We start from the raw sequence: 266,160 nt of genomic DNA on the forward strand, positions 1-266,160 counted from the left end.
CTTCAAGTGTCAGGTGGGAAAGAGCGTCAGAAAGGTTTTTAGAAAACAAAAAAAAAAACAACCAGGAGAATGGCAAAAAATAAATAGCTTCTTCCACCTGATGGAATCTTTGCTGGTTCTAGGCTCTTGTGGGGAACTTAGGAAGCTCTGAAAGCTGTGCTTGGCTGGTAGCAAGCAGGTAGCTTGTGTGTCTCCTGCTTTATGTAGCTGGCAAAGTTTAGTTCTGTGTTCTTTGCCACTGGGGGAACTTTATACCTATAGGTCAATCCATCCCCAACTTAATGAGACAACCATGCAGTTAGAATCCTTGAAAGGCTGTAAGATTGTAGAGAATTCAGAGTATTGGGCTGGTCATTATTCTTTTTTTATAAAGAAAAAAAGAGAAAGCTGAAGAACTTATATTCTAGTAATTCCAGTTACTAATTAGAAAGTGTTAGCCATGTCGGACCAAGATCTGTATCAAGGTAAACGTTTAAGTTATAGTGTACCTTGTCATCATAAAATTGAGTTTTTGAATATTTTACTGCAAAGAGCAAGATGTTCTTTTGTCATATTCTGCTCTCTGCAAAGTCTTTATAATTAAATTCTGTGGGATGTGTAAACTTTGTGAGGTTAGATTTTGGCAAAGCTTGTCTAATCGGTTTGTTGTAGGAAATTCTATCTTGTTATTGTTATGGAAAATAAATCTACTCACAAAATTGTAATGAACATACAGACTTTGGGATAATTCTCACACTACCTATGACTGCATTAATTTTGTTTCGTTATCTCCTCTATGTGAGTGGTACGAATCCATGGGCTGGTCAGTATTCTAGCCTCTGCTCTCTTAAAGGCCTGGAGAAAGAAACCAACCCCTGTCTAACCCCACACAAACCCCAGTTCTTCTGGAGGTTAGGCTGGGTCCTATGGGGAGTAGGTTGATAAAGTCTTTCCCTCTCACGTAGCTAGAAAGATTCTGGGTTCTTAATTCAAACATTATCTTAACCTCATCATTGCCATCATTCATATCTTAAACCTTTGGTGGCTTTAATTTTTTTTTTAATTAACATTATTTTGTGTTAGACTGTGGGTTTCTTGACCTGCTCTAGGCCAGACTTGCCCGTAAGTGAAAATGAGGGACCAGGAAGCTTTCTCCAGGTTATAAACAGGGAAGTTATTACTGCAATTAGGTGTCAAACATCATCACAGAAAACGGGAAGTCTTCCCTTAGGCACCCAGCTTACACTCCACCTGCACTACTCAGGAGGGCAGTATTCCCCAGCGAGGTGACCCGGGGTCCCTGGAGCCCTCCTTCAACCCCATCCTCCACCCTTCGTCCTTTCCTCTTTACAGACTTCCTCCTGCCCGGGGCTTCTGCTCCCTCCCAGCAGCTCCAGAGGCTCATCTGTCGGGCGGGCCCCGAAGCCAGTTTCCTTGGTCTCCTCATCTTTGCCTGAGGAAGCCCTGAGGAAACCCCGAGGAAACCCCAGAAGGCGGTGCCTGCTTGAGGGGAGAGGCTGGAGAATGGGGGAGGGGGGAAGGGGTACTTTCTGTCTTGTGAAACAGGAGGGAAGGAGGCAGGGCACAACCTTTGAAAGAATGACACAGCCCGAGGACATGACGTAAACTGATTAGAAACAAATGGGTCCAAGACGGCAGACAAGTCATGTCCACTAGACCTTGAGCCTCTGTATACGCTCACATCAGCAAGCTAAATGACGCACCCACAGGCCCCATGACAGTTCCAAGACCGACCGTAAGGATCAAAAAGTGGACAGGGGCTTCCCTGGTGGCGCAGTGGTTGGGAGTCCGCCTGCCGATGCAGGGGACGCCGGTTCGTGCCCCGGTCCGGGAAGATCCCACATGCCGCGCAGCGGCTGGGCCCGTGAGCCATGGCCGCTGAGCCTGCGCGTCCGGAGCCTGTGCTCCGCAACGGGAGAGGCCACAGCAGTGCGGGGCCCGCGTACCGCAAAAAAAAAAAAAAGTGGGCAGTGGCCCAATTCCTGGAAACCCCGCCCCTTCCTAAAATAGCTGGAATACTCCTCCCCCTCATTAGCCTATGAAATCACCCACCCCTATAAAAACTGACAACCCCCATACCCTGGTGCCTTTCTCACCTTCTGAGATGGCCCACGCTCTGTGGAGTGTGTTTCTCTCTAAATAAATCCACTTCTAACCGATCACTTTGTCTCCCGCTGAGTACTTTCTGCGATGAGACATCAAGAACCTGAGCTTCATTAAGTCCTGAAACCAGGTATGTGATCTCAGTTGGAAGACTGTGGGTTTTGGCCGGGTTCAAGTCCAAATCTGGCTTTAGGCTGGGTTGAGTCCCGGCACGTGGCTCCAAGTCCCAATCTGAGGTGCACGGTTTCAGCTGGGGCTCAGGCCGGAGGCTGCTGGTGGTGGGGGTGAGCTAGCTGGTCCCGGGGGCACGGGGCGCCGTGTGGCCAGGGAGGCAGAGGCCACGCCACGCCCACGGGAAAGGCATGACAGAATGTTCCATCCCTGGAGCGCTCAGTCCTCTCCCCAAAGCAGCCTCCAATCCTGTTCCTGAAAATTCTCTTTCCACTCACCTTCATCTCTTGAAACTTTGTTTTCTTCCTGCCTTTGAGGGAAGCCAGGAGGCCCTTCCCTCACGGGGTCACTGTGGGTTGGGGCCTGGAGAGGGACAAGGCATTCTCGGCCTTCCAAGCTCTACCCGTGCTGGCCTTGTCTTCGTGGCAACAGCCCGGGCTGGGGGCCAGGTCTCCAGGTATGTTATGAGCCAAGAGGACTTTGTGGGCTGTCCCCAGGTCTAACCACCACACCATCCAAAAGGTTTATGAGTGAATGTTGAGAGCATAACTATCTCATATTGAGGAACTGTCTGGTCAAAAGGAATTTTTCATTAAACATCCAACAACTATTTATTGTGTACTTACCATATGTTAGGCTTGGTTGTAGCTCTAGAGGGATTTCAGAGAGCAAGACACACAAATCTCTGCCTACCCTCATAGAGTGGGAGGAGACAGGCAATAAACAAAAGAGATGAGCAAATTTCACAGTAGGTTAGAAGGTCGAAAGTACTAAGGAAAAAAGAAAGCAGGAAGGAGAAAAGGGAAATGGGGGTGCAGAGTGAGGGTAAGTTTTACTTTTATTTAGGGTAGTCAGGGAAGGTCTCTCTGGAAAGGTAACATTTGAGCCAAGACTTAAAGGAAGAGAGGGACTGGGCCATGCAGTTTTCTAGGGGAAGAGGGTTCTGGCAGAAGGAACAGCAAGTACAAAGGCCCTGAGGCAGCAGCGTGCCTGGCACAACAAGGTGGCCAGTGTAGTCAGAGCAGAGTCAAAGGAGGGGAGAACAGTGGGACAAGAGGTCAGAGAAGTACCAGGAAGGCCAGCTCCTTGGGGCCTCTGGGACTTGGGCTTCTCCTCTGAGTCAGATGGGAACCATCGGAGTGTTTTGAGAGGAGGGCAGACCTGACTGGTTTTAAGGATCCTTCAGCTGCCTGTTGAGAATGGGCGGTAACAGGATGAAGACAGAAGGAGGAAGACATTTAGGAGGTTGCTGTGCTCATCTGGGTGAGAAGTGGTTAGAGTCAAGATCTCCTCTGAAGGTGGGCTCATCAGGGCTTACTGACGGATTGCACGTGTGATAGAAAAGACAGATGATTCTAAGATTTTTGAAATGAGATTAACCAGGACCCAAATGATGTAAGAAAGGTTCTGTGAAGGAAGGAGTTTGGGGATCTAGATGGATTCTTTCAGGCTAGAGGACAGATATATACAGACAAGGAAGAAATATGGGGGCAGAGGGGAGACCTGGAGAGCAGGTGTTCTGAACAGCCACAGGGGTTACAGTGGAGGGTAGGAGTCATTACGGAGAGAATTAGTACCTATCAGAGTTCTGGAAGAAAACAGAATGCATAATCTGCTGGGATAGTTGAGGAGCATTAATGATGCTATTTACGAGGGTGTGGGCGGTTAAAATAAATCAGCAAAGGATGGCACAGCACCCTGGGCTGCCTCCAATGGCCATCTGACTCAGAAGACAAGTCCAAGTCCTGGGGGGCCAGGGAAGGTAGGGGTATCAAAACCCCGAGATTGTTGCTGTGTGGAAAGAGGGCTGTCCCTCGTGAACTGTGGCCTCCAGGAGAGGAACAGTAGCCGCCACTAACCTACAGCTTGGCAGGAAGGGAGCTGGGAAAATAGAAACCCACCCCTGCCATCTCCCGCTGGGGCCTCTTACTGGATGAAGCCAGAGGGCAAGAGAGCCCTTAACTGTTAGTGCAGTCAGCTGGGGGTGCAGCAGGGGCAGTGCGGGGGAGGGTAGAGCCTGGAGAGCCCCCCTTGAAAGCCCACCCAGCTTTCAAAACAAGCCAGGAGTTCAGCTTTAGGTGATAGGGACCAAGAACGGCTTGATTAGAGAATATGCCAAGTTGTGCTTCGGGAAATGTAAAAGTCGTGATAGGATTAATTGGGCGGGGAGTCAAGAAGGAGGCTCTTTGGTGACCGAGGGAATGGAGAGAAAGATACTCATTTTTCTGTGATGGCATCATGCTGAGAGAGAGGCATTGTTCAAAGAGTTTTACAGGCATCCTCTCTGGCAGAACTCCCAAACAACGCCAGCCATTGCATGAGCGTGAAAGAATACACGTCAGTGGTTTAGCACAGTGCCCAGGATATAGAAACATTCAACATGTGTTATCTGTTAGCTGTCATCCCCATTTTAAAGATGATTAAAAAACCAAAAACAAACGTTGTGCCACAGAAAAGTTGCTCAACTAGTAAGTGGTGTTCAAACACGGGGGCATTCTGATTCTGGCTCCCACATTCCCAAGGTCATGTCCAACCTGTGTTTTCTGCAACGCCCTGAGAAACATTTCAAAGGAAGAACTGGTAAGTCTTGGAGACGGACACGGGCCAATGCCTGCAATGTGGGAACACTAGGGACCGAAGCCAACAACAAGGGAGAGGCAAAACTGGAGAGGCAAGAGATAAATGTGGAAACAATTTGCTGAGGGAGGCAGGGACAAGTTGCATTAAGGGGACAGCTGGCTGGGTTAGACTTAGAGGGAAGAAGAGGCCCTGAGAGAAAGGTGACACTGCCGGAAGGGGGAGGAAGGGCCTTGGGAATTAGATGCAAGGTCTGCGAGTGACTAGGGGCTGATCCCAAAGTCAGACACCTTCATTCATTTTTCCTTTTAAAATCCTCTGGAAGCCACGGAGCCACTAAGCCCATGCGCCACAACTACTGAGCCTGCGCTCTAGAGCCCGCGAGCCACAACTACTGAAGCCTGCGCGCCTAGAGCCTGTGCTCCACAAGAGAAGCCGCTGCAATGACAAGCCTGTGCACCGCAACGAAGAGTAGCCCCCGCTCGCCGCAACTAGAGAAAGCCTGCGCGCAGCAAAAAACACCCAAAACAGCCAAAAAAAAAAAAAAAAAAGTCCTCTGGAAGTCTCTCAAGATGTTAACTCTTCTATTTCTAGGGATTTATCTTACGGAAGCCCGGGAGCCAGTGTTTACCACATGGTGCCCGCCTTACAGAAATTCAGTTTTTGTTAAACGAATGAAATGATGCAGGGCTTTGGGTGCACTCGAATTCACTTCCATGTACTGATTCAGTTTTGTGGTATCGTTGTTCTGTAGGTCCAACGTCATCTACTTTTTTACATCCCTCAGAACTATGCTGATACTGTGCCTGCATCATTGATGTCTGCTAGCTGAATCTAAATTCAGTTAATAATGGACATTTGCATTAACATATTGGTATTAGAATCTGAATGATGTATATAATTTTCTTTGCATAATCTCCATTGCTCACAGACCGACCTCATTTTTTACTGTTAAAATTGACCCTAATCTACTCTTTAATCCTCATTTTGGACCACTCTCCTATGTGAACTGTTGGAAACAGTCTGGTTTGCTCACCATTTTCCAGATGTGCTTTTCACACTTAATACCTTTGTGACTCCTAAATGGTGACTTGGAAGGTCCCACTGAATTTTTTTTTTTATGATGATTCATCCTTAGGCAAATTCTTAAACTTTCTAAGCCTCAGTTTCCTCATTCTTAAAATGAGAATAATAGAGTCTAGCTCAGGCTTGCCTGTGGTGAGATAATGCACGTATTATGCATTTTCAAATTTCAGCTCTCATGTACTAGCTGTGTGATCTTGTCTAGGCCCCCTGGTCTTTGGGCTCCGATTTCCTCCTTTATGAAATGCGGCGAGGGCAGAAAGCATTCTGCAGTGCTTGTGCTCAGTTTAAGGTAGTGCTGTCCCACCGCGCTTGCAGCTACATGTCCTTGGGCGCTTCTCAGTCTCTCTGGGCCTCAGCTTTCTCAGTTGTGAAGTTAGCGTATTAACAGCACCTGACCGTTGTGAAGATCAGCGATGTGTATCCAGGATGCTTGCCAAGGACTAAAACATCATAGTAGTTCCCTTTTAGTGGAGATGGGTGACAGCATTATAGCTGATGTCACCAGCCATTAAGATCTTCCAACCCTTGCTTACAAAGCACTTTTTCGATAATTTAGTTTTCCATGTAGCTTTCCTGTGGTGAAATTCAAAAGCTATTTCCATTTACCCAAAAGCAAACCTTAGTGTGTGCATTTGGGATGGCTTGGATTCAATTGCGTGAGGGATCCAAACATGATTCTCACCTTATTTGAGACCACTTCAAATAAGACAGGTCCCAACTATGGAGTTGCTGATGGACAGTTTTCTCCCCTTTCCTCCTCTTCATTGTCTGTAAGTGGGAGTCAAATCTGGGTTTCTGTCACTTGACAGCTGAAGGGGGAAGATATTCTGCCTCTTGTCAGAAATCCTTGCGTCTCTATTCCAAACCTAGGAACAGTGCTTGTCATGGACATCAGGGTAAGTTGTAAAGGAACTAGTAGGGCTTGTACAAGGGAAAACTCCTGTCATCTTTTCTGACCTCTTGTAATGGTTACCATGCTGCCCACACCAGAACTGCAGTTTTGGACAATGACCAGTGCTTGGGATATAAATTCTTGTAACATGTTTTGGGGCTTTTACTTTTATGATTTTGCTACAAAATGAAATATGCAACTCCTTCGTCTATCTCTGAAAGGTTAAATTCTCTCCTCTTCATGTCTTTGTTATTTGCTAACTTTGGTAATCTTGTAGCATCAGATCATACTGTCCCACAGGAATACATGCGCTGTAACTTCAACTAATCAAGTTGTTCCAAGTAGTTATCCATTGTAACAATTTAACTAGCCTGGATGCCCTATCTCAGTTGGTGGCACAACCTTGACCTACTAAGCCCCAAACTTGAGATTTTTGTGACTTTTCCTCTCATTCCACTTCAACCTCATCTTGCTGATTGAACTTCCTATTTCTGAGCTTCTTTTTAAAATTTATTTTACTTACATTTATTTTTGGCTGCATCGGGTCTTCGTTGCTGTGCGCGGGTTTTCTCTAGTTGCGGCGAGCAGGGGCTACTCTTCGTTGCAGTGCGCGGGCTTCTCATTGCGGTGGCTTCTTTTGTTGTGGAGCATGGGCTCTAGGCACGCGGGCTTCAGTAGTTGTGGCATGTGGGCTCAGAAGTTGTGGCTCGCGGGTTCCAGAGCACAGGCTCAGTAGTTGTGGCACAAGGGCTTCATTGCTCCGTGGCATGTGGGATCTTCCCAGACCAGGGTTCGAACTGTGTCCCCTGCCTTGGCAGGTGGATTCTTAACCACTGCACCACCAGGGAAGCCCTGAACTTCCTATTTCTGAACCCGTCTCTCTCTCCATCTTTACAATGATTGCCCTAATGCATCTCATCTCTTTCCTATTTTCAGGGTCGACTAAGTGATTTTCCTGCCTCTTGGTCTTAACCCTTTCAAATCTATCCTACAATGAAAAGAATCCTTTCTGGCTTAGAACCCTTCAGTTGTTCCCAATTTTAACTCCCCCCCCCAATTTAAACTTTGATTTAATGGGTCCCATTCATACTTCCAAAGTCACCCCAAGTAGTCATATTAAACTTGAATTCCTTAAACTTGGAATGTTATTCATGTCTTGGCCCTTTGTTGTTCATGTACCTGGAATCCCTTTCCACACACTGAAGACTCAAACTTCTACCATCTCCCCCTCCCACAGGTGGGTTAACCTTCCTTCTTGTCATTCTTTGCAACGATGTAAGCATCATTTCTCCTAAAAGACACTGAAATCTTGGATGGCAAAGCTGTAGCTCATTCCTTCATCTCAATCCCCATCAGTGTTTGCTGAACCAACAGATACAAGAAAAGACTGCTGATGCACTCGTTCAAACACGTTTGGATCGCTCCCTTACAAACATATATAAAAACTTTTGCTATGTGGTGTCTAAATAATTAAAAGCTGGCACGTACAGGGTGCTTGCTGTATGCTAAGAACACATATTAACCCATTACACCCTCACAACCCTATGAAGTAGGCACAAATATTATCTACAGTTTACAAGTGAGGAAAATTGAGGCTCAGAGGTTGTGATTTGCTCAAAGTCACACACTGAACAGCCCGGCAAGGCCCAGGGTCAGTCCCACTCCAGGGTCTGCTCTAAACCACTACCTTTAACTTTTCTATGCTGTGGCTGTTATTCTACTGCGTAGGAATTGGGATTACAATGTCCTCTCCACGAGGACAGTATTTTGCTCGCTGTTGTACCTTAGGATTCCGAATAGGGCTCGTTGGCTATGCCGAGTGAATGAATCCGCAGCCTACCATGGCATTAAGGGAATTTTCTGGACCCTTGTGCACTGCTCCAGCCTCAAATCCTACTACTGTCTTCCAAGAGCATCCTAGTGACGCATGGTTCCCCCCCCTCGCTCCGCCCCGGGTGTCCCTCAAGGGACTGGGCTGCTGCGTGTCTATTGCCCACTTCCTCCCACCCGCCTTCCTATCCGGCTAAGTCATCGCCGGCCTGGACTGCCTTCCCGGACTAAAGAAGTTGACATCCTCAGCGTTGTACTGCATTTTCTTTAACCCTTTCTACAAGACAGCTGGGCTCTCCTAGGACTGCGGCTCGGCCTCATGATTCTATCTTCTTCTACTGCACGCGGCAACGTGGACTCTTAGTAAACGTTTGCTGTGCTCTCCAAGCTACAGAGGCTCAGTGTCCGCGGGCCCCCGGTCCCCACCCCCATCCTGTGACTTCCCCACATCCCTCCTCCACTCTCGGGGGAAAGCTTCTCGGCCGGCCTTCTCTTTGCGGGCGACACGATTCTCAGGTGTAAGGGTTTCGCGTCCTCGAAGCAAGCGATCTTCCGTGGGGGGCAAACACACTGGCCCCAGATGACCGTCCGTGAGGTCCTTTCCGAGAGCCAGAAGCTGGCGACCGCGCCGCACCCGCCGCGCGCCCTGGGATCCCCGCTTCCACGTCGAGGGGGGTCCGCTCCGGCCTTTGAAGCGGAGACCTGTCCCTCTCCCGCCCCCGCCCCCGCACGACCCCCACCCGACCTCCGCCCCCGCCGCCCGCCCCTCAGCGCAGTCGGGCCGCCGCCTCACAATGGCCGGGTGCCTTCTCACCGCGCGCAGGGATCCCGGCCACGCGCGCTCCCCTCCCCCACGCGCCTCCTCCTCCGGGGCTCGGCCCCTGGCGCACATAGTCTCCGCCCTGCGCCCCCTGAAGCGGAGGAGAGGGAGGCGAGGCGTGCTCTTCCAGCCGCGGCCCGATCGCCGTTTGTCCGGTGGCGCCGGCGGCCCCCCACGGAGGAACTACTTTCTCTCCCTCAGGGGCACTACTTCGCGGAGGCGTCGGCGCTGGCGGCGCGCACGGCATGGCGGCGGCGGCGGCGGCGGCGGCGGCGGCGGCGGCGCGCCTGAGGTAGAGACGCCGGCCCGGTCAGGCCTCGGCGCGGCCTACACGCTTCGCTCACCCGCTCCCGCCCCGGCACCGCGCCCGGCCATGGCGGAGTCCTCGCCCGCCCGACGCCCGGTGCCCCTCATCGAGTCGGGTAAGACGCGCCGCCCGCGGCGCCCCCGCCCCGGCCGCGGCCCCCTCTTCGCCGCCGCGCCAGCTCCTGACCCGATTCCCCGTCTCCCCGCAGAGCTGTACTTCCTTATCGCTCGGTACCTATCGGCCGGCCCGTGTCGGAGAGCCGCCCAGGTGAGTGCGGGCCCGCGGGCGGCGGCCGCGCTCCGGCGGTCGCGGCCCCGCCGCCGCCTGGGGTCGCGGGAGGAGGGCGCCTGGCGGACCGGGCTACGGCCCCCGCCCCCCTAACTGCGCGTCTCTTCGGCTGCAGGTGCTGGTGCAGGAGCTGGAGCAGTACCAGGTCTGTGCTGCGCGGCGGCGCCCGGCCCGCCGCGTCCCCTGCGTCCCCTGCCGGCCCTGCCCGGGGGCCGCTCGCCCGGCTCCCCCGTCCCCCGCCCCGCCGCCCCCCGCCCCCCGCCCGGCCCCGCGCGGTGGTCACTCGTGTGCGTCTCGGGTCTTTGCAGTTGCTGCCGAAGAGGTTGGATTGGGAGGGCAACGAGCACAACAGGAGCTACGAGGAATTGGTGAGAGTTTTGACATTTCCATCCCGGTGTTTCCGAGCGCCCGCCCCCCGCCCCCTTTTCTGGTCTCCTTCTGGAGGGGCGAAGTGACCGAGCGGCGCTCGGAGGGGGCGGGAGGGCGGCCTGGGCGTCACCGGGACGACGGGACTCCCCCCTGTAGGTAGTATTTTGCTTTGGGGTGGCCGGGTTTGTTTGGGTAGGAAACGGCTCCGGGGGGCGAGGTGGCGGGGTGGGTCCCCAGGTGCGGTGCTTCTGGTGAGAGCCGGGGGCGCGCCAGCCATTCAGCGAGCTGCTCTCATCCGTGTTTCTCCTGAACCCGACTTGTAACTCGACCTGTGATTGGTCTTCCTCTTTTTGCCCCGCCCATCTTCTCCAACCACTTGTTCCTAGGAATAGAAGCTTCGGTGCCTGAAAGGTGGAGAAATGTTCCTCTTTTTTCCCCCAGCAGAGTAATAAAAAATCTTGGCTGCTGTGAGACTGTGCCGCTCCTCCAATACTTGTGCCGCTGTAAACTGTGCTACACTTGTTGAATGCCTTAGGAAAGTTAATGTGATGAATTTTTACGTTGCTGTTTAGTGTATGTTACTTAACATAGGCTCTAAATACGCAGTTTCTCTTTTTGGAGCACCATTTAACGTAGATTACAGTTCTCTTTCCATTGTATTTTGTCGTCTTTTTTAGTTGCTCTCACAGTATATGATTTGGTTTGATTCACTTGTTTTGTCCTTAGTGAAATAAAACATTTTTCAGGAAAATATTTTTCCAATTTGTATATTAGGACAAAGGATTTCTTTAGTTGCCAGGTCATATTCAGCATCTTGTATGCACAAAACAACTGGGGGGAAAAAAAAAAGTTCCTGAATGATTTTTTACCACAGTTCTAATACCTGCGAGCAGAAGTTGGTAGAATATGATCACCATTGTTGAATTATACAAAAGAACAGAAATAGGGGGATTTGTTATCTGTATGTGAACAGTTAAGTATTTTTTTAAAAACTTAATTGAAGTATAGTTGATTTACAATGTTGAGGTAATTTGTGCTATACAGCAAAGTGATTCAGTTAATTGAAGTATAGTTGATTTACAATGTTGAGGTAATTTGTGCTATACAGCAAAGTGATTCAGTTATATATACGTTCTTTTTCACATTTCTTTCCATTATGGTTTATCATAGGATATTGAATCTAGTTCCCTGTGCTCTACAGTAGTACCTTGTTGTGTATCCATCCTCTGTATAATAGTTGGCATCTGCTGACCCCAAGCTCCCAGTCCTTCCCTCCACCACTCCTCCTCCCCTGTGGCAACCACAAGTCTGTTCTCTGTCTGTGAGTCTGTTTCTGTTTTCGTAGATACTGAACACTTCAGTGTTAACAGTTAAAGTTGGTTGAATGTAACAAAAGATTCTATTTCAATTGTCAGTTTTAATATTTGCCTTCCTAGAGTTTTTTTGAAGCAAACACTTAAAAGTGAATATTTTCAAGCAAGTGAGCTCTAAAGGTTCTGTATCATGGCAGTTTTTATGTTTTCTTGAGTTTGACATTTTGAGACTTAAGGAAATGTTTAAAGGAGTGCTCTGTTTTATTGTTTTACTCCTGTTATTAGGTGAAAACAGTGTTGTCAGTGAAGCAGAAAAGCATTAATATTTTTTAAATTTATTTTTTATTGAAGTATAGTTGAATTACAATGTGTTAATTATTGCTGTACAGCAGAGTGACTCAGTTATACACATATATACATCCTTTTTCATATTTTGCATCATGGTTTATCATAGGATATTGACTGTAGTTCCTGTGCTGTACAGTAGGACCTTGTTGTTTATTCATTCTATATATACCGGTTTGCACTGCTAATTCCAAACTCCCAATCCAACCCTCTCCCACCTCCCTCCCCAGAAAAGCATCATTGACATGACAGTGCAGTCATGCTGCTGAAGAGAAAATTGCTTACATTTTGAAATAAGCATAATGCTGTAACTACTGGAAAAGTTTCTTTAAAAATAGATTTGTATATTTTTTGGATTTTGCTGGTAGAATTGCTTAAAACTTAAAATTCTGCTTTAAATTATTCAGAATCTCTCTTTGTGATATATCCCTATGATGTGGCTGCGACATATGTCTTCTCATTGTCTGGATGATTTGTCTGATGGGTATCCTCTTCCTCCTTTACCTTCCTGCCTCCTCCTCTCCCAGCACTAAATGGTAGAGGATGAGTTTCCTGTCTAGAGAATTATTCTTTTGTCAAGGGTATGAGTAGCTTCTAGTTCTCCAACAAAGTCTCCTTTTTTTAAAAAAAAATATTTTAAGAAGTGTTTAAATATACACAAATGAGAATAATGTAATGAATCTGCATATATCATAAACAAATTCATTAGCAATTTTTTTTTTTTTTTCTTTTGGCCTCACCCTGTGGCATGTGGAACTTCCCTGACCAGGAATTGAACCTGCGCCCCCTGCAGTGGAAGCACGGAGGCATCACCATTGGACCCCTGGGGAAGTCCCCCAATTTGCTATACTTATTTATTTTTTTATATTTGGCTTGAATTGGGCTTCAGAAGTTCCATGCATTGGGCCGAAACTAAATCTCTTTTTATCTTGCATAGTATTTTTTTCCCCGTGCTGTTGATTTACTGAAGAGACTGAGTTATTCTGTAGAATGTTTCACGTATTGGTTTTGTCTGATTGTTTCTTATAATGTTGTTTGTTTCTTTACTTTGTTTAATTTATTCCTTTTTCTCAGTAGTTCGCATTCTTGGATCAGAACCACCTGGGAGCTTTATAAAATCTGGATGCCCAGGCTATGCCCCAGACCAGTTAAATAAGAATCTTTGTGGTGGGGCTGGACATTACTATTTTTTAAAGCCTTTCAGGTGATTCCCATATCACTGTTTACAAAGATACGGTTTATCTTAGACTTGTGACCATGCTGTTATTCCAGCATGTACTTTGGAAGTAAGAATGTTTTTGATACTTCTCAGGAGAATTGAGACTAGTTATCTCTCGATACCTAACCCTGCATTAGCAGTTGGGCCTGTGAATTTAATTGGAATTTTTATGATTTATAGGTGGTGAAGAAAGGGGAAGAGTGAAATAGAAGTATAGAACTGGGCATGGGAATTGGGAAGGACTAGGTTTGTAAAAGGAGGGGTGTATTTAAAAAGGGGAAAGTGATTTGATATACTTTGTGATTGAGTAACATGATAGATCAATTTTTGTAGGCAATCTCTTAACCAGAAAAAAAAAACATCAGAAGATTCGTATAGTGTAGCCTATCATTAGGGGATTTATCGTCATTAAGTTGTCATTTATTTATTTTTGGCTGCGTCCAGTCTTCGTCGCTGTGTGTGGGCTTTCTCTGGTTGTGGCAAGCGTTGCGGTGACTTCTGTTGGTGCACAGCACGGGCTCCAGGCGCGTGGGCTTCAGTAGTTGCAACACGCAGGCTCAGTAGTTGTGGCTTACGGGCTCTAGAGCGCAGACTCAGTAGTGGTGGCGCACGGGCTTAGTTGCTCCGCGGCATGTGGGATCTTCCCGGACCAGGGCTCGTGTCCCTTGCATTGGCAGGCAGATTTTTAACCACTGTGCCACCAGGGAAGTCCCTTGATATATATATATTTTAAAACAATGTTTGAGTAGGCCTTTTGTGTGAGGGAAAGTCTTCAGAGTTATTTGTATTGAAATCAGTATCTGGTTTATTAGAATTGTAAGTGGTCATAGTTTTTAAACTTTTACGTTCATTTACAAATTTTAGAAGTCTAGTAACATATAGAAACAAGTATATTTGTTTTTACATTTTGATTAGTGTTTAATTTGTCACAAGAATTAAATCTTAAAATATTTAACACCAACTTAATATTGTTAATTAAATTTCCTTGGGGGTTTCCACACTATATATGCAAATAGATGATGATTTTAATCTATAGATGTCTCAAGATGGCAAACATAAGATCTAAGCATAATCTTTCTAAGAATTTAACTGTTGTAAGTATATTTTACTTATTTATTTATATTTTTGCCTGCTCCATGCAGCACGCGGGATCTTAGTTCCCCAACCAGGGATCGCACCTGTGCCCCCTGCAATGGAAGTGCAGAGTCCTAACTACTGGACCACCAGGGAATTCTCAGTATATTTTTATTTTATTTTATTTTATTTATTTATTATAAATTCATTTTAATTTATTTATTTTTGGTTGCCTTGGGTCTTTGTTGCTGCGTGCGGGCTTTCTCTAGTTATGGCGAGCGGGGGCTACTCTTCTTTGTGGTATGAGTGCTTCTCGTTGTGGTGACTTCCCTTGTTGCGGAGCACGGGCTCTAGGCCTGTGGGCTTCAGTAGTTGTGGCATCTGGGCTCACTAGTTGTGGCGCATGGGCTTAGTCGCTCCGCGGCACGTGGGATATTCCTGGACCAGAGTTCGAACCCGTGTCCCCTGCATTGGCAGGTGGATTCTTAACCATTGTGCCACCCGGGAAGTCCTATTTTATTTATTTTTATTTTAAAAAATTATTTATTTATTTGGCAGCATCGGGTCTTAGTTGCAGCATATGGGATCTCTCATTGTGGCGCGCGGGCTCCAGAGCTTGCGGGCCCAGTAATTGTGGTGCGTGGGCTTAGTTGCCCAATCAGGGATCGAACCCATGTCCCCTGCATTGGAAGGTGGATTCTTACACACTGGACCACCAGGGAGTCCCGTAAATGTATCTTAAATTTATTGTAGCAAATTATTCTTTTTTACTCTTACAAACATTAAAAATAGTTCAGTTATTACAAAACTTGTTACTATATCAGAATAACTGTAACTTGCACAAGTGTATCCATACTTCTTTTCTTCATCTCTACTTATTTGTCAGCCTTCCTCGGTTTATGAATTCACTGTCCAAACCAAGGGGAGAGTGGTATTACCATCTTGAGCTCCCTACTGGATTAAGGACTCAGGTTATGATTGAAGATTATGACTCAAGTCTTGAAATTTGGGTGCACTGCCACATAGACTCTACTGTAGTCTCAAATTGAGCCTTTTTTTAAAAAATAGCAAGGCTACTTATTTACCCATTTAAAACAAAACAACTCCTGGGACTTCCCTGGCGGTCCAGTGGTTAAGAATTCCCTCTTCCACTGTAGGGGGCATGGGGTCGATCCCTGGTTGGGGAACTAAAATCCCATATGCTCTACTGCACGGCCAAAAATAAATAAATAAAACTCTGTTTTCCCCACCTGTATTGCAATTAGTCACATTACCATTTTATTTTCATTGTGGGATTCTAAAGACCCTTCATCCTGAGTGCAGCTTATTTCTTTCCTCTCTGTAGGGATTCTGCATTTTCTTTGTACTTGACTATAGAGATCTGTCATTCTACAGGCATTTCATTGACAACACTTGGGAACACTTAATGATCATGGTAGTGTGATGATAAGGTACAGTCTAGCGATAGAGCAGTATTAAATCAGAAATTTGGGTTTTGGTGCCAGGTGGCTAGGCTGTAATCTTGACTTTTTAGCATTACTTACTAGATGTTCTAAGGCAGATTATTTAATCTCTACCTCAGTTCCTCGATCTGCAAGACAAGGGTAATAATAATTGTATCAAAGTGTTGTTGTGAACCTTATATGGAAATAAATGATTTTGCAGTGTTTATTAGTAACAATGTTGATAGGACAGTAAGTCATAATATTGTTAGACTTCCCCTTCACCTAATTTATATTTGTAGGGTCTTATGAAATAACAAAATGCAGTCTTTATGAGCTCTAACACTTGTATGAATGATACCTGGTATTCACCCTTATGGATGACCACAGAGTAGGAAGGGGAACGGCAGTCTCTATACCTTAGTGCTGAGTAACGGTAGTGGTGTCACTATCTGAGTCACTTAGCCTTGACTCTGCTACTTTATTATTTATTTATTTATTAATTTTTTGGCTGTGTCGGGTCTTAGTTGTGGCGCACAAACTCTCTCTAGTTGTGGCACACAGGCTCAGCAGTTCGCACGGCCTTAGTTGCCCCGTGGCTTGTGGGATCTTTGTTCCCCAACCAAGGATGGAACCCGCATCCCCTGCATTGGAAGGCGGATTATTAACCACTGGACCACCAGGGAAGTCCCTTGACTATGCTACTTTAAAAGAGAATAGTTATTAGTTACTTTGTTTTCATAGGCTCATCTAATCATAACAGTTATTTTCCTCTAAAGCAGGGGTCTCTAACCCCTGTGCTGCAGACTGGTACCTGTCTGAGGCCAGTTAGGAACTGGGCCGCACAGTAGGAGGTGAGTGGCAGGCAAGCGAGAGAAGCTTCATCTGCCGCTCCCCATTGCTCCCCATCACTTGCATTATGCTTGAACCATCCCCCCACCAACTCCCCCCCTCGCCACGGTCTGTGGAAAAATTGTCTTCCACGAAACTGGTCCCTGGTGCAACAAAGGTTGGGGACCGCTGCTCTAAAGGACAAAGGTCATGTGACGTTTTTCCTTTCAAATTGTCTAAATCCTTACAGATTTTAAAAAATCTCCTCCCTATGTGGAGTTATCTGTCTCTCTTTTTTTTATCCTTAGTTCTTTACTTTGAAGCTATGTTATTAGGTGCACACAAATTCCAAACTTATCTTCCTGTTTAGTTGATCCCCCTCCTTCTTTCAAATGGACTTAATTTTTTAGAGCAGTTTTGGGTTCATAGCAGAATTGAGTGGAAGATACAGAGATTTCCCATATACTCCTGCTCCCATAAATGCATAGTCTCCCTCATTATCAACATCTCCCACCAGAGTGGTACATTTATTGCAGTTGATGACTATTTTGACATACCATGCTCATCCAAAGTCTATAGTTTATGTTAGTGTTCTCTTACATTTACATTCAGTGCTCTTGGTATTGTACAGTCTGGGTTTGGACAAATGTACAATGACATGTATCCACCAATATAGTATCATAGAGTAATTTTACAGCCCTAAAAGTCCTTTGTGCTCTGCCTAAATATCCGTCCCTTCCTCCCTTCCTCCCTCCCACTGATGTTTTTGCTGTCTCCATAGTTTCACCTTTTCCAGAATTTGACCCGTATTTTATTTTTATTATTTTAAAATTTATTTATATTATTTTTATTTATTTTTGGTTGCATTGGGTCTTTGTTGCTGCACACGGGTGTTCTCTAGTTGTGGTGAGTGGGGGCTACTCTTTGTTGCGGTGTGTGGGCTTCTCATTGCGGTGGCTTCTCTTGTGGAGCACAGGCTCTAGGCACGCAGGCTTCAGTAGTTATGGCTTGCGGGCTCTACAGCGCAGGCTCAGTAGTTGTGATGCATACGCTTAGTTGCTCCACGGCATGTGGGATCTTCCTGGACCAGGGCTTGAATCCATGTCCCCTTCACTGGTAGGCGGATTCTTAACTGCTGCGCCACCAGGGAAGCCCTGACCCTTTTTTTAAAAATTAGGAAGTACTCTCTCTTCATACTTCTTGCCTTAAAGTCTAACATTGCCTCGTGTTATTGTAGCCAGCCCAGCTTTCTTTTGGTTAGCGATGGCATAGTATTTTTTTTTTTTTTTATCCTTTTACTTTTGGTATTCCTGGGGTCTCATTTTTAAAGTGTGTCTCCTGAAACAGCATGTAGTTTTATTCAGTCTTTTAGTTGGAGTGTTTAAACCATTTGTATTTAATATAATTACTTAAACATGATTGTGTTAGACCTACCAAGTATCTGTTTTATATATGTCCCATTTATTTTTCCTCTCTTACTTTCTTTTGGATTAAGCAGCTGTTATTCTATTTTTTTTATTGCTTTTCCATAATATATCTTTTTATTGTTTTAGTGGTTACCCTAGAGATTATAATATGCATTACCATTTACTTTAGGTACTTTAACCACTTCTCATATAAATGGAGTTAAAACTATTAGTTGTCACCCTCTTGTCCTTTGGGCTATTAGCATATTTTACTTTTACATATGTTATAAATTTTTCCAGATGTTATTGTAGTTGTTTTATTTTATTTTTTTTGGCCACACTGCACAGCATGCAGGATCTTAATTCCCTGACCAGGGATCATACCCGCATACCCTGCATTGGGAGTGCGGAGTCTTAACCACTGGACCACCAGGGAAGTCCCTGTAGTTGTTTTAAAGTCAATTTTCATTTGCTTATCCACCTGTATATCTTTCCTGGTATTTTTAATTCCTTCCTGTCTTTCCATGCTTCTTATATGTGATTATTTTTTCTTCAGTCTCCACAACTTATTTTGGCATTTCTTTTAATGAAAGTTTGTTGGCAGTGACTTCAGTTTTCCTTTTTCTTTCTTTCTTTTTTTTTGGTTTGAAAACGTCTTTGTTTTGACTTTATTTTTAAAAAATATTTATTTTTTTGATTTATTTATTTTCTTAATTTTTGGCCGTGTCTGGTCTTAGTTGGCGGCACGTGAGATCTTTCATTGTGGCGTGCGGTCTCTTTGTTGCGGTGCTCAGGCTTCTTTGTAGTTGTGGCGTGTGGGTTTTCTCTCTCTAGTTGTGGCTCATGGGCTCCAGGGCACGTGGGCTCTGTAGTTTGCGGCATTCGGCCTCTCTCATTGAGGTGCGTGAGCTCAATAGTTGTGGCGCGTGGGCTTAGTTGCCTTGCAGTGTGTGGGATCTTAGTTCCCCGACCAGGGATTGAACCCGCCTCCTCTTCATTGGAAGGCAGGTTCTTTACCAGTGGACCATCAGGGAAGTCCCTTGACTTTATTTTTAAGGTATTTTTTTTTATTTTTAAATAATTTTTACTCATTATTATTAAAAAAATATTTTTTAAAAATTCTTTTCATTTATTTTTGGCTGTGTTGGGTCTTTGTTGCTGCGCGCTGGCTTTCTCTAGTTGTGGCGAGTGGGGGCCACTCTCGGTTGTGGTGTGCAGGCTTCTCGTGGTGGCTTCTCATTGCAGAGTATGGGCTCTAGGTGCACGGGCTTCAGTAGTTGTGCGCAGGCTCAGTAGTTGTGGTGCACGGGCTTAGTTGCTTTGCGGCATGTGGGATCCTCCTGGACCAGGGCTCGAACCTGTGTCCCCTGCATTGGCAGGCAGATTCTTAACCACTGCGCCACCACAGAAGCCCAGATTTTTTTAAAATTAATTAATTAATTAGTTTGTTTTTTTTGACTGTGTTGGTTCTTCGTTGTTGCGCGTGGGCTTTCTCTAGTTGCGGCGAGCAGGGGCTACTCTTCCTTGCAGTGTGTGGACTTCTCATTGTGGTGGCTTCTCTTGTTGTGGAGCACGGGCTCTAGGCACGCAGGCTTCAGTAGTCGTGGCACGTGGGCTCAGTCGTTGTGGTTCGTGGGCTCTAGAGTGCAGGCTCAGTAGTTGTGGTGCATGGGCTTAGTTGCTCCATGGCATGTGGGATCCTCCCGGGCCAGGGCTCAGACCGATGTCTCCTGCATTGGCAGGCGGATTCTTAACCACTGTGCCACCAGGGAAGCCCCCCAGATTTTTTTTGTTTTTAAGCTGTGAAATTCTGGTTGGTTGGTTGGTTCTGGTGTTTTTTTCTTTCAGCACATTAATAGTGTAAAGCCAGCAGTCTTACTATTGCTTCTTTCAAGATAATGTTTTTTCCTCTGGTTGCTTTTTAAGATTTTCATTTTGTCTTTAATTTTCAGAAGTTTTACTATGATATACTGTAGTCATTATCGATCACTACATAAAAAATTATCCTAAACTTAGTGACTTAAAACAACACAGATTAATTAAGTAATTATTTTTATTTGGTTACGCCACACAGCATGTGAGATCTTAGTTCCCCAACCAGGGATCGAACCCGTGCCCCCTGCATTGTAAGAGCAGAGTCTTAACCACTGGACTGCCAGGGAAGTCTCACAGATTTTTTATTGTCTCTGTGTAAGTCAAGAGTCCAGGCACAGCTGAGCTGAGTCCTCTGTCTCAGTCTCTCTCAAGGCTGCAATCAAAGTGTTGGCCAGAGCTGGGGTTTCAACTGAAAGCTTGACTGTGGAAGGATCTGCTTCCAAGTTCACATCGTTTTTGGCTGGCTTCAGTTCCTGGAGTGGATTGTTAGACTGAGAGCCTCAGTTCCTAGTTGGCTCTTGGCTGCACTCAGCTCCTTGCCACATTGATCTCGCCAACATAACAGCGTGCCTCATCGAAAGATGAAGGCAGAGAGGGCAGTAGTCTGCAGGCAAGACAGAAGTCACAGTCTTCTGTAACCTAATAATGGATGTGTTACTCAATGTTAGTGTGTTCTGTTGGTTAGAAGTAACTTACTCAAGGGGAGGGGATTTCACAGGTCTGAGTACCAGAAGGTGGGAATGTTGGGATCCATGTCAGAAGCTGCCTACCACATGTGCCTAGGTAGATTTCTTGGCAGTTACTTTGCTTGGGGTTCTCTGAGCTTCTTGAATCTGTAGTGTATCAAGTAGTTCACTGTATAATTAAAGTCTCATATGGAAAGCATAGAAGAATAGGGCAGAATAAGTATTTTGAAGAGATAATGGCTGAGCATTTTCCAACATCTGGGCCATCTCTGGGTCTGCTGCTTTTCGCCACTCCCTCTCTTGACCCTGGGTCTCATATTTTGCTTTGTTGTATGTCTCATCATCATTTTTTTTTTTTTTTTTTTTTTTTTTTTGTGGTACACGGTCCTCTCACTGTTGTGGCCTCTTCCGTTGTGGAGCACAGGCTCCGGACGCGCAGGCTCAGCGGCCATGGCTCATGGGCCCAGCTGCTCCACAGCATGTGGGATCTTCCCGGACTGGGGCACGAACCCATGTCCCCTGCATCGGCAGGCGGACTGTCAACCACCGCGCCACCAGGGAAGCCCTGTCTCATCATCTTTTGAAGTATACTGGGCCTTTTTGCGTTAAAAGAGTAGTGTAGTTAGTCTCAGTAAAGGATGTGCTTTTTTTCCTCTCTCATAGCTGTTAGTTTGTGGGGTTGGGTCAATCTGATTTGTAGCTGATCATTTCTGGCCTTTGGTGCAGCTTTAGTTGCATTCACTTCATAACTGGCTTCACGTGTTTTGAGGGTGGGATTGAGACTCTTGCAGCAGAGTTTGGAATTTGGGCACCAGTGAGATTCTTTTTTTTAAAATTAATTAATTATATTTACTTTTGGCTGCGTTGGATCTTAGTTGATGGCATGCGGGATATTCGTTGAGGCATGTGGGATCTTTCTTTGCGGTGCACGGGCTTCTCTAGCTGTGGCATGCGGGTTTTCTCTTCTCTAGTTGTGGCACGTGGGCTCTGTAGTTGTGTGCGGGCTCTCTAGTTGAGGCGCATGAGTTCAGTAGTTGTGGTGTGTGGACTTAATTGCCCTGCGGCATGTGGGATCTTAGTTCCCTAACCAGGGATCGAACCTGTGTCCCCTGTATTGTAAGGTGGATTCTTTACCCCTGGACCACCAGGGAGGTCCCACCAGTGAGATTCTTGAGAGGTCTATACTTTATAGCTGAGTTGCCAGCTTTCCAAATTTGTAAGATCTTGCGCTATTTTATAGTCCAGTTGCCTACATTTTGGTTCACGAAGAGTTCTCTTTGCTCTCCAGTTCTACTTTGTTGTCCTATCCCTAGCCAGCTGCTCTGCATCCAGTTTTTGGCCCTGTGCAGATGGTGAAAGCCTGTGGAAGGGAACTGGCATGGGTGCAACTCACTCTGAGGAGGCTCCTTAGTGTTCTAATCAGTCGTCAGCCCACAGGTGGCTGTTTAAAAATTTGACAGATTTTTCCTTTTTCCTTATGTCTGTGTCAGTTCTTCCTGCCTGTCTGCTATGGATGAAAACAGCTGTGAGTGTTTTTTCTGTTCACAGAAGGGCTCATCAGTTTCTGGGGTACAGTTAATTTAGATTTGTTTCCTTAGCCCTGTGAAGGGGGTAGATAATCCAGCTTGTTCTCATTTTTAAGGTGAGAGCAATGGTTTTTCTTGCATTATCTCCTTTGAAATAGTTGGAATAGATAAATGATTACTTTTGACTTTTAAAAATTATGTGGCACAGGAATTTCCTGGTGGCGCAGTGGTTAAGAATCCACCTGCCAATGCAGGGGACACAGGTTTGAGCCCTCGTCCAGGAAGATCCCACATGTTGCGGAGCAACTAAGCCCATGCACCACAACTACTGAGCCTGCGCTCTGGAGCCTGCGAGCCACAACTGCTGAGCCCCCCACGCCTAGAGCCCATGCGCCGCAACAAGGGAAGCCACTGCAATGAGAAGCCCACACACCGCAACGTAGAGTAGTCCCCGCTCGCCCCAATTAGAGACAGCCCGCACGCAATGAAGACCCAACGCAGCCAAACATATTTTTTTTTTTTTAATTTATGTGGGACATACAACCACCTGTAGTTATTTGTAGGTACAGCTAATTATATTTCTTGGCACATAGTAGTCTCTCAGTATTTATCGAAATAATTAATGTTTAATGCTTAGTATATTTTTTTACTGAGAACCAGTCATTAACAGTTTGGTTATTAAATAGTGTTTTGTCTGATCTTTGATTTCTTAAAATTTCTCTAAGAAGTGTACTTCATTTGTAGGGCAGTTAGGGCAGTGTTTAGCACCGAATGGTCATGAGATACATGGAAGTTTTACGTCCCTTTTTTTTTTTTTTAAAGCTCCTTAATCCATTTCATTAGGAACCTACAAAATAGAATTTTTCAATGATTGTTTATTATCTTTCCTTTTTTATATGGAAATGGGGAAATGGCATTTTTTTTTAATTATGTGTATTCAAATGATGGTGTTTTAAATCACACGGAACAACAAGAACAAAATCTTGATAAAACAAGAAATGGGAGAAATAAAAACTGATTTCTGAACCAAATGTGTACTTAAACACTAGTGAATCACTGGGAAATGTAGTCATGGACTAGGTAAGCTCCATGTGAAGAAAACATATAGGAATTCAAAAGCGTTATAGCACATACTCTTTGTTTTTTAAATAGATAGGCCTCAAAGTTTTTTTTTTATAGCACATCTTTTTAAAATAAATTCTCACTTTTCTTTTTTGGCTACATTGGGTCTTCGTTGCTGCGCGCGGGCTTTCTCTTGTTGTGGCGAGTGGGGGCTACTCTTGGTTGTGGTGTGCAGGCTTCTCATTGCAGTGGTTCTCTTGTCACGGAGCATGGGCTCTAGCCTCGTGGGCTTCAGTAGTTGTGGCATGTGGGCCCTAGAGTGTGTGGGCTTCAGTAGTTGTGGCTCGTGGGCTCAGTAGTTGTGGTGCATGGGCTTAGCTGCTCTGTGGCATGTGGGATCTTCCCAGACTAGAGATCAAACCCATGCCCCCTGCATTGGCAGGTGGATTCTTAACCACTGCGTCACCAGGGAAGCACCAGGACTATTTTTTTAAGGAAGTACGTTTATTGGCGGTTGATAATTCATCTTTTCTGAACTGCCTTTTTATATCTTTTATCTGCTTTTCCCCTGCTGTCTTATTGTTTTGCAAGAATTCTCTATATGTTAGGTTATTCTTTAGTCTGTCACATATTCTAAATTCCTTTTTCCAGTTTGCAGGTTGCTTTTTAGTTTTCTTTGGAGGTTTTGTTTTTAGAGGTTTAAGATTTTTAACTTTTTACATGTCTTAATCTTTATTTTGCTTTTATGGTTGTTCTTAAACCATACTTCCTGTACTAGAAAATTATAAAGGCAATATTATGTATTTACTCATTTATATTTTTCCTAGGTCATTTATAATTTCTTTTTAAAAATTTTTATTGTTTCATTTTTTTAAAATAAATTTATTTTATTTATCTTTGGTTATGTTGGGTCTTTGTCGCTGCATGCGGGCTTTCTCTAGTTGTGAGCGGGGGCTACTGTTCGTTGCAGTGCGCGGGCTTCTCATTGTGGTGGCTTCTCTTGTTGCGGAGCATGGGCTCTAGGCTCATAGGCTTCAGTAGTTGTAGCTAACAGGCTCAGTACTAGTGGCTTGCAGGCTCAGTAGTTGTGGCTCGTGGGCTCTAGAGCACAGGCTCAGTAGTTGTGGTGCACGTGCTTAGTTGCTCCACGGCATATGGGATCTTTCCGGACCAGGGCTTGAACCTGTGTCCCCTGCATTGGCAGGCGTATTCTTAACCACTGCACCACCAGGGAAGCCCATAATTTCTTTTAAAATTTTTTTATGTAGAGTTTATTTTAGCATTTGGTTGGTATGATATATGGATCTAGCCTTTTCCAGATTGTCAGTCAGTTTGCAGGTAACATCTGAGTCATCTTCTTTCTCTGCAGAGAATGCAGTCATTATCATTTTCTAAGTTCTTTCTGACTTTCCTCTATGGACTTTTTCTGTTCTTGTGACATTCTATACTATTTTTATGATTGAACTTTTTTTTTTTTTAACGTCATTATTGGAGTGTAATTGCTTTACAGTGATGTGTTAGTTTCTGCTTTATAACAAAGTGAATCAGCTATACATATATATATATCCCCATATCCCCTCCCTCTTGCGTGTCCCTCCCACCCTCCCTATTCCACCCCTCTAGGTGGTCACAAAGTACCAAGCTGATCTCCCTGTGCTGTGTGGCTGTTTCCCACTAGCTATCTATTTTACATTTGGTAGTGTATATATGTACATGCCACTCTCTCACTTCGTCCCAGCTTACCCTTCCCCTTCCCCGTGTCCTCAAGTCCATTCTCTTCGTCTGCGTCTTTGTTCCTGTCCTGCCCCCACGTTCTTCAGACCAATTTTTTTTTTTTTTTTTAGATTCCATATATATGTGTTAGCATACGGTATTTGTTTTTCTCTTTCTGACTTCACTCTGTATGACAGACTCTAGGTCCATCCACCTCACTACAAATAACTCAATTTCGTTTCTTTTTATGGCTGAGTAATATTCCGTTGTATTTATGTGCCACATCTTCTTTAAACATTCATCTGTTGATGGACACTTAGGTTGCTTCCATGTCCTGGCTATTGTAAATAGAGGTGCAAGGAACATTGTGCTACATGACTGTTTTTGAATTATGGTTTTCTTAGGGTATATGCCCAGTAGTGGGATTGCTGGGTCATATGGTGGTTCTGTTTTTAGTGTTTTTTTTTTTTTTTTTTTTTTTTTTTTTTGCGGTACGTGGGCCTCTCACTGTTGTGGCCTCTCCCGTTGAGGAGCAACAGGCTCCGGACGCGCAGGCTCAGCGGCCATGGCTCACGGGCGCAGCCGCTCCACGACATATGGGATCTTCCCGGACCGGGGCATGAACCTGTGTCCCCTGCATCGGCAGGTGGACTCTCAACCACTGCGCCACCAGGGAAGCCCTATTTTTAGTTTTTTAAGGAAACTCCATACTGTTCTCCATAGTGGCTGTATCAATTTATATTCCCACCAACAGTGCAAGAGGGTTCCCTTTTCTCCACACTCTATCCAGCATTTACTGTTTGTAGATTTCGTGATGATGGCCATTCTGACTGGTGTGAGGTGTTAACCTCATTGTAGTTTTGATTTGCATTTCTCTAATGATTAATGATGTTGAGCATCCTTTCATGTGTTGGTTGATAATCTGTATATCTTCTTTGGAGAAATGTCTATTTAGGTCTTCCTGTCCATTTTTGAATTGGGTTGTTTGTTTTGTTGATATTGAACTGCATGAGCTGCTTGTAAATTTTGGAGATTAATCCTTTGTCAGTTGCTTCATTTGCAAATATTTTCTCCCATTCTGAGGGTTGTCTTTTTGTCTTGTTTATGTTTTTCTTTGCTGTGCAAAAGCTTTTAAGTTTCATTAGATCCCATTTGTTTATTTTTGTTTTTATTTCCATTTCTCTAACAGGTGGGTCAAAAAGGATCTTGCCATGATTTATGTCATAGAGTGTTCTGCCTATGTTTTCCTCTAAGAGTTTTATAGTGTCTGGTCTTACATTTAGGTCTTTAATCCATTTTGAGTTTATTTTTGTGTATGGTGTTAGGGACTGTTCTAATTTCATTCTTTTACATGTAGCTGTCCAGTTTTCCCAGCACCACTTATTGAAGAGGCCGTCTTTTCTCCGTTGTATATTCTTGCCTCCTTTATCAAAAATAAGGTGACCATATGTGTGTGGGTTTATCTCTGGGCTTTCTATCCTGTTCCATTGACCTATATTTCTGTTTTTGTGCCAGTACCATACTGTCTTGATTACTGTAGCTTTGTAGTATGGTCTGAAGTCAGGGAGCCTGATTCCTCCAGCTCCATTTTTCTTTCTCAAGATTGCTTTGGCTATTTGGGGTCTTTTGTGTTTCCATACAAATTGCGAAATTTTTTGTTCTAATTCTGTGAAAAATGCCAGTGGTAGTTTGATAGGGATTGCATTGAATCTGTAGATTGCTTTGGGTAGTAGAGTCATTTTCACAGTGTTGATTCTTCAATCCAAGAACATGGTGTATCTCTCCATCTGTTTGTATCATCTTTAATTTCTTTCATCAGTGTCTTATAGTTTTCAGCATACAGGTTGTTTTGTCTCCTTAGGTAGGTTTATTCCTAGGTATTTTATTCTTGTTGTTGCAGTGGTAAATGGGAGTGTTTCCTTAATTTCTCTTTCAGATTTTTCGTCATTAGTGTATTAGGATGCAAGAGATTTCTGTGCATTAATTTTGTATCCTTCTACTTTACCAAATTCGTTGTTTAGCTCTATTAGTTTTCTGGTAACATCTTTAGGATTTTCTATGTATAGTATCATGTTATCTGCAGACAGTGACAGCTTTACTTCTTCTTTCCGATTTGGATTCCTTTTATTTCTATTTCTTCTCTGATTGCTGTGGCTAAAAATTCCAAAACTATGTTGAATAATAGTGGTGAGAGTGGGCAACCTTGTCTTGTTCGTGATCTTAGAGGAAATGGTTTCAGTTTTTCACCATTGAGAACCATGTTGGCTGTGGGTTTGTCATATATGGCCTTTATTATGTTGAGGTAAGTTGATTGAACTTTTATAATATATAGTCAGCATTGTAGGTCAAAAAGAAGGTAGTCATTAAATACATTGTGTTGTGCTTTAAGGTGTTAGGGAATTAGGAAGGAATTGGTTTTGAACTATACCTTAACCAATAGCTGTGTAGCCATGTATGCTTTCTGGCCTTGTATTTGGGAAATAATATTTCTGTTCTAAATTATTTAATTGCATTTACTTAAGTATTTTAGACATTTCAAGGCTCAGCACCTGAACCTTTGACTCTCCACCAAGTACATTTCTTTTATTTGATTCTTTGTAAACTCTTGATTTATGTTTGTATTGCACTTTATGAATTTGTTTTAAAGACATAGCTAAAGTGAATAGGTTTTATTTCTTTCGGTCATTTGGAATAGGACAGACTTCTGGGTGAAATAACTGAGTCTGGCTAGGAGATGTTTTACATTGATGTTGAAATCTATGGTCTTTACTGTGTACATGTGGCTGAAATTGTTATTTGACCAAGAATATTTATTATTTCATATCTTCTGTAGGCTATACATGTGTAAAATTCATGCATTTTAAAGTGCCTGTTTCGGGAATTCCCTGGCGGTCCAGTGGTTAGGACTCTGTGCTTCCACTGCAGGGGGTATAGGTTCTATCCCTGGTCAGGAAACTAAGATCCAACAAGATGCGTGGCACCAAAAGAAAAAGTGTGCCTGTCTCTTCTGTTTTAATACATCTTGTTAAACAGTATTTTTAAAAAATGAAGTTTAACTTCTTTGGGAATATTTGTGTCTTCATTAAGTTCCATATGCAGCGGTCTCCAACCTTTTGGCACCAGGGACCAGTTTCATGCAAGACAGTTTTTCCACGGGGTAGGGGGAGATGGTTCAGGCGGTAATGCGAGTGATGTGGAGCGGCAGATGAAGCTTCGGTCACTCGTCCGCTGCTCACCTGCTCTGTGGCCCTCTGACGGTCCTCGGCCTGGGGGTTTGGGACCCCTGCCATATAGGATCCATACTTTAATTAGTCTTTGCACATTTTGATCATTCTGCTAAGAAAATTCTGTCATTTTGATTTGGTACAACAAAAATCTCAAGATGAGTGTTTTCTTTTCAGAAGTAAGGTGATTTATGTCTAAAGTCCCTGAGAATTTTGCATTCTGTGTTTTATTCTTTTCAGGTGATCTGATGGTAGTTCAAGAAACAGCAGTAGAACTCCCTGTCAAGTGTATCAGAAACCTTATGGGAATTACCTGGTGGTCCAGTGATTAGGACTTGGTGATTTCACTGCTGGGGCCCGGGTTTGATCCCTGATCGGGGAACTAAGATTTCACAAGCTACGTGTTGACCAAACAAACAAAAAAGAATATCAGAAGTTTTAGGTTTTTTTCTCCTGAATAGTTTGTAAGTTGGAAAAGCTTATATGGTCTAGAAACAGGGGTCATTGTTTTGCTAAGGGAGGAAGAAAATATTAATAGATTGCACAGAAATGCTAACTAAGGATGTGTCCGGGCAATGAAACTGAGAAGAAATCTCCTGAGGCAGGGCACCGTTCCTGTAAAAATTCTCCTCCCTAATAAAATAGTCACAGGAAGAAAGAATCCTTCCCTTCCAGCATTTCCAGGGTATGATGGCAAGAGCTGCAAAAACCATCCAGCAACGTAAAAACTAAGAGTCTGAGGGGAAAAAAGCCAAAATGTCAAGGCTGCCGAAGCAGAAAGACACGCTCTTTAATGACACCATTAGATCACTGCATCGATTCCATCTACAGACTTGTAAGACACCATTACATATCTTTATTATTACTTAAGCCACTGCTTTGCAGCAAATGGAGTATTCAACAGCCTATTTTCATGTGCTGCGCAATCTTACAAATCATAAAAGCATGTCCACCAATCTGAATACCTGTAACAAAGTCACCCACCAACCATCTCAGTAAAGTGAGGCTTGTCTGGAAAATGCTATTAATGCTGACTTCAGTGTTGGCTAAGCAAGCAGTCACTGCTCTGGGAAGCTAAAACTGGTTAACTTTTTTGAATTAAAATACATTGAAATGCTTTTAAATGAAGGATCTTCATGCCAGCACTAGAACATTTCTCTGCCTAGGTCCTTTTGTAAATACTGTTAAGCTCCTTTTTCCTCTTATTTATATAGGAATATTCTGCCATTGACTACTAAACTTGCACTTTTTATTTATTTATTAAAATTTTTTAAAAAATTATTTTGGCTGCGCCATGACTGAGTTGGCGACACGCAGGATCTTTAGCTGGGGCATGTGGGCTCTTAGTCGTGGCATGCATGTGGGATCTAATTCCCCAACCAGGGATCGAACCTGGGCCCCCTGCCTTGGGAGCATGGAGTCTTACCCACTGGACCACCAGGGAAGTCCCTAAACTTGCACTTTTTAAATAAAGAAGAATGTCTGTCTCATCAGAAGCTGGGGGGAATTTCTTAAGCAAGGAGGACACCAAATTTTTTTTTTTTTTTTTTATAAAAGGCAGTGCTTTCTGTCACTTCTTATGTTTCATTGTTATACTGTACTTTTCATTGTTATAGGAATTATGATATGGTAGTTTACTTACATGTTTTCTGTTGTAGGATTTCTAGGTGTAGCTTAAAATAATTTGAGGGAAAGCTAAAGATTAGACAGGTACATATTAAAGATGTTAAATATTTATTCTAGATCCTGATTAGATTATAGCATCCCAAACTTTACAGAAAAAGCTACTTTTCCCCATAACGTTCCAATTATTTATTTATTTTTTGAATTTTATTTATTTTTTTATACAGCAGGTTTATTAGCCATCCATTTTATACACATCAGTGTATACATGTCAATCCCAATTGCCCAATTCATCCCACCACTCCCACCCCCTGCCGCTTTCACCCCTTGGTGTCCATACGTTTGTTCTCTACTTCTGTGTCTTACTTTCTGCCCTGCAAACCAGTTCATCTGTACCATTTTTCTAGGTTCCACATATATGTGTTAATGTACGATATTTGTTTTTCTCTTTCTGACTTACTTCACTCTGTATGACAGTCTCTAAATTCATCCACGTCTCTACAAATGACCCAATTTCATTCCTTTTTATGGCTGAGTAATATTCTGTTGTATATATGTACCACATCTTCTTTATCCATTTGTCTGTTGATGGACATTTAGGTTGCTTCCATGACCTGGCTATTGTAAATAGTGCTGCAGTGAACATTGGGGTACATGTGTCTTTTTGAATTATGGTTTTCTCAGGGTATATGCCCAGTAGTGGGATTGCTGGGTCATATGGTAATTCTATTTTTAGTTTTTAAGGAACCTCCATACTGTTCTCCATAGTGGCTGTGTTAATTTACATTCCCACCAACAGTGCAAGATGATTCCCTTTTCTCCACACCCTCTCCAGCATTTGTTGTTTGTAGATTTTCTGATGATGCCCATTCTTACTGGTGTGAGGTGATACCTCATTGTAGTTTTGATTTGCATTTCTCTAATAATTAGTGATGTTGAGCAGCTTTTCATGTGCTTTTTGGCCATCTGTATGTCCTCTTTGGAGAAATGTCTATTTAGGTCTTCTGCCCAGTTTTGAATTGGGTTGTTTGTTTTTTTGGTATTGAGCTGCATGAGCTGTTTGTATATTTTGGAGATTACTCCTTTGTCTGTTGATTCATTTGCAAATATTTTCTCCCATTCTGAGGGTTGTCTTTTCGTCTTGTTTGTAGTTTCCTTTGCTTTGCAAAAGCTTTGAAGTTTCATTAGGTCCCATTTGTTTATTTTTGTTTTTATTTCCATTACTCTAGGAGGTGGATCAAAAAAGATCTTGCTGTGATTTATGTCATAGAGTGTTCTGCCTATGTTTTCCTCTAAGAGTTTTATAGTGTCTGGTTTTACATTTAGGTATCTCATTCATTTTGAGTTTATTTTTGTGTATGGTGTTAGGGACTGTTCTAATTTCATTCTTTTACATGTAGCTGTCCAGTTTTCCCAGCACCACTTATTGAAGAGACTGTCTTTTCTCCATTGTATATCCTTTCCTCCTTTGTCATAGATTAGTTGACCATAAGTGCGTGGGTTTATCTCTGGGCTTTCTATCCTGTTCCATTGACCTATATTTCTGTTTTTGTGCCAGTACCATACTGTCTTGATTACTGTAGCTTTGTAGTATTGTCTGAAGTCAGGGAGTCTGATTCCTCCAGCCCCATTTTTTTCCCTTAAGACTGTTTTGGCTCTTTGGGGTCTTTTGTGTCTCCATACAAATTTTAAGATTTTTTGTTCTAGTTCTGTAAAGAATGCCATTAGTAATTTTATAGGGATTGCATTGAATCTGTAGATTGCTTTGAGTAGTATAGTCATTTTCACAATATTGATTCTTCCAATCCAAGGATGTGGTATGTCTCTCCAACTGTTTGTATCATCTTCAATTTCCTTCAACAGTGTCTTATGGTTTTCTGCATACAGGTCTTTTGTCTCCCTAGGTAGGTTTATTCCTAGGTATTTTATTCTTTTTGTTGCAGTGGTAAATGGGAGTGTTTCCTTAATTTCTCTTTCAGATTTTTCATCATTAGTGTATAGGAATGCCAGAGATTTCTGTGCATTAATTTTGTATCCTGCAACTTTACCAAATTCATTGATTAGCTCTAGTAGTTTTCTGGTGGCACCTTTAGGATTCTCTACGTATAGTATCATGTCATCTGCAAACAGTGACAGTTTTACTCCTTTTCCAATATGTATTCCTTTTATTTCTGTTTCTTCTCTGATTGTCTTGGCTAGGACTTCCAAAACTATGTTGAATAATAGTGGCGAGAGTGGGCATCCTTGTCGTGTTCGTGATCTTAGAGGAAATGCTTTCAGTTTTTCACCATTGAGAATGATGTTTGCTGTGGGTTTGTCATATATGGCCTTTATTATGTTGAGGTAGGTTCCCTCTATGCCCACTTTCTGGAGAGTTTTATCATATATGGGTGTTGAATTTTGTCCAAAGCTTTTTCTGCATCTATTGAGATGATCATATGGGTTTTCTCCTTAAATTTGTTAATATGACTTTTTTTTCTTCAGTTTGTTAATTAGTCAGGTTATCTAGACCCTACTACCACTTTCTGTAACCCAGGGCTTGAAGGGGCTTGTGCTCACAGCAGTATTTGGTGATAATGATAGTAATACAGTGATTCTAGGATTGTTGCTGATAAACTTTCTGAGACTGAATATGCCTGCGAAAAACAAGATGGTAGAGAGATGGGCTGTTTGACCATTGAAGGGACTTTGTTTCTGGCTTTACTTCTGAGGACCTTGTGTAACTGTGGCTTACTCATTGAAGTTGCTGTTAGAAACTGTTACTAACGTTCATATCTAGGACTTGAAAATATTAAAGGAAAATTAGCTATTTATTATATTGATTTTTGTCAATATGATATTTTTAAAAATTCAGGACCATTTTTTCTTTTTTTTTTTTTTTTTTTTTTGGTCTGTATTGGGACTAGAACCATATTATTTTTCAGATACACCTTATTTTGTACAAAAATAGGATAACCCCCCCTAATCTTTGATTATGTTATCTTTGATTTGATTTTGTTAGAATCCTCAGAAAAGCAGAGAATCTGTAATTCTCTTTATGGGAGTTAATAGCTGCCGGATGGAGTCCATGTTCCTATAGTATCTGGACTTTGTCTTTATCTACTTGCCTATGTTGAAGTCTTTTTTTTTTTTTTTTTTTTGCGGTATGCGGGCCTCTCACTGCTGTCGCCTCTCCTGTTGCAGAGCACGGGCTCTGGACGCGCAGTCCCAGTGGCCATGGCTCACGGGCCCAGCTGCTCCGCGGCACGTGGGATCCTCCCGGACTGGGGCACGAACCCACGTCCCCAGCATCGGCAGGTGGACTCTCAACCACTGTGCCACCAGGGAAGCCCTATTTATTTTTTTGAGGTATAATTGACATAATAAACTGAACATAAAGTGTTCAAGTTGATAAATTTAGATGTGTTACGTGTACCGTGACCCAACACCTCAGTGAAGATAGTGAACATACCTATTACACCCAAAAGTTTCCTCTTTTTTTTTTTTTTTTTTTTTTTTGCGGTACGCGGGCCTCTCACGGCCGTGGCCTCCGGACGTGCAGGCTCAGCGGCCATGGCTCACGGGCCCAGCCGCTCTGTGGCATGTGGGATCCTCCTGGACCGGGGCACAAACCCATGTCCCCTGCATCGGCAGGCGGACTCTCAACCACTGCGCCACCAGAGAAGCCCAGTTTCCTCTTCTTTATAATTCTTCCTGCTTATCTACCAGCCCCCAGTTACCTGTGACCTGCTTTCTGTAACTATATATTAATTTGCATTTTCTGGAGTTTTATATAAATGAAATCATATAGCATGCGCTCTTTTTTCTGGCTTCTTTCAGCATAATTATTCTGATATTCATCCACGTCGTTGTGTGTTACTAAATTTTTTTATTGCTGAATAGTATTCCATTGTACATACAGTAATGTGTGTAGGCATTCACCTGTTAATGGACATTTGGATTGTGTTCACTTTGGGGCTCTTAAAAAGTAAGCTGTTCAAGAACATTCACATACAAACCTTTATGTGGATGTGTGCTTTCACTTTTCTTGGGTAAACACCTAGGAGTATTATAGCTAGATAATATGGTAATGTATGTGTTACTATTAAAAACGCTACCCCATTGTTTTCCACAGTGATTGTTCTGTTTTACATTTTCACCAGCAGTTTCTCTGCATTCTTGCTGATTCTGGTCTGGTCAGTCTTTAATTTTAGCTATTCTCGTAGGTGTGTAGTGATATCTTATTATGATTTTAATTTGTGTTTCATCAGTTACTGGTGATGTTGAGCGTCTTTTCATGTGTCTGGTTGCCATCTGTATGTCTTCTTTGGTGAAGTGTCTAGTCAAATCATTCTTAAAAATTAGATAGTGTTGATAGTTCTTTATATATTCTGGATACAAGTCCTTTATCAGATATATGCTTTGCCAATATTTTCTTTCAGTTTGTGGTTGTCTTTTCATTCCCTTAACAATACCTTTTGAAAAAACAGAAGTTGTTAGCTTTGCTGAAGTCCACTTTATCGATTTGTTCTTTTGTGGATTATGCTTTTGGTGTCATTTTAGAAATCTTTGCCTAACATCAGGTCATAAAGAGTCTCTCCAATGTTTTCTTTTACAAATTTTACGGTTTTAGATGATACATTTAGATCTATGATCTGTCTTGAGATAATTTTTATTTATTGTGTGATGTATACATTAAAGTTAATATTATAATTATTTTTTGGCAAATGGGTATTCATTTGTTCTGGCACCATTTGTTGAAAAGATTATCTTTTTTTTTGTACCTTTGCCAAAAATCAATTGTTCTTATATAACAAGTCCTGAAATCAGGTATTGTTAACAGCCCTCAACTTTGTTCTTTTTCAAAGCTGCTTTGACTTTTCTAAGCCATTTGCATATACATTTTAGAATAAAATTGTCAATTTCTACAAAAAAGCCTACTGGGATTTTGATTGGGATGGCTTTGAATCTGTAGATTAATTTACTGCTTATTTCATTCTTTAATTTCTCTCAGCAGTGTTTTGTAGTTTTCCTTGTACATGTTTTTCACATGTTTTATCAGACTTATCCCTAAGTATTTATATTTTTTGAAACTCTTGTAAAAAATGTTGTTTTTGAAACTTGCTCTCCAATCAGGTCTTGTCCAATAAGCATGTGGCTCCTGATCATCTGTTGCAAATCTGCCAGCGCATCGGTCCCATGTTGGATAAAGAAATTCCACCCAGTATTTCAAGAGTCACTTCTTTACTTGGTGCAGGAAGGCAGTCTTTGCTACGTACAGCAAAAGGTACCTTAATTTGAAGAAGTGTTCTGCTTTGTATTACTAGCTTAATAATTATTATAATTGTGAAGTAATGTAAGCATTGTGGAAGAAAGGTGATATGTAACTAAAAACCATGCTGTGGACTATAAAATTCTCTGCGTTTAGCATAGATGTTGAATTTTATTACATCAGTGTTTAATGGGTCCTTCTGCATTTAAAAAATGATAAAGGTATAGATGTTAAGCTTAAAAGCTTGAATTTATTCTGAGATGTGTTTGAGGTTTTATCAATGTGAGTTCTTATTTTTCCATTTTGTAGCTCACTTATAACTTCATTGAATGTAATTGTATGTGTCTAATAAACTCTTTAAATGCTAGAAGTATTTCACTTGATATTTAGATTCTGAAGCCCTTTTATAATGGGAAGTGATTTTCTAAATTTGGTAGCAGTTTGAAAATGAGCACCAAAAATGTACAAATGCATGGTTCTTTTTCACCAGTTTAATTTTTTTGAGAAATTATGTGGTAGCAAAATGTTTGGAATTGCTGTTCTTTTTCTGTTAGCTTGGTATAAATTACTTAGACTCAGTATATGTATGTGATATGATCTATGTATACAACATGGCTTAACTGCTAATGGGCAAGAATGTTGGCTCTTCTGATCCTGAGTATACGTCAAGTTCATCCCTCATGATTATTTTTAAGATCTGTTGCTGACGTGATGCTGCCTCTTAGATGCTCCACCAGTATAAAGTTTGACTGAGAAAGAACAACCCTTCCTCTTGGTTCCATGCCAGACTGCTTTGTCAGCTTTAGTTGTTTCTCAGTGCTCTTATGGTCATGCCACACTGTGGCTTGAATCAGGAAACTGTTCATATTCTTCCTTTTTCTGTGTCCCTATTCACCTTGTAATTATTCTGTTTTAGGTTGTTATATAGTAGTTGCCTGGGTAGCCTGTTTTCCTGTTTTCTTTACTTGTGTCAAGCTCAATGTCGTTTTGTGATGAGCACTGCTTTAGAACTGGCAGACCTTAGAAGAAACTTCAGCAAGCTGTCCTAGGGTAGGGACCATATTTCTCTGTTTTGTACTAGTGACGCAAGAGGATGCCTTGTAACTGCTCTTTGATAATGATAGTGGTAATGAATTCATTCATGTAACACATGATATGCCTGTTAGTTTGGGGCACCCGAGGCTCAGTAGAGGGTTTATATAATACCTTTCTTACCTTCCTCTTTCAGTTGTGAAGAAGCACATTTCTAGCACAGCATAATCTGTGTTCTGCTGCTATCTCCTATAGAGGGGGTAGACAGTTTTTCTTAGTATATTTGCTAAGAGGGATAGGATTTGAGAGTTAGTGTTCAGACTCAAAGATCCTACATATGCTCTTTTGTAAAGGATTATCTATGATCCTAAAACAAGAGGAAAGTCATTTAATTTTGTCAGTACTTTCTAAGGAGATTAAAATCATGGTAATATTGGCCATCATTATTTTTAAAACTCAGTAACATTTCAATAAGTTAATTAAGTCAGGATTTTCTTATAAACCAAAAAAATTAAAATTTTCCTTACAAAAAATTCTGGTTTTGGAGAGTTGGATCAGTTGTGATTAAGACCTTTATCATTAATAATTGTATGGTATAATTCTGCAATGAAAAATAAAAACCTGTTTGGCATTGAGTGGGACTTGGAGTCAAAAGATCTGGTTTTATGGTCCATCTTGACTAATCATTTACAGTGGATCTCTTTAAAGGTCCTGGAACCTTTGAGCCTCAGTTACCTCACTTGTAAATTGGCAATGATACCTACCTCACAGGGTTGTTGTGAGGATTCAATGAGATAATGTATGTGGAAAGCACTTTGTAAATTGTAAAGTGCTACACAAATGTTAGTTGTTGTTGTTGTATCTGAGATGTCTTAAATTTTTTTTTCCTTCAGAAATAGTCTAATAAACCTCTAGGGCTTTTCTGTTAAAGTATATTAGTTGGTAAACCTTTGAATAAACAGTTTATTACAATATACGTAAGTATTCTATAAAATCTTTCTTGGGGTTAACTTTCAAGATTTTATGTGTATCTAAAATTCATTTTAAAGACTGCAGGCACACAGTTTGGAAGGGCTCTGCCTTTGCTGCTCTTCATAGAGGAAGACCTCCTGAAATGCCGGTGAATTATGGTTCCCCACCAAATCTTGGTAAGTGAGGTTGACTTTTTAGAGGCCCAAAACCATTTTTAAAACTGCTATATTAAAACTTAAAAGGTAGTACTGGTAATGTTGTTTCAGATTTGTGGTTTTCCTAAAATTATTACTAAAAGTAATAAAAGTCAATGAAAACAATCTTATTTTAATAAGAAGTCTATACTAGTGCTTATAGTAGAAGAGAATTGGGAAGAAACTTCGTCTTTAGGATTTCTCGAACATTGATTTTTGTGACCCTCTAGAAATTGTTTTGGAGGTTTTCTTAGCTTTTTACATATTGGCTCCCCCTTAACCACTTTCATTGTTTTTATTTCCTAGTGGAGATACATCGAGGAAAACAACTCACAGGGTGTTCCACTTTTAGCACAGCATTTCCAGGAACTATGTATCAGCATATAAAAATGCACAGAAGGATTCTCGGACATCTATCTGCTGTTTACTGTGTAGCATTTGATAGGACAGGACATAGAATCTTTACAGTGAGTTAACATTTTAAACTCAATTTGGTATCATCTGGAGCACTTTAGTGTGCCTCAGAATTATCTAGAAAATCTTATGAAACATGTAGATTCTATCTTTCCTCTTTTTCAGGAATTTTGACTCAGTAGGTCTGGTGTGGGGCCCATGAATTTACATTTTTATTCAATATCGCAAGTGATTCAGATGCAGATAATCAGGCCCTGTGTGTTTTTTTGTGGTACACTGATTTAGAGCAGTGGTTCTTGAGCATGATCATCAAGGATGCTTAAAAATATGCATTCCTAATACTTCCCCTCCAGCCCATTCTAGACCTACTGAATTAGGTTATAGTATGTATTAACCAAAAACAATCCCCCCAAAAACCCCTCTACATTAATCAAAAAGACCCCCTTCCCCCCAAATCCAAGTCTCTACAGGTGATTCATATTCACATTGATTAATCATGATCTAGGGAAATTGATTAACACTGAAAGATTATTTTATAATTGTTGTAAAACTATATGTAAATATTTGGAATTTAATTTACCATTTTAATGTTTTAAGGGAAAATTAAGGTGGGTAAGAAGTTTAAATTTCATTTTTCAGTTGTTGAGACTCAGAGTAGATACTCAAATATTTGCTGAATGGATGGATGCTTGCTGGTACAATAAATTTGAGACTCTGTTGCTTAGTTATTTAAAATGAGTGTTCTAGTCCCATTATTTTTTGTTTTTGGAATTGCCGCTTAATCAACTTGTGAAACATAGATCAGTCTTAACTAACATTTATCAAATTATTTAGCTTGATGTGAGCTAAACAAACGTTTAACCATTGTTAATTGAAATGGGTGAGCCATGAACTTTTAGTTGGACTTATTCCATGGCAGAGAATTTGGGGAAAATAGTATTTATAATAGGTCTAAGCCATAGAAATGAAAACTTCAAGGTATCTTTATTATTTGATTTGAAGAAAAAACTATTATAAGTGTTCTTGGCTGTCAGAAAAGAACTATTTTAAGTGTTGTTGGCTGTAAGAATCATAATTTGCAGAATGTTCTACAGTTGGAAAGAGCGGAGGAGTTATAGACACTTAATTTGAGTGACATGTAAATGGTATTTTTTTAAATGATAAAAAAGACTTGCTGTATTAACATTTTATTTTTGGGTGTATTTTTTCTCAGGGTTCAGACGATTGTTTGGTGAAGATTTGGTCAACACACAATGGCCGCCTATTATCCACATTAAGAGGTCATTCTGCAGAAATTTCAGATATGGCAGTAAACTATGAGAATACAATGATTGCCGCAGGGAGCTGTGATAAAATAATTAGAGTGTGGTGCTTGAGAACTTGTGCTCCAGTTGCTGTGCTCCAAGGACACACGGGGTCAATTACATCTTTACAGGTAAACCAGCTTTAGTGTGCACGTTTGTGTATTATCTCCTTTTCCTTTAAAACTCTTTTTCTTTGGAGATGAGAAATAATAAGATGCTTAGTAGTTATATGCTCTATTTTAAATTTAGTAATGAAGAGAAATATAATTAATCATAGTTCCATGAATCTTAGAAGGGTGATGTAACAAATATGTAATGCAGTTAAGAGCTGTATATGAAGGCTTGATGGATGACTTATTGTTTCCCTAAGGTTTATAGTTGAACTGAATGAGTGTCATTACACACTCATGGTGTTAAAGGAGAAAAATCATCAATTTAAGACTTGTGGATTTTGATAAGTGGATTAAATTTGCTGAAATATATTAATCTTTTTCCTTCATGGGGGATGTTAATTTTGAACCACATACACAGTAGACAGAATAGTATGATGAACCCCTATGTGCCCATCACGTCAGGCCAATTCTTCTTCAGCCATTTCACCTTGTACCCAAAGCAAATCCTAGATTTCATATCATTTCTTCTGTAAAAAACTTCAGTATGTCTTCCTAAAAGACATACTGTGTTTTATTAAAAACATTATCATCACACTTGTTTGTTGATGTTCAAATTTCCAGTTGTTTCATAAATAGCATTATTTTGTTTAGTTTGTTTGAATTAGGAATCAGACAAAGCCTGTACCTTACAATTGCTATAGATTAAAAGAATTTTAAAACAATTGCACAGTGTTGTCCAGTTTTTTTTTTATAACCACTTGCAGTTTCTTTGTTGAGGAAGTTGGGTTTATCTATAGAGTTCCCACAGTTTGGGTACCATTTGCTTCCTTGTGGAATAGATAACATGTTTCTTTGTATTTCTTGTAAGTTGGTTGTTGGATCCAGAGCAGTAGTTTTATTTAATGTGCATGAGAATCACTTGGAGGCCTTGTTCAAAACACAGATTGCAGGGCTTTCCTGGTGGCACAGTGGTTAAGAATCCACCTGCCAATGCAGGGGACATGGTTTGATCCCTGGTCCGGGAAGATCCCACATGCCGCAGAGCAACTAAGCCCGAGCACCACAACTACTGAGCCTGCGCTCTGGAGCCCGTGCTCTGCAACAAGAGAAGCCACGACAATGAGAAGCCACGACAATGAGAAGCCACAACAATGAGAAGCCTGCGCACCGCAACGAAGAGTAGCCCCCTGCTCACCGCAACTAGAGAAAGCCCGCATGCAGCAATGAAGACCCAATGCGGCCAAAAATAAAAACAAATATAGATAAATAAATTTATATAAAAACAAAAAAGACAAAAAAACCCCAAAAAACACAGATCGCTAGGCCCCAGTGCCAGAAATTTTGTTTGATTCAGAATGTTGGAGGCGGGGCCTGAGAGTTTGCCTTCATAACAAGTTCCCAAGTGCTGCTTCTGCTTCTCCTTTATTTATTATTATTATTTTAAAATTTTTATTTCATTGTATCTTTTATTTTATTATTTATTCATTTATTTAATTTTAGCTGTGTTGGGTCTTTGTTGTTGTGTGCAGGCTTTCTCTAGTTGCGGCGAGCGGGGTCTGCTCTTTGTTGCGGTGGGTGGGCTTCTCATTGCGGTGGTTTCTCTTGTTGCGGAGCACGGGCTCTAGGTGCACGGGTTTCAGTAGTTGTGGCACACAGGCTCTAGAGCGCAGGCTCAGTAGTTGTGGTGCACAGGCTTAGTTGCTCCGTGGCATGTGGGATCTTCCCGGGCCAGGGCTCGACCCTGTGTCCCCTGCATTGGCAGGCGGATTCTTAACCACTGCGCCACCAGGGAAGCCCTGCTCCTCCTTTAGGGACTACACTTTCAGGATCATTGATCCAGAGGCTTGGTTACCTTGAGGTATGTTCTTCCAGGCATTGAGCGTCTGGTGGACTCCACAGTCATCTTAGATCCATTAGTACCGAGAATGGTGCTACTCAGTCTTTTTTTTTTTTTTTTGAAAATTACGTTTTGTTAGTAGATAATGATTTGTAAGGCCTTTTAAGACATGTTGGTGCTTCTGATTTGAGTTTGAGTAAGACAAGCAGAGCGGTTTCATTTTCATATGTGAATTTACCTAGGGTATATGTTAAGTGGTCTATAAGTAGATTTGGTGTGAAGTTCTGTGATAAAAGTGACTTTTCTCAACTCCTGTGGCGAATATTCTTGAAGAATAAAGACTGCAGACTTATTTTTGAAGGATGACAACTCTAATTGGGGTCGTGTTTTACTTTGAAAATGTAAGCAAAATTTTTGATTTGCCTGTTTATTTTTTGGCAAGGAGTGTATTGTTCTCTAGAGGATTTCATAGGTTAAAAATTAATTCAAATCCTAGCTATGTTCTAGAGGTTAAAAAAATTTTTTTCATTTTGTTATTTGGTATGAACTTATAGGCAACATAACAGCAAATAAGAACATTTATAATACTTTTTGAGGGTGTCTGTCTTAAAACCATTAGGGAATTCTTCAGTGTGAAAGTGGAGCTCTGGTCTTCACTGAAAGCCCCATTCTTTTGGTAATGGGGGCCCACATGTGTTTACTACCTACTGAATATATCAAAAAACTCTACTTGGGTGGTGATAGGTTTTTATACTTCAGAAGGCTTATCTGTGCTTGCTAGTGGTTACTCTGAAGTTCAAAGTCAAGCAAATGCATGATTTTAGTTATTAATCTTTTTCATGTTCTTTGCCTTGTTGTTACTGGCATGTATAAACCATTTTAAATTTTAGTAAAGGTTTTCTTATTATTTATTAAAAAATGGTATGTAAGTAATATTGTTTGCAAAAAAATTAGACAGTAGTTAATAGCAAATAAAATTAAAGACTTCCATAATCTTACCATCTAGAAATAATCACTTTCACTATTTTAGCACACACCTTTCTCATGGGTAGCAGTATACAGTGTCACTTAATATAATTTACATTCTCAAAAATGTTAGTATTAGACTTAACTGGGTTAGAGGTAGAACCTTTTGTCTACCTAAGAGGATCAAGTGAACATTCTTCAGGAGTAAAAGACATAATGCAGAGCTGGCAACTAGAAAAGCTGGATGAGGGTGACAAAAGTATCTGAAGTACTAATAGAATGAGAAATTATGGGACCAAGATACAGGAGATAAGGAAAGCCCAGGGAGAGGAACTTGAGTTTGAAGGCATATGCCAGTTTCACAGGAGGTGGCTGAGAAGCTTAGCTGAAATTCTGACAGACTTGTAGGGTTGGGGAGGATATATCTTGGAAGTATGTATGCATAATAAATTCATAATAAATATGCAAATTTCATCAGAGAACTAGAAGTTAGGAAAAAGGAAATTCTAGAATTGAAACATATAACTGAATTTAATAATTCAATGGATGGTTTTAACAGCGGATTAGATGCAACTGAAGAAATCAAAGAATTAATGAGCTGGAAATGAGGTTAGAAGAAAATAAATAGATGGAAGCACAGAGGGAAGAGTTTGGAATGTACTGAAAGAGATTAAGAAATAGACAGGAAATGCTGAAAAGATTCCACATGTGTATACATACATATATACCATATGTGTAATTGGAATTCCTGAAGAAGAGGAGAGAATGAAGCAAAAGCTATGTTTGTAGTGATAATAGCTGAGAATTTTGCAAAATACGCTAAAGAAATAAAGCCACAGATTGAAGAAACACTAAGGATCCTGGGCAGAATAAATATACAGACATACTAAACATTACAGTAAAAGCTTTAAAACTGAAGACAAAGTGAAATCTTAAGTAACCAGAGGAGAAAATAAAGAAGGAATAAAACTGATGACTAGCTTCTCAGTAGAAGCAGTGGAAGTTGATAGACAAAGGAGTAGTCTTCTTAAAGTGTTAATAGGAAATGACTGCCAGTCTTGAATTCTGAACCTACTGAAAATACCATTGAACTACAATAAACACATTTTCAGACAAATGGAGAGTTTCTTAGTGATGGAACATCACTAAAGGGAATTCGAAATAGTATCTATTAGGCAGAGAAGGAATGTGATCCCAGGCTTGGAATAAGAAAGAATGAAGAATTAAAAAAAAAATGTGTGTGAGCAAATGGAAATAAACATTGACTTCATGCAACAAATGTAATGTCTTAGGGTTTTAAATTATGTATAGAATTAAACTAACAGTAATAATAGCTTGTATATAGGGAGGAGGTAACTTTAGTATTTGTTAGATCTTTGCATTTCATAATCTCTAAAATAATTAAAAGACTAGCAAGAGAATATATAACTACTAAGCTTAATAGAGGGGGAAATATGGAATAATAAAAAAGCAAGAAAGGAAAGAAAAAGGTGTAGGAAAAGTACTGAGATGATACTAGGATATCATTAAATGGCATTGTAATCATAGATTACTTCTAAATGCATTAAACGGTCCAGATAAGAGAGAAAGATTTCAGACATAATTGAAAAACAAACCTCACCTTCAATATAAGGGTATAGGGAGTCTGGATGTAAAAAAAAGTAAAGGATGGAAACAATTATCCAAAAATTAACCATAAGAAGGCTGGTATAATATACTAATATTAGATAAAAAGGCATTAAGGCAAATACCAATTTTAGAGATAAAGAGGGACAATTTATAATGATTAAATATTTCATTAGGCAGGAAGAAGAGTTCTGAATTTGTATGTGTTCAGTAACACAGCCTCAAAATACATTAAGCAAAAATAGAACATATGGGGAAAAATAGACCTCCATAATATTAATGGGCAATAAGCACATCTCTGGCTCTCTCAGTAGTTGGAAGAACAATCTGTGTCATTAAGAATATAGATTTGAACAATGTAAATAATAAGCTTGATCTGTATGATACATTAGAACACTGCATATTATATTCGCATCATTTCTTTTCAGTCTTAAGTGGATTATTATATAAATATTGTCCACATTCCAACCCTTAAACTAAGTTCTCAATAAATTTGAAAATACTGAAAATAATCTTAAGTATATTCTCCAGTAGTGCTATTAAGCTGGAAATTAAGTAGCAGCCAGAATTAATAGAATAATCCTCACTTTTATAAATTAAGCAATACACTTTTATGTAACCCATGCATCAAAGATGAAATCACAATAAAAATTTGAGAATATTTTGAACTGATTAATAATGAAAATATTATAATTATAACTTGTGGGATATAGAGTTTGGTAGCCAGCCACCAAGATGGTGCCCAGTGATTCTTGCCTCCTCATGCTGTTACCCATTGGTAGTCTCCTTGTTGAATAGGGTTGACCTGTGTAACCTATAGGATACTGGGAAAGTGATGTAGGGTGACTTCCATTGCTTGATTGTGAAAGGTTATAAGACAGTGGGAGTCACTGTCTTATTCTCTTGACGTGAATGGAAACATCTGTCTTATTCTCTTGACTCACTTGTCTTGAGGGATGCCTGCTGTGTCATGTCGACAGGACACTCAGACAGCCCTGGTCTTCATGGTGAATAATTGGAGTCTCTTACCTTAGCCGTGTGAGTTGGCCTTTCTGGAAGCATGTCCTCCATCCTCATTTAAGCCTGGGCTGACATCTTGACTTCAACCTCAGAACCACCCTGCTAAGCTGTTTTGAATTCTTGACCCTTAGAGACTGTGAAATAATGAATATTTACTGTTGTTTCCAGTAGCTAAGTTTTGGGATACTTTGTTATACAACAGTACATAATTAATACCCAGCTGAAGCAGTGCTGAAAGGGAAGTTTATAGCCCTCAATGCATATATTAAAGAAAAGGCTGAAATTCAGTGATTAGATGTATTTCTCAGAAAGTTAGAAAAAGAACAGGAAACAATTAAGGATGGAAAAAATAAGCATAACAGTAAAGAGTATCAACAAAGCCAGAAGTTCTTTGAATGAAATACTAAAAATGGTGTAAGACTGAGATTAATCTAGGATCAAAATAGAAATATCATAAATATTATCGTATTTGAAAAAGGGAATCACTATAGAACCTTCAGACACTAAAAAGTATATTTTAAAAGTTTTATATGGAAAATTTGAAAATGAAATATTCTAAGACTGGCACAGAAAGAAATAAAATCTGAATAGACCTGTAACTATAAAATGCATTGAATCTGTAGTTAAAATTCTTTCTCTACCTGATAGTATTTCTGTCAGAAATGTTTAACCTGAATCACATGAGGAAGCAGTCAGACAAATGCAAATTAACAGTTTATGAAAGCAATCTATATCCTCCAAAAGCTTAGTTTCAAAAAGACAAAAGGTGGGAGAACTGTTTTATAAGGGAAGTAAAAACTGTGACAGATATAAATATGTGATTTGGATCCTGTCTTTAAGAGAGGAAAAAAAAAAAGAAAACCTATAATGGACATCTGAGAAATTGGGGGAAATTTCAATATTAATTGTATATTAAATGTCTTGAGTCTTACAAATGTATTATGTAGGAGAATATCATTGTTCTTAGGAGATACATGCTGAGGATTTTAGGGTTGAAGTGTCATGATGTCTGCAACTTAGATTCAGATGGTTCAAGTCCATCCAGTAGCCAGGGGCAAGTGTGGCAAAATATTAACGATTGGTGAATCTTGGTGACTGGTATGTGAGTGTTCATTGTACTATTCTTGCAGATTTTATGCAGATTTGAAGGATTGCAAAGCGACATTTGGGGAAAATGAACAAACACTATACTATCACTGCAACTGTTCAACATTAGCAAGTACTACTAAGCAAGAAAAAACAAAAATGTATAAATATTGGAAAGAAAGAGAAAAAAATTCTCATTTTCTTTTTTTTGGCCGTGCCGTGTGGCATGTGGGATCTTAATTCCCTGACCAGGGATCTGACCCCTGCCCCCTGCAGTGAAAGCATGGAGTCCTAACCCCTGGACTGCCAGGGAAGTCCCCCAAATTCTCATTTTTCAAACAGTTTGATTACCTACTTGAAAAAGCCAAGAGAATCAATGGAAAATGACAGATTTCAGTTTAATCTTACCGTAGTTGTGGGACTAGATAGTGATAATGGCTGCAGAGTATTGTGAATGTACCAAATGCCACTTAATTATACATTTTAAAATGGTTAAAGTGGTGAATTTACCGTTGTGTGAATTTTACCCCCTCCTCCACTCCCCCATGCTAATAGCTCTGTCTAGAATGCACATGTGAGCAGACAGGAAAGATTTGCATTTTAGCAGTTAGTAGGACAGCTTACTATCTTTAAATAATGCATTCTTCAATAGCAAAATAGAGGATCAACATACATTAAAGACTGCTTATTTTGTCATTGAATAAGTTGTAAAAGTAGAAGTTATTATGCTCTCAGGCACATGTTATATACTAGACAGTTACTCAGAATGTGTGATTTCAGGAAAACTGTTTTGACTTTGGAAGTAGACATGTGAGATTGCAGTACAGAATCGCAAAGCCAAAAGGGACTTTGAGAAATTGCAGTTCTTACTGTTTTCTTTATTTAGAGATGCATGTTACAGTCATCGATGAGTAGCTTTGAGGTTGGTTAATAAAACATGGCTATATGTCAGCGATACTGCATTTGAGGAAATGTTGTTACTTAGAAACAGTAAAAGGAAGGCTTCAAAAGTTAAAAATGCCTGTTAGGTACTAAAAAAAAATCTTAAAACGCAAACTTAAGAGGATTTACCTGGTGAATTCTATAAAACCTATTAGAACTGCTGAGAGCTTAGTAAAACAGATAGATATAGGACCCATGTCCTAAAACCAAAACTTTCTTATAAACCATCAATAATCAGTTTGCAAATATAATGAAAAAAGTACATAATTCATAATAGCAACAAAAGCTTCACATAGGAGTAAACTTACCAGGAGACGGGGAAAGGTCTTAAAAATAATGGCAGAACCTTGGGTGGTGGGGAGGGAATAGTCTAAATAAGTGAAAATGTCTACCATGCTCCTGAATCAGGAGATTCAATGTTGTAAAGCTGTCACATCTCCAAATCATGGTGTAAAGTCAGTGTATTTACATTTGAAATCCCAGTTGCTTTGTTTTAATGGAACTTGGCATGTTATCAAGTTCATTTAGAAAGAGAAAGATAAGCACAAATAGCCAACCACCCACCCAATCCCTCAAAAAACCCAAAAAACTCTCAACTTTTTGCAATACTAGATATTTAAAAATGCTTTAAAAGATGTTATAGAGAAAACAGTATAGTGTCAACCCAGGGCTAGACAAAGACATCAGTGAGACAAAATAGAGAGCAACAAACGTCTTGTGTATCTGTCATATTAAGTCACCTGTGTTCTAACTAACTAATTAAAATTCTTTACTCTGTGTTTGCAAGGTTACAAATTTTACCTTGTTTTAATTAACAAGAATTATCCAATTGTTAATATAATTTTAGCTATTACTTTTAATGGGATATTCTCTAAAACTCATTGTTGGTCCATATTCTGAAACATCTACTTAGATGTAAATAATCACTTAAAAAACCCTTCATTTCATATATTCGAAGAGAAGGAGCTTAGAAGAAGCTTCACTGAAGAAGTCATAGGTTCAAATCCTGTCTCTCTTACAGAGTGTATATAACCTTGGGAAAAAGCATGAAACAGAGATAATAAACTATATCTCTCTGGCATGTTGTAATGATAAGTAAGTATGTAACTCATACGGAAAAACAAAACCAACCCATTTCTTCCCAACACTTCCTTTTCTCTTAATGGCAATACTGGTCTTCCTTTTGCTTAAGCTCCTTTATCTTGAATGTCTCATGAGTCAGCAAGTTGTGTTGCTTCTTTCATGAAGGTAGGGGGCACTGCCATCCAGTTAAGGTTCTTGGATCAATTGGATTGATTCTTGGTTCTTTATCTTATCTGTTCCTTTTCAATCAATATTATATACTGCTGTCAGACAGATCTTTGGGTTGCCTTCAGTGTTTTACTTGAGAACTACAGTTAACCTCTTAACTTGGTGTTATTGGGTCCAGATTTTCTATCCATTTAACCCATTTCCATACCAAAATGAACACTTAGTCTTATAGATCTTTCTGTTAACTATCACATATCACATTCCCTCTCACTTTTGTATTTTTGTTCATCTTATTCCTTTGCCTAGTGCGTTTTTCTTGTTTTCCTTATATTTTTCTGTCTTTTAAGCTGCCTTAAAAGCTGCCTTTGGTCCAGGATGTCTCTGGACCAAATTGATCTTGCTTTCTCTAGCTTGTTTGTGTAGCACAAATGTTAGCCCTGTTCTGAAGTTACGATATAATTTTTGTGTTTTCTTAAAATACTTTTATGGTTTTGTTATTTAAATATTTAAAATGTTGATCACTTGGAATTTATCCTGCTTTACAGTCTGAAGAATGGATCCATTTTTTCCCAGATTGTTGCACAGTTGTCCCTTTACCATTTATGCATTTACGATCCATTGTTTCCTCAACTGATTGAGATGGCTCCTTTGTCTTAAGTCTTGTGTATTAGGGTCCAGTTTGGACTTCACATTTTTCCATTGGTCATTCTGTCATTGTGTACCTACTGTGCCCCATAGTTTTAATTAATTGGCTTTGTGGTCGGTTTCACATTGATAGGACTAGATCTTTACTTTCTCTTTGTAAAAGTTTTTCTGGCTGTTCTTGTTAGTTTTGAAAATAATCATTTATTGAGATCACATTACATTTACAAATTAGAGATAGACTTCATTTTTTACAGATTATGAGTTTTCACTGCAATAATATTACCTATGTTTTGGATTTCTTGTGTTTTACTTAAAGTGTTAGTTGAAGTTAACTTTGAAAAACTGTTTAACTTCAGTAGCAGCTCAGGAAGCTGAATTGTAAATGTTATTCCTTTTTAGTTTAGTCCAATGGCCAAAGGCTCTCAAAGATACATGGTCTCTACTGGTGCTGATGGGACAGTTTGTTTTTGGCAGTGGGATTTAGAATCCCTGAAATTCAGGTAAGTGACTTTAATTGTGTAATAAGTTTTCTTTTTTAATGTTGTTACAGTTTAGTGAAATGAAATCTGATTATAAAGAGAAATTGTGTATTGTGGTTCCCTTTTTACTTTTGAATTTAATTTTTGTTATATACAGCATATGTGCCATATTGACTACTGTTTACACTGTACGATTTAGATAGTTGGATATGTAAAAGGAGCATAGCCATGCTGTCTTAGTGGGCACATTTTTTTGAAAAAGAAAAAGTGATAGTATATATGTGAACATTTTGAAAAATGTTAGAAAAGTATAATTACATAGGCAGAAATTTAGGAAGGATCATTTAAGAATCAGACCTGGATCATAGCCCTGCACTGCCTAGTGTGTTACCTGCTAGCCACATGTCTCTGTTGAGCACTTCGGGTGTGGCTAGTGCAATTGAGAAATCGAATTATTAATTTAAATTTAACTGATACGATTCAGTTATTACAAAACTTTTAAACGTATTTCAAACAACTTGAATATGTGAATTTAGTTTTTCATCTATAAGTTTTATGAAATCTGAGTACAGATCAAGTATTTTTGATGAAAACTGTTCAAATTGAGATGTATTATTAGTGTCTAGTGTGATCTGGAAGATTTAAAAGATTTAATATGAAAGAACCTAAAGTTCTCAATAAAATTTTATTAACATTGATGTGATATTTTGCATATATTGGTGTAAATGAAGTAAAACTAATTTTATCTTTTTACTTATAATGTGGCTACTAAAAAACCCTAGTTTTATCTTTATACTTACGATGTGGCTACTAAAAATTTAAAGTTACATGTGTGGCTCGCATGCCCTTTCTGTTGGCCCATGCTATCACCCGGTGGTTCTACATCCTACTCTGCGGCCTCAATAATGGATTCTCTCACACTGTCTGAGCTTTAGTCACCTAAGTTACAGAACGGGGGTTAGTAGCCTTGCTCTTTCTGTATACTATGTTCTGTATAAGTTTGGGGATTGGACAGTTCTCTGAAATCCATCCAGCTATAACAGCATATGTGGAAATATTTGGTATACTGTGAGGTACTAGAAATAAGATTATAACATTTAAATATGCTAGATTAAAACCAATATTTTAAACCATGTTAATGTGCTAAACTAATGTATTTTAAAACATCTTCTTTTCAAGTCCACGTCCCCTGAAGTTCACTGAAAAGCCTAGACCAGGCGTTCAAATGCTTTGTTCTTCTTTTAGTGTTGGTAAGATAACTTTAGTGTTTTTTTCTTAGTTTTATTTTAGCATTTTGAATGACCACATTATGAGAGAGAGCTGGCAGAAAGGAGGCTTAAAGTGTCCATATGAGCGATTCTTGTGCCATGTGCCCTGTGTGTATGATAAACCAAGAATGTGGTTCTTTTAACTGAACTGCATGTTTTTGGTAGTTTAAATTTGTTTTCCACACATCTTGTGAAATTATTCTCCATTTTCTTGTACAGTGGACTTGTGTGAAACCTTTCATTTTGGGAGAGGTCAAAGATCTTTCCCCATAGAAGTCTGAAAATTTGAACAAGTGAACTTTATATTCCAAAGCTAGGTTTAGGTGTGTAAAGCTGTTCGGAAAGCAGAGCCCCTTTTCATGCATTTTCAGAGCCGCAGCATCTTAAAGTCATTGTCACAACTAATACAACAGAAGGAGATAGTGAACATTTCCAGTCTGAATTAACTTTTAAAAATTAAGCCTCATTTGATGTGTGCTTCCTGCCCTCCCCCCCACCCCAGCACCACCAAACAATTCTCCGACACTAGTTAGGTGTCCTATAATTCAACTCAATTCTGACACTACCTACCTAGAGAATAGTGTGAGATCCCACAGGTTAAGGTCTCAGTCCTACAAGATGCCCCACCTACCCCCAGCCTCAGACCAGGTTGTCACCTGTGCTTCTGACTGATGGGCTATATAGAGCAGAGATTCCCACAACTTCCTCCTTGGTTTTGATTAATTTGCTAGAGCAGCTGACAAAACTCAAACATTTTACTCACTAGATTTTCGGTTTATTATAAAAGGATATAATTCAGGAATAGCCAGATGGAAGAGATGCATAGGATAAAGTATGTGGGAAGGGGCACTCTCTGGGTGTGCCATTCTTCTCTGATCTCCACTTGTCCATCAACCTGGAATCTCTCTGAACCTTGCCCTTTTTTTTTTGCGGTACGCGGGCCTCTCACTGTTGTGGCCTCTCCCGTCGCAGAGCACAGGCTCCGGACGCGCAGGCTCAGCGGCCATGGCTCACGGGCCCATCCGCTCCGCGGCATGTGGGATCTTCCCAGACCAGGGCACGAACCCGTGTCCCCTGCATCGGCAGGCGGACTCTCAACCACTGCGCCACCAGAGAAGCCCTGAACCTTGCCCTTTTGAGTTTTTTATGGAGGCTTCATTACATAGGCACAGTTGGTTAAATCATTGATCATCACTGTTGATTCAGCTCTCTCCCAGCTCTCTTATCACATGGTTGGTTCCCCTAGCAGTTAGCTCCCATCCATAGATGCTTTCCAAAAGTCACCTCATTAACATAAACTCTGGTGTGTTTGAAATGGGTTTGATGAAAATCAAGACACCAGTATCACTTCACTTAGGAAATTCTAAGGGTTTTAGGAGTTCTGCCAGAAAAAGGGATGAAGACCAAATATATATTTCTTCCTAAAAGTCACAGCATTACACTGCATTAATTTTAAAAGTTCTTTATTTAATGAGTTAGAAAACAGATTTATTGAGATAAATTTAGTTTTGGCATAGAGAGCTTGCTTAATTTAATATAGAAATTTGGTTAAGATATTTGTTACAAACTGGATTTTTTAAACCTTAAAATTTTTATTTCAGGTGGTATGTTTTTAGCCACAGGTAGTACTGATCATGTAATCAGAATGTATTTTTTGGGTTTTGAAGCACCTGAAAAAATCGCAGAACTTGAAAGTCACACTGTAAGTATTCACGTTTTAAAATTCTGTAGATTGTTAATATTCCTGTTGGTACATAGCCTCATATTGCTAAGGGAAATTGTTACTGATTTTAATTTTAACTTAAATTTAGGGGGAATTGGATTTAAAGGTGAAGCATGATATTGACAAACTCAGCACCTTATGGTGCCAAATACTTTGCAGTGGTTATTTCAGCTTTAAGTCCAAACTCTTGATTATGATAATTAATCTGGGTGATTAGGTTTGAATTGGGTCTATTTATCTAAACCAAGCTCATGAAATTAGAATGCTGTTTTATCAATGTGTACTAAGATAGATAACTCTCAGTATTCTGGAGTGCTGGTTAGCGGTCAGGTCATCTTTTCTCCTATAGGAAGTTCTGTGAAGTTATTTGATTAAAAAAATCACTTTAAAAGAAATTATTATTATTATTTTTTGCACATAATCATCGAAGTGAATATGCCTTGTTTTCAGCTATTTAAACCTTTTATTTTGATCACTTTCTACACATATCAATTTTTATACAGATGTAATTAATTGCAAATACTGCTTTAATTTTAGAAGTAGGCTTCTTTTTACCACATGTGTCTGTCTTTGAGACAAGAGCTGTATCTTAAGTCTTATTAGGTTCGTAGTTAGATTCTTTGCACTTAAACGTACAATATATGTTTGAATGGCAGGGTTAAGCAGCGTAAGTGCATATCTCTAGCTTTAAACCAAATATGCTTCTGGCTCTAAAACTGAGTGGGTTTTCTTTGTGTACAGACTATGTAGATGATTACTTTTGTGTTTGGTTTTTTCCCCTCTTTAGGATAAAGTTGATAGTATCCAATTTTGTAACAATGGTGATCGGTAAGTAAGTGTGTGTGTGTGTTTGTTTTTTAAATTTTTTTATTTAATTTTTTTTTTATACAGCAGGTTCTTATTAGCCATCCATTTTATACACATCAGTGTATACATGTCAATCCCAGTCTCCCAATTCATCCCACCCCACCCCCACCCCCCACCATGTTTGTATTTGTGAGTGTGTTTTTAGGTAAATATACTATGCTTCCTATTAGTATAACTAATATATCACTTTGTAGGTATATATCATATTGCAGGTACTTGTTAGTAAATGTAATAATTGAAGGAAAAGTGTCTGGGGCAGGGAGGAAACAATTAAATGTAAGTTTTTAGAATTGTAGTTTCTGTAGCCTCCTATGACCAAAAGTAGTTTTTCTTTATCTCACTGCTGGCTAAATGTTTGATTTATAGGAAAATTAGGTGTAAGGATAAAGAAATTTGTTATATTTGAGTAGTTAAAAGAAAATCTTTTCTAATCAATCACTGTGATATAGTGCAACAGAATTATCACTTAAATTATATCCTTTATGGTCCCCAGTGTCTTTTCAGGTACCTTTCCTAAACTGTGATTTTTTAACACTTAACTTTATTAAATGATTGATTTATTCTTACACATGGCTAGCATGAATTAATTTGAGTTTAGAGTTAAAATGCTTATAATGGTGCTTTTGGTCTTACTGTTTCTTCCATACATTTTTTTTGTGTGTGTGTGGTACACGGGCCTCTCGCTGTTGTGGTCTCTCCCGTTGCGGAGCACAGGCTCCGGATGCACAGGCTCAGCGGCCATGGCTCACAGACCTAGCCGCTCCACAGCATGTGGGATCTTCCCGGACCGGGGCACGAACCCGTGTCCCCTGCATCAGCAGGCGGACTCTCAACCACTGCGCCACCAGGGGAGCCCATCTTCCATACATCTTTAATTGTCCTTCTCCCCCCTACCCCCCCTCCAAATACTTATTGTACATTGTCTTTTCAAAACTCAATCTATTCGAGAAGCTAGTGATTGAGTTTGAAATGTGCTTTACTTAATAGGGCTAGGCAAGTCATAGCAAACCAGATTTTCTCTGTTTAGATACACTCTAAATTCCGTGTCTTTTGGAATAAACACCTATAGATTTACCTGCAGTCAAGATAGCTACAATAAAAATTTTTTCACTTGAAATATTAACTGTAGCCCTTGGTAACACGTATGTGAGTAGAAGATCTTCTTTTCTTTTAAGGTTTTTAAGTGGTAGCAGAGATGGAACAGCACGGATTTGGAGATTTGAGCAGTTAGAATGGAGAAGCATCTTACTGGATATGGCTACAAGAATCTCAGGGTAAGTTGAGATGGTTTGTTTCTAAGTAGGTGCATCCTAAGTACTTGGTCTCTCCCTCTCTCTCTCTCTCTCTCTCTCTCTCTCTCTCTCTCTCTCTCTCTCTCTCTCTCTCTCTCGTTGGTTGATCGCTTTGTTCAGGGCACTGGAGCCACCTCCTATTAGAAGAGCTACGATCTAAGTGAATGGCTCCCTCCTGCACATCTGACAGATAAATACTTAAACCTCGTATATTCTTTTTTTTTTTAAGAATTAATTAATTTTTGGCTGCGTTGGGTCTTCGTTGCTGCGCGCGGGCTTTCTCTAGTTGCGGCTAGCGGGGGCTACTCTGTTGCGTTGCGCGGGCTTCTCATTGCAGTGGCTTCTCTTGTTATGGAGCACAGGCTCTAGGCACATGGGCTTCAGTAGTTGTGGCTCGCAGGCTCTAGAGCACAGGCTCAGTAGTTGTGGTGCATGGGCTTAGTTGCTCCGCGGCATGTGGGATCTTCCTGGACCGGGGCTCAAACTCGTGTCCCCTGTGTTGGCAGGCGGATTCTTAACCACTGTGCCACCAGGGAAATCCCCGCCTACTATTTCAAAAAATACGTAAAAATAACTCAAGTATATCAAATGTGAAAATTTTCAGAAAATTCTACTTTTTGAAGGTAGGATTTTTGGAATTTTTAAGAAGTCACTTACAGCTACGTCTGGCGAAAAAAGCAAACAAACACACTTTAGGTTTAAAAAAATTGGGCTCCAGTGGGAGTGAAAATTTTTCTTTTTGTATGTTGAAATTTTGGTTTGTAAAATGGCATTGAAGGCAAGTTTGTCTAACTGTCCCCCTCCCTCAACCTCCAAAGTCTCAAAAACGTATCTTTAGCATCTTTGAGATAAGTTTAGTACTTTGCAAGATAAATATTACAAATTTCAAATACGTTGCTTTTTTGGTTTGTATATTTTGGGAGGCAGTACAGGTGGTGGAAAGAATATGTGTTTTGGAGTCAGACCTTTGCTCAAATACCATTTACACTGTTTATAGCTATATAATTTTGACAACATCATTTAATATTTATTAATCTGTTTCATCATCTGGGAAGTGAGACTACCTGCCTTTAAGTATTGTTGGCAATTTTAAATCATATGAAAATTTCCAGCACTGCTTGGTCTAGAGTAGGCATATCGATGTTCTTAGGAGTTTTTCTGAGAAATGTTACACATTTTAGATCTTCATGTCTGCTTTATTTTTAGTAATAGTAGGAGAAATTAACCCATTCTCTGCTGTGGCTCAAACAGTTGTATTGGATTTCAAAATAAATTTGATATTAATATTTTTGTGGAATGATCTGTGGTAGAGAATGGAAAGAATACATATTAGAAATCTGATAATCCTTGTTCACAAACAAATCTTTACAGTTATTTAAAAATGTTACATCTGGATGTTTAGAAGCATCTTAGTGTGAAAGTGAATAATAATGAAAGAATGGCAGTGAAGAACATTTGAAATGGTATTCGCCCATGGATAATTATTTTATTAGGCAAAATAGGAATACCATTGTAAAAACTTGAATAAAAATTTTTAAATGAGACTGAGAACTATTTATTTTTCTTGTTGTCACCCTCTCTTCATGGAGAGAACTTTTCTTGTATTTTCCCTCATGGTGGAAATATTCTTTTCTCATTTAAAGTTTTACTTATTTCAAATCTTGAAAGGCAGTGTTTTCTGTGTGTAAAAATTGATGGATATATTTGTTTTAGTGTTCTAATCTTGGCTAATCAACTTGATGAAATGCAACATGTCTGTTAGTAAATTCAAATGAAGTGTGGAGGGTCTTAGCCTGTATTCCATTTTGTCATTTATTTATTTTATTTATTTGGCTGCGTTGGGTCTTAGTTGTGGCATGTGGGATCTTCATTGCGGCGTGCAGGCTTCTCTCTAGTGGTGGCGCACGGGCTCAGTAGTTGTGGCACATGGCCCAGTTGCCCTGTGGCATGTGGGATCCTGGTTCCCTGACGAGGGCTCAAACCCGTGTCCCCTGCATTGGAAGGTAGATTCTTAACCACTACGCCACCAGGGAAGTCCCCTTTTGTCTTTTATGTTACACTTCCTCTGACCAATCTAGTTAGATTTATTCTCTCATTTGTGTTCCATGGTGCTTACATAGATAGGTGTTACATAGCACTCATTCCATATTCTTGTAGCCGTTTTCTTTAAAATACATGTTTATTATATGCTTAATCATTTCTTAGAATGTGCTCTATGATTTCAGAAGCAGCTAGGTCCCCCCAGTCCCCCCAACCCCATACTACTGACTGCTGTATTTTATACAGAAGCTTTGCATATTGCTTTCATAAAGGCAGCAAAACACTGCAGACGTGTATCCAAGACCATTCTTGGAAAGGACCTGTAGGAACAGTTTATAGGGAAGTAGAAAGAGATGAATGCAGCTCATTTACAGTTCAACAAATTGAGAGTCTGTGTCAGGCACTTTACTAGACATTGGGGTCATGAAGATGAATTACCTTCTTTCTGTCTTTCTGAAGTTTTTTGTCATCTATAGAGAGTGAAGCAGTTGAAAGTATTACTTAATAGGGCTTGGGGTCAGGAGAAGGGAATAATTAGAAAAGAGGTAAAGAGAAAAAGCTTTGCTTTTATGAGCAGCGGCGGTATTCTGAAATCTGCCTGTATTCAGTCTCCGAACTGTTTGTAAATCATCCCTTACCCCTCGGGATTTTGCCCTTATCTGTTTATAGATAATCTTTTGCGGGTCAGATGTGATGAACTCTCTATCGAGTTGGTAAGGTATGGACATGAGCTGGATTACTTCAATTATTTTTGTATTGATGAGGGATTGTGTACATTGTACAGCCTCCTACACATATAGCATTGCACATTTTGTATTTTTTTTCTTAGAGATTTATCTTTAGAAGAGGAAAGGTTTATGAAACCCAAAGTAACAATGATAGCTTGGAATCAGAATGATAGCATTGTTGTCACAGCTGTGAATGATCATGTCCTCAAAGTGTGGAATTCTTATACTGGACAACTGCTTCATAACTTATTGGTAGGTAGTTTTTATAACATATAACAAATTAAAAATTTTTGAACTATAATTTTATTTTTAATGAACATGTTTCATTTATATTATCAAATGAATAGAAATTTGTATATATACTAATGTATAAATTACTGTCATTAATACATATTTAAAAATTCTTATACACTGTGACAGTATGGGCTTTTAATTTTAAACTTGTAACTTGCAAACCCTCCTTAACTGTATGACTTTGTTGAATAAAGGGACATGCTGATGAAGTATTTGTTTTGGAGACACATCCCTTTGATTCCAGAATTATGTTATCTGCAGGACATGATGGCAGCATATTTATATGGGATATTACAAAAGGCACCAAGATGAAACATTATTTTAATATGGTAAGTGGAGTGAGAGGTATCTTCATGCATGTTTGCATTTGTTTCAAGTATTTGGATAATGAAGTGTAGCCAGAAACCGATCTGCATATTTTGGCAGTTTATATTTCTAGAAATCAGGGTACTACCTAGTCTGATAAATATCTGATAGCCGTATATACATACATACATACAAACAAATGTGAAATTAATCTGTGTAACTAATTCACATGAGGGAAAGATTTTCAAAATTTATTTATTTAGCTTTGTGTGTGTGAATTTGTCCCTCTCTGTGTTTAAATTGGCAAAATTATGGTAATTCACACAACTTTTTCACTATTTAAATTTATTAAAACATTTGATAATAAGGACTTCCTGGCCATCCAGTGGTTAAGGCGCAGCACTTCCAATGCAGGGGAACTAAGATCCCACATGGCACGTGGTGCAGCCAAAAAAAAAATTTGATAATAAAAAATAATACTCAGAGTCATCTAGGGAATCGAACATCATTGTTTGTTTTTCAGTGTTTCTGCTTTTTGCACATGAATATTTGAAAACCAGATTACGATCTTATTGCATGTTTTTAGAATTTCTTATACATAACTACAATACAGTTACCAAAATAGGCAAATTTAACATTGATAAAGTAGCATTATCTAATCCAGGTTTACATTCAAATTTTGTCAGTTGTCCTAATAATGCCTTTATTGTTATATTTTACCCCTTGGACCAGGATCTGATTCAGGATCATGTATTGTATTAAGTAGTTATGTATCCCTAGTTTTGTAAGATCAATAATTCTGCCTTTTTTTTTTCCTATATCTTGCCCTTTTACAGGCAAATAATGTTACAGGATATCTCTGTTTTGTCTGATATTTCTTCATGATACAATACTGTTTCACATTTTTTTGATGTAATAAAACATAAATGATAGTGTGCCGTCCATGCATTATATTAGACGGCACATGATATTTACATTTTCCACTGTTATATGGTGGTGGTAATTATTAATATTTGGTTAAGGTGGCATCTGCCAAGTTTCCCCACTGATTTTTAAAATAGTTGTTTTTTTCTTTGTAAATTTTAAACTGATTTTTTCAGAGACTATGTAAATGTCTGGTTCCTTATGAAACTTTCACAAATATCAGTATCCATCGAAGGCTTTCTAATGGCATCGTTCTTTACATATTTAGTAGTTGGCATTGTTGCACATAGTTTTGTAATCCTTTCTCATTTTATGTAAAGAATGTTTTTCAAACCCTTAAATATTCTTTAAGAATTTGCAAATGTATTTTTGATGGTAAATTCAGCCTATCTTAGAAGTATGTTACCTATATGTTTAATTTACTGTTGTTGAGTATTTAAGTGGTTTCTAAAATATGCACAGTAACAATACTTTGAATGTTTTTATACTTGGCTGTTTAGGTAGATCCCTAATTATTTCCTTGGGATAAATTCTGAGGGAAGTGTGTAAAAGGGCTTGTACATTGTTAAGACTTTTGATTTATATATATATATATATATATATCATATATATATGATAGGTTTTATAAAATTACTCTTCAGTTTATATTGAGATCCAATTCAAACTATAATTTATTTTTGAGGCAATATAGTAGCATCCTATAGGTGAATGATTCTTAGATATTTGATTGAAGATCATCTTAGTTCATGTGTTCCATGTTTTTGTTGGGCTTTTTTGACCTTAAAATTTTAATTTCAATGTGCTTACACTGGACAGTTTCTTCAAGAAACAGTTTAAAATACAGTTTTTTATTTATTAACATGAAGTGCACTAAAACAACTCAAATAGCCTGACCCAAGTACATCATTGGGCATCTCTGAAACTTGCATCTCTGTTCAAATTACTGGAAAAAGAACTAAGCCTTCTTCAGTTTTTCTATGGCCTTAAAATTCATAGGTACATCCATCTTTTAATTAGCCTTTAAAACTCAATAGGAACATTACATACTAAATTTAATCTATTAAAACAGAAAACTACATTAATTCAGGCTTTAAACAGAATATAAGCTAAAATAACCTCTAAGCCAAAGAGTAATCTGAAAAAAGTCTCAAATGGGCAACGATGATCTTATTTCCAGTCAGACACCAAAAATTGGCCTTGTATACTGAATTCTTGTTACCTTTACTGCTCAGCTGAGAGTCTCCTAATTCTTTAATGCTAGACAAATTACGTAGGGTTGTAAACTACTAACAAAAACAGTATTTCATTAAGTAAATAGTTAACATAATGTGACACTGAAGTGTTCTCCAGGCACAGTTGAAGGTCGGATTTTGTCAGGAATCATTGTGTAGGACTCTTCAGACTGCAGGTAAAAACCGGAGTCTGTCTTGCTCTGCCTAGGTAGGTTTGCCCACTTGGGAAAACTTCCTTCTCAGCAGGTACCCTGAGCAAAGCTTTTGGTGCAGTAAGTTCCACATGTATGATAGGAGAGTAGCTGCCACCATCTTTGCTTTACCAGCCAAGGGCTCTCCCCTCCCCACCCTCCTCTGCTTTACTTGGACTGAAGGTCTCAGGCCAGAGATGTGAAGTGGTGCCAGGGTGCAGGTTGGGCTGTGGTGGAGGTGGCTCTTCAAAGGACCCTGGGGGTGAATCTGTGTAATAGGAGGAAAAATATTTACACGTTTTTTTCCTTTTTATGTTATGAGAGAATGCAAATTTGTATACATGGATTATCTTATTCAGCAAGTCCCTAAATATCCTCCCCCCCACCCCATTTTGTTAATTGGCACTCAGTCATGTGTGGTATAGCAGTAGTGAATTATTGCTTTTTGAGCGGGTATTTAGGTATGTATGTGAGTTTGTTTTGGCAGTTAGTTGGGTGGATGAATCCTTTTTCCAACGCTGATTTAACTTGTCCTCAAGTTTAATTATTGGAAAGTTATAGGCTGAGACAACAGATAAGCGTAGCTCTACACTATTGAGTTAATGAAACAACTCATTTAACTATAAATTGATAATACTAAACTACTATAATTTACAGTTAAAAAAACAAGAATAAAACAGAAAACAGTTTAAAAGTTATCTATTTAAGGCAACATTCATGATGCACTTAGAGTATCCTTTCTGAAATTTGTGGCAGTTTGAAATAAGGTAGTTGCAGGTGCAGGCATTTACATATGCACCCTTGAGACTTTGCAGCATTACAAATTTTGCATTTCCACTTAGTCATCTAAGTGGAAAGCTTAAACTCCGTAAAAGTATTGATTTTAGTTCATGAATTCCAAACTTTATTAATCTTTAATCATTTCCCTTGTAGGTTTTTTTTTTTTTTTTTTTTTTTTTTGCGGTACGCGGGCCTCTCACTGTTGTGGCCTGTCCCGTTGCGGAGCACAGGCTCCGGACGCGCAGGCTCAGCGGTCATTGCTCACGGGCCCAGCCGCTCCGCGGCATGTGGGATCTTCCCGGACCGGGGCACGAACCCGTGTCCCCTGCATAGGCAGGCGGACTCTCAACCACTGCGCCACCAGGGAAGCCCCTCCCTTGTAGGTTATTAATCAAAAGATTTTTGTTATATATTGAAAGAAAAGTTTGTGAAATTGTCATTCACATGTAAGAAGTAAAGAAAGCCTTCATTTTGGATTGGTTTATGATCCTTCATTTGATCAATTTGAGAACTAATTCTTAGAAGATCTTTTGAGATTTTTTTCTAGGCTAGTGGTATCTAAAATGAATTTTATTTTCTGAAAATATTAACATGTGCTTAACGAAAACTTTGTTTAAAAATTTGTTTTTTCAGAAGTTGATATAGCAAAAGCTCTTACAAAGAAATGGTCATACATTTTTCCCTCTGTGTTTCCTAGATTGAAGGACAAGGACATGGAGCTGTATTTGACTGTAAGTTTTCACAGGATGGACAGCATTTTGCCTGTACAGATTCTCACGGTCACCTTCTGATATTTGGTTTTGGATGCAGCAAGCCATATGAAAAGGTCATTTCATATACTTTCTTACAGCATGTAAAATAGTTATAAAGGATGTTTTGAAAATAGGTTAGATGTATTGATTTAATTTTTTTGTCTTTTCAAATAAAGTTAACTGGTTAATAATTTATTTTCTTTAACATGTGTAAACCTCAAAATATCAATTTGTAAACTTGCCTTTTCTAGATTCCCGATCAGATGTTCTTCCATACTGACTATCGGCCACTGATTAGGGATTCTAATAATTATGTCTTAGATGAGCAGACTCAGCAGGCTCCTCATCTTATGCCTCCACCATTCTTGGTAGATGTAGATGGAAATCCTCATCCAACTAAGTATCAGAGATTAGTACCAGGCCGAGAAAATTCTGCAGATGAACATTTGGTTCCACAGCTAGGTTACGTGGCAACAAGTAAGTTCTAAGTCTTTTTTGTTTTGTTTAATTTTTAATTTGAAAAATGTAAGTAATAATACAAAGAACTTCTGTACTTTCAGATTCACCAGTCCTTAATATTTTGTTTTATTATTGTATCGCTAGATACATATTATTGTTTTGAACCATTTGACACTTAAGTTCTGGCCCTCATGTCCATTTACCCCTAAATACTTCAGTATGTATTTTCTAAGAACAAAGATATTTTCTTATGTAATCATAAACTGTTATCAAAATTAGGACATTTAACAATTATATAATACTGTTAATCAAATCTGTAGTCTGTAATCAAATATTATTGTTCTAATAATGCCTGTTATAGCTTTTTTTTCCTCCCTTGATGTAGATTTTAATTTGGGACTGCACATTAAATTCAGTTGTCATTGATTAAGTTCAGGTTATGCATTTTGGAAAGAAGACAACATAAATGGTGTTGTAGCCTTCCTGGAGTATCATGTAAGGATGCTTACGATTGTGTTTTGTGCACTTATTGGTGACGCTGACTTTGAACACTTGGTATCCGCCAAGGTTTTCCACTATGAATTTTTTTTTTCTCTTTGTAATTATTAAGTAGCTTGTGGTTTAAATAACCTGTTCTATTTCAAACTTTTAGGATCCATTGATAATATTTGCCTGAATCAGTTGTTACTCTGAACGTTGCAAAACGGTTTTCTAACTCTGTTATCATTGCATCTGCATTTTATCATTAGCTGGCCATCTACTACTCTCCCATTTATTTATTTATTTTGTTTATTAAGTTTTAGTATGGACTTCCCGGTTGTTATATAGTGGGTTACAATCCAGTACTATCATTGTTTAGTTGCTCATATTATCCTTGGATTTGGCTGGGAGAGTCCATTCAAGCTGAGTTTTGTGTATTTTCCCAAGTCCCCATCATTCCTTGAGCACTTCATTACTTTCTGGCAAAAGATGTTCCAGTCCCATCTTGTACTTTGCCTGTCCTAGCCAAGTACAGAGTTTTTTGTTTTGTTTGCTTTTGTATTTGTTCATGGCAGTGTAATGTTTTTCCCTAATATTATTAAATGCAATTAATTTTTTATTTATTTTTATTTTTGAAAATTTTTTGCGGTATGCGGGCCTCTCACTGTTGTGGCCTCTCCCGTTGCGGACACGCAGGCTCAGCGGCCATGACTCACGGGCCTAGCTGCTCCGCGGCATGTGGGATCTTCCCGGACTCGGGCACGAACCCGTGTCCCCTGCATCAGCAGGCGGACTCTCAACCACTGTGCCACCAGGGAAGCCCTAATATTATTAAATGAAGAAAAAAGATGCTTCTATTTTGTTTGGATGAGGATTAATTTACTGAAACTAAATCACCTTAAGGTTAAAGATTAATGTAAATCACTATATGTTTACTATTTCAAATTTTTTTTATTAGTTTGATTGAAGTGTGCTTTATATACAACAAAATTCACCACTTTTAAGTGTACAATTCATATGAGTTGAGAAATGTTAAACAGTCATGTAAACCACCACCACAATCAAGATACAGAACATTTCCATTGCCCCCCAAAGTTCTCTTGGGCCTGTTTGGAATTAGTCCTCTCCCTTCTCCTGGCCCCTTGTAATGACTGTTTTATTTTGTCACTTTGATTTTTCCTTTTTAAGGAATTTTGTATACATGAAATCATACAATATGTAGTCTTTTGTGTCTGGCTTCTTTAACTTAACGTGGTTCTTTTGAGATTCATTCCTGTTGCAGGTATCAGTTGTTTTTTTCCTGTTTATTGATAGTGCAGCATTGTATGGATATACCATCATTTATCTATTCACTAGTAGCTGAAAACCATTTGTCTTTTTTCCATTTTGTAGCTGTTTTAAGGAGTGCTGAAATATCCAACTATCCTGTGGATTTGTCTTATTTTTTCCTTCAGTTCTCTCAATTTTCTCTGTATGTATTTTAAAATTCTGGTATTATATACCTACACATTTCAGATTGTGCTCCTGGTGAATTCTTTGTTTTACAATTTTATTTATTTTTGGCTGCGTTGGGTCCTCGCTGTTCGTGGGCTTCCTCTAGTTGTGGTGCGCAGGCTTCTCATTGCGGTGGCTTCTCTTGTTGCAAAGCATGGGCTCTAGGTGCGCGGGCTTCAGTAGTTGTGGCACACGGGCTTCAGTAGTTGTGGCACGTGGGCTTCAGTAGTTGTGGCTCGCGGGCTCTAGAGCACAGGCTCAGTAGTTGTGGCCCGCGGGCTAGCTGCTCTGCGGTATGTGGGATCTTCGCGGACCAGGGCTCGAACCCATGTCCCCTGCATTGGCAGGTGGATTCCCAACTACTGTGCCCCCAGGGAAGCCCTGAATTAATTCTTTCATCATTATGAAATGTCCCTTTTTATCCTCAGGAGTATTTCTTGTTTTGAAGACTATTAACTTTGTTTCGTACTAAAGTAAATAATCCAACTTTTTAAAATTAGTGTTATCATGTTGTATCTTTTCAATTCTTCTAACCAGTATGTCTTTATATTAAAACAGATTTCTTGCAGGCGGCAGTCTAGTCTGACAACCTGTCCTTTAATTGGACTGTGTAGACCATTTACATTTAATATAATTATTAGTGTAGTCAGGCTTAAAGCTCTACATAATGCTACTTGTTTTGTCTATCCTTTCTGTTCTTTGTGCCGTTTCTCCTTTTTTCCCAAACTTTATTGAAGTTGCTTATTTTTTAGTGTTTTATCATTATTGCCACTAATGTTTTATTAGCAATACCTGTTAGTCTTACTTATTTTTAATGGTTGTTCTAGGGCCTAAATTGTCACTGTGTAGTTTGCAGACCCATGGTTTTATCCATGACCTTTTATGGGGTCTTCGAGGTTATGACTATCTTCATAATAATATGGAACTATTATTTACCTTTGACATTTGCACTGATGAAACAGAAGCAGTGGTGGGTGAAACATTTGGTACCTGAGCACAAATCGAGGCCGTGGCACCAAACTACTAGCAGTCATTGTATTCTCCACTGATTTGAACACACATTTTAAAATATTCTGAGTGTTAACATTGGAAATATGGTTAAAACAGTTCTTGTTTGTGTCTGAAGTCTCTATACTGGCTAGTGGGAACGTGTACTATTGCCAGCCCTGTGAGAGTTCTGGCAATTTTTTGGCATTAAAAAATGGCTTGGCTTTTTCATGTTTTATTCCCCAGCATGGTGGAGTTTTAACCAATGTGTGCACATATTATTTAGCCAAAGAATTGATTCCTCATTGTGTACCTCTGAGCTTTCTGTGCAATCCAGTCCTCTCTGATATTCAGCTTTGCATATTTTAATCTTTCCCCTGCTCTCAAACTCTGACCTCTGTCTCTCAACTCATTGTGACCTCTGGATGGTACTTGGGTTCCCTCTCCTTGTTCTGTAGTCTGGAGATTGCCTCCAGGCTGTTACCTGGAGCAATCAAAAGATTGGGCTCCATTGTCTTCTCTCAGGGATCACAGTCCTGTGCTGTTATCCAATATCTGAAAGCCCTTCTTTCATATATATTTTTTCCAGTGTTGTAGTAGCTTATAGTGGAAGGGCACTGTAGTACTTAAGCCTTTATGTGTAGAACCGTTCTTTAGTATTTGAATGGTGACTGCATTATGCCAAGTAGAAACAGGTATCATTCTTGATATTTCCCAAGTTACATTTAAATTCAGTGCTGTGAAAGAAAAGTTACATAGGGTTTTTTGGGGAGGGGAGAGGATTAGAAGTCTCCTTTTCTGCTGTTTTCCCTTTGGTTCTATGTTGTGATCTTAAGGATGTTATGTTATTCCTAGTCTTAATTAAAGTCTTTTTATCCTTTTACGAAATTTTAAAAAATATACATTTATTTTATTTATTTTATGTTTGGCTGTGTTGGGTCTTCGCTGCTGTGTGCGGGCTTTCTCTAGTTGTAGCAGGCGGGGGCTACTCTTTGTTGTGGTGCGAGGGCTTCTCATTGCGATGGCTTCTCTTGTTGCAGAGCATGGGCTCTAGGCGCATGGGCTTCAGTAGTTCTGGCACGTGGGCTCAGGAGTTGTGGCTCGTGGGCTGTAGAGTGCAGGCTCAGTAGTTGTGGTGCACGGCCTTAGTTGCTCCATGGCATGTGGGATCTTCCCGGACCAGGGCTTGACCCCGTGTCCCCTGCATTGGCAGGCGGATTCTAAACCACTGTGCCACCAGGGAAGTCCCTTGTTATCCTTTTAGATTAGGGCTCCACTTCTTGCTGTCTTAGTTCATTTTTTGACAGTGGTCAAAAAATTTCCGTGGATTTTGTTTAGCTCTTCTAAATTCTTCATTGATTTCCACAGTAAAATGGAGACGTCATCAATAAGATTTAAGGGATCTAAAAGTAGATTAGTAGGATAGAAGTATTTTTCCCCCTGAAATAGTATATGACATTTTTCAGTTTCTGACGTGTTACTATGGATGGAAGTATATCTTTGCATTCTTTTTGCCTAATACCCTATTAATTTCAATTTGTTAAGGTTCTGTTTATAAACTGGTGTGGGGGGGTGGTCCATGTTATATATTATGTTCAAAGAAGATGCGTTTTATGATGGGAGGATATGTAACGAGTTGTTTGCATGAAAATGTCAATGTTTAGGTAAATTTCAAGACCCCACAACCATCTAACACTTTTTATCCATTAACACTAACTGAACCTATTAAATATCTCTGAAAATGTATTATTTGAAAAATAAAGAAGCAAAGACACTTAAAAATATCTGATTTTGTACGTGGAGGATTATGGCTATGCTTAAAGCCTATTTGAAAGAGTAACTTAAGCTTGGTGGGAGAGGCATGTGGAAGCTGCCTCCCTCAACTGTGCGTACTTGGGGTGGGAGAGAGCTGGAGTTGGGAGTGGTCATTTGTTGAAGGCCTAAAAGGTGTTACTTACTCTTTTTTATTTCATAAGACAGAGAAATGCCACTGCTTTTCTCTACATCAGAAATCGCACATTATTGGTTGTTATAGTCAGAGAGACCTTGAGAGATAAGATTTTAATGAAATACTTGTATAAATGAGGGGCGTTAATGTGAAACAGAAAAACAAGACTTTCACTTTCACTCAAGTGTGTTTCCAGGTGCTCACTGCTAGGGATTTCAGAACCTCTGTTGAGGTTTTTGTGGTACTTAGTACTCTAAAGTTTGTTTTGAATTTTTTTCTATGACTTAATTAGTTATGAATATAAAGGATATCTTTAATTGATTATTTTTGAAAAACAAGAATTCTGACAATTGCTAATGTAATTTTAATTGTAGCCTATTGAAAGTTTTTTCCTCTTCATATGTATTATGATTTCATATTCATTCATTGAATTTGCAGGTGATGGAGAGGTAATTGAACAAATTATAAGCCTACAAACCAATGACAATGGTGAACGAAGCCCAGAGTCCAGTGTTCTTGATGGAATGATAAGACAGTTGCAGCAGCAGCAAGACCAGAGAATGGGAGCAGGTCAAGATGCTGTTCCAAGTGGACTTTCAAATGGGGAAGAAACACCCCGAAGAGGTAATAAATATATGAGAGGTATTTTGCCTTAATATGGCTGGATTGAAATTGAAGAATAAATGAAGTCATTGTCCCCTACATGCAGTGTAAAAAGCCTTAAGCAATGTACGCTTACAACTTGAGTAGTAGTCTGGAGGTAGCTTTATTAGGTGTAAGGTTGATGGACTAACAAATGGACATTTGAATTTCAAGTACTATGAAAGGCTATTGAAATCTTTTTGCTCTAAAATAAGAGTATTTACAAAATTACATTAAATAAATAAGAGTAAAGAACAAAGTGTTTTCTAAAGGAAACACTAGATTTCCTTTCCTTTATAATCCTTAAAAAACTGAATTGAGTAGAGCCCTAATGTTTCTTACTGAATCAGAAAGCTTGAAGTGAGTTTTCAGCGCAAAGTACTTGATATTGGAATGTAGTAATAATTATGTTAGTGGAAATAATCTAGAAGAGATGGGTGATTGTTATGCAACTGAAAACTTACTCTAGAAAAGCTAAAACCTTGTGGAAGATAAGAGAAGATTTGAGAGGCTGTAAAATGCTATAAAATTTCCTGTCTCTTTATCGCTCAGTGCTGTGTTCTGAACAGTTTCTTCAGCTCTTTCTGCCCTTTCACTCTTTTTTTTTTTGCGGTATGCGGGCCTCTCACTGTTGTGGCCTCTCCCGTTGCGGAGCACAGGCTCCGGACGTGCAGGCTCAGCGGCCATGGCTCACGGGCCTAGCCGCTCCGTGGCATGTGGGATCTTCCTGGACCGGGGCACGAACCCGTGTCCCCTGCATTGGCAGGCGGACTCTCAACCACTGCACCACCAGGGAAGCCCTGCCCTTTCACTCTTGATCTTCCTTTCATCTAATCTGCCTCGTAACTGGGCTTTAGATTTTTTTTATTATTATTTGTTTTTTATTTTGGCTGCATGGCTTGTGGGATCTTTTTTGTTTGTTTTTAATTTCTTTTTGGCTGCGTTGGGTATTCATTGCTGTGCGCAGGCTTTCTCTAGTTGTGGTGAGTGGGGGCTACTCTTTGTTGTGGTGCGCGGGCTTCTCATTGTGGTGACTTCTCTTGTGGAACATGGGCTCTAGGCGCGTGGGCTTCAGTAGTTGTGGCACGTGGGCTCAGTAGTTGCGGCACGTGGGCTCAGTAGTTGCGGCTCACGGGCTCGAGAGCGCAGGCTCAGTAGCTGTGGCACACGGGCCTAGTTGCTCTGTGGCATGTGGGATCTTCCCGGACCAGGCATCGAACCCATGTCCTCTGCATTAGCAGGTGGATTCTTAACCATTGTGCCACCAGGAAATCCCGGCTTGTGTAGTTCCCCAACCAGGGATCAAACCCAGGCCCTCGGCAATGAAAGTAGGGAGTCGTAATCACTGGTCCGCCAGGGAACTCGCAGTGCTTTAGATTTTTATTTGCAGCGACTGTTAGGTCTACAAGTTTCATTTTTTTCTCTTTAAAATATGACTTTAAAATTAGTGCCTTGTACTTTAAGTTTTACTTCTTTTATATATTTAACTGTTTTGGATTCTAGCAGCACAGAATTGGGTCTATCAAAACTTTGTTCTTCACATACTTTTTTTTTTTTTTTTTTTTGCGGTACGCGGGCCTCTCACTGTTGTGGAGCACAGGCTCCGGACGCGCAGGCTCAGCGGCCATGGCTCATGGGCCCAGCCGCTCCACGGCATGTGGGATCTTCTGGGACCGGGGCACGAACCCGCGTCCCCTGCGTTGGCAGGCGGACTCTCAGCCACTGCGCCACCAGGGAAGCCCATTGACATACTCTTATTGTTCATTTACACATGCTCCTCTTTTATTTGTTTTAAATCATGATAATAATCTACGTCTTTTTATGTGGTCCTGTCCTGTTTCCCTATCCCAAGATAACAATTATTCTGAATCTCATGTTGATTCTTTGCCTTTTAAAAAATAGATTTGACACTCTTAAATGTATGAATAAAAAGCATTTGTTTTTAAACTTTATCCAAAGGTTTATAAAGGTTAACTTTATCAAAAGGTTTATAAAGGTTTATAAAAGGTTTATAAAGCGACTTAATTTTTTTCACATAGTGCTGTATTTTTAAGATTGCTCAGTTGTCGCATTGGATTAATTTTGACTATTGTGTACTCTCTTGTATATCTGATTTTATTAATTCATTCTCTTGATGGACTTTTGGGTAGTTTTGAGATTTTGCTAATCTCAAACAGATTTTGCTAATCTCAAACAGAAATGCCATACAACAGTCTTGTATGGGTCTCATATACACTTGAAAGAATTTCTCTCTCTCAGGTATGTTTTTTTCCTAAATTCTAGAGTAAGATGTGAACTTTATCCCTTAGGCTTCATTCTATATCTTCCAAGAACTGGAACATTCTTTTATATGATCATAATACAATGGTCACAGTCAACAGACTTTACAGTACTACACAATGAACAGACTATACAGTACTGCTCTCTGATGTACAATCTTTACATTTCCCCACTTGTCCCAAAATTGTCCTTCATGGCTTTTTAAAATTTTAGGGTTTAATCAAGCCTTGGTCCATGTGCTTAATTATTGAGTCTCTTTTAATTTAGAACAGTTCCCTCATGGCACTGGTACTTTTGAAGAGTTCAGGCCTGTTGTTTCACAGAATTTCCCTCAATTTGAATTTGTCTGATTATCTCAAAATTGGATTCAGGTTAAACATTTTAGGTAAGAATACTGCATAGTTGCTGTGTTCTTCTCAGCGCATCAGAGCAAGAGGCACAAGATATGTATGCATTTTTCTGCACCTTGCTTTTTTCCCTTAACAGCATATTCTAGAAATCACTCTCTGTGCGTTCACAGAGCTCGTCTTCATTCCTTTTTATAGCTTCATAGTACTCCACTGTGTGGAATAACCAGTCTTTGTAATTAATCTGTTTATGGCCACTTAAGTTATTTTTCATGCTTGCTATTACAAGTAATGTTGTGATGCATAACATATATTTTCTTCAAACTGTTGGAGAATAATACTATGACTTGGGCAGTCAAATTTAGAATTTAGGGCTTCCCTGGTGGCGCAGTGGTTAAGAATCTGCCTGCCAACATAGGGGACATGGGTTTGAGCCCTGGTCCGGGAGGATCACACATGCCACAAAGCAACTAAGCCTGTGCGCCACAACTACTGAGCCTGCGCTCTATAGCCCACCAGCCACAACTACGGCACCCACGTGCCACAACTACTGAAGCCCATGTGCCTAGAGCCCGAGCTCCGCAACAAGAGAAGCCATGGCAATGGGAAGTCTGCCCACCGCAATGAAGAGTAGCCCCCACTTGCTGCAACTAGAGAAAGCCCACGCACTGCGACGAAGACCCAGTGCAGACACACACACACACAAAATTTAGAATTTATTTTTAGTTCTCAATTCAAAAAGTGTTTCTTAAACATCAGTATATTTTAATACAAATTTTGGATTAATAGCAGGGGCATTTAATGTCATTTTTAATAGATGGAGTATAATATGTTGTGCAGGGCAAATTGGTTCACATTTGATTGGTGAACAGAATGTTGTACATAGAAGAATGCAGAGGTTTGTTCATTCATATTTGAGTTTTACCCTAAGCAAGGAGAGCTGGTGTATTTGGAGTAAAATTTAATAGCCTCCCGTAGGAAAGGATATAGCCCCCAGTTTTTTTTGTTGCATTAGTAGCAGGATCCCCTTCACCCTGTGGTTCAAGAAAACAAGTACTTTGACTGGGATTCCCTCCACATCCCCCCAGGGTGGTCTCCATCCTTTGTGACTTCCAGCTCTTGGGAGGTTGCCCTGCCTCCTGTGTCTACCTGATCAGCTCTGCATAGGCTTAGGGCTTGATGTGGTCTGCATTGCCCTGTTACCCACTCTTTTAGCTCCAATTCAGGTGCTGCCAGCATTTCCCCACTTTGCATTTTTGTGAATTTTTAATAATGGGCTCTGGCAGCTTGCCTGCTTGAGTGGCTTAGATTATCTCTTTAGGTCACAAATAATGTTTTTTGTTAGAGCTCTTATTATAAAGCCACCACAGTTTGAGGCATCTATTTGCAGTGCTAATTTTTCCAGAAAGATGTGTTTTTAGTTTGCAGTTTTGAGGAAGGCGAGGTTTTTAGGACTGCAAATATAACATTATTATAGAAAATGCTTGTACATTAAATTTCTGAAAGTCTAATAAAAATGGAAATTGAGCTTAATAGTTATGTTAATGTTTGTTCTGTAGTCTGCATTTTTTAAAGAGATCTTTTAAAATTTATTTTGGCTGCGTTGGGTCTTCGTTGCTGTGCGTGGGCTTTCTCTAGTTGCGGTGAGCAGGGGCTACTCTTCATTGCGGTGCATGGGCCTCTCATTGCGATGGCTTCTCTTGTTGTAGAGCACAGGCTCTAGGTGCGCGGGCTTCAGTAGTTGTGGCTCATGGGCTCTAGAGCGCAGGCTCAGTCGTTGTGGCGCATGGGCTCAGTTGCTCCGCGGCATGTGGGATCTTCCCACGCCAGGGCTTGAACCTGTGTCCCCTGCACTGGCAGGTGGATTCTTAACTGCTGCGCTACCAGGGAAGTCCCCATGTAGCCTACATTTTGATCTCAGTCACATTAAGATTCTTTTTTCCAAAGTTTTTTCAGTAGATCTTTTTTTTTTTTGGTTTGTGTCATAGTAGGAGGAATGTATATGCATATTAGATTGAAGTTTGTTTTGTAATCATTCTTGACAATTTTTCCCTAGGTTTTAGAAGACTAAGCTTAGACATCCAGTCCCCTCCAAATATTGGTCTGCGTCGTAGTGGACAAGTGGAAGGTGTTCGTCAGATGCACCAGAATGCTCCACGTAGTCAGATGGCTACAGAGCGTGACCTGCAGGCCTGGAAACGAAGAGTGGTTGTACCAGAGGTACCACTAGGCATATTTAGGTTTGTTTTAGGATATCTATTAATATTGTTTATATCTGTGAAAATATATCTATATGGTTATTTACACATTTTAATCATTAGTGGTATAAATAATCATATACATATATTTTAGTAATGGGTTGGGATGTATTTTAATTGTGGTAGGAAAATGTCAAAATTGTTCTCTAACTCCATAACCAATCTTGTTTCATCTATACAAACACCCCCTGTTCTCCCTTCAGTATTATTTTGAAAGATATTCCAGACATAATATCATTTTGTCTAAAAGTATGTCCGTATGTAATTTCTAAGGATAAGGAATTGTCTTAAAATATAACTATAATGCCATTGTCATATCTTAAAAAACAAACAATTCCTCAGTAGAACCAAATAGCCAGTGTTTAAATTTCCAGTTGTTCCAAATGTCATATTTTTAGTTTTTTGCAAGAGTATTTTGTAAGTGGTAAAATTCCATCAGAAGGCACATAATATCCTTTTCTTTATTTCTTTTCTTTTTTTTTTTTTTGTGATGCTAGCAGGAACTGATACTCACTGCCCAGGTTCATTAATTCATTAGGGATTATAAAATAGTGATATTTCAGCTCTGAAGTCTTTATTATCTTGGCTACTTCCAAATAAAAATTCACCCACATCTACTATTTGATTATCCAGTAGTAAAGTTTGTATATAATAAACAAGTTTCTGTATAAAAAACAGGATAGCTGCCTGCTCATTTTGCTTTATTTACCTTCAAAATAAAGATTTATTCCTTTATATTCTCCCGCAGTGGCCAATTTGTGTGTTTGTGTTGTTCAGTGTATTAATTACACTGCTGTGATTTAGCTTATTTCTAATGTCCTTGTTAATGTTTAAATTTTTTTATCTCTGGCCAGGAGGAGCTTCTTCAGGTTGGCTCCTGAGTCCTTTTGAAATAATGTAGTAGCCTTGTGTAGGCTACTTTGCTGTCAGGCATGGCAGGGTGTTACAGGTTCTTCTTGTAAATTTCTTGACCTAGACTTAGGATTAGTCTTTTCTCTTAAGCAGCCCTATTTTCTTTTACTGAGAAATGATATTTCATAAGTATAGTGTGGATCGTAGGGTTTTCCTTGTACTGAATTGTGATGTACTGATTTTCAAGTTATCAGAATGGAGGCAGCAAATACTGTTTTTCATTGATATCTAAAATGTTTCAGTATTCTGTCACGTTTGTGTCTCATAATAACTAATACCTTGAAGATAATTTTGTAAAAGTTTTCATGTGTTTAGCCAGAAGAGTCAGTTGATTGGTGGAGTAATATTGGATAATACTTATATTTCATACAGTGAATTTAAGGATGTTTATAAGTATACGATAAACTAATGAAAAGCAAAATCTGGAATTGGGATGAGAAATACAGAAAATCACTGTCGTGTATGCAGCATTCTATAATTAAGCCTTAAAATTATGTCTGAGTTGCATGGTCATCAGAACTGAAAGTGTCATTTTAGGATACTTTTTGTTGTCAAAATCAAGGGAAGCAAATAGGTATCAGGAGTGAAAGTCCTGAAGAATAGTTCCTTAAACGAGCATTTATTTTGTTAACATAAAGGAAGACTGGAAGTAGTTTAAGGCTAGAATCATGGTTCCCCAGCATTTTCCCCGACGGCAAAAAGGACATTTCTAATTGAAGGGATTTCATTTAAGCAGACTTAATGGTCCCACATGACATGTCTCCTCATAACTCATTGATCAGAATGTCCATATGGCCACACTTAGCTACAGAGGAGGCAAGGTAATACAGTCTCTATTTAGAGCAGCAAAGAGCCTAGATGAAAATTTGAGATTTTGCTTCTAAGGAAGAAAGAAGAATGGATTTTGTGAGTCAGCTAGCCGCTGCAGTATAATTTTCCCAGAGAAGAGCATAGCTCTTTCTAGAACTCTATTCTAAAATACATTTGAGTTTTTATGAAGGAGATGCTGAGTGATACAGTAGAATCCTTTAGCGAATGGATTTGCAATCTTGGAAAATCATAGGTACATTCTGAGTAGCTAACACGAGAGATTCTGTTTGAGTTGGTCCTCATAGGGCCAATCAAAATACAAATGAATGAATATTTCTGTGTTAAATATGAAAAATAGGACCTACTAGCTGCCTCTGAGATTTTGGTTATATTAAATTTCTAGAAAAGTGTAGTTTGCCTTAAGTTTTGTTATAACTTTAGGAATTTTCTGTATTAATTAAAAAAATACTTAAGTTATGATTCCCAGAATCATAATGATTAGTTTTTTTCTCTATATATCCTTTATTTATCAGCAATTAATATAACTGGGTACTTAAATTTGTAGGAAGTTGGAAGACTTCAGAATAGAGAAAGGTGAAGAAGAAAGAAATCTTTATATAATTGGAAGAAAGAGGAAGACTCTCCATCTTTCACAAAAGGTAACCTAAATTCCATTTCCTTAGGAATAAACAAATTAGAAATTAAACTGAAATTTATAGTTTTCTTTTTGATCACTGAGAATATTAGTAATATTAGTCTTCTGTTTGGGATTTAAAATAGTAGACATAAAGTTGTACAGGTGTTAGGAAAAGTGGCTTGAAACTTGCGGGAAGTAGCCTAATGCCTAACAGTGATGAAGGATTCTAGAAAATTATTGTTGGGATTTCCCTGGCGGTCCAGTGGTTAAGACCTTGAGCTCCCAATGCAGGTGGCACGGGTTTGATCCCTGGCTGGGGAACTAAGATCCCACATGCCTCACGGCACGGCCTGAAAACAAAATGTTATTGTCTAATAACCCCTAGAACATTGCCAGCACATCAAAAGCATTTTGTATCCATTCCCAATCACTACTCTCTCCTTTCTCCTGCAGATAACCAACTGTTTGACTTCTAAAGATGCTGGTTAGCTTTGTCTGTTTCTGATGTTTTCCAAATCATGCATTTATAAAAAATCTTAGATGTCACAATGGTTTGTGACAAAGCCCAGCCCTACCTGAGAAAATCTTATTCCTTAGTGTTTAATTTCTTGACCATCATATGTGAAGCATTAACAAGTTAATGGAATTTATACAAAATGTATGCACGATCAGTGCTACAAAACTATGGTGAAAATGGTTGTGTTTGCAAGATATTCTCTCAATTGGTCATTCAGTTTTGTAGCCATATTGTGAGAAATGGCCTGTGCATGCCTGTCTGCCACATTAACTGCCTTGATGCGTGGTGTTTTTGCTTATGACTTGGGCTTTGAGAATTAAATAGAAATAGTTTCTATCTTATTATTTAATTTAAAAATAATTCAAATCTATTACGCCAAGTACTGAAAAGAAAAAAATGTTGACTATCTTCAGCTATAGTTAGAATATTTTCTCATGATAAAAGCCTTCAAAGTTAAATTTACTAAAATTTTTAAGAAATTTTTTCATTTGTTTTATTTTTGCTGGAAAAGTTTTGAAAGATTTTTAAACATTTGATTACTGTGCTGTTATGTATTCAGAAATTTCTAATTTGGATATGTAATTTGATAAATTACAATCTGTAATTAAATTACATCAAAAGTTATTCAAGAAAGTTATAAAGTTAAATGCAGAGAGCTTTAAAAATTTCAATTTAGCTTTTGTCTTAAAAATGTTATCTATTTTAAACCCTGTATTGGATAAGAAGGCTAAGCCTTATACTTAATCTGTTGATGTACAAAGTACAGATATACTACATAAGTGTTTACATACTGTATGTATGTCTGTGGTATTACAATTCGAGGGAGCAAATTAGGAGAAAGTCAAGTTTCCTATAGGGTAGTGGTAATGTTAAAAAAAGGGTAAGAAGGGCTTCCCTGGTGGCACAGTGGTTGGGAGTCCGCCTGCCGATGCAGGGGACACAGTTTTGTGCCCCGGTCCGGGAAGATCCCACATTGCCGCGGAGCAACTAGGCCCGTGAGCCATGGCCGCTGAGCCTGCGCGTCTGGAGCCTGTGCTTTGCAATGGGAGAGGCCACGACAGTGAGAGGCCCGCGTACCGCAAAAAAAAAAAAAAAAAAAAGGATAAGAAACATTGATCTAAATGTCATACAGTATGTATATGTAATCTTTTGTATCTGGCTTGCATTTGCCCTTGTGAGATCTATCTTTGTTGTGAGTAGTTGAAGTTCATTTGTTTTCACTGTTGGATAGTATTCCTTAATGAGAATGTTGCTGTTTAATCTATTCTTAAAGGACGTTTGGCTTGTTTTCATATTAGGAATATGAATTAGGAATAGTATGTTAGGAACAATATTGCTTTCAACATTTTGTACATATTTCTTGGTATCTGTCTGTATTTCTTTTTTTTATTACCTTTTTTTTTTGGCGGTACGTGGGCCTCTCACTGTTGTGGCCTCTCCCCTTGCGGAGCACAGGCTCCAGACGCACAGGCTCAGCGGCCATGGCTCACGGGCCCAGCCGCTACGCGGCATGTGGGATCTTCCCGGACCGGGGCACGAACCCGTGTCCCCTGCATTGGCAGGCGGACTCTCAACCACTGCGCCACCAGGGAAGCCCCATCTGTATTTCTTTTGAGTATATGCACTGGAGTGAAATCATTGGAGCATAGGGTATGTGTATATTCAACTTTAGTAGTTAATGCCACATGTGGTTTCAAAACGATTGCACTCTTGCTTATAGTGAGATAAGTATTAAAGTCTCATTATGTTTGTAGATTTCTTTGTTTCTACTTACTTTGCTTTGTGTAGTTTGAAGCTATGTTATTTGTTGTGTACAAATTTAGAATTTCCCTTTTTCCTACTGAATTGAACCTTTTACCGTTATGAACTTATCTCTAGTAATGCTTTATTCTTCAAATTCTTGTATATGAATGTAGCTATGCTAGCTTTCTTTTGGCTAGCATTTGCATAGTATGTGTTTTTATCCTTTACTTCCTGTCTTTCCCTTTTGTCTTTTTTTAAAAAAAATAAATTTATTTATTTTTGGATGCTTTGGTTCTTCGTTGCTGTGCGCTGCTTTCTCTAGTTGCAGTGCATGGGCCTCTCATTGCAATGGCTTCTCTTGTTGCAGAGCACAGGCTCTAGGTGTGCGGGCTTCAGTAGTTGTGGCACATGGGCTCAGTAGTTGTGGCTCGCGGGCTCTAGAGCACAGTCTCAGTAGTTATGGCACGTGGGCTTAGTTGCTCCGTGGCATGTGGGATCTTCCTGGACCAGGGCTCGAAGCCATGTCCCCTGAATTGGCAGGCAGATTCTTAACCACGGCGCCACCAGGGAAGCCCTATTTTCTGTCTTTTTTGTTTTTAGGCTGTTTCTTGCTGTTCTGAATTTTTTTCTGACCGAATATATTCCATTCAATTAGTTCTCTTCAGCTGTGTGTATCCTGCTAATAACCTTGTGTTCTTAGTTTTAGTTATTGTATTTTTCTGTTCAGAATTTTCCAGAGTTTTCAGTTTTCTGCTGAAGTTCTCTTTATTTTAATTCCTTGAAAATCAGCCCTGGTTATTAAAAAAAACCATTTCTGGTTATTTCATTATCTTGTTCCCCTGTTAATCTGTTTGCATTCTGTGTTGATTTTTTTCTCATTTTATTACAATCACATTTTCTTTGTTGCCTGTATTTTTGATTGAATGTTAGATGTTAGAGATGGTTTGAAGCCTAGGATGGCATTTCTTCTCCAGAGAAGGTTTTAATTTGCTTCTGGTAGGCTACTAGGGCCACTCTCAAGCCTGTATCACCTTCACCCAGACAAGAATGGGCTTTTAGTTCCCTGGAATTACTGTTTATCTGTGGTTTACCTATAGGTCTAGATTATAGCTCTTTGGGCTAACAGCTGAAGCTTGAGGTGTTTGCCTATACATAGGAGACTCCGAATTGTAATTTTTGTTAGCATAACTCAAGAGTTTAGTCTGTCAGTTTTTTGCTTACCTGCTAAACCTTTCAGCTTCCTCTTCCAGAGTGAAATTCTAGGGTTCTTTTTTATTGCTTGTATCCTTTTTCGTGTATTGGTCCTGTAAATCTTCATAGCCTTGTTAGGTATATAGGGCCCTCAAACCGTTTTTTAAAAAAATATATATTTTGACACATTTTCTTGTTCTTCTTAGTGGTAGTTTTGGTCCATCTGAATTTACATATTATTAGTCATGAAATTCATTAATAGGAGTTTTTGCCTTAACAAAAAAAGTACTGACAAATTAAGGAAAGAAGAGTTGTATTAAAATCAGCCAGGATATATTGTTCAGGATATGTTGAAATGATAAAACATCTCAATGATTATCAAACAGGTGGCACTAACGTGAAAATTGATTTTGTATATCAGCTCTGGGAATATGTACTTTCACTGAGTGATCTCGCATACGTGACTTTGGTGTTGGAGGAATAGCATGTGCCCTCCCCCGCCCCCCCTCCCCCACCGTTTCAATCTAGCTATTTTATTTGGCTGATTTTAAAAGATTATTTAATTATTTTGTTTTAATTTAAAAAAAAGATATTTAAAAAATTCAAGCACAACTGAAAGTACTGACAACAAATCATCCAAAAAGTTAAAACCTGGAAATAACTAGGATTGATATTTGAGGATCATTTCAGATATTTCTCTATACCTGTGTATTCACACAGTGATATATTCCTTAAGGTTGGTTACTGCATCATAATATATGAATATATATTTTCACTTCTAAGGTATATATTTTAAAGTGATTTCTTTTTTGGATTATAGTTATTATTATCTAATTTATGGTAAGCCAATTAACTTATGGTTTAGTTTGGAAAATGATGATCTAATGTGCCTAAATTTAGCCATGTTTTCTAAATATCTTAAAAGTAACAAAAACCAATCTTGGTTAACAGTATGTGGCAAAAATACCCATTCAAGAATATTTTATTTTTTGAACTATTATTATTTTTTTTGCCTTAAATCCTTTTGGAATTGGATAGAATGCGAAATACTTTATTGAAGATTGTACTTATTTAAGTGTTGATTTTCATCTGCATGTTTGTGTTTCAGTCTGATTCCGTGGCTTTGATGTCACAGTCTAGGCAGAGGACATGTAGGCGTAAATATCCAAATTATGGTAGAAGAAATCTTGGACGGCTTGAGTTGTCTTCTGGAAATGAATCTTCAAGCTCCGTAAGACATGTGAGTTTCATAACTTTAAAATATACAAAATAATCTTGAATAATTTGTCTTAACTCTTTACTTTGAATCTACCTTGAAATTTTGTGGAAGTATAGTATTCTCTAGAGATTAAGATGAAATTTCACATTTAAATTTCTCTAACAATTTTGAACAGCTTTGTTATACCATATAAGTGTACAATCTGGTGGTTTTAGTATATTAACAAAATTGTACCATCACCACCACTATTTAATTTCAAAATATTTTAATCACCTAAAAAGAAACCCTGTACCCATTTGCAAGTACTTCCCATTCCCACTCCACCCAAGCCCCTGGCAACCACTAATCTTTCTATCCCCATGGACTTTTGTATTCTGGACATTTCATTTAATGGAAACATACAGTATGATCTTGTGACTGGCTTTTTTCACTTACTGTGTAATGTTCAAGGCTGATTCCATGTATAGCATGGATGAATACTTCATTCTTTTTCATTGCCCAATATTCCATTATATGAATAGACCACAATTTGTTTACCCACTCATCAGCTGGTGGATATTTGTATTATTTCTACTTTTTGACTGTTACGGATGTTGCTCCTTATCAGCATTAATGTACAGGGTTTTGTTTGGCCATAAGTTTTCAATTCATTTGGGTTTATATCTCTGAGTCAGTTTGCTGGGTCATATGGTAACTCTGTATTTTAACCTTTTGAGGAATTGCCAGACTGTTTTCCAAAGTGGCTGTATTATTTTATGTTCCCAGTCAGTAATGTATGAAGTTTCCAGTTTCTCCACCTCCTTGTCCACACTTACTATGTTCTGTCCTTTTGATTTCAGTTGTCCTGGTGGATGTGAAATGGTATCTCACTGTGGTTTTGATTACATTCCCCTAATGACTAATGATGTTGAACATGTTTTCGTGTGCTGTTTTCCACTTGTATGTCTTTGGAGAAATATCTATGCAAATCTCTGGCCCATTTTTCAATTTGGTTGTCTTTTTTATTGCTATAAGGGTTCTTTATACATTCTGGATACAAATCCTTTATATCAGATGTATGACTTTGAAATATGTTCTCCCATTTATTGGATTGTCTTTTCACTTCTTTGCTTGTTTCCGCTGAAGCACAAAAGTTTTACATTTTGATGAAGTCTAGTTTGTTTTTTCCTTAGTTGCTTGTGCTTTTGCCGTCATATCTAAGAAGTCTTTGTCTTAACCCTTTTCTTGACTTACAGTAATCATATGTAAGTTACTGTTCTTCTTTTTGATTTTTTTGGGGGAAACCAGTATTTCTGTAAAGAGTTTTTAAAGGTTAATATTAGAATGTTAGTATTCTCTAATCAGGAATGTTTTGAGGATTGAAATGTTACATAAGGATGAACAATTTGAATTCCTCTATAAAGCATTAGGGTAGTCGTCAAACATAGGGTTTGAATTTAAATCCAAATTCTTCTGCTTCGACAAGTTGGTTAAACTTTTGTGCCTCTGCCTATATCTGTAAAAGTAATTAATAGTATGTCCCTCAGAGGTGTTGTGAGAATTCGTTTAGTTAACCGTGTAAAGTGTTTAAAACACTGCCTAATATCCAATAATGTTAGCTGCTAACCGTTCACTTAAATGATTTTGTGTAACACCTTTCTTATTTATTTTCTTCTTCTTTACATGTATTGAGCATGTTTTAACCTTTAATGATTCCGGATAATTATGATAAATGTTCCCATCCATCCTCACTAGTTTCTGGCATATCTTTCCTGTGTTTTTTTTTCTTCTTTCCCCTATATACTCAATTAGATACATGTATATTTTTTCTCCTTTTGTACACAAAATGTCACATACCACAGATACTCTATTGCACTTGGGTTTTTTCACTTAAAATATTCTTAAAATCACTTCATATCGGTTCATAAGTGCCTTCCTTATTTATTTATTTTTAAAGAGTTGCATCATATTTAAGTTATCTGATTGTAACAGTTTATTTAACCACTCTCCTGGTTATGGGCATTTAGGATGTTTACAGCGTTTTCATTTTAAATAATGCTACAATGAATAATCTTGTAGATGTATGTATTTGTCTAATGATGGAGATGTTATGGGGGGGGTACATTCCTTGAAATGGGATTGCTGGGCCCAAAGATAAACACGTTTGCATCTTATGAGATGCTGATAAAAATTCCTCATAAAGGAGAATTCCAACTTGCTTTCCTCCCTGTGGTGTAGGAGAGTGTCTGTTTTCTTACTGTTTACTAACAGTGTGTTACAATTTCTAATTTTTGCCAATCAATTGGCGAGAGATGGTATCTTAGTTTTATTTTTTATATGTTTTGGCTATTCTTTTATGTGATAGAATATTATATGTAACATGAAATTTACCATTAGCTGTTTTTAAGTATACAGTCCAGTGGCATTAACTGCATTTACAGATGTATGCAACCATCACTACTCTTCATTTCTAGCACTTTTTCATCATCCCAGACAGCAGCTCTGTACTCATTAAACAAGAACTCTCCCTATTTCCTTCTCTTCCCAGCCCCTGGTAACCTCTCTTATACTTTGTCTCTATGAATTTGCCTGTTTTAGGTACCTCATGTAAGTGGAATCACAATATTTGTCCTTTTGTCTTTGGTTTATTTACAGTGTAGTTTACATTTCTCTTATGTGTGAAGTTGTACATATTTTTATATATTTAGAGTCTTTTTCATCTTTGTGCATTGTGTGTCATGTCTTTTGGCCATTTTTCTATCGTGTTTTTGGCCTTTTCCCCCTTCAAGTTTTAATTTTTTCCACCCTGCTACATTACTGTATTTTTGAGTTAATTTTATCATTGGATTCTGTGAAGTTTTCCAGGTACACTCTCATTTATACAGTATTCAATTTTGCTACTTCTCTCCTAATTTTTATACTTTTAATTGATTTTTCTTGTCTAATTGCAGTGTTTAATACTTCCAGTACATTGTTGAATACTAGTGAGATAGTGGACCATATTCCTGTTGTCAGTGTGTCTGCTATTTTCACAATAAGTAAGATGCTTTGTTTTAGGTTTCTACAGTATACATATATATTACGCTAGGGAAATAGCAACTAATTCTTATTAAGTGTTTCTGAAAAATCAGGAATGATTATAGATTGAGTTTTAATTTTTAGATCAGTAGTATTAATCTTACAATTTTATGTCTTAATTTGGTTTATTTGCAATTAATGGGGAACTTTTAAATTAACACAAGTATAATGTAGAATGTTAAATCCACTTGACCTTTTAAGATAAGTCATAATTTTGTGTTATGGTAGTTTACCTCCTACAGTGGTATGAATTCATTCTCCTGAGTGTTGCCGATGGGTAGAGATGGTTGTGTATATGTGTATGTTGGTTCCATTACGCTTTGGTTTGGAAAGCACTGATAGTAGAAAAAGTATGGGTTTTAGAATTGGCCTGGTTTCTGATTCCATTTCTTATACTTACTCTTCTGTGACCCCAAGCGTATTTCTTTACATTTCTTAGCCTTGGGTTTCTCTATATATGAAAAGGTAGTAGTGGGCAGGTAGTGACTTGAGATAATACAAAACTCATTGGCAAGACAGATCCAAGATTTGTGGGGTTTGAATCTTGTATAATTTTAGGGACGTTCTTTAGAAAAAGAATTCAAAGTTACAGATAGACACAGGGCCTTGGTAGGCAAGTTAAATTGAAAACCTCTGAAACTTAAGTTTCATTAGCTTTTTCTTAACCCTGCCTCTGTTTACAGAAGTATTTTGAGAGTTAATGCAGATAAAACATTTAAAACTTTTTCCCAGAATGCATGGTTTCCAGGTAGTAGATTTTAAGAGTTTATTTTATTACTGTGATTTTTTAGAAGTCTATTTTGAGCATAAAAAGCAGACTCGTGTTGAGTAGATCTAGTGTGGTTGGCCTAGGAATCTGTACTCCTTGAATAGCATTGGGCTCACATTTTGAGGAACATTTTTTAAGAGTATGTTTACTTTGCATTTTGCCTACTCAAATGAATTAAACAAAATAGCTATTTCCTTGCAGTTCCATCTTTTTAGTTTTGTTTCTCCATGGCATTTTCATTATCCATTTATGATTCACTTAATGTAAGTAGCTGTTATAGGAAAAGGTTGTATCTCAATTTAAAAGTACCTGCTTAGTATCCAAGACCAGAATTTAAAGTAGACGGCAGCTATTAGGGTTGTGGGAATTAGCTGCTTGTTCCCCTCTCTTCCTTTAAAGACTTCTGTGTTTCAGGTTTAAAAAAAATTACACAGTAAGTACAGCGAGTTCCCATATACTGTTTCCCTAAGTGTTTCCTATTAATAACATCTTGATTTAGTGTGGTACATTTGCTACAACTGATGAACCAGTTTTACACATTATCATTAACTAAATTCTGTAGTTTACATTAGGGATCACTCTGTGTTGTATGGGTTTAGACAAATGCATAATGTTATGTATCTACCATAATAGTATCATACAGAATAGTTCCACTGTCCTAAACACCCCCTCTGCTGTACTTAATCATCACTCCCTCCCTCTTCCTGAGCTACGGGCAACCACTGATCTTTTTACTGTTTCCATAGTTTTGACTTTTCTAGAATGTCATATAGTTGGATCAAACAGTAGGTGGCCTTTTCACATTGACTACTTTCTAGTAATATGAGTTTAATTTTCCTCTATGATAAGTCTATATTTAGCTCTGTAAGAAACTGCCCAACTATTATCCATAGTGGTTGTGTTACATTTTGTATTCTGATGAAAAGTGAATGAGAGTTCCTGTGCTTCACATCTTTTTAAGATGATACTTCTTCCCAACTTCATCTATAGATTCAACACAGTTCCAGTCAAAATCCCAGCAAGTTTATTTTGTGGATATTGGCAAAGAGATTCTGAAGTTTGTTTGGAGAAAAAAATGACCCAGAATAGCTAACAATACTGAAGAACAACAAAGGTGCAGGACTGATAGATACATTAAGACTTAGTATAAATCTCCAGTTTTCAGGACAGTGTCGTACTGGTGAAAAAATAGACAAATAGATCAATGGAATAGAATAAGGAACCCAGAAGTAGGCCAGTACAAATATACTCAACTAGTGTTTGATGGAGGAACAAAGACAACTCAATGGACAAAGCATTGTCTTTTCAACAAGTGGTGTGGAACAACTGGATATCCACATGCAAAAAAAAAAAAATCTAGACACAGTCTTTTCACAAAAATTAACTCAAAATATATCATAAACTTAATGTAGATGTAAAACACAAAATTATAAAATTTCTAAAAGATAACATATAATAAAAATCTAGGTGACCTTGGGTGTGATGATCACTTTTTAGATACAATTCCAATAGCATGATCCATGAAAGAAAAACTTGACAAATAGAAAAGCCTGAAAGATACTGTTAAGAGAATGAAAAGACAAGCCATGGACTGGGAGAAAATACATGTAAAACTTATGTCTGATAAAGGACTTGTATTCTTTTTTTTTTTTAATTAAAAAAATTTTTTTAACATCTTTATTGGAGTATAATTGCTTTACAATGGTGTGTTAGTTTCTGCTTTACAACAAAGTGAATCAGTTATACATACACATATATCCCCATATCTCCTCTCTCTTGCGTCTTCCCCCCACCCTCCCTATCCCACCTCTCTAGGTGGTAGGACTTGTATTCTTTTTTTTTTTTTAATTTTTTTGAGAAAAGGACTGGGAAGGTCTTTTTTAAAAAAAAAATAAATTTATTTATTTACTTATTTTTGGCTGTGTTGGTTCTTTGTTGCTGTGTGCGGGCTTTCTCTAGTTGCGGTGAGCAGGGGCTACTCTTCGTGCGGTGTTGCGGTGCGCGGGCTTCTCATTGTCGTGGCTTCTCTTATTGCGGAGCACGGGCTCTAGGCGCACAGCCTTCAGTAGTTGTGGCACATGGGCTCAGTAGTTGTGGCTTGCGGTCTCTAGAGCTCAGGCTCAGTAGTTGTGGCGCATGGGCTTAGTTGCTCTGCGGCACGTGGGATCTTCCCGGGCCAGGGCTCGAACCCGTGTCCCTTGCATTGGCAGGCAGATTCTTAACCACTGCGCCACCAGGGAAGCCCAGGACTTGTATTCTTAAAACTCAATAAGAACACAACCCAATTTAAAAATCGACAAAAGATCTAACGGGGACTACGTTAAAGAAGATATACAGATGGCAGATAAGCACATGAAAAGGTGGTCAACATCATATGTGATTAGAGAATTGAAAGTAAAATGAGATACCACTACCCACCTATTACAGTGGCTTGAGTCCAAAACACTGAGAACATTTACATTGACTTATTAACTTTGCTCAGAGAATGGCCTCTTGTATCAGTTTCTTTTGTTAATAGTAGTAGTGTTAAGTCTCACAAATATTTTCTGTTGTCTAATTTTTTGATAAGAAAAAGGATGTAGTAAAGACACTTGCTTTTTGTTTTAAGTTTACCTATTTTATTACCCGGTTATCATACTTACTCCTGAGATGATTAGAATGACTGTGTGGTTTCTCTTGCCTTGTGTTATTTAATCTCAGAGATCAAGATTTTTGTTTTATTTTTCTCCCCGTCACAAAATTAGGAGACTTCCTGTGATCAAAGTGAAGGTTCTTGTTCTTCTGAAGAAGAAGAATGGAAAAGTGATAGAAGAAGTGAAAGTGACAGTGAAAGTTCAAGGTACCTGTTTTTACTCGTTTTAATCTTCTAAGCATTTTAGTCATGACGTTGAACGGAATCATACTTGAATGGCATTCAAGGTGTAAGAGCTTCCAACTGTGGAAAAACTAACATTGAGTTTTTAATACATTTAAAAGGAGAAGAAAGCTGGATTAACTGCTATTTCTATAGAAAATATTTTGGGTATTTTTTTTTTTGACTCTAAAACATTTGAGCCAACAGTGTAAATATGTGTACTCAAAACATCAATTTAGTCTTGGGCTACATTTATAAAGAGGAGTATACAACGTCTGTTTGGTAAAATCACCGTTAAATTTATTACTAGTTATTGCATACGTTGATGAAAGTTCAATTAACTATCAAGAAGAAAAAAAAAAAGGGACTTTTATTCAAGCCAAACTGAGGATTATAACCGGGAAGCAGATTCTCAGGAAGCTCTGAGAACTGTTCCACCTGTTAGAAGCTGAAGGCACAGTCTTGTACATTTTCAAGACAAATGATGGTACATCAGGATGACATACTGCTATTTTATATAAAGTTCACGAAGGATACATAGTCCAGGTAAACTTTTGCAAAGTGAGCACCAAGCACTATGACCCCCTACAGAGCTGGGAAAGAATGTTATTCTTTTAAGAAGTTAAATTGCTAACATCAGAAGAAAGAAAAAATTTGATCTTTACTGTTGAGCAGGCACTCCCATCTTTGAGCAGCTCTGGTTAATGTGCAATGCCGATGCCCGCTGCACATTAGGGAGGGTGGAGGCCCAAATGGACACAGAGAGAGAATTTTATGTTTAATTTTTCTTGTCCTGCCTTAAAATATAAACTTTATTTTATCATACGTATTACCTTTTGTTTAGTTTTGGTATCCAAATTTCATGGGACTAAGATGTTAACATCTGTTCCTTGTCTTGGTAAATGTCAACTTTGTCCTGGCAGATGCTTCAGCCAGAAACCTGGATATCATTCTCTCTTCATAACATTTCCATCACCAAGTCTAGAAGATTCTCCCTTCTAAATATGACTCAGATTATTTTAATTTCCATTGATACTGTGCTTTACAGAACACCATACCATACTCCTGGCTTCCTTTCTTGTCTTCTTTTATTCCATTATGCTTAGGAGCTGGAGTGATTTCTAGAGCACTTGTCTACCCTTATTTTTGTTTGTTAACTTAATTTTAATTGTGGTGAAATATACAGAACATAAAATTCACCATCTTAATTGTTTTTAATTGTACAGTTCAATAGTGTTAAGTACATTCACAGTGTTGTGCACCCAATCTCCAGAACTTATTTCGTCTTGCAAAACCGAGACTGTGTACCTACTAAACAGCAGTTCGCCACTCCACCCCACCCACCCCTGGCAACCACCACTGTCCTTCCTGTCTCTATATTCACTATCTTTTAATTCAACTTTTCTTGAATTTTATTGTACAAAGCAGATGCTCTTAAGATTTTTAAAACAGCTCTTTTTATAACATAAAATATAATACAAAAATAATATTTGTAATAAATAGCTTTTGGAACTGTGTGTTTTATCAAGCCTGAGAGGTATGTGGTTGGACAATGATGGCCCCAGTAGAGGATTTTTATCCTTTTCTGTGTTTGCTAAAGCTGGGAGTGGGCCAGGGGCTAGTTTCCTAGTTTCCTGTTTGACTCTGCTTTTGCTCCAGGGTAGGTTAGGACTAGGCCCTCTCTGGGATCTTTTCTCATATCAGGGAGAGTCCCCCTGTTGGCAAGAAGCTTTGTCCACTTAGAGCTTTCTGTTCTGTGCTTTCCTTGTGGCTCTCAGTGTAGTCACTGACAGTTTGTCATTCCACTGAAAAATTCTAGTCCCATTTTGGAGCCTCCTGCGGTTTAGGGGGTGTGCTGCTCTTCTGCACAGTCTCTCCTGCTTTCATAGCTACACTTCACTTTTGGAAAGGGTATTATTAGTTGGCTCTAGATGTTGTCTTCTATGAGGTCTCATCCACATTATACTTAAAAAAATTTCTCAGGCTTATATCCTTTCCTAATTTCCAGGGTCAGTGAAGATTTTTCTCCTTCTCATGGTCTTTGGTCATTTCAGTATGCACTGATAGGGAGGGCAGTCGAATCTTCCCAGGATCTTTTCTTTCCTCCTTGTTGTCTCTCCTCTCTTAAGGTTGTAGGATGAATTTACTCTTAGGGCTTAGATTCTGGTTCTGTACGACTGAAACTGTTTTCCTCCCTAGTGGCTCTTCATCTAGATATTCTGATTGGACGGCTGACGCAGGCATCAATCTGCAGCCTCCTTTACGAACGTCATCCCGTCGACGAATTACTCGGTTTCGTAGTAGTTCAGAGGATGAAATGTCTACTGAGAATTTATCTCCTCCAAAAAGGAGACGAAAGAGAAAGAAAGAAAATAAGCCTAAAAAAGAGGTAAGAAAAAAGTATATCTTTAAAAATACCATCTGTCTACACTTTTATAGTTTCTGTCCACATTTAGAAATTAGAAATCTGTGGGAATTTGGAGGCTTTATTATTATTTTTTTGATCGATATACATCATCAGGAGTCAAACGTACAATGCAAACAAACTTAGTTTTGGAAAATTTCCTTTGTTATTAAAACTTCTCTAATCTGCTCTGAGTTGGACTTGGCACTTATACCTTTCTGAATCTGTAATTTAGAGGGAAAGCTCTATTTTGCTCAGACCCCCACCATAACTCTTATTTTGTCCTCCAGTTCCAACACCAAAAATATATTTCAAGGCATTTTAAGATCCTTTCTTCTTGTTTTGTCTGCTGTTATCCTGTTTCCCATTTTCATTTGACATGTTCTGTCTTCATATTTTTCTCCTAATTGTAATATTGCTATACCTTGTTCCATGTACAGTGCTACATGTGCTCCTGTCATATAGGTAGCTGTTGTTATTTAAAGATGCTATGTCTTTGTATTAGGTATCTATTGCTGTGTAACAGAATCTTGGAACTTAGCTTAAAAACAAGAAACATGTATTATTTCATGTTTTGATGAATCAGGAATTTGGGAACTGATCAGCTGATTTTTGGCTCATGAGGTGGCAGTCATCATGTTAGCTTGGGTCACAGTTGTCTAAAGGCTTGACTGGGGGTGGATCTTTGAAGTTTGTTAATGGGACAGTTGGCTGCTGGCCTCAGTTCCTCACCATATGGGCCTCTCCATAGGGCTGCTTGAGTGTCTTCTTGACATGGTAGCTGATTGTCCGCAGAGCAAGTGATCCAAAAATTAAGCAAGGGCTAAGCCCTTTATGACGACCTAGTCTTAGGAGTCGCACATTGTTACTTCTGCTTTTTTCTATTTGTTAGAAGTAGTTGGAGCCCACATTGAGTGGAGGATACTTAGGCTCCACCTCTTAGAGAGGAAAGGAGGAGTATCAAATAATTTGTGGTTATATTTTAAAATTACCAGTCTTTTTTTTAATGGTTTTTCCATTATGGTTTATCACAGAATATTAAATATAGTTCCCTGAGCTATACAGTAGGACCTTGTTGTTTATCCATCCTAAATATAATAGTTTGCATTTGCTAACCCCAAACTCCCATTCCATCCCTGTACCACCCCCCTCCCCCTTGGCAACCACTAGTTGTTCTCGATGTCTGTGAGTCTGTTTCTATTTCATAAAAGTTCATTTGTATCATATTTTAGATTCCACATGTGATATCATATGTAAGATTACAAGTCTTAAAACCTCAAATCAAGAGGAGACTCCCTGAGATGATTAGTCTGTGGTGAAATTCACTGTGGAGTCTTGGCAAAGCAGCCTTAGTGTGTTAAAGAGGATCCAGCTGGAAATTAGACCCGCTTCATAGGATGTAAGGTGCTATGCAGAATCTGTTAGAAATTCAGGAGACGCTAGGAAAGTGCTAGGTAGATCTACAATGCTTGCACAGCTGATAATGTTCCTATGTATGTTAAAGAACCAAATATGTATGCTGTTTAAAAATTAATCATTAGGTGACATGCTAATAAAACAGCCATTCTGAATGGTGAAGTCTTTTGTTTTTCAATTAAACAGTGCATGCTGCCCCTTTCTATTCTACTAAACTTTGTTCTCTTCCCCTTGGCAGAATCTGCGGAGGATGACTCAGGCAGAGCTTGCAAACATGGAACGTTTATATGAATTTCATCCTCCGGTTTGGATAACTGACACCACACTTCGGAAGTCTCCTTTTGTTCCTCAAATGGGTGATGAGGTGAGAGTAATAAAGTTTAAAAATGTGAATATGGAACGTAAAATTAATATTACTCTTAGGTTTTTATTTTTAAATGTACACTTCCCTTTTGTAGGTAATATATTTTCGACAGGGTCATGAAGCTTATATTGAGGCTGTCAGAAGAAATAACATTTATGAACTGAACCCTAACAAGGAGCCATGGAGAAAAATGGATCTTAGGGTAAGATGATGGTATTATTAAATCATTAAACATGTAGCACATACATGTATAGTTAAATTATTTATAAATCCATTAAAAATAACCTACTGGAGGCATACTTCATTACTACCTTTCTGTTAATTTCCAACTTAAAAACATTTCTGCTGTTACCTGCTAAGCATTAAGGTCTAATCAGAAGACATGCTTGTCACTGGGCACTCTGTACATTATTGGAAGGCAGCTTGGCTGTATATATCATTAATCTTAAAATGATTGTACCCAGGACAGATTTTCAAAAGAAGTGCAAGTTTTCAAAGAAACCAGTACAAGTTGGAGAAAAAGGTTTAACCTCACATGTAATAAAATACAGAAAAAACTTTAGCTTCTCTGCACTTAACCAATTTTATGTATATACATATTTTTAACACTTAAAGAAAGAAAATACCATGTTTTAACAAGTAGCAAAGGTTTAGGTTTGTTAATAGTTGTTCAACTTGGTGATAAGGGTGCATGAAACAGGTGCAGGCTCCCTACAGGGTATCTTGGCAGTTGGAATTGAAACTGAAAATATTTAGACCTTTTAAATCAGCAGTTCTACTTTTGGTAATTTAGGAAACAACCAGAAGTGCATACAAATTTAAATTCTGTATCACTGTTTATAAAACAAAAAATTAGGAAAAAATCCAAATATCCCACAGTACTGAACGAACCAAACCATGATATATTCACACATTTGGCTACTACGTAGAGCCCACCACGTAACCGAGGCTTTTAAAATGTTTGTAGAATGAATGTTACGTATTCACAGTGTGTTACTAAGAGGAAAAACGGGATGTGAAGTTCTGGTTTTGGTTATGATAAAAATTTACAGACATATATGGTCAACCAAAATAAATACATTAAAATGTTAGTGGTGATTACATGTAGAGTAGTACTACAGGTGATTTTTAATCTTTATACTTCATATTTTTGATACTTTCATTAACTGTTAGAAGATGAAAAAACTCAATGGCTCTACTTCTTTGAATTTGGCTTTAGATACATTCAAATTTGTGTCTCTTTCACTTACTACTGTGTACCTGAGGACAGCTGATCCTCATTTTTCTTGTTTTCTGTATTTACGAATTTGCCTTTCTCACTGTTTGCTATTTGTAACACCAAAATCACTACTCAAGGTGCTTTCTAGTCATTTACAGACATGCACAGTGTGGCAAAAGATTTGAGTTGTCTGCCCAGCATGTTCTCAGCTGAGGTTGAACAAGGTGATACTTCCTTCTTTTGAGCTCTCATATTGTACATAAATGTTCTTTTTGCAGTCTATTCAGTGCCACATTAAACATTTTTCAGATTTTTGTGCTTTTTTTTCAGATTTTTGTGTTGGTGACTTGCTGTTTAAGATGGCCCCCTAGCGTAGTGCTAAAGTGCTGTCTTGTGTTACTATGTACAAGAAGGTGATGATGTACCTTATGGAGAAAATCTGTGTGTTAGATAAGCTTCTTTTAGGCATGAGTCATAGTGCTGTTGGTTGTGAGTTCAATGTTAATGACTCAACAACGTAGATTAAATGACGTGTCTCGGGCTTCCCTGGTGGCGCAGTGGTTGAGAGTCCGCCTGCCGATGCAGGGGACACGGGTTCGTGCCCCAGTCCGGGAGGATCCCATATGCCGCGGAGCGGCTGGGCCCGTGAGCCATGGCTGCTGAGCCTGCACGTCCGGAGCCTGTGCTCCGCAACGGGAGAGGCCACAACAGTGAGAGGCCCGCGTACCGCAAAAAAAAAAAAAAAATGACGTGTCTTTACATAGAAATTCACATTACACAAGATACTGTCTTAATTAGGTGACTGAAATATTATGACTGGGTGCCTGTAGCCACCTAGCCTTGTATTCCCTCCAGGAGCAGTGGTTCAGTGTTCACTGGGAACTCACTAATTCATCATTTTGGGTGGCACTATAGAATAGTAAGAATGCTGCAGATAATGAGAACCAACTGTATTTTTAGCACTTTGTTTGGCACATTATAACAATAATATTTTGTGCAGTGAATAAATGGGTGAATCATCTCATATTCTTAGTATTAAGGAAACAGGTATTGGGGGAAGGCTAATTACAGTATAATGAGTAGGAGGCTGTATCATGGTAGGAAGTTTCTCCCATTCCCTGTCTTACCCCTAGTGCCTGGAATAGGTCATGGCACATAGATCTTCAACAAATATTTATTGAAATGTATTAGGTAGAAATTTATTGTCAAGTTTTTGAAGAATAATAAGCCAAACGCTTACATATTTTGATTTGCATAATACAAAGTTACATAAATGAAAATGTTTCTCTAGGAAGAGAAGAAAGCCAGAAGGAAATTCTGACTGTGCACAGTGGTTATGTTTAGATACTGAGCTGATGGGTGATTTGTGTGTTCCTTCTTATACATTTGTTGTTTTTTTTTCTAAAGTTGGTATATTCCTTACGTTAGAAACAGTGTTAAATACCGGTCTTCAAAAAGATGTGAAGATTTAGCAAAAAGGATTGTAATTAATGGTAAATTAAACCCCTCTTCTGGTTTGGAATCCTAAATTGTGAGCTGACTTAATTTGGCAATATGTGGAGAATTATAATCTTGAGGAATTGCTTTATTTTAACCATTTATTCTTTTAAAAATATCTGTTAAAGGATCAAGAGTTGGTCAAAATAGTTGGAATACGATATGAGGTTGGGCCCCCTACACTTTGTTGCCTCAAACTAGCATTTATAGATCCTGCGACTGGAAAACTTATGGACAAATCTTTCTCTATTAGGTATGTGTTACTTTTTAAAAAATGGAATTATTTAAATTTAGATTTTCCCTCTCGCTGATCAGCATGTCCTTTGCATTCAGCTGCAGGGTAAATAGTAGAGCACTGTGGACAGCCCAAGATGTAAGTTGAAGTTCTGATAGATGGGACCCACTGGAAGTAAAAATAGTGGTACTGCAGCAGCAATTAGGCGGGAGCGTGTTTTATACATTTTTCATGCCACTTAAATGTGTAGAGAATTCTGGCCTGTAGTGGAAATTGCTTCCGCATTTGTTTTTGAGAAAATGTTAGAATGATTTGCTAAACCTGTGCTGTCCAATATGGTAGCTGTTAGCCACGTGTGGCTGCCAAGTACTTGAACTGTCGCTAATTTGAATTGAGTGTGATGTAAGTGTACACATTGGATTTTGAAGGCTTGGTATGAAGGCAAAGAATGTAAAATATCTCATTATTTTGTATTGATTATGTGGTGAAACAATATTTAGGATATATTGGGTTAAATAAAATACACTATTAAGATTAATTTCACTGGTTTCTTTTTACTTTAATAAGGCTAGTCAAAAATTAAAAATTACATATGTGGCTCCCATTGTATTTCTTTTGGACATTGCTGCTCTAGACTATAACCTGTGCAGGAAATTTAACAGTCTTTTATTTTTGTTTAGATACCATGATATGCCAGATGTTATTGACTTTCTTGTATTGCGTCAATTTTACGATGAAGCAAGACAGAGGAACTGGCAGTCTTGTAAGTCTGTCCTTACTGAATTTTATATACCCTGAGAAATGAATCTCTCATTTTATTGCTCTAAATATTTTGGTGGTGGTGCTGCCTATTATGGTGGATGCAAACATGTAAATTCTGGAAAGAAATATAAGACTGCTAAGTATATTTTGCTTAGGGCTTGGTATGGTATGTGACATTTTGGAAGGATGATTTCTTACTCCTGGAATATAGGCCAGAGTAGACCTTCTGTTTCCTTTCAGACTTGTCCACACTGCATTACTTCCATCTTTACTGTGACACTGGTATAATTAACAAAATTACCTGTAATGTAAAACAATAAGAAATTTGAAAAATAACACAATAATGTTCTGGTATGCCAGAATATCTTACCTTTGATAATCATATCAACCCAGACTTAAATAGGTTGACTTGAGGTAACCATTCCTTTAAAACATAAAAAATTTGTGTAAAACTTACGCTTTATAACCATGCATTGTATGGGTCAACAGAAAAAATAAAATCACCTAAAGGTAGGCACTAACTTTTGAATGTGGCTTTTTGAATGTGGTTTCAATGTGGTTTTCATGGTGACTATTTAAGGCAGGCTGGTAGGCTCACTTGCTTAGACTTGTGTAGGTTATTAATCTCCTCAGGACATAATTGATGACTGTAATTAGGCCAGCAACTGTAATAGTTATTTCACAGGTGTATATGTATTACTTTCCAGTATGTAATACTGTCTGGGGAGCTCATGTATTGAGTTTGACTTTAGTCACCTAGGAGAATGAAAAGTCATTCTCCTTTTATCAATTTTAGTGAAGTACTGAGTTCTACCTAGGCTGTGTCAGCTGGTGTACACATTCATAAATGATGTTCAGACCTCATTAATTTTCGTAATTCCTGCAGCCTTTTTCTGCAGGCAATAGAAACAGGTAAATAAATTCCCTGAGTTGTCCCTATTTGAAACGAAATCTTATCGGAGAGTGTGGCTGCTCTTAGTAGACTTTTTTTTTTTTAGTACACTATTTTTAATGGTAACGTCCACACAAGTAATCAGGGTTATTTTGGGGACTGGAGATGTAAAGGAAAGTTTTCTTGAAGAGAAGTATTTAGCCACCAAAGACAAAACAGAACAAAATAAAAAACCAGACAGCTGGAATATGTAGAAGTTAATGTTGTACAGCCAAGTTCCAAAGAACTTTATAGTTTCCTAGCCAGTCTGGTTTTCACCCCCATGATGTGTAAATTAGAAGCTCTCATTTTGTTCTACCAACATACCCATTCAAAAAAATTTCTTAACCTCGATTCTCTACAAGTAAATGCTAGAGATTGATTCCTGATTACCCCTTGTAATTTGGTGGGTTTTATTTTATTTTTGAGGTTGTGAAATTATTGCATCATATCTTCTATGCTAATTAATTTGTTTTTGCTCCCCCATAAAAATCTTACCTCTTCTGCTGAAGTTTGATTATTATAGGAAGTTGCTCGTGAGAACTTTGTACTGAGCAGATGTCTATCCTGCTTTTGACTAGCCAGAATAGGTTTATTTGAAAAACCTTAATGGAATAGAAATGCCCATTTTTACCATGAGAAAATGAATTTTTTAAGCCTCCTTTTAAGTTAAAGTTTTTAGTCTTATACCAAAGAACTATTTTTATCTCAACTGAAAGTATTCTAATGATAGATAAATAGGGAAGAAAAATATTACCTAACTAATTCTTGGTGTCAAAGACTGGCTCACTTAGTAACCATATATTTTTGTATTAGGTTTCTCAAAGTGAAGCCCCTGGATTTGTTATTATTACAGTAATACTTACTGTAACAAATATTATAATTGATATTTGTTAAATTAGGTTATTTACATTATAGAATTGGACAGCAATCCTGGTGTTACATCAAAATTTTGGTATATTCCTTCCATTAAAAAGGTTTGTTGTTAAAATTTATTAAGACTTCTTTTTAAAGTTGAAGTGTTTTGGAATATCTGTATTAATGAAATACTGCCAAAAGTTGAATTTTATTAATGGTAGAAGGGTGGTGGGATGAGGGTCTTATGGGTTTCTAATGATTTTGAAGTAAAATATACTTAAAGATCATGTTTATATAAATTTGAAAATATATTAACCTCAAAACATGTAGCTCCAATAGTTGTGATATTGCTATTTTTTTCAGTTTTACAGAATTTATTGAAAGCATACTTCCTTTAGTCAAGACCATTTGTGGGGAATATTCTCTTTCTTGGGAGTGATATGTAGCTTTAATTTTGATTGATACTATTTCTGTAAAACTTTTCTTGAAGAAGGAATTGTTAATCTACCAAAGAATTATTAATGAAGGATAAGTAACTTTTTTTCATATTGATTTTGTTTTGAAAATGATGGGATGGATGGGAAGGAGGAGATAGGGTTATTACAGCAGTCTGTGTTTCTTTTGTAATATATGTAAAACAAAGATAGAATACAGTTTCTTTCTCTAGAAGTTGTTAACAGTTATAGAATATATTTAGAAATGTATATGTATAATCTAAAATCACTGAAGTCAGTTGAAGTATTCTTTCCAGTTACTTTGGTTTGTATAGGGAGCTCTCCTAAGCTCTGCTTGTCTGCTTTTATATTATGCTGAGATAATGGGGTATGTGGATGTTTAAATCTTTTAAATAATAAATATGTATTTTTAAGGGTACATTTAGACCTGATTTTTATTATGAGATCTTAAGAATTAGAACACCGTTTTATGTGGAGATATTTATATAGCAGCAACTTTAGAAGAATCATGGATTAACTTCTGATCATACGTTGATAACTTATTTTATTCAGGAAAAGTTACATATTTCATAAGTATATTTAATATGCTTATTAAATATTTATTGATTTGTATACATCGTTGTAAAAGATTTTTGAGTTTTGTTAAATTTTGTTGTTTGTAATAGAACTTATTTTGGAGTGGGCATTTGGATCCATTAAATAATGGAACCTAGTCATAAACCGTTTTCATCAATTATATTATATGGTGTTATACCTTTGGTAAATTGCCGAGTGTAGTACTGTGTCTTTTTCACGTATGTTTTATCACTAAAGATTGCAGGTAAGTGGTGAAGAATGGCTAAATTTAAGATAAAAATATTATTTGATTTGTTTTATCTGTCATAGGTATTTTGTAAGTTAAAAATGTTAATGTTAGCAAATTGATGTCTCAGACTTGGTCATCTCTCTCATAGGTGACAGGTTTCGTTCTATCATTGACGATGCTTGGTGGTTTGGAACGGTGCTGAGTCAAGAGCCGTATCAGCCACAGTACCCTGATAGTCATTTCCAGTGTTACATTGTTAGGTATGTATGCAGATGAAAACCAGTCATCTACAAACATTTGTTCGCTGCGGCAGGTTGTGGTATGAATGACGTGTGTCAGGTTAAAAAAAACACCATTGAGTTCGTTGTTAAGTCACATCAGTCTCACCTTTGCAGCATCTCTCTAGAATGCCTCTGTTACTAGTACCCGCCTTGGTACAGGTTCTGCTTGCTTCCCTGGGACCTTTTTTGTAGCCTCCTAATATTTCCTCAACCCAATATTGCGGGATCATTGTTCAGGAGCACATGTTACTTCATTTCCCTTGTTCAAAAAAAGTCTTTGCTGCCTTTCCATTGGCTGTGGAAACAAAGTCCACATTCTGAAGTGTGGCATTCAAGGCCTTCACACTATCTTTCTTCACTTACCCTGGGTACAGGCCACACAGGATTTCTGGTTTTGTCCTTGAATCCACCATACATTTTTATACTTGTTTGTTATAATCTATTCGGAAAAAACCATACTGTTAATATTTAAACTTACTGTGACAGTGAGGTTAATTTTTGCATTTTCTTTTTGTTTACTCTTGTAGTGGGTACCTAGTTATTAGCCACAGGTTTATTTTTTATTTATTTATTTTTTTTGCGATACGCGGGCCTCTCACTGCTGTGGCCTCTCGCGTTGCGGAGCACAGGCTCCGGACGCGCAGGCCCAGCGGCCATGGCTCACAGGCCCAGCCGCTCCGCGGCACGTGGGATCCTCCCGGACCGGGGCTCGAACCCGCGTCCCCTGCATCGGCAGGCGGTCTCTCAACCACTGCGCCACCAGGGAAGCCCCTATTTTTTATTGGAGTATAGTTGCTTTACAATGTTGTGTTAGTTTCTGCTGTACAGCAAAGTGAATCAACTATACATATACATATATCCCCTCTTTTTTGGATTTCCTTCCCATGTAGGCCACCACAGAGCATTGAATAGAGCTCCTTGTGCTGTACACAGTGTTCTCATTAGTTATCTATTTTATATGTGCTATCAGTTGTCTTTATGAAGGGCTAACCAGACTTTTTTTTGGTTTTAACAGGTGGGACAATACTGAAATTGAAAAACTTAGCCCATGGGACATGGAACCAATACCTGATAATGGTATGTAATTTTTAAACAATGAAAATACATTTTCAAGTTTTTATGTTACTAATGCACATAGAGCACATTTGTGGTCTTCGAGAAACATTTTTAAATTTATCGTAACTGTGAGCTTTACTAAAACAAGTGAACAGAATTATGTGTATCTGGCTTCTTAATTCTTATCCTGTTTCCAGCTTGTTGCTTGCTGTATCTTAGTCACCAACTGTCATTTCTCATGTAATTGTGCTTTAGTCTCTTCTTGATCTCCTTCACTTAGCCTCCATTGCTCTTTCCTCATCCTTATTCTTTTACCCTTGTTCTTTCTTCAGAGAAGAGCTCTAACCTGACTTCTGTCTTTTGCATTACCTCAACTTGTCTGAGAAGTAGAGGTCTTTGTTCCAGAGGCCGTATCTTCTCCAGTGCTTGCTGTCCCACTCCTTTGAACCTCTCTTGGACCTGGTATTTACACTTAGTTCATTCCCTCCAACAATTTTAGTTTCCTCCTTCCTATCTCCATTCAAGTTTGGATTTGTGTCTTATACCTTAAAACAGCTTTCATTTCATTTTCTTGGACATTTTGCTACTGAATTACTTCACTCTTGTTAAACTTTTTGAAGGGGTACCCTGTATATCTGTTGGCTCCCATCTCTCCACTATCAAGCTTTCTTTTATATTAGTGTTGATTCAACATAAAAACATGCAAGAACTTGTGTCCTTCCACATGCACCATTTTTGACACATGAAATCTTTGCCCTGTGTTTTTTTCTTGTGTCTGCCTTAAGGGTCAAGCCCTTTTTCCTTTGTGTTTTTTTTTTTTTTGGTACGCAGGCCTCTCACTGTTGTGGCCTCTCCCATTGCGGAGCACAGGCTCCGGACGTGCAGGCTCAGCGGCCATGGCTCATGGGCCCAGCTGCTCCGCGGTACGTGGGATCCTCCCGGACCGGGGCACGAACCCGTGTCCCCTGCATCGGCAGGCGGACTCTCAACCACTGTGCCACCAGGGAAGCCCCCTTTGTGTTTTATTCTCTGACATATCTCCAACTGTTGCCTTGCTTTACTTTGGAAATAAGGAGTTTTTCCTTTTTTTTCCTCTTTTTGTTTTTTTTTTAACACCTTTATTGGAGTATAATTGCTTTACAATGGTGTGTTAGTTTCTGCTGTATAACAAAGTGAATCAGCTATACAGATACATATATCCCCATATCTCCTCTCTCTTGCATCTCCCTCCCACCCTCCCTTTGCCACCCCTGTAGGTGATCACAAAGCACTGAGCTGATCTCCCTGTGCTACGCGGCTGCTTCCCACTAAGGAGTGTTTTTCAAAAAAATTTTTTCTAAATAACTACACTTAGCAATATGAAATGACATTTTGCGTTGTATAAAACATATATAGATAAGTGAAAACCAACATTTTTTTGAGGTCTTACTCTGCTGCTAAGAACTTCATATGTATTGATTCATTTAATCTTACTCTGAGGTGATGCTCTATTATTAATTTTACAGATGAAGGAACTCAGGCTCAGAGCGTTTTCAGTAACTTAGCTAAGTCACACACCTCTAAAAAGGATAGGAGTTTGGATTCTAGCCTAAGCCATCTGGCACCAACCAGTGCTTTTAACTGCTAGTTATAGCTGCCGCTTTGTAAAGGATACCAAATCAATAAAAGCACTTGCATAAAGAGATTTTACATGTTAATGAGGCCAATAAGTCTTTAGAAGAGTTGTCAAAAGACATGAACAGGCAGAAAAATAAATTTGGAGGCATATGAAGAAAAGCTCATTTGCATTATCAGTCTCGGAAAGGTATATTAAAATAATAATATTTTAAATAATTTAAAATATTAAAACATCGTTTTACCTATCAGATTGTTAGATTGATACGTTTGTCTTCTTTCTGTTGACATTTTTCTCCTTTTTAAAAAAAATAGTTTTCAAGAAACTATTCTCTGAATATTTACATTGCCTCTTGTTCTTTTTAAAAATGTGCATACTCTTCCATTATCAATTTTTACTGCACTTTTTAAACATTTCATTTTGAAATAATTTCAGACTTAAGAATATTACAAAAAGAGTACGAAGAATTTCTGAACACCCAATTTTCTCAAATGTTAACATCTTAACACAAGTATAGTGCATTTATCAAAATCAGGAAATACCACTGATACAATTCTAATCTTATAGACCTTTTTCAAATTTTGACCATGGTCCTAATGTTCTTTCACACATTGGATTTCATTGCCATGTCTTCTTCGTCTCCTTTAGTCTGGAATCCCTGAATCTTTCTATTATCTTTCATGACCATGACACTTTTGAAGAGCACTGGCCCCTTTGTAGAATTTCCCTCAGTTTGCATTTGTCTGATATATTTCATGATTAAGTCCAGAGTTTGCATATTTGGCAAGAGTGTCAGAGAAGTGACGTTGTGTCTTTCTCAGTGCATCATATCAGGAGGCACGTGATAGCAGTTTGTCCTGTTACTGGGAATATTAACTTTAATCATTTAATTTAGGTGGTGTCTGCCAGGTTTTTCTGCTATAAAGTAACTTCTTTTTCCTTTGATTAGTATCTTGTATATGAACTTGGACAACTGAATTTAAATATAGTGTATATTTAGTTTGGTTTGATTTTTTTTTTTCTTTTTTGATGGAATCATAGTTGATCCACCTGAAGAATTAGGAGCCAGTATTTCTGTCACTTCAGATGAGCTAGAGAAATTGCTCTACAAACCCCAAGATGGTGAATGGGGTCAGAAATCGAGAGATGAAGAATGTGAACGAATTATTAGTGGTATAGATCAACTTTTGAATCTTGGTAAGTTTTTTTACGGTGACAAGTTTATGTTCAAGATTTCTTTTCCACAAAAGTATTTTAAAACAGTAGCATAATTGTGGTTGTGTTCTTTACTACAATTTGTATTTATTACTTTTTGGGTAAGCCTGTAGTGCTAATTGTAGCTCTGTGTTATGAATGATTTGTAGAGAAATATCACTTAGAGGTAATGAATTTCTTGATGAAAATTCTTCCTTCTGCCATTACAGATATAGCAGCAGCTTTTGCAGGTCCAGTTGATCTGTGTACATATCCAAAGTACTGTACTGTAGTGGCCTATCCAACTGATCTGTACACAATTCGAATGAGACTTGTTAATCGATTTTACAGGTCAGTAGAAACCTACTTTAAAAAAAATTTGAAAAGATATTTGGCCATTTAACCAGGTAGAGTTAACAGGGGTAATGGTGGCTGATAGTGACAGGGGTGGAGTGGGGGCTGATTGACATTATTTTCTGTTTCATTCTCTTCTTTTGTTATAGTCATTTCTTGGTCCTGTGTAAGACAGCGTGTTAGATGCCTGTGGGTAGGTATGGATAGAACCTGGATAAGGAGAAGTACCACGTTTCATTCCTCAGTCTTTAGTAGTCTGTTTTTCTTGCAAAAGCTGCTCCATTTAAATATAAAATTTAGTTAATAATGACTTCGGCCTTTGAAAGATTAAATCCCCAGAGTCATCAACTTTTTATCTCTGGCTTCTAGAGCTTTGAAAACTATAAAATTTCCCATTCTCAGTGATTTTTTTTTTTTTTTAAAGCAGGTGATGGTATTCTGTATGATTCAGCTGCTTTGAGAAATTATCTTTACAAAAAACTGACTTCTTGAGTTCACATTGTTGATGTTAATTTACCTCTGTAGTGCAATCGTTCAGAAACCAGTTTGTGAGTTTATAGTCAGATTGACTTTCTTAGGATTGATGGTATTTAACACATTTTCTTCATTGAGTCTTAATAGCTTCAAATATACCTATAGGCAGTGTGAAAAGGGAGGGTTGCTTTGGTTTTCTGGATGTGATTAAGTGATCTGTTACGACTTTCAGTCCTTAAATGTATTCTCTGCAGTTCAGCTTCCAGCATAATTGCTTATGACTGTGATCAAGTTGACAGTATTAGAAAGTTATTCATTATAACTTTACACTTATGGTTTAATTAATATATCATGCTGGCTTAACATGCTGGATTTTTTTACTTGGTTTCTGTCTTTTCATTTTTTAAGCCCTAAATTGCCTGTTTTTTACTTTGAAGGAGGCTATCTGCATTAGTTTGGGAAGTCAGATATATAGAACATAATGCCAGAACATTTAATGAACCTGAGAGTGTAATTGCAAGATCAGCTAAGAAGATAACTGACCAGCTTTTGAAATTTATCAAGTAAGTGACCTTATATTATAGATGTTGTGGAAAAGTGCCTTTGCATATTGTGCTCTTAAAACTATCCAGTTCTAAATTTGTGCTCTCTGAATTATACCCTTTTAATGTGTTACATTAAATGATATTTCTTTACATTTCTTCTTTTGTGATTGTAATTTAGGTAAAGGAATGAGAAATTGGATAGTCCAATTTTTTCTATTTTTAAAAATTTTGAAATAATTTTATACTACAGAGAGTTGCCCTATGTATACATATACCCTTCACCTGTTTTCCCCTTAGGTTAACATTTTACACAACTGTGGTGTCCTTATGAAGTGTTAAGAAATTATCCTTGGTACAGTACTATTGACTAAAGTGTAGAATTTATCTGGATTTCATCAGCTTTTACATCAATGTTTTTTTCTGTTTCAGGATCCAATCCAGAATTCCCACTGCATTCACTGTTTTGTTTTCTTAGTCTCTTTTAATCTGTTCTCTAGTCTTTCCTTTCTTTTATCACTTCATCATTTTTTATGAGTGCTGGACACTTATTTTGTAGTGTGTAATTAATTTGGCTCGTCTGATATTTTCTCATGATTAGATTGAGTTTTAATCTGTTTTGGATTGTATCCTGTGAATATTCCACACTTTTCTTGCATTTGGAAATCGATTTGGACTAGTAGGATGAAAACTGACCTGCAAATTGAGATCCAGGTTCTAACCTAATCTGTTCTGGTGAACTTTTCTGGGTGACTTTGCACACATTACTCAGCCTCTTTCCTTTAAAATGAATGATTTTGCTATATGACCTTGTATGCCTTTCCCCCAGTTATAAAAATTCTTTGAAAGAATTATATACTGGAGAAGATAATTTATAAACTCTGACATCATTTTCAGTATCTGGCTACAAACTGGGGAATAACTGATTCCAGCTGTTTCACTCTCCTGGGCTGAATCTGTCTGATGTCTGGAGGACTCAAACTTATTGCCTCTCCTCCCAAAGTTTCTTCTTTCTACTTCAGGAAGGTCACATACCCATTTTCATCTCCATTGTGTCTAGATACCCCTATTTTATGATTCTTTTTTCTGCTGTGTTTACAGTGATGTTAAGATATAATTTATTTTAGTTTTTACTTCCTTTTTTGCTTCTATTCTTTTTTATCTCAAATCAACCATTTTCCTGGTACTCACTGTACAAATATTACTAGTGGTGATAACTTTGAAAAACTCATCCGTGTATTCATCCAATTGAGGCTATACATATAGTATTTCTGTACACACTTAAATTGAAAAAAAAATTAACTTTCACTGTTCTAGTATGGTCAGTTGTTTCCACAGAGGACAGAGTAAAAACCTGATATTCTACTGCTTGAAATTAGGTGTGCATAGGAACTGTTTGCATAGTTGGGGAACTGTTTGTATCTTAACCTGTAGTTTGAATATTTGGAGACAGGGACTACATTTGCATACTGTTAAATTAAAAAATTGTCTTTTAGGAGTCAAGACTGTACAAATATCTCAGAACTTTCTAACACTTCTGAAAATGATGAGCAAAATGCCGGGGATTTGGTATGAAGTTTGTCAATTTTATAATGATTTTCGTTAATTTCAAATGATAACTTAGAATGAAGAGTGAAGTAGAAAACGTTGGTTACCTAAATCAATTCTTGCTATATTCCAATGAACTATGAAAATAGGGCATTTGATAAAACTACATTTTAAAATTATCTAGATCGTCAATGAGGTAATAGCCAATAATTGATATTAAATAAACAAGTTATGTCTAAGTGAATTAACTTAGGTGTGGAATATGTTCTCTTTCCAAATTTGAGATAGAGAAAGGTGTATTATAAAAAGTACCTTGGATATGTTTTTGGTAAAATCAGCATCTGAGGGAATTCCCTGGCAGTCCAGTGGTTAGGACTCAGTGCTTTCACTGCCGTGGCCTGGGTTCAATCCCTGATTGGAGAACTGGAATTCCACAAGCCATGTGGCACAGCCAAAAAAAAAAAAAAAAAACCAGTATCTGAGAGTTGGATTTAATTGTAATTAAAAATTAATGAACTTTACCATGCTGTAAGTACCCTAAAATCCTTCACTCAAGATGGTGTTGAAGTGTAAGTAAAGGCAGATATCATTGATGTTGTGTAATTTCACTTCATAGAAAATCAGGTTGTTGTATGGAGTTGCAGGAAGGATATTTTTTTTAAAACAGTGTGGTGTCAGTTTCTACACAAACTATTATTGTAGTTCACTGATTTTCATTGGAATAAAAATGGGGATGCTAATATGTGATTTAGGGAATAAGAAAATGTGTAGCGTACAAAATGTAGGAATCTGTGGGAGACTCTTCTGAGTTTTATGGAAGAGGTAAAAACACAAATTTAAAGCTCCTTGGGCATGTCTTCTGTGGACATGCACAAGGCAACTTTTTATAGCTATATTTTGGGTTTAGTGCATGTTTACGTTAGGGAATGTAAATGGTTATTAAGAATAAGAATAAGGGTTGGTTTCTTGGAGGGTGAGTGCCACAAAGACCACCTGATAGTCTGTATTTTGAGATTTTGTTAACAAGTTATAACCCTCGTAAACCTAATGTCTTTGATATGCTAAGATTATTGCATATCTAATGAAAATATTAACACTTGAAATGCTCTGATTTTTATTCCTAGGATGATAGTGATCTTCCTAAAACATCTTCTGGAAGAAGGAGAGTAAGTTAATTTGTGTGATTAACCTTAGTTGTTTATTTACTCTGTGTTTTAAAATCAACATAAGATTTTAGGTGTTGTCTTTGAAAAGTTACATTGATACTGATATTGAATATTTTATAAGAGAAATGGGAGAAATCACTGTAAGGTGGATGGCTAGGTAAGGTTTAGTGGAAGGGTTGGGATTTGGACTGTGTCCTCAGAATGAGATAGAGGAAGAAGAGGACACTTGAAAAGTAAGGGTTATTATGATTCAAGCTAAAAAAGTAGGAAAGTGTGGCATGTCAGTGGGCTACTGAGAGCATTGGCCTGACTGGCGTAGGGGTTGAATTTTGGAGTGAGCAAAGTGTCTGGCTGTTAGGTTGGGAGCAGATTATGGTGATATTGTAAACCAAAGATTTCTTTTAAATTTACAGTATAGAGTCAATTCCATAGCCAAAACAGATTTTGATTAAAGTTAGATAGATTTGTATTAAAGTTAGGAGTTCATTGCAAGAATCTCAGAGAAAAGGTGGGAAACTTAGTCAAGAATAGTGCTGGCTGGGAATTCCCTTGCAGTCCAGTGGTTAGGACTCCGCACTTTCACTGCCGAGGGCTCGGGTTCAGTCCCAGGTCAGGGAACTAAGATCCCACAAGCGCACAGTGGCGTGGCCATTAAAAAAGAAAAAAAAAGAATAGTGTTGGCTTGCAATAGAGAGGAAGGAAAGAAGATGAGACCTTTTAATGGGAAAATTAACTAGGATTTGGTGACTGAACCTTTTTTAAAAATGCGGATTTGTTGGGAGGATAGGGGAGAACAAAGTGGGCAATAAGCTTTGGATATTGGGTAGTTAAAGTTGTGGTGTCATCAGGAGTTCTTGAAGCTCTTATGTAAATGTTAATTAAAAGTAAAGCTTATTAATTGGAAAATGCTTAATAGTGTTATATTTCATTCAAATGCTGCTTAAATTTAAGCTTTTTATCACATCAATTTTCATAATATGCTGCCTCAAATAACAATGAAAAGTTAAGATTTGAATTATTACCATTTTCATATAATTTCATTTCTAAACAGACTTCTAAGTATTTAGTATCTGTTTAGTATTTGTCATGATTGCTGTAGCAAATTATAAATCTGGTGCCTTAAGCAATAAAAATACCTTGTAGTTCTGTGGATTAGAAGTTTGGCATGAGTCTCACTGGACTAAAGTCAAGGTGTCAGCATAGCTGTGTTCCTTTCTGGAAACTCTAGGGTAGAATTCATTTCCTTCCATTTTCCAGCTTCTGGAGCCTCATGGTCCCCTTGCACCTTCAAGTCAGCAGCATAGCATCTTCCAGTCTGCCTCTGACTCTTCTGCCTCCCTTGTATGAGGACCCTTGTGATTACATTGGGCCCACCCTGATAATCCAGGACTGTCTCCCCATCTCAAAGTCTATCTACTCTTTTAGTCATATCTGCAGAGTCCCTTTTGCCATAGTCACAGGTTCTTGGGACTAAGATGTACACGTCTTCGGGAGCATTATTCTGCCTACTGCATTATCCAGTGTGATACTTCATGTTCTGTGAGAACATTTTCTAAACTTAGGAGATAAGTGGTGGAATGAAAATGTTTTTAGAGTAACAGATGTGACACTGGGTTTTTTTAAAAAAGTGGATTTTTTCCCCAAGTAGATAGAAAATCATGTAATGACATACGACATAATACAGAAGACAACAGCTCAGTTGCATTCTTACCATTATACTATATCATACCATAGTGTGGCTTTTCCAAGATTGAAAAAACTTTTAATATTATGAATGTATTTTTAGGTTCATGATTGGAAAGCAAGGCGCATCAAAGCAACCAATTATGTTGAAAGCAACTGGAAGAAACAGTGTAAGGAACTAGTGAACTTAATATTTCAATGTGAAGATTCTGAACCATTTAGACAACCTGTTGATTTGGTTGAATATCCAGTAAGTTGTCATTATTTGAATGTTTGGGGCTTTTCTTGTTGGTGTAGAGGAGATTGGGATAGAGGTATTCAAATTAAAAAGTAAGATGTCTAGAATTCCCTGGTGGCCTAGTGGTTAGGATTCTGGGTTTTTCACTGCCGTGACCCGGCTTCAATCCCTGGTCAGGGAACTGAGATCCTGCAAGCCACGTGGCATGGCCCAAAAAAAAAAGAAAGAAAAAACCCCCAGCAACCAAAAAGTAAGATGACTAGGTTTCCTGTTAACTTTGTCTCTGACCACTAATTCAGCTGTGGAAGAGTTGTTTTACACAGTTTACTTGAATTAATAGACACCCTTGTAACTTGGGTTAAGACTTAGTTAACCAGTGTTACGTAATATAATTGGAGGATTAGTAGGCCCAGCCCCAGGAAAACTATGAATTGGTTAAAAGTGTGTCTTTACTTTCTAATAGGGAAATGGAAAATGACCTTAAAAAAAAAAAAAAGATTAGAAAGCACAAATTTACTGTAGGAAGCTTAGAAATTATAGAAGGGTATAAAGAAGGAAATAAAAACAATTTCATATCTTGCTGCCAAGTATATAATTTTGTTATATTTCTTGTCCATATGTTTGGATGTCTTCTTTAAAATTATTGATGATTCTTAAGATCCTTGTAACCTTTTTTTCTTCTGTCATTTTGAATATTTTAGAGATTTGATGCACTTACATTTCTAAAAACAGGAATCGAATCTTTGAACTAATTATTGTTTTTAAAACCTAGGATTACCGAGATATTATAGATACTCCAATGGATTTTGGAACAGTAAGGGAAACTTTGGAAGCGGGAAATTATGACAGCCCTTTGGAATTTTGCAAAGACATCCGGTTGATATTTAGCAATGCAAAAGCATATACACCAAATAAAAGATCAAAGGTAATTTTAAAAGTGGTTTATAAAAAAAAAAAAAGAGTACGTGTGATCTGTGTAGATGGCAGTTTTCTAGTGTTTGGTGGAGGTGGGAGCATAAAAGATCAGTGAGTAGAGTAAGACCACTGTTAACCATAGAGTGCCACTGCCCAGGCATCTGCTTAGGAAACATCATTTCCTTGTGACACTGTTCCGCTTTCCTCAAGTTTTATAAACAAAAGAGGATTGGTGCGAGTGAGGACACCAGTGAAAAATGAACAAATTTGTATTTGATGTATAGAGTGAGAAAAATGTGTTTTCTTACATATGGGAATCTTGAAAAGTGGATTGGGAACTTAGTGATAGAGGCTGAAAGAATATTAAAAGTAAGAAAAGGAAAATCTGAAGTGAGCGTGGACTACTGATGGCATACTAACGTTTTTTATCTGAAGAAGAAACACGTCGGCCATCTGATTAGTTAAGAACACAAGTAGAGTGGACATTCCTAAATTTTTGTTCAAATGTTCTGTGTTGGATAACTTTTCAAAACTTGTTGAAACATAATAAATACACAAAAGGGTACACATGCTCTCAGTGAATATTCATAAACCTTTGTAGCCAGTGTGCTGGGTAATTAAAAAAAAAAAAAGCAATAATTTGAGAGTAAGACTTTAAAATAAAGCCCTTGCTTGATGCACTTTCTCTATCATCAGTGACTATCACTGCTAATTAACCATTTTGTCTTAATTTCACTTCTCCCTCATTACTTATTATCAGACTGCCTGCATTAATTCTTCTCTTAATCTGAGAACCTTTTCATTGCATTCAGTATCCAAATTGCTTATTGGATCAGTTTAACATACAAGTCTAACATTTTTCCAAGCTTGTGTTATTGTCAGTATTCACCATTTGTGAGACTTTCTTTCCAGACAGAAAATAAATTTCATTCATGTCTTTTTCCCTTTTGTTTAAAATATGTTTGAGGATACATCATACAACTCATGCATTTGAAGTGCACAATTTAGTGGGTTTTAGTATATTACCAAATTTTCAAAATTGTGGTTACATATATATATAAAACAAAATTTATCATTTTAACCATTTTTAAGTGTATAGTTCACTGGCATTAATTACATTCACAGTGTTGCTCAGCCATCACTGCTATTTCCAGAACTCTTTCATCATCCCAAACAGCAACTCTGTCACCAGTAAGCAAGTAACTCCACTAGCCCTTGGTAACCTCTAATTTACTTTGTATCCCTCTGAATTTGCCTATTCTAGATATTTCGTACAAATTGAATCACACAATATTTGGCTTTTGTGTCTGGCATATTTCACTTAAAATAGTATCTTAAAGGTTCATCCATGTTGTTGCCTGTATTGGAACTTCATTCCTTTTTTTGGCTGAATAATATTTCATTGTATGGGTATATGACATTTTGCTCATTCATCTTTTGATGGACACTTGAGTTTCTACTTTTTGGTTATCGTGATTAATGGGAATACAAGTATTTGTAAGAGTTCTTGTCCTCAGTTTTCTTGGGTATATATCTAAGAGTGGAATTTCTGGTTCATAGAGTAATTCTATGTTTAGCTTTTTCAGGAACCACCAAAGTATATTCCATAATGGCTGCACCATTTTGTATTCCCACTGGCAATGTACGAGGATTCTAGTTTCTCCACAGACTTGCCAAAATTTGTTATTTTCTGTGTTTTTAAAAAAAATTATAGCCATTGTAGTAACTGAAGTGTTATCCCCTTGTAGTTTTCATTTGTATTTATGTTATGACTTACTAAAAATTATATCTAGAATTTATTTAAATCAGATATAGTAAGACATGCAGACATGAATTGTCACGAAGGAAGAAGTTTATACTCACAGATCCCTAGAAACAGAAGTGTGTGATACAAGGTTGGTGAGTAGGCAGAGGGGAGGGGAGGGAAGGGAAGAGTATGGCGCAGAGCTTAGATTGGTGTTTTCACAGGACAGCAAGGCAGGGCAGAGTAAACAGTCTAGGATTGGCTAGTTTGTAGTAATTGGAGCTTTGATCTGTAGGGGTGGTCTCTAGATGTCTGATTCCTGGCCCTTGGGTGATTTGGGTAGGGGGAATATTGGCTTGGTGTATGAGAGTTTGATAAAGAAGACTTGTTAGGTGTTTGATCTCTGGATTGTTTTCTGTATCAGAGGTACACCTGCAAAAAAAAGCCACTTGCTATCTCTGGGAACTAGCCCTGGGGTGGGGTAGTCTCTCCAGGATCAAGGCTCCAAATGCCAGAGCATCAAGGATACAGAAAATAAGAAAATATAGTCAGTACACTAATGATGTTGAGTATCTTTTCATGTGGTTATTGACCACTTGTATATTTTCTTTGGAAAAATATCTATTCAAGTGGTTTGCCCAATTTTTAATTGGATTTTTGCCCTTTTGTTGTTGAGTTGTAAGAATTTTTAAATATATTCTGGATATTAAGTCCTAATCAGATGAATGTTTTCCAGTTATTTTGTCTGTAGGTTGTCTTTTCACTTTTGATAATGTCCTTTGATGCACAAAAGTTTTTAATTTTGATGAAGTCCAATTAATCTATTTTTTTTTTTCTTTGGTTTCTTGTGCTTTTGGTTTCATGTTTAAGAACCCATTGCTACTTAGCGTCACACAGCCTGTAAGATACCCAACACTATTATGGAGCAATTTGAAAAATATGTGTCAGAAGCTTAAGTGCCATTTGACCCATTAATTCTAATTTTTTTTTTTTTTTTTGGTACGCGGGCCTCTCACTGTTGTGGCCTCTCCCATTGCGGAGCACAGGCTCCGGACGCACAGGCTCAGCGGCCATGGCTCACGGGCCCAGCCGCTTCGCGGCATGTGGGATCCTCCCGGACGGGGCACGAACCCGTGTCCCCTGCATCGACAGGCGGACTCTCAACCACTGCACCACCAGGGAAGCCCCATTAATTCTAATTTTAATAATTATTTTTTATAGACAGTGTTAACTGTGGAAAAGACTACTTGCACAAAACATATATTAAGGAGTAATTTATAGAGGCAAATGTTTGGAAATAGTGTTCAAAATAGTTTAAAAAAATCCACTGCCACATTCAGTGTCATGAAGATTCACCTCGTGTTCTTCTAAGAGTTTTATGGTTTAGTTCTTATGTAAGCTATTGATCCATTTTGAGTTAATATTTGTGTATGGTGTAAGATAGAGGTCCAGTTTATTCTTTTGCATGTAGAAATCCAGTTGTCCCAGCAACATCTGTTGAAGTGACTATTCTTTCCCTATTAAATGGCCTGGCACCCTTTTTGAAAATCAGTTGGCCATAGATATATGGGTTTATTTCTGAACTCAGTTCTGTTCCATTGGTTTATACATATGAGTGTCTCTGTGTCAGTACTATGTTTTGTTTACTGTAGCTTTAGTAGTAAGTTTGGCAGTAAAGGAAATTTGAGTCCTCTTACATTGTTCTCTTTCAGGATTGTTTTGGCAGTTCAGGGGGTGCAATTCATTATGAATTTGAGGATTGACTTTTTCCATGTCTGTTTTCATAGGGATTGAATTGAATGTGTAGATTGCTTTGGGCAGTATTGACATCCTGACTACTGTTTTTCTATCCCTTAATGCCAGATGTCTTTCCATTTATTTAGGTCTAATTTCTTCCAGCAATGTTTTGTAATTTTCATTGGAGAGTCTTACAGCTCCTTGGTTAAATTTATTCCCACGTATTTTATTGTTTCAGATGCTATTTGAGATGCAGTTGCTTTCTTTTTTTTTTTTGTGGTACGCGGGCCTCTCACTGTCGTGGCCTCTCCTGTTGCAGAGCACAGGCTCCGGATGCGCAGGCTTAGTGGCCATGGCTCACGGGCCCAGACGCTCCGTGGCATGTGGGATCTTCCCCGACGGGGGCACGAACCCGTGTCCCCTGCATCAGCAGGCGGACTCTCAACCACTGCGCCACCTGGGAAGCCCTGCAGTTGCTTTCTTAATTTCCTTTTTCACTTGTTCATTGTTGGTGTATAGAAACAGAGCAGATTCTTGTGTGTTAATCTCATACTGTGTAATTTAGTTGGATTAATTTGTTAGCACTAATAGCTTTCTTGTAGAATCTTTGATTGCTTCTATATATAGGATCATTTCATCTGCAAATAGAGATAGTTCTACTTCTACCTTTCCAATTTGAATTATTTTTATTTCTTGTTTAATTGCTCTGGTAGAATTTAAGGTACAGTGTTGAATAACAGTGGTGAAACCAGGCATTCTTGTATCATTCCTGATCTAAGGGGGAAAGATTTTCAGTCATTTACCATTGTGTATAATGATAACTGTGGGTTTTTCACACATGCCCTTTTTCATGTTGAGGAACCAATAATTTTAGCACTCATTTTTGTAAACAATTTTATTTTTAATTCAAATGTATTATTGAATTTTTCAGATGAAAGTGGTGGTACTCAAGAGTATCAGAGCTTTCAAACTTAATACGATTGAGGAAAAAAAATCACTCTTGTTAAAATTGGTGACTTATGCTAGAGTTCAGGTTTGAGGGAAAAGAATAAATTTAATATATATACAAAATACTGGAAATAACTGTTAAAGACCACTTCAAAGATAAAGTGGGATTACAGATTTCGCATATACTTATTATATGTATGTGTATATAGGTTTCCTTCTGTATTTGAACATACCCCATTTCTAGGTGAAGAACCAGCTACCTTAGGACACATCTTGATAACAGATACACGGAATAGATCAAGATAAAGCACAGATGCTCACAGATACAGTTCAAAACTGTGGTGACCTGCCTAAACAAAATGTGTCACAAAGAGATGTACACCAAGACACATCATAATTAAAATGTTAAAAGCTAAGCATAAAGAGAGAATTCTAAAGACAGCAAGAGAAAAACAAAGAGTCATAACGTAATAGATACCCCTTAAAGCTGTCAGCTGATTTCTCTGCCAGAACTTTGCCGACCAGAAGGCTGTCGAATTACATATTCAAAGTGCCGAAAGGGAAAATCTGTTGTCATTATACTTTTGTCAAGGCCCATAGAATATTCAACACCAAGAATGAACCCTAATGGTTCTGATGGACTTTGGGTGATAACGTGTCAATGCAAGCTCAGCAACCATAATAAATGTATCTCTCTGGTTTGGGACGTTGCTAAAAAAACAAAAACAAACAACAAACAAAAAGCTGTGGTGACCTGATGCTGAGATGCTGAGTGTAGTTGCTGGGGAAGGAGCTTTGCTCTTGCTACTCTTGCTGTTTGGGGTACGCACTACCTCTATAACAGCTTGCTGCAAACAAATGCTGAACTCTGTTTTCACCTTTTTTCATAGAAGTGAAAATCTTCTTTGGATATTTTTTTCAGTTAGCGAAAACAAGTACTAATAAAGTAGGTCTTTTGTAAAACTGAAGTGGCAGAAAGCAGCGTTTTTGAAAGTGGGGATACCTGTATATGTATGTGTGTATATATGTATGTGTGTGTGTGTATATATATATATATATGAATATGGCAAATTCATACATTTTACATACTTTTTAAAGGTTCCCCAGTGTTAGTCTCTTCACCCTCCTCTACCATGCACCAGAATGATTGATATTTAGCTTTTGAATATTAGATTTTTACTTTACAGGAATGATTGTGGATGAGTAAAGAGTACTTCCTGTGAATACAGAGCTGTGCCAAAAAGTTATTTATAGTGGCACTCAACATTACATTGCTGTTCTTTTGAAGATTTGATGTAATTTAATTATAAAAGTTATTAGAACACAATCTTATATAAAGTTATAGGGCATAATGTCTCCTTTTGGATGTAAGCAATCGTTTTTTTCCCAATAATAATCTAAGTGGCATCAGAGGCAGTCAGATTTCAAGTAGAGAGTAGTGTAGAAGTGCTTTTGTTCCCTTGCCCCAAGGAGACACTGCCTAAATAGCAGCCTTAAAACCAACCAGGGGGCTTCCCTGGTGGTGCAGTGGTTGAGAGTCTGCCTGCCGATGCAGGGGACACAGGTTCGTGCCCCGGTCCGGGAAGATCCCACATGCCGCGGAGCGGCTGGGCCCGTGAGCCATGGCCGCTGAGCCTGCGCGTCTGGAGCCTGTGATCCGCAACGGGAGAGGCAACAACAGTGAGAGGCCCGCGTACCGCAAAAAAAAAAAAAAAAAAAAAAACCAACTTCCTATCTAAGTTTGGGAGAAGGAGGCATTTTGGGGATTTGTACAGGTAGATGTGGAAAAAACCAGTTGAGAACCATTGACATACAGACATAAACCCTAGATACAACCCTAGGGTTGATTGATTTAAAATTACTTTCTTTTCATCAGAGAAGTGTGTATTTGATACTTCCACTGTCCTTGCAGGGAAGGGATGGGAAATGAAGTAAGGAACAGTCATTTATCTATAACAGTGATATAATAGATTACAAGTAGCCTCAATGACTATAATTTTACTTGTAAAAATATTTTAAAAGATATTTTAGTACTAGTTTTGCTTTCATGTCCTTGCAGATTTACAGTATGACGTTGAGATTGTCTGCCTTATTTGAAGAAAAAATGAAGAAAATCTCTTCTGATTTTAAGATTGGTCAAAAATTCAGTGAAAAACTTCGAAGAAGCCAGAGGTTCAAGAGACGGCAAAATTGTAACCGTGTCAATCAGTCTAACAAAAGTATCAGGTAACTTGGTTATTGCAGTCTTTGTGTGCAGTTTTTAAAAATTTCAGGTTGTGATACTTCTTTGATTTTATTAAGCTAAAAATTCTTAATCATTTTACAGTATATTCACTAAAGATAGTCATTGTTTTTTATGGCTTGAAAGCATTCTCTGCATATAGAGCTGTTGCATTAATTTTTAATTATATACATTTGTAAGCATTTAATGAAAAGCATCAACTAAATCTTCCTAAGGATTATTCAAAATATTTCTTGTCTTTTGCATAAGAATTTTTTTTTTTAATGCAGAGGGTAAAATGATTACTGTGTATGGCTATTGAGCATTTGATCCTGTAAGGGAAAATGCCAGTTAGATGTAATGCACTCTGTTTTCACTGGGGATTAGTTGTAGAGAAGAAATATAAAATGAAGGATTTATTCTCTTTATAGTAAATTAATATTTATATTTTGCCATTTATGACTATGTAGCTTACATTACTATCAAATTTATAGATATTTTGACATGTAGAAATATGGAAATTGAGTTTTTCAGTGTTTAGTTTGTTTTCATGTACTTTTTTTAAAATAAATTTATTTTATTTATTTTTGGCTGCATTGGGTCTTTGTTGCTGCATATGGGCTTCCTGTAGTGTGGCGATCGGGGGCTACTCTTCATTGTGGTGCGCGGACTTCTCACTGTGGTGGCTTCTCTTGTTGCGGAGCACGGGCTCTAGGCGCGCGGGCTTCAGTAGTTGCAGCACGCAGGCTCAGTAGCTGTGGTTCGTGGGCTCTAGAGCACAGGCTCAGTAGTTGTGGCTCACGGGCTTAGTTGCTTCATGGTATGTGCATGTCCCCTGCATTGGCAGGTGGATTCTCAACCACTGCGCCGCCAGGGAAACCCATCATGTACATTTTGAATGTGCACTATACCCTTGATGGATTTCCTCATGGTTGTTCTTGGGATTACACCATGCATCTCAATTGAAAACAATCTACTTCAGGTTAATACTATTTAATTCCCATAGATATAAGAATTCTGTTCTAGTTTAGCTCCCTTCCCCTTCTTATTTGTGCTGTTACTGTCATACAGTTTATATATGTTGTTTTATGAAGTTGTCTTTTAAATCAGATAAGAATAAACAAATTACTTATACTGTTATTTATATTTACTTATGTAATTATCTTTCCCAGTGGTCTTTATTTCTTTTTATAGATTTGAGTTACCCTCTGGTGTCATTTCTTTTCAACCTGAAGTGCTTTAATATTTCTTGTAAGGCAGACGTGCGAGCAGTGAATTCCCTTAATCTTTATCTGGGAATGTCTTAATTTCACTTTTATTATTTAAGACTAGTTTTATTATTTTAAGACTAGTTTAGTTGGCAGTGTTTTTCTTTTAGCACTTTGAATATGTCATCTTACTGCCTGCTGACCTTCAGTGTTTCTGATGAGAGTCAGCTATTAATCTTACTGAGGTTCCCTTCCTTGTGCATATGGAGTTTTCTCTTGGTGCTTTCAAGATTTTCTTTTTGTCTTCATCTTGCAAATGACTGTAGGTGTGGATTTCTTTCCGTTTATCCTTATTGAAATTTGTCCAGCTTTGTGGATGTATAATGTTTTTTATCAGATTTGGGTGGTTTTCAGCCATTATTTCTTCAGATACTTTGTTCTGCTCCTTTTGTCTCCTTTGGGGCTCCCATATGTTGGTATGTTTAATGGTCTCCCAAAGGTCTCTGAGGCCTTCTGCATTTTTTTTCTTCATAAAGGATAGGATAAAAAGGAAAAGTTTTCACTCTTGAGCTACTATCACCTTGTCTACTGTTAAAAATCAAGTTTATGGGCTTCCCTGGTTGCGCAGTGGTTGAGAGTCCGCCTGCCGATGCAGGGGACACGGGTTCGTGCCCCGGTCTGGGAAGATCCCGCATGCCGCAGAGCGGCTGGGCCCGTGGGCCATAGCCGCTGAGCCTGCGCGTCCAGAGCCTATGCTCCACAACGGGAGAGACCACAACAGTGAGAGGCCCGTGTACCGCCAAAAAAAAAAAAAAAATATATATATATATATGTATATACTTACGATAAGTATATAAGCATATAATTATTTCTTTTTGTATTACCCTCCAGCTGATATTAATGGAAGTTAAAATTTTGACATAACAAGTTTGAGTTTTCCTTTTATTATTTTTATTTTTTTAATAAAAGGAGGAAACCAAGATGTTACGTTTTACAGTCATTTGTCCCCCTCCCATTTGTAGCTGACAGATTGGATTTAACACATGGAAACTGAAAGAGTACTTGTCTTTAAACATGGTCTGTTTACATTTGGAAACTTGAACTTCCTTGATTATGATAAACAATAACTGCTTAAAAGAACTGTGTTTTTTAAAAATTGAAGTATAGTTGATTAATTGTGGTTATCTTTAAGCTCCTAAAAGCTCCTTTGTCTTTTTGTTTTAAAGGAAAACAAAACCAAATCCTTTTGTTTTGAAGGATTATCTTTAAAAAACATGAATATTACTCAGATCTGTAATTTAAACCCAAAGATTGTCGTATCTTAAACTTCCACTGTTTTTCACCATAATCCATGGCTCAGGGGCCAATTTTGGTGAATTGGCCCTTGGATGTAAACAGATTGGTCTCAGAAAAAGACTAGCTTGTTCTCTTTTTTGCCTCTCTGTTCTTTCTCTTCAGGTTTTGTCAATTTCTCCTAATTTTATACTGTCTTTAGGAATATATAAATAGGAGCCTAGAGGGAATGTTGTCATATTGAGACTCAAATTTGTAATATGGGCAGTTCCTTGGTGGCCAAGTGGTTAGGATTCCAGGCTTTCACTGGTGTGGCCTGGGTTCAATCCCTGGTCAGGGAACTGAGAATCCCGCAAGCCGTGGTGCAGCCAAAAATCAATCAGTCAATCAAAATCAAATCACATCACAAGCTCTATTGCAGCTATAACTTTAAAAAAATTTGTAATATGAATGAATGCCTGTATTACATAAATGTTGGCTCCTCTTAGCATTTAATCCAAAGAATCTAAGGTATTCAGCATGATTTTCTGTAATTCTGTTACTTGGATCATTTGTTCATTACTCAAATTTGGAATAAAATGATGTCAAATTTAAAGAGAACAGTAATCCATGCTAGAATAAGATGTTAATAATGAATATTTTAATGTCTTGATCATAAAGTTATTCTCAGGTTAAGTAATAATACACTTTATTTAGGCATCCTCTGTTTTGTTAAATATTGTTTTATTTTTTCTTTGACCAGAAATATCAAGCAGAAGCGCTTAAAATCTCAGGCAAAAGTAATTCCGGAGTTGGTAGGTTCTCCTGTCCAGTCTACCTCAAGTAGGGCAGCTTATTCTACAAGCCGCAAGACAAGTGCTAGTGTCTCTTCGGGTGTTACTTCTGGTGATTCTTCAGATTCAGCGGCATCATCAGAAAGAATGAGGAGAAATACACCTGTCACTCTAACAAATGGTTCTACATTATCTGGTGAGAAATGGAATGTTATATATTCACCTGTTGAGCACTCACGTTTGTAACATTGGTAGTTACTGTGGGTTTAGAGGAGAGAATAAAGAAGTAAGACATGACCTTGACATTCAAGGAACTTAAATTTAACAGAAGAGATTTAAGTAACACATGGAATAATTAGATTATATTTGATAAATACTGTTCTTTGCAAGTGGTGCTGCCACATTTTAAGCAAATTTGAATCATTCAGGTTTTAAATAATGTGATATAAGTACCACTATTTGTGCAAAATTTGACATTTAAAAATTTCTTTAAATTAAAAAAAGGACTTGGTAATCATGTAAGTTTAAAGCTGATGTAAGTTTAAAGTAAAGTTTAAAGTTTAAAGTAAATTCTGAACTGTTTATTTTATTACTATTTGGTGGTATAACTGTAGCTGACGCTGACCCTTTGTTAGCATTGTGGGAATGAGGCCATGGTGTGTACATACTTGCATATTGCTCTGAGTGATTTTGGTGACTTGTGATGATGGTATAATGATTACTGTTGTGATTTAAAATAGTAGGATCAAACAGGTAAAATGCAGCCATATTTTAGAGACTGGCAAGTCTTGCAGAAAAGTTTGGATTACTTAGTAGGGTCCCTTGTTGTGAAGGAATCACATGACGAATTCTGTTTCAGGAAGATTAATCAGTTTGGCAGTGATATGTGGGGAAGGAGAAGAATCTGGAAACATAGTCAACATGATGGGAAGTGGGATACAGTAGGAGCAGGCAGAGTGGGCAAACTGCAGAGCAATTTCAAAGGAAGGAACACGATTTGGTGACTGATACCCCTCTAATAGCCACTCTGTTCTTTGACGTAGAGTTGGGTTGTAATATGGAGCAGAATTTTGTCTTTCAACAGTATGTTCCCACTCATTTTGATGCAATATTTATTTTGTGATAGGCATGCAAGAACTGAGCCTGGATGAAGGAGCAGGAAATTTGGTTTCCTATCTTGTGCCTACACTTGTGCATATACTCATTAAGTATTATGGTGGGGGGAAATGACCTGTACTATTTAAATTATTCATCTCACACCTTTTCTACCTTTTTTTGTGTGTGTGTGTGTTGAAATGCTCTTTCTTGAGCTTGGAAGCCTGTATGGTACAACTATGCTGTTAGGAAGGGCTACTAGAAAGAGACCTGAAAGCCTACTGAAATACTGGACTTGAAATGATTGTCTTTTCTATAGGAAATACCTGTCTCATAACAGAAGGAAGAAGATAGTGGAGCTAATTAAATTTTTAATGAAAGCTTGTTTATAAAATATATAAACTGTATTTTCTGAATCCAAACCCATATTAACATGTTACTTTCAGAAATAAGAGAACAAACTTGATTTCAGATGCTGATTATGTACCTTTTAGTACCAAAATGTTATCAGCTATTCTTTGGAACAGTTTTAAAAAATATACTCTCCTCTTCAGAGTATTTTAAGAATCTGCTTTTAGTCTATTGTTACAAAATAACTGCTCGTGTGTAAAGATAGGAGAATATATGTAATGAACTGTTGATGCTTCATTTTTCTTAGAAAGTGAAATGGAAGATTCCTTAGGTACCTCTTCATCATCTTCAGCTTCAAATAGTTCAGAGGAAAGCAAAGAGAGTTCAAGAGCTCGTGAATCCTCCTTACGTAGTGGGCTGGCCAGGAGCAGGGTGACCAGAACCAGAGCCGCTAAAAGAAAAACTGGTGAGAAGAGGCTCGGTGGTACTTTGGAGAAATGTATATCAAGAGAATTCAAAAGCTAAATATTGGATGGTTTATTTATTTACTTAAAAAAAAATTTTTTTTTAATTTAAATTTTTATTTATTTTTTGACTGCATTGGGTCTTTGTTGCTGCACGTGGGCTTTCTCTAGTTGTGGCGAGCGGGGGCTACTCTTCGTTGCGGTGCGTGGGCTTCTCATTGCGGTGGCTTCTCTTGTTGCAGGGAGCGCAGGCTCTAGGCGTGCAGGCTTCAGTAGATGCGACGCTTGGGCTCAGCAGTTGCGGCACGCGGGCTCTAGAGCGCAGGCTTGGTAGTTGTGGCGCATGGGCTTAGTTGCTCTGCGGCATGTGGGATCTTCCTGGACCAGGGATCGAACCCGTGTCGCCTGCATTGGCCGGTGGATTCTTAACCACTGCACCACCAGGCAAGTCCTGGATGGTTTACTGACTTAACGCATCTGCACATGATTACATGTCCTTTAGGCTTTTTTTTTTCTTGAGGTATAATTGACATATAACATTATATTAATTTCAGGTGTACAATGTAATGATTTGACATTTGTGTACTTTACAGAATGGTTACTGTGCGTCACCATACATAGTCACAAAATTTTTTTTTTCTTGTGATGAGGACTTTTAAGATTTAGTCTTAGCAACTTTCCAATATGCAATACAGTATTATTAACTATACTTGCCATGCTGTACATTATATCTTCATAACTTATTTTTATAACTGGAAGTTTGTACCTTTTGACTCCATTTACCCATTTCACTCACTCCCTATGCACCCTACCCTCCGGCAACCACCAGTCTGTTCTCTGTATCTATGAGCTTGTTTTTTGTTTTGTTTTTGTAGATTCCACATATAAGTGAGATCATAGGGTATTTGTCTTTCTCTGTCTGACTTACTTCACTTAGCATAATGCCCTCAAGGTCCATCTGTGTTGTCGCAAATGGCAAGAGTCCATTCTTTTTTATGGCTGAGAAGTATTCGTGTGGGTGTGTACCTTCTTTATCCATTCATCCATTATCGAACACTTAGGGTGTTTCCATATCTTGGCTATTGGTAATAATGCTGCCGTGAGCATGGGGGTGCACATATCTTTTCACATTCATGTTTTTGTTTTCTTTGGATAAATAGCCAGAAGTGGAATTGTTGGATCATATAATATTTCTATTTGTAATTTTTTGAGGAACCTCGATACTGTTTTCTATAGTGGCTGCACCAATTTACTTTCCCACCAGCCGTGCACAGGGGCTCCCTCTCCTTCACATCCTCACCAACAATTGTTATTTCTTGTCTTTCTGATGATAGCTATTCTAAAAGGTGTGAAATGATATCTCACTGTGGTTTTGATTTGCATTTCCCTAATGATCAGTGATGTTGAGTATCTTTTCATGTGCTTGTTGGACATCTGTATGCCTCTTATGGAAAAATGCCTCTTCAGATTCTCTGCCCATTTTTCAATTGGATTGTTTGTTTTTTTGCTATTGAGTTGTATGAGTTCTGGATATTAACCCCTGATTAGGTATATGATTTGCAAATATCTTCTCCCATTCAGTATGTTGCCATTTCATTTTGTTGATGATTTCCTTTGCTTTTTAGTTTGATGTAGTCTTGCTTGTTTATTTTTGCTTTTGTTGCTTTTGCTTTTGGAGTCAGATCTGAAAAATCATTGCCAAGAATGATGTCAAGGATTTTTCTACCCATGTTTTCTTCTAGTAGTATGATTTCAGGTCTTACGTTCTTTAATCCACTTTGAGTTAATTTTTGTGTATGGTATAAGATAGTAGTCTAGTTTCATTCTTTTGCATGTGGCTGTCTAGTTTCCCAACACCATTTATTGAAAAGACTGTCCCTTCCCATTTTTATATTCTTGGCTCCTTTGTCGTAAATTATCTGACCATATATGCGTGGGTTTATTTCTGGACTCTCTGTTCTGTCCTTTAAACTTTTTAAATTTAGAAAGGTAAACTTGTTTTGGCATTAAAAAAATAAGGAACATCAGTACTAAAATGAAGTCATTTAAAAATGTTGAAATAAGGAAGACCTTTCTAATTTTACTGTTACTTTATTTTTAGGTCCAGTTTCTTTAGAAAATGGATGTGGTAGAAGAGCCACTAGAAAGAGAGTCTATTTAAGTGACTCTGATAACAATTTTTTGGAGACTGGTGAAAGTCTAAAAGCCAGAGCTGGAAGTAACCGAAAAGTGCTACGAAAGTGTGCTGCTGTGGCTGCCAATAAGATAAAGTTAATGAGTGACGTAGAGGAGAATTCTAGCTCTGAAAGTGTCTGTTCTGGCCGTAAGCTGCCTCACCGCAATGCTTCTGCTGTAGCTAGAAAAAAGTTATTACATAATTCTGAGGATGACCAGAGCTTAAAGTCAGAACTTGAAGAAGAGGAGCTAAAAGATCAAAATCAACCATCACCATTGTCCAGTTCTCATGCTGCCCAGAATACTGAAAATGGAGATTCAGAGTCAGAAAGTGATTTGCGGGTAGCCCGGAAAAATTGGCATGCTAATGGTTACAAGTCCCAAACTGCAGCAACTTCTAAAACAAAATTTCTTAAGATAGAGTCTTCTGAGGAAGACTCTAAAAGTCATGATTCAGATAATGGATGTAACAGAACTGCTGGCCCATCAACATCTTTGCAGAAACCTAAGGCAGAAAGCATCTCACAGGAAGAGGAGGAAGCAAATTCTGAACCACGAAAATATGGTGGTAGGAGATACAACACAGGTCGCAAGAATGCTGCTTTCCTTAAAAAAGCAAAAATCTTCAGTGATTCAGAGGACTCTGAATCTGAAGCAGAAGATGGAGAAGACGGTAGATGTCATAAAATGGAAATTAACCCGAGTTCAGGGAATGTGAAGTGTGAACCTATTGCTGGGTCCCAGTGTTTTTCAGATCATGTATCTGAAACTGATCTGAATTCAGATGATGACAAGAAAACAAAAGAAAAACCAAACAATTTTATGAAAGGTAATTCAAAACATTTAACCTTGGTTCACTGATTTTTCTCACTGTCCTTTTTTTTATAACATACATGGTCTTTTCCCCCCATAAAACTTTTCTTTGCCACCTGTTTAGTTTTGCTTATGTAACAGGAAGCCTTGGCCATAGCTGTTTTTTTTTTTCTTTTTTTCTTTTTTTTTTTTTTTGCGGTACACGGGCCTCTCACTGTTGTGGCCTCTTCCGTTGTGGAGCACAGGCTCCGGACGCGCAGGCTCAGCGGCCATGGCCCACAGGCCCAGCCGCTCTGCAGCATACGGGATCTTCCCGGACAGGGGCACGAACCCGTGTCCCCTGCATCAGCAGGCGGACTCTCAACCACTGCGCCACCAGGGAAGCCTCATAGCTGTTTTTAATAGAGATTTCAGTTCTTATAATGGAATGGGGATATTGTATTGGCTATGGGCTTAAGAAGAGCAGAGGCCAGCACATTTATAAGCTGTTGGTGATAATAGTTTGAGGAGAGGAAAGAAAAGGGTGGTTGAAAGGAATGTGATAAGTAATAATAATAATAGCAGGGGCTTCCCTGGTGGCGCAGTGGTTGAGAGTCCGCCTGCCGATGCGGGGGACACGGGTTTGTGCCCCGGTCTGGGAGGACCCCATATGCTGCGGAGCGGCTGGGCCCGTGAGCCCTGGCCGCTGAGCCTGCGTGTCCAGAGACTGTACTCCACAACGGGAGAGGCCACAACAGTGAGAGGCCCGCGTACTGCAAAACAAAATAACAAACAAACAAAAATAATAATAATAGCAGCTAAGAACAGTTACCAAGTTACCAAGCTATTTCTTATCAGGAAGTTTTTCTAAATGCTTTACATTTATTTATGAACCAGTTTAGTCTTCATATCTTTTATGAGATAAGTACTATTATTATATCCATTTTACTGATAATAAGTCTGGAGCATGGAGAATTTAGATAACTTTCTGAATTAAGATTGTCCTGGTAAATGGAGATTGAAAAGTATTAAAGAGCAAGAGGCATCTAAAGCTAAGACTAACTGTAGTGTGTGATGGAACCTGTGAAGTTAAGAAGTTTCAGGGAGGCTGAGAGTGATGAGTTTGCATACTTTAGTGCAGTGATGAAGAGAGTGCAGTTTGTATTCATGTAAATAAAATACTCTAGTGTCAGGTGTTTTGTGTATATAGACAGAAAGGCATGGGGTGTTATTGATGGGCGTATGTTATACTTGTGGATGGTGCTGAGGCTGAAAAAGTCACTGTTCTAAAGTAGTAAAAGCCCAACCCATTCACCGCCACCCTCTTTCCAAGTTAGAAAGAATCTCGGACTTCAGTTGTTTAAAATGTTGAACATTTAATTCCTTTAGACTTAATCTTCTATTAAAGATTAAAAGAGTACTCTTAATTTTTAGACTCTGCATCACAAGACCATGGACAAAGCAGAAAAGTTGCCAGGAAAAGGGTCTGTTCCAGTGACTCAGACAGCAATTCGAAGGTGGTTAAGAAAGCATCAAAAGCCAAAATGGGTCTCCTAAGAGTTCCTCGAAGATGTGCCACCACCGCTGCTACTAGGATCAAGCTAATGAGTGATGTGGAAGACGTCGGTTTAGAAAATGTGTGTACTAGAAGCAAAAAGGGAAGGAAAAAGTCCCTCCATTTTGCATGTACCACAGCTAAGAAGATAGTGAGTGATTCTGAGGGAGATGTAAACTGTGACGTGCCAAACGAACAATATGGCTGTGAAGGGAAGCCACCTGAAGCCGACTCAGACGGTAGTACAAAAAGTATTAATCAGTCTTTAAATGAAGACTCAGACTCTGAAGGTATGTTGAATTCAAGACACAAGAACAGGCATACCAGTAGTCACAAAACAAATGTTGCACCTTCTAAAACAAAGAATTCCTTGATTGGGTCTTCGGAGGAAGATTCAAAAAGCCATATTCCAGGGAACGAGACTGGTAGAAAATGTTCTTCTGAGTCAACTCCGGTGCAAAAGGCTACTGCAGAGAATAACTTTGAAGAGGAACTGAATTATGGGCTACGCAGGTGGAATGGCAGAAGACTCAGGACCTATGGGAAGGCTCCTTTCAGTAAGACAAAAGTGATGCGGGATTCGCAGGAAGCAGCCGAGATGGCAGAAATGAAAAGGAAGAGACTGCATCCTGAATTGGAAAATGTGAAAGCTTCTGAAACAACAGGGAGCTCAAAGTGTGGACCTGACACTAGTCCCAAATCTGATTCAGATTTGGGGTCTGCCACTGAATCAGATGCTGACTTTACTGATGATACAAAAACCAAAAAGAGGAAAATGAAAGGAAAAGCAAAAGTAGTTAGAAAAGGTAAAACTTTTACAGCTAACGTATCTAAAACCGTGAGACGACAAAGACAAAGCAAACGTCCTAGGTTAAACGTGGATGATAATGACTGGGAGGATGTGGACTATGCAAAATCTAAAAGAGTTCTTCGGCGTTCAAAAATAAAGACAAGAAATCAGGGTAGGAGGACCGTGAGATACCATGATGGGGATGATGATAGAAGCTTAGAAAATGTGTTAGATTTTGATGATTGCACCTTATGACCTTGAGGGAAAACCAGTTCATTTAAAGAGGGAATGGACTGGAATTTATAGTGAAAGCTGGCTGTTGAAATTATTTTTTGTCCTACAATTCAGGGAATATATTTATATTTTTCTATGAAAAGTTATGAATGTGACTAAATCATGACTGTTATTTTTATTTGCACTTGCTTGCCTTTGTAGCAGCATTCAGCACAGGTGCCAAAATATGCTTCATTTTGGGGGCAGATCTACTTTGACAGTATTTACATATAGCAAGAGTTTGAAATATGTTAAACACTAGACATTCTGGTTATCAAAACCAATGAGCATTACTTTCACGGTAGCAATTGTCATACAGTTATTTTCAGAATTCGTCAAGAGGTGGTAGTTTCTAATCCCAGTCCTATTGTAGTATGAATTTCATGTGACCTTTGTTTACAGATTCTTCATAAATACTCTGTGCATACTGACATAACAATTGTGGGAGGGGTAACCATGATTAGTAGGCAAGGTACCTACCACTTTTTTCTTTCCCTGGCTACTTGAGTAGAATGCATTATACCAGATTGGTCATTTTCATTGAAATGGTTTCCAATTTTTGTTTCAAAGCCCTGTTGGGTCTTTCTCTTTTTCTTTATTTTTAAGGAAAATATCATCCATTATATTTTATAAACTTGAATTTATAAAGTGCTGGTAAATTATTATTTTTTTTAACGTTTGTGCATTATAAACCTCTAAGGCCAGACCATAGTACTAGCATTTTCTTTTAAATTGTGCACTAACAAAATGCTATATAATTTGTCTTTCCAAGATCTCCTGGTTTCCATGTACGGAATTTAACCAAAATCTTGGTCTTCCATAGTCTTACTCTGTGAAATAGAGGAGTTTGTGTGCCTTAGATTTAGATAAAGTGTGTTCTTTAATAGAGTGTACAGGGCTAAAAGAGTAAATTATGTGTAATTTCCCCCATCTCTTGAAATTGTAGAGTTGATTTTTGTTAAGAGTGCAATCACAAATCTCATTTATATAGGAAAATAGTTAAATGTCATTCTCCATCTCTTTTAGTCTACTGCTGCCATGTGCAATCCCAAGCATTCTTTGCTGGTGCAACTAAGTATCTTTATTAGTGACCTCTAGTTTAAATCTAAGAAACTGTCATGTGTTGTTGGAAAATAATTTTGAAATCCACTTAAAGCGTAACTTTTACATCATCAAATACCATAGTACACTTATTTTCGAGCCAAATATTTTTACTTGATAGGTTGTGCTACTCCAAACAGTATAGGTGGCCATTCCTAGCTTGTTTGTGCCTGAAGATGGACTTGATTCAAGTGGTTTACATATTTCGTAGCTAAAGGGGTATGTTACAGTACTCCCACCCTTTGTTATTTATTGGCCCTAACTGTGTTTGGTTTCAGACAAAATTAACCCTTTTCTCCTGTGTATCCTTAAGGTGGCAGATAAGGAAAAGCATCAGACTCTGGTATCAGTGTTAGAGTGTTCTTAAGTGTTGCTACTTTTTAGTTATCTTTTCCAGTTGACATGGTAGAAGGTACTTTCTCTTTCTACTCTGGTATAAGGGGAAGGATGTTCTTAGACATTACCAACTGAGGTAGGTGGTATACCTACCTCTCCTTTGGTTGTTGAGAGAGCTATCACCACTTCAAAACTATGATGATTTTCTTCTGAAAGCTCGTGTTAACTGTATTATTAACAGATTGAGTCAGGATAATTGTCCTTGACTACTGACCTGAAAAAAATTAATGGCATGCTCTTCCTTAATTTTAAGAAATGGTGATAGATGTCGTATCCATTAATTTATTTTAACTCTTCTTAAGCTTCTCTGTTTTATATCTATTCTCAGGGTTATAACTCCATGTTTACCATCACCTGGAAAAAGGTACCAAAAAAATCCATAAATAAATATGGAATATATTCATAAATACATCAGTTCTTTTGGTAAAATGATACTTTGACCATTTAGGCTTCATCAGTAGAACTAGTCTTATCTTTTGGACTGAATTAACTTAATTGATTGGCTGGTCAACCGTTCATAATTGTTCATTTTGTCCAAAATGGTTAGGCCTTTGTGTGTAGAAGCAGTATTTTGGTTTCATCTGAAAAACAAACAAACCAACCCCCCCAAAAATTGGCCTGGTGACTTTGAAAGCATGGTTGACAATGGTAGCTTCTCAAGTTCTGAAGTAAAACTAAGGGATTATAGAAAGAATCATTTTTATGGGTTTTTTTGGTCACGGTGCTATTCCTAAGGTTAACTTTGAATATGTGACACACACTGCTAAGTACCTTTAAGGAAAATTAATAAATAATTAATAGTTCAAAATGTTTACATTGAGCACTAGAACATGTTTGACTTTTTTTCTACTTTATGTGAAATGAGCAGGGATTTAATGCACAGATGTACTTTAATATGTTTGGGATCAGTTTGTATTTTTCTTGTGAAAAAAGACAAAAGGTTACAAAGTGAATGTGAACTGATCCAGAAGTAAGTGCTATAGCTTTCAGTTGCACTTGAAGTAACTTAATGATGTATATGAAAAAAAGACTACTGTGGTTGTTTATGTCCAAAGCCCTATGATTTTATTCATTTATGGTTAAAAAAAAAAAGGTTTGAGGTGTATTTAGATTTGATTTTTGATTCCTTTGAAAGACTAATTTTACCAAGCATATTAAGACAAAAAGATTTCAGACATTAAAAAAAAAAAGGTGAGGTTTAAAAAAGCTTTTTTTCCCCCACTTCCTGCTTATTTAAAAAGGGTATACTGACAATGTATAGTAACTTCTGAATAAAAGGAAAAGTTTATTCCATTTTCAGGTAATTCCTAGGGTAATCATTCTCCCTTTATCTTAGGGATTTAAACCCTTTGTCAATTTAGTAATCCTTGAAAGAATGATAAAGCATTTATTTACTCACAGCTTCTAAGTTACAACAAAAAAGTTTCTTCTAGATAGTTAAGAGTTGTACCTAAAAAATAAATTAGTTTTATAATAAGAGAATGGGGGGAAATAACTTATGTTTTAGGAAAAGGCACTTCAAAACCAAGAAGTGCAAATGGGAAAAGGAGACGTAAACCAATAAACATGCCATCTGAAGGTAACTACTGTCCAAAAATAAGACACATCACTGAATCCTTCACACTCCATTGCTTGATGACTAAGTAAAAATTGTTATTTAGAGTAATGTTGGGTCCATACTGTGTTCCCTGTCCCTCTTCCAGCCTTTTTTTCTTTAGAATAATCAGAACACAGAATTTATTAACTTCACTGTATGGTATTAAAAACTAAAATGAAAGGATTTTATTAATCTCTCCTGTCAGTACAAATTGAATTTGTGTTACCTGAAAAAAATGAGAGGTTTGTATATCAGTAGATTGCAAGAACATTGTTAAAGGTGCATACAATATTTTTGGTTTTCCTTTCTACTCAGTTGTACTCGTTTTTTGAGTAATATTTAAATGGCTAGAAAAGGTTTTTTTGCCTGCCTTTTTATAGCTGAAATGCCATCTCCACTCTTTTCATTGATACTAAGTCAATATATTTACTTTATCAGGTATCTTGTGGTTGTCATCAAATCTTTTAGTTTGTACATTGTATAGAAATTATAGTTCACTTATTCTAGTATGATGGAGTTTAACAAAGCACCTTCATTGTAGAAGAACTTTCCGCCTGTTAATTATTTAAGTTATATCTCTCAACTTCTGCTGTGGGTATCAGGGAATAATAAAGCAGAAACCCTAAGAAATTTGCAACCTAACAGAATAAGACTGTCTCTTATTCTAGTATTCAGGAACACACATACCAGCTCAAATATATTTGTCAAAGCTAGGGAGAAAATGGAGCATTGTGGAAGAATCTAGTCCAACTTGATTTGTAAATGCTAATCCTACTTATAGCTCAAATTGTGAATTTAATGGAAAGAACTGAAGTGTGAAAAGTATAATGGTGAGGGCTGTGTTGTGTTTTCTCACATTTTAAGAAAAGTTTTTATAGCTGTTTCTTAAAATTATATATGTTGCCTAAGGATACATGGGAATTCTCAAAGTTAAGAGAAATTTTTACCAATCACTCATAATCTGCCAAACTGGTTCCTAATATGTTGTTAATTTGGTAGAAGAATATCAAGACTCTTACTTGATATCTCTTCAAAGATTGCCTTTATGGATTTGATGGAGGGAGGAGGGGCGGGGGCACTCACAGCATTTGAGTCCTACAGATTTGCAGGCTCTATCTTTGGCAGCATGCAAGTCGCTACAGACTATTTGTCAAGACCGATCATTTCATTGAATTTAATTATCAGTGCTACAGCATATTGTCTGGTCACACTTTAGTTTTTACATTAATTTTAAGGTAAGTTTTATCATTTGTTAAAATCTTTAATGGGAATTAGGACTGTAAAGAGAAAGAGGCATTCTGAAAATTGAAATGGGATCGCACAGACTATGTGGACTGCAGCAGCCAGCCCTACCTACTGTTGGTTCCACAAGGAAAATTATATAGAAATCATTACCTTTTTCGATCAGTGGTTAAATGTTAAAGGAATCTTTAATTTTTAATAGGTTGAAGTTGATTTCCTAAGTTTTGATCCACCCTTAGTCCTTGCACTGTATGGACATACTCAGTTCATCTGTAAAATTCTACCATTTTAGTGCAGCTTGTCTCCCACATGAGAGCTCTACTTTAACTTTTTCTAAATTAGCTCGTTACCACGACTGAGTCAGCATTGTCACCTAGGAACCAATTTTTTAGACAACTGAAGTAGTAGAGTATAATAAATTTAAGTCATCATAATTATAAGCAAAGGCTTTTTTTTTTTTTTAACTACTACGAGCCTTCTAGCTGGTTAAGTCTGTGAGGTCTGCAACATCCAGTCAATTTCCATTGCAGCTCATCTTTACCTCTTGTCTTAAGCAACTCTCCAACCTTTATTCATTTGTGATTTCTTCTTATGCAGGCAGAATGCAGGGCTACAGTTCGTTGGGAGCCAGGGGAAACTGGAGGGAGTCAGATGTTCTTGCAAAGGGGCTGCCGTTGGACTGTGTGGCCCTGCTGCTTTTCATTCGTAAACTAATAAAGTAGATGGAAAAGCCAGTATTTACTTCTGATATCTTCTTATCCTGCCTATGTTAGTCTGAAATGATGTTAAGATCTCTCTGAAAAAATTCATTAAGCAGATAAATGTAAGATCCCTGAATTCATACTTCATATAGTCTTTATCAGATTTTTAGAAAAAAAGTTGCAGTAGCCATCACAACTCTTGTGAGAATCATTATATGACTGTTAGCAATTAATTGCTCCTAGAGATGAAAGAAAACTAGAGTCAGATTAGCTGTAGATGCAAAACAAAACAAGGTTCTATGTACCCATCATTGAATGAATTAAAGACTTAAGTTCATGTGTTCAACCACAGAAGTGACCAAACTAGCAGAGAACAGCTCTTGGTTACAGAATTATTTCTGACAATCCCTTGACCTGACATTGCCATACTACAGACATTGACTTCTCAGTGTTACCAACTCCCCCTAGAAAAATGTTAAACCCAGCGAGTTACAGAAAACACTATTCTATAGCCCTTCTCTAAAGAGACTTTCAGTTTATGGGATCTTCTGGAAATTTACGCTGTAAGGAATATCAGTAGTAAATGCTATTTGCTTCCTGAGTTTTGGTCATTTCATTGCCTGTCAATGAAGGAGAGAATGAAGAAAGGACATCTCATATCTCCTCTAATAAGAGGCTTGCAGGACAGAGGTTATGACTTGCAACTAAAATGTTTCCCCTTTATAGGGATTTGATTTATCCACCAATCACAGTGACCAATAATGTCTGTACTTAAAGTATATGAAATAGGCTAGCATATTTTCATTTTGATTCAGACATTCTTTTATATTTTTCCAGTATCAAATTTGTTTCTAATACTCCCAATTGAAATGCTGATAAGATTAAAATTGTTTATGCTTCTGTAGCGGTGATATGACGTTTACTTTGGATTTAGGAATACAATTTTGTATCATGAAGTATCATAATTGGAATATGAATGATCCTTAAAATACAGAAACTAGAGATTGCTGCTCTGAATCAGAACTGTAATGTCTATATCTAGGTTTCTATTCACTACAGACTATATTAGAATACATAGTGATCTCTGAGTTATAATTTAAAGTGGTCATCTAGGTAAACTGTGATGGAGCACTATTAAAGATGTAAATTTTCACTCTACTAGTGAAGTTTTTACCATACCCAAATAGGGAATCATTTACAGAAAAGCAACAGTGCCTCTAGCACTCAGTGACTGTTCCAACACCTGTGGCTGACCCAAGACCATGGACAGTAGGACTTTTGGGATTATACTGATTTGTTAGTAGTAAATGACACGATCACAGATGTATTTTTAGAGCAGTATCCTCCAAAAATTTTAAGCTTGTACCCTAATATATAAATTGGACTTCTCTCTAACCCTGAATTATCCTGTATATATTTCTAAAAACTGTTTGTGATTTTCTCAAGGACAATAAAACACTTTATAATTTACTAAGTTCTCAGTAATAAAATTAACACTGACTTACATGTATGTATTATTATATTTTAAAAAGTTCCCCACTGTCATTCTTCTGTCTTCCTCAGATTGTTTTTATCTTTATGAAATTCCCATTTTATGGTCTAAGTCTTCAGAGATAACAGCTTTATCAAGTTGAAGTTGCTTATACAGTATAACTTATTCCTGTATTCTCTCCCCTCTGGACATAGTTCATATTTCCTTAAAGCATTTTTAAAAGGCTAATTATAGTTTCTTCTGTAGAATCTTAACTTTTCCCTTATTTTGGATTACAGATGTCTTAAGAGTTGGTATTACTAGGTTCCTAAGTTGTCAGTATAAGTACTTTCATCTCTACATTAAAAAGGAATTAAAAAAAATAAAAAGGAATTAGTTAATGCAATTTAAATCATTTTGTCCCACAGAAAATTTTAGTGTAATAGGATTTTATCTATACCATTCAACTGGATATGTTGTTGGGAATGAACCAATTGCCTTTTTTTGTTTGTTTGTTTTTGTGGTACGCGGGCCTCTCACTGCTGTGGCCTCTCCCGCTGCAGAGCACAGGCTCCGGACGCGCAGGCTCAGCGGCCATGGCTCACAGGCCCAGCCGCTCCGCGGCATGTGGGATCTTCCCGGACGGGGCACGAACCCGTGTACCCTGCATCGGCAGGCGGACTCTCAACCACTGCGCCACCAGGGACGCCCCAATTGTCTATTTTTAATATTTTTTTTCAACATGCAAATGGATGCAGTTTGTTGACTGATAATAGCATATCCTTATCTTACCATAAAGTACAAATTTCACCTTAATTTTGCCATATATTTTTAAAAACTTCATCTGTTGTAGCATATTTATATTCTAGCATTTGCTTAACATTGATTTAATGTGCTAAAGATTCACTTTGAATACAGGGTTGGTTTGCTGAGACAGTAGTTTATAATTTAAAAACATTGTTTGAAGTGGTAAAAATACCACTTTAAGCCAGTCCTCCTTTCACTCCCCAATTTCATGTGCAGGGGACTCCACAGAGCCCAACGAAGGGTGTGGAGCGGGGCCGGGGGCGGGGGGGGGGGGTGGACCTGCTGCATGGAGCCCTGCCCTGCTGAGTAGCTCAGCCTGCTAAAATGCCATTTTTGCAATGCCGTGGGACTTATATTGAGCACATCATGTCTTTAGAAATAGAATTTCACTGGAAAAGCAAATAGAAGACGGAGGCATTTGTGGGGGGTTGCTTTTAGCAGAGTAGTTTCTAATCTACTTTGGGAGAACTTTCATGGGTCTTGGAGAAAGCACAAAGCACATCTTTGAAACCAGTTTCATAGACTTAAGGTAAAATCTGAAGGGTTTTTCTTTTGAGTGTGGAAGACCTTCCTCATAATCCTTGCTCTTTTGTTAATGAACATGTCAATCCACAGAAGCCATTTTCACCTGTCCTCATTTGCCCTTGGTGACAGAAAGATACACATCTCCCTTCACAAAAGGAAAAACTAAGAAGGCTGGTAATTTGTAGTTTCACTGCTACAGAGTAACCGTGTTGATAGCTGAGAAAACCCTTACTTTCTCTCCTTAGCAGTGAAGAGGATATAGTGGAAGTGAGTCCTCCAGATGTGTGGTGATTTCAGTATCTGCAGCCTTTCCTTATCAACTGCTGAATGTCTGGAAACATGAGGCAGGGTCCTACAACCTCACCCCCCAGCAAGACTTGTGAACCTTTAAGACAGTTTTAGATAGTTTGACTCAGTGGCAGCAAGACTAGATTGCCAACAGATAAGGCCCAATATTCAGGGGCTGATGAACTTCAGATGCATTTTTATCAAGAGATATTTTTGCCCCAGATACTTTTGCTCATTAATCTTGTATTTGAAACTTGAAAATACAGCATTCAGATGTTGGCAAAAATAAAAATGATATGAGCCCATCTAAGCTGGTAGATGTGGAGTGGTAGGCCCAGCACCATGGGGCAGCTCAGCACAGCCCCACTAAGATCCATCTGAGCTACCTCAGAGGCTGCCTCAGGCCACATGAAGGACCTGCCTCTCTAGTGTGCCTTTTGTCCTGCCTTTTGGCTGGTGGATCCCGTCACAGTTTCTAGCTCACAGCTACAATAACACTTCCTCAAAGGAAGCTTTCCTTGTCCCTTACGAAGTTAGGTTTCTAGAGTATTTCTCACAGCACCCTGTGCTTCCTTATACCAACTATACTTGCGTATGTAGAGTTCATTTCTTTTAGAATATTTAGCCTGATCCTCTGTGTGCCCAGCATATACCAGCTCAGAAAGTATCTGAATAATAGTGAAACTAGGATTTAATCATTTCAGTTATATAAAATGCTGAAATAATTTGAAAAAAAATGAATCTAGGATGAAAACCACATTTCAGTTATATAAAACTAATACACAGTTCCTTTTTATCTACTAGTTACCCGTGTAATTTTTTTTGACTGAAGGAAATATTGGTGTTGGAACTAAAACCTTAACGATCTTGAATCTGTAGGGCTGATGCTGTATCAGTCATGATGGCATTTCCTTCTTGTTTAGGTTCTAGGAAAATTATTTCAGAAATCATATTGAGTATTTTAAAGTAATTCAACATAGAGTATTAGAAATGATACCAAAAATTTAAAACCTACAAAGTTCTATTGAAAAAATTCAGATTTTTAAAAAGTGCTTTTAGGTTAGTAGCTTTAGGTTAGTGACTGAACGTACTTAACTCCATTCTTAGAAGTCTGCTACTGCTTTGAGTGACAGTTATCCTTCCAGATTGCAAAGTATGCCAGGTGCAAGGGATCCTAGCTTCTGCCCAAGACTTCCTTTTGTAGGTAAGGAAATGGAAGGTTATATCAGTGTCGAAAACGTATCATTGACGATGATCATTTATGTTTTTTAATTTAGCAATGTGAGTAGTTTTAACATTTATTGTTTCGGAATGTATTGTTGAGGAATGTAAGTAGTAGTAAAATCTTGTGTTACAAGATTTTTCCATTTATATGAACCTTCACTCATTTTTCAGAATCTGTTCCTAGAGACAGAGACCCCAATACAAAAATGAGAACGTGTATGCATAATCAGAAGGATGCAGTGCAAATGCCTAGTGAAACTCTGAAAGCAAAAATGGTGCCTGAGAAAGTTCCCCGCAGATGTGCCACTGTTGCTGCAAATAAAGATAATGAGTAATCTAAATGAAACGATTTCAGGACCAGAAAAGGGGTGGATTAGGGAGAGTAGCAAAAGACTGCCCCGTCGAAATGCTGCTGCTGCAGCTAAGAAAAATTACTGAATGTTTATAAAGAGGATGACACAACCATAAATTCTGAAAGTGAAAAGGAGCTAGAAGATATTAATAGAAAAATGCCTTTTTTAAGGCGGTTCAGATCCTGGAAAGAAAGCACAGTAGTGACTATGAGAATGTAGAGTGGAATTGAAAACCAGGGGCCACAAGTAAACTGGCAGTTGCATTCTGCTCCTAGCTCTAACGTTAATCCCTTGTTGGCACCTTCGGAGGAATTTCTAAAAGCCATAATCCAGTGGGTCAAAGTGGGAGGACGGCTTCCTCCTAGTCAGCCCTTGTACAGACACACGTTACAGAGAATTCTGAAGGGGAAATAGATTGTGGAGCCTGTAGCTGGAGAGGCGGAAAGAAAAGACAAATGGCCTGTCGTGAGATTATTCCTTTCCAGAAAGGGAGGGCCTTGAAGAAATCTCTTGATTCTTTAGAGGAAGAAAATAATGGGAATTGTACAGGGTTGAGATTTCAAAATCCCAACCTGATGCTAATTTTCAGCGTTCTGCATTACAGTATAAAATTTCAGACCACCATGACTGTAGTGTCATTAATGAAATAAGAGAAAATAAGGCACATTTCAAGAGGAAGTGCCATTGAGCCTATTTGACTTTTTTTTTTTTTTCTTTTTTTTTTTTTTTGCGGTACGCGGGCCTCTCACTGTTGTGGCCTCTCCCGTTGCGGAGCACAGGCTCCGGACGCGCAGGCTCAGCGGCCATGGCTCACGGGCCCAGTCGCTCCGCGGCATGTGGGATCCTCCGGGACCGGGGCATGAACCCGCGTCTCCTGCATCGACAGGCAGACTCTCAACTACAGCGCCACCAGGGACGCCCGAGCCTATTTGACTTTTGATTGAAGCAAATACTTTAACAAGATCCACTCCCCATAATTCGCAGCCCCCAAAGTTATAAACAACTTAAACTATAGAAGGACCTGGGGATTCAATGATGGGGATGTTGATAAATGAGTTCTGAAGTAGAGCGTTGGAAATAGACAATTAGAGAAAATCCATTAGTATTCTTCTTTTGTTTATAATACTGGAATTCATACTGAATGGTGACCACTTGATACGACTAATTCAGGGAATATATATTTTTCTATGAAAGCTATGAATGTGACTATCACAACTTTTTCTCATTTTTACTTTCATGTAGCAGCATTTACAGAGATGGCCAAAATGTGCCTCACTATGAGGCAGATCTTAAGTTTTAATGACATAGAAAATAAAAAGTATAAGGATCAAAACAGTCATATTTTTAGATGATACAGTCACATCCTCTTACGTTTCTCTATAGCACCTTAAAAGAACTTTAAGAACTTATTACAAATTTATTACAGTCTCATCACAATGGCAGAATGTCTGGGCTATTTCAGTCCTTCACTAGGATTGGAAAATCTGGTCTTGATACTATAAAGAACTTATTTGCAATGAGGTTTAATTTGTTAATAGTTGAAATTAAAATCACCAGATTAAATGAACGCACTGTCAAATCTTTTTAACATGGTAACATGCTATTGGAAAACTGAATTGTTACAAGCAAGCTGTTTTCCCATTTAAAAATATCTGTGAATATTAATATAAGATTTGCATGTGTAAATCTGAGAAAGTAAAATATAGAAACAAGGGTTTCTATTCCTTTTTCATTAGACTAATGTAGTGCATATTTTTTGGTTATACAGATCAACTGAGTGTCTTGATTACTTGAGAAATTTGTGGTTGCATGTCTGCTTAAAAAAAGGCTTTTTGTTGTCATTTTCTTTTTCTTAGCATAAGCCAGAGTATTTCTAACCTATGGAGTCTGTGTTCTTTGCTCTGTTTATAGTATATTTTCATCTGAAATACTGATACCAGTAACTTGTTACTAGTACAGGTGAGAAAGGGAAGAATTCCTAATAAACTGCTAATATTTTTAGGTGCATGAGGTTTGATTTTTGATCTTTAATGAAATGTTTAAACCCATTTTCAGTCCCATATTTACACTTAATTTCATAGAAACTTCTTATTGGGTATGCTGTGTCCTCAACAAATGCCATAAAATGAAAATGTTAAAATCTCAGTCTAAGACTATTTTATTCAAAGTTTTTTGACAGGTTCAGTGTCATGAAAATTTCATTTTGAAATTATAACTTACTGTGGTGGGGTTAATTTCTGTCAGTACTTGAGATTGTATCATCAGCCTTCTTTCATAGTGGAATCCCTTTTCTGGTTGAGTATTTAATTTGAACATATACGTGCCTTTTTTTAAGTGTTTGGCCTAAATTTATTGTAACTGCATGAAGTAAGCATTTGTTTAAAATTTAACATTCTTGTAAAACTCTCTCTCTCTGAAATGTATGCAGAATTTTAATCATGGCTAAATGTACTATCATTACCCTATTTATAATTTTAATCAGCTTTCCACAAGTGGTTTTTTTCATAAGGTAATTGAAATCAAATTTAGGATCTTACTGGTAAAAATGAAGCTATTTTATTGAACAGAAGGACTAAGTGATGCCCAAACTTTTATTCTGCAATTCAGTCATTCTATAAAACCAAGTAACCCAGGAGTGTTAATGCAGTTTTAAAATATTACACTGGTAATCTTGTATATTCTAGCTTGCTAGCTATACCCAAAGTTTCCTAAGCTCTAACTGGATAGCAATTTGGTCTTATTGTTTATACTTAAATGTTCAAATTTCTTCAAAACTCAATATATTATTTTGCAGTAATGTGTAAAATTGCTAAATACTGATTTTATGGAAAGGCTTGTTCCACGTCTTTAGATGTTTCTAGCAACAGATTTCTGAGATTTTTTTTTTTCATCTCAAGAGGCTCCCCCGACCCCAAATTAGCACTTAACTTTGTTACTATCTATTGATAGGGTTTCAGAATGTAAGCAATGCCCTCTAGTTTCAGCACAACTAAATCCAGGTGAATGGACTTTTTTTTTTCCCGTTGCAATACTGGGTATTTTCATTTAAACTATGGTATAGTGTCCCTTTTCTCTCCTGCTTGGATTAGTGCTCCGTTAACTTTGTCTCGATTAAATTTGAAAGATGAGAACCAATTCAAAAATTACGTACTTTGCTTATTAATGAAAGGCTATTTAAAACGAAAACAAACTTTGTATTAGAAATGGCCAAGTCTTAAAAAAGAAGCAACTATTTTTGCATTCTCATTAAGTCTTTTAGATCAGCTTGACAAGCATCAGCTTTTGAAATGTGACTTCCTATTGCCAGAGTAAAGGCTCATTTTTACAACACCGCGAAGCACTGTATTTCTTCCTGCCCTCCTCTGTCCACTGTCCCTAGGACGCGCCGGGCTGGCACCTACCTGGGGCGGTCGCGGTTTGAAGACGGGTGCTTAATAAACCAAAGCTCACCCAGTCACTCCTAACGGAGAAGAAAACGGAAACGGATTTAACGAAGGAAAGGTAACCTGGCTGCCCTCTTCCCGGAGCGCTACAAACTGGGGCTGGGGCGGCGGAGCCCCTCCTCTGCCCGTTACCTGCCGGACGGGATGCCCCGCCCCCTGGCTCGCCTCTCGTTTCTCGCCTCTCTAGCCCGCAGTCATCCGATCTCTCGGTGGCCCCGCCGAGCTCAGGCGGCTGAAGAATAAACGCTCCGGGCTTGCGCCGCCGCAAGGACCGGGGCGCATGCGCGGGGGTGGTGCCCCCCCCCCCCCCCGTGGGGGGGCGGTGTGTGGCGGTGCTCAGGGGCGCTTGCGCGGGGCGCCTGCGTCGTGCTGTGGAGCCGCCGTTCGGCCGGGAGGGTGTGAGGGCGGTTATGGCAGCCACGTTCTTCGGGGAGGTGGTGAGGGCGCCGTGCCGAGCCGGGACGGAGGACGAGGAGGAGGAGGAAGAGGAGGGGAGGAGGGAGACGCCCGAAGACGGGGAGGTCCGGCAGCAACTGGCGCGGAAGAGGTGAGGTCTTGGGCGCGACGTCGCAGACCTGGCCTGGCGGGCGCAGGAGCAGACGCGCAGGCCCAGGGGTCGCGGCTGCTCCGCGCTCGGCACCGGTCCTCGGGGGGCACAGGGGGTCCAAACAGCTCCGGGGGCGCCGGGTGGAGGCGGCTCGCGGGGCTTGCTGCAGGCTCCGTGGAGCCGTCGGATCCTCGCGTCTTTAAAGGCATCCTTTAGCTTTGATGCAAGTGGTTTCCTGCGGGCTTGTTAGGTTTTCCAGCGCTGCAGGGCTGTCTTCCCTCCCCAGGTTTGTCGTGTCTTTGGTTTACGGACATAAGACAGGTCTTTTCGAACTTTCTTCTCCGCCGCACACCTCAGTTAGTATTACGTGTCAGTAGCAGATGGATATGTTTTTTTTAAAAAATGGATTATTTCCAAACACACAGACACTGGAGAAAATAGTAAAATGACACTTTAAGCCCATCCAGTCACGTAAGTTCAACAGTTATGAAGATTTTGCCACATTTATTTTATCTCCCTCCACCCCCTAGGTGGGTCCCAGTCACCGTGGCCTTTCACCGCTACAGTTTTCCGAATGCGTCTCAACGATATAGGCATTGTCTTACGTATGCTGTCATCCTCCTTAACAATTAATAATACTTTTTGGATACTGTTTAATAGCCAGTCCGTGCTCAGATTTATGCAGTTGTCTCAGACGTGACATTTTACAGTGGGCTTCTGGAAATCAGAATCCTGGCCAGGCTCGCACCTTACATTTAGATGTTTCTTCCTTTGTGCTTCCTTTCGTTTGGAGCAGTCCCCCTCCTTTTTCACCCTGGCTGAGAGACTGATTGTCCTGCAGGCTGTCCCATGCTCTGGATTTGCCTGATTGCTTCCTCTTAGTGTCATTTATGCAGATGTGTGTCCATCACCTGCATCTCCTGTAAAGGGAAGCTCCTTCTAAGAGGCTTGGTCAGTATTTTGCTGGCACGGATGCCTCGGAGGTGGTATTTGCAGTTTCTTACTGCACATTGTGACCAGTTGTCCCACTTTTAGGGGTTCTAAGATGGATTGATCAGTGGGTCAGCTGGACAGCTTGATCCCTCTTGTACAGTTCTCCAGGAACTTTGCAGCAAAGGGTTTTACCTGTTAGTTATCGTCACCTGAATCCATTGTCTCCTTAGGATTATAATTATGTTCTTTATAGAATTAAAGTTTGCATTTTACTTAATACAAAATCATACTTATAGTAGCCTTTTTGTCATAGTATAGTACTGATTACATTTAAATTGCTTTCGTTTCGTCTTTCGTTTCTTGTGTTAGGGAGGTGCGGTTCCTTCGAAGACAAACAAAAACAACTTTGGAAGTTTCTCTGCTAGAAAAATATCCTTGCTCCAAGTTTATAATTGCTATAGGAAATAATGCAGTAGGTAAGTGCAAGTGCATTAGACTACACATTTTGTTGAAAGAGCAAAAGCTGAAGTTACTTATTTATTTCCACCATAAAAGATTTCTAATGTCTGTTACTTTTTTAGAAAAAGTCGTAGCAGAGTAACTTTGTATCTGAGTGAATTCTATCCCTGCTCGTGCGGCACTGTCTTTTTGATAAGCTTGAAAAATGAGATTTAGAGGAAATATTCTTGGCTTTGGGAACTTACGAAGTCAAGGAAACACAGTTTCTAGCATACAGGTTTTCTTAGGCTTCTGGGCCTGTCGTGGCCAGACTGGGAGGGCAGCGGTGGCATGTGCAACACGGCCCCCTTGTCACAGTGGTCCTTGCATGATTTTGAGTTAACCAACTCCTTTAAAAACATATGGAGCACTCTAAAAATGACAATAATAATTGCTACATTTTTCAGTACTTGGTTTCTAAGATCTTCACATATATGAATTCATTTGATAGGTTAAAGCCAGAACGGTGCAGAGTGCAGCTAGAACAACGCACACACACACAAGTACACAGACCTGTATCGTTTTAGGGGGTTCATAGGCGTGGAGGAGAGCCTTGGGGAACCCCAGTGAAGATTCCTTGCCCTGTAAGGTACCCCTAGTGCTTGTAGAGGAGTACGTGGTAAATAATTGCTGACTCATTTACATGAAGTTCTCCTGGCCTGAAATTTTCCACAAGGGTGTTACAGTGTGTGTCTGGTAAAGTCTGTCAGCAAACCTGTCTTCTCGATTCCCGGCTCCAGTACCACCTGTACTCAGGGTGTGGCCTTTAACTTCTTGAGGCCTCAGCGTGTTTTTCTGCAAGATGATGGTGTGCATAAGGTTGATGGTCTCAATGGCTCTTTCAGCTCTAAGATTCTCAAGTAACCTGAATATCTTTTTTATTGAATAGAAAATGCAACTTGTGGATCCAAACACTAACTTATGCGAATTGTTTTTCACAGCATTTTTGTCATCATTCATCATGAATTCAGGAGTCTGGGAAGAAGTTGGTTGTGCTAAACTCTGGAATGAATGGTGTAGGACAGTGGACACTACACACCTGTCCCCCACAGAGGCTTTTTGTGTGTTTTATCACCTAAAATCGAATCCCTCGGTATGTGGGGCCTGACTTGTATGTTTAAGTGGGGTTCCTTAGGCATCATTTATGTAGTGTTCCTTTGAATTTCATGTTCCTTTATGTCTCCTTTTGGGCTGAGGAATTCTGCCTGTAGACAGTGTTAGTAACCACTTTTTTGTCTGGTTCTTGTTTTTTTATTTTTATTTTTTAAAATTAAAAACAAATTAAAAAAATTTTTAATTAAAAAGACTTTTTTTATTGAAGCATACTTGGTCAACAACGTCACTTTTTTGTTTATATAAATGTTAACGTGGTGTGTTGGTAAGCTTCTGAGGAAATTCTGAAATAACTTTTTTAGAAACAAACCAGAAACATTAGATATTTAAACTTTGCCCACATTCAAAGAATGATTTAAGGTGGCAAAGGTAAACATGGGAAAATGCGTACTCGCTGTGGAAGCAGGGAGTTCTGCTTTGTCGCTGTATACCCACCCGGTATTCAGCCAATGCTGAGCACAGCCTAGGGACTCAGTTAACATTGAGCAAATGGATGCTTCGTGCATTCTAAATACAATTCTGTTGACCTTAAGCTTTCACCCTCACCTGATTCATCCTGATTTTTTTTTTTTTTCTTTTGGCCACTCCCCTCGTCTTTCGGAATCTTAGTTCCCCAACCAGGGATCAAACCCGTGCACCCTGCAGTGGAAGTGCAGAGTCTTAACCACTGGACCGCCAGCGAATTCCTAATTCATCCCGATTTTTTAAGTTACGAAAGATAACTCTGTATCTGATGCCTAGTGATTTCATTGGAACCGTTTGTCCTAACCCTATCCTTGGGTTCATTGAGAGAAAGGAGTGTCCTGGGCGGTTTGGGAGACAGGTCAGGCAGGTGAGGTGGCCGGGCAGGTGATGTCTGTCTCGCCACCTGCTTGTCTGACAGAGTGCCGTTCCACAGCTGCTGAGTGCTTGAACAGAGGCCAGGGGCAGGGATTCAGACAATGCAAGAAGTCAGTAATTCCATAATACTATAATGTTAGCCTTGAAAACTATAAAATTTGATTTTGTAATACTTACAGTTTGTTTTTGTAATATGTTATCCAAAGTTATTAAAGCTTACATAAGGATTTTTGTAAACATCCGGTATTTATAGGAAATAAGTAATAAGGAAACTAAGCATTTTTTTTTTAAGATTTTTTGATGTGGACCATTTTTAAAGTCTTTGTTGAATTTGTTACAACATTGCTTCTGGTTTATGTTTCGGTTTTTTGGTCCCGAGGCATGTGGGATCTTAGCTCCCTGACCAGGGATCGAACCTGTACTCTCTGCGTTGGAAGGCGAAGTCTTAACCACTGGACTGCCAGGGAGGTCCCAAAGCATGTTCTTTATCTGATCCTTAGTGGGAAGTTTTCACTCTAGAATACATCATGGAGGTCAAGCAGTAGAAATTTCTGTTACTGCATTTAGTTATACCATTGATTGGTTGGGTGTCTCTTGACTATCCAGAATCTTTGTGTGTAGCTAATTCCATATCTAGTCTTTCTCTTCCCCCTGTCCCTGGGCCCTGTTTTTCCCTCTTGTGCTGCTTCTTCATTTTTTTTTTTTTTGGCCACACCACACTGCATGCGAGATCTTAGTTCCGCCCAACCAGGGATCGAACCCGTGCCCCCGAAGTGGAAGTGCGGAGTCTTAACTGCCGGATCACCAGGGAAGTCCTTGTGTTTCATTTTTTCCCACTTGTGTCATTAAGTGTTAGTGTTTCTGGCGATATTTCAATAGAAGACAAAGTTGACTTTTATGGATGCTATCATTCCACAAGCATTAATAATCCAGAATGTCATCCTTTTACAGCATTGTGCATTGCATGTTTTCACTTCAAGCACATGGTCTGGACATGGTGTCTAGAATAATATTGCCTTCCAGGCATCAGCAGTGTCCTAGGGTGCCGCTGGGCTGAGATGCTGCTGGGCTGCTGTCCTGATAGCACTTAATGTTTTTATAACGCTTTTTGAGTTTGATCTTCACAGTGTGTGGCACCACCCACCCCCGGATGGGCAGCAGGCCTGGTGTCGTCTCTGTTTTATAAAGAGGACTCCAGTAGTACGTACTGATAGTATCTTTAGAATCTCCTGTGCCAGCCATCACAGTTGCTCTGTCAATGTGCACTTTTCTCTGATACTAATTGCCAGTAGTGGCTTGATTCTTAAATTTTAAAGAAAAATAAGGCAGTAGCAGATTAAGCAAAACAAGTGTTATCCAGAGGTTATGTTGGGATTCACATGATATGTATATGGTGACAGTGTGGGGTGTGTGTAACATTTATGTGACCTGACAGAAAACTCGGGGTTTGATTTTCAGGTTGTGCTCTGTCAATGTAGTTGCTACGTTGCTGAAGATCAGCAGTATCAGTGGCTGGAAAAGGTAAGAGAGATTCTGGGGTTGCTACTTCATCAAGGTTCAGTTTCTTTACACTTAAACCTATGTAGTCAGATGTTGAAGCGGGGTAAGTATTTCCTTTTTCCCTTAGAAATATAGTAGGAGTTTGTTACATAATATAAAGAATAAAAGAACTCATCTGGCAGATGTGATCAGCAATGTGCTAAAGATCGTTGGTCATAAAAACATAAGACATAGTTGGAACAAGTTACCCCCATGAAACAGAGCAGAGTTGCAGCCACGGGTGAAAACGGGCCGTGCTGACAATGCTGCCTGGAAGCTCAGGGACGGGAGGTGAGAAACTGGGTTCCTGGGGCTGGTGCTCAGCTGACACTCCCACCGGGGTTTCATCCATTTTTCGTAGCATTAGAATGGATCAATTGAGGCTTCATTTTGTGGGAAAATTGAGCACATGGTATGTGTCCACTAAAACAAATTTTTCAGTGAAGAAATTAACTCAGCTAGAAATTTTAGAGAATAATCATTAATTTTGGTAGTTGCAGGTTATTATTTTTTAATTATTTATTTACTTATTTTTGGCTGCGTTGGGTCTTTGTTGCTGTGCACACTTTCTCTAATTGCGGTGAGCGGGGGCTACTCTTCGTTGCGGTCTGCGGGCTTCTCATTGCGGTGGCTCCTCCTGTTGCGGAGCATGGGCTCTAGGCGCACGGACTTCAGTAGTTATGGCTCATGGGCTCTAGAGTGCAGGCTCAGTCGTTGTGGCACGTGGGCTTCAGTAGTTGTGGCTCGTGGGCTCTAGAGCACAGGCTCAGTAGTTGTGGCGCGTGGGCTTAGTTGCTCCGCGGCAGGTGGGATCTTCCTGGACCAGGGCTCGAACCCGTGTCTCCTGCTAGGCGGATTCTTAACCATTGCGCCACCAGGGAAGTCCAGTTGGTAGTTGCAGGTTATTTTTAAATGAAATAGCCCTTTTATATACGTCTTTTCAACATTGCAACTTAAATCTTAGGCATATTTTTATGTAGGTATTACAATTAAGTTCATTAGAAATAAAAAATTTGATGTACACCTGCTTTAAACCAGATTGGCATACTTAGAAACATTTATTAAAAGTTATTCAATGCATTTTATTAAATGAGGAATTTTCTAATAAGATCTGTGAATCTTATGGTTGTATATATGATTTTATGCTGTGTACCTCTGTGTATTTTCTAGAGAGAGGGTCCATAGCTTTCAACAGATCTCAGAAGGGTAGGAAACTGCCATATTAATTTGTATTGTCAATTTATGTAGGGCGTTTTATTATTTTTGTACTATGGAACAGCTTTTCTCTCTCAGACTTGAAAAAATGTAGAATTATGCATTTCCAAAACAGAATTTTTTAATCAGTATTTTTCCCCCTGGGGATACTCTTCGGATCCCTCTGCTGTTGGGTTCACGTCACCCTCATAATCCTGATAATCACACACAGTCCAACAGGTGTCAAGTATTGTGACTTCAGATGATAAGTATTTTAGGGAGGATGATAAATCAGGCTTTGTGAGTAACGTTACAGCCCTTAAATGGGACGTATCTGCTGACAAATGTACGTGGTGCTAAGTTTTGTGTTTATTTATAAAGCTACACTACAATTAAAGTCGCCTTATAAATCACTTACGGCACATAATATAAAATCTTCAGTTCCCTTGCTATTTGAAATAGCCGTTTTGCTCTCTTCATAAAATATTTTCAAACAAGGTGCAATGACCTAAAATCTACTCTTTTTTTCCTTAAAAGATAGCTGCTTTTTTTTTTCTTACATCACCAAAGATTTTAAAAGCTGGAAGGGTCCCTGGAAATCCATGAAATACCAACTTAGGTGGACATTGAGGTCTTGAGCGATTGAAACTTAGTCTACAATTGAAATAAATTTAAAAGCGAATTTAAGAATGATTTGCACTGATAAAACACTTATGAGTGCAACTTGCAAGTGATGTTCTTAGAAACATCCTTAATACAGTGTTCTTGAACCTATTATATTAGTGAAAGGATCACTTCCTGTTGCTGATACAACACTAGTCTAAGTGGAGCGTTCTTAGAGATACCTGTGTTAGGAGAGATCTTGATCACGTCACTTTATCCAGTAAAGAATGGGTGTCACTCCCATTCACTTCTATTCAGTGTAACACTGTTCTCAACACTGATTGCAAGTAGTGATCTTAGAAACAGAACAAACTGGAACAAACCAGAAAGAATAATTTGCAGGCATCTGTGGAGGGCGGGAGAGGGCGTAAACGAACAGGTGCTCATAGTTGAGTGACTGCCTTACCTGCCATGGCATCCCTGGCTGTTAGCTGCTCTGCCTCCTTTGTTCCTGACTTCATTTAATTCAGATCACACCTCCCTCAGGTAAGTAAGTAGTCCTTAGTTCACAGGTGAGGAAGGTAACTTGGAGAAGGTTACCCAACTAGAAAGTGACAGAATTAAGATCAGACCCAGGTGAGGGCACAGCAAAGCATGGGTTTTGTTTTTCCATGGACAGTTCCACCCCTGCAAGGTGTGTGTGTGTGTATGTGAGTATGTATATATGAATGGTGTAGATAAACAACTAGAGGGATGTTTCTATTCTGTCACAAAATTATATATATATATATTTTAATTTGAAATCAATTTTGTGCTAGGTTTTTGGCTCTTGTCCAAGGAAGAATATGCAAGTAACTATTCTTACATGTCGACATGTTACTGACTATAAAACTTCAGAATCTACCAGCAGTCTTCATACTCCTTTCCTGAAAGCCCTAAAAACACAGAATTTCAGAGAGCCTCCTTGCTGTTCACTGCTAGAACAACCAAATATCGTGCATGACCTTCCTGCAGCAGGTGGTATTACAGTGCATAGCATTCACATTTTATCTTGTTATTTTTTTATTCATAGTTATGAGTTGGACTAGTAGGGATCTTTTTGAGGCCGTTTGTTAATGATGATTGATGCCATTGTATTGCTGTTTGTCCTCACTAATTGCTCTAGTTGCTGGTATATTCTGTTTGGTTTGTGTTTTGAAACTTTCCAGACACACAGTTGTATGAGAGCAGCTCAGAGTTCTTAACTGTTAGCTTCCGAGTTGCCGTTTCTTTTTGGTCTTTGATAACTCATCATGCAAGCCAGTGTTAGATGTAAGTTGTTGGTGTATGAGAAGTTGGTAAAGTACGTTTTAATTGTCAGAATAGAAGCTTCAGATATTGAATTTTGGTAGTTGCTTCAATAGTTTATTTTTTATTCCTGTCACCAATTATACCCTAACATCATATCAAATTATGATTGTCACTTTTTAGTGGCTAATATGTTATAATAGATAATTCAGTGTTATTTGTTAATAAATAAAATGTTTTTAACTTTAAATGTTAAATTTACTAGAATAAATGGCTTAATATTTTACATTGTGCATTGTATATTTATTATTTAATTTACTTTAGTGTAGTCAGCAAAATTTTAATCTTGTGTCTTAGCTAACCCAGATGTGTCTCAGTAGTATGTTCAGAAAATGCAAAATAAACATAATTGTAAAAGCAAGAGATATCTTAGGAAAATAAATTGGCTTTGAAAGAAAATGTGCATTATAATTGGTTCAAAATGTCAGTAAATGCTTTGATTAAAAGAGGCAACAGAGATGACTATTTTTAAAAGCAGCCTTTATGAGTTAGAGGTATTTAATTTCAAAATCATATAACAGAAAACTTAAGTGATTTTTTTTCTTGTATATTCATAGTTCTGAGTTATTGTCAAGTATGGAAAATCTCTGCAATTCTGTACTTATGTTATACCGATGTGATGAAATTAGACCTAATCACAGTTGAAGCTTTTAAGCCTGTACTTTCTTCCAGAAGCTTGAAAAGTTTGGTTAAGGTAAGGTTTTATCTCATTGACTTAATAGCTGAGTTATTATAATGAACTTAGTAACAAACGTAAATGTATGGTATCAGTGTGAAACCTAAGCAGCACGTAGAGATCCTTTTTTCTCCGCGTAAAGAGAGAACTGCTGGTCTGGCAGTTTGAATTTGATTGTCACATATTCTTCTAGATATACTTCTGTAACTTGGAGAATATTTTGTTCATGTTTTGTCAGGATAGATCAGTGCTTTAAATCCCAGATGTTTGTGTGGAAAGATGTTTTCACTGTTCAAGAAGTTTCTGTAACTAATTAATTTGGAAGGTGTAATTTTTGAGAAGGCATTTTTGAGCACAGTATGGATCAAATTATCGTCATGTTTATTCACTTAATTTTACATGGGACTAGATGAGATAAATCTGTTCCCTGTTCTCAGTCTGGATATATCTGTGGGCTCCTTTCCCAGAAAAATACATATGGGAACATGTATAGAAAAGTTTTGCCAGTAATTTCAGGTAGTTTAGGAACTCCAGTCCTCTCCCTAAGAGATTAGCTGAAAGTCCGTGGACTCCTGGTTTAAGAACTTCTTCCTTAAAGGGAAGAGATTATAACAACATTGTTCCAAGTTGGAAGCCTTGTTTTATTCTAGAATGGCCATTAGTATTAGGGCAGCTTTTCTTGTAAGTTCTGTTGGCGTCATCTCATTTCATAGCTCTCATAAATTAGTTAGATTGTCAACTCCGTGGGAACGTTTTCCCTTTTGGTGTCCCCAGATCATCCTGAATATGATGTGTAGAAGGCCCTCAACCATTTGTTGAATTAGTAAGAGTGAAACTGTAGCTTAGTATAATTCAAGTATATCTTTCAGATGAGCTAGAGTCATGGATAATCTTTCAGACAAATTGAGTTATTTTGTATTTAGCATCTCCTTCCGAGGATATAGTAACTAATAGTGCTGCTTGCATCTGTAGTTAACCGATTGGCTCTTCCCACTTCGTTGAGAGCAGGGGCCATGGCCGTTGTGTCTCTTCTGGGCACTTTCACTGGAGCATCTTTGCCACAGACATTGTGGCTGCAAGCATGTTCACTGCAGAAATTTTCATCACATAACTTTGCCTGAAAGGCAGTTTGCCATAAAAGATAAAATAACGAAAAATAAAAGAGGGACATTAAAAAGGACATAGTGAAACATGAGAAATAAATAACAAATTTAGAAAGATTTTATTGCAAAATACTTGAATACATTTAAAATGTATGTAAGTGTATGGCGGTACTGTGCAAATAACAGATTCTGTGGGTTGTACGTAAGCTCTTATCTTCCAAGTTGTACACACATGTGAACATACATGTGTGTATGTATATATACGTATACATATATGTGCGTGCACGCGTGCACACACACACACACACACACATATAGGCTTGTTGATTGTCTCTTCTTTCAGCATTGCACCTTTTCTTTTTCACCAAAATTTCTTCCTTCATTAAGAGAGGTATCAGTTTCCAAGCCTGGGATGCATATGTGTGACCTGAGCCTCCTTATTGCCTTGTGAAACCTTTTCTGCACTGTTTGTTCTTGGCCTGTTGTCACATGTCCACTGGTGGACGTTCTAAGTAGTATGGGAAATGTGGACTCCGCTCTGCACCTTCAAATCACTGAAGGATTTGTGAACTGGTGTGTTACCATTTTCTAGTGTAGTACACAATCTGGCTTTATCCTCTCCTGTTTCACACTTCCCCTAAGTTTTGTCACCGTATTTTGTGTCAAGTCGATGTGCATAGTTGTCACGATCCCCTGTTTTAAGACGCCAGGTCTGCTGTCACCCTGCACACCATCATGAGGGCCAAGACTTAAGTGACTTAGAGAGTCCTGTGTCAACAGAGAGACCCAGACTGTCGGCCAGTTGTTTCGTCTTTTGTAGCTGAACTGCCGTGCGGCCAGTTAGCCCCGCGGTGAGCACAGTAGAGAGGAGCTGGGGCTTCAGCAGGAGGGCCGGGCGGGTTCTGCTCGTGGTGCAGTTGGTGCTCAGGGCACAGACGCTCCAGGAGCATCTGCACTCATTCTTAGACTTGCAGATCATCTGCCATGTGGGGTTTAAGTCAACTTCCAGTGTCTTAAAAATATTCTTTGGAGAGGAAATTTAATTAACTTTTTTAAAGTGGCTCTTTGAAGGGTGCTGTTTTCTTAATGACCAGATACAGTCATCCTGGCTTAGGTCATCTCTTCTGTCCTTCTCAAAGTGGTATTTGGTCAACAAAATGGAATTCTCTTGCACGCCTGCCACGTGGACCCCACGGTGCTGGGTGGTCCACAGCCTGGAGGTGGCGCAGGCGGCCGCTGTGCCAGGTGCCAGCCAGGGCAGGGGGATGGGGGCAAGGCTGACCCGAGGAGAGGCCCCACGGGGAGGGTGGCCCTCCAGCTGGACTGGAAGGGTGGGTGAGTCCTAGGGGGAGGAACGTGCAGAGGGAGGCGGCGTGAGCACGAAGTTGGCAAGTTCAGGGTGCGTTTGAGGAGAGCGGTGGGGAGCGTGGTATTGGGGTGCAGACGGGCATGAGCTCAGGTGGGCCAAGCAGAGTGTCATGTCCGTCTGAGGGCTTTAGGCTCCCGGGAGACCTGAGGTCCCGGTAGAGCTTCGGGCGGGGGGCGGGGGGGGGACACGCTCAATGTCGTGTCTGCCGAGCGAGGAGGTGAGGGGCAGGGCCTGTCACGTTTGGTGCCCTTCTCTGCTTCTGCCTTGAGAGTGTGCCTTGCTCCTGACTGAATGCTCAGCCTCACTATATGAACGCCTTTTTTCTCTCCTTCCAGAATATTCCCCAGAGCACAGAGATACTGAAGAAATTGATGACAACAAATGAGATTCAGAGTAACATTTACACATGATTCCAGAGATTGTTTTGTAGAGTATATTACCCATCCATTCCTAGAAGGGGAGCGGTGTGAACTGTTTTGTAGGTTACTTTTTTTCCAGGGAGGTATTTTGAGGATGTTAACAGAATAAACTTATTTTAAATTCATTGTAGTTTTTGTTCCTTTTTTATGGTGGTACTGTTCACACGTGAAATAAGTCAGACGTTTTTCCTTATCCACTAGGTGGGAGTATTGTTTTATTTGAATATTTTAAGGTAATAGAGTTAAATTGTTCAAAAGCTACAGATAACGACAGGTTTTATAATATGGAAAAATATATACTTTGGTGCAAAAATTCTGTATGAAACCTGAAAGTTGATGATCTATTGGTGATTCTTATTATTTGGAAAGGTTCTATTTTATGAGTTCTTCAGTTTTTTTGTGTGTGTGTGTGAATAAAAATCAGTTTACTCAAAGTGAAACCAAAAAATTTGTGTTTCCTCATTTTCAGTAATATCTCACAGAAGCCTCTTTACACGGACTTTCTGGGCTCTTTTGCAGGGTTAATGTGTCGATGTCCCCAGCTCTACTGCGGTAGAGTATTACACTAGAATGTGACTAGATCGTGAGCTCCAAGGAGCCACACTGCTTCACAGACCCACAAACTAAACTGTAACCTGCATCAGTGAAGATAAATTTTAAGATGGTGGAGTGGAGAAGTGCTTCTTATGTCTTCTTCCTTTCCTCCTATTTCGTTATTGAGTCATTGATATGTTATAGATTGAGACAGCTTACCCATTTCTGTCTTCTAGATTCAGTGTGTTTGTTGCTACTGGTTGGAGGTGGGCAGGGGAGACTGTTGGCTCCCCAAGTAAGCTCGGTTTCTCTCGTAGTCAAGTGCTGTGAGGCTTATGCGTATAAACACGTCAACGTGCCCGGGCGATAGAAACTGAAATATTTTACTTCTTGCAAGAATGTATGTATCCATCCGGCACTGCGTTTGTAGAGCCCTGAGGTAACACTGGGTTCTGGCCCCAGCTGGACCTGGAACCTTTTCCTGCCCTGAGGGTTAGTGTGGAAAGTAAGGAAGATCCATCCTGGAATGAACCTATGTTCAGATCTCAGGGCAACCCTTACAGGCTGGTGACCTCAGGCAGATGCCTTCAAGCAGGGCAGATGCCCAGTTTCCTCATCTGTAAACTGCAGGTAAAACTAGAAATCAGGGACTTCCTTGGTGGCGCAGTGGTTAGGACTCTGTGCTCCCAATGCAGGGAGCCTGGGTTCGATCCCTGGTCAGGCAACTAGATCCCACATGCGTGCCGCAACTAAGAACTGGCACAACCAAATAAAAAAAAACAAAAAACAAAACTAGAAATCAAAGTTTAATGCATTAATGTAAATGTGCAGTCATTGTTACTTCCCTCGAGTCTCAGGTTTTCACCTGCCTGATGAGGATTCTCTCTGCTTATGTTGTTGGGTGGTTGTAAGAATAAAAATATAAAAATGCTTTTGGTGAACAGTAGAGTGGTATTTCCACACACACACACACACACACACACGTGTGTACACACATGCCGAAGATGCCGACCTCGTGGTGCAGCCAGGGGGAGGCCACTTCCTTCTCAGCACTCCTCCCACCAATCTGAGAACCACAATTCTTGGCGATGTAGAGCGGCCAGGAGTGGAGTAGTTGGAAAAGTTTCATCAGGCGTGATCCTGGGAAAACCATAAAAACAGATACCCTGGGATGGTGGTTTCTCATTAATTTTGGTAAAGAGAGAATCACAGGCGGCCTCAGCTATCCAGGAATAAGCCTCTGCAAGAAGCAGCAGGTGGCACCTGCGGGAGATGGGTCATCAGTGCAGCAGAGGGGGCCGTGGTGAAAAGCGAGATACCAGAGACTTGGTGTAGGGTGTGCGGGTCCACAGCCCTGTGCGGGGGGCGCAGGAGGTGTCGGGGGAGACTCAGAGCTCGCGGACTTGGGACGTCGCCTTTTCCGGGCAAACGTCGGGCTTGGGTAGGGTTCCCATTCAAAGGGGAGTAGCCGAAACAACATACGTGGGCCCCGCGAAGAGAACTGGTGATGTAAAGGATAGGAAACGGCCTTCAAAATACAGAAGAGCATTCTATTGAAAACTATAGAAAACGGCTATTTTTTAGAATTCAGGGACTTTGGATTTTTCTGAAAGAATGAGAATGTATGAGATGAAGCTGGATGAAAGGAAAATTTGAGAACTGCATAGAAGATTTTGAAAGAGACAGAATTTTAACTTTAGAACTAAAATCGGCATCGTATAGAAGTAAAGGGCAGAACGAGTGCAGTATGTAATCTGAAGTGTATATACTGTTGCATGTAAATTACAGTATATCATACAGAGCCATTACGTTGGAGACTAAGCTGAGGTGGTGTCCTTAGTTGCCGAAGGACAGAAATGGAAAGATAACACAAGGTGGCACAAGATAGCTTGCCTCCAACATGTAGGTAGTGTCCTGGTGAAGGGATCAGATCAAGACAGTAATGAACGACAACAGAGATTTTTCCGAAGTGAAGAAAGACTTTGAGTCTGTAAATTAAAAGAGCCCCATCAGTGGTAAGAACGAAGACATAAAAAGCTAGATGTACCGAACCTAAAGGCCAAAGTGCCAGGCAGATAAGAACAAAATGATAACTTGTCCACTAGCTATTACTGCCTAATACTCACACTTGAACTTGGAGACTAAATGCAGCCATTATCCATTTCGTGAGTCTGCAGGTTGGATGAGTGATCCTGGTCAGCTGGCCTTGGCTCCTGGATCTGTGGTCAGGCGTCTGATGTGAGTTGACGGGGTCCTGGCTGCTCTGGGATGGCCTCAGCTGGTGTGGTTTGGCTCTCTTCCATGTGTCACTCCTGTCCCCCCAGCAGACAAGCCTGGGTCAGGACTGTCTAGGCATTTCTCATGGTGATTACAGAGCAGCAAGAGAGGGAACAGAAACTAGCAAGTGCTTCTTCAAGCTTCTGTATCAAGTTTGCTGTAATCCCCAGGTCACATCCAGACAGCATGGGGGAGGGGGGCACCACCAAAAGGTGTGGATGGGGCGGGGACGAGGGGGCGTGAGAAGTTGGGGCCGTTAATTTTGCCTGGTCTGCCCTCTGACCACAGTTACTCATGCCCCTTGCACGTACAAAATATGTGCATCCCAGTCCTAGGACACCCAGTGTCTCGTCCAGTATCCGGCTTGAAGTCTAGAATCTTGTAACCTAGATCAGGTCCAGATGCATCTTCTACAGAAACCAACAAGCTAAGAAGACAAGGTGTCTGTTCTCTACACACCCAGTGCACAGCGGTGAGACAGGGACAGGCCATCTGCAGGAAGTGCTTCCATTTGAAACGGCAAAGACTAGGACATAGACCGTAGGCGTTGGTCTGTACCAACTCTGAAATTCCGCTGGGCAAATAGTGCCCAGCTCCCCTCCCCTGGGAGTGAGAAGTGTTCCTTGACGAGGCCCAGTTTCTGGCCTCTGGCAGAGCCTCTTCAGTCTTATTCTCAGCCTTTATCTAAGGTGTCCTTTTTCATCTCATGCCTTGTCTACTCTCAAAGAAATGACCTTTGTTAGCAGCTCTGTCGCTTTCTGATTCATAGAAAGATGAGTGCCCGAAATACAACACCGTTAAAACACTGTGGGCTTTCTATGTATCTTTTTTTTTTTGGCCGCACTGCACAGTTTGCGGGATCTTAGTTCCCTGACCAGGGATCGAACCCATGTCCCCTGCAGTGGAAGCGTGGAGCCCTAACCACGAATTCCCTCTATGTATATAATCATAGTTCGCTCCATGCTCCAAACATCACGCTGTCGACAACTGTGAAGGGTCAGGGATTTTGCTGACTTGCAAACTTACAGGTAAGCCTGCCACAATGTCCTGGATCCTGGTATAGACTTGAGACCCTGGGATAGAGACAAAGGACTGTATTACAGCATAGCATGAAGCCTGTGCTTCTTGTTTGTATCAGTTTCACCTGCCCCCGTCAAGTCCTACAAGGATGATGCAGAACCATCCAGGTGGATACTGTGATCGCAGTGGGTCTGCATCACCACTGAGGACCCTCAGGCTTAGGGAATCCAGATCTTTGATGATGGACAGCAAGCAAACCTGTCTTTTCTCTGTAGGAAACATTATTTCACTGGACGTTAAGCAGATTTGCCCTTTGCTCCAGGAGACACCACCTCTGTCTTCCAAGACCGTCTGCTCTACAAACAGCCTTGAAAAGATAGCATCTCTGCTCTTAACAAGTGCAGATGTGTGAGACTTCTCTCCCAATAGTATTCACTCCTCGCATCTACACCGCCCCTCCAGCCACTGAGCAATCTGACCAGTAGGATTTGCTAACAGCTTGGATGGATGGAGGAGCCAGGGTGAACCCCAGGTCTGTGTTCTGAGCACCTAGTAGAGTGGGATTACATCAGCCGAGGCGGGGCTGTTTGCAGGTTAAGGAGAGAAGCCCAGTGTGGTTCTGGGTATAAGTTTGAGGTGTCAGCTAGGTGTTCAGGTGGAGATGTTGAGTTGGACACCGGCTGGGGTTTGGGAGACAGGTCCCGGCTGGCGGCTAAAGATGGGTGTCATCGGCAAAGGGACCATTTAGTGCCTTGGGGCTGGGTGAGATCACCGGGCAATGTGTACAAGGGACTGAGGTTTGAGCCCCGGGGTCCTGCAGTGTCAGGGTCAGGGAGATCCCAGGAGACCGAGAAGGGCCTCCGGTAAAGGAGGATGGAGCTGGGAGACCATGGTTTCCTGGAAGCCTGTGAAGAAGGTGCTTGAAGCAGGAAGGACTGTTACCTGGGCTTCATGCTGAAGACACATCAAGGAAACTGAGGTTGGATTTCTCTGGTGGTGGTTGGTTGAATGAGTTACATAGTCCTTACTTTGCACAGAGATTCATAAAAGGTAACAGATCAATAATTGTTCTGAGGTTTAGGATTTGTGGATCACGAATGTTAACGGTGGTGGTTTCTGAAGAAAAGTAAACAGCAGAACGTACACAAACGATTACTTCTAATTCTGATTTCTGTCTTTTCGATGCAATGGAGACTCATTTCTGAGTTGTAAAGTTTCGCGATCTTCATTTGGGCAGAGGAGAGGGCAGAGAGAAGGGGAAGGTGTGAGAAAGATGAAAAGAGAAAGAGCAGCCTGGAATTCTGGGTTCTTAGGGAAGTGGGATGAGTGATGCAGCTTGGATTCCCCTTTGGGACTTTCCAGATACATCAGGGCTCAAGAACAACTCAGATTCGGCTTGGTCGAGAGCCTCCAATAACAGGAGGAACTCAGTTTGCATGCCATGCCGTCCACGTCTGTGCAGCTCCTGAGCTAATCATCCAACTTTAGAATGTCTCGGTGCTGGTAATCCAGTCTGTGGTCCACCCCCTCCCATTAAGTACGGCCACCGCAACCATTTTGCAATATGAACACTGTCCCCAGCTCCCCATCTCATGACCCGTTTAACAAAGCACTGCCTGACGCTGCTTAAATACACTCCATTACGGCCACAAATAGGAGCCCTGTCTCGGCATAATCTGCAAATTATATTTTATAATTTGTGAAACCCCACGGCAACGTCGCTCTTCATTAGTGCCTCTGAAAAGCAAAGAAGGGGAGATGAAAGTCAAATCGTGTTGATGGCTGTTAACATGTCTGGCAAAGGCAATCCTGAGTTCCCTGCAGAGTTATCTGGGCCGTCCTGGCGTTTCCTCCAGCAGAGCCGAGACAGGGGGTGGGAGGGGACGGTTTCCAAGGAAGCCAGGTCAGTGTTGTTCCTTGTGGGAAATGATAACTTCCAGCCAGGAACATCAGACTTGCTTATTTAGAAAAACGATGAACAGAATGAACTAACCCCCCCTCTCCTTTCTCCATCCTCGGTGCCATTTGGAGATGCATCTACTCCCCTTCCACCTGAATTCCCTCCTAAAAAGAAGCTACTGCGATTAACCAGAGCACAGGGGACTAATGCTTGTTAAATCCTCACACTGTACGTGACGTTGCCTAGGCAGGGTTATGTTTGCCATTTCACATCATTCTTTTTGTTGCTGTTGTTGTTTTGTATGTGTGTGTCTGTGTCTCTGTCTCTCTTTTTTTTTTCCCCCCACACCGCACGGCGTGTTCCCTGACCGGGGATCAAACCTGCACCCCCTGCACTGGAAGCACGGAGCCTTAACCACTGGACTGCCAGGGAAGTCCCTTGTTTCTTTTTTTAAAAAATTTTATTGGAATATATTGATAGTTGATTTACAATGTTGTGTTAGTTTCAGGTGTACAGCAAAGTGATTCATATCTATATATATCTATATATCTTCTTTTTTAGATCCTTTCCATTATAGGTTATTACAAGATATTGAGTATAGTTCCCTGTGCTATACAGTAGGTCCTTGTTGGTTATCTATTTTGTATATAGTAGTGTGTATGTGTTTATCCCAACCTCCTAAGTTATCCCTCCCCTGATATCATATCACTCTTGAAACAGGCCTAGGAAGAGCCTAGCTGACAATACAAATGAGTTGAGTAGAACAGCCTCGGGCCCTGGTAAGGAGTGGATTCAATCCTGCCAACCTGCCCTGCCCAGGGCTGGGGAGGCGAAGTCCTGGGGGCCTCGCGGCTGGAACCACCTAGCAGACCGGAAACCCTGCCGCTACCAGAGCCTGCGCTCCACCTTGCTGGGAGGGAAAGCGACCAGAAGAGCCAGGCTCCCAGCCTCGGCAGCTCCATCTCAGCCACAGCTGGGGCGCTTGGACGCCGGGTGGCGGCCTCTGGCCAGACCAGGGTGACACGGGGCAAGGCTGCCCAGTGGTGGCCTCTCCAAGCTCTGCCCGAGGGTTCCCATCACAGGTGCCTGCCTGCGGGCCACGTGCTCAGAGCTCCAGGCCTGGCTCTGCTGATGTCCCTCCCTGGTGTGAACACGGCAGTCTCTGTAGGAACCCGTTTCCTGCTGCAACAGTTTGAAAAGCGTGGGCAGTTGGCTGGGCAGACAGAGCAAGGGTCCAAGTCTCAGGTCCTAGTGGAAAGGGAATTAGAGGCCGTGTAGGCTGTGGCTCACACACTGCCAGGCTGAGGATGTCTGCAGGTGTTTAGTGAAGGGTAAGATATACCGCCGATCAGAGACCTGGCAGCAGAACTGGGCTCTCGACGGCAAAAGGGTATTTGGAAGTCCGTCTGGTGGGCACGTCAACTCCTGAGACGAGACCGGTGGGGCCCAGCCAGGAGCGGCCGAAGTGCCAGGGTGGCCATCCCAGGGCTTGCCTACCCACCACCTCGAGTCTGAATCCAGACAGCATCACCCGCTAGGCCTGGCCGTAGACCTGACGGCCAATGCTGAGTGCCAGCCGGCCTGCCAAGACCAAGCCTCTCTGCAGGCCTGGCCGGCCAGGCTGGCTTTTAGGCTTGCCCATGGAGAGGTGGGGTTTCTCTCTCTGCTCCCAGGATGCCTCCAGCTTTGAGAGGCCCCAGGAGGAGCAGATACCCCGGCTGCCCTGTCCTCGAGGTGCAGGCAAGGCCTAGGCCTCTGACCCCTGGGCTCCGAGTTCCCCATGGACGTCTTGCTCCAGTGAATGCTCTGGGTAGTGCCTGTCTCCACCGGGTCAAGCCTGGGCCTTTGACGTTTATAACAAAACAACCCGCTTTTCGGGTTGCCATGTGGCTGCCAGACTGCTGAGCATGGCCGGTGATTACTCAGAAATCCCGCGCACGTTTTCCAACGGCTGGAGTGCTGGATTTAAACACGTATTAATAACTCAGCCATCTGCTCTGTCTCTTAATATTAAAATGTGGGATGGTTCATAGATTCACATCTATACATTGTGAAACCGATATTAAACATGACTGATACCAAAATAGCTCAAAGCATATTTATTTCAAAGGAAGCGGGGCAATTTACATCTGAATTCTCACATTTGCAGTGAACTTTAAAGGCATCCTGAGAAAAGGCTAAAAAGCCCTGCAGTTAGGGCTGCAAGTTCACAGAAATGGTTGGACTTTAAACGGATGCAGTCTTTTTAATTTAAAAAATTTGAAATGTTATTTATAATCACAAAAGGATTTCTGCTTTTGGACTCATGATCTGGTTAGATTTTTGACTAAATCCTTTTTCTGTTTCTCTCCCTGGGATGCTGTCCTTCCATCAGCAAACGTGGTTACTTCTGCCCTGCTTTAGAACTCTCCAGGCTTCTTCCAGCCTTGCTGTTCCCTGAAGCTCCCACCCCCTCTCTTGTCCTCTGCCCTCTCGTGCTTCTGGAGCAATAGTCTGTTGAGGTGCACGCTGCAGTCAGACCACCTAGCTGACCAGGTTCAGCGCCTCCTAAATATCCAGTCGCCTCTTCTTAGACGAGCCTCGTCGGAGAGAATCGGGTCTCAGGTAAGCGGAAGGCTCACCGTATCACCACGTTGGTCTCCTTCTCAGCCTGGGCACCTCCATTTCCCCTCCCCCACCCACATCCGCATGGACGTGGGAGCCCAGTTTTTCTTTTTTTTTGAAGTTGGCTTTTATTTTATTTTTTAAATTAATTTTTATTGGAGTATATTTGCTTTACAGTGTTGTGTTAGTTTCTGCCATACAGCAGAGTGACTCAGCTCTACGTATACATATATCCCCTCTCTTTTGGATTTCCTTCCCATTTAAGTCACCGCAGAGCACTGAGTAATCTACTCTATACATAGTATCAATAGTGTATATATGTCAACCCCAATCTCCCAATTCATCCCACCCCTGCCCCTTTCCCCCTTGGTATCCAGTGTTTGTTCATCACATCTGTGCCTCTGTTTCTGCTTTGCAAATGAGATCATCTGTACCATTTTTCTATATTCCACATATATGCATTAATATACGGTGTTTGTTTTTCCTCTTTCTGACTTAATTCACTCTGTATGACAGTCTCTAGGTCCATCCACGTCTCTGAAAATGACACAAATTCATTCCTTTTTATGGCTGAGTAATATTCCGTTGTATGTATGTACCACATCTTCTTTATCCATTCGTCTTTTGATGGACATTTAGGTTGCTTCCGTGTCCTGGCTATTGTAAATAGAGCTGCAATGAACACTGGGCTGTATGTATCTTTTCGAATTAGAGTTTTCTCCAGATATATGCCTAGGAGTGGGATTGCAGGATCATACGGTAGCCCTATTTTTAGTTTTTAAAGGAACCTCCATACTGTTCTCCATAGTGGCTGCACCGGTTTACATTCCCACCAACAGTGTATGAAGGTTCTTTTTTCTGTGGGAGCCCTTTGTTTATCAGATAGACTCCAAATACCTGGTCCCCTTTCAGGCTCCTGAACGGTCTAGATCTACCTTATCTTTCCCACCTTATCACCCCCTTTCTTCAAAACTCAACTACATGCTGCCTTTTCCAAAAGCCACCCCCAGCTGCTCAGCTGAAAGACGTCTGTTCTGCTCTTGGATGTTTGCAGAGCCCTACGGCATGTATGACTGTCTACCTAGAAACGGGGCTGTCTGTGTGGACCTCACTGCGAGGGAAGACCTTGGAGGGTGAGGGCAGGATGCTCTGGGAGGATTTTGGAGAACTCATGGGCGGGAGCAGAGATGTCTGTGAAAGTGCAAGGGTGAGAATAGAAATATCAGAACACACTTTGTAAGTGCAGGGCAGCTTTGAAAAGGGAGAAGGTCACATGCATGTGTGTGTACTGCATGGGTCCACTTATACACAGACATTTTCAATAAATATATTGTAAATTAAAATGTATTTTAGGGCTTCCCTGGTGGCGCAGTGGTTGAGGGTCTGCCTGCCAATGCAGGGAACACGAGTTCGTGCCCCGGTCCGGGAAGATCCCACATGCCGCGGAGCGGCTGGGCCCGTGAGCCATGGCCACTGAGCCTGCGCGTCCAGAGCCTGTGCTTCGCAACGGGAGAGGCCACAGCAGTGAGAGGCCCGCATACCACAAAAAAAAAAAAAAAAAAAATGTATTTTAATTTACAGATCTTTAAGTGTGGGGAAAAGTCTGTTCGTTTGAGATCACAAGGTGTGGAATAAAAAGAACTAGGGTTTTTACTGAAATATAGTTACTATACAATATTCTGTTAGTTTCAGGTGTACTACATAGTGATTTGACATTTGCATACACTGTGAAATGATCACGATAAGTCTAGTAACCTTCTGTCCCCACAGAAAATTATTACAGTATTATTCACAATATTCCTTATGCTGTGTATAACATCCTCATGGCTTATTTATTTTATGTGTTTTTCCTTTTAATTTTTAATTGAAGTATAGTTGATTTACAATATTATATTACTTTCAGGTGCACAACGTAGTGATTCAAAATTTTTATAGATTATATACTGCATTTAAAGTCATTATAAGATATTGGCTGTATTCCCTGTGCTATACCACAGACCCTTGTGGCTTATTTATTTTATACATAGTAGTTTGTACCTCTTACCCCCCTGCCCCTCTCTTGCCCCCCGCTTCCCTCTCCCCACTGGTAACCACTAGTTTGTTCTCTATATCTGTGAGTCTGTTTCTGTTTTGTTATATTCATTTGTTTGCTTTATTTTTTAGATTCCACATATAAATGATAACATACAGTATTTATCTTTCTCTATCTGACTTATTTCACTAAGCATAATACCTTCCAGGTCCATCCATGTTGTTGCAAATGGCAGAATTTCATTCTTTTTTATGGCTGAGTAATATTCCATTGTATATGGTGTGTGTGTGTGTGTGTGTGTGTGTGTGTGTGTGTATAAGAGTTTCCTCCAGATGTATGCCCAGGAGTGGGATTGCACTAATATATATATATAATCTATATATACACATATCTATCTATCACATCTTCTTTATCCACTCATCTGTTGATGGACACTTAGGTTGCTTCCATATCTTGGCTGTTGTAAATAATGCTGCTATGAACATTACGGTGCATGTGTCTTTTTGAAAAAAAAGATTAAAAATCTGGGCACTAAAAATATGATCCTCAGCCTTTTTTTTTTTTTTTTTGCGGTATGCGGGCCTCTCACTGTTGTGGCCTCTCCCGTTGCGGAGCACAAGCTCCGGACGCGTAGACTCAGCGGCCACGGCTCACGGGCCCAGCCGCTCCGCGGCATGTGGGATCTTCCCGGACCGGGGCACAAACCCGCGTCCCCTGCATCGGCAGATGGACTCTCACCCACTGCGCCACCAGGGAAGCCCGATCCTTAGCCTTTTAATGGTCATAGCACAATTTTAAAACAAAAAGAGCTAGGGTTTGATTCTATCCAGACTGCTTCTGCTTCATGCCTTTGGGTGAGGCATTTATCAATTCCTTAGTTTCTGAGGATGAGAGACCAGTATTGGGATTTTCAATTGCATGGGGGATGCAAGGTAACCCATAAACCCCAAGTTGCGCAGGGGTCAACGTATATATGAGCAGTGGGTGTGAATCTCTGCCCAAACCCTAGTGGTTATACAAGTGCTTTACTTTTCTGCAACTGGACTTGAATTTCTCTTTTAGTCCCACATTCCACCAGCAACAGGACCTGAACGTCCATCAGTTCAGAGGTGGCCCCTTCCCTGGGGTGTGTCTCTACATGGAGGCCTCGGGAAGGCGTCACACTGGGTTGAACCTGTCCCACCTGCTGGGGCGTCCGGGGACCAGGAGGGCTGTTTCAGGGTGGCTTCTGGACACCACGGAGGGAAATTCCTTCTGCTCCACGTTGGGGGGCCCACCCTGTTCCTTTTGGAGGTCACTTGTAAGCATGTCTGGTACCAATTCTGGGTTTGAGCGCTGGGCTGGGACCTACCTAGGGAAGGCTCCCTCTGCCCTGCGGCCCTGGCTTTGGAAGTCAGGTGCACACAGGGACCCCAATGACATCCACGCTCATTGTCTGCCCCTCTGCATACAGATCCCCTGTGATCTCATCTCTGGGCCCAGGAAGGACCAGCTCGGACTGATCTTATAATGCCATCTCTCTCTTTAGGCCAAGACCTCACTTTAAAAAAGAAAAAAAAAATTATTTATTCTGGCTGTGCCATGCGGCTTGCAGGATCTTAGTTCCCCGACCAGGGATCGAACCCGTGCCCCCTGCAGTGGGAGCAACGAGTCCTAACCACTGAACTGCCAGGGAAGTCCCAAGACCTCACATTTTATTATTTATTTATCTATTTATTTATCTATTTATCTATCTATCTATTTATTTATTTATTTATTTTGCAGTACGCGGGCCTCTCCCTGTTGTGGCCTCTCGCGTTGCGGAGCACAGGCTCCGGACGTGCAGGCTCAGCGGCCATGGCTCACGGGCCTAGCCGCTCTGCGGCATGTGGGATCTTCCAGGACCGGGGCACGAACCTGTGTCCCCTACATTGGCAGGCGGACTCTCAACCACTGCGCCACCAAGGAAGCCCGACTTCACATTTTAGAACTCAAGATGCCACAACTTGACTCCTGTTCTCTGAGCTCTGCCATGTCATCCATTCTCTGAGGCACGAAGCAGGGAGCGCTGGAGGGAGGCCGGGGTGCAGGGATCTATGAGGAAAACACACCTGGGTCAAACTGCAAAAAACTGTGGGCAGAAAGGAGAATATTTACTTAAATTTTAGAACTGTTTTTGGATGGCGGGGATTTGGTAGTTTTTTGTTTTCCACTTAAATTTTTTTCAACATTGAACATGAATTACTTTTATAACTAGGGGGAAAAAAACCCAAACCAATGACTTATAAAAAAAGACCCACTCTGTTTCATTCTTAAACATGTCTGGTTTGGATCTCATTTCAGTGTGTGTATTCAGGATGCCCAGTAAATCTTTTTTTTTTCTTCTAATATTCTTCTTTTTTTTTTTTTTTTTTAATTTTGTTTACGTTGGGTCTATGTTGCTGCGCGCGGGCTTTCTCTAGTTGCAGTGAGCGGGGGCTACTCTTTGTTGCAGTGCTCAGCCTTCTCATTGCAGTGGCTTCTCTCGCTGTGGAGCACAGACTCTAGGCACGTGGGCTTCAGTAGTTGTGGCACATGGGTTTAGTTCCAACGCGGCATGTGAGATCTTCCCAGACCAGGGCTCAAACCCGTGTCCCCCTGCATTGGCAGGCGGATTCTTAACCACTGCGCCACCAGGGAAGCCCATGCCCAGCAAATCTTGTTTAATCTTCGTAAAGACCCAAGTTAAAGCACTAATTCCAAACCTTGTCATTCATCTCCCTCTGTCCACCATTCAGCATGTTCTTACTTCCAGGTGCTCGGGATGCAGCAACGGGCAAGGTAGACAGTTTCTGTCCTCACAGAGTTTGTGGCCCTTAAGGGATTGACCTGATGGATGCATGGATCTGACCCCCAGATTCCCAGTTCTGAACAAGCAAACACAGGAACAACCCCACATGCAGACGTTTTCCTCACAAAGCGAACTTTTGTCTAGGCTATTACATGTTAACAGTAGCAGAAAAGTACAGCCAATTCTCATTATTTGCGGATTCCGTATTTGCAAAATTGCCTATTCACTAAAATTTATTTGTAAGCCCCAAATACTCCCACTACTTTTTTGGTCCTTTGTGTGGCCATGCGCAGAGCAACAAAAAATTTGAGTTGCCTGATGCACATGTTTCCAGCTGAGGTTGAACCAAGCGATGCTCTGCCTCCTTGCCTTGGCATCATACAGAGATGACCAGAGGATGGAGCCGGGAGCAGACAGCGCAGTGCAGAGTAAGAAGCTCTGGCTCTGGGGCCAGCTGGATGGGGTTGAATCCCAACTCTGGAACCCATTAGTGGGATGGCCTCAGGCAACTCACTCAACACTTCTGAGCCTCCTTTGTTTTCTCTTTTGTAAAATAAAGAAAATAGGATCTGCCTGGATGAATTGTTTTTAAGATTACAGATTGTGATCTGTGTGAGATTGGTATATACATACCATCAATGTGTTCACATCTCCCCTAGGGCAATAGCTCAGCACTCACTGATCCAGTGTTTATGGCAAGTTTACTACTAACATGAATAATGAGAACGGACTCCACTGGGTTTAGAGGTCTCCAGCCAAAGAGGCTCCTGTTAGGTGGACGGCTGGCAGGGTGACAGTCCTGTGCCCTGAGGACTGGGGCTGTGTGGGACAGGAGGAACTGTGTTGAGTGTCTTAGCTCAGGCTGCATGACAGATTACCACAGACTGACTGATTTAAAAATCAGAAATTTACCTAAAGTTCTGGAGGCTGGGAAATCCGAGATCAAGATGCTAGTTGGCTTGGTTAATGATGAGACTCTTTTTCTGGCTTGCAGACAGCTGTCTTCTCCTTGGATATTCATATGGCAGAGAGAGAGGGAGAGAGAGGGAGGAAGCAAGCTCTCTCGTGTATCTTCTTATAAGTGCACTAATCCTATCACGAGGGTTCCACTCTCATGACCTAATTACCTCTTTTTTAAACAATAAATTTATTTATTTATTTATTTTTGGCTGCATTGGGTCTTTGTTGCTGCACGCAAGCTTGCTGTAGTTGCAGCGAGCGGGGCCTACTCTTCGTTGTGGTGCGCGGGCTTCTCATTGCAGTGGCTTCCCTTGTTGCGGAGCGCGGGCTCTAGGTGCATGGGCTTCAGTTGTGGCACCTGGGCTCAGTAGTTGCGGCTCTCAGGCTCTAGAGCGCAGGCTCAGTAGTTATGGCACATGGGCTTAGTTGCTCCACGGCATGTGGGGTCTTCCTGGACCAGGGCTCAAACCCGTGTCCCCTGCATTGTCAGGAGGACTCCTAACAACTGCACCACCAGGGAAGTCCCCTAATTACCTCTTAAAGGCCCCACTTTCAGACACCATCACATTGGGGACTAGGGCTTCAATATGTGAATTTGGGGGAGGGGGACACAAAAATTAGCCCACAGCAATGAGGGAGAACAATTGCCCTGCAGGGCAGGCCTGCAAAAGGAGTTATAGATAGTCAGGGAAGGATAATTCTGTACTCAGCACTTGGGGAGGAATGGAAAGAAAGTGCAGAGAGGGAGACTGGAGGCTGCTGAGGATACACATTTCCACGGTGTGGAGAGCAGTCCTCAGGCTACCACTCCAGTGACGCATTGCAAGTGAGTCAATCCAATTATATTTATAACTTCTTACGTGGGTTAAAAAATGAGTTATTTTTTAAGATAAGGTTTTGTTTTTCATTTTCATTTACCATTTCTCCCCCTGACTTATGGATGGTTTGGAGCTTGAACGTACATTTCTTGGGATACGGCCACTGCATTTGCGTCACAGCCGACAACCACTATCTTAATCCCTTCATTACCAAAGAAAGATTTATTTTCCCAAGTCTTCAGTCTTAACTGAGTGGAATATTTACTAGAATCGCTGGGTTTTGTGACTCTTCCTTCCTCCTTTCCCTACCAGGCTGGCCTGGGAGTCCACTGCAAAGCCTCTGGGCTGGAGTGTGGTCTCATTGCTGATCTTCTGCAGCTATGTTGGCCAGGATGGAGGAGAGCAGTGGTGGTCCAAAGCCTTGCTTCTTGTCTGATGTTAGACTGAACTGTGTCCCCCCCACCCCAATTCATACATTGAAGCCCTAACCCCCAATGTGACTGTATCTGAAGACTGGGCTTCTAAGGATAATTAAGGTTAAGTGAGGTCATAAGGGTGGGCTCTAATCCACAAAGACTGGGGTCCTCATAAAAAGAGGAAGAGACACCAGAGCTCTCTCCTTCTCTATGCACGTGCACAGAGAAAGGCCGTGTGAGGACACAGGGAGAAGGTGGCCGTCTACAAGCCAAGGAGAGAGGCTTCACCAGAAACTCACCCTGCTGATGCCTTGGTCTTGGACTTCCAGCTTCCAGAAGTGTGAGAAAATAAATTTTTTTATTGTTTAAGCCCCCAGTCTGTGATATTTTGTTATGGCCGCCCAAGCTGACTAATACCTCTGGTAATGAAGAACGGAATCAGGGCTTCTCCACTCTGGTACCCCGGAGCCTCCTCAGCCTCCACTTAGCCCTCCACCCTTACTAATGGGATCCAGAAATTCCCAGCTATGTGGGAACTGGGTGGGATTGATTCTGATCAATCAAAGCCATCTGCACGTTGAATTCTTTGGTTATGGCGATTAGTCTAAGACTGAGCATATTGACCCAACCAGAGAGAAGCCCAGAGTTCTTGCTCAATGGTTGAAGAAAGAGAAGATCCCTCTGCTTGGAAATAAATGACAATACATGAGCCTGTAGGTTCCTGACACATACCTCACTACCATGAGGGCTTGAGACAGACCCAGGGGCACCCCAGAGAAACAACTGCTTCTGAAGACATCATGAATATTTGGCCCCAGCTGCACTGTCGTACCTCTGGACTTTTTAGTTATGTGACAACAAATCGCTTTCATTGTTTTAGCTAAATGCGTTGTGTTTCTTGTGACCTGTCCCTGGAACTCATCCTGACTGGAACTCTCTCCCACCAATTGATTTTCCACACAGCAGTCAGAGTGCGCACTTAAGAATACAAAGCTGACTCATGTCACTTTGTAGATTGAGTCCTTTCAGTAACTTCCTGTTCCATTTAAGATAAAATCTAGGGGCTATTTCTGGTAATGGTGGTGAAGGAAAATCAAGTGACTTCCCTCTGCAGAAAATAAGTACAAAACTGACAAAATTATTAAAGACAATCATTTCAGGTCACTGGAAAGTGACAAAAGATAGGCAACAACTTGAGAAGAATTTACCCATGAAAATTGTTACAACATTGGGTAAGAGTGGTGAGTCTGTGGCCTTCTAGTCTGGAGGCATTTCCATCTCACCCAACTTGGGTGAGGAAAACTTACAACTTTACCAGCTGGACTTGACAGATTTGATTCAGGGAGTTGACAGAGCAGCTAGAAATTTAAGGGTGAGATTTTGGAAGTGAGAGAGCCAAGGAAGAGCACAGACGGAAGTCTCTCCACACATTGCTCGTTGACTGCTAGACAGTGCAGGCACATGGGAACCACAGGAGGTCTAGCAAAAATCGAAAGCCTGGGAGATGTGTGACTTTACTGCACTTTTGAGAACACGCCTCAGTCCACACATAGGCAGCGGAGAGCGGAAGACTTACTGGCTTGAAGTGTCTGAGCATAATCTCTGCCTAAATCATTGCGTGACTATAAAACCATGCAGGTGAAGGGGAAACCCCTAAGAATCAGACCCCACCCCCTTAAAAAAAATGAGCAGAGATTTCAGTGGCTGTCCATTGAAAGTGAGATAGATTTTCAGGTTGAATCCAGGCAAGTTACTTGTCTGCTAAAGATAAGAGCCCTCAGAAGAGCAAAACAGAATCCAGAATTGCTGCAACATATTGCCTACAATGTCTGGTTTTAAATAAAGAATTATTAGACAGGCAAAGAAAACGTAAAGTATTTTCCATACCCAGGGAGGGAAGGAAGGAGGGAAATCATTCAATAGAAACTGACTCTGAGTCAGCTCAGACTTACACCTAGCAGACGAAGTCTTCAAAGCAGTAAACTAGATAGATAGCTAGTGGGAAGCAGCCGCATAGCACACGGAGATCAGCTCGGTGCTTTCTGACCACCTAGGGGGTGGGATAGGGAGGGTGGGAGGAAGACACAAGAAGGAGGAGATATGGGGATATATGTATATGTATAGCTGATTCACTTTGTTATACAGCAGAAACTAACATACCATTGTAAAGCAATTATACTCCAATAAAGATGTTAAAAAATATATATATTCAAAATATTCGAGGAAACTATGCCAACAACAAATAAACAAATAAAGAATCTCAACAGAGAAATGGAAAAAAGAAGCAAATGGAAATTCTAGAGCTTAAAACTGTACTAACTGAAATGAAAAATTCATGGCATGAGTTTATTTGGGATGTGAGAAGAAAGAATTGCTGAATTTCATAGAATGATAGAAATAATTTAATCCAAAGAACAAAAAGAAAACACCTTATGATCAAACTGCCAAAAGCTAGGAGTAAAGAAATCATTTTTTTTCTATTTTTTGGCCATGCCCTGTGGCATGTGGGATCTTAGTTCCCCGACCAGGGATCAAAACCCTGCAGTGGAAGCATGGTGTCTTAACCACTGGACTTCCAGGGAAGTCCCAAGAAATCATTTTTAAGAGGGCAAAAAAAATGTTACATTCTACACAGGGAACAACAATATAATTTACTGCTGACTTTTCATAGAAATAACAGAAGCCAAAGGACATTGAAAGCCTAAAATACTTTGTGAATTTGCTGCATTTTCTGTGAAAGAACAGTGGCTTCCTATTCTTTTTTAGTGATTGCCTATTCTGTTTAGTGACATGATAAAATAAAATAAAAAGCTATAACCAACAAAACCATCTCTCAGAACTGAAGACAAAACATAAAACCATTTCTAGGTTAAAAAAAGAGAGAGAAAATAAAACTGAGAGAATTTGTTGCTGGCAAACCTGTGCTAAAAGAACTGCTAAAGAGAGGTGACATCAGATGGTAACTTGTATAGTAACTTAGATTCAAGAAGGACTAAAGAACACCCCAAATGGAAATAATACATTTTTTTCTTCTATTACTTTTTTAAAAAAGACATATGACTATTGGAAGCAAAAATTATAATACTACATTGTTGGGCTTTAACATATAAAGCTTATATATATGACCACAATAGCACAAAAAATAGCACAAAAGGGAATGGAGTTATAAAAATGCAAAGTTCCTACATTTTATTTGAAGTTAGTCAGTATTAACTTGAAATAGATGGTGATAAATAAAAGATGTATATTGTAATACTTAGGTAAAGCACTAAAATTAATGCAAAGAAATATAGCTAAGAAGTCAATACAGGGACTTCTCTGGTGGTGCAGTCGTTGGGAATCTGCCTGCCAATGCAGGGGACATGGGTTTGATCCCTGGTCTGGGAAGATCCCACATGCCATGGAGCAGCTAAGCCCTTGCACCACAACTACTTAGCCTGCGCTCTAGAGCCCGCGAGCCACAACTACTGAGCCCATACACCTAGATCCTATGCTCCGCAACAAGAGAAGCCAGCACAATGAGAAACCTGTGCACCGCAATGAAGAGTAGCCCCCGCTCGTTGCAACTAGAGAAAGCCTGCACAACAATGAAGATGCAATGCAGCTAAAACAAAATAAAATTTTAAAAAATATTTGAAAATTAATACAAGAATTAAAATGAAATACAAAAACATATTTGTTTAATATAAAAATGCAGGAGTAACAGGGATTAAAAAGAGAGAAAGATGAGACAAATAAGAAAAAAATAGCTAAAGGCAGACTTATAACCATGGGAATGAACTAAAAATTCCAATCAAAAGACAGAAACTGTCAGACTGGAAAAAAGAGAGAGCTGTTGCCTATAAGAGATCACTTTAAGTTCAAAGACATAAAGAGGTTAAAGTAAATGGGTGAATAATATATAGGAGGCAAATACATAAACAATAATCAGAAGGGAGATGAATGATTTTTTATTAATGTCAGACAAAATAGACTTTAAAAAATGAATATTACTAGAGACAGAGTGTTTTATAATGATAAAAGTGTCAATACAAGAGAAAGAAATGAAATATTATTAATTTATTTGTACCTAAAAGAGAGGTCCAAAATTCATAAAGTAAAAACTGACAGAATTGAAAGACAAAATAGAAATACCAATAATTATAGCTGAAGATATCAATACTGTTCTCTCAGTAAGTGATAGAGCAAGTAGAACAGTAAGAACAGAAAACTTGAACAGCACTATCAAACAAATTGACCAAACTGACATCTATAGAACACTTCACCCAACAACAGCAGAATACCTTTTGTTTTCAAATGTACATGGAATGTTTACAAAATAAACTCTATGCTGGATGATAAAACATTTTAAATGTCTGTACATTTAAAAAGATTACTATCATATATAGCATGCTCTTTGATGACAATGGAAATAACTTTAGGAATCTACAACAGACAAAATTTGAGAAATCCTAATATACGGGGAAACTAAACACACTTCTAACTAACTTATGAGTCAAAGAAGAGATCACAAGGAAAATTAGAAAATGCATCAAACAATGAAACAGAGAACACAACATATTCATATTTGTGGGATGTAGCCAAAGCAGTGGTTATATGGAAAATTTATAGCTTTAAAAGCTTATGTTATAAAAGAAGACAGTTCTAAAATCAGTGAACTATGCTTCCAACTTAGGAAGCTAAAAATGAAGAGAAAATTAAATACTGAGTAAGTAGAAGGAAGGCAATAATAAAGATCAGTAGGGAAATCAATAAAATACAACATGGAAAAACAATAGAAAAAAACAAAAAAACCAAATGCGGTTTCTTTGAAAAGATCAATAAAATTGACAAACCTTTATCTGGATTGAGAGTAGACACAAATTACCAATTAGGAATGAAAGAGGGAACATCACTACAGATCATAGAAACATTAAGTGGGTAACAAGAAAATATTACAAACAACCTGCTCTGAAATTTAAAACACATTAATGAAAGAAATTAAAGAAGACCTAAATAAAATGAAGGGATCTATACCATGTTCATGGTCTGAAAGATCCTGGGTACTCTTTTGCCATCTTACCTGGGGGCCTTGACAGAAGACATGTTCATTTCATTTTTTTCTTTTTTAATTAATTAATTAATTTTTGGCTGTGTTGGGTCTTCGTTCCTGTGCGAGCGCTTTCTCTAGTTGTGGCAAATGGGGGCCACTCTTCATCACAGTGCACAGGCCTCTCACTGTTGCGGCCTCTCTTGTTGCAGAGCACAGGCTCCAGACCCGCAGGCTCAGTAGTTGTGGCTCACGGGCCTAGTTGCTCTGCAGCATGTGGGATCTTCCTGGACCAGGGCTCGAACCCGTGTCCCCTGCATTGGCAGGTGGACTCTCAACCACTGCGCCACCAGGGAAGCCCTCATTTCTTGCTCATGTTACAGTTCTGTGTGGGCTGGGGGAGGGGAGGGAAGACTCTGCTTCACCTGGTGACTCAGGGACCAGCTTCTTCCATCTTGTAGCTCCTCCTTCCTCTAGACCTTCAGAGTCCTTTCCTTTCAGCTGGAAGCTGCATGAAGAGCAAACTTGGAGGACTGCAGGAATTTTTCTATGACTACATTAGATTTTGCTCTACAAATCACCCTGAACTTAGTACTGCTGTTACCACTGCAGGTGGTGATTCTGAACAGTGCTGTGGTTCCCGCCACACCCCGCAGTGGGGATGTGTGGATGGTATTTCAGCTTTAGGTGCCCCCAGGGCTTGGGAAGCCCCACTGTGATTGCTTGTCATCCTCTCCAACCAGCAAAATGAACATATACCTCTTCCCCAAATGGCAAAACCACTGGGAGTGATTCTCCCTTTTCTCTCGGTTGGGGGAATTCCCTCTGGGCTGCAGTTCTGAGGGGGCCCAGTGGGCACCGTTGGGCTCAACCCTGTGGTGTCCGTTCAGCACGTGGTTCTGGCACCTCGGAGACCCTCTCTCCGTGCGCCCCCTCAGTGCTCCCCTGATCCTTGCAGCAACATTCGAGGTCTTTCTCTGGTGTGTCTGGAAGTTCCCTTCCTTCAGCTTTTAGTGAAGGGTACTAAAATGCATGCATTTCCTAGTGAAACTTAACCAAAGCCAAGCACTGCTGGGGGCCGGGTTTTTTTTCTTTAGACTTTAAGCAACAAAGAAGCGGGATGGTTTCCAAGACCTCAGCCCAGGGCAATTTGGTATGTGTGCCTTTTCTGTGACATCCTCCCTCCAGCCCTTTCTGTGCAGGCAGCCTCTGGCCTCCACGGTGGGAGACGTGGTTCACCATCTCCCTCTGGGCACAGGGATGATGGAGGAAATTGACCTCAGGGACCAGGCTGATCACCACAGCTCTGTTCATCCGTTACCGCCAAGAGGTGAAGTTCAGAAGTCAGCCTGACCTCATCTACCCCTAGGTCCACGGCAAACTGATTCCCTCTTCGCCTCGCATACTACCTCAAATAACATCTATCTAAAACTCTGCTGTAGGCTGAAACTCTGGGCCCCCTACATCCTGCCAAATTCATGTGTGCCTACAAATGTAACTCTATTTGGAGACACGGGTCTGTAAAGAGATGATGAAGTTAAAATGAGATCCTGTGGATGGGCCCTAGTCCAACTTGGCTGGTGTCCTTACGAGAAGAGGAGATTAGGACACAGACACGTGCAGAGGAAAGATCACGTGAGGACACAGGGAGAAGACAGCCGTCTACAGGCCGAGGAGAAACCAACCCTGCTGACATCTTGACCTTGGGTTTCCAGCCTGCAGAACTGTGAGAAGACAAACGCCTGTCCTTTAAGCCCCCCAGCCTGAGGCATTGTGTTATGGTGGCTGGAAGAGCCTGAGACTCCTCCCTACCCAGTCGTTCTCTAACACACCACCCCTCTTTATTTTTCACGATGACTCCAATCACTGCCTGGGTTTTATTACTTGTTTGTTGCCCCCTGGCCCTTCTGAGGGTTCATGAAGGTAGAGACCCTGTCTGCGCTGCCCGCCTCCAGACCCCACGACCCAGGACAGCGCCAGCACGTGCTCAGCTCACAGAGTTGCCAGATGATAGACCACTCGCTCACAGTGGAGGCTTTGCTTTGTGGCTGGCAACCAGTTTATTTTAAAGCAAACGAAATCTTGTAATTACTCTGGTTGCGGAGAAGTACATCCTGGCCCAGGCCAGTCCTGGAAGGCCCTGCAGGTCCTGGGGTTGAGAAAGGAAGCAGGACAAACGCACTCTCCCCAGCTTTTAATGGCGAGCGGGGTTCGAGCTCTCAGAACCCCAGCTCCCGCCTGCTTAGCAGCCTTGGCCACCAGCTGAACAGCAGACGGAGGATGCTGGGACACCCAAGCACTAAGCGTGTGAGGTTCCAAGTGCCTGTGTGTGCCTGTGTGTGTGTGTGTGTGTGTGTGTGTTGGACACGTGGGGTATGAAACAATGCAGATAGAAACAAAAATGTTTTAGACGTAATTACCCAACGAATCAAAATTGGGCTCTGCTAGGGTTTGGCTTTATGTCCAATCAGGATGGCTTGCTTTATGAAAGTGTAAAAATAAATATTTATCCGAAGTCTGTACTCCCAGCCACAGAATCCAGCATTTCGTGCAGACGTCACCCTGGATGAGCTGCTTAGTTAACGCGGGGCTACCTTCGCTTGAAATTCGTCTGACCCGTCCAGCTACCACGTGGGGCTAGCGGAGCTCCTGAAGATTCAGCGGTCCCGAACAGAAGCCACTGGTCACATGTGGCTCTTTCCAGTGAAATGAAGGAAAGGAGAAGTTCAGTCCTTCAGTTGCTCTGGTCACATTGCCCATGTTCAGTGGCCTCATGGGGTTACTGCGCGGTGGAAATATAGAACATTTCCGGGATTACAGAAAGTTCTATTACCTTTAGGGTAGAGAGCAGCCAGGCTGGCAGGGATCGCTCTGGGGACGTGGAATGGGTTTGGAGGGCAGTGGTCTTCAGTCTGGAGAGATCCCCAAAGGGGTGTTGGGACCCTCAGAAAAGCTGGTTTGTTGTCTGTCTGCTGGCCCTTTGTCATCAGCCAATAGCAGAGAGACCTGCTTTAGCTGAGAGTCTACGATGAGCCCAGCTCCTGGTATTCCAGATGTATTTAACGCTTGTAACAATTCTCTAAGGTAAGTGTTTCCTCGTTTTTATGGTTGAGAAAACTGCAGATCAGAGAAGTAACTTGTCCATCACCAACTAGCAAGTGACAGAGTCAGGATGTAAACTTGGGTTTAGTTAGTCCTGCGCAAAGGCTTTTTCTGTGGTATCTTTCTGCTTTCTTGGAAACCTGGGCTCTGGTAGAACACAGGGGAGGAAGAGAATGATTGCACTCACTCTCTGGGCTCCCCTTCCCTCCATCAGGGTATCCCAAAGACCCCTGGTCTCCCTCCTAGCTGGTTGAAACCAGCCGGCTCTGAAGTGTGCATGTTGCTTTCCCGAGGGTCCTTGTCGTGATGTCTGAGCATCTTCCTGCATCTACAGGCAGGTACCTAGAGACAGCCACCTATAGCACAATTGATAATGGTGTTGATTAAGCATATTGGTATTGCAGCTCCTGTAGAGGGAGGACCATGCCCGCTGGGGCACCTGCAGCGCTGCTCACGGATGGTGGGGCTCGGTAGAGGGGGCTCACCCGTGAGGCCCTGATGTCCTCAAGGGGGGAAGGAGGACTTGCAAGGAGAGCTCAGGCCCTGGATTTTCTGACCTCACTTTTCCTGCTCATGAAATGAGAAGAGAACCAAGGCATGCGGCCCTCCAATCCACAGATTATGTACTTTTCAATCACCTTATAAATTCAGTGGGTTAGAATGTTTTCTGTATGTATATCTCTTTAAAAAGATTTTTATATAAATAGGGACTTAAAATCTAACTTTAGAAGCCTATTTTTCACTTTTAGTGCTTTTTTGGGGGGGGGCGGTTTATGCCCTTAATTATCACATGCAGTTGGCACACAAATGCAGTCTTAATTGGGCAAAGCCGAGTAAGCGGTAATACAAGGCATTTCCGGGACACATGGGGGAGATTCTAGGATCCCAAACCTTAGACACAGAACAGATGCTGTCTTTTCACAAAGTGCAAGTCTGACTTGTGAAAGTCCTCTTTTAGCCACACTGGGGAGGGAACGAGACTTGAGGCCGGAGTGGCCAGAGCAGCACCCCCTTCCCCTGTATAGAAAGTGCACAGATCATAAACCTATGGCCACAAGTGGACACATTCTTGTGAACACCCAGGTCAAATACAGGGACATTGCCCCAAAATGGCATTCCACTAGCAACCTTATCTGTCTCTAAAAATGCCTTTGACTAAAATTATATTTTATCTGATACATATTTTTTAACTTTCACCTACTACCTTTATTTATTTATGTATTTATTTATTTAAATTTTGGCTGCATTGGGTCTTCATTGCTTCCCACGGGCTTTCTCTAGTTGTGGCGAGTGGGGGCTACTCTTCATTGTGGTGCACGGGCTTCTCATTGCGGTGGCTTCTCTTTTTGTGGAGCATGGGCTCTAGGCGCACGGACTTCAGTAGTTGTGGCACGCGGGCTCAGTAGTTGTGGCACGTGGGCTCAGTAGTTGTGTCATGTGGGCTCAGTAGTTGTGGCACGCAGGCTCAGTAGTTGTGGCACAAGGACTTAGTAGTTGTGGCTTGTGGGCTCTAGAGCGCAGGCTCAGTAGTTGTTGCGCATGGGCTTAGTTGCTCCACGGCATGTGGGGTCTTCCCAGACCAGGGCTCGAACCCGCGTCCCCTGCATTAGCAGGCACATTCTTAACCACTGCGCCACCAGGGAAGTCCCTCAGCCACTACTTTTATTTATTTATATTTTTATTTTCTTCCAGCTGTACCGAGGTACCGTTGACATACAACACATGTAAGTTCAAGGTGTACAATGTGATGATTTCTGCATGTATATATTGCAAATAATTACCACAAAAATGGTTAGTCAACCCATCTATCCCCTCACTTGTTACACTTTTTGTGTGTGTGTGTGTGTGTGTGTGTAGTGAGACTATTTACAATCTGCTCTCTTAGCAACTTTCAAGTATATCATGCAGTATTGTTCATTAGAGTCCCCGTGTGTAAATTTGATCCCAGAATGTATGCATCTTAAAGCTGGGAGTTTGTACTCTTTGACCAACATTTCCTATTTCTCCCAACCTCAGCCCCTGGTGATCACTGTTTTACTCACTATTTCTCTGAGTTTGGCTTTTTTTTTTTTTTTTTTTTAACATCTTTATTGGGGTATAATTGCTTTACAATGGTGTGTTAGTTTCTGCTTTATAACAAAGTGAATCAGTTATACATATACATATGTTCCCATATGTCTTCCCTCTTGCGTCTCCCTCCCTCCCACTCTCCCTATCCCACCCCTCCAGGCTGTCACAAAGCACCGAGCTAATATCCCTGTGCCTTGCGGCTGCTTCCCCCTAGCTATCTACCTTACTACGTTTGTTAGTGTGTATATGTCCATGACTCTCTCTCGCCCTGTCAAAGCTCACCCTTCCCCCTCCCCATATCCTCAAGTCCGTTCTCCGGTCTGCGTCTTTATTCCTGTCTTACCCCTAGGTTCTTCATGACATTTTTTTTTCCCCTTAAATTCCATATATATGTGTTAGCATACGGTATTTGTCTTTTTCTTTCTGACTTACTTCACTCTGTATGACAGACTCTAGGTCTATCCATCTCATTACAAATAGCTCAATTTCATTTCTTTTTGAGGCTGAGTAATATTCCATTGTATATATGTGCCACATCTTCTTTATCCATTCATCCGATGATGGGCGCTTAGGTTGTTTCCATCTCTGGGCTATTGTAAATAGAGCTGCAATGAACATTTTGGTACATGACTCTTTTTGAATTTTGGTTTTCTCAGGGTATATGCCCAGTAGTGGGATTGCTGGGTCATATGGTAATTCTATTTGTAGTTTTTTAAGGAACCTCCATACTGTTCTCCATAGTGGCTGAACCAATTCACATTCCCACCAGCAGTGCAAGAGTGTTCCCTTTTCTCCGCACCCTCTCCAGCATTTATTGTTTGTAGATTTTTTGATGATGGCCATTCTGACTGGTGTGAGATGATATCTCGTTGTAGTTTTGATTTGCATTTCTCTAATGATTAGAGTTTGGCTTTTTTGATACCACATAAAAGTGAGAACATTCAGCATTTGTCTTTTTCTTTCTGACTTATTTCGCTTAGCATAATGCCCTCAAGGTCCATTCATACTTTTGCAAAAGGCAAAATTCCCTTCTATTTCAAGGCTGAATTATATTATTTCATCTGATATTAATTAGTGGCATTCACTCTCTTTTGGTTAGTATTTGCTTAGTGTTTGTATATAAATATATATTTTCGCTGCATCTCTTGTAAATTGGATTAAAAAAATGGACGGCCTTTTAAGTGAGACATTTACTGCATTTACACTTAATGTAATTGTTATATTTGGATTATTTCTGCCATCTTAGTTTTTGCTGTCCGTGTTCTCTCTCTCTTTTTTTTTTGTTGCATTTTTTGGGATCTAATGAGTTCTTCTTATATCGTTCCATTTTTTCCCCATTCACTGGTTTGTAAATTACACTGTCTGTTTTTATTCTTTTAGTGGTTACTTTAGAAATTACAACATAAAAAATTAAGTTATTGTTTAAAATTTATGAAAACCTTTACTCTTCTCCTAGATAATACACAGATCTTAGGAAACATTCAGCCTATTCATGCTCCTGACTTATGTGACTATCAAATGGGGTTTTAGGTCTACCTGTACAAATTTAAAAAACCCAGTGGTTATTATTACTACCAATTTATATAACTGATGGTCACTGAAATCTCCCCACTCATTTAACACTTTCTTTGTCCTCCGTTCCTGTTGCATTCTTTCGACCTCTTATCTGAAATCACACGCCTTCTACGTGAACTATATTCCTATAAATTCCCTTTCACGAGGATTTACCGGGAGGGAAAACCATTCGTCTGCTTCATTTCTACCATGAGAGGTCTCAACTTAATGCTTAATGCTTTTATGGGCTTATTGCTTTTAAATATCCTTTGCTTTCATTTGAATGGGTTCTTGGAAGGAGGAAAATAACTGTATCTTGTTTTACACAGAACTTTCTGTATGTATTTCCCCATAAATATTTTGAATGTTATTGTCATAAAGATATTTACAAAGAATAAAGGACACATCACTTCTCTTGGCACACAGATGCCATTCAATAAAATCTTGTTGAATGAAGAAATTAATGAAGCAAACTATCCTGGACAACCTTCTGGAAACTCATTGCCATTGAACAATTTCCCCCAAAAACCTTCTAAACTGTAAGGGAGAAGTGATTCTTAAGGAAATATGCAGTATATACTTTCCTACTATTTTTAGTTAAAATGTATGCAACAGCTATGTTTCATGTGCTGTGTGTTTATTTTAACTTAGTTGCCTCTGTGTAGTCAGAAAACACTTTATTGATGATCTCTCAATCATGAAATATTTCTACAGACGTTTTCCACGTGCTTTCCCCATCAGCCTAGGGAGCTAGGCGACAGTTCTTAATACTATTTTATGAGTAATTAAATAGAAGTTTGGGGAGACCAAGGGGCTTGGTCTACATTGCCCAAGAGCCCACAGAGCCAAGCCCTCTGATTTCTAGCTCAAAGCCTTTCCACACCGTTCTGTCCTCAGCCCAGTAGCCTTATGCCCACCCATCAGCCCTGCAGGCTAATTGTGCTACTTTAAGTGATGTTGGACAGTTACTCTTCCTGCACCTCTTCTTCTGTGATGTAGGGTTGGTCATATCTATTTCTTTGTTGCAGGGTTCTCAGTCAGGAAGACAAACCTTGCCCATCATTCTATGGTTCCAGAAAAGAGACTGCATTGATCTAGGTGATGATCCAGGGACACACCAGTAAAACCTTTTGCCTGTCCTTCACCTGCCACCTTAAAAAGGTGAGGACCACGGCATGCAGTGCATGAAACATAGCAGTTCACACACATTGTAACTGAGAATAGTGGGAAATTATGGCGAACACTGCACACGGCCCTTTATTGCTAACACTATGCTTTGTCCCGTGTTATCGCTCAGAGGTACGTGTAGGTTCCTGGAGGGCCCTTGCCAAGCCATCGAAATATTTTCATCAAAAAATCATGGAGCATAGTGAAACTTGGTGATAAAGGATTTTTAATTTCTCCCCTTTTATCCCTTAGGACAGTGGTTCCCCATGGCAGCCCTATTCACAGTAGCCAAGACATGGAAGCAACCTAAATGTCCATTGACAGATGAATGGATAGAGTAGATGTGGTACATACACACAATGGAATACTTCTCAGCCATAAAAAAGAACGAAATAATGCCATTGACAGCAACATGGATGGACCTAGAGATTATCATACTAAGTGAAGTAAGTCAGAAAGAGAAAGACAAATACCATATGATATCACTTATATGTGGAATCTAAAAACATGATACAAATGAACTTATTTACAGAACAGAAATAGAGTCACAGACACAGAAAACAAACTGATGGTTCCCAAAGGGGAAAGGGGGTGAGGGAGCTAAGTTAGGAGTTTCGGATTAACAAATACACATTACTATATATAAAATAAACAGCAAGTACCTACTCTATAGCACAGGGAACTACATTCAATATCTTGTAATAAACTGTAAGGGAAAAGAATCTGAAAAAATACATATATACAGTACATGTATACACATATACATATATATATAACTGAATCTCTTTGCTGTACACCTGAAAGGAACACAACATTGTACATTAACTGTACTTCAATAAGAAAATGGTTAAGAGACAACAAAACAAAGAACAGGGGTTCCCAAACTTTGCTACCTTTAGAATCACCCAGGGAGCTTTTCAAATGCTTGATGCCCAAGCCACACACCACACTATTTACATTAGTTTCTGGAGATGAGACCCAGGTATTGTTATTTTTTACAACTCCCAGAAGATGCCAACAGGCAGCCAGGTTGGAGGACCAGCGTGGTCTTCAGGCCACCATCACCAGCATCACCCAGGAACTTGTTAGACCTGGAAATTCTCAGGCTCGCCTCAGACCCACTGAGTCAGGCACCCCGGGGTCGGGCCCAGCAGCCTGTGTTTTAACACGCCTTCTGGATGATTCTGAAGCTTGTTCACACCTGGGAACCCCCCACCCCCCTCCGCAGAGCATCCCAAACGCTCAACTTCAACCATGTGGGGATCTTGTCGAAATGCAGATTCAGATTCTGGGTTCAGGGGTCGGGGGCTGGGGAGGGGCGGGGCTGTGATCCTGCCTCTCTCATAAGCTCCCAGTGCTGAAGCTTCTGCTGGTGGGCGGGCTCAGCTGAGCATGGCGTCCCTGCGACACTGGCATAGAGTAGATGCTCAGTTAAGTCCCTGGTGAATAGGGTAAATATTTGGTGAAGATGAGGATTAAGTGCCATAGGGGTGACTACCCATTCACAGGGTAAAAATGACCACAGTTAGGGAGTTTGGGGTTGACATGTACACGCTGCTATATTTAAAATGGATAACCCAAAAGGACCTGCTGTGTAGCACAGGGAACTCTTCTCAATAGTATGTAATAACCTAAATGGGAAAAGAATTTGAAAAAGAATAGATACATGTATATGTATAACTGAATCACTTTGCTGTACACCTGAAACTAACGCAGCATTGTTAATCAACGATACTCCAATATAAAATAAAAAGTTAAAAACATACAACAAACAACAAACAAACAAACAAAATGACCACAGTGAATGCTCTTTACACAGTCTTAAAAATCGCTGGAAATGTTTTGAACAGCAGTCTCTTCTTACAGCAAACAATCCAGCAGGAGAGTTATGTGGGCTGGAAGAAATTTACACTTTAAATCCCTCAGGTATTTGCAGCTCCCTTATTTGTGGGAAATGTTAAAAAACAAACAAACAAACAAACAAAAAAAAAAACAGCTGGGATGGAGGTGAGGCCTTCTTCACCATGTCAGCAGAGTCCACATTTTCTAAAGTTGTCCTGGGAACGCCATTGTGACTCTTTGCTGACATTGTTGTTAAATCAAATTTCTCCTTACTTAGAGGTGGTGCTGTATCTGCCCACCTCCTTCAGGAGTACAGGAGCGTTAACCGGGGGTGAAAATATATTCCTGCAGATTGTACAAATCAGGCACCTGTGTCGGTTTCCAGAGGTTAACGTCCTGAAATAGTTAAGTAAAAGTTGGTCACGAGGGGGCAGTATTGCCCCACAAAGATTCTTCATTTCGGCTGCTGAACCTGGAGCTGGTCACCTGCTCTTTTTAAATACGTCCATGTATCAGTAATACTCTTTGTTCTTCTTTCTTCGAAGACCCGGAAGCAATCAAAAACATGCCCCCCAAATCTGTAGGCATTGGACCTTTATAAAAATGTCTATTGACTGTTTTTAAAAATATTTTTAGGGACTTTTTCTCTCTTGAAATTTTTATGCGACTCTAGCTCATTATTACCAAAGATGAAAAAGGGATCCTTTCCTGGAAGACGCTGTTCTTTATCAGCAGTGCTGGAACATCCAGCCCCGGAGACATTAATATTCTTAAGATTCAGGAATTTTTGTTCCCGAGGAGATATTGATCTGTGAGGAAGCCTGTTGGCTGAGAAACTCAAGAATGAGTTATTTTGGATGTTTCAGTTGCTGCCTCAGTTTCTTCTGAGGGGCAACGGTCACTAGTGAATGGGACAGCCGAGGGGTCTCCCAGAACACAATGTCCTGGTGCACCGTCGCCTGTTCCAAACTGAGCCCCGTCACATCCCCCTCGATGCTGGTCTGCATGGGTCTCAGATGGTGACGTTTATCAAAACAAAGTGCGTGGATTCCTGCACTGTTCCTTTTTGAGACGTCTGACCTAGGAGTTGCTGGAACGCCAGGCGTTTTCTTCCTTCCTGGACCCCGGGGCTGCGTGTGCTGTTTTGCAGGCCCGTTAACGAGGCTTCTTCTTGGGTTAATTGCGCGCCCCTCCCGGCCACACCTCCAGAGGCCAGCTTCACCCCCCCACGCCGAGATTGTTTCCATATGTGACCCCACATGCTCCCGCAGCCACCTCTGAAGAGGCTGGCTTCCAGCTGCCCCCTCGGGAACCATAAATTGTCTGTGTCTGCTGGGCTTCCTTCCAGGTAGCTCTGCACCCCACACAGGGCCCTGCTTTCGAGCCATCAATGTGGGTTTTCTTTGGAGTGGCTGCAGACTCAAGAGGCCGGATCCACAGTGACATGGAAGGTGACAGTTTCCGTGTTCTCTCTGGTGGCTTCCATTTGGCCTGCCGGGAGCTCTCTTCTTTTTTTTTTTTTTCAAGGTTGGTAGCAATCTTTTATCAAATGAATATTATATTATTTATAACATTAATATGTAAAATGAATGAAAATAAGAAATAAGGTCCTCAAAACATTTAGATATTCACTTTGTGTAGGAAGTGCTTTTTTTTTTTTTTTTTTTTTTCCCCACATCTTTATTGGAGTATAATTGCCTCACAACTGTGTGGGAGCTCTCTTCTTTGTCTGAGGCCATGGCACAATTTCAATAGGGGCTTGATATTGTTTAACGGACACTGATGTTCTGCCCGGCGCAGTCCTGGGCCCGCCCTTTGGGAGCCTGCGGCCCAGGGAGCTAATCCATTCATCACAGAAGTAAGGCCAGAATGGAGCACCCCAAGAGTTCAGATCTCTCTGCGAAGGGAGTCCTGGGTCACCTTGGACTCACGTGGTCACGAGACCCGAGGCTGTGGTCTGAGAGCTGTCTGGTCTCTTGGGTCTGCTCCAACCTGGATCCCAGCTCTTGTCCACAAAACCCAGGGCCATCCCCGGCCACCAAGACGAGGGGGTGGCCAAGGGAGATGGGGTGCCAGTGGACTCAGGTGGGTTGTTTCCCAGCCCTTCTGCCTGGGGAGGGAATTGATGGGTTCCGTGAATTCACACCAGGGTGGAGAGAAGGCAGGTTGCAGCTCGTGTCACATCTGGCTGCTCGTATCAGAACACCTGATGGCAGAGGTGGAAGCAAACAGGGGTGAATAGTCATAAACATTTATTTTCAATAAATAGAGTTTATTTTTTTGAGCAAATTTAGGTTCACAGTAAAATTGAGCAGAAGGTACAGAGGTCTTCCATCTACCCCCTGCTCCCACACATGCAGCCTCCTTCACTATCACCACCCACCAGCAGAGGGGGACGTTTTACAATTGATGAACCTGCATTGACATGGCATCATCGCCCAGACTCCATAGTTTACATTAGGGTTCACTCTGGGTGCTGTACATTCTGTGGGTTCGGACCAATGTACAGTGACATGTATCCACCACTGTAGAATCATATAGAGGGGCAGAGTCAAGATGGGGCATGGGAGGATGCGGAATTTGTGTCTCCCCACACCTAGGGCACCTGCTGGATGCTGGTGGGGGACCTCAACGCCCAAGGAGATGGGAGGAACCCCCGAGCAACTGGATAGGACATGGGGGGGGGAGGGAGGGGGGGCCAAGAAGTGGAGGTGGACAGGACCAGCACCGCTGAGGGGTGGCTGGGAGAAGGGAGGGTTTCCCACTCCTGGAGGGATGTTCGGGGGCTTGAAGGATCGGGGGGAGTGTGCCTAGCATTTTCCCTGCCCAGTCAGGCTCCGGGAAGGCTGCTGGGCTCCCGGGCCGGGTCCTCCGCCCTCTGAAGCCCCCTCTGGGCCATGTGGGTCCTAGAACCGTGGGAGGAAAAATCAGAAAGAGAAATTAAGGAAAAAATCCCATTTTCCATCGCAACAAAATGAATAAAATACCCAGGAATAAATCCTAAGGAGGCAAAAGACTTGTACTCAGAAAACTATAAAACACTGATGAAAGAAATCAAAGATGACATAAACAGATGGAGAAATATACCATGTTCGTGGATTGGAAGAATCAATATTGTGAAAATGATTATACTACCCAAAGCAATCTAAAGATTCAATGCAATCCCTATCAAACTACCAATGGCATTCTTCACAGAATTAGAACAAGAAATTTCATAATTTGTATGGAAACACAAAAGACTGTGAATAGCAAAAGCAATCTTGAGAAAGAAAAACGGAGCTGGAGGAATCAGACTCCCTGACTTCAGACTATACTACAGAGCTACAGTAATCAAGACAGTATGGTACTGGCACAAAAACAGAAATATAGATCAATGGAACAGGATAGAAAGCCCAGAGATAAACCCATGCACATATGGTCACCTAACTTATGACAAAGGAGGCAAGAATATACAATGATGAAAAGACAACCTCTTCAATAAGTGGTGCTGGGAAAACTGGACAGCTGCATTTTACATCTTTCAGTAAAAGAATGAAAGTAGAACACTACCTAACACCCTACACAAAAATAAACTCAAAATGGATTAAAGACCTAAATGTAAGGCCAGACACTATAAAATTCTTAGAGGAAAACATAGGAAAAACACTCTTTGACATAAACCACAGCAAGATCTTTTTTGACCCACCTCCTAGAGAAATGGAAATAAAAACAAAAATAAACAAATGGGACCTAATGAAACTTAAAAGCTTTTGCACAGCAAAGGAAACCATACACAACACTAAAAGACAACCCTCAGAATGGGAGAAAATATTTGCAAACAAAACAATGGACGAAGAATTAATCTCCAAATATATAAACAGCTCATGGAGGTCAGTATCAAAAAAACAAACAACCCAATTAAAAAACTGACAGAAGACCTAAATAGACATTTCACCAAAGAGGACATACAGATGGCCAAGAGGCACATGAAAAGATGCTCAATATCACTAATTATTAGAGAAATGCAAATCAAAACTACAATGAAGTAACACCTCATACCAGTCAGAATGGCCATCATCAAAAAATCTACAAACAGTAAATGCTGGAGAGGGTGTGGAGAAAAGGGAACCCTCTTGCACTGTTGGTGGGAATGTAAATTGATACAGGCACTATGGAAAACAGTATGGAGGAGGTCCCTCAAAAAACTAAAAACAGAACTACCATACAACCCAGCAATCCCACTACTGATATACCCTGAGAAAACCATAATTCAAAATGACACATTTACCCCAATGTTCACTGTGGCACTATTTATAATAGCCAGGACATGGAGAAAACCTAAATGTCCAACGACAGATGAATGGATAAAGAAGATGTGGTACACATATACAATGGAATATTACTCAGTCATAAAAAGGAATGAAACTGGGTCATTTGTAGTGATGTGGATGGACCTAGAGTCTGTCAGACAGAGTGAAGTAAGTCAGAAAGAAAAAACCAAATGTCGTATATTAACGCATGTATGTGGAATCTAGAAAAATGAACAGTTGAACTTATTTGCAGAGCAGGAATAGAGACATAGACGTAGAGAACAGACATGTGGAGGGCGGGGAAGGGGAGGGTGGGACGAATTGGGAGACTAGGTTTGACATAAATACACTACCACGTGTGAAATAGCTAGCTAGTGGGAACTTGCCATACAGCAGAGGGAGCTCAGCTCGGTGCTCTGTGATGACCTAGATGGGTAGGATGAGGGGGGTGGGAGGGAGGTCCTTCCAAGAGGGAGGGGATATAGATATATATATATAGCTGATTCACTTCAATGTACAGCAGAAAGTAACACAACATTGTAAGGCAATTATGCTCTGATAAGAAAAAAAGAATCATATAGAATAGAATTTTCAGTACCTAAGAATCTTGTGTGCCCCGCCTCTTCATGCCTCCTTCCCCCTAGACCCTGGAGACTAATCTCTTTACTGTCTTCATAGTTTGGCCTTTTCCAGCACGTCATGAGTTGGAATGGTGCAGTGTGCAGACTTTTCAGCTTGACTTCTTTCACTCAGTGATAAGCAACACGCATGTCTTTTTGTGGCGTGCTCGTGCATTTCTTCTTAGCCTGATCAATGGAATAGTCCTGTTTATCAAGAGGTCCGAGTGGCTTGGTCATGGGCTGCTGCAGGGGCTCAGAGGCCCATGTTACTCTTTTGGCTCTGCCCTTGCAGCCTGTTGCGTCTCCAGAAAGTACCTCCAGGACAGAGGCCAGAGGAAGAGGGAAAGAAAAGGGGGAAGGGTGTTGGCAGCCAAGGCTGCACCCTTTTTGGTGGAGCCCCTGGAGGGAATGTCCCCTTACATCTCACTGGCCAGAACCAGGTCACGTGGCCACATCTGGACATCAGAGTGGAAAGAAATTGCCAAGATGGGTCTAGACCCATAGTGGCTCCCCCAGCACTGGGCAGGGGCTTGCTGAAGACATGGGGGGTTGCTAGCAGAGAAGTGTGTGAGTGTGAGTGTGCGAGTGTGTGTGTTGAATGGATGCTGGGGGGTAATAGAAGGGGTCTGTTGCCACAAACTCAATAAACAGGCCCTTTACGTGATTGGGAAAGGCGACCCTTCCTCCCCTGGTGGGTGCTGTCAGAGGTGGATGCTGCCATATCGGAGGAGGTTTAGGGGTCAGCTTGTGGGGAGGAGGCTGTTTGAGGGTAATTGTCACATGAACGGTGTGGGTATAGTTTGGAGGGGGAAGGAATCAGTTCAGAGAACTGATGAGGGAGGAGGTGTCTGATCTAGGCTCTGAAGGATGGATAGCATTTTTACAAAGTAGCTGTTTTATTATAGAAGAGCATCACCGATTGCTAATTGTCCTTTACTAGCCACTGTCCCATCTTCTGTAGTAATGACACCCCCAGTTTTGGGGCTACCTAAGGACTACCTTTCCCAGCTTCCCTTGAAGCTGGGTGTGGCCAAGGGGAGGAAGCATTAGATGCAACTCCCAGGAGTGACACCGTTCCCTTTTTTCTCTTCTACCAGCAGGCAGGTGGCCATGGTGGTACTTAGCCAGTTTGGATGCCACGGCTGAAACCACCCCCAGGACTGATGGAGCGATGAGACAGAGGGACCCTACACCCAGACCGGATGTGACAGAAAAGAAAAGTCTTTCTTGTTTAAACCAGTATTAATGTGGCTACAGCTCTGGTAAAGCTATGAGCCTATGTCATAATGTAAAATAATAAGCTTTTAGGGTCTCTTGAAAGCTAAATTTTTTTTTTTTTTTTGCGGTACACGGGCCTCTCACTGTTGTGGCCTTTCCCGTTGCGGAGCACAGGCTCCGGACGCGCAGGCTCAGCGGCCATGGCTCACGGGCCCAGCCGCTCCACGGCACGTGGGATCTTCCTGGACCGGGGCACGAACCCGTGCCCCCTGCATCGGCAGGCAGTCTCTCAACCACTGCGCCACCAGGGAAGCCCAAAAGCTAACTTTAATCACACTTAACCAAATCAATGCTTACCTAGCCTTGCATTGTTAAGCAACAATGTATAGCCTCCTTTTTTAAAAAAAGGCGTTTTCTGCATTACGGTAGGTTGACAGTCCAGTTTGCTCTTGGGTGTGAATCTCCCTGTGGTGTGTCAGTCTACCTGGCAGGCGTAGCAGCATACGATCTGGAAATATCAGTTGATGTTTTCCTCTTTGCCCTCTGATCCTTCGCTCAGGTGGGGTTTTTTTTTTGTCTCAGGGAAGGGAGGGGACCACAGAGAGAAAAAACTGGAGTCTGGTCTGGGCCAACCCTGGGGGGCGTCAGAAAGGACTCCTCTGTACAGACCACTGAGTGGGAGCAGGTGGGAGAGACCCAGACAGAAAGCCGGGCCCTGGGGGCCTTGGGCCGGGGAGAGGGGCCTGACTCAGCAGGATGCGTGGGCCTGAGGCCACCTCAGCAGGGGCAAGCATGGACAGATGACCCCCCCTGAGCCCCTCTCCAACGCCAGGGAACCATGAACTTCTCCTTGAACTCAGCTGCAACTCAGCAAAGTCCGGGGACCCGGATTCGATTGGTGGAAATTATGCTGAGCTACAGAGAAATGAACAGAGTTACACCTGCATTTATCAACCAATATTTGTATCTACTACACAAGCCTTTATGGACATCAGTTCTGGGCCTGGCGAAATAATGAGTATTGCAGATGCAAAAACTGTCACAGACACAGAGCTGCAGGAGACATTGGTCTCTTCTTTCTATCCTTTTATTCTCCACTCAAACCACCAGGGCCTAAGGTGGCCAAGCTTGAAGGTCTCATGCTACTTAGATGTCTGAAGAATGCTGGGCTATTATACTATTAACACGAGTGTAGAATCTGTAGAACTAAATTATGGGGTTCCTTTGCCGGTGGCAAGTTTTCAAAGTATTTTTTTTGCTAGCAGCTACCCACTTTGGATAGTTTGCTTTGCCCAGAGTAGGGGGTGCCCTAAATATTTGCTGAGGGAAAAGAAGGAAACTCTGTTTCTTCATGATTTCCCAAACGATTTAGCCTCTGAGAGGCAGGTGACTTTATTTGAGTGAATACTATTGGCACAATCATTATTTTCTGTTGGAAGTAAACACTCAGCAAAAGAGTGACCTGTGAGGGTAAACAACCCAGAGCACATAAAGTCACGCCCTGTTCAAGAAAGGCTGAGAACTCAGAACTGGAATAAACAGTATCAGTGACTACATGTGAATAATGCTGATTTTGCACCAAAAAAGAGCTTCCCATCAAATTTTAGTGCTTATCTGAGAACCACACTAAGAATTGTATATTAAAGGGTGAAAATAATTTGCTGAAATCCTACTTCTTCCCCTTAAAAAGTCACTGATTAGCAAAATTGTGAACAAATAGCTTTTCAAGCAAGTCAGCAACAAAATAGTCTACATAAATTACATTAGTAGTGAAGAAAAATTCCCCCAAATGGGATGCTTGGCCATAATAATGAGTTATTTTAGGAGAAAATGTGAATGGGATTTTATATAATCTTGGAAGGGGGGAGGTCTTGCATGACATGACACAAATCATGACAAAATTCAGAAGCTGTAAAGGAAAATATTGATACATTTGACTTCACGCAATTTGAAAGATTTTATGTCAAGGGTACCATAAACGAATTTAAAATATCACCCAAAAAGTACCCATCAAATTAAAATATGAAGCTAAAATTTAAAATATCAACCAAAAAGTAACCATCAAATAAAATATGAATTTTATATTAAAATATAAAATTGCTAAAATACCTAGCAATTTTCCATTGCTAAGAAAAATATTTGCAACCTAATGTGGTATAGGCTGATAGCCAGTGTCCTCTGAAATCTGTATTCTTTCTTCCATTGCTGTGGGATACTAGGGAGGCCTCAGTAGGACTCTAGAATGGTGCCCACAATCCCTGATGTTCACGCCCTGGCATAGCCTCCTCCCCTTGAGTGTGGGCAGGACATGCAGCTTGTTTCTAACCATAGAATATGGCAAAGGTAGCAGGACACACATGCTTGTGTGCATGTGATGATGTGTGTAAGATTGCACCACCTATCTTGCTGGAGTCTCTCTCTTTTGTTGGCTTTGAGGAAATCCCATATGACAAAGAATTGAACGTGGCTCCTAGGAACTGAGGGAAGCTTCTGATGGGGTTGTTAGCAAGAAACTGAAGCCTTCAGTTCTACAGCTGCAAGGATCTGTATCCTGCCAACAACCGGAAGCAGATCTTTCCCTAGTCCAGACTCAGACGAGACTGCAGCCATAGCCAGCACCTTAACTGCAACCCTGCAAAGGACCCAGTTGAGCTGTGCCCAAGCTCCTGACCCACAGGAACTGCAAGCTAAGAAATGTTTAGTTTTGAGATACTAAATTAATGGCAACATTATTAGGCATAATAGATAGCTAACGCAAACCCAACTATACTGCATCTCCCAGGCTCCCGTGCAGTTAGATGTTGCCATGTGACTAAGCTCTAATCTACAGAATGTGAACAGAGGACATACAAATGGCCAATAAGCACACGAAAAGATGCTCAACATCACTAATCTTTAGGTCATTAGGGAAATGCAAACTGAAATCACAATGAGATTCCACCTTGTACCCGTTAGGATGGCTACTATAAAAAAAAATAACCAGTGTTGGCAAGGATATGGAGAAACTGGAGCCCTTGTACACTGTTGGTGGGAATGTAAAATTGTATAGCCTCCAAGGAAAACAGTTTGACAGCTCCTCCAAGAATTAAACATAGCATTACTATATGATCCAGCAATTCCACTTCTGAGATATACCTGAAAGAATTCAAGGCAGGGTCTTGAAGAGATATTTGTACACTCATGTTCACAGCAGCATTATTTATTCACAGTAGCTAAAGTGTACAATCAACCCGCGTATCCACAGACAGAAGAATGGATAAGCAAACTGTGGTCTATACACACGATGGAATGTTATTCAGCTTTAAAAAGGAAGGAAGGAAATTCTGACACATGCTACAACCTTGATGAACCTTGATGACATAATGCTAAGGGAAATAAGGCAGTCCCCAAAGAGATAAATACTGTATGATTCCACTTATATGAGGCATCTAAAGTAGTCAGATTTATAGAGACAGAAAGCAGAATGGTGGGTGCCAGGGGAGGAGTGAGAAGTTGTTGTTTAATGGGGACAGAGTTTCAGTTTTGCAGGATGAAAAGAGCTCTGGAGATGGATGGTGGTGATGTTTGCACAGCAATGTGAATGCACTTAATGCCACTGAACCGTATACTTAAAAATGGTTAATATGGTAAATTTTATACGTATCAAAAGTTGAAAAAAAACAAGTTTGCAAAAATAATATGTAGCACTACCCCAATTTATAAAAACATGTATGCTTGTTTGTTGTATACATAAAGAATTTCTGAAAGAATACACAAAAAAACCCACAGTAGGGAGGCTGGGAAATCAGGTGAGGGGGAGACCAACGTTTGTATGTTTTCTGGCGCTGTTTGGAATTGCTTTCTGGTGCGGTTTGGAATTTTAGTTTATGACGTACATGTCTTACTTCTAAAATTTAAAACAAATTATTAATGAGTAGATTGGATTTTCTCCTACATTGATTCCGTAGATTACTCTGGGGCCAGCCCTTGAGGATTATACTGATTCCTTATGTTGGTTTCTGCTGAGATGTTTGGAGCTGTTGGGTTTTGGTTTCTTCTACAAAACTGTTTTCCAGAGGGTAATACTTAATTCTTCAACAACAAAACAGCCAGAATAAATTTTGAAACTTTGTTGGATTGTATCTGAATGATGTGAATCAACAAATAAAGGTCACTGAAAGAGACTTCAGTGTTTCTAAGACACCAAATAGAGCCACAATCGAGACAGCATTGGCAAAAAATGAACACACACAATTCCTCACATGTAGACACCATGTCTTCTACTTTTTTTGTGTCTTCCATGGCATTCAGTAAATTCTATGTAGTATTAAGTTAAATGCTTAATAACTCCATGGTGGGTGGAAACAATTTTCATGGCTAATGTCGACAATAATAGATAATATGACTAGTTCATTTTGACTATGTTGATCTTTTAATCATCAATCTCAGAGTTAAAATAATTAAATCACTCAAATTACCCAATTAGGCAAAAGGAATGTCGAGCAAGACACTATCTTTAGGGGAGAGAAGAATACACAGAAATGTATTTCTTGAATGGCTCCATATAGAAGCATTTGGATGTGGACACCCTCACAAGCCCAAAGACATACAGCCTTTAGGTGAAGGAGAGGAGTATTAGCTGGAGACCAGAGTGGCCCCGCCGCTGATAAAGGAAGCATTAAAAGTTGCACATAGGGCTTCCCTGGTGGCACAGTGGTTGGGAGTCTGCCTGCTAATGCAGGGGACACGGGTTCGAGCCCTGGTCTGGGAGGATCCCACATGCCACGGAGCAACTAGGCCCGTGGGCCACAACTACTGAACCTGCGCGTCTGGAGCCTGTGCTCCGCAACAAGAGAGGCCGCGATAGTGAGAGGCCCGCGCACCGCGATGAAGAGTGGCCCCCGCTCGCCACAACTAGAGAAAGCCCTCGCACAGAAACGAAGACCCAACACAGCAAAAATAAATGAATAAATTAATAAACTCCTACCCCCAACATCTTAAAAAAAAAAATCCCTCTTAAAAAAAAGTTGCACATAAGCCCCGGAAAACACGTGCTCTCGTTCCCTGACTTTGTCGTTCTGCAGCTTTGTCCTTTTCAATACCGGCTGAATGTATTTACATCATAACCGTGTCCTGCTTAATTCTACTTAGAAGTTTTTTATTCTAAACTTTTAGCTAAAACGTCCATTTATGTAAAAGCAGTAATAATTTACACCACTGCTCCACAGTTGGGCGTTTCAGGCAGCATTTTTCAACCTCACGCTATTGGTATTTTGGCCAGATGGGCCTTCGATGGTGACGGCCTGCCTGTGCGCTGGAAGATGTCGGGCAGCATCCCTGGCCTCCACCTACTAGATGCCAGAGGCACATCCTTCCCCGTGCTGCCAACCGCCAAACCGTCCCTGGTGGAGGACTGCTGCCTCGAAAGGGGATGGAGAGATCGCAGGTGGAGGGGGCCAGCCACACCCGTGATGCCACTGCACCTGGGGGGACCTTCCCCTGCAGGGGTGAAGGGCCCAGTGAGGGGGCTGAAGTCCCCCAGACCCTCGTTTTATCCACCTGGGAGAGGGCAGCGGGTCTGAGTGCCCATTTGAGTGTTAGGAGTACAGCAGGAGAGGGGCTGCAGTGCCAAGGGCTGCCCGGGCTCGACTTCCACAGGTAAGCACTACATAGTTTCCGCCGGTGACTGGGTTTATGCCCTGATGTGTGTGGTGTGAGTCCAGCTGCTTCATGGTCTCACCAATACTTAGTGTTCCTCCTATGAGCGTTCGGGTGGGAGTGTATGATTTTAGGTTGCATTTTTCGATGACTAATGACATTTGGCCTCTTTTCAAATGCTTTACTTTTATAATTCGAAAACAATGTAAATATGTGTGTGCATGTGTGTAAAAGGAGGAGTTATAAATATATAAAAGGTGGAGCCACAAAATTGCAGGAGTGTGGAGCACATCCGGCTGCCTTGGTGGCCAGGCCAGCACGTCGAAGGGGCAGCCCCAGCTCCGGAGTCCTCCTAGGAAACGTGGCGCCTTCCTCTGTATCCCAGCCCCGCCCCCCCGCTTCATGGCGCCAAGCGCTGGCGTTCCCTTTCCACCAGAGTTGGGAAATAGTGCCACAGAGGAGCCTCTAGATGGCACTGCACCCTGGAGATTTGTTCGGCAGGGCCCTTCCTGTCCCATCCGAGGGTGCATCCTGACCTGGCTTGACCTGTTTTGCAAGCTGAGTCCTGCCAGCACCTGGGTTCAGAAACTCTGCGGGAGGTGTCCTACAGGCCACAGGTGTGTGCACATGCACGTGGGGTGCGGGTGGTGTGTGTGCTGTATGTGGTGTGTGTGTCAGAGTGGGTGGGGAGGGGAGGGCATGCTGTGTTCCAGAAGGAGAGTGGGTCATTGCTGGAGATTAGGAAGTAGAGCCAGAATCTCTTAGAAGACAACAGTTCATCCGAAGGACACACACACACACACACACACACACACACACACACACACACACAAAAGGCACAAAGAGACAGTGTAAAGCAAGTGCCCCCAGCCTCTGCTTATCCTTTTCCTGCAGTGGAAAGAAACACAGTGAAACAAGTGTATGTAATGTGTGTGTGTGTGTGTGTGTGTGTGTGCGCGTGCGCGCGCATGCCTGCAAGCTCATGGTGGTGGGACAGGGTCTTACCTGGACCCCAGGAGCAGCTCCTCATGCCTGGGCTCCTGTCAGGTCTGCAGCCCTCCAGCTGTAGATGGTTTCCCTCTGCCACAAGGGATGGGGACGTTCTGGAAGGTGAGGATCCCCGCCCCCCACTCACACGTAGGCACGCACATTGGTTCCCCTTGTGTTCGTTCCAAGGTTGGCTATTTACAGATTTGGGCACAGCCCCTCGGAAAGGGATTCCCACCCCGCCTTGAAAACGGAAATAGTGTTTCTTAGCATTGTTTCCTTTTCCTTTGTTAATGCTTTTTCTAATGGAAAAATACCATAAATATACTCAGACAAAAAATCATATCTTGCCCTCAAATTATCTGAGGAGCAAAAGGCCAGCTTTCTTTAACTAGAGTCTCCATTTCAGCCTGTTTTCAGCTTTCGTCATTTCCCAGCAGGGCAGGTGCTGGGACCCGAGTGTGCAGCCCCAATCAGCCTGTGTCTGGACTCACAGCTGCACGTGCATGTCCACCTCCAGTGGGACACGCTTTCCTGGGACACAGATCCGGTGTGTGCACGTGCACGCGTGTGTTTGAGAAGTCTTGATACCATTTTGGGGGCCAATTCGGAGGAAAGCAGTTGTTACCAGAGTGGGAAAGAAGCCCACCTTTTTCTTGACCATGAGGCTGAGCAATGCTTGTTGAACCCTTCCTGCGTTTCTTGGATGTTCATGACATCTTTGGCTGAGTGTGGGTGAGTTTTCTGTTTCCTCTGACGTCTTTAACTTTGGCAGATCAGCCGACTGGGGTGCATGAAGAAATGTTCCACGTGTGCTCAATTTGACAGAAACAAGTTGGTTCCATTTTCTTAAAATGAAATATGTGAGCATCTTTGAAGATGGTTGTGTCTTTGCATCCATAGTGAGACCCCCTGCTCGGGAGGGCTGCACCCCAGACCTCCTCCCCCAAGACTGGCGGCCTCTGATGACCTTCTGAGTGTGGTATTGATTGTAAGGGATCTGGGGATCTCACAAGCCCCTCAAACACAGTGCTGGCATCAAAGCAGGGGGTGAACTACTTCTGCGGGAGGGTGGTCTTCTCAGGCCCGCAGAGCTGGGAGATGGTCTTGGGGCTGAGCTTCTCGGCTCCAGAGTGAAAACAAAATGTTGTCAAAAATCATCAACTGTTACCGAGTCCAGGCTCGTACTGCTTGCCACACGACAGGCCAATAAATCAGGAGATGAGGTGTCGGGGCAAAGAATAGTGACTTTATTAGAAAAGCCAGCAGACCGAGAGGATGGCAGACTGATGTCCCAGTTAGGATTCAGGCTTCTTTTATGTTAAAAGGAGAGGGAGGGTGGCTGGTTGTTGGAAACTTCTTGGTGCAGGAATTCTTTGTTTTTTCATCTGTCCAGGTAGGTCAGGTCACAAACCTCCAACGAGACAAATGTTATTGTCTCTTATGCAACTTTTTATCTCTATATGAATGGAAAAGTATTATACTCTTAAAGGTCAGAGCCTTGAGGATGGACTACCCTGTATATTTCAGGCTACAGGCAACATTCTTAACTGAAAGCAAAAGCAATAGAATACAAAGGTTAAAGTAAAAGAAACAGATCCAATATGGAGTTAGATTTGTTCTTCCCTATCACACGAGTCCAAAATATTAGGTTCCTGGGCTTCCCTGGTGGTGCAGTGGTTAAGAATCCACCTGCCGATACAGGGGACACGGGTTCGACCCCTGGTCCAGGAAGATCCCACATGCCGCGGAGCAACTAAGCCCGTGCGCCACAACTACTGAGCCCGTGCTCTAGAGCCCGCGAGCCACAGCTACAGAGCCTGCGTGCCACAGCTACTGAAGCCACGCACCTAGAGCCTGTGCTCCACAACAAGAGAAGCCCCATTTGCCACAACTAGGGAAAGCCTACGCACAGCAATGAAAACCCAACACAGCCAAAAATAAATAAATAAAATAAATAAAGTTTTTAAAATGTTAAAAAATAAAATTAGGTTCCTCGTGCCTCAGGCCAAGTTCCTGGAAGCAGAGCCTTGGAGAGGGGGTCTTGGGAAGGGGTACATGAGGGGCTCGGGAGGAGTGGGGGGAGGGTACGTGGCAGGAAAGTCTGTGAGTGGCTGGAATCCAGCTCTAATCAGCTCACCGGTGGTCATCACCGGCCAAAGTCAGCCGTGGGATGGGGCAAATGCTATCTTCTTGGTCTTCTGGCTTTTCTAATAAAGCCACTATTCTTTGCCCCAACACCTCGTCTCCTGATTTATTGGCCTGCCATGTGGCGAGCAGTACGAGCCTGGACTCGGTAACAGTTGATGATTTTTGACAACATTTTTTTTTCTTTTGCTAAATTTTATCCTGTTCCCTACTTGTTGTATCTTTCTGCTTTCTTCCGGATTCCTTTTTTTTCTTCTTCTTCTTCTTACCAGAGTCAACAACTCAAGGATTTTCTCAAAGAGGACTTTGTGGGATAAATTCATTGAAATCATGTATGTATGAGAATAATGTTACTTATTATGTTAAGTAATAATTTAGTTTTCGTCACAAACCTGGATATACTGTTTTAGGCTAAAATGCTTTTCCTTCAAAATATTTAAGTGATTCTCTGCTGTTCTCTTGTATCTGTCACCATTGACAGCTCTGTGAAAATTTGGTTTTGACCTTTTGTAGGAGTTGTGGGCTGCATTGTGTACCCTAAAAAGATTCGTTGAAGTCCTAGCCCCTGGTACCTTGTGAATGTGACATTATTTAGAAATAGGGTTGTTGCAGATGTCATTAGTTAAGATGAGGTCAGACTGAAGTAGGGGGGCCCCTAATCCAATACGACTGGAAGAGTAGAAGAGACACAGACACACAGGGAGATGCCATGTGACAATGGAGGCAGAGATGGGAGTGATGTGTTTACAAACCAAGGAGCGCCAAGGAACGCCAGCAAACACCAGAAGCTGGGGGAGGGGCCTGAAACAGGTTCTCCCCTAGACCCTTCAGAGGGAGGCTGGTCCTATTCACACCTTCTTCTTGGACTTCTAGAACTATGAAAGAAGACATTTCAGTTGTTCTGAGACACTCAGTTTGTGGTACCTCCTTAGGGCAGCCCAGGTAAACTAACACAGTAGGTAATCTACTTTTTCCTTTTGGGGGATTTGAAATTTCACTTTCTCCTTAATCCTTATCTTCTTTTTACCATCAGCAGGTTGATATTGTCTCCCTAGAGGCTGGATAAAAGGCCTACTTGCGGTCGTTGGGGTTTTAGGAAGATAGAAGCTTCTAGTATGAAAAGGGCTCGTCAGCCTCATCCCTCGCCCCCAGACGCCCTCCCACCTCCTTCCAAGCATTTCCCTTTATGTTGTGGGGGGGAAGCCAGCCTGCAAATAATTGCCCTGGGGAGGCCTGGGGAAGGCAACTTTTGCTGGGGCTCCCCTGGCCTGGCTCCAGGGCTGCAGGGATAGCCAGGCTGGCTCAAAGCCCCCTCCCCGAGGTGGGGATAGACTGGGATGGACAAGGATGCTGGGGCCCCAGGCTCCAAGCTTGCGAGCGCATAGCGGTGGTTTCTCTCTGTGCCCTCTGTCTCTCGGGGCCCTGAGCACCCTGAAATCCTGCAGCCCTCAGCTGAGCAGTGCAAGTCTGGTGGGGGAGCTGGGAGGGGTCGGCCCTGATTGCTCGGAGGAGAGAGAAAGAGCCACAAGTCGAGGTGCCTTTCCAGCCCCCATGTGGGAGCCGTGGCCTTGATGGCTTTCCTACCTGCCCGTCACCTCACCCCACCCTCAATACCCACCTGGCTGAACCAGCTGTTTTCTCAGCGTTGAAGGGGCTCTTAGACCTGCCAAGTTTTTTTTATCAGCTGTTTGATCTCAGGGGGTGGTCCTCAGGAGGCGCCTGGCAGCCCCCAGAGTTCTCCACTTTGCGTGGACGGCCCAAAACAAACAAATCGATGAACAAATCAAGAATTTCATTCACGGCCTCTTGTGATCTGAGATGTCCTCAGATCCCTGAGTCACGCCTGTGCCGACACCGCAAAGTAAGAAGGCGTGTGTACTTCTGCTTACTCTGTGGTGGTGACGGGAGCAGGCAGGGTAAGGAAGGGGGACACCCGGGGTCTGCCGGGGGCGGGGCCAGGGGAGGCCTCTGTGGCTCCTGACTCCGTGGCTCCATCCCCAAAGGGCTGCGGATTCAAGGAGAACCAGCGTTCCAGGCCCCAGGAAGGATGTGGGTCCACTGTCGGGATTCCGGACAGGAAAAGCCACGAGCATTGGTGACAAGATAGGAGGCACCTTCGAGGGCGCCCTGGGGGTGTGAGCTGTGCGTGGAGCTTTGAGGCCCTGGGGCACGACGCTGGGGTTTTGTATCAGCACCTGTTTCCTCCCAGATTAGCGGGAAACAGTGAGCGCTGCGGGGATGGAGGGAACCCGGGGCCACATCCTTCGTGGAGGAGAGGCTTCAGTGCTGGGGCGGCCAGGCCAGGGTCCCCGTTCCCCGTGCTGAGGGCCGCCCTGGGCTGTCGGAAAGGGGCACCGCTTGGCCTTTGGGCAGAACTGCGCGCGGTCTGGAAGGTTCTGACTCTCCGGGACACTGTGGTCAGCTGAAATTTGCAGACCATCCCCGGCCCTCGTTCATGCCCAGCGGGTACCGCAAGCGTTTAGGGCGGTGCCAGCCAGGCGCTTGGCCCTGTGGGCGGGGGAGGAGGGGAGGGGCGCCGTCCATGCACTTGGCCTAGCGACTCCTCCCCGCAGACCCCCTGGGAGGCGCCCGGGCTCTCGGGGCGTCAACCTGCCCTGCCCGACCTCCTGCCCTTCTCCCCGCCCGGCCTAGGCTGGGGGCCGGTCCCCTCCAATGTGTGTTTATTGAGGGTCTGTTCTGTGGCAGGTTGGGGGCTGGGCACCTGCTGGGGGTCACAGAGGTCAAAGACACTCAGCTTGTGCCTCTTCGTGACTTACTATCCGGATAGCATTTTGGGGAGGCCCATATGTCTACCAGCGTGTGTCAGGGTTCCCTAGAGAAACAGAACAAATAGGATGCGAATACTTGTCTCTCCGTGTCTCTCTCTCTCTATCCATATATACACACACACACATATATATGGAGAGAAAGAACATATATATAAAGGATTTTTTTGTAATTAATGAATAATATATATATATATATATTTACCATTTAGCTAGCTAGCTAACTAGCGATTATCTATCCAACCATCTAATCTTTCTAAAAATCTAAAATCTGCAGGGCAGGCTGGCAGGCTGGAGACTCCCAGAGGAGTTGATGTTGCAGTCAGAGTCCAAAGGAAGTCTGGTGGCAGCCGCCTCTTCCCCCGGGGACCGTAGTCTTATTTCTTAAGGCCTTCGACTGCTTGGACGAGGCCTGCCCCCATTGCAGAGGGAAACCTGCTTTACTCGGAGTGCACTGATTTAAGTGTTAATCACATCTAAAAGTAAGTCAGACAGAGAAAGACAAATACCATATGCTATCACTTATATGTGGAATCTAAAATATGACACAAGTGAATTTATTTACAAAAACAGAAACAGACTCAGAGACTTAGAGAACAAACTTATGGTCACCAAAGGGGAAAGGGAGAGGGAGGGATAAACTGGGAGTTTGGGATTAACAGATACACACTATATATAAAATAGATAAACAAGGGTCTACTGTATAGCACAGGGGACTATATTCATTATCTTATAATAATGTATAACAGAAAAGAATATGAAAAAGAATATATATGTGTACATATAGAATGGAATTGCTTTGCTGTACTCCTGAAGCTGACACAACACTGTATGTCAACTATACTTCAATAACAACAAAAAATACCTTCACAGCCACATCTGTGTTTGACCAAACAACTGGGCACTGTGGCCCAGCCAACCTGACACATGAAATTAACCATCACAACCAGTAACCATTAAACAATTTTAAAAATTAAAAAATCAAATGTAACAAAGGCGTGATTGGGCTGGGAGTGCATGGGAGCCCGAGGACTCAGTTCCCCTGGGGCCTGGGGAGAACCACTTGGAAGAGGGTCTCATTAGGCTTGACATGTGGTGGGTGGCAGGAAGGCTCCTGGCATTTGCCTTGGGCCTGGGCTGCCAAGGAGGTGGGGTGGGAAAGACCCCGAGGCTTGCTGTGGTGGGCAGGTCCGTGTGCAGCTGTGCTGTGCACAGGGACGCCATAGCGGCCCCAGTGCTGGGCTCTTGAGACTGCAGGGCTGAGGTTCCAGATTCCTGAGCAGAGGCAAGATGATTGCAGGAGAAGCATTATCACCCTCTGTAGGGGGGACACGCAGAGCGCACCTCAGCTGGAGACAAAGGGCAAGGCTGGTGGGAAGCTGCCCTCTCCCCCAAAGCCTGGAAAATTTCGACAGCTTTTCTGCCTTCCCAGGGGCTGGAGGCGGGGGAGGGGGGGTGTAACTTTGGGATGGATGGATAGCACGTCAGCCTGAGCAGAGGCCTCATTCCTGCTCCACCATCCTCCCCGGCAAGTCACCAGGGGGAGCCATCTCCAGACGCCCAAATCCAGAGAGATGAGAGACCTTGTTTAGGGGCAAAGTGTGGTGCAGACTTGTTTTCCCCCAGGAGCTGGTGTGGGTTTGCCCATGTGTGCACAGAAAACATTCTGGTTTTCTGTGTCAGTTCCCACTGTGTTATCTGGAAACCGTTCAATGCCTTCCCAGCGAGGTTTCATTTTCCACTCACCACTCCCCTATTGCCCGAAAGGGCCCAGAGCTCCCCAAGCTATGGGGTAATGCATTTGTCGTCTTTGAGAGGATAAGACACTTGAGTGGCGACACTACCTCACAGCACGAGTGCCAGCAGGGGCGAGCCCTGCCAGGGGGGCCCTGAAGCCTTGCTGGGGGCTGGCTGTGTTGCCAGAGGCAAGCTTGGCCACCAGCCCTCACTGGCCGGGGTCAGCTCCCCTGAGGGATGGCTGTGTGGGGAGGTGAGGGGGGACAGCAGGGCTAAGCTGGCCTTGTACGTCCTGAGTTCACGGTCAGCTCAAGAAGTATCCAACATCTGCACGATTATCCCAGCTAGGGGTGCCTTTGGCAGCTTAAAAACACCACCTGCAAGATCTCCAGGTTTTATTCTGAGGTCTGCAGATCGGTTTGTGCTTTGCAATTTCTATCTACAAAGTGATAGTTTTTCGCGAGAGAGACCCCAATGTTGGGAGTCTGTGGTCTTACCGTCTGGGCCCTGGGTTAAGTGCAGGGCTTGGGATGCAGGTGGCTGGGTGGGCAGTGGCTGGACCAATGCGGAGAGAGGAATGTCTACCTTGTTCTGGAAACTTCTTGAATCTGTGACAACCCTTAACAACCCCCAGAGAAGAAGCCGTTGTTCTCCTCAGAATTATGTTCTGTGATCTCTGAATGAGCAATGTTTTCATTTTTGGTGGATTGTGGCTCAAAGTATAGAATATTTACCTTGACATGTCCCCAGGAGTGGGATAAAGTTGTTCCGAGCCATCCCTGGTGGACGCATCCCTGTACCTGCAGGACTATGTCCACGGGGGCCTTGGCCCTTCAGCAGCACCTCTTATCATTGACTCGTTGTTTCCCACTCAGGTTGTCTAAATCGCTAAGTTAGGACCATTTCCAGGAGAACACTCTTTCACTCACACTGTGCCTGTACGTGGACTGGATTCAGTTCACACCCCCAATCCAGTGCCTGGGAGGGGGGTGCCTGGCCTGGGACTCCAGGCACTGCACTCACTTCAGACTCTTTAACCAGTGGTCACCTTTCAATGTGGCACATTCTAGTATTATTCTGAGAAGAAACTCTCAAATTACAGTCTGTTTCTGTTTTGTAAATAAATTCACTTGTATCATTTTTAAGAAAAATTTATTTATTTTTGGCTGCACTGGGTCTTTGTGCGAGGGCTTTCTCCAGTTGCGGTGAGCAGGGGCCACTCTTCATTGTGGTACGCGGGCCTCTCACTATTGTGGCCTCTCCCGTTGCGGAGCACAGGCTCCAGACGTGCAGGTTCAGCGGCCATGGCTCACGGGCCCAGTTGCCCCGCGGCATGTGGGATCCTCCCAGACCAGGGCTCGAACCCGTGTACCCTGCACCAGCAGGCAGATTCTCAACCACTGTGCCACCAGGGAAGCCCTGTATCATTTTTTAATTAGATGCCACATTAAGTGCTATCATGTGATATTTGTCTTTGCCTGACGTACTGAAGTGCATCCTGTGGGTTCGTACCTCCTCCATCCCATGCTAGACACACTTAGCTCTCCTCCATCATCCCCAAACCATATGGTTTCAATGCCTGGCACCATCTTAATTGCCTGGACACTCTTGGATACTATGACTGTCTTTAAATGTTGTGTCCGGAAGGGGAGAGAACATTCCAAACTGATGTAGCATAAAAAGAGGACGCTACCCAGCTGTGCTTTTCAAGCCCTCTATTGTATGTCTTTTCTCTCTCGTTAAATTGTAAGGTTCTTAACAGCAGAGACCTTTCCTATATCCTATCTTTCCTATTAGGATTTTACCAATGCCTCGTAAAGTTAGCTACATAGATGAATAATACATGTTGTGGACAATAATAGTAATTCTCTTCAAGACAGTGGTGAGCTGAAGCTGGCTTATACCCTCTTCCGAGAAGCAGTTATTAAATATTCAGGAATTTGAGGGATCTGATTGTTAAACTGTTGACGCCTTGACATTGGCCATGGTAGGAATAGCTACACCACGGAAACTGGCAAAGGCAGCACATTTTCCTCTCAGAGAGATGGTTTACCTACACACCACTGCTTGAAGATGAGAAAAATCTCCTGTCATTTATTCCTGGAGGAGGATGAGGAAGACGCTTGGATTCCCGTACCCCGCCCCCGTTTGTTCAGAGGATAAAATCGACTATGCTTTTTTGCTTTCTGGAATATTTTCTTTATCAATAAAGAATAAACATTTTATTCTTAATTAATAAAAAATAAAAATAAATAAATAACTCTGGGTTAAAGACGGGCAACTGAAAATAATCATAATATTCCCAGGCACATGTGCTATCGAAATGTAAACAACTCCTCCCCCCTCCCTTTCTCATGAAAGCTTTTGTTCAGCCGGGGGATTTTGCTGAGAGAATATAAGATTTTGCAGACACTGAGAATGTTAAACCACAGGTCTTACTGTCATCATTTTGGACACTTATTTACTTTAAAGAGACCGTGGGGTGGGAATATGAGATTCAGCTACCATTCGAGTCTGGTTTTTTTCTGAAAATAACTTGCCGTTTGGGACGATGATAAAGAGTGTTGATCTCAACTGCTTGGCTGAATTTCCTAGAGAAGTTTTAACTTTGCCAATCCCAAGACTAGGTGAAGTGTTTCTTAAGGAATAATTCATTTTTCAGAGTGTTCCTTGTCTTCTGAAATTTCAACGTGCCAACACTAAACTATCCCTTTAGAGAGAACAACCCTCTCTTGAGAATCCCGAGGCCTCACGCAGCTGGGCTTGACTGATACTCAAAACACTGAAAGACTTAATATTTTCTTTTCAAAATATATTTTACTTCAGGAAAACTTAAGCCAAGCCTCTTGCAGATGGCAGACAGCTTAACTGCTGTGGTAAACTCGTCTGACGTTTTTGGGAAAACTTTGGGTGCTATAACCATCCATCGAACCCAGAGAAAATAGATTTCAACCCACACAAAGACATGCATATGGACCAGCCTCTCGACTTGGTGGCCAAAGTTTTATCCAAGGCTGTTCCTTTTCCCCCTTTCCTTTTCAGCCTCTCTTGAAAGGCTTGCAAGTCAAGAATGTATTATTGGGACAGCAAAACAACAGAGGCCCAAGACGAAATGAATCAGCATTGCTGTTTCTGTCCCCACCCTATCTGTCTTCCTGGTGTGTCTGAGATGGTGGGTGACAACATCAGTTGACTGTATTCATGTATTAGCTTCTTCTTCTTCTTTTTTTTTTTTTGGCAGTACGCTGGCCTCTCACTGTTGTGGCCTCTCCCGTTGCGGAGCACAGGCTCCGGACGCGCAGGCTCAGAGGCCATGGCTCATGGGCCCAGCTGCTCTGCGGCATGTGGGATCTTCCTGGAGCGGGGCACGAACCCGTGTCCTCTGCATCGGCAGGTGGACTCCCAACCACTGCGCCACCAGGGAAGCCCCCTCCTCTTTTCTTTACCACTCGTCCCGGGCTGCCTCCTTCAAAGCTGCTGTTCAACCAGATGTCCTTTGTTTCATTAAATACGTTCAAGTGTTTTTCTCTCTCACAAGGATCATCCTGCTTAGACGATTGTTTTCTCACAAAATATGCTAGCGGTTGCTGGTGATCTGTTTACTTTCCCTTTCCTTTCTCCAGGAAAATCAAAGATGTTAAGTCCCTTTACAGAAAAGAAACTTTCCACGTATGACCAGGAAAGGGTTCATTGTCCTTAGGGAGCTTTGGGCTATGAGCCATTGAGAATCCTAGTGACAAAGGCTTAAATATGAAAACAAAACACCACTTCTCTAAAGCCCAGAGGCAGCACTTCTGGGGCTCAGTGGCCCACAGACGTCGTCAAAGACCAGAATCCTTTTCCCCTTTGGATTTGCTGCTCCGTAGCCTTTGTCCTCTTCTGGTCAAAAGATGGCTGCTGCTGCTCCAGCAATCACTGCAACATACAGATTGTTTAGAGGCAGACACATTTCTCCTCACATGACTTTATCAAGGAGGAAAAGATACCTCTGCTTCTCCCCAGTTTCCTTCCAGCTCACCTACACGCTCAGCCAGTCCACACCCCCTCAGTGGGGCACTTGGTCCCCTGCACGCTGTACACAGGTCGTGGGGGCCATTTCTCAGTCTCATCTAGGTTTCCATCTATGGTCCCCTCCTCTTTCATCTTCTTCTTATCTGAGCTGAGGGTTGGGGCTTGAAGAAATCCTTTCTCTGTGCCTGGGATATTCTAAGCCTTCCAGGTATCATTCTGGGTTTTTCTAAAGGCTCTGTGTCCCAGCCACTGAGATGTGGGCCAGAAGGGGTCAGGTTTTCACTTCCTCCTCTCTCTGACCCCCTGATCACATGATGCAGGACTGGGTTTCTGACCTCTTCTTTATTTTTATTATTTTAAACTTATTTATTTTTTGGCTGTGCCACATGGCTTTTGGAATCTTAGTTCTCCAATCAGGGATCAAACCCGGGCCCATGGCAGTGAAAGCCCGGAGTCTTAACCACCAGGGAATTCCCTTGTCATTTTCAATGTCACAATCTTCTCTTACCCGTGGCTTGGTCGCCACAAGGAAAGGGGGATCCTCCCTTCCCCAGGGAAGCATCTTGATGATCTGACCCCCCTCCGCTTAGAACTCAGAAAATCCTTCTTCTCAATGAGAACAGCCTTCCAAGGGACAGTCTTGCTGAGATGGAAACAGATAAGCCACTTGACAGAGTTGTTATGGAGTAAGGTAATTTGTGTGAAGCACGCACACGGGTTCCTGGCATATAGAGCCCTCCACAGGAAGTAGCTGCTGACATTATGATTTTTATGAGTGATGATCACTGAGCTTCATGTCATGATCAGTCCTGCCCTGAGGTCTGGACAAGAAGGGCTCCACCTTGGTTTCCCCGTGGGGTCAGAAATCTGTGGGGCTGAGCCCATGCCCCCCTTCTAGACCGTGTTCCAGGTGCCGGGGACTCTGGAGTTCCCACCCCCGTGGTCCCAAGACTGCAGCTCCCTGGGGTCTGCCCCCCTCCCTAGGGTGAACCTGCGGCAGGTTGAGCCTCCTTAGGCCCAGGGAGGAGGCTGGGGGACGGCTGTTTGTGAGATGAATGATGGACAGCTAAGTGAGATGGACCGCTACAGTGGCTGGGAGGTTTCGCAGGGGATGGACGGAGCCGGGTGGGGGGGATAGACACGACAGAGTGAGGGAGGGGAACTGGACTGGTGGATGGAGGCCGTCTGCTCCCCCGCCACAGATTCCGGAACCCCTGGGAGAGGGAGTCGTCTACATTCAACCTGAGTTTTCCAGGTTGTTATAAGATCTATTTATCGGGGTGGAAGGCTGGGACTCAACTGAACCCTTTGTCCACTGGATTTATCACTTTAAAATATTTAACTGTGTGGTTTGTATGCCTCCACTTTAGTTCTCAGCCTGGGTCCCCCCAGTGTTAAGGGTGGGCCCAATTGGAATGGTGTTCCTGAGTTACCCTTATGGTGCCTCAACCATCGACTGAGTGATTTTAATTTATATTATCTTGTTTGATTGCTCTTATTAACTATCAAAGCAACCGCAGACTGGGGTATTACTGTGACTCCCCACTTGACAGTATTGAATGCTCTGAAACTAACACATCACGTAATTCCATCGTGTAGTTTAAATTTCTTTCCTGGAAGAAAAACCATCACGGCACTGCACATATGGGGCCAATGTACACCCAGCGCTGGGAATTCTTCCGTGCAGCAGACCTGAGTACTGAGTAACAGAGTGGCTTTGATTCCCTAATAGATCTACTCTGGCAGGTGCCATGCTTCACGTGCATCCTCATGGCCTTTGGAAATGCTGCCTCCTAATAAATACTGGACACTTGGCAAGAAAATCACGACAGGGATGTTTGTGCTCAGTGCTGTGCCAGGTTCTGCCAAAGATGGAAGATTATAGGACATGGTTCCTGCTCTCTGAGTAGTGAGTAGAACTGAGGAAGAAATATAGTATGAGAGAGCACATGCTTTTAAAAAATTTACTTCTCAACAATTTTAACTAAAAAAAAAAATTGAATAGGTAATATGATCACATGGCTCAAAATTAATAAGCCACAGAAGGCTCTTCCTTCGACACGAATCCTCCAGCCACCCAGGTCTCTTCTCCATAAGCAATCAATCTTATTAATTTCTTCCAGTGATGTTTTATGTATATGTATTTTATACATATTATATATATACATGTAAATATATGTATATGTTAATACATATACATGTGCATTATATATATATATATAATAAACACATACACGCATTTCTTCTCTCTCTTACACAAATGGTAATACATTATGCACTTAAAACCATAGACTTTTTTTTTTTTTTTTTTTTTTTATGCGGTACGCGGGCCTCTCACTGTTGTGGCCTCTCCCGTTGTGGAGCGCAGGCTCCGGACGCGCAGGCCCAGCGGCCATGGCTCACGGGCCCCGCCGCTCCGCGGCATGTGGGACCCTCCCGGACCAGGGCATGAACCTGTGTCCCCTGCATGGGCAGGCAGACTCTCAACCACTGCGCCACCAGGAAAGCCCCTAGACTATCTTTTAAAATTGAGGTATTGTTGATTTACAATGTTGTGTTTGCTTCAGGTGTACAGCAAAGTGATTCAGTTATACATATACATATATAGGTATACATATATATATTCTTTTTCAGATTATTTTCCATTATAGGTTATTACAAGATGTTGAATATAGTTCCCTGTGCTCTACAGTAGGCCCTTGTTGCTTATTTTATATACAGTAGTTTGTATATTAACAGATACATCCCAGGCTCCTAATTATCCCTCCCCTTCCCCTTTCCCCCTTGGCAACCACAAGTCTGTTCTCTATGTCTGTGAATCTGTTTCTGTTTCTTAGATAAGTTCATTTGTGTAATATTTTAGATTCCACATATAAGTGATATCATATGCTATTTGTCTTTCTGTGCCTGACTTACTTCACTTAGTATGATAATCTCTAGGTCCATCCATGTTGCTGCCAATGGCATTATTTCATTATTTTTTATGGCTGAGTAATATTCCATTGTATATATGTACCACATCTTCTTTATCCACTCATCTGTTGATGGACACTTAGGTTGCTTCCATGTCTTGGTTATTGCAGATAGCACTGCTATGAATATTAGGGTGCATTTTTCTTTTTGAATTAGAGTTTTCATCAAAAGTACACTATTTTAAAGGGAGTTTCAGGTCCACAGCAAAACTGAACACAAGTGCGGAGGCTTCCCATATACCGCCTGGTCCCACACACCTACAATCTGTCCCGTTATCAACATCCCCCACCAGATGGTACGTTTTTTACAATTGATGAACCTACACTGGCTCATCATCATCACCCAGAGTCCACAGTTTACACTGGGGTTCACTCTTGGTGCAGTACATTCTACGGGTTCGGACAAATGTTTGACATGTATCCACCATGAGAGCATCATACCAAACAGTCTTGTTGTCCTAAAAATCCTCTGAGAGCACATATTTTAATACTCTATTGTGTTGGGAGTCTAGAGCAGGGGTTGGCAAACTTCTTTTATAAAGTTAGTAAATATTTTAGGGTTAATGGGCCATACCGTCCCTGTCTCAGCTACTCAACTGCTATCATTGCAAGAAAGCAGCCCTAGGACTTCCCTGGCGGTGCAGTGGCACAGTGGTTAAGAATCTGCCTGCCAATGCAGGGGACATGGGTTTGAACCCTGGTCCAGGAAGATCCCACATGCCACAGAGCAACTAAGCCCGGGCACCACAACTACTGAGCCTGTGCTCTAGAGCCCACGAGCCACAACTACTGAGCCCATGTGCTGCAACTACTGAAGCTCGTGTGCCTAGAGCCCATGGTCCGCAACAAGAGAAGCCACCACAGTGAGAAGCCCGCGCACCGCAATGAAGAGTAGCCCCGGCTTGTGGCAACTAGAGAAAGCCTGTGTGCAACAGCAAAGACCCAATGCAGCCAAAAAAAAAAAAAAAAAAATATAAAAAAATATATATATATATATATATATATATATATATACATATATAAAGAAAGCAGCCCTAGATGATATATAACCAAATGAGCATGGGCATGTTTCAGCATAACTTTATTACAGATGCTAAATTTGAATTTCATATGCTTTTAACCTGTAATGAAATACTGTTTTTCTTTGGATTTCTTCCAACCATTAAAAAATGTAACAGCTAAGTTTGCTGGCCGTACAAAGACAAGTGGTGGGCTGGATATGACCTGTGGGCTGTAGTTGCTGATCCCTGGTCTAAAGATGTGTCTCCTGAATTGGTTAGTAGGACAAAATTACTTCATGGGCTATTAATAGGCATGCAGAAAAATAAGTTTGGGAACTACTACAGACTCTGTATCCTTCTTAGAGAGTCGTGGTACACATTAGCATAATAAAGGTTCTGAGAAGTCCTGAAATTGAATAACCTATGCAGCATTTCCCACTGTTTACTTAGTGCAGCATTTCCCACACTTGGTCCTGAGAATCTTCTTCCTCCTCCTTCTTCACCATAGGATACATATTAACTCCTTGTAGAACTGGTATTCTGAAGAACCCAGATTGGGAAATGTTGGTCTAGAGGTCCGAAACCTGTTGAGCACAGTTTGGAAGTGGTGGGAAGAGTCCAAGGAGGGTTTTTGGAAAAGCTGGGATTTAAGTCTAAACAACTTTTTTTTTTTTTTTGATAGGTAAGAAGTGGATTTATTTAGAGAGATACACATTCCATAGGCAGAACGAGGTCCATCTTAAAAGGCGAGAGCAGCCTAGGAGAAACACATTCCATGGTGTGGGCCATCTCAGAAGGTGAGGGGCCTAAACAACTTTCTTGAGTTCAACTTCAGATAGAGGGATTCTTTGGGGGAAAGCTAATATTCACTGTGCACAATACACTCTTCATCCTCCCCTTCCCACCCACTGCCTGCCCCGAGCCTTGTCCTCCCCATCTCAGTCAATAGCACCTGCATCCAGCTGCTGGGACCAAAAACAGGATTTGTCCTCTTTCCTTTACACTCCACATCCAATTCATCAGCAAGTCTTTTCAACTCAACCTTCAAAACACATGATGAATCCAACAACTTCTCACCACCTCCACCCTCACCACCTGACCTATAATAGTTAGCATCCCATCCCTCAAATATTCCTAGACCAGTGGTCTCCAGAGTAGGGAGGAAAGGAAGCCATTAAATCTTTTATTTACATTTTCTCATTTCCCATCCTTCCATCTATTTAAAAATGTACACATTGTACATTTGCTAATGTACATAATCTATTACTAAAACAGAACATGCTGATAATTTATAAACAGTATGTTTGTGTGTGTCTATGTTTATAGAGGGAGGAGTGGAGAATTTGGGTTATTTTTGCAAGCAATCCATCACACACACAGAATGAGATCCAACTCTCCTCCTGAGAACAGCTGGAAATGAGGACAATAGGAAAAGTATTTGAAGGCACTGGAGAGTTAACAGAGCAGTGAAGAATTTTAGGGCCAAGATCTGGGAGAAGAATAATGTACAGCAATGTGAGCCAGCATTTGTGACTCCTTTCCCCCAGGTGTTCTTTTTGCAGAAGAAGAAAGAAGGTGAGAAGAAGAAGAAGCTAACAGAGCTGTTGATAGACAAATGGGGATAGAAGAACAAACATTGGCATTTGGGGCCCACAAGGAACTGGAGTCCCTTGACACCCCCATTCCCCCAGAGCGTTTGGTTTGGGAAAACGGCACAGGGCTTTGGTCTAGGAGTGAGGCAGTGACAAGAAATTCATTTGAAGAAATGAAGCCCAGATTTGAATTTTTTCAATCCCGGATTGGATTAAGGAGATTAGGCATTGCTAGTGCCCACAGCTGCCTCCCATAAGTAGATGCAATTTCTCGCTGAACCAAGGAAACACCTTCCCAGATCTCGTTTTTCATACACAGTGTCTGGCATTCAATCAAAATAACCTGTGCATGGGGAGAAAAAACAATGATATTCAAAAAAGAGAGAATTAAGAGGTAAAGGAAACATACCAACAGGGAAAATAACTATGATTAATATATTCAAGGAAATGAATACAAAATGAGGATTTTGGTAGAAAACTAGAAACTATAAAGGAGAATCAAAAGAAAATCTTGCAAATGAAACATAAAGTAACAAATTAAGACACTACGTTTTCATTCACAGATTAGACACAGCTGAGGAGAAAATTAGTGAATTAAAATAACAGAAATATCTAGAAGGAAGCTCAGAAAAGAAAGCAGAAGAGATCCAGAGACATACAATGCAGAGAAAGCTCTAACATGTATATATCTGAAGTCTCAGAAGGAGAGAAGGGAGAAAATGAGGCAGAAGTAATATTTGAAGAGATAATGACAGAAAAAATTCCAAAATAGATATCAAATGACATATTCCAGAAGGACTCTGAGCCCTAAGCAAGATAAATAGGAAGAAAACCACATCTAAGTGCATTACAATAAAATGGCTGGCCACCAAAGACAAAGGGAAACCTCAAAAGAATCAAATCCAAGTTCCCTACAATGGCTGACAAAGACTGCACGACCTGGTCCCCCCATTCAATTTCATCTCCTGCAACCCTCCACCTTGTTTATGTCACTCTAGCCTTTTATCCCTCAGTTTTATTGAGACATAATTGACATATAACATTGTATTAGTCCACGATGTACAACATAATAATTTGATGAATGTATATATTGCTAAGTAATCACCACAATAAGTTTAGTTAACATCTATACCTCACATAGTTACAAATTTCTTTTTCTTGGGATGATAACTTTTAAGATTTAGAAGTTTTCAAATATATAGTACAGTATTGATTAGGGTTAGGGTCACCAAGGTGTACATTACATCCCTAGGACTTATTTATCTTATAACTGGAAATGTGTACCTTTTGACCCCCCTCACCCATCTCACCCACACTGTACCTCTGGCAACCACCCATCTGTTCTTTGTATCTATGAGTTTTTTTGATTCTACATGTAAGTGAGGTCATACAGTATTTGTCTCTCTGAATTACTTCACTTAGCATAATGCCCTCAAGGCCCGCCCATCCATGATGTCACAAATGGCAAGATTTCCTTCTCTTTTTTTTAATGGCTGAATAATATTCCATTGTACATATATATATATATATATATATGTGTGTGTGTATATATCTTCACATCTTCTTTATCCTCTTATCCATCAATGGACAGTCAGGATGTTTCCATGTCTTGGCTATTGTAAAAGATGCTGTACTGAACACAGGATGCAGATATCTTTTCCAGACAGTGATTTGATTTCCTTTGGATAAATACCCAAATAAATAGGATAAATAATAAATAAATAGGATAAATAAGATAAATAAATAGGATAGCTGGATCACAAGATAATTCTAATTTTTAATGTTTTGAGAAACTGCCATACTATTTTTCATAGAGCCTGTACCAATTCATAGTCCTGTCAACAGCCACGAGCGTTCCCTCTTCCCCACATCCTCACTAACACTTGTCTTCTCTTGTCTTTTTTTTTTTTTTTGGCGGTACGCGGGCCTCTCACTGTTGTGGCCTCTCCCATTGCGGAGCACAGGCTCCGGACGCGCAGGCTCAGTGGCCATGGCTCACGGGCCCAGCCGCTCCGCAGCACATGGAATCTTCCCGGACCGGGGCACGTACCCGCGTCCCCTGCATCGGCAAGCGGACTCTCAACCACTGCGCCACCAGGGAAGCCCTTCTCTTGTCTTTTTGATGATGTCTATCCTAACAGGTGTGAGGTCACTCCAGCCTTCTTGATTGGCTGTTCCTTGAACACAACAAGCTTGTTCCCAAGTCAGGACTTCCGTTCCCTCTCCTTAGAAAGTTCTTCTCAGATATTTGTTTGGCTTCTTCCCTCACATCACTCAGGTTTTGCTCAGACATCACCTCCTAAGAGAGGGTTTCTCCGACCACCCTAGGAATCCCTTGGCTCCCTGCCCATGGTTCTCTGTCTACTTCCATGGTGTTATTTTTCTTCACTACCTGACTCATTATTACATGTGTATTTATGTATTATTTGGTCCCTGTCACTGGAATGGCGACCCCATGAGGGCAGGAGTGTCTTTTTCACTCCTGTATTGAATACAGTCCGCACTTAACCCATAATTAGCCTCAATAAATCTTGTTGGATGCATGCATGAATGAAAGAATGAATGAGTGAAGGCTCACCACTTGGTAGGTGCCATAGGCATGTGGCAGAATCCTAAGAGCACTTCATTCTGATGAATTCATCAGGGGACACTTCCTGCAGGGTTGGGTGATCCCTTCATCAGGTGGGGTCAGTCCCCAGGTTACCAAGGAAAACAGTTCTTTACAGGCTGTAGAAGACTCTTACTCCCCCAGCTATAAAGGTGAAACAGTGTAATACAAATTCTCAGAGGCTTTGGGGGATGAAAGGCTCCTTTTCAGAAAGTCCACATTTGCTCTGGCTGGGATTACATGTCTCATGATTTTTCAGTTTAACTTAGAACTTTACGACAGCCAATGAATCTTTTTTAAAAGACCCAGTTAATGCAGTTGAGACATTTTTCCTCAGATAATTGAGATGAAGTTAATGCAGTTGAGACTTTTTCCTGAGATAATTGACATGAAGCTTGAAAGAGATTTAAAAAATTTTTTAAAGAAGGCTTTTTATTTATTGAATGGCTAAAGGCAAAATCATCTGTTGCCATAGTGATTGTCTTTGGGGAGTAAAGTGATAAAGACGCCAACAACAAGTGAATATGGCCATAAAATGTCCACCAAGATCCTGCAGCGTGGTTCCTTTTCTCACTCTCTGTCTTCGGTGGCTGCCCTTGGGTAACTGAGGAGTAAATGACTCCAAGTGTTTTCTAGTGTTGCTGAGTGAGTTCAGAGCCTGGGTCTCACTCAGGGTTCATGGCACGAATCTCTGATTCGTTAGATGTGAGTTTCCTGGAGACAGAGATGGGAGGCCTTGGGTGCCAAGGCCAAATTTCCTCTTGGGATGACTTTTGACCCTGTCCTTTTCCTGGGGGTCACTGACACACAATACCTCCCTATGTTGTGCTGGGTCACTTCATATCACGAATAATTAATTAAGCAGGGCTTTGCTGCTGGAAAACCCAAGGCCAATTTGTGGTTGACATGCACCACGTTGGCCTCTAATCGATGACTCTGGTGTCCCCCACGCATGAGGATTTTCCAGATTTCTGAGACCTAACTTGGGAACAGCAATGTGGGGATATGATCACATGGTTCTAGAATCGGGCTTTCTAGAATCTGCACACCAAATTGTGATTTAAAAATTAGATGCCATGCCCTGCTCGTTGCCACCCTCCTGTCTGCCCTTCCCTGCAAAGCTCTCTTTTCATCGATACAACTGGCCTGAAACTGCAGTCTGTCACGTCTCTTTTGAACTCCCTTGTAGGTTTCAGACGGAGTCGGGTTTTGTACCGAGGATCATTTTCCCTCTGCAAGTAGGTGTGCGGGAGATTTGATGGCAGCGTAACGCCAGAGACACTTTAATTCCCGAGCCCTGGCTTAGGTGTGTGGGGAAAATTTCCAGACGGTGCTCTATTAGATTTTCACCCCAGTTACGTGGGGGCCGTCCCTTGAGTGATTAGCACGGACCCTGCACTTACGGGGAGAGATTGCCGGGTGTCACTGACAGCTCTGCTCCCAGGCGTAATGACCATCTGGCCCCAGTGCAAGAGAGCTGACACTTCTGCTACTGATGGAAACCAGATACAAATGGGACTGATGTAATTGCAGAAAAGCTCGTTAACAGGACCGGGGGCTCTGCCGAGGAGGCCACACAGGGGAAGGGCAGGCTTTGTTTTTGTTCTGTCTTTAAATGAAGACTCTTTCATCGGCACTTTGAAATGCTGCCAATGACCTGCAGTTGCTTGTTCAAGAAATCATGCCAGCGATTTTTGCATGTTTGACACTTCCTTACTTGGAAGGGGACGAGCTGGCAGAATAAGAGGGTACTTTTGCTTTTGGAATGACGGTTTCATGACTTTCTGACATGGGTCCTGTGTGAACTTGGGACGCCATCGGGGGACATGTCTTACTGGCTTGGAGCGTGTCCAGCCCACAGGTGGGCTTTGGCAAGAAACGAAAACTGCACATTCAGGTTTATTGCTTAAGTTGGAGGCTTACAAGTCTTGTTTGATTCCCCTCAAAGTTTACTTCCACTTCCTCTGCCGACTGTTCTTTTTCACTTCCCTAATATCTTGTTAAAACCACAGGAAAAAGAAAACATTGTTTCTTGCCAAAGGTCATCTTTTGTAGAAGCACATTTGGCTTTCAAAGGCAGCAGCATTCCTGGCCTCCATGGAGAAATGCACTGATCTGGTGAACTTTTGAGTTGAATGATCCAGGCAGAGAAAACATATAGAGGGACCTTGGGAGTCAGCAGAGGTCTGAGCATAACAAGGCAGGAAGGCCATGGGGAGGGGAGGGAGGGGAGAGAGGATGAAATCAGGACAGATTCCAGTTGCCTTTATGTTTACCATGATGGTGGCGGTTTAGGGAGGCGCGTCCTCTCTCTTCTCACTGCTCCAGACACTGCACCAACTGACCCACGACAGCGGGTCTTCCTTCTTTTGGGGGCATGGTCACCTCAGGGGCCAAGTCTTGGCCTGACTTTGAAGAACCTCCCTTTCATAGCCCAGGACCTCTGCGGGGAGGGTTGGGAACAGTCCCAGGGCTCGTACGCATGCTCCAAGGCTTGGTGGGATCCCATCGCCTGTTCTGTGCAGCCCTCGTGATCCGCCTCAATTTACTGGCCTCCCCTGTGTCATCCTCTCCTTCCATGGTTCCCGTGCTCCACCTAACTGGGCGCTTGGGGTGTTCTGGACGCTCCTGGTCTCTACAGCCAGCTTTTCATTGTCTGATGCCCTCACTACCCTCCACGCCCAGCAGTGCCATCCGCGTTCATCAGACGCAGACCAAAGGTCAATTCTGTGACCCCAGCTGTGTGACCATAACTCAGTTCTCTAGCCACCAGAGCCACTACCCTCCTTTTCAGAAAGCACTTTGGAGCCAGCCTTGATCTACCTGGTGTCCAGGGGCTGCCCAGCTATCCAGAGACCAGCCTGGTTTTCTTCACCTTCATCTCTTTGTACTTGGTCCAAACAAGTACAAACAACAGGTGTTTAATACACGTCAGCTGGAGGAACAAAAGGGTTACATGGTGGAATCCTCTTCCAGATTTTCAAGGGATCAAGAGAGTTCACCTTCAAAAAAGAGTACGTGAAGGCTGTGCTCCAAAAGAAATATCTAGGAGGTTTGGCTCTCATATCAGAAATAGGAGGTGACCCATATCCTAGCTGGAGAGATGATATTTTGTTAGAGAATTTTGAGTCAAAAGAAGCCTAAGATTAAAGCCTTCAGGCCATTCATCCATCCATCCACCCATCCATTTATCCATCCATCCACCCATTTATCCATAACAAACCATCAATTTATCCATCCATCCATTCATTTATCCATCTATCAAATCATCCATCCGAACCTTTATTCATGTATTTATTTCCCTTCATTTCCCCCCAATACTGATGAGAATATGAAAACATATAAGACAAGCTTCCATGCTTGAGAAGTATCTAGATTTTTTTTTTCTTAGAGATTTTCATGGCTATGTGATTAATACCAGGAGAAATTTCAAAACAATATTTGAAAGTAGGGGAATGGATAATGTCCACTGGTGTATCCCTTGATGAAATGTTACATGGCCCTGAAAATGATGGCTGCTAAGGCCAGGCAATAATATGGGAGATTGTGTGATAGAATATTAGGTGAAAAAGTGTATATAACATTTGAAATAAATATATTCAATAAAAAAGTCTGGAAAGGGGCTTCCCTGGTGGCGCAGTGGTTGAGAGTCCGCCTGCCGATGCAGGGGACACGGGTTCGTGCCCCGGTCCGGGAAGATCCCACATGCCGCGGAGTGGCTGGGCCCGTGAGCCATGGCCGCTGAGCCTGCGCGTCCGGAGCCTGTGCTCCACAGCGGGAGAGGCCACAACAGTGAGAGGCCCGCATACTGCAAAAAAAAGTCTGGAAGGACGTAGACACAAATGTGAACAGCAGCTCAAGCGATGGGGTATGGGTGATTTGTCTTCTTCATTGCACTTCTGTGCATTTCCCATCTTCCCTAATGAGCTCATTCTCCCTGCATTTCCCATTCTCACCGAGCAGAATGCTTTTGCAGAAATTTCTTCCATGTTCCCCTTCCTTCCTTTGGACCACTTGAATCTATATCAGTAGAGTTTATTCCATATTACAGGAAAGATATACTGTCTCTTTTTTTTTAAAGAAATAATTGGAAAATTTTATTTGAGCCAAATTTGAGGATTATAACCTGGGAAGAGCATCTCAGAAAGCTCTGAGAACTGTTCCGATATGTCTTTCTGTGATTAAGAAAAAAAAGAAAGTGTGTGTATAAAATAAATACATAAAATCAAATATTATAAACACACACACATATATACATATAAACACATCTATATATATACAAATACATGTATATTCTTTTAATTTTTTTTCAGATGCTTCTGTCTGTTTCCAACCAGATTAAACCTGGGTGGGCTTTGCTGGTGAGCTCCTCTGGACCCCCTGTTGGGAGCCTGGAGAGGAGCCCAAAGACTTCAAGTCAGTCACTTGGAAGAACGTCATCTCATCTGTGGCCACCCTGAAGAATCAGCTCTCAAGGTCCTTCCTTTGGGAGAAATTATTAAGAGGCCCATTTACAAGCATTAATGTGAATGTGCCAGTGTCCTCCAAGCAAACCACACTTTCCTCAGCTGATCTTAGCTCATCGTGTTTATCTGGGCTGCACATCCTTTGCAGTTTCATATTCGATGTCACAGTTTCCCCATGGGCACTTTCCACCGCGTGTCTCTCGAACCTCTCATTTTATCTGCTGCTGTTCCCCCGCTGGTGGTCCTGTGAAGCAGGACCCCCCCTACTCCCCGTCTTCACTTCTGAAATTCATACTCTAATGTGATAGGATGCGTTTTTGTTGGCAGCCTCTGCACAGAGTGAGATTCTGAAGGATCTAGACATGCTCCCGCCAAGGGCGTTTGTATGTGGTTCCATTGCTTGGAAAAGACAGTGACTTTTCCAGATGTGCGGTGACTTCTATGAAGCCAGATCAAACCTTAGTACCCTCCGATCTGGCCCCTGAGAGCTCTGAGGGCGGCTCTGCCAGGACAGCAGGCCCCTCCAATCGCAAACTCACCCTGGGGATGCTTTTGGGTCTCCCACGGTGACCGGTCCTGGGGAGGACCCTGCCTCTTGACGGGGCCCCCCTGTAGCCTTTCCCTGGGCTGCCTGGTGTTAATACTCAGCACTGGACATGCCTTGCTGTTACTGGGTCCTGACTCAGGAGGGAAAGAGAGGTCAGGGCTTTACACGAGTTATCTGCCTTCATCAGAGAACACAGAGGAGTCGCCCATGGTCAGGCAGGACGGTGAGAGCCGGCCTGCCGTGTGTGTCTGGCTTCCAAATCTTCTCCCTTCACCTCTGTGCTCATGCTTTCCTATATCTCACTCAGCTACACAGCACAAGGGACTCCCATGTCCTGAGTTCCTATACTACCAGGTTAATGTAGAGATAAATACCAAGGAAGAGAACACGTAGAAGAAAATCACCTGTCAGAGCAGCCCTGGTGGCCCACGTGGAAGCCCCCAGCCTTTGGATGGGAGAAGCATGTAGGGGTCTACATGAAACAGCCTCTTTCAGAGGAGACGGAGAGCTTGGGAAAACTTCAAAAGGGGACAGATTTTTAAAAATGCAATTATTTTAAGCTCATGAGGACTTGGTGAAGGAGGATTAGAACTTGGCCTCATTTGAAGGTTGCCGACACCCAGGAGGACCCTGTCTGTCAGGTTCTATGTAAAGTGATGCATACACGTACGGTGCACCTTTATAGGTCGTGTGATACTGGAGTTTATGGATCTCATCCACTGAAGCTCTCTGTGACACTGTGCTCTTCGTGTAGACATTATATTCTTATCTGCCGTCATACTGGGCCTGTGTATCCAGCCCTGACAGCCCTTCTGTTTCTCTGTCCTGGGCTAGGGAGGAAATCCATGTTGCCATTCACATTGGATAATGTGGCATTTTGAGGGGTACATTTTAAAAATTTTTGGCTGCATCGCATGGCCTGTGGGATCCTAATTCCTCGACCAGAGATCAAACCCGGCCCCTCGGCAGTGAGAGCGCAGAGTACTAACCACTATACCACCAGGGAATTCCTGGGGTAAATATGTTTTTGCTACTCAGCTTTATTTTTTTTTTGAAAAGCCAATATCTTTAGTAGACAAAGGTGACAATGTTCACTTTCCAAAGCAAACTACAAGCAGAAAAAAAAAAACCAAAACTAAGAAGAAACGGGATTTTCCACATTTACCTTGATGGTTTATGCGCATTTCTCAGTGAATCACATCAAACATTTACTAAAGATACAATATATGAACTGCATAGTGGAGGAATCTTGCAGAAAGCACCTGAACTAGGGAACAAATGAATATTAGGTGCCGGAAGCACACAAGACACATTATCACTTCTGTGGTGTTCTGGGCAAAAATACAAAATAAAATCATAATCTAAAACTCTCACGAAAAATGTCAGTTTTATGCAAATTGCCGTCCACATATACCTCCCATGTTCTCTGACTCTAATAGTGTATTTAAACAGTCTTTCTTATCAATATACTTGCTACTCTATTTTTGAATCATGTTGAGATGGTATAAACGAATAGATCAGAAGCCGTCCTCTTCATGTGCAGAATTCATTATTCACACCGAAGCTTTCAGAAGGTTCAAGGTCCTAAAGGGGCAGAGAAAGCACAGAGGGTCACTGCTGAGCTGAGCTCTCTGTTCGGTTATAACTTGGAGGTTGCGAGGCTGTGGAGCTTAGTGGGCAGACACGTCCCTGGACCCCCATCCTGCCATCGAAGCCACGCACTGCCAGGTGCAGACGTCTCTTCAGAGACTCACTCATATTCTGAGGGCACTTTGGAAAAGAAAACAAAAGAAAACAGTGACAAACCGTAGTTTCCCAAATCTCACAGCGGATGTGATTTGCCAAACAATGAAGCCAACCTCTTATTCTTCACTTGTCATTTAATCAGACTTGACGTACTTTGAATACCAGCAAAAGGGGAACTTGTATTCCCTGGTATTCCCCAAAGAGGAAGTGAAACAAACGAGCAGAACAATTCAATTCAAGAAAAAAAAACCCCAAACTGCCTATAGAACTATGACGTATGCCTTCAGTGAACCAGGCATCTAAAATAAGGATGGTACTCAGCACAGATTCTGAGAGGGCTTTTTAAGAATGGAATGAGGAAATGAGGTGTCATCCTGGGCTCCTGGGGTTCAGGGCTTGCCTTGCTTGTGGTGTTTGAAGATCACCCCTGCCAAACCTAGAGCCACGGTCCATGGTTGGAACACTGCCCATGGACCACTGACATTAAAGAAGCTGAGAAAAGTCCTCTTAAGCACTGCGTGTGTCGTTTGTGGCTTCGAATGGTGTCGTGGCTTTGCTTATTCAGTTTAATTCAAGACAGGCAAGCTGCCATTTCTACTGCTCTCAGCTGCTTCCAAAATGGATCGCCCTTTCCATGGGCTCCTCACCTGGACAGGCTCCCCTCACCTGGGGAAACAGGAGTTCCTAAGTGTATGTTGGCCAGTTTCTACACATGGGCTATGATGTATGGGGGACAAGAAGGGGACAAGAACACTTGGACACTTTCTTCTTCCCTTGATAACTCCTGAGTTTTTCTCAGGGTCACCAGGAAGGGCGGCTACTTCACCTGTTGTCACAGCGGCAGGTAAGTTGGGTAGCATCTGCACCTGTCGGCTGTCCCATCTCGCTGAGGGTTGGAGTTGGTTGTGAGGGCGCACACTATAGGAATTTCTGCGAAAGATGCTGTCCGCATGGGGCCACTGGCCAGTCATCATTAAGGTCTCATGGTTACAGGCAGGGCTCAGCCGGGGCCCACGTGTACGTGAGTGCCCAGCCAGGCTGGTGGAGGAGACGTGAGACGGTAGGGATGCTGGGAAGGCGGATGAAGGGCCAGGAAGCACGGCGGGCCTCTCACCCTCCTCCTTGGGGAGCCCTTCTCAACCACAGATCAAATTCAAGGGTCCCGGACCCGCTTGGGAACAAACCATATCCCTATTTTCACCACCTCCAGCCTTGGACCAAATTTGGCATCTCCTTGCACGGTGGAACCAGTGCCCAGCAGCAGTGGTGGCAGGACTTCCTGCCACATTGTCCCCACGGAAACCCCAGGTCACTTCCCGCTGTGGTACACTTGCTACAGAGTTGGAGAAATTGGGTTTACCCTTTACTCCTTCAAAACATCGGGCGGGCGTGTTAGACTCGCTGCCCGCCCTTGTTATCGAATGAGTTAAAGGAGCACATCTATTTTTTTTCTTTTTCACCAAAGATAATATTTGTTTTTATTATTATTCTGTGAAAGAAGTAAGGTAATCTGATAAATTGGGACTAAGTTAGGCTAGTAGGACAATCAAGGAAAAAATATATTTAAGAGATAGTACATCTATTTCTATACCAGAAAAGTAAACACTGTTTTGATCAGACTGTATGTGTCAGTATCACGGGCTTCCTTTGTAATCGTACGTGTTTTATTTTACGTATTTGAGAACATTCTTTCGTGAAGGGGTCCAGAGGCTCCCCCCACACGGCCACCCACATCAGGAGCCTTGGATACAGAGGACTTTTTCCTTCCCTTTGGCCTCAGCATCCAACACTGCACTCTTCTCACGGAGACTCTGGGGCTGCTTCAGCTGGAACCTGATCCCACGCTTCATGGGGAATCAGCACCAAGCTGGGCAGAGGGTGGCGTTGCCTTCCAGGCCAGGATGGCAAAGCCCCTGCAGTGGGAAGGGTCAGAGGCTCGGTCAGCATGGGGGCCGGGTGCCCGGGGAGCGGATGAAAGGCTAGTCTTGGACTTGGCGTTTCTTTGGTTTCCTCTTCAAGGCTGCACTTCGAACTCAGACCCCTCCAATGCGGCTGGTCTTTCGACTGGTGTCGCGTTTCTAAATCCCCTCCACTGAGGGGTCCCTGGACAACCAAGAGGGTCAGTGAGATGAATGGAAGTTTTTTTTTCCTTTAACTTTATTTGAAAAGAGCTATTTTGTTATGAAAGTATTAATGTTTGTTCATTGTAGAAAATAGATCAATTAAAAGGAAAAATGTCAACATTGCTTTCTGTCAAATACTCTGCCCAGGATGTGGGGTTGATCTTTCCATCTTACCCACACTGTTTGTGACCTGCTTTTCTTCTTGCTTAGCTGTATTATGAACATCTTCCCACGTTAAAATGTTTTGCTATGCTACTATTCCTTCAATACGACTTACTTTGTCAATATGGAATTAATTTTTATCCCCGATATATTTGTTCAACGTCCTGGTGTTAGCACAGTGATTTTTTTTACTATTATAAATGATGCCCACCTTGTGTCCATGAATCAGTATTTGTTTAGCTCAGGAGCAGGTCTGTGTTTTTGGGTCTCAATCTATAAAAGAGGCTTTTGTTTCTTTCTGGCAATACTGTGAGACGTAGAAATTAAAATCAAAATCGAACCTTCCAAGTAAGCAGCTGGACTAGTTGCCCATTCATGAACAATTTCAGCCCAAACTCACGAACTCTCTCTGCGGCCCAGGAACCAGTCAGATGCCAGGGGAGCTGCCCTCTGCTGGCTCCCCACTCCCCAGCCCAGGAAGGGTAGAAGTATGGGACGGGGGAGAGCAGGGGGGAACGTGGTCAGCGTCCAGGGGCTGTGAGGGAGGAAGGGGAGGGAGAGTGTGTCATCCGAGCCATGAGTCAACTTCATAAAACAGTGGGGTGAGGTGAGCGGTGTGTTGAGAACAGAAATTTCTAGCACCCAGGGGACCCGGACCTGGATTTGTCTCTGATCAGCACCAGACCTTGAACTTAATATTACCATTGGTGGCCTTTAGCTGAGCACCTACTTTTTTTTGAGTCTGGCCTGTTTTAAGGATCAAAATGGATACTTTTGGTAAGAGTGCTTGAGAACAGCTTATTTCAGTATAAAATGTGGGGAGTTTTGTTGGGGTTAAAAGAGCTAAAATCTAGTCCCTGTTGTAAGTGAATGTACCTTTTCTTAATAAACACACAGTGTCACCCTTCCGGTTGCCCCTGGAAGAAACCCCTTCTCGAGGTTTCCTTGCCCCCGAACACCTGCCAAGGAGCTGGGTCACCTCCATTTTGACCTCAGGGTACCCCCTCTTTCACTCACCCTCAACCTGGGACCAGAGATCCTGAAGACAAAGCCAGGGATCTTAGGCCAAGGCACCGGGACCTGTGGACAGCCCGGACAAATCCTGTTGGTTCCCATAAGTCAGGAGCTGGCCAGAGCCTGGAGGCCTTCAATCATCCCAGAAGTCCTCTTGGGCCCTGTTCTCCTCCACCCTGAAAGGACCAGTGCCAGCCTCTGGGGTCTGGGCGGGTGTGTGAGCTCGGGGCCTGTTAGCTGTTGCCTTGTGTTCCCCAAAAGATATGTTGGAATGCTAGCCCCTGGTACCTCAGAAGTGACGATGTGGAGACAGGTTCTTTATGGAGGTGATCAAGTTACAGTGAGCTAATTAGGGTGGCCCTAATCCAATAGGACTGTGTCCTATTAAAAGGGGAAATTTGGACACAGACAAGCAGAGGGAGAAGGCCACGTGAAGAGGAAGACAGAAGTTGGAGTGATGCTTCTCAAGCCAAAGATTGTCAGCAAACCACCGGAAACTTGGGGAGGCCTGGCACAGATCCCCCCTGCTAGCCCTCAGGGGGACCCAACCCTGCCCACACCTTCACCTTGGACTTCTGGCCTCCAGAGCCTGAGTCAGTATATTTCTGTCGTTTAAACCCCTCAGTCTGTGGGACTCTGTTTGGTAGCCAGGCGCCTGCCTGCATTGACCTCCTGGGAAACCTGACTGGCTCTGCTTTCTTGGCACTTCTGCTTTGCTTTCAGGCACCATTTCTTTGGAGCATCTCAAAATCCAAAGAAAATACCCCGCAAAAACCAACCAACCGTACAGCAACAGCAAAAAGCAAAGAAATGACAACTGGACACCTTCTGGGTCCAGCTCCACTGGGGAAGTGGCTGGTGAGAGAAGCTTCCTCTCCAGCTGTTAAGGCTGCTCAACTCAGCAAAAGCTGTGGGAAATTCAGCAAAGAAAGCCCGGAACTGTCACTCTGTGTGCGTCATGCTAATTAAGGGCCAGATCGCTGGTGTCCAGCATGCGGACACAGCAAAGCTTTGCTTTCAAAAGGCCTTGAGTTTCTGGCAGGTGCTACTGACCCTGGCTGGACGTTAGTGTCACCTCGGGGGCTTTAAAAATGTGTCCCCGGGCTTCCCTGGTGGCGCAGTGGTTGAGAGTCCGCCTGCTGATGCAGGGGACGCGGGTTTGTGCCCCGGTCAGGGAGGATCCCACGTGCGGTGGAGCGGCTGGGCCCGTGAGCCACGGCCACTGAGCCTGTGCGTCCGGAGCCTGTGCTCCGCGACGGGAGAGGCCACAACAGTGAGAGGCCCGTGTACCGCAAAAAAAAAAAAAAATGTGCCCCCAACAGAGTCCGACACAGACCAGTGTCATCAGAATCTCCAGGGGGGCCTGGACAGCAAGATTTTACAAAGTGGATTCTAGTGCACAGCCAGGCTTGGGGGTCACTGGTCTAGGAGCTGTGGGCGGCGCGTTTTAGATCCGGCCAACAACCTGGCCACCCCCTGACCCCCAGCCTCTCCAGGGGTCACCTTCAGTCCTGACCCGCCAGCCATTCTCAGCCTTTGCTGCACCTGACATTCACCCAAGGAATCCTGTCCTGCGGCTGCTACGAGTAGCAAAGAACCAGACTGGGTGCTCAGAACAACAGAAATGTATTCTTTCACGGTTCTGGAGGCTAAAATCAAGGTGTCTGCAGGGCTGGTTCCTTCTGTCCCAGGCTCTCCCCCAGCTCCTGGTGGCTCCCACAACCCTTGCATCCCTCGGCTTGTAGACGCATCACTCCAATCTCTGCCTCCATCTTCACATGGCCTTCGTCCTGTGTCTCTGTGTGTCTTCTTTTCTGTCTCTTATAAGGACACTAGTCATCGGATGGAAGGCCCACCCTAATGTAGGATAATCTCATCTAGAGAGCTCTACCTTAACTACATCTGCAAAGGCCCTTATTCCCAATCAGGTCACATTCTGAGGTTCCGGGGTGCATATCTTCTGGTGGGCAACACCACTCAGCCCATGACACCTGGAGGGTTTTAAAAGTCCTGCTGTCCAGGCTCACCCCAAGTCAGTTACACCAGACCTGGGACCGGGACACAGACCTGGGAGTTTTCAAAGTTCCTGGTGATTCCAACATGCAGCCTTGGTTGAAAAACCCAAGGGAGTCTTGTGTTTTCAGTTGCCTTTTATACTGAGAAATCTAAACCGAGACAGGCTCAGTTGGGGATCCACCTGGTGGAGGGGGTCAATGCAATTTCTAGCCTTGCTGGGTCCTTAGTTGTAGGGTGTGTGTGTGTGTGTGTGTGTGTGTGTGTGTGTGTGTGTGTGTGTATCTGTTTTTTGGTAAATGAAACATCGTGAAAGGGCAGTTGTGGGCACCCTAGCTCTGGCGTCAGCTGTCATGTGTTATTCCTGGCTTTCTTATACCTGGGCAGCCTTGGTTTGCGAGGTGATGTTTGTTGTCACTGGGCAGTGCCAGCTGCTTTGTAATCCGAATCTTTGGTGGTCACACGAAGGTCGGAACAAAGCGTTTCTTCAGTCCTCGACGATGTATTAATGGTTTTCTTATAAGAAACCATGAAGTCGGTTTTCTTGGGTTTGTCAGCTGGGTTTCCAAGTGAAGGCTTTTGACCCACAAAAGGGCCATTCAGCGCTCCCCTCTGTCTTAATTAATTGCAGGCCCTTGGACAGCAGACCCTGCGGCTCTGACAGCCCCGTTTGGTTTCCGTTCCACCCGAGGGCTGCATCCCCTCCTTGTGGGAGCCTCACTGGCACCAGACCCCCCGGGTGGCTCTGTCCCCACTGCCCCAGCTCAGACTTCAGCTGGCTCCTCGTGGGGCAGAACCGGAGCAAACAGGAGCCTTAGACGTCAGCTCGGGGCTTAGTTTCCAGGGCTGGCGGCCTCAGGCTTTCAATCCTGGACCTGGCTCACTCTAGGGAAGGGAGAAGAGAAACCGGTGAAGCCCCACGTGGACAGGGCTGGCTTGTGGGGTCCACATCTCTGCCCGCCCCAGAGCACAGCCCTCGGGACAGGCTTGTGCTCACAGCCCAGCTTTGCCATGCCAAGCTGTGGGACCTGGAGCAATTTCTTAACCTCTCTGTGCTTCCTTGAATCCCCATAATGTGCTTATGACAACGGGTGATCACGTGTGACCCTTAGCTCCCATGCCCAGTAAATGCTCGCTATCAATGCTGGGGCCTTACTGAAGCTGTGAGTCTGCCTGAGAATTTTTCTTTTTTTAAAGGATAATTTCAACTTATTTAAGTTTTGACCTGAAATTTAGGGAAATGGAGTATGTCGGTTATCTGCTGCTGTATAACAAACTACCACCAAATAACAACCATTTTATTTGCTTATGCTTTTGTAGGCCAGCAGCTGGGCTGGGGTCACTGGGCAGTTGTGCTCTTCTGCCTGGGTCACTATCGACGCTGTGATCTCCTGGTGCGTAAGGTGGGGCCGCCTGGGCTATGGAGCCTCCATTGAGATGGCTTGTCTCTGCTCCCTTTGTTCTTATCCTCCAAGAGGTAGCTTGGGCTTCTTCACGTGGCAGTCTCAGAGATGTGATCTATACTACAAGTTCTTTTTAAGCTTTCGCTTGTGTTACGTCTGCCAACATCCCATTGGCCAAAGCAAATCATATGGCCCGACCAGGAGTTAAATAGGAGAGGAGGCCTACACGTGGAGTTAAACATTGGGAGGTGTAATTCATTGGTTCCATTACTTTAACAACCCACCACAATTTACTCTGACAGAATATACCGATCACTTTCTGGCGGATCATCTGGCTGGTCACCAAAATCAGTAGCATCTAAGGACTTATCCCTCAAACACGTTAAAGTTCACATTTCTTGTTCCTGTTCTTGTTCGTAATCTGCTTCCATCTACCTTTCTGGAGATCAAAAGTCTAAAATCAAGCAATGGGCTGGGCTGCATTTCTTCTGGAGGCTTCAAGGGGAGAATCCCTTTTCTTCCCCTTGTCAGCTTCCAGATGTGCCTTCAGTTCTTGACTCACGGCCCCTTACATCACTCTGACCTCTTGCTGCTTTGCCGTGGAGGGCACAGTCTGGTCATCAAAGATCACGTACAGGAAATGCCATTCTTTTTTTTTTTTTTAACATCTTTATTGGAGTATAATTGCTTTACAATGGTGTGTTAGTTTCTGCTTTATAACAAAGTGAATCAAAGTGAATAATATACATATGTCCCCATATCTCGTCCCTCTTGCATCTCCCTCCCTCCCACCCTCCCTATCCCACCCCTCTAGGCGGTCACAAAGCACCGAGCTGATCTCCCTGTGCTATGCGGCTGCTTCCCACTAGCTATCTATTTTATGTTTGGTAGTGTATATATGTCCATGCCACTCTCTCACTTCATCCCAGCTTACCCTTCCCCCTCCCCATATCCTCCAGTCCATTCTCTAGTAGGTCTGTGTTTTTATTCCCGTCTTACCCCTAGGTTCTTCATGACCTTTTTTTTTTTCTTAGATTCCATATATATGTGTTCACGTACAGTATTTGTTTTTCTCTTTCTGATTTACTTCACTCTGTATGACAGACACATATATACAATGGAATATTACTCAGCCATAAAAAGAAAGGAAATTGAGATATTTATATTTGTAGTGAGGTAGATGAAAATGCCATTCTTTTTTTTTTGTGGTACGCGGGCCTCTCACTGTTGTGGCCTCTCCCGTTGCGGAGCACAGGCTCCGGACGCGCAGGCTCAGCGGCCATGGCTCACGGGCCCAGCCGCTCCACCGCACGTGGGATCTTCCCGGACTGGGGCACGAACCCGCGTCCCCTGCATCGGCAGGTGGACTCTCAACACCTGCACCACCAGGGAAGCCCGGAAATGCCATTCTTTATCCGTGGTCTGGAAAGACTTGAAAGGGCTGCAGTCGATCACGTTCAGCAACCCCGCTCTTTCCTCCTTTTCCCGGGCACTGCAGCTTTCTTCTCTGGACGCCTTTCCAATGCCTGAGGCTCCTCTCTGAAATGCTTTCCTAGTTCTTGATTCCCAAACTCAGTTGCCTCCCAGAGCAGGACACCTGCCTGGGTGGGTGCAGGAAGGGGAGACACCAGGTGTGTGAAGCCAGACTCTTCCAGGGAGAAGCAGGTCCCCTCTGGTTAACAGTTATATTAATATTATTAATAAGCTGTGAGGCTGGGACTTGAACCCAGGTCTGTGGACGCCCAAGCTCTTGTTACGTTGTCGACAGGAGCACGTGTGGGGGCTTGTGTGAAGTCTCCCGGAGCCAGGTTGACCGTGAGGCATGATTTTCAGGGGGTGGTGCTGCTTTCCTGACTTTATAAAGGACCCAAATCTCACCCACAGGCCCCAGGACAAATGCCCTGTTGATCTGGAACCGTCTTAAGGTGCATGTAAAGCTAGAGCTCTTCGTGCAGCAAGAGTGACACAGATTTCTTGCCTTTCGTGATGAGGATTTTACTACCATCAGCAGATCTTTGCTGAGCACCTAGGCAATGACTTTCTTGGGTGCTGAACAATTCGAGGGAAGGAAAAAAAAACAGTATATGAATATCGGGCCTGCTCTCACAGACTTGGTATTTTCAGTGGGGAAATAAAACAGAAGTCCAAGAGCCCAGAAGTGCCAAATGCTGAGGGCAACTGAGTCTCCATGAGTGGAGAATGGACAGGTCAGTGAGGGTTGGAAAGGGCCAGAGAAGATTCATGGACAGGAGAGCTTGAGCGGGGCTTCAAAGCACAAGGGACAGGTGGGTGCGGGATGGGAGGCTCCATGTGTCACGTGATTCCCAGGGGAGGAGCAGAATTGCAGCAGGAATGCAAAGTCCAAGTCAATTCAATGGGGACCACATAGGGTTCCCTATTTTGTTCAGAGCTGTCCCTAGAACTGGCCCTGAGTGTGAATTTGGGAGCTGGGGATATCTGTTCTACTCGTCAAACAAGTAGAGAAAGCACATTCCACGCTGGACTTTGCACTCCTGGGACTCTGGAAATGCATAAGGCGCTGGTCAGGTTTTAGGGCCTATGTGGTGCAAGACAGACCAAACTAGAACCTTTGAGAGGTTGCCACAGCAGTAGGCAGGCAGCTCTCTCCCCTCACAGCAGTGTATCCCCTGCAGACACAGCTGCCCTGGGAGCTGGGAGGCGCAGACAGCACCCTCTGGAGCAGCCACGGACACGTCCATGCCCTTGGGAGCTCACAGTCTCCCCTGAGATTCTCACACTTCAGCTGCATCTGGAGGGTGGGGCCCCACACCCAGAGTTTCAGATTCAGCCAGTCTGGGGTGGGGCCTGAGAACCTGCATGTCAAATTCCCAGGTGATGCTGATGCTGCTTGTCTGGGGACCACACTTTGAAAACCACATGTCTAAGATGGGGTCCCAAACTTTGGATGCCTGAGACTCATCTGGGCCTAGTTTCTGGAGATTTCGACTTCAGTAAGTCTGTCATGTACTGGGGTAGATGCATGCATTTTTTTTTTAGAAACTCTTTATTTTCCGTCAACCTATTTCCATTTCAAGAGTTTGTGGAAGAATAGTTTAAGACCACTCAGTGGTTGTTCCTACCCACTCAGAGGCCTGAGCGGTGGGAACTGCAGACCAGTCTTCAGTGGCGGGCTGAGCACTGCAGTCTTCAGCGGGGAACAGCTGAATAGGTACGGGGGCACCTGCACACCTTCGGACCAGTCTGCCACCTCAGGCTGAGTAGCAGTGAACTCAGGAGGTGGGGCAGTCCATTCACCCTGAAATTCCTCCTTGGTCACAGCCTTCTCAGCTGACGCCTGCTGGTCCTTTTCAATCTCTTCAGGGTCTCTGTAGAAGCAGAGGTCAGGCATGACCTCCCATGGGTGCTCACGGGAGATGGTGCCACGCATGTGCAGAACTTCCCGGGCTAGCATCCACCACGTCAGACCCACTGAGTGAGCTCCCTTGTTGTTGCATGGGATGGCAATGTCCACATTATTGCAGAGGAGAGTCTGCGTTACACAGAGCCATGGTAGACAGGTTAACGTAAGAGGCCTCCGGGAGAGGCAGGTGGTCAGCCCTGGGATCAGTAACCACAGGAAGTCTTGGCTCCCGGAAGGATCTGGTTAGTGAAGTTTCCAGGAGAGAAGCGGCCAGCAATAGGAGTGGCTCCGGTGGCAGCAGCAAACTTTAGCCCAGCTTGCTGGCCAGTATTCCTGGAGGATATGACACTGACATCAGCTGGGTTTTCAATGGCAACAATGGCACGAGCTGCCAACAGAAGCTTCTCCCATGTTCTCTTCAGATTTATGATGTAGATGCCATCACTTTTCCTTTTGTAGATGTACTGTTCCATTTGGAAGTCAAGGTTGGTGCCACCTAAGTGGGTTCCTGCTGCAAGGAATTTGAGGACATACTCCTCCTTCATTTGCAGGACATCAAGAGCCCCGGATATTGTGAAAGTTTCCCTTTAAGTTATGACGGGAATCCAGAACAAAGCCATATGGACCCTTATCTGGCGTGGAAAGAAGGTGCATGCATTTTGACAATGTTCCTGGGGATTCTGATATCTGTGAGCCACCGGCATATGGACGGGGGTGCTTGTTGCTGCAGCTCCCCAGGTCCTGCCACTGGAGACCTGGATTCTGGAGCTCTGGGACAGGGTCCAAACCTGCATTTTTTAAAAAATTTATTTTTATTTTTTTTTTAACATCTTTATTGGAGTGTAATTGCTTTACAATGGTGTGTTAGTTTCTGCTGTGTAACAAAGTGAATCAGCTATACATATACATACATCCCCATATCTCCTCCCTCTTGCGTCTCCCTCCCACCCTCCCTACCCTACCCCTCTAGGTCAAACCTGCATCTTTAACAAGCACGCCTGTGCCTCTTACAAAGGGCCAAATGACACTGGCCAGGTGGGGGAGAAAGAGTGGGAGTGGGAGCTCCTACTTCACCAGGGAGGAAGCATCTGTTGTCCCTTTGTCAAGCCTTGGTTGTCTCCCACCTCCCACTGCCAGCCCCCCTCCCCCTCCCCGCCCAATGGCAGCAGTGCAGCCACTAGTGTGGGTCCAGGAGGTGCCCATTGTCCATCCTGTTATGCTTGGCACTTAGTAAGTTGCCCACACCCTTTGGTATTCTCAACTGTGGAAATGCCCAGCAGCTGTGAGGAAAATTTCGACCTGGCTCAAGCTCATTAGGGCTGGGTCCTGGACCTCCCAGTGCTCCCTGCCCCCCAACTTCAGTGGCTGTTGACTGTTTCCTCGGTAAGAGACTCAGTGAGCCCGTTTGTAGCATTTTGAATCCTTACCTCCAATCTGCAAGAAAACAGAGATGCTATCCAACGGCTGATGATATGAAGATGCTCATGCACATATGTGCTCCTGGCTTCTCTCTCATCTTTCCTGTGCAAGGCTTATGCAACCTAGCGGATTGAGTGACCTCCCCACCCCCCGTGCCCCATCCCAGCACTCAGGAGATTGAAGGATGCTAAACGCGGATGCTTGCAAAACTGTGTAGTTTAAACAGGATCTGGTTTCCTAAGCAAAATGTTCCAGCTCCACCCCATGCAATCCTGTGACTAGTACTTCAGGGAGATTCCTCCAAGGAAGTCACAGAGCCTGAAGGGAGATTTAAGAGGTCAGAGGGCAGGGTAAGAGGGCAAAGGGCAGTTTTGCTGCTGCCAGACTATTTTGGGGCAATCACGACTGTAGATCACAGAGCTTCATGCAGAAAGCTGAAGCCTGTGTGTGCTCTCTCTCTCCCCTCTGCAGAACCATCGGGGGCGAGGGGGCAGAAAGAGAGCTCAGGACAGGGGGCAGGTGCCAACCTCTCTCGCCCATACCCGAGTGGAGTCCCTCAGTTTCTACATCTGTAAAACGAGAGGAAATTGTCTCTCCGGCTCCTTGAAGAGCGCCATCTGAGAGGATGCACTGTACTTGAGGCTGCTTCCTGGGAGGGTTACCATCACTAGGCTGCCCGCTGGGTCTTCCCCAGTGAGAGTGGCTGGGATCAGGCAGCCCCCCCGCCCCCCCCACACCCCTTCAGGTGTCGGATTTTAATGGGGAACCCATCTGGAGAAGCCCGAGGAGTCTAAGGACAGCAGTGGATCAGGAAATCAAAGTGCTTTCTGACCTTTTATGTGTACTTTTACGAATATCCAGGAGGAAGTGGGCGACTGGCCGGGTGCTTCCCTCGTTGTTATTTTCATCGATTCTATTTGTCATTGCCTGGCTTTCATGGCATCCTCAAGGGCATCCGAACGGAAGACGGGGAGGTAGCACCATGCTTTGAGAAACCAAGGGACACCCAGGCCAATAAACAAGGGCATACTTGTCCTAACGGACCTTGTCACGTGGTGTCGCATCCACCTAAGTTCAGGCGGAGGGGCGGCCAAAGTCAGGTGTGCTGGGAGACCGGGGTGCTGGGCGGCCGCACAGAGCGCATGCGCGGCGCAGGCAGGCATGAAGGATGCCCCGGTGGAGGGCGGCCAGCGCCAGGTCCAGGGCTTAGCTCCATGCAGGCCGAGGCGTGAGACTTCGCCCCACCACTGGCATGTGGTTCGCGTGATGCTGGGCAAGACACAAATGTATTTCTTTGTTTCGATTTCTTTATTTAAAAAATGGCAAAATCTCCAAGCTGCCAGCCTCGCAGTTACAGGGTTGTAGTGCCATGGCTCGTGTACTGTCTGTAAACTGTTAGGTGAGAATGAAACATTTTATAACCAGCCATCTCCGCTCTGCAGAAAAGCTTTGAGACAGTTTAGTTACACCAAAGTGTGAACGTGGCGAAGATTTTGATGGAAGCCCCAGGAGCAGCCGTTTCCCGCCGCCTTCCCTGGAGTCTGAGCTGCTCAGTTGCTCACCTGGAGGGGCGAAGCCTTGCTTCGGGGTCTCCTGGGTGTACTCCCAGCTATTGTGAGCTGGGTTCTGATTAGGACAGGGGTTCTTCCCTCTCCGGGTGCCATGACGTCTTTGACGAAGCCTGTGGACCCTTTGTTAGGATAATGTTTTTAAATGCATAAAATAAAGAAAATAATAAAACACTCTGGATTGTGAAAGAAGTCAATTAGTGTATCGATACAGTTATCAAATTAAAAAACTTGTGCTGTTATTTTTACTGTATTTTGTAATAAGACCTACCAGCAGTTTTGATAACCAGTCATATGAAAGTAGTGGTGGGCAATCAGTGCTATTCTGAGATTTCTGGAACTCACGTAATGTTCTATCAAAGTATCTATGATTTCAAATCCATGACCAAGTACCAGGTTCTGTCCGTGCTGTTTGTTGTGTCCATTTGTAATGAAGAAAATGATGATTTTCAGTTGGAGATTAGTGAAAATATAAATGTCATTATTTTCCTATGCAATTTCAAAGACCCCCTAAATTCTGCCCATGGACACTCCTGATTAGGACCCCTGGAACTAGAGCTTACTCACTAGGAATGTCTCCTGGCTTCCTGCAACCATGTTGTGCATTTCTTTCCCTCCCTCCCTTCCTTCCCCACTATTTCTCCCAGCCTGATACAAAATAGCCCTCAATAAATATTTCTGGAAGGAACGAATTTCTTCAATTATAGGCAGAGGGCAGCTTGTGTAGTGAGCCCAATGCTGTGTCAGGTGTTGATAAAGAAGAGCTCTACCATGTTCCCCGCCCTCCACGTGGAGCTCTGTGGCTGGGGCGTGGTCCCAGCTGGCCAGGGTTGGAGGCAGAGGAGAGGGAGTCCTGCCGTAGAGCTCTGGGCTCCGGGTCAGAATCCCAACTCCATCCTCACCACTGGTGTGACCCAGACACCTTTGTTTTTAAAAAAATTGAGATATAATTGACAGATTGTGTAAGTTTCAGGTGTACTACAGATTGATTTGATACATTTATATTGCAGTTTGATTACCATTGTAGCATTAGCTAACACTTCCACCACATCCCATAATTATCATTTCTTCTAGTCCCATCACCGCCTGATGTCTCAATTCCATACCTGTTAAGAGGAGAGGAGATCAGGGGCTGATCCATGGGTGGCCCAGGTCAAATGAGCTGATATCTCAGGAGTGCTTAGAACGTTGGGTACATGGTCAGGGTGACCAGTTGTTTGATCTTCCTGGGGTTTCCTGAAGGGACTGAAGTTCTCTGGAAACCGGGCTTCCAGCATTAGAACTTCGATAGTCCCAGGCAAATGGGGATGAGTTGGTCACCCCATTGGGTGCTCAGCAAGCATTAGCTACCGTCACCCTGTGGGGTAGCATTGCCAGGGCACGAGCAGGAGGAAAGGAAAGGCAGGCGACAGTGGAGGGTGGGAGGCTGCAAGCCTGACCTTTAAGGGGAGGGAGTCCTGTGGGATTTTGATTTTCTTCACAACTCACTTAAAAGGAGGCCCACCCTTTGTCACCTGATTTAAAATTGAGTGCCTCAAAAGAGGGAAGATGTAAAGCCCAAACCTCAGAACCCTAGCACGATGAATGGACAGGTTGAGAGGGAGCCCTGGGTACCACCTGCATGGGCCCTGCTTCACCATGGGCTTCCCAGGCTGGTGACACCTGCCTGGGGTCCTCAGACTTGGATATTTTGCTGTAACAACACGCTGATTGGTGACTAGAAAGTTCTTTACAAGCCCACAGGTTTTGGTATCTCTACGTGGGTGTTGTAAAATCAGGATTCAATTCTTCGTGCCGATATTTTAGTGGCTTTGTTGCAGTTTATATGCCCACCGCCCCCTGCCAGGTGCTGTTAGCTGGTGCTGAAAGCTAGAAAAGTCAGTATTCTAATCTGTGCTTCCTGAGCATGTGAACACTGGGTTTATGAAAATGCAGATCTTTCTCGGGTACAAGCTTGGCTTATACTTTACGCCAATGGGACTGGGAAAGATGCAAAGTGGCACTGGCTGGTAACGGTTAGAGCTCTTTTCCACATTTTTCTATTGACTGTGGAATTTCATTGTTGCCTTTAGAATTAATTTCATGAACCTGTCTCTTCAGGAAATAAATGAACACCTCACGGCTCTCCATACATAAAATACTTGTTGATTGGCTCTACTGTCTGCTTCTGCTGCCCTGTCCACCTTCCCCAGACAGCACGATGGGGTCATGAAATTGAACCACAGGTGTTTCCCTTCACTGGCTCCCAGAGGTCCTGAAGGATGCATTAGACAGAGGCTTCCAGTCCTTCCCAGCTGTAACTGAGAAAAGTTTAGCAAAATATGTGTATACATACATATGCATATACGTGTGTGTGTGTGTGTGTGTGTGTGTGTGTGTGTATAATTGGGGAGGTTTCTGCAAATTAAAGTACACACACATGCTGACATTTCTGGTTCTAGGCCATGTGAGTATACCTGTATCCATGTATGTACATGTATGTACACACATGTATATACATGTACACGCATGTGCATGAAACAGTGTAACACAACACACTCACCCTACATATGCTGTGCATTCTTACATATTCTATTCTGTTCCATTCTTGTTTCATTTTTATCGATTGCTGGCTGTGATACCTCAGTTGGTTGCATGACTTACTGGTGGGTTGAGCCCCCGTACAGGTGGCTGCTGGGGAACAGATCTTACAGGTGTGGGCAGGATGCACTGAGGCTTGTGATGCAGCCAAGGAATTCCTGGGCTGGGGGCGGGGGCTGCTTCTTGTGGCTTCAGCACTGGGGTGCCTCCCCTTGTCTCCTGGCCTTGACCTCTATCTGCCTCTGTTTCCATCACGCTTATTTTTTTTGTTTTAACCTCAGGCTGTCAGCCTAATCCCTCACCCCACGGTTGCTTGGTTTCCATGGGGTTCCCCCTGCCCAGGCCTGCACTGGATTCTCTTTAGCCTCTTGTGAGCGGCCAGGTGGGAAAGGCCTCTGACTGTTAGCGCCTAGCCTCGCGGCCCCTGTAGATGGGGCGGCTCATCCAGGCAACTCTGTGAAGCTGCTCGGTTGTCACCCAGTTCTCCAGCTGCTAACTCGCCCTGGGTCCAGGTCCTGCAGCAAGTAGGGGAAAGGGCAGCCCCTCCAGCCCAGACCTGCCTGGCCCCCAGGCCTGTGGTTTTCATCTCTGTTATCCAGACTCTCTTTGCCTTTTTTGGAAACCACGTTATTTTTTTTGTTTGTTCTGTTTTTTTGCGGTACCCGGGCCTCTCACTGCTGTGGCCTCTCCCCTTGCGGAGCACAGGCTCCGGACGCGCAGGCTCAGCAGCCATGGCTCACGGGCCCAGCCGCTTTGTGGCACGTGGGATCTTCCCGGACCAGGGCACGAACCTGTGCCCCCTGCATCGGCAGGCGGACTCTCTACCACTGCGCCACCAGGGAAGCCTGGAAACCACTGTTTAAGGGAAGAGCTCTGACAGTGTCCTTGGAGGGAGGATGTGCTCTTCTTCGTGGGAAACAGCTCCTTAGAATTTGATTGTCAACTTTGCCCGAGTTAGGGAACTTCCCAGGAAGTCATCAGATGTGAAATCGATTTTGCTTTTAAAAACATTTGGAGTGATAAAAGCTGTTGTCAGTGTTCCTTTGTTTGCCTGCTATTTCCTTGTTTCCTTGCCTGTTCTCTTTGTACCTGTATATGGCGGGGGTGCCTGTTGATATTTGACTGGTGGGAGGCAAGCGTGGAATCATGCTGTGGAGGTCTAGGTGTTTCTGAGGAAGCAAAGCACTGTCCAGCCATGGGGTAGGCTGCTCTGTGCAGGTCATGAGCTCCCTGCTACTGGAAGTAACCAAATTGCCCAAGAAGACCTCCTGGAATGCATGATTTGGAATACTCAAGATGTAGCATGGTGCTTATATACAGTCGGCACTCAATAAATGCTTGTTGGTTGAATGAGTTTCTGAGCTTGGGCGCCCCTTTCCTGCCCTGAGGAACCTTAGACAGGGTGAATGTTAGAAAAGACATTGAGGAATTTGTCAATGAAGTCATTGGCCTTTCATCTTCAAAACCAGCCCAGCCAGAGGGTGGCCACATTTCCTCAAACTCACTCAGCTGTTCATGTCGGGAACACACCCCAGGACTTCAGATGTTTCATAATCAAGAAGTTCTTAAGGTGCTGTCTCGAGACCCATCTGCCACAAGTGAAGTTCACTTCCCTTGGCATCCTCCCTGGCAGTGGAGATGTAATTGCGCCTGTACCCATATGTGTATATGTATATGCGTTCTGTCCTATCCTGTCCCGTCCATCCTTGGAGGATGCAGCACTTGGAAGGAGGTCACATCCTTTTGTGCTCGTCCTGGAGCTGAGGTTGGCACACTCCAGTGCGAGGGCCACATCTGGCCTGCTGCGTAGTTTTGTGAATGAAGTTTTATTGGAGCACCATGAATATTTTACGTATTGTCTGTGGTTGCTTCATGCTACAAAGGCAGAGCTGAGTAGTTGCAACAGAGATCACAAGGCTCATGAAACCTAGACTACTTACTTATCTGGCCCTTAGAGGAAAAGTTTGCTGACCTTTGATCTACAGCAAAAAGGTTCAAGATAAATGTTGAAAATATGAGCAGATATTACACAGAATACACTGAAACGTAAGGTCTCAGCAGGGTCTGCTGTGAAATAAAAATGATGGGGATGCAGAGCAATTTCATCCTTAGGTATATAGACCCCAAAGAATTGAAAACAAGGACTCCACAAATAGTCGTTCACAAACAATCATGGTGGCATTATTCCCAATAGCCAAAAGGTGGAAATAACCCAAATGTCCATCAATGGACGAAATGTAACATATCCATACAATAGAATATTATTCAGTCATAGCAAAGAATGAAGTACTGACACATGCTACAACATGGATGAACCTTGAAAATATTATGCTACATGGAAGAAGTCAGGTATAGAAGGTCATACATTGTATAATTCCATTTATATGAAATGTCCAGAATAGGTAAATCCAAAGAGACAGAAATAATTAGTGCTTTGCAGGGGCTGTGTGGGAGGGGAAGAGGGAAGGACTGCTTAATGGGTGTGGGGTTTTATTTTCGGGATGATGAAAATGCTCTGGAACTAGATAGAAGTGATGATTGTATAGCACTGTGAATGTACTAAGTGCCACTGAGTTGTTCACTTTCAAATGGTTAATTTTATATTGTGTGAATTTCACCTCAACTGAAAAAAATGACAGGGACGCTAAACAGTACGATATATCCCAGAGGGGCATCTGCAGCCTCAGAGTCCTCGGTGCGCCAGCCTCCCCGCGTCTGCGATGCATTTGTGCTTGTGCATCTATGATAACCCCAAGTCCCTTTCTATGCAACACCATATACATGGTTTCCTCCGGGTGGAGTTCTATTAGGTAGGCAACCAGAGTCTCATTATCCCTCTTCAGAATTTCTCCATCATGTAGATCCCATCAATTACCAACTAATTTCCCCATTCCCACCTTCATGCTCCTTAAAGTTTCCTTGCTTAGATAGAAGCCTATTTTCCGCAATTCATCCGTGTTAGATGTATGTACATTTCTGGGAGGTGCAGGCGGGCAGGGAAGGCAGAGAATGGGGTGGAAATACATTAACACAGACAGTTGCAGGGTTCTGTAAGGGACAGGATGGGGATGGCACTGGGAATGGGAGAGACTGAGAACCGTGGTCAGAGAGAAGGTCCCCGTGGACAGTTAGCATGAAGACCAGGGAGGGATAATTTGTTGAAGGGATGCTTGCTGAGTTGTGCAGTTTTTAGGCACCATAACACAATGGCTACATGCGTTTGGGTAGTGCACAACCTGAGTGGTCTTGGGAGAAAACCAATTCACCAGACTGATTAGCTTTAACTTTGATGTTCAAATTATAGACTCATCTGAGATCATTATCTCATCTAACACCCTTATTTGAGAACTGAAGAAACCAGGATCCTAAGAGGTTAAGTGCCTTATCCAAGGTTACATAGCAGTGACTTTGAGTCATAATTCTGTCTTTCTTTTCTGATGCCCTTCATATGATGTAATCACTGAAGAGGTTGGTATAGAAATGGAATGAATTGGAAAATCAACTTTCATAATTTCTGCCCATGAACTGTGCCCTTGACAAGACACTAAGGGATGCTAACATTCAGCAGAAAACACTTGAGTTTCATCTTTTGGTTTTCTTTGTTGGAGAGAGAACCAAGCAAAAAGACAGGCATAACAGAAGGGGTTAGTAATGGGGAAAGGACAAGGAAAGGGGTGTGTCAGAAATTTAGAGAGAAAGCCTGGGAGAAAGAGAGGAAAACAGAAAGTTGTGTGTGGAAGGAAGGGAAAGCAGAGATTGGAAAACCATCATAGCTGATGGTAGAGACTTGGTTCCGTGTAACACAGCTTGGGAATCAACACTGGTGGGAAGACAAATAGCCCAAATCTGTAGGTTCAGGGGACTTTAGGAGAATCTCCACCCAGCCTCCAAGTTGCTACCAGCAACAACTGTGCTTTAAAAGCCACAACCTGGCAGTTGTTCGTCGTGAAAGCATTTAGTGTAGCCTGCTTCCTTGTCTTTACACTTGTCTTCAGGACCTGTTATGTAATTTGTGGGCCCCATGCAAAAGAAAAATGCAGGGACTCTTGATCAAAAATTAAGAACTTCACTATGGCAACAGCTGTGTGGGCCCTTCTGAGCGTGGGGCCCTGTGTGACTGGCCCTGTCTGTTCTGAACAGGCTAGGGTGATTATTCTCATTTGAGGTGGAATAACTTGGTCACAGAGATGGGCTCTATATTTTGAACTACAACACAGGTATTAGATAAATGGCAACAGGAGATTCCTTGGCTGCCCAGTGGTTAAGACTCTGTGTGTCCACTGCAGGGGCACAGGTTCAATCCCTGGTTGGGGACCTAAGATCCCACAAGCCATGTGGCATGGCCAAAATAAATAAATAAATAAATAAATGGCAACAACAGAAATGTGTCACCTACATGGAAAATGCCAGAGTTGAGAGCACTTAAGTTTCTGCCATTCATCTTGTGAACATCAGTGACCTGATGCCAAACAACAAGTCTTGTCTTCTGGCCCAGGTTTGTGGAAATTTTCCCAGTTCATCTTGTGGCACCAAGTACATGTCTTTTCTAGGGAGTCGGAAGTATTCTGAAGATGCTCCCTATCCAGGGTTGCCAGATAAAATACAGGATGCTCAGTTGAAATTGAATTTCAGAAAAACAACCAATAATTTTTTAGTATAAGTATGTCCCATGCAATATTTGGGATATACTTATGCTAAAAAATTATTGACTATTTGTCTGAAATTCAAATTTAACTGGGTATCCTGTGTTTTTATTCATGAAATTGATAACTCTATATCTAATGCATTCTTAGGACACCTAGGGCTATATATGGAAGCTGCCAAATCACTGATGTGGGTCTGGAGCCCAAGCTGGGCTGACATGTCTGAGTGATGGAAAATAAACCAATAATGGGAACTGTTGGAATTCTGGTCTGTGTTAGTTTCCTAGGGCTTTTGTAACAAAGTACCATAAATTTGGTGGCTTAGAACAACAGATGTTTATTCTTTTACAGTTCTGGAGGGTAGAAGTCTGAGATCAAGGTGTCGGTGGGACTGTGCTCTCTCTGATGGTGCTGGGGAAGGATCCATGCAGGCATCTCTCCCAGTTTCTGGGGCCACAGATGCTCCTTGGCTTGTGGCAGCATAACTCCAGTTTTCTCATGTTATTCTCCTTCATCTCTTCACAGCTCTCCCTCTGTGTGTGTCTGTGTCCAAATTTCCCCTTTTTATAAGGACGCCAGTCATATTGGATTAGGGCCCACCCTCACAACCTCATTTTAACTTGATTACCTCTGTGAAGACCTGCTCTCCTAATAAGGTCACAGTCTGAGGTACAGGGATGTCTTAGTCTGTTTGGGCGGCTATAACAGAATACTATAAACTGAGTGGCTTGTAAACAACAGAAATTTATTTCTCACCATCTGGAGCCTGGGAAGTTCAAAAGCAAGGCACCTGGCGAGGGCTGGATTCCTGGTTCACAGACCACACCTTCTTGCTGTGTCCTCACGTGGTGGAAGAGGTGAAGGAGCTCTCTTGGGTCTCTTTATAAGGTCACTAATCCCATTCGAGAGGGTTCCACCCTCATGACCTAATCATCCTCTGAAGGCCTGACCTGCTAATATCATCACCTTGGGGGTTAGAATTTCAACATATGAATTTTGGGCAGACACAGATATTCAGTCTATAGCATAGGTGTTAGGACTTCAGCATATCTCTTTCGGGAACACAGTTCGATCCATAACACGGCCCTAGGACTGTCCAGGGCCTTTCTTTCTGAGACTTGGTTGGATGGCTTACATTCAGAGGGCTGGAGAGCCCATCTGTATCTGGCCTGTGAACAATCAGTCTTAACTGATGACAGTTAACAAGGTGACAGCCACGGCCAGTCCAGAGGGGTCAAGTCACAGGAAGTCAGCTCATTAGAGGACAGGCATGGAGAGGGCCAGGGTCATCTGTGGAGAGGAGAGCGTGTGTCTGCTCGACACTCCAGCTGTTGTGTGGACATGTGGAAGTTTTCAAGGGAATGGGCGAACATGCATGCTTACTTCTGCAAAGTAAACATCTCCGGAAACTCTTTCTTCATGGAAGCGGCCCACGCATTTTGCACAAAATCTTGCATAAGCTTTGGAAGTCATGGGTGGAAATTGTTTGCAAAATCCCTTGGAGCCTTATAACAAATGTTTGCCTCAGTCTTGAAGCCTAAAACAAACAATCCTTCTGCTTCAAAAACGTTGGTTATATATAAAATAGATAAGCAACAAGGATTCACTGTATAGCACAGGGAATTCTACCTATTATCTTGTAATAACCTATAATGGAGTATAATCTGCAAAGATATTGAATCACTATGCTGTACACCTGAAACTAACACAATATTGTAAATCAACTGTACTTCAATAAAAATGTCAGCTAATGAGATGTTTTGTTCATTTTCAGCTGAACCTGTAATAGGGAAGAGCCTTTGTGTTCTATTTACAAGTTAATCACTAAAGGGATATTGCCTATAAGCTTAAATTATACATAGCGGCCCACCTCTGGGAACCCTGCCTCCCAGATAATGAGCATTAAGCTACAGTACCGTTGTTTAGCTCACAGGAAACATCCTGACCAGGCCTACCTGTGAATGGCTGCAGGAAGGAAGAAAGTAACACATCCTCTCTGGAGTCTGGCCAGAACCAAGAAATGTTGGACTTTACCCCTTCCCCTTTTAGTATGAAAGGAGCGTGAATTCTAGCTCAGGCAAGATGGTTCTTTGGGACACGAGTCCACCATCTGCTAGGTCTGCTGGCTTTCTGAATAGAGTCAATATTCCTTGCCCCATCAACTTGGCTCTTGATTTATTGGCCTGTTGTGCAGAGAGCAGTATAAGCTTGGACTTGGTAACAAAAGGGACAGGAGAAGGTATCATTAGGAAAAAACAATTTGCTTGATCACGTTGGTCAAGCAAAGTATCAGCTGGGGACTCCAATCATGCTTGTCGCTTTTATCAGAGGGTGATAGCAGGTTAGTATTTTGTTGGATAGACGTAAGGATCAATTTAAAGGATGAGCCTCTGATACCTGGAACTGGATATGTTCAATCAAAGGCCACCATGATAATTTTCAAAGGAAGCCTTGGCGAGGCTGAGGGATAACTTGTGGCAGATAAATATCTGGTTCCATTAGCCCTTTCCTTCTCCTTTCTAGTGAGAAGAGGTGGGATGACAAGACCGTTTTGACAAGCCAAGAAATTGTGTGGATTTTCGAAAAAGAGGCAATCGGATATAAAATGGTCTTTAAGAATACTTCCAAGAATCATAGCTTTAAAGTTTGGGGAGAGCTGTAGATCAGGGCTGCCCAAGAGAAAGAGAATCTGAGTCCTTTTGTTGTCTAAAATTTTTTAGTGATCACATTCCAAAAAAGGAAAAAAGAAACAGTGAAGTTAATTTTAATCATATAGCTTATTTAACCCAGTATATCCAAAATATTATCATCGCATCATATGTTCACTCTAAAAATGGAGATTTTTGCATTCTTTGTTTTATTCTAAATGAAAGTCCATTGTGTCTTTTATACCTATAGCACATTTCAACTCTCATTTCTGACCAACTACACTTCAAGTGCTCAAAGCCACGGTAGCTAGAGCTACCTAGCTATACTGGATGGTACAGCCCTGGACCTTTGTTCCTCTAAGTGTGGTCCGTATGGTCCAGGTCAACTGGTGGTATCTGCATCAACTAGAATTTGGTTGTTTTTTAAAGTTAATTAATTAATTTTGGTCGCGAGGCTTGTGGGATCTTTGTTCCCCCACCAGGGATTGAACCTGTGCCCTCAGCAGTGAAAGCATGGAGTCCTAACCACTGGACCACCAGGGAATTCCCTGGCTGTTAGCTGTTTACATGCAGAACCTCAGGGCCCACCCACACTTGCTGGGTTAGCCCCTGCATTTTAGCCAGACGCGGCTCTGTGGTACATTTCACCTGCCCAGGCCCTTTACGTCGAGGCAGAACCCTCCTGTGCAGAGAGGTGAGACAGTGTCTCTCTCCCAGCAGCTGCTTTCCAATCTCCAGCTTCTCAACCCGGACTCTGGGCTCCCCCAACTCAGCTGCCTCTCTGTTGAAGCCCTACTGCCCTGGGCTCTCTGCGGAAGGTGCCCCCTCCTATCTGATGGCTGAGGATGAAAGCTGGCCTGCAGACAGCAAAAGGGAAAAGAAATGTTCCATTCCCTCCTCCTCCGATGGGGGCTTCAGCCGGCTGGACTTTGGTTCAGGACATTCGGCAACAGTGAATGGACTGTTGTTTGCTGTTAGCACCAAGGCGGAGAGGAGGCTGCCCTGGCGTGTGGAAAGCCATGTCTGTGTCCTGGGTCACGGGAAACTGGCTCTTTCATCGCATCTGGGTGAGTTCAGGGAGGTGGGTGGGTCATCTAAGCTTTTCTTCTACTTCCCTGAAGAACGATGCTCTCCCCTGCTTGAACTTCACAGTTCGGTTTTCTCCCTTTCGTGGATAAGTTTAGATTCCCATATACCGGAGCCTTGTAAATGGAAATTCCACCTTGCAAAATTTGTTGGAAAGTCGGTCTAAGGGCTGTGACTTTGACTCATTTGCTTGCTGATCCCGGGGTAGGTGTGGTCACAGCAGACGTGCCATGGTTGGGAAGTGAAGCCTGGTGGGGAGATACCAGGGTCTCCCGTTTGGGATGATGGAGCGTGTAAATGTAGGCTTCCCTGGAGGTCAGTCAGAGACGCTCCTGTGTGTGGGTGTCGGCCCTCGCTAAGGACAGCCAGCCGCAAAAGCAGGCAACCGAGAGCCTAGCAAATCGCTTAGCCTCTTGGTGTCTCTGTTTTCCCATAGATGACACGGAATTTACATTCCTGGAGGGTCTCTCCTGAGATTGGAGAAGACATTTGAGGGCCACCCAGGGAGAGAAGGAATGAAGTGCAGGTGCTGGGAACAACACACACGCACAGATGGGATACAGAGATGTTGCGGTAATAATCTCCAAGTAGGAAATCCAAGAACCTCCCAAATTTAAATTTTATCAGAAAGGTCATATGATCCTCAGGCAGTGTAGAGAAAAAAGAGGAAAACAAAATTAAACAAAAACATAAAGAAATCCAAGAGATAATGGAAAAAATCCAGCCAGACCCTCCCAGGGTATAAATGACCCCATGGGAGTAGACCAGGCTGCTGTTGGCTGTAGGAACGTTTAGAACCCTTCTGGAACTTTTGAGGCTGGTGCGTAACAAAGCCTTGCTCAGGTCTCTGTCAGTATTCCTTTCATATGATTTTAAAGAGAGATTCCTAAGAAGCCACTGGCATACCAATTCCTTTTACCTAAACACCCCACTGGAAAACAAGTTCCCTGCTGTAGGAGGTGTCTCAGGGCCAGGTCTCTGAGGACACGGCTGCCAGGAGAAATACCACTAGGCAGGTTTCCCCCATGGTGCAGGGACACAAAGGCTGATTTCTTGTGGAGAAAGGCGTCAGAAGAGTGTGTGGAATCCTCGGCATCATATCTTTCTGCAAAACAAAAAAGGTGAAATGCCCAAGTCATCTCTGGACAGAAATCTCTAGAAAGATGATTCCCTAATAATAATTAACCAGATTCTGGTCCTCTGGGGACATCTAGGTACTCGAATCTGACTTTGGTAACGCTGAGTGGAATTCTGGAAGCACAAATAAGTCCTTAATTCCATGATACGGTGGCTCATTTTAAAAATCAAGTGATACGTTCACCAGGTGTGAATTTTAAGTGCTAAGGTGCATTATGGGATGGCATTAGCCCTTCCTGAGAGAATGTTCCCCAAACACATGGCTGAAGACTCAAGAGTGTTACTTCAAATGGCTCATCGCTCTCTACCCTTAAAAATTAAAAAATATATGTTTTCTCTAATTATCCGTTATACATGCCCATGGTAGGAAGCTGGAAAGTGAGAGCATAGAGTAATGAATGAAATTTACAATAATAATCCTACCAGCCAAGATAGCCACTGTGAACATTTTGGTCTAGAACATCTTGATTTATATAGCTTGGATCTTACTGTGTTGATTTTTTTTTTGCTTTTCTGCTTAATATGGTGTATAGTATATAATGACATTTTTCTCATGTCACTGAAGATTATTTGTAAGCATGGTTTTAAAACTTTTTACTGTGGAAATTTAAAAGCATACCAAATTTGAGAGCAGTTTATCATGAACTGGAAACACTGACAATGATCAGAATGTGGCCAGTCTTGTTTCTTTTAACCCCTCTAATCAATACCCCACCCCCGAAATTATCTTGAAGCACTTTTCAGGAATCATATAATGTCATCTCTAAATATTTCAGTATGTAACTGAAAGATAAGGAAAAGACTGAGAACTTAAATAATACCAAGAAAACCACAGTACCATTATCTCATCTAAAAACAATGACAAAGTTTTAGTCAGATTAAAATCAGAACTTTAATCACCAAATACCCAGTCAATGAGTCAATGTTTACATTTCCCTGAATGTCTTATGAATGTTATTTCTTTCGACGGTTTATTTGAATTGAAATCCAAACAAAGTTGGTTCATTTCGATTGGTCCATACATCTCTCTCTTATTATTAAATTTTCTTCTAATTTATTTATTGAAGAAACCAACACATTTTCCCTGTAATCTCCTAGAGTCTGACATTGCTGATTGTGTCCCCATGATTTTGTCTAATGTGTTGCCCTATTCCTTCTTTTTCTTACCCATTAGTAGTTATTGGCGTCTTCCAGTGAGTCGGCAAGCTGCAACATGCCCCGAGGGAGAGTCAGCATCCTGAGAAGGGGTGTCAGCAGGACCAAGGTGGTTGCGTGTCAACAAGAAATTCCAGGTGCGGGTAATCCTGCAGGTGACTTCTCCCCTGAGGTTCAGTCAACACTGAACCTTGTGGTTCTCTGCCAGGAGAGGCTGCAGACGTGGGCTCACAGAGGGAAGAGTGGAGGCAACGTTCTAGAAAGTATAAAAGGTGGGGGTGAGGGGCGTGTGTGTATGTAAAATACCGGGATAACTGCCTTACCTCTAGGCTGGACTCTGTGGTTGAGATATAATTAGTTTGGTGCTCAAATTTGGAATATTTGCTATTATTGATGGAACATACCTTAGATTAGTTGTAATCAAGTTTCTATGTTTGTGTGGTGACGTGGGAAGAACACTGAGCTGCGTTTGGGTCTCAGCTCCACTACCGAAGAGCAGTGTGACCCTCAGCAGCCCCCTTGTGCCTCCCAAACCTCAGTTTCTTCATCCATAAAATGGGGGCAGCAACCCTTGCTGACCTCACAGCACTGCTGGGGGTGGACAACGACAGGGCATTTGGGAAATGCTTTGTGAATTTGAGGAACACAAAGCAGAGTCCCCGCAGGAGACAGGTCAGTGGGGGCTGTGACTTCCCCCATCCCCCCACAGTATTTTTTAAGTGCAGAGCCCTGGGCTTTCCATGTAATATGTATTCAATAAGCCTTTGCTGTATTGCACTTTAAAACAATTTTTTAAGTGAAACATTCTTCTTTATTTTTAGTAATTTTTCTTGCCTTACAGTCTACATTATCTAATAATAGTGTAGCTATTCTGGTTTTAATTTTTGCTATTGTTGACAATATACATATTTGTGTATATATTGCATGGTATAGTTCTATTCTCTTACTTACATTCCATTTTCTCATAACAGTAATTCATTTCTTGTTGTGGTAAAATATACATAACATAAAAGTTACCATTTTTAAGTGTACAGTTCAGTGGCATTAAGTATATTCACTTTATTGTGCAAGCATCACCACCATTGGTGTCCAGAACTTTCCCATCTTCCCCGATTGAAACACATCAAATGCTAACTCCCCGTTGTCCCCTCCCCCAGCCCCTGGCAACCACTATTCTACTTTCTCTATGGATTTTATACACTAGGGACCTCATATAAGTGGAATCACATTATACTTGTTCTCATGTGATGACTTACTTCACTTAGCATAAAGTTTTCAAGGTAGTATTGAAATCCTAATGTTATTAAGTCTTCCAATCCATGAACCCAAGCTATCTTTCCATTTATTGGTATCCTCTGTAATTTCCTTTAGCAATATTTTATTATTTTTGACTCTATTATAAATGAAACTGTTCATTTCCTTTCTGCATTGTTCATTGTTAGTGTACTTTGTGTGATGATTTAGTATCTGGCAACTTTGCTGAATTCCTTTATTAGTTGTAACAGTTTTTCTTTGGTGGAAATTTTAGGGTTTACTCTGTATGAAATCATGTCATCTGCAAGCAGGGGCGATGTCCCTTCTTTCTTTCTGATTTAGATGTATTTATTTACCACATGAAATCTTTATTAATCCCATTCTAGAACCATTCCTCAAATAGCTATAGATCAGAAAAAGAGGAAGCAGAAGCTGGGCTAAAGACTGTGCATTTGGTTAGACTCTTCGCCACTCATAAAGGAGTGTCTTAGTTCAAGACAATTTTGACTGACGGGCCTGGTTTAAATTAACACCAAAGCAGCTGAAAGTCTTAATTTGGGACTTAGACGCTTTGCCATGTGTCCACTGAAGCTTCCAAAGTGGAGATTGTCTGATCAATAAAGAAAGTGCCAGGGAACACTCTGTTGCATTAATTGCCCAAAGTTCACTGACACTGAATTCTCAGCATCTAGGAAGATGGTTGAATTAGCAATATCTCCTTTGTTGATAATCTGAACCTCCTTCTGAACCAAGCATCATTTTACGGTATTTTTCCATAAGTAAGAATGGTCATATATAATTTACATAACTTTATAACTTATATAACTGGCTAAAAATAACAGCAACTATAATACACGAATCTGGAACATTTCTCTGTATTAGAGGGGCCTGCAAGATTTGGGGAGAGAAGATGAAGTGTGATAGCAGATGGTGACCATGTCCTGGGATTTCTCTCTGCACAGCTGTGTCACTTATCTGTGTCTGTAAATGTGTGTGTGTGTGTGTGTGTGTGTGTGTGTGTGTGTGAGGGAGAGAGAGAGAAAGAGAGAGAGAGAGCAAGAGAGAGACAATTCTGAGATCCACATACAGGCACTGTTTGAATGAGTCACCACGAGTTAACCTTCGTAACAAACAATCCCATTATTTTACTGGCTTAGTACAACAGAGCGTATTCTGTATTCATGTGAAGTCCAGTTGGTGGCAGAAATTTGGTGGGAAGGGAGTCTGCTCCACAGCGTCATTCAGGAACCCAGGCTCCTTCAGTCTTATGGCCATGCCATTCTCCAAGGCCTTGGTATCCTCTCCACTCAGTCAGCAGATGTGGAAAGAGAGCATATGAAAGATTTCCCAGAAGACTTTTCCGGGTCAGACCAGGAAGTGGCATGTGTTACTTCTGCTCATCTTCTGTTGGCCAGAACCATCACGTGTCCACCTGTTCGCAAAGGGGACCGGGGAGTCGGTCTAGCTGTGTGTCTCGGAAGCAGAAGCCCCTTGAGACACAAGGCATTCTCTGTCACACTGGCCAACTTGCAAATTGGTAAACCCAACCATCCTGGGGATGGGAAAATAATCTTTTTATTAAATCAGAGTATATTGAGTTAGTATCTATTACATTTCTTTGGGATTCAGTTGCTTTTTGACTCCGTGAAAAGACTTTTAAAATTAATATCTTATGAATAAAGTTTTTCTTAGTGTTTGGTCTGGCTTCATAGGCCAAATTTAAATTTTCTGTATAAAGGTCTTAAGACATATACTTTTTTTTCCTTCCAGTTTTTTGGAGATATAATTTACATACAGCACCGTATAAGTTTAAGGTGTACAGCATGACACAGCATAATTTACTTCCATACATCATGAGATTATGACCTCAGTAGGTTTAGTGAACACCCATCATTTCAGATAGATACAACATTAAAGAAACAGAAAAATGTTTTTCCTTGTGATGAGAGTGCTTAGGAGTTCCTCTCTTAACCACTTTCATATATAATGTACAGCAGTGTCCATTGTATTGATCATTTGTACATGACATCCCTAGTACCTATTTGTCTTACACTGGGAGTTTGTTACCTTTTGACTGATTTAATCTAATCCTTCCTTGCCCCTGCCACTGGTAACCACAAATCCCATCTCTTTTTCTATGAGCTTGTTCGTTTGTTCATTTTTACTTTGTCAAGAACTACAAAGGGCCCTAGATTTTACCCTACTTGTAAGCTAACAAGTCAGCCTGCCAGTTTCATAGCAAAAGACATGAAACTCCCGAGTCAGAGATGTTATTTATCTTGTTCACTGCTGTCTACTCAGTGCCTAGAGCACACTGCATGGCACACAGAAGCCTCAAGTAATAGTTAGGAATGAGTAAGTAAATATTCATTTATTATGGATTTGTTAGTATTCAAAATAAATTAATACTTACTTGCATCAGTGAATAATTATGTTACTAATGAATAAGGAGATATTATGACCTACTCTCATCAAACCCTCTACTTACACTTTGTCCTCTGTTTCAGTAAAGGACACTTCTCAGTTCCCCAGATCAAAACCCGAGGGCCGCTCTCAACTCTCCCTACCGGAATGGAAATGATCACAGGCACGAAAACACCTACCAGCCAACAATGGTTCCTCCACGTGCCAGCTCCTGCTGATTTGATTCTGCTGTCGGCTTTAAGATGGTGGAAGGAACCATGGAATACAGGCAACCACTAGAAAGCCGCAGAGACAAGGAAACAGATTGCCCCCAGCGCTTCCAGAAAGAACCAGCCCTGCTGAGACCTCGTTTTTGGTGCTACCCATGTCAGATGTCTGACCCCTGAATTGTAAGATGACACATTTGTGTTGTTTTAAGCCACTGTTTATGGTCATTTGTTACAGCAGGAAATCAACACACAGGAGAGAGGGGCCTCACCGGGAACCCACCCCTACTCCTGGGAACTGGCCAAGGACTCTGATGACGTCCTGAAATGTTTTGTTTTGTAGGATGAGCACAGAGGGGGAAGGGGTGTTTCATGGACGGTCACCAGCGGGAACTGGAGAGCCTCTGAAAGAGGTTTCCAGGCTAGGCTGGAAGGAGCCAGAAGGAAGCATCCTGGCTTCTCCATCCTTGTTGTTGAGAATCTTCAGTGTGTGCGGAAGGTCATGGGGACAGGTGGGGAAGGGAGAGGTTGAAATTAGCACACAGGTAAAAAAAAAAATTTAGCGAACAGGTGCACAGCTGTGCAATAAAACCCAACCCTCCTCCTGTTCTTGGGAGCAAAGGACTTTTCTTTCCTTTGCAGGGGACCTTCCCAAACTCCTTCACCTCCATGTGACTGAGATCTCTGCAGCTTACATGAGGTGCATCTTCCCGGCTCTGTTCTGGCTGCCGAGATAGTAGCTCTTCCTTTTTTTTCACTTCCTTTTAAATATTCTTTTCTTCTCCCGATTGCTTCTCCCTCAAGTGTTTCCAGCAGAACTTGGAATTTAATAAAGGGGAAAAAAAATGACAGATGAGACTTAAAAGTGGGATCTTCTAAATTTCTAAAAGGAGACTATCGAAAAGGAAAAATGTTCAAGTAGCATCTAAAAGGGAGGAAAGAGAAACAAATGAGATGATCGTGCAATAGGTGTGGATGGTCAAGAATTGAGCAGTCCCAAACGAGTCACCCACCGGTGACTCTTGTCTCCCAGAGAGAGATGGATGGATGGAAATACAAGATAAAGGAAGGTCGAGTTTTTCGCATAAACATTAGAAAGGCTTAAGGAAGGATGCACACTTCACAAACCTGATGGTTTGATTTTCCTATTCTGATCCTTGGTCTTCTCTTTGATGTCTTTTCTCAAAGCTGCATCATATTAGGAAGAAGAAATGGCTCTTGGAATTCTGCACTTCCTTTCTCGTACTTCCTGAAATAGCAACCCCAGTAATGTAGGCTGCAGTCTTGGAGCACAGACCACATTTTCTTCCATAGCACAGCCTCATGGTATTTTGTATCCTGTCCATTTTTCACCTGATTCCAAATATGTATATGGTCCTTATGGTTGAAAGAGACAGTGTTTCAGGTCTTATGCATGTATACATTTCTGAAAAATGCAGACTGCTTTGTCTTCACACCCAACGTTAAGTGGACTTGTCAAGTGACTTTGTGGATTATTATTCAGGAGTCATCCTCTCTAAACTAGCTTAGCAGTTATGAAATGTCTCTTGATATTGGTAATCAGCCTGTGCGTTTGAGCTGACAAGTGGCCTCAATACAAAGATGTTTCCAAACAGATGCGTGTAGACGGGTTCCCTGATGCCTTCCGCCACTCCATAGAGCTTTTATTTGCAGTTGTTTTTTGATCACTTGTGTTAATTATGCTTTGTTAAGGTTTCATATTTGCTGTCATGTATAATCATAACATTGTAATAAAAGCCAATAATTTGTAGGTGATGGCAGACGGTAGGGCTCCGAATGGGTGCCAGAGAGAGAAATGAACTTATAGATCACATCATGATGTTTTTGTCTTTAAAGTTCCTTTCTTGTCCTCTTGCAAAATCTTTTTTTTTTTTTTTTTTGGTGTGTTTGTCTAGAGGACACGAGCCTTTGAAATAATTTTTCTCCAGGATGTCTCTCTGGTGCCAACACTCCATGATGACTGTTGAAAACACCCTGAGATGTTTTATATAAAAAAACCAAAACCCAATAATAGTAATAAAATTACTGGAAGCAAGGGTAGAGATCAGCCAAGGCAATTAAAAAGTTTCTGAGTAGCAGAGCCGTCATTTCTGCAGTTGCAATTCCAATCATGTTGGAAATTGCCATTGTCTTGAATCCCTTTGATGAGAAATCTCTCTGGGTCGCTTTTAACGTCTCTGGTATGAGTGTCTTGGAAAAACAAGTGTAATTTCTGGCTTCCCTTGGGGAGGGGGAAGACGGAATATTTTTTGCTTTTCTTGAGCAGTGTGTGATTTTGCCAGATTCCCTCTGTGAAGCTTCAGATGGCATCGATGTGATAAATATCTACATGGCTCTGCAAATAATTTGAAATCCCAGGGAAATTATCCTGGGTTGGCAGGAAGAGGGTGTCTGTGCCACCTTTTGGGAAAGTAGATATTTGAGATGAATGGGATCCCCACCAGAGTACACACATATATCATGCCAGTTGCCCACCTAGAAAGTGCGGACCAATAAGACATTGACCATCTCACAGGGGGGATATTGACCAATCTCTCAGTCCTTGGACATGGCTGAACTCTCCTTTTAAGACCTGCCTGCAGAGAATGCGGGTCTGCCCTGCACCTAGGACTTCAGAAAGTTGGCAGATGGCTTCAGTTATGTTGGGGAAGCATCCAGATGAAGGTTTCCCCTGGGGCCCTTGTTCTGACTTGAAATTACTAGAGTCATTTACTCATCTGGGAAGCTGAGCACCTTCCAATGGGGGAAATGGCATCTGAATGTCTCCTTGTTTGGATCCTGGCTACCATCACTGTAGATCTGTGGTTTCTTGTGGGAGGCCAACCTCCTCGTGGGGCCTCTCGCTGCCAGGACATGGCCAATTTTAGGGCCTGGGACACCCCCTCCAGAGACCTGGGTATGTGCTGATGGGAGGAGAAGGAGGGATTTGTCCCTTTCTCCCTCGACCCTTTTTGGGCTGACCTTTTCCTGGAGGAGGGGATAGCAGATGTTGCCTTTCCAGAGCATCACAGAACAAGCACTTGTTCTACTTGCCTCATCAGATTCCCAAGAATCTCAACATCCTTGAAAGAAATCCTCTTCGTCTGTGGAGTCTTTCCCATGGAATTTCATTGAGGGCGACCAGTCAACAAGGACTGAGCCAGCAGTTAAATCAGATCTGTGCAGATTTTAAGCACTTTGGGAATGCCCTGAGACTCTCCCTCCACGGCCTTGCCGCTTCTTGGGCAGCCTCCACCTAGCAAAGACCAGGGTTGGGGAGACCTTCATGGGCCATCCTTGAAACCCCTCAACCATTTTTTTTTTTGCATACTATAAAAGTCATCCTTTTAAAGGGCACAATCCAGTGTTTTTTTAAAAATTTTATTGGAGTCCAGTTGATTTACAATGTTGTATTTGTTTTAGGTGTACAGCAAAGTGTTCAGTTATACATATACATATATTCATTCTTTTTCAGATTCTTTCCCCATATAGGTTATTAATATTGAGTAGAGTTCCCTGTGCTATACTATAGGTCCTGGTTGGTTATCTATTTTATATGTAGTAGTGTGTGTATGTTAATCCTAACCTGCTAATTTATTCCTCCCCCTACCCCCCTTTCCCCTTTGGTAACCGTAAGTTTGTTTTCTATGTCTGTGAGTCTCTTTCTGGTTTGGAAATAAGTTCATTTGTACCTTTTTTTTAATTTAAGATTTCACATATAAGTGATATCATATGATATTTATTGTTCTCTGTCTGACTTAACTTCACTTAGTAGATAATCTCTAGGTCCATCCATGTTGTTGCACATGGCATTATTTCGTCCTTTTTATGGCTGAGTAATATTCCATTGTATACACGTACCACATCTTCCTTATCCAGTCATCTGTCGATGGACATTTGGGTTGCTTCCATGTCTTGGCTATTGTAGATAATGCTGCAATGAACACTGAAAACCCCACAATGATTTCCAGCCCCCTAGGTGCGAGGAATTCTGGGACTGAAGAGCATGCCGGCGTTCCTGAGGGGCAGGAGGAAAAGTACCTTCTTGCTGGTGAGTCTATGGCAGTGATCAGCACACTTTTCCTGTAAAGGGCCGAATAGCAGGTTTGTTAAGCTTTGCTGGTCATCTAGACAATGGCTCAACGCTGCCATTATAGCATGAGAGCAGCTATGGGTGATACGTAAACGAGCTGTGTTCCAAAAACATTATTTGCAAAAACAGGCAGTGGGCTGGTCTATAGTAACTCTTCCCACTGAAAAAGAACGGCAGGGCATTAATTAGTTTCTCAATGTCTCAGCTTATGGAATATAAAAGCTCGATTGTATCACACTCTGATAAGAACAGAGCAGACAGAGGAGGGTGGGAAGTGCTGGTGGAGCATGGGGGAGGGGCACCTGATCTCCCCCACATGAGAGCTAAGGTTGGGGGAAAAGACTTGGAGGGTGGAGAGGGTCAGTGAGCTTCTCAGGTGTCGTGGTGCCAAGACGGGTTTTGAGGATGAAGTGGGAGTTTCAGGAGGTCAAAGCCAGAAGGGGATTCAGGGAAAAGCAATGGCAGGTGCAAAGACACTGAGACACAGCAGAGCTGGAGTATGTGGGGCGCCCACGTGCTCTGGTGTGTCACTGCCTAGGTCAAGGATGGGGGGTAACTCCAATAGTAGTGGAGGCTGGCGAGTCAGGCCAGGACCAGGTCATGAATGGTTTCCTGCCTTATGCAAGGAATGTGGGCTTTTTCCTATTACTGCTGCAAAGCCACCGAGTTATAGGCAGGTGACAGATGTGATCAGAAATGGGAGGGTGATGAGAAGGGGAGATGGGAGGTAGGTGGAATGCCCGTGCTTGACCCTGGCCCGAGGACCCTTGGATGAGTTCTGAGTCCTCTGCAGGTTTGGTCCAGGGCCTGGGTTAGTGACCCCCAGCACCCGCTATGTTCAGCCACTTGTGTTTGTGTGATCTCGGATTGGCCAGCGGACTCTTCACCTGGTGTGTGTCTCAGCGTTTTCATCTGGGAAATGGTGCCAGAGTTCCTCCTCCGATGACAGAAAAGCATTTCATGGTTTGATGGTTAGTTTCATGTGTCACCTTGGCCTGGCTATGGTACCTAGTTATTTCATTAAATGATAATATAGGCGCTGCCGTGGGGATATTTTGTAGGTATGATGCTGATTTAACCTCAATGATCGGTTGATTTTGTCAAGGAGATTACATCATCCTCGACGCTGTGGATGGGCCTCGTGCAGTCAGTTAACAGGCTGTAAGAGCACATCTGAGGCTTTCCCGAGGAGGAAGAAATTCTAGCCGTGGACCGAAATTTTACCTTCAGTTCCTGCCCGAGAGTTTCCAACCTGCCCTACAGATTTCAGACTTGCCCAGCCAGACCACACAACTGCATATGCCAATTCCTTGAAATCAATTAATCTGTCTGCCTGTTTGTCTTTAAACACACACACACACACACACACACACACACACACACAGCTGGTTCTGTTGCTCAGACCCCTGAGCTGATACGCATGGTAAGAGCAAAACTGAGATGTAATTGTGATGATGAGTTTAATTAACAAAGTGAAATTGTAATGATGTTTTCCACTGCAAAGGTAGAAAAAAAAGCCTGTCTTGAATGGAAAAGGTGGATATATTTTTGGTTCTTCTGTTTTCACCCCAGGGGTCATTCAGAGACATTGAGACTTCTGTTAACCTAGAAATGTATTAATGGACCCCTCTGCCTGCCCCCCACCCCCACCCCAGTTTGGCTCTACGGGCCTTGGAGATGTTCACTTATGATTCCCAGGTATGAATCAAGACACTCCAGGCATCATAGACGCTTGCCTAATTCCAGCTCTGCAGGTGAGATTATGCCCTGTCATGCACACCCCAGTAGGGCTTTGTGGGAAAATCCAGTGATGTGTTTAGGCATTATTCACTCTTTCTAATGAGTAAGTCATCTGTGTAGACAACAGAGCTGGTCTGGGGAAGTGACTCCAGGGGCTCAGAAGAAAGTTATGAGCCATGTCGGGTCTGAACCTTAAAGTAAATTACCTGGCTGGCGCCCAGGCTAAATGTCAGGCAGGGGGCCTGGCACAAGCTACTGGGCTGCGTCTTTTCACAGAGAGTGGCTGTGATGAGTTACCCCAATGCCAGCTCATAGAAACAGAGTCCAACAAGTGTTTCAGTTCTCACAGGCAGAAACCTCTGTGCAATCTGGCCGATGGCCTATGGACAAGAAGGGGATTTCTGGGAACTGAGGTGGCAGAGGGCAGGGAGGGTGACTGTCTAACTGCAGAGCGCAGAGAGCCCAAAGGGCACGGCTGCCCTGGCCCAGAGGGCTGGGACAGAGATGAAAGGCCCTCTGGTGCCCACCATTTTGGAAAAGTCCACACCTTCTATCGGAGGAAACACCAGAGACCTGGGGCGGGGGCTTGCTTACGGGAAGAAGAAATGTTTGTGGGTTTCAGTTGCTGGTTCGGGATTTAGAGATCCCAGCTTGAAGCAGAACAGCGGGTGAGACCACATGCCAAGAAGCCAGATCCAACGAGGGCTGTGTCAACTCTGGAACATCAACAATGGTGCCACTGCCAGTACGTGCTAACAGAGGTCAGCCCGTGGTCACTCCTCAGCAGCTCCCACCCAGTGTTTAAGGGCAAGAGTTGGAGGAAGCTGTGAATTCATGCTAAGAGGAAAGAAGGGGATGAGCACCTCCCCCAGAAAAGATCAACCCGAAACTGCCAAGGATTAGGGAGTCCGAAGCTTTGTTCCAGTGGTTAAACCTCTGACTAGGGCTTCCAGATTTAGCCAATAAAAATATAGGATGCTTGAAAAAATGGTGCTGGGACAGCTGAATGTCCACATGCAAAAGTATGAAGTTGAAGCCCTTCTTTATATCATATACGAAACTTGCTCATAGATCTAAACGTAAGAACTAAAAGTACAAAACTATTAGAAGAAAACAAAGGGTAAATCGTTGTGACTTTGGGTTAGGTAAAGCCTTCGTAGGTTGGACGCCAAAATTATAAGCAACAAAAGAAAAAGTAGATAAATTAGACTTCATCAAAATTGAAAAGGTTTGTACTTCAAAGGACACAATCGAGAAAGTGAACAGGCAACTCACAGATTGAGAGGAAATATTTTCAAGTCATATATCTGATACAAGTATAGTATTCAGAATACACAAAGAACCCTTAAACTCAACAATAAAAAGATAAACAACCCAACTGAAAAATAGGAAGAATCTGAATAGATATGACTTCAAAGAAGATATACAAATGGCCAGAAAACACATAAAAAGATGCTTGTTAGCCATTAGGGAAATGCAAATCAAACCCACAGTGAGATAGCAAGCACTTCATACCCTCCAAGATGACTATAATAAGAAGAGCCCAGAAACTAATTAGTGTAGTAAAGAAGTGGAAAAATTGGAACCCTGTGTATTGCTGGTGGGAATATAAAAAAAATATCAATAGTTTAGATGCTGTGGAAAATTCTCAAAACGTTAGAGTTATCATATGACCCAGTTATTCCACTCCTACGTATACAACCAAGAGAAATGAAAAAATATATCCACACAAACACTTGTGCACAAATGTTCACTGCAGCATTATTCATAATAACTCAAAAGTAGAAACAGCTCAATGTTCATCAACTGATGTTCTGGTGAATAAAGTGTGTTATATCCGTCAAATGGAGTAGTATTTGGCAATAAAAAAGAAGGAGGTGTTGACATGTGTTACAACATGGATGAACTTTGAAGAAATTACGCTGAGCGAAGTATGTCAGTTCTAAAAGACCACGTATTGCAAGATTTCATTTATACAAAATGTCCAGGATGAGCAGACAGTAGTGGATGTCAGGGGTCAGGGAGTGGCGCTGGGTGCAGGGGGTAGAGCGTGACCACTAATGGGCATGGGGTTTCTTTTTGGGGTGATGAAAATGTTCTAAAAAAATTGATTGTGGTGACGGTTTAACAACTCTGTGAATATACCAAAAAACCATTGAATTATATCCTTTAAATGGGTGAATTGTATGGAATATAAATTATGCCTCAATATAGCTCTTAAAAATACAAAATGCATAGTTAAATATGAATTTCAGATACATCGTGACTAATTTTTAGTATAAGTATGTTTCTTGCAATGTTTGGGATCTACTAAAAAATTCGTCATGTTTATTTGAAATTCAAGCTGCAACAGGCATCCTGTATTTTATGTGGCAACCTCACACCTGAGTGCACTGCAGTCATGTGAGAATAACTTTGAGAATGATTCAAGCTGGGCGGGGGCGGGTCACTATTTTTTAACCGCCCCCCCACCCCCACCCCCAGGCTACCTGGAATCAGAGACCAAATCAGCCTGGAGGCTCCTGATCTCATAGCCCAGAGGTGGTTCAGCTCCCTGAATGCCCTGTCTTGAAAGGTTTCCTGAGTTACTTCTAAATAGTTTGTTATCTGTTTTGCCAGCCAGGGAGGGTTTTCCTGGAAGTTCTCAGGGCTCCTACCTTGAATGAGCAGGGCATACAGGTTATCTCTTTTCTGCATCTCGTCCTGTAATACAGGCGTATCTTTCCTGTCACCTTGTTTGGAATCAGGGCAGGCCCTATGGCTCTTCTGGTTACTTTCAGATCAGTGAAAATTCTCTCGGCATCTTATTTCCCTCAGGGTCTCAGATTAGTAGTTAGCACATGTCCAGCCCCATGTACTCATGAAAACCCCTCACTTCACTCCTTCCCCAGCCTTGGGAAAGGGAAACAGGGAAGGGGGCTGGTTCTTCTTTCTTTACTCTGCCGGCCAGCTCCCTCCTGACTGCCCTCCCACACTGTGGCATTGACCTCTCCAGGGAGGGGGAGAGGCAGGACATGTTCCACTTTTCCAGCACCAATGTGGAACTGGTCTTGGAGGGGTTTTCCATTAGATTTTCTCATGTTCTGTACTAATTCATGAGAATTTTTGGATTCTATGTTTCTATGTAGCTGTCTGCTTTATTCTCATAATAGGTACATCGGTCACCAATTAAATATTGGACTTTTTGATCCACTCCTCCATGTTTCCGTCCCTGTCCTTTTTGGCCAAAAGCCTGCTTTCGGTTTTAGGGTTCATTGGATTCGCTGGCAAGATAATCACTTGTCTCACACAAATAAACAGCTTCAAGCAAATCTTTAATAGAAGGTGATTTAGGGCTTCCCTGGTGGCGCAGTGGTTGAGAGTCTGCCTGCCAATGCAGGGGACGCGGGCTTGTGCCCCGGTCCGGGAGGATCCCACATGCCGTGGAGCGGCTGGGCCCGTGAGCCATGGCCGCTGAGCCTGTGCGTCCGGGGCCTGTGCTCCGCAACGGGAGACGCCACAGCAGTGAGAGGCCCGCGTCCCGCAAAAAAAAAAAAAAAAGGTGATTTAACTTAATTTCAATATACAATCATTAAAAGGAAAGGAATAAGAATATTAACAGAGTATATATCACCGAATTGGGCTGACACCTACTTCCAGATCCAAGCAGCAGCTGCGAAGCCCCTTGAACAGCAATCTGGAGTCCCAGTTGGGGAGGTCCCAGGCGGTGCATCCACCCCACGGGTGACGCTTCAGAGCGCCGCCCAAAGGAGTCCTGCTTTTAATGCTGATTACTATCAGCTTGCGTGCAAATATGTAGCTCTGGCTATTGTTGCAAATGCTTTGATACTTTAGTTGTAAGTCTCAGAATATTCCCTGATCCCTGGGAACCAGCCGGATCCCCAAGGCCCAAGGAGCTGCGTGACTTACTCCCTTCTTTATCTGTTGGCTCCCAAGACTTGCTAACGCCATTTCTGCGGACCTGCATGTAGCCTAGCAGTTCGGCATGTAGCTCTTTCAGGGTCTTTGTTTAGTCAAAGACCTATTGTTTCCTCTGAAGCCTGAACAAGACTATTTTACTAGCTCCCCCAACATGACTTCAGATCTTCTGGTCAAACCTCTGCTCTAGGGATGGGTGGCCAAGCTATCTGGGCTCGCTTCTGGGGGGGGGATGTGAATCGCCCATCTGGAGGAGTGCTGAGCTCCGGCTTGGGACCCACAGTTCCCAGAGGGTCATAGTTGTGGTCACCAGGCTTGAGTGGAGGGAGGCCTCCTGTTTGGAGGTCATCTGACTTCGGAAACACCAGGAAATTCTAGGTCATTCTCTCTACTCACTGCTGTTGGGTACTGGTCTATGTTACTGCCCCCCCCACACACACTAATAATTTATGGGGTGTGATGCAATTATCTCAGGTTTGCATGGCTTTTAACCTGCTAACAACCACCAGGAGAAAATGTTGTGTCCCCCTAAGGCAGGCCCCCATATATTGTCTGGCAAGAAAGTTAAGCAATGGCTTCTCTGCGACATTCAGGTGATAGCAGGGGGTGAACTCAGGTCTCCTTCCCAGCTGCTGCGGCCCCAAGACATTCTTCTGAGAATCGTTCTGGAATTTTTCTCAGAATAGTCACCTCCTCAGATGAGTACAGAGGGAAGACATGAAGTCAGCCTTGCTTTTACTGAGACCTGAGGGGAAGATGTCTGGGCATCGGTGTCATCACAGAGCCTGGATACAGGGACAATCTCCAGGGCCAGGGCCAGGTGGAGGACACTGTGGGGGGTGGCAGGGATGTGGGCAGGTACCTGTCCACCATTGCTCATCAGCATCACTCGGAGTGGCCAAGAGGTGGAAGCAGCCCAAATGTCATCGATGGATGACTGGAGAAGCAAAATGTGGTCCATCCATAGGATCATCCAGCCTTATTCCTTATTATGAATATTATCCGGCCTTCAAAAGAAGTGAAATTCTAAAATGTGCTCCAACAGGGATGAACCTTGAGGACATTAGGATAAGTGAAATACGCCAGTCACAACAAGACAAATTCTGTAAAGATGCTACATGATATGAGGTGCCTTGAGTAGCCAAACACATAGAGACAGAAACTAGAGTAGTAGGTGCCAGGGGAGGGGGGAGGGGATGGGGAGTTACTGCTTTAATGGGGCAGGGTTTGAGCTTGGGATGATGAAAAAGTTCTGTGAATAGAGGGTGGTGATGGCTGTACAACCATGAGAATGGGCTTAATGACACTGACCTCTACACTTAAAAATGATCAAAATGGTAAATTTTGTGTTGTGTATACTCTGCCACAATAAAATAAAAGGTAAAAAAAAAAAAGACACTGTGAGGAACAACCTCCCCTCCTGCACTGGGAGGAACTTGAAATGGTCCTTCCAAAGTGCTGGATGCACCGTGACAGGGGCTCTCTTATCATTCAGCTTCTCAGCTGGGCTTTGCACCCTCCCCTCTGAGCCCAGGAGAAGGAGCAAGTCTTCTCTCTGTCCGGAGGTCAAGACGCTTATTTGCAGCGGAACCTCCATTCTCAAGAGTAAATTCCCTCTTGCCCACAAATACTTGTTCCACGTGGAAAACCAAGTGCCAGGCTGATCCGAGTCCTTTTACACAGCTCCCTTCCAAGGCTCACTCTAGCCCTGTGTCAGTTAAGTGACTTGCCTAAGGTCATGCAGCTAGAAAGTGCTGGAAGCTGAAACTAAACCCATGTCAGTCTATCCCAAGGCCCATGTCTTAACCACTGTTCTTTATGGCCATTCATTTTTCAAAACTCAGCTCTGATTCCCATTATCTCTGAAAGCATCTCCGGGCTGGGAGGGATCAATATCACAGCTGCCTCCTGTCCCTCTGCATCATCATAACAAGAGGCCAGCCTCTCTGTGAAGCCCTGGCGCCTTCAATATGAGCATGATGCTGTCTGCAGTCCCTTTGAGTGTGATGCACGGAGAAAAATGACTTCTGCTCTGCTAGGGAATCAAAATATTAAAGGAAGATTATGTCTCTCACAGCTGGGAGCAACTCTGATTTTTCTATGGTTCCTGTCTTTCATTGATTTGTGCTTCATTAGTCTTTTGGGAATATCTTAATTCTACAGTGTTATGAGCAAGCAACAGATTTAGTTGGCATGGCTGGAATTGTGCAATTAGACAAACTCCTGCTGATTACTGAACTGGGGAAAGTCGTCTGAGCCCAGCGGAGCAAAGTTCCAAGTTGTCCTTTGTCCTTCCGCATGTGTCTGTGACAATAGTATTCTACTGAGCACATTAAAATGAACAGAAGAATTTCTGTTCAATAAAGAAGACCTGTTCAGTAAAGAGGATAAGGCAGACATGCAAGTGTCACTCTAGAAGAAAGTATTTGTAATATCTAAAACTGAAGAAGATTAAAATTGAGATTAAATGATACAAAAAAATTCTTGGAAGTTGCCAAGAAAAAGATTGACTCTATCTTGCTAACTTGTGCTCTTGCTTCCTGATTTAACGGTAAAAAAAAGTTTGATGGTTGAAAATATTTAGGCCAGGGAAGACCTGAGTCTTAGTGTGTGATGTTGTGACTGAAAATATCCAAAATTTTAGTGTGTTTTCTCTAATTGATATAGAGAGGCCACATGATGTAGTAGAAAGACCATGTTATGGTCTGAATGAGCTCCCCCACATTCTTGTGTCGAAGCCCTGACCACTGGTATAGCTGTATTGGAATTGGGAGCTCTAAGGAAGTAATTAAGGTTAAACAAGGTCATAAGTGTGGGACCCTTCTCTGAGAGGATTAGTGTCCCTGTAAGAAGAGACACCAGCGAGCTCAGCTGTTTGCAAGCCAGGAAGAGAGCTCTCATCAGAAACCAACAATGTGACACCTTGATCGTGGACTTCTTCTCAGCCTCCAAAATTAGGATAAAATAGGGACTTCCCTGGTGGTGCAGTAGTTTAGAATCCTCTTGCCAATGTAGGGGACATGGGTTCGATCCCTGGTTCAGGAAGATCCCACATGCCGCGGAGCAACTAAGCCTGCGCGCCGCAACTACTGAGCCCGCATGCTGCAACTACTGAAGTCTGCATGCCTAGAGCCCGTGCTCCACAGCAAGAGAAGCCACTGCAGTGAGAAGCCCGTGCACCACAATGAAGAGTAGCCCCCACTCGCCCCAACTAGAGAAAGCCTGTGCACAGCAACAAAGACCCAAAGCAGCCAAAATAAATAATAAAATAAAATTTAAAAAAATAAAGTGCTTTAAAAAAAAACAAAATTAGGATAAAATAAATTCCTATTGTTCAAGCTGCCTGGTTTGTGTTATTTTGTTATGGCAGCCTAAGACTAATACAGCCCAATAGTTTGGGACCAGACAAAATTAGTTTAGAATTCTGGTTCTTTCACTTTGCTGGTTGACCTTGGACAAATTACTTAATCTTTCTGAGCTTGACAAGTAACACAGGATCAATGTACCTTGTTGGTAGGTTTGTTATCAGTTAGAGATAACATGTGACACAGAGTAGACACCCAATAGGGTCTAATTCAATTGTAGGATATGCCCTAAGCCAGTTTTCTTTCCTAAAAGCCAATCCTTGTCCAGCCCTTGAAGTGTAAAACACTGAATATTTGGTAACTTGGAGGATATGTGTTATTGGAATTGACAAGGCAAAGGGGACACTTTTCCAAATGCAATGTGTATTTCTGTATTTCTTCTTTTCATTGTTAGATATTGACACAGAATTCTCTTGGGAAGAAACCAGTTCACACCACTACTAATGACCACACTGGTGGTCATTACTGGTCTAAACTCCCCAGTGAGGCTCTGAGGAACTGGAAACTTACAAATAGAAGCCAACCTCTTCCCTTAGACCTGGCCAAGAGAAATGCATCTTCGCCCCAAGGGAAAATGCTTTTAAAAGAGCCTGTTTACTTAAAATGTGGTGAGCACCTTCATGCCAGCCACACACAACCAATATTTAACTAGACAGTAACTACTAATACTAAGGTGAGTCTTTGTGAAGGTGTCAAGAACACTGAGAATTAGACACTTATATGTTGCTCTAATACCTGGTTCCTGCAATCTTTGCGTAGATTGGAGGAGGTGGCATGTGGAGAGGTCTTTGCCAAAATTGATCTTACTGGTGACAAGTCTCAAAGTTGCTTCTGCAAATGTTGGAAAACTGTCCCTCAACATCCCCCAAATCCTTAGGTTTAGAGTTTCTACTGAGCCTGAATTTTTGTGCGCTTGGTACAGTCACTGCTTTCCAAGCGTGGGACCATATTCCGATGCTCTAATTATTAGTTGTTTGGATGACTGTGTGGGAAGAGTCCAGAAATTCCTTTGTGATTTTTGTTACTGTGGATTCCGATGGGGCAAAATGTGAAACTGGAGAATTTATGTCGCCTTTTTAAGCTATAAAATAAATAATACTGACATTTGACCCATCAAACAGTTGGGACCACCCATGATGAGCCTACTTTAAAATCGAAGATAAGCTTCTTTTCTTCCTGGGAAGGACAACCCTCTGCCCCTTGATAATGTTCCTCCTCATTAGTCATGGAGACTTCTGTTCAGTACTTAAAATTACAGGCTCATCTACATTCCTGAGAGGCCATATCAATTGAAGATGTCTTGAGCCTTTGGCCATTGAGGATTCCAAATTTACTGTGTCATTGCCATGGGCTTTTCTAACCCCCGTTCTAAGCTAATGGACTTCATGGACAACTAAACTAGGAGTGGAGAAAGTGGTTGGTAAGAAAATATCCTGAGGATTAAAAACATTTATCAGGCACCCCTGTGAACTGCTTATCTGTTCGTTGAGAATGTGTCAGTGTGTTGTTCTCTTAGAATCTCTTGGGCAGAGTGCAAACGACTTGGCCTGACATGACACCTGGGATCCTGGCATTGGTTCTGATCCTGAAAAACACATGAGGGGTGAAATAGTTAAGAGGTACCCAACATTCCGTGGCAGGTGACAAACAGCATCATTCAAGAATCCACATGGGGAGCTTCCCTGGTGGCACAGTGGTTGAGAATCTGCCTGCTAATGCAGGGGACACGGGTTCGAGCCCTGGCCCGGGAAGATCCCACATGCCGCGGAGCAACCAGGCCCGTGAGCCACAACTACTGAGCCTGAGCATCTGGAGCCTGTGCTCCGCAACAAGAGAGGCCACGACAGTGAGAGGCCCGCGCACTGTGATGAAGAGTGGCCCCCGCTTGCCACAACTAGAGAAAGCCCTCGCACAGAAACGAAGACCCAACACCGCCAAAAATAAAAATAAATAAATTAAAAGAAGGCTCAACATTTGAAAAAAAAAAAAGAATCCACATGGGAAGGCTAGCCCAGGAGAGGAATTTCTTGAAATTGTACATCTCTTCTTACTATATAAAGTGATTTAAAAGCATTGGTCACCTGAACGACTGACAGCAGAATTTTTCTCAAGGAGGAAATCGTCGTGATATTTGGAAAACGCCATGAAACTTGAGGTAGGAGGAAGACCCCTTGCTTTTTAAGAGATGAGAAGAGGAGGATAAGAAAAGAAGGGGGAGGAGAGAGAGGTCAGGGGACGGGGGTGGTGGTGCTGCGGCGGCTGAGGGTCTGCAGTTGGAGGTAGTTTTGCAGGTGAACTTCAGTTGGAACCCTTCTCCATCTCTCTGCAGTGAAGCCAGTCACCCCTAACGGGTGTTCTGTGTGAGTTGGTTTTGTGCGAGTGTTCACGCCCGTTCATGTACGTGTCCTCTCATGTGTGTACCTCTCCATGTGTGTTCACGCACGCACACATGAATAGCCATGCATGCTCGTGCCCGCACGTGCACACATTTGCTGTGCTCGGCTTTTCTTTCTTTTTTCTGACATTCTTTTTTAAAATATTCTTTTCCATTATGGTTTATCACAGGGTATTGAATCTAGTTCCCTGTGCTACACAGTAGGACCTTGTTGTTGATCCATCTGCTAATCTCAACCTCCCAGTCCTTCCCTCTCTCCCCCTCTCCCCCTTGGCAACCACAGGTCTGTTCTCTATGTCTGTGAGTCTTTTCCTGTTCTGTAGATAGGTTCATTTGTGTCCTATTTTAGATTCCACATATAAGTGATATCATATGGTATTTGTCTTTCTCTGTCTGACTTACTTCACTGAGTATGATCATCTCTAGGTCCCTCCATGTTGCTGCAGATGGCATTATTTTGTTCTTTTTTATGGCTGAGTAGTATTCCATTGTATATATGTACCACATCTTCTTTATCCATTCATCTGTCGATGGACATTTAGGTTGTTGCCATGTCTTGGCTATTGTGAATAGTGCTGCTATGAGCATAGGGGTGCATGTCTCTTTTTGAATTATAGTTTTGTCCAGGTATATGCCCAGGAGTGGGATTGCTGGATCTTATGGTAATTCTATTTTTAGTTTTCTGAGGAACCTCTGTACTGTTTTCCATAGTGGCTGCACCAACTTTCATTCCCACCAACAGTGTAGGAGGATTCCCTTTCTCCACATCCTCTCCAGCATTTGTTATTATGCTTGGGTTTTCATGTGTACTTGTGTGTTCACATGCTGGAGACCTTGCCCCAGGGCTGGGGCCTGGAGGCTGAAACTTCAGGAAACCATTAGATGATTGGAGAGGACCTCACACTGCTGCATCTGATGTGGAATTGGGGGTCCAAGCTGATGTCATCGAGGTCTGGGGGGTGGGGAGAACCCCACTCGACATGTGGCTACAGCTTTACTTTTTGTTTTATTGAGATATGGTTGACAAATAAAATTGTAATGTATTTAAAATGTACAATAAGATGATAAGATATCTGTATACTTTGTGAAAGATTCTCACCATCCTGCTAATTACCACACATCCAACACCTCATGTATTTACTCTCTTTTTTTGAGAACACTTAAGTTCCACTCTTTCAGCAAATTTCAATTATTCAACACAGTATTCGAAATGACAGTCACCATGTTATACATTCGATCCTCAGACCTTCCTCATAAC

The 266,160-nt window shown here is 41.7% G+C and overlaps 2 protein-coding genes and 1 pseudogene across 3 annotated transcripts; 2 read left to right on the forward strand and 1 right to left on the reverse strand.

Annotated features, from left to right (window-relative positions):
• The first annotated feature begins 9,748 nt into the window (after positions 1–9,748).
• BRWD1 (bromodomain and WD repeat domain containing 1) lies at positions 9,749–128,033 on the forward strand. The gene is made up of 41 exons (XM_029215531.1): positions 9,749–9,901; positions 9,995–10,053; positions 10,190–10,219; positions 10,383–10,442; positions 34,898–35,048; positions 37,115–37,213; positions 37,538–37,698; positions 38,859–39,080; positions 48,835–48,935; positions 50,094–50,164; positions 51,784–51,884; positions 52,693–52,733; positions 53,948–54,046; positions 56,934–57,084; positions 57,321–57,455; positions 61,257–61,385; positions 61,563–61,788; positions 67,118–67,303; positions 72,005–72,188; positions 74,494–74,587; positions 79,125–79,256; positions 85,806–85,900; positions 88,115–88,304; positions 89,974–90,099; positions 90,194–90,301; positions 92,944–93,068; positions 93,731–93,813; positions 97,010–97,121; positions 98,158–98,219; positions 100,855–101,010; positions 101,238–101,358; positions 102,273–102,398; positions 103,874–103,946; positions 105,050–105,091; positions 106,878–107,024; positions 107,785–107,937; positions 114,416–114,582; positions 117,821–118,047; positions 119,605–119,763; positions 121,863–122,765; positions 124,163–128,033. Exons 1-41 carry the CDS (start codon positions 9,853–9,855, stop codon positions 125,326–125,328), a joined length of 6,822 nt encoding a protein of 2,273 aa, XP_029071364.1. The 5' UTR covers positions 9,749–9,852; the 3' UTR covers positions 125,329–128,033.
• Positions 128,034–138,847: 10,814 nt separating this feature from the next.
• PSMG1 (proteasome assembly chaperone 1) lies at positions 138,848–151,287 on the forward strand. 2 transcript variants are annotated; one of them, XM_029214994.1, is made up of 7 exons: positions 138,848–139,041; positions 140,344–140,450; positions 141,414–141,565; positions 143,884–143,946; positions 146,580–146,778; positions 147,666–147,802; positions 150,592–150,805. In XM_029214994.1, exons 1-7 carry the CDS (start codon positions 138,905–138,907, stop codon positions 150,664–150,666), a joined length of 870 nt encoding a protein of 289 aa, XP_029070827.1. In that variant the 5' UTR covers positions 138,848–138,904; the 3' UTR covers positions 150,667–150,805. The 2 variants fall into 2 exon arrangements, with proteins under 2 accessions (XP_029070827.1, XP_029070828.1); XM_029214995.1 differs by lacking the exon at positions 140,344–140,450 and having other exon boundaries at positions 138,897–139,041; positions 150,592–151,287.
• A 77,676-nt stretch (positions 151,288–228,963) lies between these two features.
• Positions 228,964–231,853, reverse strand: LOC114890780 (annotated as a pseudogene).
• Positions 231,854–266,160: the final 34,307 nt, after the last annotated feature.

The sequence above is a fragment of the Monodon monoceros genome, unplaced genomic scaffold (assembly GCF_005190385.1).
Source record: "Monodon monoceros isolate NGI ecotype Baffin Bay Population unplaced genomic scaffold, NGI_Narwhal_1 Super_Scaffold_11, whole genome shotgun sequence".
Classification (NCBI taxonomy): Eukaryota; Metazoa; Chordata; class Mammalia; order Artiodactyla; family Monodontidae; genus Monodon; species Monodon monoceros.

What these genes read in the sequence shown, in the direction of transcription:
- BRWD1 (XM_029215531.1), top strand. Translation starts at nt 9,853, where the DNA reads ATGGCGGAGTCCTCGCCCGCCCGACGCCCGGTGCCCCTCATCGAGTCG. An exon ending in TTTGCTACGTACAGCAAAAG is followed by an intron (nt 35,049 to 37,114) that starts GTACCTTAATTT and finishes TTCATTTTAAAG; the next exon opens with ACTGCAGGCACACAGTTTGG. An exon ending in ACAGAGGAACTGGCAGTCTT is followed by an intron (nt 93,814 to 97,009) that starts GTAAGTCTGTCC and finishes TCTCTCTCATAG; the next exon opens with GTGACAGGTTTCGTTCTATC.
- PSMG1 (XM_029214994.1), top strand. Translation starts at nt 138,905, where the DNA reads ATGGCAGCCACGTTCTTCGGGGAGGTGGTGAGGGCGCCGTGCCGAGCC. An exon ending in AGTATCAGTGGCTGGAAAAG is followed by an intron (nt 143,947 to 146,579) that starts GTAAGAGAGATT and finishes ATTTTGTGCTAG; the next exon opens with GTTTTTGGCTCTTGTCCAAG. An exon ending in GCTTGAAAAGTTTGGTTAAG is followed by an intron (nt 147,803 to 150,591) that starts GTAAGGTTTTAT and finishes CTCTCCTTCCAG; the next exon opens with AATATTCCCCAGAGCACAGA.